The sequence below is a fragment of the Equus caballus genome, chromosome 17, assembly GCF_041296265.1.
Source record: "Equus caballus isolate H_3958 breed thoroughbred chromosome 17, TB-T2T, whole genome shotgun sequence".
Taxonomy (NCBI): domain Eukaryota; kingdom Metazoa; phylum Chordata; class Mammalia; order Perissodactyla; family Equidae; genus Equus; species Equus caballus.
Genome location: NC_091700.1, coordinates 15,435,534 through 15,723,891, shown reverse-complemented (window position 1 = coordinate 15,723,891; position 288,358 = coordinate 15,435,534). Strand labels below are relative to the sequence as shown.

Genomic DNA, 288,358 nt, shown 5'->3' with positions numbered 1-288,358 from the left:
TTTTTGGCAAAGCTGCTCGGTTAAAAAAAGCAGATTAGCTAGGAAATGGTTCAGACCCAGAGAAAAGTAGAGAGTCGTGTAAGCAGAGCACGCCTTTCCTTGACTCTCTGTCGAGAGCTTTTGTGATTCCAGCTGCTCTCTGCCTCAGACACGGTGCCCTCTGCGTGTGCAGTCATCTAAACAGTTCAGGTCTGGGACCGTGGAGAATCCAAGGCGGTATAGTCATGCTTTGCTTAACAGTGGGGATGAGTTCTGAGGAGTGTGTCATGGTCAGGCAATCTCGAGACTGTGCAAACACCACGGAGTTCCTAAACCTGGATGGCAGAGCCTCCTACACACCTAGGCCATATGGGACTAATCTGATGGGACCCCCGTTGTTGACTGAAACGTCCCGATGTAGGGCATGACTGTACTTCCCAACTCCAAGGGCACGGAAGTGTAGCCTGTGGGGCTTTGGAAAAGAACAGAGACGCTCAAGGCCTACTCTGGACCCACTGACTCAGAATCTACTGGGATAGGTCCCGGCTTTAAAGACCAGACGTAGTCCTCCTCTGCAGACATCTCATCAACGGTTTTTCACGCTGGGTTTTCCCTCATCTGAGAAAACAGGCCAAGAGATTGTGAGGATCCATAATTAGTGTTTTAAGACATTTGGCAGGACTCAGTGTTTTTCACGTTCTGTGATACTGGGATCTGCATCTGCACTGTAATGTGTTAAACCTTGAAATCTTGTCCAAAAGTCATGTCATTACCTAGAGAATCCTTCTGTGAATTCCAGGCAGATTGCCATCTTTCTGCTTCCGCCTCCTCACCTTGACAATGGGGAGAATAACGGTAACCTGCCTTTTGGATGTGAGGATTAAATGAGACAGTTGGTGCAAAGCAGTCGGCACAGGATCTGGCACAAAGTGAAGCCTTCAAGAAATTATGATTGCAGTAGTTTTGATTTCCCTCCAGTCGGAATACAGTTTAGTTGAAGTTAGTAGCTGTGCCACAGCTGTGTCTCAGGCTGGTGTCTGCCGCCCTGAGCTAAGCCATAAAAATCCCTGGAATAACTTTTCAAAAGCCTGTTAGCCTCTTGAGGCTCCTACACTTTTTTATTTTATTTTATTTTATTTTATTTTATTTTATTTTATTTTATTTTATTTTATTGCAGTAACAGTGGATCCTAAGATGATATAGCTTTCAGATGTACGTTGTAATATATTTTGAATTCTGTGTAGATTACATCGTGTTCACCACCCGAAAACTAATGATAGTCCGTCACCTCACATGTGAGCCTCATCACCCCTTTGGCTCTCTCCCCTCCCCCCTCCCCCTATGGTAACCACTAATGCAATCTCCTTTGCTCTGTGTGCGTTTGTCGTTGTTTTTATCTTCTCCTTATGAGTGAGATCACACGGTGTTTGACTTTGTCCCTCTGATTTATTTCACTTCACATAATACCCTCAAGGTCCATCGACGTTGTCACAAATGGGCGGATCTCATCATTTCTTAGGGCCGAGTGGCATTCCATTGTGTATACATACCACATCTTCTTTATCCATTCTTCCCTTGATGGGCACCTAGGTTGCTTCCAAGTTTTGGCTGTTGTGAATAATGCTGCAGTGAGCCTAGGGGTGCATGTGTCCCTCTGCATTGGTGTTTTCAAGTTCTTTGGATGAATAGCCAGCAGTGGGCTAGCTGGATCATACATATGGTAGATGTATTCTTAGTTTTCTGAGGATACTCCATCCTGCTTTCCGTAGTGGCTGCACCAGTCTGCCCTCCCACCAGCAGTGCAGGAGAGTTCCCTTCTCTGCACATCCTCTCCGACACTTGTCTCTTGTCTTGTTAATTAGAGCCATTCTGACCAGAGTAAGGGGACATCTCCTTGTAGTTGTGATTTGCATTTCTCTGATCGCTAAGGATGTTGAGTCCCTTTCCATATGCCTGTTGGCCATCCGTATACCTTCTTTGGAGAAATCACTGCTCAGATCTTTTGCCCGCCTTTTCAATTGGGTTGTTGATGTTTTTTGCTGTTGAGATGTATGAGTTCTTTCTGTGTTTTGGATATTAACCCCTTATCCGATATACGGTTTGCAAGAATCTTCTCCCAGTTGTTAGGTTGTGTTTTGGTTTTGTGGATGGTTTCCTTTGCGGTGCAGAGGATGTTTTTTGACTTTGATGTAGTCCCGTTTGTTCATTTTGTATTTTGTTTCCCTTGCCCAGTCAGACGTGGTACTTGAAAATAGGCTGCTAAGACTGATGTCAAAGAGCACACTGCCTATGTTTGCTTGTAGACGTTGCATGGTTTCGGGTGTGACATTCAAGTGAAAGCCGAGGGAGGAGGCTGCAGTTCCCCGAGAGCGAGCGTAGCGGGGACCCTGCGTCCCTGTCAGCGCACCTTCCCGCTCCGCGAAGGTCCCAAGCATGTGGGCGGGGCCGCAGGAGTTCTCCCAGGAGGGTGTCCCCGTCGCTGTCCGCAGTCCACCGCCGGAGGGGGGGGGGCGGGGCAACGGCCGGGCAGCGTCTGGGCGGCGGCGCGCGCGCGCGCGCGCGAGGAGAGGAGAGGAGCGCGCGGCTGCTGGGCCGCCGTCCTGGGAGGCGTGGGAGGCGTCGGCGAGCCGCGCCTGCCTGCCCAGAGCCGAGCCCGGCGGAGTCCGGCCGCGCTGTGCTGCTCTCTCCCGGGCCGGGCTCGTCCGTTCCCCCGGCGTCCGTGGACGGCGCTCCGCGTCCCCGCTGGGCACAGCAGCCCGGGCCGTGCACAGCCACGGCCGCTAGCCTGAGGAGGCCGTCCTTCAGCTCCCGCTCTTCCTGCTCGCCGGACACGGACGACCAGGGCGCCTGCGAAGAGGATTCCATCTGAGAGAGGTACCTGGGGGGCGTGGGCCTGGGGGCTGGTGGGAGGCGAGCGTGTCCCTGAGGAATAGGCTTGTGCGCCGAGAGGTGCCCGTCAGGTCGCGGGACAGCTGTGCGGTGCGGGGAGCGAGGGGGTCTCTTCGTGCGCTTGAGGCGTTCGTGGAACGGGCGGTGTGTGCCGGGCACCTGCCCAGGGGCCAGCCTGGGCATGCGGTGCCCGGGAGTCGGGCGCTGAAGCGCCAGCCGTGGTCTTGGCTTCTTGGAAGGACAGACGCGAAGTCGATAAGGACACTGGTCTCGAGGCGTTCTGAGGAGTGCGGGTCTCCCTCTTTTCGAGGCTACGTTCCGTTGGGGTTTTCACGAAGCCTGTTGTGGGCCTGAAGCTCAGGCCGGTTCAGGGGAAGTGGCCTGTCGAGGGCCACGTAAGATTTGTGTGCAGAGCCAGTGCTTTCCAAAGCCCGTGACTGTGCAGAAGTCTACCTGTTAGGGGTGCAGTGGGGGCTGTCCGGGGAGCGTTGTGAGCAGAGGTATGTGCCCCACACTTGAAAGCATGGAAGAGAAAGCGTGAGGCTGGAGGGTGCTCCGTTCGTTCCCTCCTTGCACAGAAAGTCTGGAGAGTTGACTTTGGGACAAGTCCTTCCTTTCCTCTGGTCGGTGCGTGTTCAGTGGTCTGGACACTTGGTGAGCAAGACTGACAGGCTGTTTGACGTACTGGCCCTCACAGCCTGGTTGGAAAGGACAGACAGGCAGCAACCAATTACCTAGGAGATACGTAAAAGCAATTTTGTGTTGAGTGTTGAGAAAGACGGCATTTCCTGTTAGACTTGGTGACTCAGGCAGTGATGTTGAAGCTGAGAGCAGATGCCTAAAAGAAAAGGAGGACCTGTGCGGGAGAGTGTTGGGACAGGGCAAGGGAGGAGTAGGGCCTGTCAGAGGAGCTGAAAGCATGCCCTGGAGACTGGGGCCGCCGCGTAGGGACTGTAGGGTGGGGAAAAGAAAACTTTTCGATTGAGGCTGGCGCTTTCTCTAGGTTTTTGGGGACTGAGCGTGGTGATTCAGAACGTGGACTCTGGAGCCAGACTCTGTCACATGGGTCCTGGCTCTGCCACCTACGGGCTGTGTGAACTCGGGCAAGTTACTGTACCATTCTGTGTGTCAGTTTCCTGATCTGTAAAACGGGGATGATTATCATACACACTCCATAGGTGAGTGTAAAGGTGAGAGGATATTTCATATCCGTAAAGTACTTAGAGCAGTGTCTGGCCTTTAGCAGGCGTTAGTAGTGGTTGATTAAAGAAATGGCTAAATGCATACCTAACTATTCAAGGCTTGGAGGCTGTCCCTGGTGAAACGTGTGAACTTGAATGGATTACACCCAACTTTGTTTTGTTTTGTTTCCTTTCCGGCTTGCAGTTGCTACTGACCGCATCTGCAGCACTGTGGAATTAGAAATAATCTGCCTCGACTTGGCTGCTCTTGGTAAAACAATCTAATGCTGTCCAAATTATCCCAGGGAAATAAAAGCCTTTTCAGTAGCATAGTAGGGTTAGGCTTATTTAATATGTATTGTTTATATTGGTTTGTTTAGTGTTTGTTGGTAACTTTGTGTTTTTTCTTTTTTTTTTTTTTTGGCAAAGCTGCTCGGTTAAAAAAAGCAGATTAGCTAGGAAATGGTTCAGACCCAGAGAAAAGTAGAGAGTCGTGTAAGCAGAGCACGCCTTTCCTTGACTCTCTGTCGAGAGCTTTTGTGATTCCAGCTGCTCTCTGCCTCAGACACGGTGCCCTCTGCGTGTGCAGTCATCTAAACAGTTCAGGTCTGGGACCGTGGAGAATCCAAGGCGGTATAGTCATGCTTTGCTTAACAGTGGGGATGAGTTCTGAGGAGTGTGTCATGGTCAGGCAATCTCGAGACTGTGCAAACACCACGGAGTTCCTAAACCTGGATGGCAGAGCCTCCTACACACCTAGGCCATATGGGACTAATCTGATGGGACCCCCGTTGTTGACTGAAACGTCCCGATGTAGGGCATGACTGTACTTCCCAACTCCAAGGGCACGGAAGTGTAGCCTGTGGGGCTTTGGAAAAGAACAGAGACGCTCAAGGCCTACTCTGGACCCACTGACTCAGAATCTACTGGGATAGGTCCCGGCTTTAAAGACCAGACGTAGTCCTCCTCTGCAGACATCTCATCAACGGTTTTTCACGCTGGGTTTTCCCTCATCTGAGAAAACAGGCCAAGAGATTGTGAGGATCCATAATTAGTGTTTTAAGACATTTGGCAGGACTCAGTGTTTTTCACGTTCTGTGATACTGGGATCTGCATCTGCACTGTAATGTGTTAAACCTTGAAATCTTGTCCAAAAGTCATGTCATTACCTAGAGAATCCTTCTGTGAATTCCAGGCAGATTGCCATCTTTCTGCTTCCGCCTCCTCACCTTGACAATGGGGAGAATAACGGTAACCTGCCTTTTGGATGTGAGGATTAAATGAGACAGTTGGTGCAAAGCAGTCGGCACAGGATCTGGCACAAAGTGAAGCCTTCAATAAATTATGATGACGGTAGTTTTGATTTCCCTCCAGTCGGAATATAGTTGAGTTGAAGTTAGTGGCTGTGTCACAGCTGTGTCTCAGGCTGGTGTCTGCCGCCCTGAGCTAAGCCATAAGAATCCCTAGAATAACTTTTCAAAAGCCTGTTAGCCTCTTGAGCCTCCTACACTTCTTTATTTTATTTTATTTTATTGCAGTAACAGTGGATTCTAAGATGCTATAGCTTTCAGATGTACGTTGTAATATATTTCGAATTCTGTGTAGATTACATGGTGTTCACCACCCGAAAACTAATTATAGTCCGTCACCTCACATGTGAGCCTCATCACCCCTTTGGCTCTCTCCCCTCCCCCCTCCCCCTATGGTAACCACCAATCCAATCTCCTTTGCTCTGTGTGTGTTTGTCGTTGTTTTTATCTTCTACTTATGAGTGAGATCACACGGTGTTTGGTGTTTGACTTTGTCCCTCTGATTTATTTCACTTCACGTAATACCCTCAAGGCCCATCCACGTTGTCACAAATGGTCGGATCTCATCATTTCTTAGGGCCGAGTGGCATTCCATTGTGTATGCATACCACATCTTCTTTATCCATTCTTCCCTTGATGGGCACCTAGGTTGCTTCCAAGTTCTGGCTGTTGTGAATAATGCTGCAGTGAACCTAGGGGTGCGTGTGTCTTTCTGCATTGGTGTTTTCAAGTTCTTTGGATGAATAGCCAGCAGTGGGCTAGCTGGATCCTACATATGGTAGGTAGATGTAGTCTTAGTTTTCTGAGGATACTCTATACTATACTGCTTTCCATAGTGGCTGCACCGGTCTGCCCTCCCACCAGCAGTGCAGGAGAGTTCCCTTCTCTCCACATCCTCTCTGACACTTGTCTCTTGTCTTGTTAATGAGAGCCATTCTGACCAGAGTAAGGTGACATCTCCTTGTAGTTGTGATTTGCATTTCTCTGATCGCTAATGATGTTGAGTCCCTTTCCATATGCCTGTTGGCCATCCCTATACCTTCTTTGGAGAAATCACTGCTCAGATCTTTTGCCCGCCTGTTTAATTGGGTCGCTGATTTTTTTTGCTGTTGAGATGTATGAGTTCTTTCTGTGTTTTGGATATTAACCCCTTATCCGATACACGGTTTGCAAGAATCTTCTCCCAGTTGTTAGGTTGTGTTTTGGTTTTGTGGATGGTTTCCTTTGCGGTGCAGAGGATTTCTTTTGACTTTGATGTAGTCCCATTTGATCATTTTGTCTTTTGTTTCCATTGCCCAGTCAGACGTGGTACTTGAAAATGGGCTGCTAAGACTGATGTCAAAGAGCATACTGCCTATGTTTTCTTGTAGAGGTTGCATGGTTTCGGGTGTGACATTCAAGTCAAAGCCGAGGGAGGAGGCTGCAGTTCCCCGAGAGCGAGCGTAGCGGGGACCCTGCGTCCCTGTCAGCGCACCTTCCCGCTCCGCGAAGGTCCGAAGCGTGTGGGCGGGGCCGCAGGAGTTCTGCCAGGAGGGTGTCCCCGTCGCTGTCCGCAGTCCACCGCCGGAGGGGGGGGGGGGCGGGGCAACGGCCGGGCAGCGTCTGGGCGGCGGCGCATGCGCGCGAGGAGAGGAGAGGAGAGCAGCGCGCGGCTGCTGGGCCGCCGTCCTGGGAGGCGTGGGAGGCGTCGGCGAGCCGCGCCCGCCTGCCCCGAGCCGAGCCCGGCGGAGTCCGGCCGCGCTGTGCTGCTCTCTCCCGGGCCGGGCTCGTCCGTTCCCCCGGCGTCCGTGGACGCCGCTCCGTGTCCCCGCTGGGCACAGCAGCGCGGGCCCTCCACGGCCACGGCCGCTAGCCTGAGGAGGCCGTCCTTCAGCTCCCGCTCTTCCTGCTCGCCGGACACGGACGACCAGGGCGCCCGCGAAGATGATGCCATCTGAGAGAGGTACCTGGGGGGCGTGGGCGTGGGGGCTGGTGGGAGGCGAGCGTGTCCCTGAGGAACAGGCTTGTGAGCCCAGAGGTGCCCGTCAGGTCGCGGGACAGCTGTGCGGCGCGGGGAGCGAGGGGGTCTCTTCGTCCGCTTGAGGCGTTCGTGGAACGGGCGGTGTGTGCCGGGCACGGGGCCAGCCTGGGCGTGCGGTGCCCGGGAGTCGGGCGCTGAAGCGCCACCCCTGGTCTCGGCTTCTTGGAAGGACAGACGCGAAGTCGATAAGGACACTGGTCTCGAGGCGTTCTGAGGAGTGCAGGTCTCCCTCTTTTCGAGGCTACGTTCCGTTGGGGTTTTCACGAAGCCTGTTGTGGCCCTGAAGCTCAGGCCGGTTCAGGGGAAGTGGCCTGTCGAGGGCCACATGATAGTTGTGTGCAGAGCCAGTGCTTTCCAAAGCCCGTGACTGTGCAGAAGTCTACCTGTTAGGGGTGCAGTGGGGGCTGTCCGGGGAGCGTTGTGAGCACAGGTATGTGCCCCACACCTGAAAGTCTGGCAAAGAAAGCGTGAGGCTGGAGGGTGCTCCGTTCGTTCCCTCCTTCCACAGAAAGTCTGGAGAGTTGACGTGGGGACAAGTCCTTCCTTTCCTCTGGTCGGTGCGGGTTCAGTGGCCTGGACACTTGGTGAGCAAGACTGACAGGCTGTTTGACGTACTGGCCCTCACAGCCTGGTTGGAAAGGACAGACAGGCAGCAACCAATTACCTAGGAGATACGTAAAAGCAATTTTGTGTTGAGTGTTGAGAAAGACGGCATTTCCTGTTAGACTTGGTGACTCAGGCAGTGATGTTGAAGCTGAGAGCAGATGCCTAAAAGAAAAGGAGGACTTGTGCGGGAGAGTGTTGGGACAGGGCAAGGGAGGAGTAGGGCCTGTCAGAGGAGCTGAAAGAATGCCCTGGAGACTGGGGCCGCGTAGGGACTGTAGGGTGGGGAAAACAAAACTTTTCGATTGAGGCTGGCGCTTTCTCTAGGTTTTTGGAGACTGAGCGTGGCGATTCAGAACGTGGCCTCCGGAGCCAGACCCTGTCAAAGGGGTCCTGGCTCTGCCACCTACGGACTGTGTGAACTTGGGCAAGTTACTGTACCATTCTGTGTGTCAGTTTCCTGATCTGTCAAACGGGGTTGATTATCATACACACTCCGTAGGTGAGTGTAAAGGTTAGAGGATATTTCATATCCGTAAAGTACTTAGAGCAGTGTCTGGCCTTTAGTAGGCGTTAGTAGTGGTTGATTAAAGAAATGGATAAATGCATACCTAAGGATTCAAGGCTTGGAGGCTGTCCCTGGTGAAACGTGTGAACTTGAATGGATTACACCCAACTTTGCTTTGTTTCCTTTCCGGCTTGCACTTGCTACTGACCGCATCTGCAGCACTGTGGAATGAGAAATAATCTCCCTCGACTTGGCTGCTCTTGGTAAAACAATCTAATGCTGTCCAAATTATCCCAGGGAACTAAGAGCCTTTTCAGTAGCATAGTAGGGTTAGGCTTATTTAATATGTATTGTTTATATTGGTTTGTTTAGTGTTTGTTGGTAACCTTTTTTTTTTTCTTTTTTCTTTTTTTTTCTTTTTTTGGCAAAGCTGCTCGGTTCAAAAAAGCAGACTAGCTATGAAATGGTTCAGACCCAGAGAAAAGTAGAGAGTCGTGTAAGCAGAGCACGCCTTTCCTTGACTCTCTGTCGAGAGCTTTTGTGATTCCAGCTGCTCTCTGCCTCAGACACGGTGCCCTCTGCGTGTGCAGTCATCTAAAGAGTGCAGGGTCTGGGACCGTGGAGAATCCAAGGCAGTATAGTCATGCTTTGCTTAACGGTGGGGATAAGTTCTGAGGAGTGTGTCATGGTCAGGCAATCTCGAGACTGTGCAAACCGCACGGAGTTCCTAAACCTGGATGGCAGAGCCTCCTACACACCTAGGCCATATGGGACTAATCTGATGGGACCCCCGTTGTTGACTGAAACGTCCCGCTGTAGGGCATGACTGTACTTCCCAACTCCAAGGGCGCGGAAGTGTAGCCTGTGGGGCTTTTGAAAAGAACAGAGACGCTCAAGGCCTACTCTGGACCCACTGACTCAGAATCTACTGGGATAGGTCCCGGCTTTAAAGACCAGACGTAGTCCTCCTCTGCAGACATCTCATCAACGGTTTTTCACGCTGGGTTTTCCCTCATCTGAGAAAACAGGCCAAGAGATTGTGAGGATCCATAATTAGTGTTTTAATACATTTGGCAGGACTCGGTGTTTTTCACGTTCTGTGATACTGGGATCTGCATCTCCACTGGAATGTGTTAAACCTTGAAATCTTGTCCAGAGGTCATGTCATTACCTAGAGAATCCTTCCGTGAATTCCAGGCAGACTGCCATCTTTCTGCTTCCGCCTCCTCACCTTTCCAATGGGGAGAATAACGGTAACCTACCTTTTGGATGTGAGGATTAAATGAGACAGTTGGTGCAAAGCAGTCGGCGCAGGATCTGGCACAAAGTGAAGCCTTCAATAAATTATGATGACGGTAGTTTTGATTTCCCTCCAGTCGGAATATAGTTGAGTTGAAGTTAGTGGCTGTGTCACAGCTGTGTCTCAGGCTGGTGTCTGCCGCCCTGAGCTAAGCCATAAGAATCCCTAGAATAACTTTTCAAAAGCCTGTTAGCCTCTTGAGCCTCCTACACTTCTTTATTTTATTTTATTTTATTGCAGTAACAGTGGATTCTAAGATGCTATAGCTTTCAGATGTACGTTGTAATATATTTCGAATTCTGTGTAGATTACATGGTGTTCACCACCCGAAAACTAATTATAGTCCGTCACCTCACATGTGAGCCTCATCACCCCTTTGGCTCTCTCCCCTCCCCCCTCCCCCTATGGTAACCACCAATCCAATCTCCTTTGCTCTGTGTGTGTTTGTCGTTGTTTTTATCTTCTACTTATGAGTGAGATCACACGGTGTTTGGTGTTTGACTTTGTCCCTCTGATTTATTTCACTTCACGTAATACCCTCAAGGCCCATCCACGTTGTCACAAATGGTCGGATCTCATCATTTCTTAGGGCCGAGTGGCATTCCATTGTGTATGCATACCACATCTTCTTTATCCATTCTTCCCTTGATGGGCACCTAGGTTGCTTCCAAGTTCTGGCTGTTGTGAATAATGCTGCAGTGAACCTAGGGGTGCGTGTGTCTTTCTGCATTGGTGTTTTCAAGTTCTTTGGATGAATAGCCAGCAGTGGGCTAGCTGGATCCTACATATGGTAGGTAGATGTAGTCTTAGTTTTCTGAGGATACTCTATACTATACTGCTTTCCATAGTGGCTGCACCGGTCTGCCCTCCCACCAGCAGTGCAGGAGAGTTCCCTTCTCTCCACATCCTCTCTGACACTTGTCTCTTGTCTTGTTAATGAGAGCCATTCTGACCAGAGTAAGGTGACATCTCCTTGTAGTTGTGATTTGCATTTCTCTGATCGCTAATGATGTTGAGTCCCTTTCCATATGCCTGTTGGCCATCCCTATACCTTCTTTGGAGAAATCACTGCTCAGATCTTTTGCCCGCCTGTTTAATTGGGTCGCTGATTTTTTTTGCTGTTGAGATGTATGAGTTCTTTCTGTGTTTTGGATATTAACCCCTTATCCGATACACGGTTTGCAAGAATCTTCTCCCAGTTGTTAGGTTGTGTTTTGGTTTTGTGGATGGTTTCCTTTGCGGTGCAGAGGATTTCTTTTGACTTTGATGTAGTCCCATTTGATCATTTTGTCTTTTGTTTCCATTGCCCAGTCAGACGTGGTACTTGAAAATGGGCTGCTAAGACTTATGTCAAAGAGGATATTGCCTATGTTTTCTTCTAGTCGTTGCATGGTTTCGGGTGTGACGTTCATGTTTTTTGGTGGGTTCGTTGGTTGGTGGTTTTGCTTTCGTGTGCACCTGATCTAAGTTTGTTCAAGTCTAAGTCTGTGCATTTGCTGTTAGCCAATAAGAAATGAAATACAGAAGTCTACTTCTTTTATTTATTAAAAAAATATTTTACCATAAGTCCAGTACCACATGTGTTGTGAACATCCTCAGTACGCACAATTGTGAAACAAATACAAGTGAGCAGAGCCCAACTCGAGAAATCACTGGGGTATCTCTGTACTGCTTCCCCCTTCCCGTTCTTCGGTCGGCCAGTGTCCTACCCTCCCAACTTCCTCAAGGTGACAGATCCTGATTGCTTTTTTTTCTCCCTCATTCCTTTCCTTTATGTGTAGTATTTTCCCTCCGTGGATGTATGTTTCTCTAAATGACATTATTATTGCTTGGTTTGAACTTTGCCAGAATGTTCTATTTATTTCTTTCACCGAATATTCTGTTCGTGAAATTAAGCCCCTGATGCTTGTAACTCGTAGCAGTAGTCCATTTTCACTGCTCCATAGTTTTCCGCACATTCCCTGCTTCACAACAAAGGCGAGCAGGTGTGGAAAGCCCACAGCACAGTTCCCGCCGTGAGTCAGTCTCAGTCAACATTTGTTGAATGTAACTGAGCCCAGACTGACTGTTAACAGCGACACTTGGTTCCCCAGGCTGCATTCTCTATTCTTCGCGCCAGAGCCAAGGATCCTGCCATGTCTACCGCCCCCAGTGAGCTGCAGTTCTTAAAGTTGTGGGTCAGCTGTAAGAATCTCTGCGGCCTCTCGAGGACCCGGAGTTCTCCAGCTTCAGGGGTGCTTCTGGGTTCACATTGCACTAGTGAATTATGACACTCACCAGGACTGTCCCTTTGGACTTAAGCAACAGTATTCTCTCCCCAAAGCCAAGTATGGCGTTGGCGGTAATCATGGATGAGGACAGCTGGGCCCTGGAAGACAAGAAGCTCAGAGCAAGCAGAAACTAAAAGCGTAATTCTGGACACACAGGAGGCCCAGAGAAACTCTCAGAAACAGCTGGGAGACAGTTGGAGGGCCTCAGGCCATAATAATTTGCGTATGAAAGAAGAGCATAATCTCACTTTGTAGTCACTGGCTGATGAGGTTGGGGACTTATGAGTTACTTATATTTCATTGTCTTTTTAGGAGATAAAAGAGAAGTGTGAATCTTCTGCCAGGGATTCATGCATTTGTGTGTGAAAACAGGCAGCAGCATACGCCACCTCTCTCTTGCTGAACAATACAGGGTATATTGGAATGATCGTCGTCATGATAGGGAGCTTGTACCTGTTCTTAAGAAAGAAACAGTAATAAAATTCTCCCAAGGTTTTATCTATAGCAGTATAAAGAAAAAGAAAAGAAAAAAGCCATCTTTCACTTTCCAAGACGTGCCAGCCTCCTTCGTGTCTCGAGGCCTGGGCACCTGGTATTTCCATGTCCTGGACCTGTCCTTCCTCCGTTTCTACATCTGTCTCCTTTCCTTTGTCCTGAGGGCTCAGCTGAAATGTCATCATGTCACAGAAGGCGACCCAGATCCCCTGGAGAAGGCCGATTTTTGTTTGTTTGTTTCGTTTAATGATGCTCTCTATTTCCTTTCTGGAAATGCTTCTTCCCTTTGCAATTAGTGAGTAAGGCAGATAACGGTTTGTTTGTGCCCTTTCTCCCCTGCTAAATGAGAAGTTCTGCCAAGGAATCTTCTGTCTTGTTGCTCATGACTATCCCTAGGGCCTCGTATTATATGTCACACCTAGTAAGTGATCAGTGATGATTTTTTGGCTCAATGCATGAAGTTGGCCCTTCTGACTCCAAAGCAGGTATGTTTGCCACTGTTAGTTGTTTGGCTTGTGAAGCCTGCGTGCAGAGATCAGAAAGACACAGGACTGGTTTGGCCAGGTGGGGACGTTGGCAAATGAGAGCTCGTGCCTTGACACAAAGGGAGCAGATGCAGCAGCGCATTGGCTGTTTGTGGCCTTACAAGTGACGTGGACCCGATGTGAGCAGGCCTTGCAAGTTTGCTAAGAAAATTTTGAAACTTTGATTTTCTATGGATCAGCACAGTCCCACTTGGGAGCTAGACCTGGCCTGTGGGCAATGGCTGGCCTTCTCTGGAGAGAAGATCATCGTACGTGCCTCTTTGCACTGCTCCGACTACATGAGGAGGAGAGAATTCCATCCTCAGTACCATTTAAAAATGCTTACTGAAAACTAGAGGCGACAATAGGCCAGCCAGGGTGATGAAGGGCCTGGAAACCATGCCATGAAAGGAGCTATTGCCCAAAATGCAAATATTTAACATGACGTTTCAGCTTTGCTGCCCAGGCTCTCCCACTTGGTGCCTAATGTACCAGATAAGAATCTGGATCCCAAAGTGCTGTAAGAGTTATGACCACTAACACATGGCTGGTAGGTGGGTAATGAGGCCGGATTGTTAACAAATGCGTTGGTTCCTGTGCAGCCACGTAGATGTGGTTCTTCTTCCAAGTAGACCCCTGAGGAGGTCATAGCTTTATGCCAATTACATGGCAATTTCCCAGCTATTCTTGGAACTACTCTTTGGAAATTGCCATCAGAGACTGAACATAGTTTTTACGTGTCCTCAATTGTAACAAATTTCCAGATTTGATTTTTTGAAACAGCCAAGATTTATCTGGAGCTAAGTCAGGTGAATTAGTCTGATGATTAAACTTAACGGTACTATTTTGGGGCCACTGTGATGTGCAGTTAGGCTTTAACAAGAGCTTGGTCCAGACAAGGCATGCTACGATCAGGCTCAGGGCAATGGAGAGGAGAAAGGACACCAGACCAATGGAACTCCACTTGGCAGGGGTTAGGATATAGGCTTAGGGTGTGCCTACTTGGTTCCAGATGCCCGAGGTGACAAGTCCAAAAGGCAAAGCAGAATTAGACATGGTTCAGAGCCCTAGTATGAACAGGAATTATAGAATGAACCAGAATGTTGGAGTCAGGTCCAGCAATGCCATGGACTGGGAAAGCTCTCCTTTTTAGGCAAGTCTGTAAGCCTTGGTCAGGGGCATGGAGAGCAGAGGCAAGCTCCTTGGGAAGAAGATTTGTAATAGCCAAATACAAATCATATGAACAGGGCTTTAGGAGAAAACTCCAGTTTGGTTGGGAGACTGGAGTATAAAGTAGGTTGACCAGATGCACTAAGGTGCTTATCAAGGCAGAAGCTTTGCACTTTAATGAACATTAAACTCCTTCCCAAGTCTTTCACGGCCCAAGTGATCTGCTTTCTGGTCTTCTTTCCATCTTCATCTCTTGGGGCTCTCCCCTCCGCTCCTTGACCTTCAACCAGAAAAGCCAACCAATGACTTTCTTTCTGTTCTTTGAACACGTCTGTTTCATTCTGCTCTGGAGCCTTTGCTTTTGCTGTCCTTCTGCCTGGGACACACTTTAGGTTTTCCCTTGGCTGGCTCTTTCTCACATGGGTCTTATCTCAGCTATTAACTTCTCGGAGAGGCCTTCCCTGATCATCCTGACCCAAGTGGTTTCCTCCACCTCCGGTTACTTTCAACCCAATACCGTTTTGTGTCCTTCACAGCATATCCAGTCGTGGTTTATCGGTGCATTTCTTTATTATCCATCTCCCATCACATGGAATTCTATGAGGGCAGGATCTTTGTTCTCTCATTAATCCTCAGAGCTAGAACTATCTATGACGTATGATAGGTGTGCAGTCAATGTTTACTGAATGAATCAACTGATGAATGACAGCTTGGTCCATAGGATGGAATTAGCCCATTTTGTGTGGGGGTGGAAATAATTCAGGGGACAAATAGAATCCCCCTGTGTCACCTAGTCCCAGAATTATTTGGCAGCAAGGTTTAGGTAGTGGGGGCTATTCTAATTGGTAGGCTTCAGAATTCACTAGTAGTGTAGATCCTGGGGCCGCAAGCCTGGGGTCTGGGGGAAGAGAAACAGGAGCTGATAGAGTATCCATCACAAAATGGACAATATAAAAAGTGGATCCTGAAAAATCTGGCCAATAGCAGAATTCCTGGAAGAAATGAGTCACCAACAAGTGACGCGTTCTGAATGTTTGTGGGGCAATCTGTCTCCCAGGATTATAGTCACATGTCTTGTGTCTCCCTCCTCTTGACAGCCTCGGGGGGAGGGTCATCTGCTGTTCCATATCTTTTCTCAATGAGTGAAAGAGCTTTCCATCACTCCAGGCTGGCTTGTTCTTTGAAACAGTCTGTCTCTCCATAGAATTCTTTCTGTGGAGCCTTTATTTTATATTAAAATTCACTGTAATGTGTGATCTCTGCCTCGTTTCATTTTAAAATAAATTCTGTTGTACCTAGAGAGTGTTTTCCTTCTTTATCTTAAAAATTAAGTAAACAAACCAAGCAGTTCAGAAAACAATCCATATCATTAATACAAAATGATCACAATAACCGTAACCATCACACTCATAATAAAGTCTGTGAAATGGGGCCCCTGCTAACCACCAGCCATCAACCGTATTCCCAGCCCTGGGACTTCCTTGAGCAGTAGTGGCTAAAGAATGGAAGACTTTGTACAAAGACATACCCTGGAAAGGGACGTGGAGGATGTGAGTGTGATTCCAACATGAAGGATGGATTAACTGTCTTAGAGAACATCAAATCTAGGAAAAACCGCACAGTTCTGAAAGCTAGGGAGCCATGCGAGGAACTGTTTATGACATGAGTGAAAAGTGCAGGTTATAAATAGTAAAGCTGCACTGTGCTCACCGTCCTGTAGAACAGGCCAGTGAGCAAAGACTGGAAGGGAAGGCAGCAACAGGGTGAAAGTGGATTCGTTCTTTCATTCATTCCATCATTCATCTAGCAAATACAGTGTGACATTTTGGAGTGATTGAAAATACAGGTAGTTTTATGTCTGTTCTCCTTCCCCAACTTTTAAAATTTGGATATAGTACTTCTATTTTAAAAAAAGAAAGTAGCGAAAAACAAAAAAAAAGCTGAGGCTGGTTCCTTGTAAAAGCCAAATCATTCTTGTAAGCTTCTCAGAGTCAGGACGGATGGCTGAATACAACACCAAACTCCATTATGGATTTCACTTTTAGCTCTGTTTTCAAACTCTGATGTAAAACCAACTACAACATAATCACAGTAATAAGCCACTTTTGTGCACCATTTTACAATTTTCCAAGGGCATTCATAGAGCAGTCTTATTTAATCCTCATAACAATTGGTGAGATGTAAGAATTATGAGACTGGGTCAGACTTATGGTCATTTCTGCTCTGGCATTTCTTTATCCTTATCTGCTTGGCATTTTCTTGCACCAGGGCTTAAATGTACTTTGTACATTTAGATATTCAACTGTAAATCCCTTTCAGATGATTCGTAAAAACTCTGAATGAGCCCAGTGTCAGCAGTGGTGCCTGGGAAGCCCGTCTAAGAGATGTGGTGATTTCCCTGTTCCTCGTTGCTTCCTTTCTCCACATCCCACGCTCGAGTTGCAGATCCATAACAAAACAGCCTCCTTTTCCCCATTTGTCAGAAGTTCCTTGATACTCGGAGGTAGCAAAGGGCTGAGAATGTCCGTAGGGAGACCAGCCATCAATAAAAGCCCTCAGAGCCACATCTAGGCATCCAGAAACCTCGATCTCATTCGGAGTGACTCTGCCTTTCTCCTAGCTGCAATTTGAAGTGCAATTTCACTCAACTCACTTCCTTGGAATCTTTGTTACTCGCTTTTGAACAACTTTGTTTAAGAAAATGTATAATTTCAGTAGTTAAATCTGACTATATTATTCCTTGTGAAATGAATAGAATATTATAGGCAGTGCTGAAGTCTCCGCCAGCCTTCCACGCCCACTTCCAGTTCCCACGCTATTTCCAAAGGTGGCTGCCGTTAACAATTTGAGGTGTAACTTATTGGGTCACCCACCTGATATTGGTAGCAGAAAATGCACAATACACAATATTGTTATTTGATATGTGTGAATTTGAGAAAATTATAACATGCTAGCTATGTCATTTGACAGCTTGCTTTTTTTTTCCTCTCCACAGTATCTCCTGGAAGTATTTACATGTTAAGGCATTTCTCATTCTTGCAGAGTATCTCATAGATGCCTACATCAGAGTTTGTTTCATCAGTCCTCTGCTACTGGAGAGCTGGGTTGTTCCCGGGTTTTGCTCTGATGAACATATTGTGATGAACTTCTCATCATATGCCTTCCTCTGCACTTGGATGAGTGTATCTCTAGAAATATACTGAGAAGAATTGTGTATCGCTATATATATACATATATGTCTCAGTTTCTAAAAGATAATGCCAAAATGCCTTCCAAGGCAATCGGGCCAATTTCTACTCCTACCCTGTCCTTACCAACTTGGTTTTTCTGCTCTCCAAAATTTATTCTCTCTTTGGTGCTTGCAATTGATTTTTGAACCTTAGTGAGCTTAGATCATAGTTCCTAATACTCAGCTTGCCTACTGCTGATTTTCCAGTACCCAGTTTCTCCATGTTGCCTTTGTGCCACATTTAACTCATTTCACCTTTATTCCAATACTGGCTTCCGTCTTATGACCGAAATGATCTTAGGCTATTGATTAATTATTTACTGAATACGTTTATTTATTTCACAAATACTATGTAAATGGCGAGATGTCCTTTTCCCCTAGCACAAACACATTCAAAATGATGTCACCATTTGGTGCTACCCGTGGCCTCTTTTCTTGCCAGATTCCCAGTTGCTCCCAAAGGAAATCCAGGCAGTCTTTGCTCAGTACCGTGGACAGTCTTAAATGGCACGTTCTGCTGCCAGCCACTGTTCTGCTGTTGGAGAAACTCTCATTTCTTGTGCATCGATTTTGAAGGGGATGGTATAGACAACCTGTCAAGAGAGTTTGCAACATCCAGATGTTTCGTCCTCCTCCGTTTACAGGAGTCTTTCAGATTGTGAAATCACAGTGCGGGTGTTATGGACACAGGGTGAACACCTGCCATATAGATTGACCGTGTTGCGCGGTGTTGAGTTCCTATTTCCCGGTTGGTAATAACAGATTGATAATGTGTTCCCACCACACTGTTGCTTCGTGAGAGATCTGTCTTGGCAAAGTCTCAGAGAAAGCAAGCAGGAGTTGAAAGGGCTGATGAAAGGAAGAAAGATGAGTTCTGTTCTTGGGTGCTTTAGAAAACCAAAATAATCTGTTGTCCTCACTGCTGTCTAAGGTATCATCCTACAGCATTCTTTCATTGAACAAGTTTTACTGAGTATCAGCCATGTACCAGTGAGTGTGCTAATGCTGGGAGTGCAAAGATAAGGGGGAAAGTGTCTTTGTAACTGCTTTCAGAAAGTATACAGTTTAGTGGCAGAGATGGACACTGATCAAATTTTATGAACAAACGTGAAATTCCAACTGTAATAAGTGAAAGGAAAGAGAAATGTATGATGCTGAGAGCACATCTAACAGGGGCAGTTGACTTCCCAGAGTGCTCAGGAAAGGCTTCAAGAAGGAAGTGACAATTAAACTAGAGTTAAGTAGGCCAAAAGTTAGTGAGAAAGCATTTCTGACTGCAAGAAAAGCATATGCAAAGGTCCTGTGCAAAAAGGAACAGTGCACATTCAGGCCAGTGTGGTTGGGAGCACTGTCAAGGGGGAAGCCTGGTACACAATGTGGTTGGGTCCCTGAGGAGGGTCCATATAGAGAACTTTGGATTATGTTACGGATTTAGGTCTTATCCTAAGAACAAAGGAAAGCCACTGATAGGTCTTAAGTGAGTGTATGTTTGGTGATAGGGGAAGAAAGTAGTGGCTCAATTTGTGTTTTGAAAAGATGACTGATTGCAGTGTAGGTAATAGAAGTCTTATCATTTCATGCCTCTGTGTAGAAGCTTTTGAAGATTCTTAATTGCTATCAGGATAAAATTCAAAATCCTTAACATTATTTTTAGTATACTCCCCAATATGGCTAATATCAACTTTAAATCCTTACCTCAGAAAATGTTCCCTTATCCACTCCATGCTCAGCAAATTCAAATGAGTCAGCTATTGTCATGATAATGCCATGTAACACACAATCCCCAAATCTCAGTGCTTACAACAATAAGCATTTTTTTTTCTCGTTTATGAGTCAGTGAGCTGGCTGAGGCAGCTCTGTTTCGGGCTCTGGATTGGGTTCAGGTCTGGTCTACTTGTCTCTCATTCTGACGTTCATGCAGCTGCCTGAATCGTGCTTTATCCATAATAAATCACAAGCATCTGAGAGGTCAAGCCAAACTGCAAAAGCACATTCAGTCTCTGCTCATGTCACTTGCACTAACATTGCGTTGGCTAAAGCGAGCCAACAGCAGTGCAGTGGGAGCTGCAGTCCTTCGTTGAAGGGGAAGGTGTGGAAAGAGAGGAGAAGGAAGGAAGAGAAGGCTTGAGAGTAAACAACCGCACTTGTTTCTACTTAATTACAGACTTAATTACAGCATATCCAGGTGGTCCAGTGTAGGATTGCAGAATGCAGGTTTTGTGGCTTTGAAACTTCCCAGCTGTGTGAATCTAGGCACGTTACTAACCTCCTTATACGGCAGTTTGCTCATCTGTGCAAAAAAGATAACAACAGTACCTACCTACATCAGAAGGATTAATTCAGTTAAGCACTTGGAGAAGTACCCAAATAGAATGAGTGCTTAATAATTGTTAGGTATTATTAATATAGATTCATATCCTCTTATTCAAAACCAGACATGTTTTGAAATTTAGAATTATTCCTATTTTAGAAAGGCAAGGTGGCAAATAGACCATATAATGCATAACATCCCCAGTGGGTTCTGAGATAGTAACTGTAACCAAACTCTTGAGTATTCTGCCATGAAACATGATCATTCACACAAAATGGGAAAATAAAAATTCTAAAGGTTTTTGTATCACATCAGCTCAGGTTTTGTCACAAAAATTATTCATAAAAACATTTTGGAGGGCCAGCCCCATTGCCTAGTGGTTAAGTTCCGTGCACTCCACTTCAACAGCCTGGGTTCCGTTCTCTGGTGTGGACCTACACCACTTGGTGGCAGCCATGCTGTTGTAGCATCCCATATACAAAATAGAAGAAGATTGGCACAAATGTTAGCTCAGGGCAAATCTTCCTCAAGCCAAAGAAACGAGGAAAATGAGGAAAATTAGCAACAAATGTTGGCTCAGGGCAAATCTTCCTCAGCTAAAAAAATGAAAAATGCACACATTTTGGTTTCCAGAGCATTTTGGATTTTAGGTTTGTAGATAAAGAATGGGGCCCAGTGTTAGCTTTGAAACCTGGTGTGCCAGTGAGTCTTTGTGCGTGCATGGTGCTCTTGAAATGCCCTCTAGACCCCTTTTCATGTGTAAATCCTAGTCATGGCATGATCTCAAACATCACCTCCTCCTTTGAAGACCCATTATCCCCAAGCTAGAAATAATTTCTCCTGCCGCTGTGCTTTCACAGCATTGATCACTCTGAACCTGCTTGTTCTAATTACTTGTATTGATTCTTCAGCTTAGGGATTGTGTAAAACTCCAGGTGCTCCATAAATGTTCTTTGACTTCGGTGCTATATGCTGCCATCACCTAGTCCCTTCTGTCACGCCTAATACTAATGACTATTACTGTAGTTACCATTGCTAATAGCTGTCGAGTACTGGCAGGGTCCCAAGCACTGTGCAGAGCACTTACACTCACTGTCCTGACTTGGTCCTCACATCTCTCTGCAGTGAGGCTGGTCTTAGGCCTATTTTACAGACGAGGAAACCGAAGCAAAGCGAGATTTAATAGCCTGCCAATTAGTAAATGTTGGAGTCTGAGGATGAGAGTGTTGAATTGAGAGTCAGCCCAAAGACTTTCCATGTCCAGATGGTATTTGTTATTCTTTCTGACTCAGAACCGCAGGGGTACACTGCTTTTCAGAGCAGGTATCATCTAGGGAATTCTTTTTGAATGAACAAATGAATCTTTTCCACATGGACCTTCCTTCTCCGGCATCCATATGTTGAAGAAAACCAGAGCTGAGCAGAAATTAAAGCAGGGAAAGCAAATTTTCTTCAGGAACTATTGCAATAGAGGAAGAGACCTCAGTATAGAACTGGGCTCCGTTCCAGATACAACAAGAAAACGGGATTTCTAGCCAAGGATCAGGATGGGGGTCAGCGGATGGAAAATTACTAAGAGGAAACACTGGGGGAAGGGGGGTTCTGGATAAACTGACGGTGCAGGAACTTTGGTGATGCCAGGCCAGGGTGAGAGGATATTGAGGGTGTGGGTTGAGGAATGTGATCAGATATCAAGGGTTGAGAATTTTAGCTAAACTGACCCAGCAGGATTCTTGCTAGAACTGGATTAAATGGGCCAAAGACAGAGCCTAACATTGGGCCTTGTCAAAAATGAAGCTCAGAGGAGCCTGACCAAAGTTTGGTCAAGGAGAGAATCCTGTCACATGGAGATGGTCATCAAGATCTCGTTGGAGTCCCCCTAAAGCCCAGTACCTCCTAGTGCATACCCCTTTCAGGACATTTCAAATTAAGAATTCTCTACAACTTCACAAATTTCCTTTGTTTTACCCACTTGCGATATCTCTTCACTGACCCAGCGTCTGATCTCTTAGGGAACCATATCTTTGGCATCAGTGAGGGCAGTGGGGTGGAGGGAAAAGCGGTGGAGGTGATCGCGGAACACAGATCCATATGTGTCCACGTAGGTGGCCCATCTGACTCCCTGGCCTTGAGTGGCCCTTTCCCAAAGGTCTTCACTTGTCTTTCTTTCCCACAACTTGCTCCCACCGACATACTCAGACACGTGACCTCCCTAAAACGTTAAACCCTGTAAACGGACAGAGGCCAGGTCTTACTCATCTTTGTACTTTCCCTCTCCAAGGCTAGTGCAGGGCCTCACTAATAGAGGACACGCAGACAATATTGATTATCTGTTTAAATGAATGAATGATTGACTGGATGGATGGATAGGTGTTTGGATGGATGGATGATCAGGTGAATAAATGAATGAATGATGATTGTCAAATTTCTTGTTTGATGCCATATAGATCTGACTGCTCTTCTCCTGAAATGTTGATTTTTAAACCAGTTCTTTTGAGTCATTTCAAACATATCTGGGTCAAAGGCTATTGAGCAATTGCAAGCCGAAGGAGGATAAAGGTCCAGGTTTGACACCTGCGAGCTGCATTCCTGAGCCTGGTAGGTAGGAGAGTGTGGACTTCGGAGTCTAACATACTTGCTCAGCATGATGCATTGATCAGCTGGCCTTCAGTTCCTTTGTCTGCAAATAAGTGCAGTAGTAAGCACCCCCTCCTGGAGCTGTCCTCAGGATTAAGTAAAATAATGTATGTGATGCCTCTTGACACAAGCCCCACTTGGGGAAAGGCCCTCCGTGATGCCAGCTTTGATCACTCTTCCCATTATTATTGAAAACGCAGCCCGGGGATCCACTCCTCTGCCCCCACCCTGCTGAGCACTCCTTGTCCTGAGCAGCACGTGGATTCCCCGCACAAGCTGTTTCTGTTGGAAGCAGGGATTCCATCCAGGGGCATCCCGCTGAATCTTCTAATTAATCCCTCCCCCTGTAAAGGTTGACCCCCACCTGCTGCTAGGGCCTAGGCCTCCCAGCATCCTTTGGTGCTGGGCAGAACTGGAAGCAGAGAGGGGATTTAGATTAAAGGCTGCAGTCAGCAGTGGGTGTTCCTAGATCAGGCCTGAAGCAATGAATATGCAGCAGACCAGCTTGGAGCCACTGCTGATCTTTCCAAGGGATGCTGACTGTGGTTCCTGTCTCTGCCCATCCAATTTAGTATCCGCGGTGCTGCCTAGAAACTGGATCCTGGATGTGAATTACTGTTACTAGCTGGGTGATATTGGGCTAGTCACTTAACCTCTCTGAGTTTTGGTTTCCTTACCTATGAAATGGGGATAATAATACATTCCTAACTGTGTCAGGATGTACATGCAAGGCAATAAGTCACTAGCACACTAATCATAGGAGCTGTCATGTGGTACCACACACCCATATGGCAGCTTAGAGAAAGTCCAACCTCCCTAGTGAGGCTCATGGGCCTTTACTGTGTGTGCCCTACTTCACATTCTAGTCTTCAGGGTGCAGGCATCGGTACTTCAGCCCTGGAGGTGGCGATGGGCAGCCCAAAACTAAACTCCAGTTGTCGAACCATTTGCCACTCAGTAGAAAAAGCAATGCACTGCCCTATTCTTTAGCACCTTGGTAAGTGGGAAGGAAAACCAGGCCTCCTGATGCCAGTTTTGTCCAGATACTCCTCTAGATCCCAGTCCAGGGGTCGGTGCTCTATGGACTGTGAGTCAAATCGCTTGCTGCCTGATTCTGTGTAGCCCACGAGCTAAGAATGGCTTTTACATTTCTAAGAGTTTGGAAAAAATCAAAAGAAGAATAATATTTTGTGATACATGAAATTCCTATGACATTCTCACTTCAGTGTCCATAAATAAAGTTTTCTTAGAGCACCTCCATGCCCATTTATTCACATGTTGTCTGCTAGGTGCTACATTTGGCTACAATGGCAGAGTTGAATGGTTGTGACAGAGATGACGTGGGCCATAAAGCTGAAAATATGTACTCTCTAATCCTGTAGAGAAGAAGTCTTCTGAGCTCTGTCCTGGGGAAGCTATTCGGTATAAGAAATGGTCCTTACCTTGGGGAGCTCATGGTCCAGGGTAGCAGAGGAAGAAATTTTCCTCTACCCCTTCTAGGTTCTTCTGGCCAGTCTAAGAATTAAATTGACATGAGACAGATTAATAAGAGAAAATCAGATAAAGTTTGATAACGTGTATACATGGGAGAAACCCAGGAAAAATGAGTAACTCTCCAAAATGGCAGAAGCCACCACCTTAAATACCATCTTCAGCTAAAGACAAAAGACGATCTTGAGAGTAGTGGTTTGGAACTTTAAAGGGGAGAGGAAGGCAATTCACATGGAGATGGAAAAGAGAATGTTTGGTAAAGAAATGTTTGTCATGCCATGCAGAGACAATGGGACATGGGGAGGGCTCTGATCAAATGGGCCTTGCTGGGTTCCTCCCTGTCTACCACACCTAGTTCGTATCATACTATAGTTCTCTATGGGAGAGCTCTTTCCTAGAACAGGCCTTCCATCGTAGATTCTTTTAGACAGTTAGGGGAAGAGTTTCTTCCTGAGTCTTTTGTTCTTAAAAATAATCAAGCCAAAGAGACACATTTTGAGATGGCAAATTCTGCACCCTGCAAGCTCAAAAACAGTGACTGTTCAGCTGACTTCTTCCAGGAGAGGAATGGATGAGTTAGGAGGCTGTGCCTTCTGTGATATTGGGCATTTTTAGATGATGGCCATCATTCCATAAAGGGGAGTCAAGCGTTTGTTTGGCAGTTGGACAAGATGGTCTCCTAAAGCTAGTGTCACTCTTTTCTAGCTTTTTAACCTCTCTCGGTCTCAGTTTCTTCAGTTTTAAAATGGAAATAATAATTGTGTTTCACTCAAGGGCTGTTATGAGGCTTACACTGCATAAACATGAAAGGCACTCAGCTTGGTGCCTGGAACATATTAAAAAAGAATTAAAATATACGTTATTATTATTCATATTTTTTTAATATTACTCTCAGTCTCTTACTGGCTGTATGACTGAGGGCAAGTTATTCCATCTATCAAAGCCTTGGTTTCTTCATCTTTAAAATGGAGCCAATAACGAAACGAACCTCATCGAGCCGTTGGGAAGCTTAAATGTCTTCATAGATAGCGCATTGCTGCATGCAGCCAGCATTCAGTGGATGCCTTCGTAAACCTCCCGCATTTCCCTGCAACACTGATATTCTGTGAGTTTGCGGTGTCCGTAGAACACTGAGGCTTTCACCTCTGGACCCCTCACTTGTTATTAGCCATGTGTCATCTTACATCCTTTTAATGCATCTGTCATGGCCCTTTATGAATTGCGTAAGCCCTTGGAGGGCTGGGGTCTGGTGTGGCACTTCTTATTTATCTAAAACTAAGGTGAAGGAAAAGCCAGCTTGAATGATTTTAATATACGAATTGTATTCTGGCATGGTTTGATGGAGCTAAGTCTCGGCTTTCCTCCCAGGATTGGAGAGACCAGGCAAGTTATGCTTAGACTGTTGGGGAGCAGGTGGGGAAGAAGGCACCAAGGTGTGATGGCTCAACAGGCTTTCAGGGAGGAGCTTTGGGATTATGGTTCATCAGGAACCCAAACCCCTGCTCGTGGGTCCTTGCCTACTCCACAAGGCTCTGCCTGTCCATCCCCTGGATGCTAACAAGCTGGTTTATTGGAGGTGGGTTCCCTTTCTTCCTTAGCAATAGAATGTTTGTTCTTGCAGGGCATATCACCACTCATAAGAAGAACTACATCTCCCAGCTTCCTTTGTTACCCAATGAAGCCATGTAAATTCTGGCTAATGGCGTGTATGCTGAGGTATTCAGTGGAACTCCCAAGAAATATTCTTTAAAGGGAAGAGCCTCACCCTTTTTCACCACTTGCACCTTCCTGGTGGCTGGAATGTGGGTGAGATGGGTGGAGCATGCGTGGCCAACTTAGACCATATGTTAGATTGGGTTCCCCCTGAAGAACAGACTCTGAAGCAGAGATTTGAGAGCAAGTTGTTTATTTGCCAAGTGATCCCAGGAAGCACTGGTAGGGAGAACAAGGGAGTGAGATAGGAAGGGAAGGAGGCTGGTATAGGGTGTGCTAATGAGCAAATTATGGTGGATTCACCCTGCTGGGGAACTCTGGGAAACTGTGTAGCACGTGCTCCAGAGATGTTCTCCTCGAAAAGCCAAAGAGCTGAGGTATTTATGCACCAATGCCTGTCTGCCGTTGGGTGAGGGCTGCTCCTGGGGGCATCACTTCCCTGGCACCACCAGGCTTCCATCTGTGGACCGAACACTGTGCCGGCGCTGAGAAAGGGGTGGAGAGTCTAAAGTGCTTATGGTCAGGAGCTGTTGGCATGTTTGGGACTGGCCAGTACGTACGGGATGTTGAGGCACCGGCAACTTCTGCAGACCTAGAGTTTCAGCAGGGCAGAGCAAAAGGAAAGAAGGTGCCTTGGTCCCTGCTGACCAAGGGGCCATCACACCAGGCCTGGTGGCTTCCCTTCAGACTCTTTATGTCAAAGAACAAAATCTCTTGTTTAAGCCATCGTTGGGCTTTCTGTCACTCACAACCAAATCTAATCCCAAATGATGCATCAAATAATAATAATAGTAATAATGATAATAAAGGTAATTAGCACACACTGAACATATGGGACATTTCAGTCAGCCCACTCCTTTGTTAATTACCCTCCCACACACACACATGTACACCAAGGTAAGCTTTGTGACCCTTCTGACTTGTTCACTGCCTGGTACCTAGTAAGGTGTCTGATACATGGCAAGCTGTCAGAAAACATTTATTGAATGAATGAGCAAAGAAATAAAGTAAAAGCCAAGATTTAAACCCTGATCCATCTGTTCCCAGTTCCCCAGCTCTTAATCACTATGCCTTGGTGAAAGGTTTAGCAATCTTATTTTATAGATGATTGAAGGAATCCAGTATAATGCCAGGGAGCCCAAGTCTTGGCAAAGACAGAAAGCTGGGATGGGATGAAGCAGTGAATGTGCTTGTGAAATAGTCTTCATAAAAAGGTCAACATGAGGGGCCAGCACAGTGTCGCAGCAGTTAAGTGCACACGTTCCACTTTGGCGACCTGCGGTTCGCCGGTTTGGATCTCGGGTGTGGACCTACATACCACTTGTTAAGTCGTGCTGTGGCAGGCACCTCACATATAAAGTAGAGGAAGATGGGCACGGATGTGAGCTCAGGGCCTGTCTTCATCAGCAAAAAGAGGAGGATTGGTGGCGGATGTTAGCTCGGGCCTAATCGTCCTAAAAAGACAAAATCAATGTGAGGGGCTGAGTCAGAGGCTTGTAGCAAGGGACAGTAGCAGCTCCTCACCTGGAAACTCTGTAAAACCAAGGCTGAGCCAGAGATAGGTAGTCCACGTGGTGGGACTCGGAACAAGGCATTTCTGAAAAAGCTACTACATTCCTCCCTTGGCGCTCAAAGCTCCTCTTGCAGATCTGCTGAGCCTGGGACCAGACAACCTTGAGGTACCCTTGGCCCCTAGCACAGCGGCGTTTACCCTAAAATTGTTCAGACAGAGGCTAGTTTGCAAACTGGTCAGGGATGCTACAGAAGATTATGGCTCTGGGCTAGAAGACTAGATAAGACAGGCTCTGTACAGTGTCCTAGAGGTGTGATAAACCCCATCTGTAGCTTTATAGCCTTCAGAATGAGTTTCCAGTCTGCAATTGGCAAGCATCTTTTTTCTCTTAGTGCAAGTTTTCATTCACTGGTAGTTTTTCTCCAGGAAACCCATACAAGTCTGGAGTTTCAAGCATTTGCCTACAATGCGTTAGCACTACAATGCGTTTCCCACTAGGCATCTTTACAATGGCTCTGTTAGTAGATGAGTATGCAAATTATATTTATCTCCTGTGTGGGCGTCACTGTGGTCTCTCTGCTCTATGAGTCTGACTAGGGGTTGCCTAGTGGTAGCTCTACCCACAGGGCACTTCTAATGAGATAATGTCATTCATGTATTTATTCAACAAGCATTTATTGGAGTGGTTAGTATGTTTAGGCCTTGGAGAGTGGAAGATGATATCAATCTGAATAGGACATGCTACTGTAGCTTGCAGTGTTTGGGGAAAAATAGACTCAAGTATATGACAATGTGCCATGTGCTTTTTTAAGGTGTTATACGGAGGAAGGAGTGACGAAGGTCACCTGGAGGAGTTAGAGAAGCAACAGCATGTCCTATGTTCTGACAACACTAAACTTCCCAGCACTCTGCAGTACCTCCATGCCTTTGTGCTTCTGGATCCCTCTGCGTAGCCATCTTCTCTTCTTCCCTGTTCTTGGCAGAATCCCGCCCGTATTTTAAGGCTGTGGCAGACCCGGGCTAAGGTGAGGCTTTGCTTCCCAAAAGTTGCTTGCCTTTCCTCCATGTTTATAGAATCCTGTTCAAGGAGAAATGGCAGCATTTCAGGGAGGTCAGGCCCTGGTAATAAAGTTTGGTTGATCTAAGACAAGCGTTGTATCCGCTTCCCTTTGGCTCATTAATTCATTCTATAATTCGTTCTGTAAGTGTTTTATTAGTAGTAGTAAAGTTTTCATTGCAAAAACATACTACCACTGGGTACCACCAGTGGTAACAGTACCACCAAAGGTATTTAACCCATGTCTCCCCCTGCCTTCCCCTGCAGTGTTGGTTTGTTGCCTCATGGCCCTTTGATGGCTGCTTCAAGTCTGAGCATCGCATTCACACACCCCCATGCTCATGGCATGAGAAAGAGGCAGGTCGTGCCCTGCTTCTCTTTCCTTTGTAGAGTAAAACCCTTCCTAGACCCCAACTGTGAAGTCTCTTTGGCCAAAACTAGGAGAGCTGCCCCTCCTCAGCTAGGGAAAGGGAGAGGCGAGGAGGGAATGGTAAGGCTAGAATATGGAATACTCTGATGACCCGTGGACGCCTTCCAGCAGCAAGAGGATGGGGGGATTAGGTTTGTGTCTTTACAAAATGAGGACATCTGGTTTAAGCGTGGGTTTGGTGTTGCACTGGGGTGAAACTGGAGGCAAGGAGGTTCTAGCAATATTTCAGTCGAGAGAAGATCAGAGTCCCTTTGGGGTTAGTAATGGTGAGGACGGGAGGAGGTTGGAGAATGTGGACTCTGGAATACTCTGTGGTCAGAGCTGGTCTCTGATTCCTCCTTTGGAGAGAAGCCCTCCTGAGTGTCAGTCACACAGCACATCACCAACTTGAGCGCCTTCCGCTGCATCCTCTCCAGTAAAGGCCAGGAAAGGAAAATGATTGCACTCGATTCGGAGCAGTGGGCACACCACTGCAGGGATCTGTTTAATTAAATTTTATCTTCAGCTCTGTAGCCTATGAAAAATCCCAGAACCTTGCCCTGCTCTCTTAACACAAGCACTTTAAATCAAAAACAACCACATGAAGAAAAGAAGCTTGTCATTTAGCTAAGTTTAGCGTTTTCCGCCAGCCTGGGTAGTCTAAGTGGTTAAGATCCAACACTGTCACTGCCACAGCCCGGTTCGTTTCCTGGTCAGAGAACCACACCACTCATCTGTTGGTGGTGGCGTGTGTTGCTGGAATGCTGAAAGTTTGGCCACTGGTGTATCAAACACCAGCAGGGGCACCCATGGTGGACAGATTTCAGTGGTGCTTCCAGACTAGACAGACTAGAAAGAATTTCCAAAAACATTGGCCAGGAAAACCCTATGAATAGCAGCAGAGCATAGTCTGATAGAGCGCCAGAAGGTGAGAGGATGCCGCAATAAGACCAGGGCAGGGTTCTGCTCTGCAGTCCACAGGGGCGGGAGGAGTCAGAAGCGACTCGACGGCACTGACAACAAAAGTCTTTTCTCGGAGCCTACTGTGAGATCTGCAATGTGGAGACAGACAGAGGGACTCCTTAGATTAGGAGGTCTCATTCCACGCACAGCCAGGTAGCATGACCGCAGGCATGTGGGCTGCAGGGCAGCCCAAGTGGAGCCCCCTCACAGTCACCATGCACCTCTTTCCACAAGGAGTCTTTGCAGGCCTCCTGTGTGCCAGGCGCCGTTCTTGACTCTGGGTACTCCACAGGAACCAAGCCCTGGGGAGTCAATTTAGGGAGAGAGACAGATAATATGATAGTAATAAATGTTCAGAATAATAACTACTCTGATGGGACAAATGCCGTGGGAACTCTGGGCCACCTCTGCTGCATAACAAACCTCGTTGAAATTTAGTGGCTTAAAGGATAACAATCATATTTTTGTTTATGATTCTGCAATTTGAGCAGAATGCAGTTAGGCAGACTTTCTTTTGATCTGTGCAGCGTCCACAGCGCTGGCTCATCAGGGCTGGAGCATCTTCTTCTAGGATGCTTTCACTCACCAGGCTGGCAAACCCTTCCTGGCTTTCTGCTGGAGCCCAGCGGTGGCAGGGCGGCTCCTGCACGGGGGCTTTGTCTCGTGGCTAGTGTTGGCTCCTCCCAGCCCTGCGGTGTCAGGGAAGTCAGACTTCTTGAAGGATGGCTGATTTCCTCCAAAGCACAAAAGCAGAAGCTACCGGGCCTTCTTAATGTCCTAGCTTAGCGGCGCCAGAATGTCACTCTACTATATTTTGTTGGTCGAAGCTGTCACAGGGCCAGCTCTGAGCCAAGGGACAGGTAAATCGACTCCATCTCTTGATGGGGGACTGACAAGATCACGTTGCTGAAGAGCCTCTGGAACAGGAGCTGTTGCTGCTGCCACCTTTGGCAATACAATCTACTCCAGGAACCCAGAGAAAGGGTACCTGTCTGGGGAGAGGGAGGCACGACCTAAAAGATAGGCATTATGAAGGACAGCAGAAAATGTACACCATCAGTATTCAACCCAACACCTGATGTGATCCTGTGGGATTCATGGTTACAGTTGTTTCTCAAGTACTACTTTGCTTCTAGATAAAATAAATGGGAGGGGGGTCATTCTCCGGTGGGTCCATGAGACCATTAGAATAAGCCCTCTGGTCTGCCTTGCCCTGGAGGAACTATGCCTGGAATTGTTTGGGTTTGGAGTCTGAAGGCCGGAGTTGCATGCCCACTTTGGCTACAAACTTGCCCTGTGACTGTGGCCCCATGATGTGAGATATCAGAGCCTGGGCCTCCAGGTCTTATAACAGGGAGCATTCTAATAATATTAGCAAAATGCTGAGTGGTCAGGAGTTGAAAATGAGATAATAAATGTTAAAAATCGGAGTGAGGTTTTATTAACTTGCCTTGCCCAGCCCAACACCCCTCCCCATGAGCTCCCGAAGAAAATATGAATGGAGAGAAGCCTGTCCAAGGAAACCTGGGAGACACCTGCCAACTGCGCTTAATCCCCAGACTCCTGCTGTGGATGTCGGAGAATCAAGCTGAAGCGCTTGGCCTGTTCTCTCCTCACCCCCCGATTCCCCTTCCTGCAGTCCAAAAGAGACAAATTTTAACCCATAGAAGGACAAGAGAAAGCACTGGCCTCAGAGCAGCCCCTGGGACAATTTACTGCATCTTCCATCTTCTGCATGGTTGGAAGAAAGAAGAGATCAAGATCCAGTCTCTTGAGCTCATCTGTTAGTATGTGCGCAGCCAGGACCCCCATTGCAAATGTGCCCCATAGGTGTCCCGGAGTCTGTCAAATGCACACTATTCCTTCTGTGTGGGAGCCGGGGGAGTGTTGAGTGGTGGTAAGAAGCAAGGGGAAGGATGAAGGCTTCTGCTCCCCAAGCTAGCCCTGATGTGGGCATGCTTACTATGTCTAGTGTGGTGTGACCTCCGCCTGCTCTGCTTTTCTGGTCATATTATTCCTTGTGTGGTTTCTCTCCGTGTGGTTTATTCTTTCATCACTTTCAAAAGCAGTCACTGAACACGTATTTTACCCCATACTCTTTGAGAGACAATGAGCCTACAGAGATGAACATGATGTGTTTCCTGCCCTCCAGGAACAATAAAAATCAGAATTAATAATAACTACACAGAATATGTTTCTAACCCAGGGGAAGGGGCAATATGTCTGTGCCCACTGCTTTTTTCACTCCAGCTTACTCCAGTTCAAACCTAGGAATCCGAAGTATTATTTTACTGAATTATCAGAGCAACCTAACAACATAAATTTCTGTTATAAAGAAGGAGTAAGGGCCAGCCTGGTGGTGTAGCGGTTAAATTTGTGCACTCCACTTCAGCGGCCCAGGGTTCTCAGGTTCAGATCCCGGGCATGGTCCTACGCACTGCTCATCAAGCCATGCTGTGGCAGGTGTCCCACATATAAAATAGAGGAAGATGGGCACAGATGTTAGCTCAGGTCCAATCTTCCTCAGCAAAAAGAGGAGGATTGGTGGCAGATGTTAGCTCAGGGCTAATCTTCCTCACCAACAACAAAAAAAAAAGAAGGAGTAAATTGATACACAGAGAGGTTATGTGACTTGTTTCTGGTCACACGGTAAGTAAATGAAAGAGTTGGACAGAAAGATAGTTTTCCCTGACTTAACAAGTGCATGCCCTTAACTTTTTTGCTGTACCACCTTCTAGCTCCTAATTGTATATGTATATTTTCTCTGTAAACTGTGAAGAACAGGTATGCAAGGTATGATGATGTTGTTGACATTTAGAAAATAAAACTCATTAGGCTTTTAGACATCTTGCAAGATTTTTGGTTACTAATTCTCTCTGTAGCCAGGTGTGATTGTAGTATGTGATTAGAAAAAGAAGGGAATTGCAGACAAATAGTTCTTGAACACACTCAGTAGCATCTTCAGTATAATTTCTGATGTGGGCAGCTCTCATATACATCCGGGGAGGACAAAAAGGAGTGAGTCCCCCAGTGGGGCTCACGTCAACTCTTGGAACTGGTTCGAGATGAAATCCATCTTGGAAAATGTGAACAGAGCCACCAAAACTATGAACAAGGTGAGGGAAAAAAAGGAAGAACAGATTCCCAAAGCCCGATGGACGTGGGCTCAGTCTCAGCCTTGCCACTCACTGGTTTTGTGACCTTGGACATGTTACTTATCCTCTTTTGCCTCAATGTTCTCATCTGTAAGGTGAGTATGACAACAGTCTCCACCTGTTTTTGTCAGGGTAATTAGTTCATGCTAGCTTCCATTAAAAAAACAAAAGCAAATATCAGTGCCTAACAGCAATAAATATTTCTTGCTCATACAAACTGATGGAGGTCTCACATCTTTCCTGGATGTCTCTCCTTGAAGCAATAACTCAGGGATCCAGCCATGTCCATCATTTGGCTCCACTACTCTGGAATCCTTAATCTTAAAGTCCAGCCTTGAAAACATGGGGGCATCAAGATGGATACTTATCCATCTCAGCCTGGAGCGGCATGCATTGTTCTGCTCCATTCAGAACAAGATACATGGCCAACCAAGCCGAGGCAGGCTGGGAGATGTGGAGGTGTCACTGGTGAACGCTCAGAATCTCTCACACTGTCTCATAGAGTTGTTGTGATTAAACGAGTTAATACATACAGCATCACTTATGTGCTTAGTCCAGCGTCTAGCACTACTAAGTACTCAAAACCTGCTAAGAGTACTGCTATTACTTCTCTCTTCCTCCTCCCATCTGGGATGCAGAGGAAAGCATAGTTATACCAAAACAGAGAGTAAGCCAGGGATAAGTTCCAGGGCAGCAGTAGCAAAAGGAATAAAAATCAAGTCCAGTCTAGAAAGCAACGGTGGGCTTCTGAACCGATGCAAAATCACTTTCTTGATGTATATCACTTTGGCATCACCCCTGGACCCCACATTGCAAGCAGGGAGATGCAGCAGCTTGAATCTTGAGTTTCCAGATTTCACTCATGAACCAGGACCGTTCCCCGTGCAAGGCTGAAGGTGTCTGCCGCTTCTCTGCCCAACTCCAGTTCTTCGTGCTCCTGATTGCTGAACATCCATGTCTGCCGCCATGATTTACCTTCTACTCTAGCTTCTAGCCTTTCCGCCCCCTCCTTAATTAGTGTCTCAGATCGACTATCTAAACTCCTGCCCCTGTGTACAGTCTTGGCACATATGGCCCCGCAATATTGGGAATATTCCCACTATAGTCTGAGAAAAAGAAACCTCAGCCAGTTATTGGTACAGCTGGACCTCAAACTTGCTCTCCAACTGCCCATCTCTAGCTGTTCTTGCTGCCTCTGCCCGACCTGTGAATTTCCCATTCCTAGATAGACCAGATACCATCAGTGAGTTTGACACAACAGCATGTATCCACAGGGATTCCGTCTGCGTTTTATTCTTGAAATCATCAAAGAACTTAGTGCTGTAATGCTGGAGGCAAATGTCCTCCCGTTGTAGCTCTACATCCTTGTCCTTTGCAGACCTGAAGGTATTTTGGTTGAGTGAGGACAGCCTTGCTGGAGGTCGGCTAATCTCGCGTTGGGGGAGGAGGAGCTGGTGAGGTGATTTGGTGTTCTTTGTGGGCAGGATTTCATGAGTGCCCTTGAAAATGGACCATCCGATATAACAAAATTAAAGAGCATTAAAAAGAAATGTCCCCAATCCTCTCATCTTAAAAATGTATGCAGCATTGTGACAGACACTGTTTTAAGTGCCGGACATGTTTCAACTTACAAAACGCTCATGCAGCCCTATGATCTCCCACTTTGCAGAAGAGGAAACTGAGGCATACTTATATACCTGCCCGAAGTCCCACAGCTAGAAATGGTGGAGTAGAGTTTTGATCCCAAGGAAGCTGGCTTGAGAGCTTGGACTTTTAATGCTCATGAGTCCTGCTGCTTAGTAAGGGATAATTGTTCAGTACAACGCTTCTTGTACATTCCTTTTCCAGCTTCAGCCCAGAAGGAAATATTTCCCCATCAATTCAATCAGAGCATACACATCACCTTGCTTCCTGAAGTTTTATGTAACATTAGCTTATAAACATTATTTCATCTTGCCAGTTTTCTTGATGATATGTTGTAACGATTACATGATGTTCGTATATATCACTTAACCATTTATTCCTTTTATTTCATCTATTCCACAAATAGCTAATAAGTAGCTGCTATGTGCAAGGCAAAAGGCTAAGCACTAGGTGCATTACAATGAATCAGGCAGAATCTCTGTGCTGAAGACACTCAGGTTCATGGGGGACATTGTAACAGATAAAAGAAGGTGGGAATTCAGCTCTAGAGATGCACATCGTTAAAAGAAGGTGGTAGTTCAGCTCTAGAGATGCACATTGCATTCGGTGTATAAAGGAGCTGGGGAGCTGGAGGTGGAAGATCCCCATCAGCGTGTCTGGGAGGCTGGCCCCTTTTGAAGGAGGTGCAGCAGAGGTAGTGGATGTTAACTTCAGCATCCCGGATCCTTTGCCAGGCAAGTCCGCTCACGAAGCCATGAGCAGAGGGGCTCTGCTATCTCCAGGGCCAGAACTCCTGCCACACAGGGACGTCCCTAATCAGAACGAGTGAGGCAGTGTGGATTCCCGAGTTGGGATATTTCATGCCCAAGAAGTAAGTCATTGAGTCCACGGGCACATGCATTTCCTTCTGTGAATAGCTCTGACCCTTCCATCCATGAGCTCCATTGCTGTCTTCCGCAAAACTCTTCCTTGCTGAGTCCTTTCCTTTTATATCATGCCTGTTTCTTCAAATATCTTGTTAACCAAAATTTCCTTCTCACTCTCCATGTCATGCTTACCTACCTGTACTGGCTTGAAGCATTTATTCTTTACTCAAAATCATAATGAGCAAGATATTTACTAGTATACTTGGTTGCAACATCATGTCTTTTTACATACAGAACTCTTTACAAGTACTTCCCTGTCTATATTATTAAATTTAACAGTGTGCCCCTGTTTCAGAAAATGGCAGCTAACATTTATGAGTGCCTCCCATGTGCCATGGCACTATTCTAAATGTAGTATGTGGGGCAACTCATTGAATCTTCGTAGTAATCCATTAAAATGGCAGGATTATACCTATTTTGCAGATGGAGAAACTGAGGCCCAAGGAGGTTCAGGGCCATCCTCCAGGTCACATGACTAGAACGTCATACAACTGGGTATGTTGAACTCATCCAGTTCTGATGTCACTGCCTGCATGTTTCACCACCATGCTTATCTGCCTCTCACTGTGCAATAATGTTGTAATTCTTCCCCATTAGAGGGCTGGTGAGACCAGCGTATTTCTCCAAAATAAGCCCGTGAAAGCATCCTCTGACTCCTGACAGGGCCCAGTGGAGCGGCTCTACCACTTGGAGCATCAAGCCTCTTCCTCCCTTAAAGACTGTGCCTCATGTTCCTACCCACAGGCTTGGACCTGGGGTGCTCCGTGGGTGGCCTGCCCCTGGATTCTTTATCTCCACAGGTAGCATGAGCTCCTGCAGGTAGGCCAGCAGCTGGACAGGTTGGTTTTTGACTGGGGGGTGACCGGATGATGAGCATCTGAAAGTTGCAGTGAAATTACCCGTTGGCTAGAGGTGAGAATTCCATCACTGCCCTCCATTTCTGTTCTGGGAAGGTGGGTAATCTGGTGGCAGGGAGACGGTCTTGTAACACATGCCCGCCCAGTTCTACCTGAATGTGAGATGTACTGGGTGGCAGTGGAGAGGTGGATATACCTGGAACGTGTTGCGTAGAGCCCCCTGGAACCAGCTCAGTAAAGGCTCCGGTTCTGAGGTGAAGTGTCTGGGCGGACACTGGAGGCTGAAGCTGCCCTTACCTAACTTTGGTGAGTATATTCAGAATGTTCCAGAGCAGTGGTCCCGGACCTGCAGCATCACGGTAGCCTGGGAGCTTTCTAGAACCACAACTTCTGGGCTCCTCCCCAGCCCTGCAGCTTCAGAAACTCTAGGGTTGGGCTCCAGAAATCTAAGCTCTAACAAGCTCTCCAGGTGATTCTGGTGCAGGCTCAAGTTTGAGAACCACTGGTCCAGAGCAAGAACTGGATTTTATAGTTCTTATTTTAAAATCGGAAATTCAAAATATTTTATTATTTCACTTATTACGGACTTATGATAGAAATCCTACAATGTGCTTTTAGGAAAATTAGGAATAGCAAAAGGAAAAGTTAACAAAATTGCCCACAAATCTTCTCTCTTAGCAGGAGATAAGCATGATTAGGGTTTTGGTGTGTTTCTCTTTAGCCCGTTTCCTGCAAAAATCCTAATAAAGTTATCACTAGTTTGCCTTCATTTGGGTGAGTTAATGTGAGAATCACCTCCTGGATTCAGGCGAGAAGAGGGGAAAGATAAGGTTGAGACAGCTGGCTCAGTGGTGGAGTCGGGATCCCCGATGGGGATGGGGAGTGTGTGGCTCAAGGCCTCTGTGCCCGCCTTCATGGAGCCCTGGGGCCGGTGGGGCTTGTCGAGCTGCCTCAGAGGCTGCGGCTCTCGGCTACTCTAATCCACCTGTGAATACGGTGCCCCCTTTATCATTCTTGTTAGACGGGATCAGATTTATGTCAGCTCAGAAATCATTCCAATGATCAAAATATGTGGAGGGCTGTCAGAGGGAAGAGGGATTAATCTCTCTGATTACAGGAGAAGTGGAGGCCCTTTCAGGGAGGGAAGGAAGCGGAGTGGGTGCGGGATGGGGTACATCTTAACTTGGGGTCAGGAAGAGTCTCGAGATCAGAATTAAGTGAGATGGCAGGACTGCCTAATGAAGGGGAGGGCTCATGGCCTGAGACCTGCTCGTTCTGAGGGTGAGTTGCACATAGGCAGCCTGCAAGGAAACGAGGCCTGCAGTGTGTCCTGCATGGCCAGCACAGTGCTGACGTTTAACATCCAGACATTCCACTGCAGATCAGGGCATCTGGTGTCTCTGCAAACCAGGCGCTCTGGAACACAGCAGCCATCTTCCCACAAGGCAGCAAGCAGGGGGAGATGAGCAGTGGCTGCCCCCTCAGATGAGGCATGAGCCCCCCAATTTGCCCCTTTCCCTCATCACCCCCTCTGCTCCATACACTCTTGTTTCCCTGAGTTTGAGTGACAGCTGTCAGTTAGTATTTCATTCGTGTTTTTGTTTTCTGACACACCGCCTCCTTCCTGTATTCATGTCAATGATAAGTAGTATAATGTAGTATTTAAGAGTGCAGATTCTAGATCTCAATTGCTTGGGTTTAGATCCTGCCCCTGTCTCTCACTGGCTGTGTGACTTTGGGCTAGTTATTTAACCCCTGTGTGTGTTGTATTTCCTCAACTTTAAAATTCATAAAACAAGGTTGCTATGAGGAATTAATAGGTTAATCCAGGTGAGATACATAGAATAGTGTCTGGTGGTTAGTCACTATCCAACTAAAGCTCTACTTATTAGTGCTAGTGATCATAGTTACTACTGCTAGTCATCACTTACGTTATATACCGGCCACATCCACATGTGAGTTACTACTGGTTTAGTGTTCCTTTAGAGCATCTCTCGTGCTTCCACACCATGGGCCCAAAGTCTTCGGAACACAGGGTTTGGGGCACTTTTCCGTCTGGAATAGATATTTGAGACAGGAAGGTTCTGAGATCCTGGCCATATGGAGGCTTCTAGCTGAATTCATTCAGAAATAGTGCTATCCTCCTGGGCTGGTGGGGACCCTGGTGGGAGCCCTGCAGTCTACCTGTGCAGAGCTGGTGGGAGTGGCAGCATGGTCATGTGTGCATGCGTGTGTGTGTGTGTATGTGCACAAAAGTGCTTTGCAGAGCAGTCAGTGGACAGTGCAGCAGTGGGGTGAAGAGTCTGTGCTCTAGAGCTGGGTGGCCTCATTTCATTCCAGCTCCTCTTTTCCTGGCTGTGACCTGGGGCAAGTACCTTCGCCTCTCTGAGGGTCAGCTTCGCCTCCATAAAATCAACGCGGTGGTAACTCAGCAGCACAGGCCATTATTGAAGGAGGCAGTGTGCATGTACCAGGCTGGCACACTGCAGACACTGCAGTTTCGTGCCCTTTCCCTTCTTTTTGCCTAAGGGAAATGAAGGGCTTGCCATAGCATGAGCTTGAACTTAAGCTTGCCATGTACTGAGAAGGAGCAGATGGCCCCATTTCAGATCATCTGGGAGCCTGGGAAAACCAGCTGATTACTCAGTGTGAGCGCCAGCACGGTCACACGGTGTGAGTCCAGGCACCTGTGTTGAGCTCCTAGGAGCAGAGCTCCATCCCAGCCCCAACCCCAAGCAAATGTGCTGCCCCCAGAGCGTGGAGCAGTGCTGCAGTGGCAGTCCTGTGGACTGAACGCATAAATGGACGGCACTCTCACTGTCGGTGACAGACCGGGGGCCAGAGGGGGGACGACGACGACAGACGGACGGGGGACTCTCATCCTAAACATGGGCACCCTCCCTTTCCTAACCCGTTCATCTAGCAGGCATGAATGGCGGGACCAGCATAGGAATGGCCTTTGGAGTCTGAAATGACGGATTCGGATATCTGGCACTCTGTGTAACTCTGGGCAGACCCATGAGCAGTCTGAGCCTCAGTTTCCCCTTTGCAAAATGGAAATTGGACAGTCAAACTGTTGTGGCGATTAAACACAATTTGAGGACAAGGCCTGGAACATCATAATTGCTCAATTAATATTAGTTTCCTTTTCCCCTTCCTCTAATTGTTTTAAAGTGAAGGAAGTGTTTTGGCCTTTGAAAAAAGTCACTTTATACATGAATTAGATATTAAAGAAGCTCATGGTTAAATATATCCATGTCATCATAAACTCACTTCATTCATCCATCCATTCGTTCATTTTTTTGTTTCATTTATTCACTCAATCATTCCTTTAATAGGGACGCCATTTATATGACACCCTTTCTACCAGCACCCTTTATACAACAAGCCCCTACGAGGCACTAGGGATGTGAAAATTAATAATACAAAATTCTTTGCTTGAGGACTTTACATTCTTTTGAGGGAGACGGAGAATAGTTACCTATACCCTAACTTCATATGGTGAGATACGCGGCTTGCCACTGTTGCATTATGGCATCTGTCCTTGCCTCATGCAATCTGTTCCCACTCCTTGTTCGCTCGCCTCCCACCCAGGCATTAGACGTGGACACTCTTGCAGAGGCTACTTGTTGGTAAAATGCTCTGTGTGGGCTGATGGTACAGTTTGATGAGGTTAATAGTGAGATTGCCACTTCCCTTGGCTCCTTCAGGGGTGAGCACCAGGCCCCTCCAGCGAGGGAAAGGAGAATACCATCCAACTGTTCATCCCTCCATTCTTATAGCATAGGGACCGAGAGTGAAGATTCTGGAGCCAGACTGCCTTGGGTCAAATCCTGGCTCTGCTGCTTATGAGCTGCATGATTTGCATGAAATTGCTGAACCATTCTGGGCCTTGCTTTACTAATCTAAAAAATGGGGTAGTAAGAGTACTTAAGTGGTTGTATTGGCTATCTATTGCTGTGTAACATATTACCCCAAAACTCAGTGGCTTGAAAAACATTTACCATCTCACAGTTTTCGTGGGTCAAGGGCTTAGGCACGGCCCATGTGGGTCCTCTGGCTCTGGGCCTCTCTCAAGGCTGCAGTCACGGGCTCAGCTGTGGCTGCATTGACTTGAAGGCTTGAGGTGGGTCAGTTTCCAAGCTCAGTCAAGACGGTGTTGTCAGGATACGGTTGCTTTCCGATGGTTGGGTCTGAGTTCCAGCTCTCAGTTAGTCCCAAGCTGTTGGCCAGGAGCTTCCCATGGTCCCTCGCCATGTGGTTCTCTACGTAAGGCAGCTCGCGGCGTGTCAGTTTGATGATCAGAGAGAGCAAGTGAGAGGAAAAGAGAGAGTGCCAGCCAGCCGGAAGTCCTAGTCTTTTGTCACCTAACCTCAGAGGTGGCATCCTATCACTTTTGTGTATTCTGTTCATTAGAAGTAAGTCACCAGGTCCAGCCCACACTCAGGGGAGGGGATTAGACATGGTGTGACTGCCAGAAGGTGCGAGGGATCCACGGGAGCCTGTCGGAAGCTGCCCCTCACAGAGGTTGTGAGGATTAAATGAGTTATGCATGTGAAGCATTTTGAGGAGTGTCAGGGACATAGTTCACAGTTAATAACTCTTAGCTTATTGTTATTACTAACATTATTATTTATGTCATTTTTTCCAAAAAGTATTCATTGTTGCCTACTATATCAAAGTCCCCATCTTCATTGCTAGTGGAATTACTAGAGGTGTAACTAGGAGCACATGAATTATAAGTGGATCCTTCCTCAAAGAACGCCCAGCGCCCTGGGGGATGGATGTTCATTTGAAAAACAAAGACCACAGAGTAGAAAATGATTGTCCTATAGTCAGGGGAGGGCAGGGAGGCAGAGCTGGAAGGCCCTGGATGTGCACAGGGATTAGCAATGGCTCAGTTTGCCTGGAAAGCAGGACACTTGAAGGTTGGAAAATTAGGTTAGTGCCAGATTGTGACAGCAGTGTGGAGTCCCTCTCCTGTGAAGTGAGAAGCCAGGAAGGACTTTTAAGCTGAGCAATGTCGTAGGATAGCTGTATGGCCTGGAGGGGAGGGCACAAGGTGGAAGGCTCTGGAGCTACCTATTAAAGTTCAGAAAAGAGGTTATCTTTCTTGGTCACAACAATCCAATGGAAAGGAAATCCAGCGCGAGAAGCCAGTCTATTTCTCCTTCAATTCCCTTCTCTAAGTTGTGCCCGTAAGAGACCCCATTCTCTCCCGCCCAGTCTGAGTACTGCTTGGCTCCTGGAAAACAGTCGTAAGAACTCAGGGCTAATGTTAATGAGTCTGATCCCAGTGCCTTGTTCTGACCTTGGGCACATCATTTAACCCTTTGCAACTCAATTTCCTCATATGAAGATGGGATGATGTTGCTGACCTTGAATACTTGACAGTTACACACACACACACACACACACAAACACACAAATGCTACTATTTACTGAGTACTTCTTAAGAACTCAACAGTTTTGTGGGCTTTTATCATCCCCATTCTACAGGTGAGGAAACTGACACTCAGAAAGGTTCATTGAGTGACTTGCTAATAATTGGCAGAGCACGACCCCAGGCTATTTGGCTTCATAGCCCATGGCCTCAACAATCTGCTGGAGCGCCAGTGTCTGAATGCTTAATAAGTGGCCCTTCCCTCTCAGCAAACGAGCTCTCAGAGGCATGGAAAAGTCTGTCTTCCTGAGGATTACACATACAAGATGGTTTGCTCGTAGGGCAGGGGCCAGCTCAGACCTGCCTCAGCTCCTTGCCCAGCTCTGACCAGAGACAAGGCTCTTATCCATACTTGTTCCACGACTGAAGGAATTTGAAATTTATATGTTCTCCATTTTTCTCCATAATCTGTCGGCCTCTCTTTTTGAGAAGTCACCTTTAAATCTCTCTGAGCTGTCTTTATCTAAATACCATTTTATCAGTCATCGAGCCATTAGTTGGTACTACTGTATCTGACACTAGATCTGGTGACACATCAGAGGGCCCTGTGTGGTCTCCAGGACCGTTTGTGCTCAAGCCGTTTCTAACTGCCCTCTGTGGTGTCCCAGGTAGCATCACAGGGCATGGAGGCACGAAGCTGCCTGGCCACTTTCCAGGACCACATCCTGGGAAGGCCTCGGTGACAACATGAAAATGATGTTGAAATCGAGGCTCAGAAACTACATGATGCAAGTTCCTCCAGAGAGGTCCTTCAGTCTGGATTTCAGGATGGAAAATGTGTCCTGACTGAGAAGCCAGCAAAGGAAGGTGCTGGATTCTGAAAGCTCAGGTGACAGAGAAACTCTCCCCTCTGAGGGTCCTTCAGTGACTGAGGACCATGTTCCAAGAACACAGCATGGGATTTGTTGGCTGCAGGTGAGATATAACAGTGGTTATCTGTGAGAGGGGGCGTTACAAACAATTTCTATTTCCTTTGTGTATTTTTTTTATTTTCCAAATTTTCTATAATGAATGTGTTATTTTATATGCCTTAACAAAAAATTGTGATTAGAAAAATTGCCATTTAAAAAAATTGTAGAGGCTGACCTGGTGGTGTAGTGGTTACATTTGCATGCTCTGTTTCGGTGGCCCAGGGTTCACCAGTTTGGATCCTGGACGCAGACCTACATACCACTCACCAAGCTACGCTGAGGCAGCATCCCACATAGAAGAACTAAAAGGACCTACAAGTAGGATACACAACTATGTATCGGGGAGCTTTGGGGAGAAAGAAAAGAAAGAGGAAGATTGGCAACAGATGTTAGCTCAGGGCCAATCTTCCTCACCAAAAAGCAGAAAAAAATTTTTTACATTTCTGGTCCTTAAATAACTTGTAATAGGAGATCACTGACATATTCAAAGTTATAGAATCACATGAAATTACCATAATGATAATTTTAGACTTAATGTACCCAAACCAAATGCTTATTTATTTGTTCCTTTCTCTTCCCAAACGTCCTCCAACACTGGCTTCCCCATTTCAGTAAGGAGCTGCACCCATTCACCCCGCTGCTCAGGTCAGAGGCCTGGAATCATCCATGACCTCTTCTCTCACCATGTGTATCCAGTAACACAGCAGTGAATCCTGTCTTCTCTGCTTTTGAAAAATATCCAGAAGACTTCTTTCCACTGTAACCACACTGGTCTGAGCCAGCATCATTTCTCCCCCAGAGTATTGTGTAGCCTTCTAACGGGTGATCTGCCCCGCCCCCAACTTATTCTTTGCATGGCGGGGAGAGAGACTTTCTAAATGTCCCTTCTCTGTCAGATCTCTCTATGGATTCTGATCTCACCCAGAATAAAACTCACACATTAAATAGCTTCAAAAACATGATTTTAAAAAATGGCTACGTGGGCTGAGTAGTACGATATAGGAAGATAATTTATTTACCTATGAGTGGACCACCTGTATTTATTAATAGCATTCCATGATTCGCATAAACAGTGTCTTTCTTTACATCTCAGATCATTTATCGAAGATGGATTCTTAGAGGTAGAACTATTAAATAAAGGGACCTAAATAAAAGAAACTTGTCTGGTTTCATTAGGGAAGAAGTTGAATAATGCTGCCAGTTTAATTTCTGGAAAGTTTGTTCCAGTTTATATTTCCACCAAATGTGTATAAGGGTATCTGGAAAACCATACCCTCAGCAGCAGTGAATTTTACAGGTTTGTCCTGTATTCCAACGTCATCATTTAAAATCTTAACTTCATAATTTAAAATATTATATTTATTTGTTTTAATTGCATTTATTTTATTACAAGTGGCTCATTTATCTTTTTTACAAACCATTATTGATCATTTGTGAATTATCTTTTGGAGTGTCCTGCCTGTATTTCCCCAGGAATGTCAGTTTATGTCTCGACTGTCCTCATCACCGAATCTTCAGAAGAGTTTTGGGGCGTCCTGCAAACATACATGGGCAGGGGCGGTCGGTGGGAGGCATTGTGGGGGCTTATTTAGAATGGGGTGTCTGGGATCCCAGTACTGGTTTCTAACCACCGTTCCGTTGCTTACCAGCTCTGAAACACAGCCAGAGAGGGTGCTCCCTAAAATTCTGTTTCCACCAGTAAACTGGGTCTAACAGGAGTGCATACCTGTCTCCTGGGCTAGAGTCAGCAAATTCTGAAGGGACAGGAGATAGTAAATATTTTTGGCTCTGCAGGACGTCTGTTCTCTGTTGCAGCCACCCACCTCTGCCGTTCTGGTTCTAAAGCAGCCACAGACACGTAAACAGATGAGCGTGGCTGTGTTCCAATGCGCTTTATTCCATGACACTGAAATTCGAATTTCATGTAATTTTCCCATCACAAAATCTCCTTCTTTTGCTTTTAGTTTTTTTTCCAACCACTTAATAATGTAAAAACCATTCTTAGCTCACAGGTGGGGTTCGGCCCATGGACTGCAGTGTGCATCTGACCCCTCATTCAGGGTCTTGGGCCGATTGAATGAGCGGATATTTGCAAGTAACTTGGCCTGTTGCTTGACACAGACTAAGTGCTTAGCATATATCATTATCATTATCATCATTATTATTATTATTATACGAACACGATTTTGTAATGTACTGTCCGAGTTGTCATTTTTTAAATGAGGGCTAATTCTCACCTCACATACTTGCTGGAGCATGACTAGGATGATCAATCTAATTTGTGTGGACATCCTCAGTACATCATAGGCATTTAATGCGTTTGTTTCTCTTGCCCTGTGTAAATACGAATAATTTGTCTCCCACCTCATTCGTTGCTGCTCCCTACCTGTATTCTGTGCTCCAATTGACTGAAACTTTTTAGTTCTCTGAACACACCATGCTCTCTTTCACCTTTAAATTCTCATCACATTCTGTATCTTAATTCTTTCAACATGGCCCAACCGGTTTCCTGTCAATACTGAGACGATAAATGATACTAACAGAGCCCCAGGACCTAAAAGGTCTTTACACCCAGTTATTTATTATCCAACCCAAAGTCTCTTTCTTTTTACATAGTTTCCCCCAGAGAATCACGTCCAAGTTTTCTGAACCTCCCCTTGAATGATTTTGAGAACCCCATGCCCAAACTGTTAACACTGCAGCCAGTTGCTGGCTTCTTCGGAATTTCAATCCCCAGTCCCATGATACTCAGCCTATAAAGGGAAAGTGGAAGGACATTGTGTATTCTTTAATGAAAGCAGGAGCAGTTACAGCTGTTGACAGTCTGATTCAACTCCTCTGTGGAGAGGAAGTGGAACTCCAAGCTCTTCTAGGCAACGCCCTGCTGTGTCCACTGGCGTCAGACACAGAGTGCTGCCCCCCGGCCTTGAGCCCTCTTTCTTGGAGGTCAGCAGATTGGAGTGGAAAAAGCAAGGCTTTTGAAGAGCGTCTGACCCAGGTGTGTAATTGGCCTCATCGCTTACTAGCTGTGTAACCTCGAGCAAGTACCTTCAAAGTTTTGAGCCTCTATTTCTTCATCTGCAAAATGGTGAGGAAAATGTCTACCATGCGAGAAGGTGGGAGGAGAGTGAGGCTGCCCTTACTGTGTCTGACGCGCAGTAGGTACTCAAGCCTGGTAACTGCCAACTAGTACTGTGTCAGCCAAAGCTAACTTTGAATTAAAGAGGGGAGAGTGGATTGCCATATAATGTGCAGTAAGCTGGGACAATGACAGTTGGTTTTCCCCGTCTCAGGAGTTCCAGTCATTGGAAGAAAGAACAGAGGTATTTTCTAGAGAAAGGGTCAGCAACCTTTTGTATAAAGGGCTCAATAGTAAATATTTTAGGCTTTTCAGGCAATATAGTCTCTGTTCTAACTATTCAACGCTGCCGCTGTAGTACAAAAACACTCATAGGTAATACCCTATGCATGGCTGTGTTACAATAAAACTTTATCACTAGATGGCCACTAGATTGGGCCTGGGGCCGTAGTTCCCCTCAGTGATGGTTAAGTTTACATGTCAACTTGACTGGATCATGGGGTGCCCAGATATTTGACTAAACATTATTGTGGGTGTGTCTGTGGGGGAGTTTCAGGATGAGATTAACATATTGATTGGTAGACTCAGGAAAGAAGATTGCCCTCCCTAAATGTGGGTGGGCCTCATCCAGTCCATTGAAGGCAGGAATAGAACAAAAGGCAGAGGGAGAGAGAATTTTCCCTCTCTGCCTGTCAGTCTTCCAGCTGGGATGCTGGTCCTGTCTTGCCTTCGGACTTGCGTTGAACTTACACTATCAGCTCTCCTGCGTCTCAGGTCTTCAGACTGCAGGTCTTAGGGCTTCTCAGCCTCCATAGTCATGTGAGCCAATTCCTTATGATAAATAAATATATATACAGATGGTCCCCTGACTTACAATGGTTCAACTTACAATTGATCAACTTTACAATGGTGCAAAAATGACACATATTCAGTTGAAACCATACTTAGAATTTTGAATTTTGATCTTTTCCCAAGCTAGCTCTAGACAGTATGATGCACGTGATCCCGGGGCGAAGACTGAGATACTCACAACAAATTGCACGAGATATTCAAGACTTTATTATAAAATAGGCTTTGTGTTAGATGATTTTGCCCAACCGTAGGCTAATGTAAGTGTTCTGAGCACATTTAAGGCAGGCTAGGCTAAGCTATGGTGTTCGATAGGTTAGATGTATTAAATGCATTTTCAACTTATGATATTTTCAACTTATGATGGGTTTGTCAAAATGTTAACTCCATTATAAGTCAAAGAAGATCTGTATATTATATACACACACATATATATAGCTCACATCTCATGTCTTTTCTTGGTCCAGTGGGTGGTTCTGACCTGGCCAAACCTCAGTTTCCTCATCTGAGAGCATAAAAGTCACTATTGTCTTTATGAATCTTGTGCCAAAATTCAAATCAACACAGGCAAGTCTCAGCATTCTCATTATGTCTTGCATGACTGACTTCCTCAGGATTAGAAACAGAAAATGTAGAAAAAAGGCAGAAAAAACCACAGCAAGGCTCAGGCAAAGCCGGGAAGAAGTTTTGAATGAGATACTTTAGGACCTGGAGACATATGTACCAAATGATAGTGATGGAGAGAGTGTACAACTGTGTCTAAATGAGGTCTCCGACTTGCCGTCTTTCTTAAGCTCTGGATCCTGCTTGCAGCTTTCCGTGGGGTATGTCTTTTTGGATGTCCTGTAAGACTCTGAAACTGAACTTGGCACTTCCCCTCTCCTCACCTGCGACTGGCTTCCTCTCTTCTGTGGCTCATTCCTCGGTGGACGGTGGTACCACCTTCCAGAGGTGCAGATCATAACCCCATGTCGTCCTTGACCCTCATCCTCTCTCCAGCCACTCTCTTGAATCTGCTTCCTCCATTCCGTTTCCATTGCTGCCACTTCAGGCCCCATTAACTCTCCCTTGGACCATCCCACCTGCCTCCTTCCTGGTCTTCCTCTCTGCTGTCTTGCCCTCCTCTGATCCGTTCTCCACACAGCAGGTGTTTCTAAAACAAAAATCAGACTTGTTGCTCCTTGCCTAAGACTTCAGTGGCTCTGGGTTGTCTCCAGGATGAAGTCTAAACCACAGGTGTGATGTTCCAGGCCCTGTGTCCTCTCCAGCTTCCTCCATGTCACTCTGCCTGTGCACTTTGCCCACTAATTCCCTAACACGTCATGCTGTCTGCTCTTGTCCTGGGACACACCCGTCCTCGCCTTTTCCTGCTTCTCCTGGGTAACTTTTCCGTACCTTTTGGAACTCCATGTGGGTGTCATTTTGTCTGGGAGACTTTCTCTGATACTCTTTTTCTCCTGTGAGGCAGGATCAAGTCCCCCTCTTTTTGCACTATGAACACCGCGTACTTCCTGACTACACCATTTATCACAGTGTATTAAACAGTGGTTCCACGAAGCCAGCCGCTGCTGGATGCTCTTTGTACCCAGCATGGTGACCATCTCCTGTGGATCCTGGCAACAGAAGTTCAGTGGAATGGTCAGAACCATCCACCAAGGTTTAGGCATCCCTGAACCATCTGCCATCCCACAATAGCTCCCCATTTTTGCGCATACCCACCTGACAGACTCCTGCTGCTTTAAAATGTACCCGGGATTTATTTTAATCAGGTTTGGTAAGACCCACAGACATAGAAATGACTGTCATGAAGGAAGAAGTTTTTATCCTCACAGATCCCTAGAAACAGGAGGCAGGGCACACCGCGGAGGGCCATACAGAGCAACATCAGTGTGGGTCAGGAAGCAGAAGGAGCGAGGGGAAAACGTGGGTGAGAGCCTTTCTTGTGGATTGCACGGGGAGGAAGGAATGAGGCAGGCGGGGTAGGCAAGCTTAGCAAGTTTGGGATTGGCTAGTTTGAATCCTTTCGGCAGGACTGTCCCTGGTTGTCTGGTACCTGGCCTTCGAGTCATTAGGGCAGAGGGATAGTGGCTGGGCATGTAAGAGGTAGTGGGGGGCTAGGGGGGCCCATGTTGGTTTGCATATGAAAGATGTGCTCCAGGGTGAGTCATTTGCTAACTCTAGGAATTAGCAGACCCCTGGAGGGGCAGTCCCTTCCAGCATCAGCAAGGCCCCAGGATGTCAGAGCAGTAAAATAAAAAAAAACACATACTCAATTCACCTCCCCATACTCCACACTTGAGCTTAGATCGCTTCCTCAGGCTAGATTATTAATCATACGTAGCACGCTATGCATCTTCGTCATGCAACTGATGTAATTATGGGATTATTAGGATAAATGTCTGTATCCCACATTGGACTATAAGACAAGTGGACAGAGGCTCAAGGTGTATTTCTCTCCATTGTGTTCCCAGCCTGGCATGTAGGAACCACTCAATAAATACTTGCTAAATGAATATATGAGATTAATGGCACTATCATTCTTCTGTGAAAAGAAAAGTTTATTGAATTTTGCTTCTATCTTGCTTCTTTCTTCTGCTTTTATTTAGCCTATTTATATCTATATTCATTCACATGGAAAGAGTTCTGTAAGATATTGTTCGATGCAAAAAGCAGGTTACAAAAGAGCATGTATAGCATGATCTTGTTTATGTAGAAAATATATATACACACACACACGTAAATTTATACACATATATTCATGTGTCTATGTGTGTCTGGAATGGTGTCCAACAAAATGTTAACAATGTTTATCTCCGGATGGTGAAAATTCAGATGATAAGTAATTTCATATAAACGCACACTCATATATATATATATATATATATATATATATATACACACAATATCAGTTTTTTTAATTTGAATTTTCAACATGGAATTTTATCAGAATAGGATTGTTACTTTTGCTTTGGGTAAAAGAAATAAAAACTCTCTTAGGAGTTTTTAAAGACATAGCAAAAAGTAGGTACTCAAAAATATTGGTTCCTTCTTCTCTTCAACCAGCCTGAGGACTATCCAGTAGATTACAGATTGGCAAATTCGTCTATAAAGGGCAAAATAGTAACTATCTTAGGCTTTGCTGGCCATACAGTCTCATAGCAATTACTCAGCTCTGCTATTGTAACCTGTAAGCAGCCATGGATGATACAGAAATGAATCGGTGTGTCTGTGTTCCAATAAAACTTTATTGACACAGACAGGAAGTGGCTGGATTTGGCCTGTGGACTGTAGTTTGCCAGCCCCTGTAGTGGAGAGTTAAGGGTGGCACTGTGGTGGCGATTGTTTGCAGATGACAGGGCAGAGAAGCTCTGTTCCATGAGCACACCCCAGGCCCACAGAGGGAGCCTGGTAAATGCCAGAGCAGGGGCCCATGCAGCAGAGGGCTTTCACCTGTGGTCTGTCCAGAGTTGCTGTATGGAGGGCACAGAGTCCACAGGCTTCCTCTGCCACCTCATCCTACAGGTGACAGTGGGGCTTTTCAATAAAGACTGAAATGAAGGGGCCAAGCCCCCAGGGGGAGGCAGTCTATGCAGGACAGCTCAGCTCCCAGTCTTGGTTCTCCATGTAGTAACTGCCCGGTCTTGGAGCCTCAATCCCTTATTAACAAAATGGGGATAATGATAATGACGCCTGTCTCATAAATGGAACATGCTCAGCCTGGCCATGGCACACAGTTAGTGCTCAACAAGTGACCCTTGGTATCATCACCTCATCAACAGCTGCAGTCATGTTCCCCTGGGAATTTAGAAGAATGTACATGAGTGCACACCAGCATGTGTTTGTATATTTCCACACACATGCCCACACATGCACGGGGTTTCCATCCGTCTCCCCAGTGGCCCTCGTTTGTGTCTACACACCCCACCTTCTGGAAAGCTTTGCTAGAAGAATAAGGACCATCCTGCTTGGCCCAGGACACAGCTGAGGCTGGAGGAGGATGTTAGGGGAGATGAACTGAGGGTATCCCACTTTCATTGTGTTCTGTGCTCTTCACTCACCCAGCTGGGTTCCCGATTTCCTGGTGTTCTTTGACAAATAGCCATCCCTCTGCCTTCCAAAACCCCCAGAAAAAAGTCAGATCATGTGTGCTGATAAGGCCTTGATTTGGAGGAACATCTGGCAGCCTGTGTAGGGTCACCTTGACTCTGTTGCCTCAGCCATCGTTCCCTTGTCACAAACAGGTGCCTGGCTTTACTTTCTGGAGGCAAATGCCTCCCCAGCCACAGCTCTCTTATTAAAATAAAATCGATCATGGCCCTTCTGTTTAAAACTTTCAGTCTCCATTTAGAAACCTGTGTCTACCTGAAAGTCCTAGTTGTTAGTCTGCAACCATCTCTTCTTTATTCCACAAATATTTATTGAGCACCAGCTGGGTAGCAGGCACTGTTCTAGGCACTGAGGATACAAGAGTGAAGGAAACAGGCAAAAACCCTGCCCTCACGGAGCTCCATTCAAGTGGAGGGAGGTCAGTGATACCAATAAATGATGAAATATGTACTGCGTTGTGTGATGGTAAGTGCTAGAAGAAAAATGCGCAGAGGAAGGGAGAGGGAAGGACAGGACGATGAGGCTGCTGTTGCAGTCCTTTCACCATCAGCCCAGCTTCCTTCTTTAGGCTCTCTTTCCACCATAGCCCCCTGTGCTCCAGCCTCACCAACCTTTCCACCCTTCCCTAAGCATGTCCAGGTTTCAGAAAGAGGTGGGACTGCTTTCCCTGCTTTACGTGACCGTTGGCTTCATCTCAGCTGTAGAAAGAGGATGATAACAGGACCTCCATCCCAGGATTTTGTGCAAAATGAATGGGATGAAGCATGTCAGACCTGCAGGGCGAGGCTCGACCGGCAGTTTGCACGCAGTGCACGTGTGTTCATAATGCACATCCTGTGCGTTGAATCCTCCTCTCTCCTTTTCTGCATCCTTCAGCAGCCTTCCTCTGCTCCCTCAGGTAATCACTCCCTTTTATGAGCTCTCTAAACAACCTTTTACTGTTTTTCTGGCCACAGTCACCTGTGTGTGTTATAATTCGTGGTGGATGCCACAGTCCCTGGAGAGCAGAGACTCTTAGTCAGCTCTGACTGCCCAGTCCGCAGCACAGTCTGGTATATATGTAGTCAGGGCTCCGTCAAAGCGTGTTGACTGAATGGATGAAAGTGGGATGTACATACTGTGTAACACACAGTATTCTCCAGTCTGTGAGTCAGGTTTCTGGAAATCCGGAGGAATAGACTCACACAGATGGTGCTTTCAGGGCTGAAGGTTCATTAAAGGATGACATGGGGGCCTGGGGGTGGCATGGCTTCTGTTATCTTCAGCCTACAGTGACTCAGGATCCTAGTGAGACACACAGCATGTTTCATAGAGAACTGGAACAGCAGTTCAGCTTTGGGCCAAGGTGGCAAGGTGTACCAGGTAAATTCTGCTAACTGAACTCCCAGCCTCATCAATTGAGGGGGAGACTCTTAATCTCGGGGTAGAGGGTCTTAGCGCAGTGTAGGCATCATACTGTGGAGGTGGAATGTAGCGGTGAGGAGTGTTGGCTCAAATTAGGCTACTGGGTTTACGTTCCTGGGCCACCAATGACCAGTTCTACAAAACTGGGGAGTCACTTGAATGTTCTCTGCTTCAGTCTGCTTGTTTACAAAATGAATATCTCGTGCTTACATGGCATGGTAGCTGTGGGAATTCGATGAGATGACACATGTGAAAATACCTACTTAAGTGCCCGGCACTTAAGAGTCGCTCAGTACAGGTGACCTGAGACAATGTGAAGGAAGAGTCTCAAAGAAGCTAGAGTAGCAGTGGTTGGGGGAGATAGGAAGTTCAAGGAGAATAGGAGATGTACCAAGACTGGAGGTCCAGTGTTGAGATGCATGCTTGTAGTTCTGCAGAGAGTGATGTCAGGGAAATGGCGGAGCGTCAAAAATGTTCCAGAGACACGAAGCTGTTGGCCTGAGATCGCCAAATTGGTCATGGTGGATGTGGAGGCTGGGGAGGAAGCGGGTCCTCCTACTTCAAGTTCATTTCTCCCAGAGCTTCCATAATAAGACACAACTCTTCTGTTTCTCCTCGTACTCTCTGGCTATTCTTTAGGTGTCCATTTGTTTTTTCCTTTCCTCTTAGAAGCTCCGTTTGCTAAGGCATAGTTCTCCATTTTCATTCCTTCATGTCGTTTTCCTAAATTTTACCCATCATCTTGGTTTTATTCTCTGCTCTGAGAGTGAGCCACAAATCCTAAGCCTAATGCCTCATTTCTTTCTCAAAGCTCCAACTTGACTCACTTTCTGTTGAAAAGCTTTTCTTGGGGAGGCAAAGTGTATAGGCTGAATCACACAGTCTGGCTGCCAGTCAGTGGTTCTCAAACTCCAGCATGTACCAGAATCACCTAGAGAGCTTGTTAAAACACAGATGGCTGGGCCCGTCCTGCTGAGTTTCCGATGCAGTGCATGGAATGGGGCCCAAGGACTTGCATTTCTAACACGTCCCAGGTAACACAGGTGTTGCTAGTCCGGTACCACATTTTGAGAACCACTGTGCTAGAGTGAGATTGACAGAAAACAGTGAGAGAAGAGAAACCTTTCTCTCCACTGTAGCAGGGGAGAAAGCCTGATTTCACATCACACTAGACTCCTGGCAGTTATCAGAGATGTTATGTGTTCATGAGGAGGGAGGGTGGGAAACAGGGACGGTAGTGCTACTAAGATTAGGTCATTGTTGTCAGTTTCCAGAAAAGATAGTCTAAAGTCTGGAGAAGTTAACCATTCTGAGTTCACAGAAAAGATGACCCAGGGGTAAGTAAGCCCAGGGCAAATAGATACTTACATTCTGCAGTTTGGGACATTTCAAGAAACAGGTGTTTAAGGTGAGTCCAGGAAGACTCCTTTCTGTGGCTTCCAGTTTATCAAGAAAAGGGACATTTTAGGCCTGAGGAATGCAGTGCTTTTATGTGCAAGGGTTACATAAAGATCCTAACTCTTCCACTGCCTGAGTCCAAATCTGGCTTTGCCATTTATCAGCATTGTGATCTGGAGTAAGTTACTTAAGCTCTCTGAGCTTCCTCATTTTTAAAATATGGTTGCCTCATTCATTCAGTACCTATTGAGTGCCTACTTTGTGCAGCCCTATTGAAAGGGCTGGAGAAAAATGGCACACCAACAAGGCATTTACAGTGTTCAAGGAAGAAGGCACCTATAGTTTCCACCCTCATGGGGTTCAGGGTACAGGGAGGGAGATAGAAATTCATCAAAGAATCAACAAATAAAGAAAATCAGCTCTGGGAAAGATCTGTAAAGAGATGTATAGGGCTTGTGAGAGTCTGTCACAGGCCTTTTAACCTGGGGTGGGCAGGCGTCAGCTGAAGCCACGCGGAGCTGAGAGCTGGAGCAGAGACCTCAGAGGTGGAATTCATGAGACAGGAGGCACAGGGAGGGAGGGGGCACTGCACACAGGGCAGCAGGTGTAGGGAGCCTGAGGCAGGAGGAAGCAAGGGGCTTTGGAGGAACTCAAAGCCAGCGGCCTGACACAGGGAGAGTGGAAGGATGCCTAGAACAAGTCAGGGATTTCGATGTACATCATAAGACAACTGGAAAATCAAAAAGATGTTTTAGCCAACATGGGGGCATCGGAGTTGGGGGTCAGATTTGCATCTTGAAAAGATCAGATGTGAGGTTTAAATATGATAATGTAGGTAAAGGGCTTGTTACCCGTAATACACAGAAGCCTTTTCACAGTAATGATTGTTAAGTAACAACGGTGATGATGATGATGTTGATGATAATGATGGTGTGGATGATGGTAGGGCCAAGGTCTGAATGTTTGTGTCTCCTGAAAATTCATATGTTGAAACCATAAGCCCTAAGGTGATGGTATTAAGAGGTGGGGCCTTTGGGATGTGATGAAGTCATGAGGGTGGAGCCCTCATGAATGGGATTAGTTCCCTTAGGAAGAATCCTGAGAGAACTTCTCACCCCTCTGCCCCGTGAGGACACAACAAGAAGTCTGCAGTCTGGAAGAGAGCCCTCACTTGAGCATGGTGACACCCTGATCTTGGACTTCCAGCCTCCAGGACTGTGTGAAATAAACTTGTGTTGGCTATGAGCCAGCCAGTCTGTGCTATGTTGTTAGAGCAGCCCAAACAGACTAAGACAGGTGGCATCCAGTACTTCTTGAGCACTTCCTTGGCACCAGGCATTGTAGTGTTAATGGAAGTGAAACTGGGAGAAGTAGAACTGGTAACAGCATTAGATGTGGCACTGTTCGCCTGGCCGTGTCAGGTGGGACGACACTGAAGATTATGAGAAGCCATCTATATTAGTTATCAGTTGCTGTGTAATAATTATCCTAAAATTTCTTAAAACAGCATGTATGAATTAGCTCACAGTTTCTCTGGGTCAGAAATCCAGGCACAACTTACCCGAGTCCTCCATCTCAGAGTCTGCAGGCTGCGTTCCGGGTCCAGCTGGAGCTGTGGTCATCTCAGGCTCGAGATGGGGAGGGGCCACTTTCAAGCTCACTGCCATGGTTGTTGGTGGGATTTCATTCCACGCAGGCTGTTGGGCCGAGAGCCTCAGTTCTTCGCTGGTTGTTGGCTGGAGGGTTGCCCTCAGTTCCTGGCCACAGGGACACCTCCCCAGGGCAGCTCTCAGTGTGGCTTTCCTTAGAGTGAATGAGTGAAAGAGCCACAGTGCCAGCAAGAGGGAAGTGAGAGTTTCACATCCTCATCTCAGAGGTGACATCTCATCACGTTTGCCGTGTTCTGCCAGAAATGAGTCAGAGAGTGGAGTCTACACCCAAGGCCAGGGGATTCCATGCGGCATGAGGACATGAGCACCAGGAGGCGTGGATGACTGGGGCTCTTAGAGGCTGCCTGCCATAGCAGCAAGCTAGTTCCAAAGGCTCACTGTGGGTGGAAATGAGCCCGCTCAAGAATGACCCAGAAGTTGGGTGCGGCTGGGACTGCAGAGGAAGGACAAGGCTGGTGATATGCCCTGGGAGAGCCTGGAAAGACACTGAAGACACTTGGGAAGACACTGGCTTTCTGCCTCTCTTTCTTTTTAAACCGTGTTCTTATAACCCCCTTGAGTTGCTTCCTCCGAGCTATGGGATCTGGGGATAATATCCGCCTTCATTTCTGAGGTAATGATCCGTGTCATTGTCCTGAGTTAATATTTATTGCACGGTGTGGTTCAGCACTTGGCACTCAATGGACCTCAATACATATTAATAAAGATGAGGCAAGTGTATTATTCACTCATTGCTGCTACTTGGTTTCATCTGTGGTAGCGACATGGGCAGTGTGCCAACACTGGAGTCGATGGTGGAGAATGCCAGGAAAGATCCTCCTGTCAGAGCTGCCCCCGGGGTTTGCCGAGTGTGCATGAAGCTCCATGTGAACCCCAACATCCAACTAGAGAGAGTGGGGGAAGCCAGGGAGGGCATCTAATAATGGGCAGGTTGCCACTGTGGGTTCATCATCCCACTGGGAGCTCTGGGAGCCAATGGAGAACTTGATCTTCAAGGTGATCCCACCCAAGAGGTGAGGGAGCTTGTCTATTTGTATACCACCTCCCTTCAGCCACTGGTACGGCTAGTGTGGACAGGGACTGACGGCATCTCCTACCTGGGGCGTCACTCAGGACCCCGGACAGCCTCTCTTGGTGCAGTTGGGTACAGCCTCCTCCTCTAGTCTGAGCTTCCTGGGGCCATTTCTTTAGCCTCCTCCCCCCGGTGAGACGCATCTAGCCAGGACTGAGTGCATGTCTTTTGAATAAATTGTGATGGTTAGAAACATGTATTAAATGTTTAGTGTTGTTTCCAACACTTAGAACGCACCCCATGAACTTTTTGGCATTTCATGGCATTTTATTGGGCCAGTGAAGAAGAGTGTGTACTTGGGTTCCTTTGACCTTTGAGAAGGATCCGTAGCCCCTCGCCGACCTACAGAAAGCTTATCCCCTTTAATTCCCTGATTCTCTGAGGCACATCCATATAGTGATTGGCAGTTTCCAGAGGGGTTCCCTAAGCATCATGCCCTTGAACTCTCGCTGGAGCCCTTGTGGGAGGGGGTGATGTTGCTTTTCCTGTGCGACGTGAGCCAGTCCAGCAGGCCTCCACTGTGTTTCCAAGCAGAGCTGACATGTCTGCTGACAGATTCATTCCAACTCGTTCACTTGCCTGGAACAGTAGGTACATTTTCCTGTGTGGATACAGACAGACTTGGGGACCAAGGAAAAGGGAAGGGAGAGGGAGAAACTGCTTGCCTTTCTCAAGAAATGAGTCTGATCACTTCACTTTTACACCCAAAGTCCTGGACATTATTATTTTCTCCAGTTTATATGAGGACACTGAGACTTAGGTGGATGAAAGGACTTTGCCAAGGTCACCCAGTTAGTAAAGTGTAGAATCAGTATTAGAACCTGACTTTATATCCCCATCTCTGTGCATAGTGCCATAGGTGCTAACCAGGTTGTTTTAATTAACGTGATCAGGCACAAAGTACCCTGAACTCTCTTATAAGTTCTTGGTCCCTTAGAAAAGGAATCTGCTGCTGTCCTTAAGGAGCCTATAAGATCTCTGGGGTAATAGAATACATTCTTTGTAATAGAAAATTACGAAAGGGTGAGTCTGCAGGGCTAAAATGTTGAAGAATGTGTGTGCATTAAGAGTCTTTTAGTTGCAAGTGGTAGAAACTCAACTCAAAATGGCTTCAGGAGAAAAGAATACATGTGTTGGAACACTTAACTGATTCAGATATGGCTGGATCAAGGAGTTCAAATAATGCCATTGGGTATATATCTCCTTTTGTTTTATTCTTGATTCTTAACCAGTCTCTCCTCAGTAAGGGAAAAGATGGGCACAGGCATCTCCAGGGTCTACACCCTACCAGCTTGTCCACCCCAGAATAAAAATTGTGTCTATTTCCCAACATAGGTTTAACAAACATCCTGAGGTACGGTAGTTGGCCCAGGTTGGGTGGTATCTCATTCTTGGAGCCTGGGGTTGGAGTTGAGCTTCAGATAAGTCACCTGGACTGATAATTTGGATGTGCTGGCTCCCTCAAAAGAAAATTGAGGGTTACTTCCAGAAGGAGTGATTAATGACATAGGCAGGCAATAAAACAAAAAACATACTTTCACTACAGATAGAATATTTGGAGTTTAAGGTTAACCCATTTGTCCCGTTGTGATCCCTGTAGGCTTCCTGGAGGAAGTAGATCTTCCCTTTGGCCTTGATAAACATGGAGGGTATTGTGGTGAGGAGAGAAACAGGAAAGGTATTTCAGGCAGGGAGCCCCTTCTTCGCAAAGACCTAGCTGTGGGAAGAGGATCAGTGTGCAGGGGCACTGAGGAGAGGGTTTGCCCTCAGAGAAAGGTTAGGGCTAGTGTCTCTTGATTAGGTCCCTGCTGTGTGCCCACAAGTGATCGAGCTCCTCGAAGGTCTATGGATAGTCGAGAGTCATCGCACAGTCTCTGGAGGCGGATGCTTGAGTTTCATCGTCATTTTCAGGCTGTGTGATGTTGGGCAAAATCTTCACGTTCCAGGGCTCAGTCTCCTGTTCTGAAAAATGGGAATAATAGTACCACCTCGCTGTAAGAATTAAAGCCAGTGGGGGCCAGCCCAGTGGCACAGCGGTTAAGTGCGCACCTTCTGCTTCTCGGTGGCCCGGGCTTCGCCAGTTCGGATGCCAGGTGCGGACATGGCACAGCTTGGCAAGCCATGCTGTGGTAGGCATCCCATGTATAAAGTTGAGGAAGCTGGGCAAGGATATTACCTCAGGGCCAGGCTTCCTCAGCAAAAAAGAGGAGGATTGGAAGCAGTTAGCTCAGGGCTAATCTTCCTCAAAAAAAAAAAAAACAAAAAAGAATTAAAGCCAGTGATGCCCAGAGAGTGCTTAGCATTGTGTCTGTCACATTAATATTCGATAAACATATTATTTTTATTTCCCTCAGTGACATGAGGTTAGTTTGACTCCCCCCTTTCAGATGAAGGTAAGTAACACGTGTAATGTGCTCTGAATCCAGAGACATGGCCCTCCTCTTATCAGAAAGCCCTTTGTTGGGGGGAAAGACAATTAGATAGCTAAGGCAGGGCTGAATCGTGTGGAGTCTTACCTTGTCCTAACAGAGCTGTGCTCCCACCATCCCAAATCCATGTCAGTGTGGGGTTTTTAGTGAGAAACACTTGCCTTTAGGTCCCACTTCTACCCTGTACTGGTTTTGTGACTCATGAGCTACTCTCACCATGCACATTTTAGGATAAGTGACATCTTTCAATATCACACAGTTAAGAAGATTCAAAGCCCAGATTTGAATGTTGGTCTTCTGATTCCAGACAGGGGAAATCACAATCCAGGATGTTTAACTCCAGGAATCTCTAGAAATTCAAGGGCTAAAATGACACGGTAGCAACCTCCTCCATCCATAAAAGCCCTTAGGACTTCAGGTAGCTCTTGGGGAAACCAAGGCCCCTCCTTGTCTCTCCACACCCCTTGGCCTCATTCAGTCTCTGGGCCAACAGCTGAGCGCCCACCACATGTGGACGCTGTAGGAGGTAGGAGGGCGCCTGTTGTTCAACACATGACCCAGGACCCTCTGGCCTTCCTGGGGTCAAACGCAGCTTTTCCTGCCCACGGCATCCATCTTAGGGTCGCTCTTGATTGCAGGATGGGGTGTCAGAAGTCTACTCAGTCATTCACACACATTAACCCACTGATCTGGATTATACAGCTCTGCCGTTTTGAAAGCTCTCTCATATATGTATTTTCATACCATTCTCCTGGGAACAGCAATACCTACCATCTATTGGATATTTACTGTGTGAGTCTGGCTCTCTGCTCAGGTCCTGATGTATGTAGACCCACCAGGTTGTTTAAATGTCACCTTCTCAGTATGACCTTCTTGACCACTCTATTTAAAATTGCCTGCATCCTCCACTGCCCATTAGCATCCCTAGTCTCCTTCTTTCAGTTAATTTTTCTCAGTAACAGTTACCTCTCCCTAACGTGGCATCCAACGTAATTATTCATTTCCTAGTGTCTGTCTTCTCCCACTGGGATGTAAGTTCCACACAAGCAGTTGTTTCTGTTTTGATTACTTCCGTGTGCCCAGAACCAAGCCTGGAAACTGGCATTATGGATGAATGAATAAATGAGCTTAATATTCACAATATCTCTGGGAGGTCAGTTGTATTATTACCCCACTTTACAGAGGATGAGGCTGAAGGTTAGGAGGAGTGCTTTGTTTTCATTTTCGTTTTTAGTTAATTTGCCCCCAATGTCACAAAACAGGAGAGATCAGAAGAGAGACCCACAGCCAGGGTCTCTGGTTCCCAGTCCCCTGCTGTCTGAGCAGCCACGTGGAGGGAAACAAGTCAATTCAGCGGCAGTCCTGTTTCAGTCAGCACTGCTGTTTATGCTTGCAGTGTCCATAAAAATGTTATTTTAGTCCTGACACTGATGCTTATGAATAAAATTTAGTCCTCATTCAAAAGCACATTAGCTGAAGCCATTTGGCGTCCTGTTACAGCGTTAATTTTTATGGAGAAGAATACACTGGCGAGGAGTACCTCTTCCACCTTCAAACAGAACAAGCGCCTCGAAGGCCAGGCCTGGTGACGCTCCCTCTGATCATAAGGCATTCCGGCATGTTGCTGCCGCTTTACTTATGGGACCCGGGATGTAATTTTCAGATGGTGGTTTGTTTTGCCGCCGCATTACATCTCGGGCTTGGCAATTACATTTCATTAACAGGGAAACATAAGCCATAAATCATTGATCAGAAACAGGCTGTTAATCGGTCTAGTTAAAGCGGCTGCCGGCTGGTAGGGCGTGGACTACAAATTGATGGATGCCTGGGCTCAGAACTTGCCCAGGTAGCCCATTAAAGCAATACTGCTAATAATTTTCACTAATATTTATTGAGCTAGATTCCTATGTGCCTGTAAGTGCTTTATCCTCACAGCAACCCTAAAAGGACTATTCCCATATTACAGATGAGGAAATTGAATTCCAAAATGGTTAAATGATTGGCAGCAGTTCACACACCTTGCACGAGGCAGGGTTTGGACTCTGAAGCTGGTGCTCTTAGTACATTCCTCCTTCCTGAAGTTCACCATTGGAGGGGGAAAGGGGACCGCATTTGAGGCCACTGGCCAAATGTCTGACTTGCACACTCCTCCCCGTGGCGGCCCCTTTCTGGGGAACAGACCTAAGGCAACCACGAGGAGGTTTTGGGAGAAACGTAGAATTTGCAAGACTGAATTTTAATCTGTGCCTCCAAACAGCTGAAGTTGACCAGCACGGCCAGGCTGCAGGCTAATTCATCTGACTTCGTCTCCGCGCCTGTCGTCCGCGAGCAGAGTGGTGGCAGCTAGGCCCGTTCACATCCTATTAACCTTGTCCGTTGGAATGACACCTGGCTGTGCTGAAGCCTTGGTTCCTGTAATTAGGAATGTAAACACCTCCAGCTTCCTCCCATCAGCCCTGGCTCTGTGCCTGCCTCCAGGTCTCCCAGCCCCAGGCTGTGCCTCCTGAAACAGGTGCCCTCCCCAAGCTGAGGCCCCATGGAACTGTGGGTGCCTTTTATTTTGGGTCTAACAGTGACCTGTTGGTCCCTTTACCCTTTCTAAGGCATGACCTCAGTTAAACTCATAGTGACCTCACCTGGGTTATTTATTCCCATTTTATGGATAAGAACATGACTTTGGGAGAGATTGAATGCATGAGCTAAGGTGACACAGCTACTTTATCTCTGGGACAGGTTTGTTTTTTAATCATCAAAAGTCCAGAGTATACATTAGTGTTCACTCTTGGTGTCGTACATTCTGTGTACAACATAAATTTGTTTGGACACATTTCTAAAGACATATACCCACCATCGTAGTATCATACAGAATAGTTTCACTGCTCTAAAAAATCTCTATACTCTGCCTGTTTCTCTCCCGGTCCCCCAACCCTGTGAAACACGCATCTTATTACTGTTTCAGTAGTGTTCCCTTTTCCAGAATGTCATATAGTTGGAATTATACAGTATGTAGCCTTTTCAGATTGGCTCCTTTCACTTAGTAATATGCATTTAAGCTTCCTCCATGTCTTTTCATGACTTAATACCTCATTTCTTTTCAGCACAGAATAATATTCCATTGTCTGGATGTCCCACAGCTTATTTATCCATTCACCTGTGGAACGACATCTTGATTGCCTGCAGGTTTCGGCAGTTATGAATAAAGCCACTGTAAACATCCACGTGCAGGTTTTTGTGTGGACATAAGTTTTCAGCTCCTTTGCGTAAATACCAAGGAGCACAATTGGTGGGTCCTTGGTAAGAGTATGCTTAGTTTTGTGAGCAGCCGCCAAACTGTCTTCCACAGTGGCTGGACCATTTTGCATTCCCACCAGCAATGAACAAGAGTTCCTGCTGCTCCTCATCCTCACTTGCATTTGGTGGTGTCAGTGGTCTGGATTTTGGCCAGTCTAAAAAACTTTTGAACCCAGATGTTTTGGCTCTTAATCCAGTGAACCTTCTAGTGGGATAATAATGCGTATCTAATAGGACCAGTGTGAAGATGAAATGACATCACACATGTATTAGGAAAAGGAGAATATCTAACCTTTGGCATGTGCCTGGCGCTGTGCTAAGTGACAGGTGGACTTCATCCTCACAATAACCTCAGGACTCAGGTGCTGTTACTATCTCCATTTTTCAGATAAAGACAGCAGCTCAGCGAGATTAAGTGCTGTGCCCAAGGATGTGTAGGGAGTGGCAGAGCCAGATTGAAACCCAAAGCTGCCTGACTCTGGAGTCAGTGCCTTTAACCACTGGGCTCTGCCTTGCCTCGTATATAAGATAGATGTTCAATAACAGTGTTGTTCTCCCTCAGGGACACAGCAGGATCAGTTTCTATTCATTGCAGCAAAGGATCCACTGTGATGCCAGGGTCTCCATCAGGTGGCCTGTGGTGGTGGTCCTTGTAGCTTTTGTTATAAGACCCTGCGGTCAGCTCACCAGCACACCCCAGCAGAGCCCCGAGTCCGTGCCTGCGGAGAATACGGAAGCCCAGAGCATCACCCTCCTCACAGCCTCAGCACGGGCTCTGAATCCTCGTATCATCAATAACATTGATACCAACTAATTTAAACCCACTGAACCAGTGAACTTGGGCTGCAGATGTGTTTATGAGCAGGATACTAAGTAGCTATTTTAACTAAGTGGAACATTTCTTGCTTCAATTAATGAAAAGGTAGCAACTCTGAGGAAATATTAGGGGCATTAAGTTTTATATTGGCGCCATTGATTATATATGATTTTTAACACTTTTAATCACTTTATTCCATGTTGACAGCTACTGAGAGAAAAAGAGCTTTCCACGGTGAGTGTGACCCAGGAATTACTGTCAAGCTGAGATTGACAACCCCTGAGTTGCCTTGGTCTTTTGAGGAAATAGTGAGGATTTTATTAGTTTTATTAATGGCACTCAGGGATATCAAGTTATTGATTAGCAAAGAATGAGTCCTTAACACGCACATTTCTTGGAAAGGGTAAACGAAGTAGAAGGGAATTAACATTTATTCAGCACCTACTGTGTGCCAGGTGTGTCCTGGGCTATCTACATACTGAATTAAATCTCCAAGCACTTCTGTGAGGCTGGCTACAGTGATGTCCATTACACAGAGGAGGAAATGGAAAGACTGAGATACTTGCTCATTCAGTAAAACTTTTGCACCCTGCTAGTTCACGACGGGGCTTAGATCGTGAATACTATAGTACACTCCCTGCCCTCAGGAAGCTTCTATTCTGGTGGGGGAACTAGATATTTATGATTATTTTTGATGATTATAATAGTGAAACAAGTGCTGGGACAAGAAGAGAATGGAGGTTCTCTGGGAACCTGGAAAAGGCAAACTTCATTTAGACCTTAGGGTGAGAAGTTAAGGAGGGCTTCCTGGAGGAAGTGATGTCTAAGCTGAGATCTGGATGATGACCAGGGCTGAGCCAGGCAAACAGGGGAGGTGGAAGAGGGGTGGAAGCGTGTGCCAGGTAGAGGGAATATTATGTACCAAGGCACAGCTGTAGGGCAGAACCACTAACTTCCCAAGGCTCGTGTCTGTAGTATGTGACAAAGCTAATGTCTGAATCCAGGTTTATCTGACGCTTTCTATTGAAACCCAACACAAAAGGGACCCCGTGTTCTTCTTAGCCACATAATTAAAATATCTAGTCCTCAAAGCAAGCATCCAAGTAGTCTGAGATATGCCAGCGGCTCCTAGTTCGTGCCTTGGTGGTCTGACAGTGACGTCCGTGGTCCCAGAGAGTCAGCATCTTAGGGCTTTGAAGCTAGGCGTGAGAATTGTTCTTGGCTTCCTTCATGGTTTCTCACACAGCGATTTAAGGCTTCAAGGGGATGTCTCTGTAAATGTTAGGTTGTGAGGAAGGAATCCGCGGGCTCGCCAGCTCAAGCGCTTGTGAGGTGCGGGGAGCATTTTGCCTTCGCGTTGGCGTGACTGAGGGTAAAGCAGTGCCAGCAGAATGGTGGTTCTTTCTCCACTGCCTGGCTCCATCTTGCACCCTATGTGGCCCATTCCCAGGCAGGTGGTCCCCCTTGTGGGGTGGATGGCTCTCGCCGTTGTGATTCTTCCTATTGTCGGTTGAAGTCCCGACCATATACGCAGGATGGGGTGGGATGCGAGTGACAACCTAAGCTCAAATGGAAGCCCTGCCATCTGAGACCCCTGGCTCTGATTGGCCGGCTTCAGCCGTCTGCTGTCCCTGGAACACTCGCTGTTGTGAAGGGAATGCGATAAGCTGATTGGCTGAGGCCGGGCTTGGGCACTCCACGCCAGCTGCACAGGGGCTGCGCGTGTCCAAGACACGGTTCCGGTGGGGGGAAATGGGGCTGTAACTGAAAGGATGGGTGGTGGATCCCTGGCTCTTGCGAGACTACCTCATGCCCTAAGGATATCAGTCCTCTCTTGAAATCCCAGTGACACCCACGACAAACACCAGCCCTGGGGAAACGCTGAGGGGGAGCCCCAGCTGTTTCAGGGGTCGCGTGGAAGGAAGCCAGTCTGCTCTAGAAACCCCAACACCGGCGTTCCCGTCGAAGCTGCACTTCCCACGCACTGTGACACCTCAGGCACATCTTTTAGTCACTCCGGGCCTCAGCTTCCCTCTTTGTGAAATAGGAATGTTGATCCTGGTTTGCAGTGCTATTGGTAGGATAGATGGGATATGGGACATAAAACCCCCGGTACCTGTCACACACCGTCCACGCGGTAACCGCCAGCAGATCCAGTGAGCTGCCTGGCTTTGAGTCCTTCTGCTCCTCTTAGTACGTTATTCAACTCCGTTAGCTGTATGATATCTTCCTTTTTCCTATTATTACCTTATCATATTTTTCTTTCTGTTCTATGTAGTCTTGTTTGGTATTTTTAATATTTTAGATTTATTTTTTCAATCTTATTATAACTTATTCTCTCTATTTACCCATTTTATCTTATGTTATCTACATAGGTTACCATTTCGTACGATATTGTAAAGAGAACATGATATACAGTGTTTATTTTCTAGTCACCATTTTTATCTTTCTAAGACTGCCTTTGAGCGAATTTCTTCTATTAGTAAATGCAATTAAGTTGATCCTACTTATTTATTTTTTAACCAATATTCGTTTCTTTAAATATGTTATTTGTTTTTAATGGTGGGTCTAAATACTTGGTGATTATCTGTTGTAATAATGGCACTGGAACTCTAAGCTGTACCCAGATACCCCAGCAACATTTAACAATATTACATTAGAGCCTTTTGCAATTAAAAAAATAAATAAAAGTACTTTAATAGCCAAGATCTTATTTTCGTCTCACAAAAGCTCTGCCAGGAGGAAGAGAAAAAATTAAAGTTCAGAAAAGTACACCCTCTTGACTCAAATTGCATAGCTGAATGGTGGAAGCAGAATTCTCTTTCTTTTGACTCAGAGCCCATTGTTCTTTCCATGTTAACATGTTCTTTTGCTTCAGGACCATGCACCTGTTGAATAAAGCCAAATCCTTGGGAACTGGACTTCACTTTCTTTTTTTTTTTTTTTTCCTTTTTCTCCCCAAAGTCCCGCGGTACATAGTTGTGTATTCTTCATTGTGGGTGCCTGTAGTTGTGGCATGTGGGACACCGCCTCAGCGTGGTCCGATGAGCAGCGCCATGTCCACGCCCAGGACCCGAACTAATGAAACACTGGGCCGCCTGCAGTGGAGCGCGCAAACCCAACTACTCGGCCACGGGGCCAGCCCCTGGACATCACTGTTTTTTTCAGGACAATTGAAATCTCATTTCCATTGAATTTCCCAGAATGTTCTTCACTAATCAAAGACAGTGTAGAGTTCACAGCAGGCTGAGGACGTGTCAGGTATCACAGCAGATTCTTGAGTGAATTATACTATTTTCCTCCAGCTAAGAGTGTTTTACCAGGAAACAGGGCCTTGTAGAAAGATCATGACCTTTGGAGTCAAGAAGAAAGACGTTTATATCTTGGCTTTATCATTTCTTAGCTCTATGGTGACTCAGTTAATCAAGACATTTTCCATACCAGGGACAGCAGCCCAATGTAAAGTGATTTAAGTAAATAGAGGAATTTATCAGTCTATGTATATGCAGAGTTCAAAGGTAGCATTTGCTAGGTCTCTTGCCTATCTCTGAACCAATCTCTGTGTCCAGGGAGGGAAACACAGTGATTGGCTCTGCCTCAGCCATGTGCGCATCCCTGGATGCACAAGGACTCAGAATGGGGGTGGATAGTTTCTCAAAGAGAAATCAAGAGTCCTGAAAGGAGAGAACAGTCAGGAAGCTTCATCAAGAAAGTTATCACAATGACCTTGAGCAAATTATTTCACCTTGCTGAGCCTTAGTCTCCTTATTTATGAGACAGGAAGAATGACATACTTACTCTGCTTGTGGTTTGGATGAGATGTCAAAAATATTTTGCATGTAGTAGGTGAACAATAAGTGTGAGTTTTCTTACTCTCTTCTGATGCTTCCACCTCCATTTTTCCCAGACTCTCCCAGGAGTATGTATTGGAACAGCAATGGTGTGTCACCTTAGTAAGAAGCGTAGTTGCTTTAGTTGATTTGTTCTTCCTCCTTATAAAAAATGGTATATTTGTAGATAAGATGGAGCAGGAGATAATCAGTAAAAATAATGATACAGGAAATTCTTTCCTTGCTGAGAACCAAAAAAGAAATGTGATCTGAGACCAGATAAGATTTGGGATGAAAATGCTTTCTAATTGTTGTTTATAGCAATTCTCTGCAGACATTGGTGGTGGTAACATTCTACCCTGATACCTTCCTAGGTTCTCAGGAGAATCCTTAATTGGTTGTGTGACTGATTGTTTTATACCCGTCCTCTTCTACCAGAGGGCTGGGATAAGACTGAGGACAAGAGAAAGTACTAGGAGAGAATTTTAGAGCTGTTTTGTGTGGTTTAAATATCTAGAGAGATGCATATCATTTAAAATTATAACATAGGATTTAACTATATTATTTTTTCTTTACATTTAGATTCTTAATCTATCTAAAATTTAATATACAGCATAAAGTAACAGATTTCATTTTTTTCCCAGATAAAAGGCAGTTGTGCCAACACTATTTGTTAAATAAAAGTATGCTTTGGTTACTGGCATTTTTCATTATTTACAATTGTCATCTATAATGCAATTTATCTCAAGGTTCACCCCCCCATCTATTTATTTATTTATGTTAATACTGCATTGTTTTTATTATGATAATTTCATTATATGTTGTAATACCTTCAAGGCATGTCATTCCTCACTATTCTTCTTTATTGTATTTTTGGTTATTTGGGGAAATTAGTTCTCCAAATGAAAATTACCATCATTTTATAAAATTGACAAAAGTTTGGTACCCAAATTGAAATTATATTGAATTAATGTGATAATTTTCAAATGGTTGATATTTTAATACGTTGTCATGCCATCCATGGACATTTGTCTTCCCACTTACTGTATCTACATTCATATTCTTAAATACAATTTTATAGATTTCTTCATTTAATTCCCATATCTTTGCATTCAATGCATTTCTAAATATTTCCTAGCTTTTATCATGTGTATGAATGTGTTTTTCCCATTTTTATTTCTGAGTGCTCAATTCAGAAATGTATTGATTTTTGTGTATTTATATTACATCCAGCCACTTTATCAAATTAAAATGTTTTTGTTTTTTTTGAGGAAGATTAGCCCTGAGCTAACTGCTGCTAAAATGGTTTTTGTCTGTAGACTTAGACTTTCTATATTTATAATCGTATCAGCAAAGATAAAAAAATTTTCTCTTCTTTTACAATAGTTCAGCAATCATTTATTTTTCTTGTCTTATTGTATTTTATAAAACCTCCCCCAAAATGAAAAATAATGCTCGTGTGCAGAGCATCTTTACCTTGTTCTTGATGTCAATGAAATGGTTTTTGAGAGTTTAAGGAGAGCAGTCATGATGTCCATGTGCCATTTCAATTTCAAAATTAACAGTTCCTTTACTCGTATCTCATAAGACATGTTTTAAGGTTGAATTAGGTAGAAATCTTATGGCGGCAAATGGCAGAAACTGAACTTAAACTAGGTAAAGAACATTTGTAAATTCAAATAACTGAAAAGTTCATGTTGGCTTCAGGAACGATTGGACCAAGGTTCTCATTAATGACATCAGGAACCTGTCTCTCTCCATCTGTGATATTTTCTCCACTGGCTTCATGGCCACACTGTCCTCTAGTAACCCCAGACTTCCGTCCCCTCAATGCAGCAAGCCAAACAGAAAGTGCACATTTTCCTAATAGTTCCAACTGAAGTCCTGACCTGATTTGGTGATCATGAGCCTCAAAACTAATCAGTCGCTTTTGCCCAGAGGATAAAACTGTGATGGGACATGCCTGGATTATATGCCTATTGCTCTGGCTGATTTTAAGGCCCAGCATGGGCTAAGAATGGGGATGGGAGAGATGATTCCCTAAGGAAAAATGAAGTGTTGTTCCCTAAAGAATGAGAATCGGCAAAACAACACGTTCCACCGAGTGACTCCTCATTATCCTAGTCTTCCTCTGGATATGTTCTCTCTCTTTTTAAGAAATTAATATTCCTTTAAAACTGAGTACTATATTAAAGTGTACTGACCAGAACACTGTGGAGGGAGACTATCATCATCTTCTTTCTAGACAGTATACTTTTGCAGTATAACCTAAGATTCTTCACGTTTTTGCTAACCACATCATATTTCTGAGTCCTTTTGGGTTAGTGTTGAATAACTGACATCACAGACGTGACTACTTTCTCGGTCTTATCTACCAAAGTTTAGTACCATATTTGGTATTTTTAGAATCAGCTCCATCACTCCAGATTATTGGACTATTTTCCATTCCTAGTCCTGACATTTAGTCCTTTTTTCATTCTTTTCAGGCTTGTGTCATTTGATGAATATTTATTTCCTCCATGTATTCATCCCTCCGAGCCTTTGCCCTCCAGATTCCCATTGCCTGGGATGAAAGTCCCTCTCCCATCCATTTGATGAATCCATAGTCTAATTTTGAGAAGTAGAAAAATGCTCCTGCTGAAGTGCCCTGATAAGTTTTTAATATTTCTCTGTGAGCATTTATCACATTATGCTTTAAAAGAATGTTCTATAACAGATTAAATGACATAAGACTTTTCTATTTCTTGAAGATTTGACAGAATTCACTTCTGAAGCTTTCTAGGCATGTATTTTTTCTTGCAAGGTTGGATTGCCTCTGTGTCTGAGACTCTTTCTCCATTCTTCAATATTGAGAATTTGAATTTTGTTCTTCTTCTCTGTATTAAGTGAACAGATTTTTTTCCCCCCAGAAAACCATGTTTGGAGTTGTATTCATCATTTCAACTTTTTTTTTTCTATTTCATAATCGGGTAATTTCTGCTTTGATCTTTGGAAAGTGCTGCCATCTGTTTTCCTTGAGTTAGGTATAATTTATTTTCATTTGTATAATTTAAAATTCATAACATTTAGAACTATGAATTTTCCTCTGAGACCTCCTTTGATACATCCTAGGGGTTCTCAGGAATTCATATTGAACTTTCTGTTTAAAGTATAATTTTAAATAATTATGTACTTACGTCTTCTACCTGACTAATCATGAGCAAAGCTGAACAGTGTTTACAGAAATATGTGAACGCAGAATCTAAGAAATGTTGATCTGTTCTGTAGATAAATGTGCACAACGTTGAAGAGTAAGTGTGTGTATTATCATCTGAGTCTGTTACCATGCTTGGACTTCAGCAACACAGGCCAGTATGAAAAAAGAGCATCAAGTCAGATTCTTGCAGTTGACAAGTTAGCTTAATCCACACAGGAATTTACCCACTCATGCAACTGAAAAGTCCTGGCTAATGAAGGATTCAGGCATGACGCAATCAGCTGCTTAAATGATGTCATCACATATCTCGTCCTCTCTTTTTCTCTTTCACACACACTTCAAGTTGTAGCTATGTTTTCCCTTATTATCCTCTCTCTCTGTATTGTAATAAGCTGCCCTTCCTCTACAGATCCACACATGCACTCCTTATAATTCACAAGGCTTGAGGAAAAGAGGTACATCCTGTGAAGTCCGGAGAAAGCCCAGGACAGCTCTCCTTGGGATATGTGCCCATCCTTGCATTTCTGTGGCTAAGGAGAGGAAGGACCTTGATTGGCCATTCCTGGTCCCTGATGATATCTCTAGAACCACAGAAGTGGGATCTACCCCATGGAAAAAATGAAGATTGAGCAGCAGTAGTAAGGAATTCAGGGTTGGGGGGGGCGTTCCCCAAAGGAATGGATGTTGGACAGGCAAACAGATTCCACAACGGCTGATCCCTAGGTGTTCAGTCAGACAGGGTTCATGGGTAATATCAAAAGGAGGAATGTGTGGACTCTAGGAAGAGTCAAAATTTAGAGACCTTGAATGCCACATTGAAAATATCTGGGCTTCCTAGACATGTCACCCTAAGGAGGACAGGGTTTTACTTATGTGGCATCCAGTCGGGGAATGGTTCATGTAAATCTCATCATGAGGAAACATCAGACAAACCCAAATGAGGAAAGTTCCATTTAAAAGAAAAAAATGGACTCTACAAAAAAAGGTCAATGTCATAAAAGATAAAGAAAGGTTGTAGGAATGTTCCAGATTAAAGGAAACCAAAGAGAGACAGCAACTAAATGCAATCTGTGATCTACTACGTCCTGTACTAGAAGGAAGAAAACTGCAATAAGGGACTTTATTGGGTCAATTGACGATATTGGAATTCAGACGGTAGATTAGGTAAAAGTATTGAATCAGTGTTAAATTTAGTGAAGAGGATAACTGGACAGTGGTGACATAAAAACACCTCTTATTCTCAGAAATACACGCTGAACTATTAAAGGTAAAAGGCCGTGATATATACGACATACTCTAAAGTGGTTCTGGAAAATAATTGTGTGGTGTGTCTGAATATTTACATAGAGCAAATGGTAACATAAAATGTTAGCAATAGGTAAATCTGAGTAAAGTGTATACAGGTATTCTTCGTAATATTTTTATTCTTTCAATTTTTCTGTAAGTTTTAAATTATTTCCAAATAGAACGTTTAAAAATATATTGGGATTTGTCTTTCTTTAGGCAATAGCAAAGTAATTGAAGTTTTTCAACAAGCTTGTGATATACAATACATTTTTAAATCTATTTCAAAAGACACTGCAATTAAGGTCAACTCAGCCCTGATTCAGAACGCGATTGATTTCATCTTGTTGGCAGAGATATCACACCATGCTCTTATTGGTTGTTTGAGGGCATTTTAAAGGGAATTCAGGAAAGGGTTTCCTCACTGCTTGTATCTGCTGTGCCCTTTTCTCTAAAAATCGAAAACACCTTTTAAAGAGAGATTGTGCTGTTTACGATGGTGAGGGCACATTAGAATGGAGATGACCTGGAGGTGGGAGGGTATTTAGTGGGCTCTTGGCAATAGTTCTGCCGAGAAACAATAAGGGGAAGAGAAGAGAGACTGTCTCTGGGAGATATTTAAGGGAGTGTTGTCAGGACTTAGTAACTAACTGAACATGGAAGCCGGTGCAAGGATGATGAAAAAGCCAAGTCGTCTGCTGTCGAATCCTGAGTGAATGATAATGCCGTTAGCGGAACTGAAATAGAGGTAGAGAAGTGGGTGGATGGAGCTTCTGGAGCAACGTGGAAGAGAATGAGGTTGTTTTGGCGTTGTTGCCTCTAAGGGATTTCCAGTTGCACGTATTGAGTAGGAGATTGGAATGAGAGGTATGGTGTTGAGAAGAAGAGTCAAGACTCCCTGTGAAGTTTGTGGGTCCTCAGGGTGTAGGTGGTCATAAAGCCTTGGGGACGGCTGGAATTCCTCAGGAAAAGTGGAGGCATGAAAAAGGAGAGGACTCTGGGATCATTGTTTTTTATGGATCACTCCAGAGCTCCTGGGACAATAAAAATTTACCACGCTTGAAATATATCTCATGAAGCCAAGTGGGACAAGTTGGGCAAAGTCCTAGTTTGTTTATTATCGAGGAAATAACTCAGAAATAGTGGAAGAGGTTAAGACTTAAATTCCTTGCTGACCAGAAATCTGAGTAGCTGGCAAATCCAGGCGAATGGTGGAAAGGTGGGCCTAGGTGTTGGGGGCTATCCAGAAATAAGAGCTGTTGAACATATGCCTTTAGAAAGAACACAAGAATTGGATTATTCCGTTTCCAGAGAAAGGACTTTAGCTGCCCAAATGCATCGCTAGAGTTCCTTACTTGAAAACGAGTCACAGAAGTGTTTATTAAGGCTTTTACACAAATAGTCTTTCTCTGCTTGTCAGGTTCCCATCACTAAAGATTTCTGGGTAGACGAGATAGTTGACTGGTTAAGTCTCTCTCCGACAGAAGGGACAGAAATCCACCTCCAACTGACTTAAACGAGTGTGTTGACTCACGGAACTCACCACCAGGGATTATACAGTGTAATGTTTAAACTTTTAGGCTGTGGAACCTGACACCCTGAGTTAGAATCTTTGCTCCACTACTTACTTATCGAAACAGTCTTCTCATCAGGAAAACAAAGACAATTATAGTACCTACGTCATAAGGCTGCATGAGGGTTAATTGATTTAATATCAGTAAATCTCTTAGAACAGGGTCTGACAGAGAGTAACTGCTAGTAAGCGTTGGCTAATTTTATCCCGGAGTAACTGGTGTTCCAACAATGCCCTGCAGGAATCTGCCTCTGCTAGTTTTTGGACTGGCTCTCCTGTTGACATTGATCTCAGGCAAGCTCTCCCCTGCGCAAAGACCACCACCAGAAGCTGCAGGCTCGATGCTACCGGGTTAGCAATCCCGGCAGAAGGAATGTGTCTTTTGCTTAATATTCCCAGCAAAAGTTCCGAGGGGCCGGCACTGTGGCTGAGTGGTTAAGTTCGCGCGCTCTGCTGCAGCGGCCCAGGGTTCGGATCCTGGGCGCGGACATGGCACCGCTCGTCAGGCTACGTTGAGGCAGCATCCCACATCCCACAACTAGAAGGACCTGCAACTAAGATATACAACTGTGTACAGGGGCGGTTTGGGGAGATAAAGCAGGAAAAAAAAAAGATTGGCATCAGTTGTTAGCCCAGGTGCTAATCCTTAAAAAAAATTAAAAAAAAAAAAAGATTGGCAACAGTTGTTAGCCCAGGTGCCAATCTTTAAAAGAAAAAAAAAGTTCCGAGGGTGACTTTCACTGGAACTAGTAAAATGGCCATCTCTGAACTGGTCACTATGGGCAGTGGAATGAACTAGACTAATGTTCCCTCTGGAGCCAAACACTGTGTTTGCTTCTCTTTCATATTGAAGGTATTTTCATCGTGACACTTGAGAGGGTAGATTGGAAGCGGGTGAAGGGATGGCCTGGCAGTGCAGGACAAAAAAAGTAGACTTTTAACCAATCCTGCTGTATTTAGCTTTATGCCATGCACTCACCTCTTGCAAGTGCCTGGTACCCCCAAGTCCCAGGCCTTCCACATTCCTTTGGAACAAATTTGCTTGCTCCTTTTTCATGTCTGCCAGTGTGGGTGCTTAGTTCCAGCTTTTTCCATCCTGCCAAGTCAGTTTTGTCACCCACTCTTGTCCCCTCTCAAGTTCAGTTTATCCGTGTATATTTACGCTACTTAACGTGTATTTACAGTCATGTTAGTGGACTTTCTGGAGAGAAAGGAGAAGAATGCACCTGTTTATTCCACCTTGTAATCTTGATGCCCTACAGAAAGTTTTCTTAAGGCGGTGATTCCTGCCGTGCTGACAAATACTGTTCTTGAGTTTAACGGTTTCCCTCAATAAGATGTGTTGGATAAATAGGAGAGACTATGGATTCTGCCTGCTTCCCTGAGCAGTGAGGACGCTTCTTTCTTTACCATTGATAGGAGGCACAGCAGAACTATGCTTTAAGAGCAGCTGGTGAAGAAACTGGTTAGTAAGTACCCTTAAAGATGCTGTGGTAACGACAGCATTTGGTAGAGAGATGTACAATGGTTAAGATCATGTGTCTAGTCTTATTAATCATAAATAAAGGTAAAAGAGCCCTTAAATGAGATCTGTGGGGAAACTCAACACAAGAAGCAGATGCTTAACTTCTGTGGGCACTTCTGGAAGCATCCATTTCATGGCCAATGTCTCTGCGTTACATATGCAACAGTGTTTCTAGGTGCCAACACCTTGGGCCAGCATGTGGGATATGAAGGTGAATAAAACAGAGCATCCACCGGGGCTTTGTTTCCCATTAGAAGGACTAAAATATTTTGGTAAAATGTGATGGCTGCCAAAATAGTAAAATGCCCACTGTGGGATATGGCATATAGCATGTTATACAGAATAAATTAAAATACCTGGTCAAAGTGATTTCCTGATTACGTTTTTTTCAGACTCTTCAGTCAGTGGTTTCCACCTGAACTGGGAAGATATTTCTGTTTTTTTGTCCATAAGCATCAGCTCAGTGCCTATGGTTAATGTTCAGAGTTAACCCATTTTTATTATAATGCCTGTGGTTTTTGTATTTGTTGTTGTTACTTAATATCCGAGCTCATCTTCCCATTTAATGTCTTTTCTTTCAAGCATAAAATTTCCCCGCCTATGCTGAAATAGCATTTTAAAGAAAAAGGGTTCCCATATGAGTGTGTATTTTTAGGGCTAAAAGCAAAGATCCTCTTAAGGTGAATACAAAAACTCCACTCTCTAAGTTAGCCTTGGGGCTGGTTAAGACCCAGAAGGTGGCAGGTAGAAGGAAGTGCTCAGGCCGGTTTGGGAAATCAATGGGAAAGTGTAAAAGTGGAATTTCTTAATAATACCCCATCCTGAAAACTAAGGTGACTTTGTTTTTACTCAATAATATAATGAGTTTTATTTTGAGTGATGCTGGATTTAATGGCTAAATCAATATGTGTATTTAGCCTTGGGCTTTATTTCCACAGTAAGTGACAGGAGATAAGCAGCCTTAGAGTGTGTTAATTGGTCTGTGTTTAGCATTTAGGCTAATCAGCAGTAGCAGAGGTGCCCCGGGCCACTTCGGTCCTGGTAATGGGCTTTATCTAAACCAGGCTTTGTTTATGTTATTGACTGGAGTTGAATTGCTCCTGTTTCTTATACACTTGAATGTTAAGCTGGATTTGCAAGTGTAACTCAAGAATTAGCCCAGGTCTGGAACAAGGCAAACCAAATGAAAAGCAAGTATCATGCCATCCCTGGCATAGGACAGCTGTGAGGGCTAATAAGAGCTGGAGAAGATTTAGCTGGGTGAAGAAAACTTTAAACCAGTCATCAGAGCTCGAGGGACCACATGCGAAACCAGGATTTCTCAAATTCAGCACTATTGCCGCTTGGGGCTGGATAATTCTTTGGTGGGGGTTATCCTGTGCATGGGGGGGATGTTTAGAAGCATCCCTGGCCTCCTTCCAGCAGAGGAGAGTAGCACTCCTGCCCCAAGTTTTGACAAACAAGTGTCTCCAGACATTGCCGACTATCTCCTGGGAGCCAGCATCACACTGGATTGAGAACCACTGGGTTAAGTGAGGCTCAGATATAGCTTTGGTCCCTGCAGAGGTAGGCATGTATGTATGTGTGTATTTCTATTAGATGCTAGAATTTTAATAGTTTGGAGATTTCACGTAATTATCTGCATTTTGGGGTTCTCCTGAAATATGAGGAGATCTTTCCTCAGTGCCACATGGTAATTACCAACAGGAGGTGGTTAGTAGCTGTCCCTTTTCAAAAAGACACATGCTGTCCAGGCCCCCCTCTGCTGTGTCTCTCCCAGGCTGCTTCTCTCATTTGCCTGCACTGGCTCCTTGAGGCATTTGCTTTTCTAACTCCTGCTTTAACTTTTGCACTGTCAGAAGCTTATCCCTTCACACCAGGAGGATTTGGGATCAGATGGAACTGAACTTGGGTCTTGGCTTGACCATTACCGCTTTTGAGACTTCTCTGTGTCTCAGTTTCCTTATCTGTTGTATGGTTTAGCCTCAGGAGCATCTGCAAAATGGGAATGTTAACATATTCAATTTAGAGAAGTTAGAGACTTAAAAGGGACCATATCTGAAAGCCCTAGAACTTAATAAATGTTGCTCCCCTGTCTCATTTTTTCAAATGCCCCTGGGCTTCTGTTCCAAAGGTGCGCAGACTCATCAGATTAGGCCATTTCCTCCCTTTCTCATTTGCATCTTTTCAGGCCCTGGCGACTGGAGCCTCTATCCATCAGCTGACAATGGCCGTCAGGGCCGCCACACTTTGTTTTTATGAACTATGAGGGGAAATGGGGGTTTATGAGCCAATATCAAGGGAAGCTGCTTCAATACTACTTTTCTCTCTTTCCCTTCAAGGACAAACGTCTGGGGACCAAGGCAGTTAGATACAGTGCCCCCGTTACACACACACACACACACACACACACACACACACACACACACACAAATCAAGCAGAAAGTCAGGCATTCAGGACATGCAGCACGGATTCGGACTCAGCTGGCGTCTGTGAATTAGCTTCTAGGACCTTGAGGTCCTGAGTAATTTCTCCTGTACTGTCTCACTTGGCAGCTTCCGTCCTGCTGGTGGTCAGAGAAAGTGGGACCTTCTGAGTTAGTTTCGCTGGTGCTTCAGTGGCCTTTACGCAGCTCCTTAAACCGTGGGGTCTTGTCCTGGAGTCTTTGCACATGCTGTTCCCTCTGTCTCACGTGTGCCTCTCCTCTCCCCCAAACCCTTTATCTAGTTACTTGTTCCCTTCCTTCAGCTCTCTGCTCAATTGTGAATTCCTCAGGGAAATGTCTTCTGATCACCTGATTCTGTTAGTTTGTTTCATGGCCTCATGCTCCTCCTCTCAAAGCATCTGTCATTGTTACGCTGTAGTCTCTTTAATAAGTATTTGTCTTCCCCAGTAGACTTGCACTTCTCTCAGGTCAAAGGCCATATCTGATTTTGCACACTTTTATATCCTTAGCTCCCAGCATAGTGCCTAGAACATATTAGGTGCTCAATAAATATTTGTCAAGTGAATGAGAATAGGTTTTCCTGGAGTAGCAATCTCCAGATTCCAGTGGCTTAACACAGCAAAGGGGTCTTTCCCCTTCAGGCACGCTTCTTGTCCACAGCAGTAGGCTCCAGCCTCTGCCACGTGTCATCCTTGTTCAGATCTGTAGGCAGAGGCAGCCTCTGCCATCTGGACTGTTGCATGGTCAGTGTGGCCAAATGTGCACCAGCTCTTAAATAGCCTTCCACCCGGAAGTGACATATTTCACTTCTACTCACATTGTATGGGCTAAAGCAGGTCACATGTTCTTGCCTAACCTCAGTGGTGTGGGAAGTGCAATGCTCCTGTGTAAAAACCAGTTTAACCATCTTGGCTATAAGACCTGTGTGAACTACAGCCACTGACCTTGGGGAATCAACTCTGCCAAGTCAGCCTTTCATTTTAGCTTAATTTATCCTGGCAGCGTGGGCCACATCTCCCTTGTTCTTAGGAAGCCCACATTAGCATCCATTCTTCCATTCCTTCAACTAACATTTTCAGAAACTGCATTCTGGGCCAGGCCCAAGGTGAGCAATGAGGCCAAAGATGAGTAAGGCGTGGTCCCTGCCTTCAAGAGGTCTATAGACTAGTATGGGTGGGAGTTTTTAATGTGTTTATAGTCTAAGTGGCTTTACAGTGTGGAAAGTGTAACTTTTAAATATAGTTTTGTTTGTTAAGGTAGGGCTTTTAAATTGAGGTTCAAGGAAACCTGGCAATCTCTGGATATATTCTTGGATGTCTGTCACTGTGAAGTCTGAGAAGTATTCGTCTAGGGGGATATTTACATGGAATCAAATAAATGCAACAAAGTCTGATGACTTCACAAAGACACATTATGTATAGTGCTGAGGGAATACTCAAGAGGGAATGACTGATTCCGCCTGTGGGAAGTGAAAGAAGCCTTCACAGAGGAGAGATTGTCTGAACTGGGTATTGAAGAAGAAGGCAGAATGACTAGATAACTTGTTAGAAGAGAGAGTATGTTTTGGAGCTGATAGCTGATTCCTAGTCTGGGATTTGCCATTGATCAGCTACATGATATTAAACAATTCTCTTAATCTCTCTAAACCCGGGTTTCTCTTCTGTAAGATTGGACGTGACAACACTCCCTGTTGTGAGAACGGTTAGCACGCATACCACATTCACAGCTATCATTACCAGCTTGAGAAGGAAAAAAGAGTCCAAGTATGGAGGTACGTGTGCAGTGGCAGAAAGCTAAGACACAGCTTGGCATGGTTAGGAAAGTGGAAGTAGTTCAATGTGACTAGAGCTATGGATTGCTAACTCAAATTCCTCCAGGGGCCAGGCAGGTAAGAGCAACAAGGGAAACCAGAGAATAAAGATGGGTGGAGACTATGGCAAACTGGAGAGCCCACCTGTTGCCTGAAAACATTGAAATTTAACTTTTTAAAACACACGAGCAGGTACAATAAATCATGACTTCAGGCTGGGTTTGGCTGGTGGACTGCCAATAACAGCCTGATAACAGGTATGTGTGTGGTCATGAGTGTGTGTGCTTGTGTGCGTGTGCATGCAGAAAACGGGCTTGGAATGGAGACAATGTGAGGGATTATAATAGAAAGGGAGGCAAAATTACAGGCACTATATGAGGTTGAGATCTGAGTTACAGAAGTGAGGATATGAAATCTATAGATTCCAGGCTTCCCTTCCCATGTGTTATTCAAACCAAAATTAATGAAAGCCGGGCCAGGGTCAAAGAGCCTTTGGAGTTTCTGGAAGAGATTGAGAGGGCTGTAAAGTTGGAGAACAGAGTAGATTCTAGACCTGAATAATCAGTTAATTCCTTTTTAATGATTGTGAAGGAGATATGTACAAGTTCCAAGTCAATCGCAAGGATTAATTAACCAAGGCAACAGGGCCTGTGTCTCAGCAGATAAACCAGCAGAGAGTGGCTTGCAGACAAGCCCATTTTACCGTCAAACAGGAAGACACAGATTCACATCTTAACTCCTCTCACGTGGCATCTGCGGAAAGGACTCAGCATTTTTCTGTCAAAGTGTATGAGTTTGAGGAGCAGGGAGAGGAGAAATGATATGCAAGAACACTAAAAAGAATGGAAGGTTTTTTCCTCATCCACTGAGCCAAATCTAATAAAGAAAGCTCCAGGGAGAAGAAAATCAAGATTCAGGCAGCTGAGAAAACCTGGTTAGCGGAATCTTTTCTAAGCGCTATTGAAGATTTCCTGAAATTTGTAATTACACTACCATAGCTTTTTGTTTCTCAGAAGCCACTAATATTTTTTCCATTGTTTATGAAAATGTCCAGGTACCCTAGCAATAAATTTTGTACATCACAGCCTCGGCTGACATGTCCCTGTTGGGAAGACAAGCTGAAAAGCATGAGACAGTTAAATGGCATTTCGAGGCTTGAAATAGTACATTATAATTTTGCCCTTGTCTCTACCCCTGCACTCCAGGAGGTATAGAGGCTGGGCCACATTCTTTATATTCCCTGTGCCTGTTCAAGGGCCGGGAACCTGGCAGGTGTTTGATCAATGCTTGTTGAATAAATAAATTTATTAAATAAGAAATTCACAGTAAAAGCCCAAGTGTGTTTGGAGAGGTCGCAACAAAGAGACCAGATCTTAGATTGGAGCTATTGTTAAAACGTGCAGTTCAGCAGAGTGGTCGGGGGCAAGGTCATCGAGAGCCAACTGCCCAGTTCCTATTCCTAGTTTTACCACTTAAAAGCTGTGTGAATTTGGGCAATTCACTTAAGACACTTGCCTCAGTTTCCTCATCTATCAAAATGGTGAAGAGAACGTTATCTCCCTCAGGAGGTTGTTGTGAGCATCACATACATTAGTTGATATTAAATCTATGGGAAGCACACAATAGAATTCAATCAGTATTATTCCTGGAGTGTTTTCTGGTCACATTCAACACACATTTATGCAGATACCTAAAAGATCCTTGAATTTTCATTTAAGTGCCAGGTACTGAGTTCATTAATTTTGTAGGCTTAATTTTCTTTAATCCTTGATGACTGTGTTTTTCTGTACTTCAAATATGCCAAACTTGTTCCTACCTAAGGACCTTTGCACAAATGATTCTCCTCAGGTGTTCTCGAAGGGCTCTGTTGAAAAGAACATCCACTCCTACTGTCCCTTTCTCTTCTCTTACCTGCTTCATTTCCTTGGTGGCACTTTTCATCATCTGAAGTTGTTCATTTGTGGTCCATCTCTCCTACTGGAATGTGAACTCCCTGAGGGCAGGGACCTCGTGTTGTTCACTGCTGTACCCTGGGGGCCAGTTCAGTGCCTGGCACATGGTGGGCACTCCCTGAATACTTAGTGAATGGATGAATGAAAGTTCTGTCATCACCATTTTACACATGAGGACAGCATGTCTCAAAAAGGTGAAGTCACTTGCCCACTATATATAAGCAAAGGGACAGAATTAGGATTTATAGTCATGATTCCGAGGTCCGGGCTATTTCCACCACACCTATGTGACTTAATGTGTTGGAAACTACTCCTGGCTGTTACAGTGAGCTAAAGCTCTTGAACACAGCCCTTCTCCCAAAGGAGCTATGCTGAGCCACCAGAGAAAAGATTTTTAAGACAAAATTAATAAAATTGATGGTTAAAAATAGATGACCCTATTACACCTGTACTTGGAGTTAGCCAAACGGGAGGTTAAGGATATAGTCTTCTAGATGCCCAGTCTGCCCAAGATTTCTGACTCCAGCCACAAGTTCAGGGATCCTCAGGGCCACTCTCACTTCAGACCAGCTGGTTACAAATTTGGGGGTTCCCACAACTACCCTCGGGTGCAATATTTCACCAGAATGACTCTCAGAGCTCAGGAAAGTGCTATACTTATGATTGTGCTTTATTAAAGCAAAAAGATACACATCAGAACCAGCCAAAGGAAGAGGCGTATAGGGCAGAATCAGGCAGGCAGTTCCAAATGCAGAGCTTCTGTCCTCCTCAGAGATGCCTCATCCTCCGGACATCAAGTGTGGCCATTCGCATGTGGTATTGCCAAGGCAGGACGTTCCTCCAAGCTTTGTTGTCCAGAGTTTTCATTGAGGCTCCATGACTTCGGCATGACTGATTGAATGATTGCCCATGTGGTTGAGCTCCATCTCCAGCCCTCCTCCCCTCCACCCACGTCAGGCTGCTGCTGCGAAGCTCAAAGCCTCTGAGCACAGGGTTGGTCTTTGTGGTCTGGGCAGGGCCAGCCCCCTCTCAGGCAGTTGGGTAACAGTTTATAAACTATCTCTGGGCCCCGCTTTGAGGAACTTCATTAGCATAAACTATTCGGGTGCGGCCCCTCATGAATAACAGAGACATTCCAGTCACTCAGGAAATTCTCCCAAGAGCGAGGACAAAGGTCAGACCTCTCTCTAGAGGCCAAATTCCTTACTCCTCAAGCTGCCTCTCCCATTTTTTGGATTTAAGTTAAACCAACATTTCTCAGCTAAGAGTTCTTGGAATCCCACCCAGGGACATTGTCAGGTAGGAGAGACGTTTTTGGTTGTCACAACTGTGGTGGGAGGTGGTGCGACTGTTACCAAAATATGAACAGACCGATTTTGCCCTCTCACACGCTGTCTTGCTCCTGCAAACACAGCAACTCTGATGAGGCTGTCCTTATAGGTAAGGATATAGGAATCTGCCTACAAATGTGGTAGTCAGACCAGGCCCCAAATATCTGATTCTGTTCACCTAGACATGCTCTAAGTCAGAGCAGCTCACAGGTGTGAGTACGGCTGGTATATACTACATCATTCTAGAAGCTACGTGGACAGGGCGTTAAATAACACCGAGTCACATAATTAGGACGTTACTCACATTTTACTTCTCTTTCTGTCTGATTTTGCCAAGGAGAGTGTCTGAGTTTGGGGCTAGTGTATCTTTAACACCTCTCTATTGTTAGCTTACCTCCTTGTTTTTTATAAAGAAAGAGTGGTTTTCGACTTGGACCCTTTATTGACAATATCTACGTAAAATTTTAAAGTGTACTTCGTTTCTGTTTCTGATATATTTGTGCTTACCAGATCATCTATTTTTGGCAAATGATACCAGTTATGTTAAGTTTCCTTATACATATAATTTCTCTCAAGAAGTACAAGTTCTAATTTAAATGAGAGCTTTTTATGTAAAAGTCATTCAATTGAAAGACGATATTAAGTAAATGTGGTAGAAACTTGTGGTGCTCACTTATATCTGGTCCTCCCTTTGGGCATCCAAGGGGACTCTGTCCCGTTTTCCTGCAGGTAAACAGGGCCGGGACATTAGTCCTGGCTCAGAGGCAGGCTGAGGCAGGGAGTAGCCCGCGTGATCTCCCCACTCTCACTCAGCCACCATCCACCCAGAAGCCATGTGCTGAGAGGACCGTAAGCACTTTCTGGTGGAGCCTCCCTGAGGTGGGGGCAGAGCACAGCTCCTGCCAGCCAACACTGGGCACGTGGCATGAGCAAGAAGTAGGCATTGTCTGCATTAGACAATTGACACCTGGGGATTCGTTTGTTATTACAACATAGCCTAGCTCTCTTTGCAACACAGAAATTAGTACCAGGAGTGGGGTGATTTTATAACAACAACTGAAAATATGCAGCGTTAGCTTAGCAGTTGGAAGATGAGGCGCCTGGAAACTGCTGTCAGAGGCCACTGGCATGGTTCTCCCTGGTGGGCAGCAGCAAACATTTGGTCACACTGTCCCTTGTGATAACTTGGGAGGCAGACCATGCACCTGATTGACTGATGGCTCTAAGAAAGAATTGGAAAATAAGATACTAGGAGTGTGTGTTGGCTGCATGTGGCAATATATTGTGTGAAAGCAATGAGCTAGGAAAAAATTGGTCAGTTTGTAGTCAGAAATAAAAAATAAATGAATAAAGAGATTCCAGCAATTGTTTGCATAATCATAGTCATAGAACAGGAGGTATGTAGTTCTGGCCAAAACAGAAACCCTTCATGGCAGCACTGTCCGGAGCTGACTCTTTCTGTTGAGGAGTTACTGTTTAAATGAAGTCCCCTGTGTGAGGAGGGCACATCTCCAGGATCAGTCATCAGCAGAATCATGGAGTTCATGTGAAATCAGAACTAGGCTTCTTCAAGTTGGAAAGAGTCTTCAAGGAACTCCCTTGATGAATAAGGCTAAGATATAGGTTTAGGATATTTAAGGCTGAAGGGCTGAGGGAGGCAAGAGCCTTGAGAAGAAAAGACAATTTGGAAGGAAAGGCAGGCTCCATGGATGGTACTCAAGGGAGATTGGGACAGCCAGGATTATGCTGAGAAGGACTGTCAGGAGGGAGCAGAGAGGGACTTCTGACATGAATTTTCAGAAGTCAGGGAGCAGCACCAGGATTCTAGAATGTGTTTTCTAAGGTAGGATTATGGGTGAGTTAGACAGCTGAGTCAAAAAGATACGCCAAAATGGCTCCTTGCACACATCTCCACTAGAGAGTTGATCACATGGCATTCCTCTTCCAGGCTCACTTGTTATTCGACCTCTCTAGTTTGGGTGCTGCTTGAGAGCAGAGCTAAGGTCGTTGTCTCTATGCCCAGTGCCCAGCACGGGACCTAACCTAGGAGAGTGGGACTACGTTAAGATTTCATAGATGAATGACTAAATGAGTGAAAGTGGATAAAGGGAAATATAAATTGAGCAAGCAGCAGAGTTGGGGACCAGGGTTTATGTCTTGGTCAACAGGACGAGGAGTTGCAGAGAGAAGACTGGTCAGAACTGACAGTAAGGAACCAGAAGACTGGATGTTAGGACCCTCACTCATTCTTTCATTTATTCAGTCATTCAATAAACATTTTCTGTGCACTAGCTATGCTCCCGGCACGTTGCTGTGCTCTGGGGGGATGCTGGTGAGCAAAAGAGACATAATAATTGCCCTCAAAGTGCTTACAGCCTAAAAGACTCTATTTTACAAATGAGGAAACTGAGTCCTAGAGAGGGAAGGGTAATACAGCCAGCTATTGACAAGGTCAGGAAAGGACACAATATCCTGACCTCTGCTTTTAAGTATTAGAAACTACACCAAAGACCGTAACTAGTGCCCCAGGAGCCATATCTGGTCCTCAAAAACATTGTATTTGGCTCACATAGTGTTTGGAAAATTGGGAAATTTAGACATACATCAAGTTTTCGACTTTCTCTTGAAAATCAGAAGATCTGGCAACGCTGGGCCCATGCTTCCTTGTGGCAAAAAACTGACAGGAGCTGAATAGCAAGCAGGTGTTTACTTTCAACACTGTCACCCCATCTCCATTCCCTTTGTGGCGCCACCTGTCTCCCGTAGTCATGTGACTTTGCAACCCCTGCTCCACACTATCTTTAATTTCCACATCTTGGTGCTAAGGATTCTTCCAGCTGTCTAACAAAGGGTGGCAAACATCACATTCTTATCCTGCAAGTGGAAGCTGCCAGCTACTCAACTTTTCTTTCTCATCCGATCTCCCCTCCATCTTGCCTCTCAAGCCTGACTTCTACTAGAGCCTAGGAGCAAAATGGCGGGGTGAGCTGACCCAGGATTCTCTCCCCTCCAAAATACAACAAAAGATTGGAAGAACTGAATTTCAGAGAATAAACATAATGCCAGCTCATTAGAGACCTACAATACCAAGAAGGTGGAGATCATAAACCTAGCTTTACCCCTTTGGAGGCGCTGGAACTGTAGGAGAGAACATTGCTCCCTCCCCTAGAGTCTGCGATCGCTGCGGCGTGGGTCGGGAGGGAGCGGGGGAGGGGCCGCACGACCGGGGGATCATCCAGGACTCCTGCCAGTGATTCAGTGGAGACCCGCTGACGGGGGGAAAGCTTCCGTCCACGGGGACCCCATAAATCAAGGGCCTTGGGAGACCAGAGAACAGAACAGATCTGAACCCAGACCGGCGCGTGTGAGTAACAGCCTCTCCCCTCTGGCAAAGCCAGTGGGCGCAGCCATCTTGCCCCAAGGCGGAGAGCTAACACACCTCTCTCAACCCCCATCTAGTGGCGACAGGCTGTAACTGCAACTGAATTCTACCACCATGCGAAAAAAACGCTCCTCTACCATCCAGCAATTTATAAAAGCCCCAGACCAGAAGGAAAACAATAAAAACACAGAATTAAGTCCTGAGGACTTGGAATTAGGTAAACTAAGTGATAATGAATTCAGAGCAGCTATAATCAAAAAACTCAATGAGGTAGAGAGAAAGATAGAGAAACAACAAGCCGAGTTCTGGAGTTACTTTACAAAAGAGATTGAAATCATAAAGAAGCATCAAACAGAATTACTTGAGATGAAAAACACAATGGACCAGATAAAACAGAATACGGATTCCCTGAATGCCCGTGTAGACAATATAGAGGAGAAAATTAACATAATCGAAGATAATCTGAATGGCGCCAGGCAGAGGAAGAAAGAGAACTAAAAATTTAAAAAAATGAGGAAAATCTCCGAGAGATAATGGATTCAATGAGGAGTAAGAACATAAGGATCATAGGAATTCCCGAGAATATGGAAAAGGAAAATGGAGCAGAAAGTGTGCTTAACGAAATTATTGAAGAGAACTTCCCAAATCTAGGGATCAACGGAGAAATGTGTGTAGAGGAGGGTTTTAGCTCTCCTAGATTTGTCAATGTAAAAAGACCTACTGCAAGGCACATAGTAGTAAAGTTGGCAAATAGGAAAGATAAGTAGAGAATACTCAGGGAAGTAAAGGAAAAAAAGAGAATAACCTATAAAGGAACCCCTATCAGACTGTCAGTGGATTTCTCTACAGAAAACCTACAAGCTAGGAGAGAATGGAGTGACATATTCAAAGCTTTAAAGGATAAAAATCTTCAGCCAAGAATACTCTATCCAGCAAGAATTTCCTTCAGATATGAGGGAGAAATTAAGTCTTTTCCAGACAAATAAAAGTTAAGGGAATTTGTAAGTAAAAGCCCTCCATTACAAGAAATCCTCAAGAAGGCTCTCATACCTGAAAAAAAGGAAAAAGGGAGAAAGGGGACACAATCCACAGACTAGGGAGACCGATGGATAGAACCAGAACAAGAAAGCAAATATTCAATTATAGCATTAGGGTAAAGGTAAGGAAACTACCAAAGCAAAGACGATCTTAGCATTTGAACTACAAATTAGTAAGACGAGTTGGAATAAAAAATGAAAATAATTATTTAGGAGGGGAAGAGCAAAGGGTCTAAATCAGTATTGGTCAAGTAGGTAAGAGACCACCAGAGAATAGACTATATTATACACGAGATTCTAAATGCAAATTTCAAGGTAGACACTAAAATAAAGTACAGAACAGAGTCACAAATCATACATAAGGAAAAATCTAAGAAACCCAGCATGAGAAATTGCAGTATTAAATGGGTAGTCTAAAGCAAACAGGAAAAGAAACACAGGAAAACAAGATAATGAGTGACAGATTAACAGCATTAAGTCCACATGCATCAGTAATCACTCTCAATGTGAACGGATTGAACTCTCCAATAAAAAGACACAGAGTGGCAAAATGGATTAAAGAACATGATCCAACAATTTGTTGCCTCCAGGAAACACACCTCAGCCCCAAGGACAAACACAGACTCAGGGTGAAGGGGTGGAGGACAATACTTCAAGCAAATAGCAAGGAAAAAAAGGCAGGTGTTGCAATTCTCGTATCAGACCAAGTGGATTTCAAAATAAGACAGGTAAAGAGAGACACAGAGGGACAATATATAATGATCAAAGGGACACTTCATCAAGAAGAAATAATGCTTATAAATATCTATGCACCCAACACAGGAGCACCAAGATTCATAAAGCAACTATTAACAGACCTAAAGGAAGATGTTAAAAACAACACAATAATAGTAGGAGACCTCAACACCCCAATCACATCAATGGACAGATCATCCAGACAGAAAATCAACAGGGAAATAGTGGAGCTGAATGAAAAACTAAAACAATTGGACTTAATAGACATATATAGATCACTCCACCCTGAAAGAGCTGAATACACTTTCTTCTCAAGTGCACATGGAACATTCTCTAGGATAGACCACACGTTGGGAAACAAGGCAAGCCTCTACAAATTAAAAAAAATTGAAATAATAACAAGCATCTTCTCAGATCATAGTGCTATAAGGCTAGAAATTAATTACAAGAAAAAAGCTGAGAAAGGCACAAAGATGAGGAGACTAAACAACACACTACTGAACAAGCAATGGATCATCGAACAAATTAAAGAAGAAATAAAAAAATACCTGGAAACAAATGAAAATGATAGCATGCCATACCAACTCATATGGGATACAGCAAAAGCTGTGTTAAGAGGAAAATTCATCGCAATACAGGCACATCTTAACAAACAAGAAAAATCCCAAATAAGCAAACTTAAAGCACACCTTACTGAACTAGAGAAAAAAGAACAAGTGAAGCTCAAAGTCAGCAAAAGGAGAGAAATAATAAAAATCAGAGCAGAAATAAATACTATTGAAACGAAAAAGGCAGTAGAAAGGATCAATGAGACAAAGAGCTGGTCTTTTGAGAAGATAAATAAAATTGACAAACCACTAGCCAGACTTACAAAGAAAAAAAGGGAGAAAGCTCAAATAGACAAAATCAGAAATGAGCGAGGAGAAATAACAACAGACTCTGCAGAAATACAACAGATTATAAGAGAATACTACAAAAAATTATATGCCAACAGAATGGATAACCTAGAGGAAATGAATAAATTCTTGGACTCCTACAATCTCCCAAAACTCACTCAAGAAGAGGCAGACAATTTGAACAGACCAATCACAAGGAAAAAGATTGAAACAGCAATCAAAAACATCCCAAAGAATAAAACTCCAGGACCAGATGGCTTTCCTGGGGAATTCTACCAAACTTTCAGAGAGGATTTAATACCTATCCTTTTCAAGCTATTTCAAAATATTAGGGAAGATGGAACACTTCCTAACACATTCTATGAGGCCAACATCACGCTGATACCAAAACCTGACAAGGACACCACGAAAAAAGAGAACTACAGGCCAAATATCACTGATGAACATAGATGCAAAAATTCTAAACAAAATTTTGGCAACCGGCATTCAGCAATTCATCAAAAGAATCATACGTCATGATCAGGTGGGATTCATACCAGGGACACAGGGATGGTTCAACATCCGCAAATCAATCAATGTGATACACCACGTCAACAAACTGAGGAATAAAAACCACATGATCATCTCAATAGATGTAGAGAAGGCATTTGGCAAGATCCAACAGCCATTTATGATAAAAACTCTGAACAAAATGGGCATAAGAAGGAAACTACCTCAACATAATAAAGGCCATATACGACAAACCCATAGCCAACATCATACTCAATGGGCAAAAACTGAACGCCATCTCCCTGAAAACAGGAACGAGACAAGGATGCCCTCTATCACCACTCTCATTCAATATAGTACTGGAGGTCCTGGCCAGAGCAATCAGGCAAGAAAAAGGAATAAAAGGAATCCAAATAGGGAGGGAAGAAGTGAAACTCTCAGTATTTGCAGACGACATGATTTTTTATATAGAAAACCCCAAAGAATCCATTGGAAAACTGTTAGAAGCAATCAACAACTACAGCAAAGTTGCAGGGTATAAAATCAATTTGAATAAATCAAGCCTGACTTCTAAACAGTGATAGGAATGTCCAGGGGTCCTGTGGTCTTCACACATCCTTCCATCCCCAGATCCCAAGGCATGGTGTTGGTGTGTGAGGAAGCACACCATCATCCATCCTATCATAGGGCACCATCATTTTTATATCCTAATCCTTCTGGTCTCTAAGTTCATTCATTATGTATGCAAAAATGGTAATATGCTGGTACTTTAATGCTCTTAAGCATCAATATTATTAAAACAAGTGCTGTTTTTTCATCCGTAATTGAATGGTTTGCTTTATTATTGCTTTATAGTAGTGACTTTCCATTTCCATTTTCTATAGAGTGCCTGATTTTACCAGGAGGGCACCCAGAATCAGGAGGGCTGGCTGTACTAATTGCCTTCATTATAAGAGCAGCTAGCATTCAGGCACCAGAGCGATAATGTTCCTGGGACCAGAGTGAAAACACACAAGGAGGGAGGTGGATCCCTCTGGCTCCTGGGAATCCAGTATGCCATTTCTTATCAAAAAAGATCCTGGATCTGCAAAATCTTTTCCTTAGTGGTGACAGTTTGAACATTAACATGGATCGAGGGTTACTTATTTCAGTTTGTACATTTAATCAGGTATTTTTTGCAGTTTTCAGCGAGATGTGAACTCTATCTCTGTCCAGGGCGTTTGGTTCAAATCAGCTGAGACAGAGAATAATCAAGATTTATGAATCTCATTCTGACTCCCATCACACAGTCACTGCAATTGCTGCTTGCCAGCTGCACCCTCCCCCCGCCATCCCCAGTCTGACTGACACCCACTTCACTTTCTCTCCATCAAGTGATTTAATGTCCATCTTGAAAACTGTCAAAACACTTCTGGTGCTCCAGATAACAGCTGTGTGGTTTCTGTGGTCCCCCGACACCCCACCTCCAATTACACCCAGCTCCCACCAATCTTCCCTTCCAAAGGCTATGGACATCTGAAGCCAGGGCATGGGGGCTTCTGAGAGGGGGTGTCAAGCCCAGAGCACACGGTGGCAGTCACCTTTGACAGGTGGTAGTGGAAACAAACAGGTGACTTGAGTCAAACCAGGATAACTTCCTCTTGCTTGATCTTGGCCTGAGTGGAGGGTAAATGTGCAAAACAGAGACGTTCTAAGGCCACAGCCCCTGCTTCTATTTAAAGAAGTGCTGCTCTTCATGAGGCGTCAGGAATTATAGATACACTAAGAGCCATTGGCACTCTCTGCTGTGTCTGCGCTACCCAGGCGAGAGTCAAGGTCCTAAGAGAGGGAGATCTGACACGGGTTACTTCCACAGGCAAGCTGGGCTCATCTGAAAGGGTGGGGCTGTGGGAGCCCTATGACTGAGGCTTTGCATTTCTAAGCACTCCAGCTTGCATCAGAACCATCTGGAGGGCGTGGCAAACAGATTGCTGGGCCCCACCCCAAAACTTCAGGTCTGGGGTGGGACCTGATGAATTGCATTTCTAAGGGGCTCCCAGGGAGCGGAATCTGCCCTTAACTAGATCTTCAAATGATCCATGTCCACATTAAAGGGGGAGAGTTTCCGCTAAGAACACAAAGTCTGGACCCACGTTGCCTGGGTTCACACCCTATCTCTACACTTATGGGTTTTGTTATCTTTGGTGAATTACTTAACCTGTCTATGCATCAGTTTCCATGTCTGTACAATGGTGTTGGTGAAGATGGCCCTTGCCTCGTAAAGGAATAGATGTGTTCACATATGTAAAGCTCTTACAACAGTGCCCAGCATGTGACAAGCACTCATTAAACGTAGTTGTTAATATTTATCTGAGTGTCTGGAGCTTTAATACTTTGAAGTAGACCTTGTGTAAGGACGTGAATATCCATCAGGTATTCAAATCTGTGTCTGTCAGGTATACGTCTAAGATCGTTGCGAACTCACACATTTGTGAATTTAAGTTTAGCAGACTTGGACAACTTTTCAGCCTATGGACCAAACTGGTCTGGCAAATTTCTGTTGTTCCATGTGGTGATTTAAAAAAATAGTTGCCAACTTTTGAATATGGGGAGATTTTATGTCGCCTAATATCTGGATTTTCAGCTTCCTTAGAAACATTGAAAGATCTGGCCACTCTGGCTCTTCATTCCCACCGAGCAGTGACCAGCCGGGGGTGGGCAGCAGCCTCCGTCATTAGACGGATGGGATGGGCATTTTTTCCCATTCACCTCTGTGTCTGTCACTGCCTGTTGTCTTACAAGCAGCCCACTTTCCTCATTTGCATGATGTGTCTAGCGCCTATAGACATTTGAGTTAGCAGTGCCTGCACTTTATTATATGAGTTTCACTGACAGTGATATAAAGTGGCCATTCCTGAGTCTGCAGCAGAAACCCACAGAGCTGCAAGGCAGTGCTCGAGGCCTCTGAACACAACCCATGGAGGTTCTCATCTCAGTAAAACTGGGAATACACACCTCACAGGTGAATCTCGGCTGGATTCAAGAAAGCCAAATCTAAATGTGTCAGTGGGAGGTGATTTCTAACGGTACTGATTTCTACTCTTTATCTACTGTTCCCACAGGACTAATACTGAGCAATGGGCAAGGGGACATGTTTATAATTGCAGCCCTCTAAGTCTGGGGTCAGCACACGTTTTCTGGAAAGCACAGATAGTAAAGATTTTTAGGCTTTAGGGGCTAAGAGGCCTCCTGCTCTAAACCTTTGTAGCATGAAGGCAGTGACAGAGTATACGTAAAGGAAGGCGCGTGGCTGCATTCACACACTCTACGAAACAGGCAGCACGTCAGACCTGGCCTGTGGATCTCAGTTTGTTCATCCGCTCTAAGTCGATAAGAAGGCCCTGTTTGCAGAGTCCTTTCTAGTCTATGAAAATGCTTTCTAAATCACTGTGGTCATTTCAGTGCACATACCTCTTGGTATTTTTTCTTTTTCGTTATCTCACTTTATTTCTCAAGCATTTTCCTATGTTTTTAAAACATCTTAATGATTTTCATGGTTTATGGCTACAGATTATATCATATTGATGTAAGATTTGTGCCACGTGCTTCCCTATAAAGACAATGTATATCCATGGGTCATATGTATGCGGACCAGATATATGTATGTGGGTTTTTCTCCTGCCTCAAACATTGGCACAGCTGTTTTGATAAGAGGAAAGGTATTTAAATGAACAGAAGGACAGAATTTTAAAAAACAATTTTTTTAAGATTTTATTTTTTTTTCCTTTTTCTCCCCAAAGCCCTACAGTACATAGTTGTATATTCTTCGTTGTGGGTCCTTCTAGTTGTGGCATGTGGGACACTGCCTCAGCATGGTTTGATGAGCAGTGCCATGTCCGTGCCCAGGATTCGAGCCAATGAAACACTGGGCTGCCTGCAGCGGAGCGCGTGAACTTAACCACTCGGCCACGGTTCCAGCCCCTAAAAAACAATTTTGATTGCATTGAAAGTCTAAGATGCGTAATAAAGGAGCCATCGGACTTCCTAGTTGATATGGCTCAATAGAGCAGAATGAACATGAGGTTTGCAGCTGGACATGTAAAAGTCTGCACCCTGGCTTTGTCACTTACAAGTCGTGTGATCTCAGCCAGTTGTTCAACCTGAGTCTCCATGTCTTCATCTGAAAATGCTTTTCCTGCAAGGTCATTCTTGGTATTAGAGGCAGTGTATAGAAAACACTTGGCTTAGTGCATGGTATCCAGAAGGTGTCTATAAATGAGATCTCTGAGTATTATCATAGGTCACTCAGTGTTATATCATGACCCAATTTAATTGTCCATCTTCCCTTTAGAACTATGACACAGTCACATGTAAGAAGAGCGCCCTAGAACTATTTTGTCTGTTTTTGTTTTTTTAAAACACGTCTTGTTTCACATAGTGCTTCATGGTTTATAAAACACTCTCAATACCTCTTTAATTGATCTTCGTATAATCCTAGCCTTAGCCAATTGACAGAATATAATCTAGCACAGGCCGCAAGTCAAGTGCAGCATTCCCATTTTTGTGGGTAAACCAAAGGCCAGATTATCTTAGTGACCTGCTTAGAGTTGTGTGGCCAGCTAGGAGCTTATCTGTAGGATATGACTTATCTTGATTTCGTGGACCCCCCCTTTCCCCTTCCATTAGTAGTAAAGTTGCTAATGGGTAAGATTCTAATTTTATTTTTTTACTTAATTCCATCCTATCCATTCCAGACCGTGGGGTTCATGTTGCTCTTTTATAGATTTGCGGAGAATAAAAATGACACTCCTAAGCCACCTCTGATATAAGAAACTACGTATAGTGTTGCTTTTTAACAAAAAGGTCAAATTTTTCCAACAGGAAAGTACTACCCTATCACCTGGTGTTCAGATCGACCCCACTTGTGGGTGTGGTTGGTCACCAGGTTTCTCTGATTGCCTCACTGCCTGTTACTATTTCATTCTTACCCCGAGTTCCACATCTAATATCCAAAATGCTCCCCAGGACTCAAAGTGGTCTTTGGTCACCTGGCGATGTGCCATTGGGTATTCAACTGTTAGCTAGCAAAGAGAGGGTGGTGAAGTCAACTATTTAGCAAGAGTTTAAGGCTAGGATTGACTACTACTGCCTCTGTAGCATGGATGGATGTCACATGCAGGATGGGCAATCACAGGGAATCAAGTTTCCTAAGTAATGAAAGGCTTAGAAACAACAGTTTTTGTTGACAAACTTCCTTATCTCTCCTTACGTTTACAGCCAGGACCAATTCTTTGATTTCAAAAACTGCTATATTAGAGCTTCGTCAGAAAGCGTGCTTTTAGCCGCACGTAACAAAGAGCTTTGATTCTTTCAGGTTACACAATAAGAACAGTTCGTTACTGCACATAAGGAGAAGTTGGAAGGTAGGGTGGCACCGAGGTTGGATAATTCAGCAGCTCAATGATGTCACGGGTGATCTAGTTATTCTTGGCTTTCTCCTCTCCTGTTGTGATAGGTCAGTTTTCTGTACAAGCTAGCTTTTCTTCATGGTCGTGAAGTAGATTCAGTAATATTAGGCATCACACCCAGAATCAACACCATCCAAAAGAACAAGAACGTGAAAAACAAGATATGACACCACATTTCTGGTGCCATTTTTTTTTTTTTTTTGGTCAGAGAGGAAACCTTTCTTGGAAGCCACCCAGCTGATTTCTGCTCAAGTCTGTTCTCCAGAATTGGGTCACCTAGCTCCCCTGCATGAATCACTGGCAAGAGAAATGGGATCGTCATAATTGTTTTGGATTAATCAGATGTGTCCTCTAAGGCAGATGGGGAAATGGACACTGGTGCTCAAGCCATCAAAGAAGGAGCCACAAGAACCTGCTGCCAAGGGCAAAGGGGGGAGTAGATGTCGTTATGGGTCACTTCAATGATAAATGACAAACCTTTTTATGTGCATACATCTGTGGGCTAAGCATTTAGAAAATATCCTGCGACACATGATAGAATCCTTACTCCTAAGTCATTGTCTTCCCTCCTCGTTCAAAGGGCCCCTGTTTATAAATTTCTACTGCCTGAGTCCCAACTATAGACCTTTGGAATATGAAAAAATACCCTTTTTAATTTCAGAAGTAAAATCTGTTTTACCTTTTCAAAAGTGAAAGTCAAACTCTGAGCTGGAGAATATTTGCATGCAGCCATGCCGTCGGGGAACTATAGAGAGGTCCATTCTTAAGAGGTAGTGTGGCTTTCATTGGCCGGTAATTGAAACACTACCTACTGAGTGCTTACTGTTCAGTCTAACAGCCCAGCTTAATATTTCCTCTTCCAAGAAGACTTCCTTAGTTCACCCAGTCTGAGGTCCTGTTTCCAGTTCTCTGTGAACATTGTCTTCTCTGTAGTCTAGTTATTTAGGTCCACGTTTACCTCCTCCTTGCTGACTAGTCTGTGAGCTCCTCTGGATCTGGGCCTCAATCTCATTCTGTTTCTGCAAACTGTGGTGCAGAGCTGGACATAGGAAGTATGCAGCAATATTTCTATATGTTGATAAATGAATGAATACGTGACTGAACCAGCAGAGGAGTTAGCTGAGAACAACTTAATAACACTACTGCCAATCACGCCACTACTAATTGTTAACACCCATGAAGCACGTTACCAATATGCTGGGCGCTTAAGAGTCGCATCCTTATGAACTGGGCATTCCTTTATTACACGATGAAGAAACTGAGGCTTAGGAGAGGTTTGATACTTGCTCGAGTTGACACATCTGGTAACACGAGGGGCTGGGCCTAAACTCAGTTATGCCTGACTCCACGGTCTTAAGCACTTTGCACATCTAAGGATGTGGTTGGATTATGTTCCATCACATGGGAAAGAAATGACCTGGATAACAGAGTCTTCTTAATTTTGGTCTAAATGGACTAAATAGGGTAAAAGAGTGAGTGGGTGTGAACTTGGGGTTCTGTTTTTAAACCCCCTTAAAAATTGTGATAATTGAATAGAAAACTCTGATGTCTTGAATGGATGTGTTTGGTTATCAAGGAGAGAAGCTTCTCGATCTGCTTGTTGAGTGCAGCGTGGAGGCCTGGTCCCTGGGATAGCCCAGGGATGAGGTGGCCTCGGCAGCAACAACAGTTTCTTAAGAAGTTCAGGCTACCTGGCATCTCCAGTTGGGTTTCCTCTCTAGGCTTTGGGAAGATGTTCATGGCACTGGATGGTTGTTGACATGTGTTGATTCCATCTCTCAGCAAAGCCTAACTGGTCCAGGCCCTTTTTACAATCCAGGCACAAAACCTTCTGAAGTCGGGATTAGACACAGAAGCCCTGAGCTGTGGGCAGGAGGCACAGTAGCAGACTGTGTAAGAACATGGGCTTTGGTGTCAGAGGATCTCAGCTTTGAGCCCCGGGACTCCACAAATGTTATGCATTAGTTGTCATTTCATTATTATTCTGATCTTGACGTGGTTACTAATTCTGAGAACTTGATCAAGTCATTCTTGGCCTTACAGATTTAGTTTCCTCAGCTGGAACTTGGGCATGACAATACTCAGTTCCCAGAATTGTCATGAAGAAAAAGTGAGATAAGGGAGGTGACGTTGTAGCTCAGGGAGACCAGGGGTAGGCCTGGCTTTGTGGGCATGTGGCCTGTGCAGTTGCACAGGGCCCTGTGCTTAGGAGAGCTCCACGCTTGGTTTAATGATCTACTGTCGCCATCTTGAAATTCTTAATAATTTCTGAACAGGGGTCCTCACGTTTTCATTTTGCACTGGGCCCCACGAAGTCTGTAGCTGCTCTGCCTGGAGATCCCCTGGACATGTTACAGCACCAGTCCCAGGAGGAGAAAGATGCTCCCCAGAAGGAGCTGGCCAGGGAGGGGCTCTTCCTGGTTGGGAGAGCACCGTTTCCACATCTGGTGTCAAAAGGATTGAGTGATCATCTGGCCCATTTTTTGGGGAACCAGGATGTGCTCTTCCTTACCCCTGGACCTTTGCACACCCTTTCCTCTTGCCAGTAACACTTTTCCCCTGCATGCCTGTCAAGACTGAACTCTTAGTCCTCCACATCTTTTGCTCTTTATGAGAAAAGACCTTTCAAACTTGCGAGCAAGTGGCAATGATAGTATAGCCCTGGGGACATTTGGGAATCTAGGCTTTCTTTAATGCAAGATCAATTTGTATCTCATCTTTGAGGAGTTAGTAGACATAGTGGGGAGGAATTGGACCCGGCACCAGCCAGCCTGGGTTCACATCCCAGCTCTGCCCCTTCCTAGCTCCATGACTTTGGGGGAGTTTCATAAACACTCAATCCTTCAGTCTCCTCATCTGTAAGAAGGAAATAATACTAAAATTACCTACATTCATAGTCAGCTAGGAGGAGCAGATGAACCCATGCAGACACAGCAGCTGGAGCCATGCCTTTGCAGAGTGGGTACTCTTGTCCATAAGCTAGAATTATGATGCTTTTCCACGCTCTGTGACCTGATTAACTGAAAGACCTTTAGAATTAGTAAGAACCAGTTTGCAACTGCCCCTGGGAACTTGCTAGCTGTGCGAACCCAGGCACAAGCTTTTATATCTTGATCTTACCCCTTCAATCATAGGAATTCTGGGAGTAAGACCTGCGATCAGCTGCAAGAGGTAGGATGTAAGGGAAGGAGCATAGGTTCGGGTCTTAGAAGCCAGCGCTTACATTTCATCTCTTCTCTTTATCAGCTGTGTGAAATTCCAAGTTATGAAAACTCCCAGAACCTTATTTTTCTCTTTTAAAATGGGGGTAGCAGTATCATTTAGAGAGGTGCTCCCCCACAAAAGAACATGAGTTCCACAAGGAGAGGGGTTTGCTTGCTTTGTTCTTTGCTGCATCCCTCGGACAGTGCCTAGCACTCAGGAAATGCAAAATAAATATTTGAAGGAAGGGATTGTTGAGAGAATTAAATAGCATGATTTATGTAAAGTACCTAGCATGGAGACAGGCCCCTACATAGCAGATGCTCAGGAAAGCAGTGGCTGTGGATATTTTCAAGTCAGGTGGGTGGGAACACTGTGGGTCTAGCCAAGGGCTCCATTTGGAGCAGGACTGCCTGTCCCTGCTCCTGCCCAGGCGTGCTACTCGGATTGAGAAGAGGGATCTGCCAAAGCAAGGATGAGCAGAGTTGCTGAAGTGAAAACCAGGTGCATGGACCTCTCCAGCAGAACGAGGGGAAGCAGATGGCTCTAGGTCACGTGGCAGTTTCCACTTATGCAGCAGCAGGAAGAATGCCCCCCGACTCCCTCAGGCAGAGATGAGGCTCTCATCTCACTCTTTTCTATCAGAGTAAGCTTAGAATCGTGGTAGAGCTTAGCTTACCTGAGGAAGGTGTTTGTATTCCAGCCAGGGAGGGGCTGGGGAAGGCTGGCACCCACTGCAACACGCTGCACAAAAGCAAGCTCTGATTATCACTCCATTTCTTTTGACTAGGCAAGTGTTAGATCCTAATCAAGCAGAGAGGAGCAAATTGGTTCCAAATTTAAAAAATGAAAGAGAAGAATGATCGTTTAGAAAGCGTGTCAACAAGGGGCGCTGGCCTGATTCACCGGCAGCATGGCCCAGCGGAGAGTAAGGTGTGGTTTGAGTTCTGATTTCGACTCTAAGCCAGAATATCCTCATAATACATTAGGAGAAAGTGGCTCTAGCTCAGGTGTTCTCTTTACACTCACTGGAGAGTGTGTATGAGGTGAGACCCCCTCATCAAGACCTTGAAGAGAGGCTGTGAAGTTGAGTGGAATGAACACAGGCTGTGGAATTGGGCTGGTCTCGATTTGACGCATGCTCCACTGCTTGCAGGCTGGACAACCTCAGCCTCTCTGAGCCTCAGTTCCCTAAGCAAAAGTAATAAGAACGCCAGTGTGCAGTGAGAATTAAGTGGACATTGCATATAGTCTTGCTTAATAAATGTTCCCTGGGTCCATACCCCCGCAATCCAGAATCCCAGGTTCCACAAACAGATTTCAGCTCTGGCTGATTCTAGGAAAGCCAATGAGAGCTGCAATAAATGATTGAGAGTGTCTCACCCCTGATCGCCTCTTCTCTAGGACCTTCCTGGAGTCTCTGGTGTCTGACTGAATTCCACAGGTTCTTGGGAGGAGGGTAGGGTGAGGGAGGGACGGCGGGAGGCAGGCCCATGGATATCTTGATATCAGGGGCAAGACTCTGCTGGGTTCTAAGTGCAGATGCCCAACCACCGAGGCAGCACTTAAGGGTAATATATGCCAGGATGTCTGAATGACATCTTCAGCATCCTCAGCCAGACCTCATCACTGCTCCGTATATTCATCATCTGCAGAGTCATTAACACACATTTATTGAAGCCCGCTTTGTAACAAGCCTGTCCTGGCCCAAGAACACAAGAGGTTTAAGTCGTGGATCCTGCCCTTATTCTTGGGACCACATGGAATAAGTCAGATAATATCCCCAAGTTACCTTGCTCCCCATCCTGCATGGCTTCCAGCCTGCTCTCTGTGCCGGACCCTTGTCCACAGGACATAAACTAGTTCATCCATTCCTGTCCTAATGTGTAATCTCCCAAACTGGAGATGCTTCATGAAGTATGGAATAGGAGGTCTGGACGCATAGAGTACAGGGTTTCAGATTCCAGATGCCTGGTGTCTCCATTTCAAGAACAAATAAAAGACAAAATAGAATTAGCCTCATCGTCTGCCCAGATCTCTTTTGCCATCTCTATGCAAGGCATTGCTAGGATTCTGCCATGAAAAATATTTAACAAAGTCAAAATACCATCTGCAGAAATTAGCAGGGGGGGAATATTGGGTTTAAGTAGGAACAAGTCATGGGTGCATGCATTTTGAGCGGTAGAAAAACCAAGAGCATAAATGTAAGATGGAAAGAGAGAGTTGTCGGAGGGAACACAGAGGGGACAGTTATGAGGTTGGTCTCTGGCTCGCTCTTCTCCCCTCACTGATATAATGCACGTCTTTGGCTTTCTACGTGGACTGGCAAGTTAATATCTCCAACTCGGATACATCCTCAGTGTTCCATATTTGTATATCCAATTGCCTCTTAACACTTTCTCTTAGGTGTTTCAAAATACTCCAAACTGAAGCCATGCTCTTCATGACTCCCTTCCTTGAGTCTGCTTCTCTTTCTAATTTCCCTCTATTGGTGAAGTCACCGTGATCCATTCACTTGCACAAAGCGCAAACTTAGGAATCATTTGTGACATCTCTTTCTCCCTCCATCCCCCATATCCAATTCATCACCAGCCTGTTGACTTTAATTCCTAAAAGTCACTTGAGTCGATCTACTTCTCTTCTACCTCCTGCCAATATGCTAGTCCAAACTGCCATTTCTTTCCTCAAAACTCCCCACAGTCCTCCAGCTGGTCTTCTTGCATGCAGTTTCTTCCTCACCCTGCACCCAGAGGGATTCTACCCAGATGCATCTCTGATCACATGATCCTGCCATTGACTCTGTCTTCATAGGGACATAATAAAACTCTTCAGTGGCGGCTCCTTGCTCATATGATAAAGATAGGCTCTAGAGCTGGAGACAAAGTGAGCTCCCCCGAGCTGAGCACGGAAGTGGGAGTGGAGGAAGGGTCCTTTATCAAGGCCAGATACGAAACTGTTACACAAGGGGAAGTGGATGCTGGTCATGGAGAGACAGCAGACATCCACCCCAAGGGCAGTCTCTCAAGCGAGAGTTTTCTCAAGGAAGAACTTTGCAAGGGATTAACAGGATTTCAAGACCCTGTACAGGTGGGCTGAGATAATGGTTTCAGCAAGAGACTAAGAGACCTTATAGGCTTAGGGAAAAGCTGACTGAGTGGAATCAGGGCACGTATATCAAGTTTAGGGCAGCGTTAGTAAGACCACACTAGTGGTGAGGCCAAGGCACCTAATATGCATCTGACTGCTGAAGACTTCCAGTTCATGGAGCTATACAGGAGCAGGCTGGGGCTGACAGGAGTCTGGCATGACTTGGTCATACTGAACCTCCGTTGGCTTCTCCCTGCTCAGAAACCATCTGTTCTATAATGTCTTCTAGAATTGAACTGGGATTTGATGTTGTACTGCCCGATCTCTAATTCCTGGGAGTCGGCCTTGAATCTTTGTTCTTGCCTGAAAATGAGCTCAATTGCTCATCGCCAGTCTCCTGGTGTCTCTCTCACCTACCTACCCTGAAGATTTCTTCTTTCCTTCTTGAAGTTGAACTTATATTTCATAATAGGTGCCTCTGTTTAATCCACCGTTTGAAGTGCTGGAAGAGCAAGGAAGGCCAGACAGAGTTTCTTCCCTTTCAGCCCATCTTCTGTGTCTCTCTAGAGACATTAAAAAAAAAAAAAGCCAGCTCTCTGTTTAAAAGCCTCCAATTTTCTGCAGACTAAAGTTCAACCACTCTAATGTGGCACATGGAATTCTTTGTAACACAGCCTGCATTTTGTGGGGTTTCTTGGTTACAGGCACAGTAACTATCTCTGAATGGTGCAAGCCTTAGAAAGCTCATGGAATGGAAGGCATAGCTGATCAAAGAAGCCTAAGAAAGGACTGGAACCAGGAGACCTCCAATAATCCAGAGAATAGGACTTAAGCGACAGTCTCTTCAAGACCCTGTGGCTGGTACAAACCAGCTCCAAGACATTTCCCTCAGCCCCTCCGTTCATGATTTAAATTCCTAAGAACCACCTCCCACCACCATTGTGTAGCTTCTTAGAGGAAATATCAACCAAGGTGTCCCACGTCCCTTGGGTAAGGAGCAGTGACCTAAGCTCAGCTGGCTTGATTGAGGAGGGCAGCGCCATTCTTAAGCCCATGCAGAAAACATCCCTGCACTGAGTCATCCACCCTAGAAGTCTCCGCTCTAGTCCTTCTCCCATCACGTCTTCCCAGGGGATAAGGAGGCCACAGGCCAAGGGCACTTGCCCACATCAACCTGCACCCTCCCTTCTGGACCATTCTCTTGGTCATGGAGACCCTGGACTTCCCTGCCCAAGTTGGCTCTTCCCTGGATCTGTCCTCCCGAGGGCACATGGCACATGAAAGCCAGAGGGGATGTAAAGACTGCTGTCCACCCATTTTCACTGTGCAGGTTATGATGTACTCACACACGTACAAAAAGCCCCTACAGTGATGGGCAGAGCTGGGAGTAGGAAGAGAAGTGGGGAACAGGCTGAGGGTAGGGATCCGGGAGCCATAAGCCAGGAGCCAGCTCTCCCTATGCTGCTATATTCTGGCAAGAAAACCTGAGAAGTCAGAGGATTCCAAATTTGAACTTGGCCTTCCGAGTCATTATGAAGATAGGAGGATAGTACATATTTTAAATGACACTTTAATAGATTGCTTTATAACTTTCAAATCCCTAGGCATGTGGTATATGGCCCTTCATTTGTACTCTTCCTCTGGGTCCTGCAAGGGTATAGGCAGGTCGGTCAAAGAGCATCAGGATGCTGCTACCCGAGGAAGAGGCCAGTGATGTCCATGTGCTGTTGAGATTCCGTGTTCCCACCCCTATATGTAGTGACCCAATGCCCCGTGACTCAGCTGCCCAGGCCCTGAGCAGACCCTGCAAATGCCGGAGGCTCCCGTCTCCCTGCCTCCACGTTAGCCCCCTGGAGTCTTCTCAGTCAAGCATCCAGAGGTATCTTTGAAACATATAATGAATCAAGCCACTTCCCATTTTAAAAGCCTACGGTGACCGCTCCCCACCCCCACCTACCCCGCCCAGAGGAAAAGTCAAAATCCTTTCCACATTTCACAAAGCTTTGCACGACACCTCCCAGCCTCCATCCACCGTCTCTCTGTCCTCTTGCTGACCCACTCCAGCCATGCTGTCCTTCTGGTGATCGCTGGGACACGTCAAGTTCAGCCCTGCATGGGGTCCTCTGCACCTGCTGTCTTTGTGGCTGGAACATTCTTCCCTTGGTTGTCCCCATGGCTAGCTCTTTCAGCTCCTTCAGCTCTCTGTTTATGCTACTTCCTAGCACAATCTTCTCTGGTGACCCCAACTAAAGTAGGGGACCCCGTTCCCACCGCAGCATCTCCCACCTCCTTTCCCTGCATTATTCTCCGCACAGCACTCCCCGTCACACTATGCGTCTTGATTGTTTCTTGCATATTATCTATCTAGAAAGACTAGAAGAGAAGCAAAGTGCGGGCAGGGACCTTTGTCTGTCTGTTCCCTGCTGTCTCTCCAGCACCTGAAACACTCCTGAGCTCAGAGGTGACACTCCACAAATGTTTGTTGAGTGAATAATGGGCTGAATGAATGAAAGCATACATGCCATGCCCCTGAGCCCCTGCATATGGTCCCCTCTCTTTCTGGGATGCCACCAACATCTTCTCCTTCAAGGCCTAGCTCAGCATTACCCTATCTCTGCGGCACCTCCTCCTCTCCATCCCACCCCAGCAGCATTGTTTTTGGTTCCCCCATCATACTTTACACATACTTCTCTAATAATACTCACTACATTCAATTATTGTCTGGTGGCTTTTTTTCTTTTAAAAGATGTACATAAGCAGTACATGAATACATTCACTTTATTAAATATTCAAACAATATAGTAAGTGAAAGATCTCCTCTAGGCTACTCTCAAAATCTACCTTTCCTTTCCAGAAGGAATCTTGTCTGGGAATTTACATACACATACATGGATAAAAAAGTAAAGTTTTGTTTTGAGTGTGCATGTGTGTGCTTTATTATACCTATGTTCTGGCATTTTCTATGATTTGCATCTTTGACACAGAGTACTTTGTGTGATTGTCCGTTTTGTACCGGTATGCATTTAAATCACTTTAAAAAATACTTTAGCATTGAATTAGATAGAATGGAGGCAAGAAGATTTAGTTGGCCACTCCCCATCTTATGGGTATTTAGATGGTTCACATTGCTGCAGCCATGCCACAGTGAAAGTTCCTACACAGGTCTGTTAGAGCATATGTGTTTCTCCAGACTACATACCTAGAAGGGAAATAGAGGATTTGAAAAGTGTGCAGATTTTAACCTGCCAATTCACCCTTTAAAAAGCCTGTAAAAATTATGCTTCTGTAAAGGTGGGATATTTTTAATATTTGCCTATTTGCTGGGAGAAAATGTCTCATTCGAGTTTTGTTTTTGATTTCCCTGATTATTGCTGAAGTTTACATGTTTGTCTATATTTATTAGAATTTAGTTTCTCTTTTGTGACTCGTTTTTCCATCTTCTTGGCCCGTTTTTCTTTTCTCTTGCTGTCACTATCTTATGTACCTGTTTGTTTTACTTGACTGTGAGCTCCTTCAGGTGGTCATCACATCTTATTTATCAAGGTTTCCCCTTCCAGAGCACACAGACAGTGCTTAATGAATGTATATCCAATTGCATTATTGAAGCCATAGGCATTACCCTCTATCATGGTTATCATCATTATCATCCTCCTCATCACTGCCAGTACCATTTATTTAGTCTCACAGGATGCTAAGCCCTGTCTTGGGAGGTGTGTGTATATTGTCTCTCATCTTCCTAATACCTCGCCCAACAAAGTGACTATTGGTAGCTCTGTTTTACAGATAAAGCAGTTGAGACTCATGCAAGTTACATGGGCTGCCCAAGGACACTCAGCCGGATTATGAAGGGAGGGATTATGGAGCAGAGTCTTTTCAGCCTGGTTCCAAAGTATGTGCAGTCTCCCTTAGAGCAATTGGCCTCTTCCTGGCCACACATTAAAATCACCTGAACAGGCTTTTAAATGATAGCTATATCCAGTCCTACCCCAGGCCAATTGATTCAGAAACTCTGGGACTAGGTCTGGGGAAGTGGTGTTATAAAAATCCCTACATGATTTTGATGTGCAGAAATGGTTGAAAACCTTTGGTCTACATTGGGAGTGAACCAGGTTTTTTTGTAAAGTGCCAGATAGTAAATATTTTAGACTTTGCCTGCCATACAGTCTCTGTGGCAACTATCCACCTTTGCTGTTGTAGGGTCAAAACAGCCAAAGACAAAAATGAACGAACATGACTGTGTTCCAATTAAAACCCATTTACAAAAACAAATGGCAGCCAAATTCGGTCCATGGGCTGTAGTTTGTGGACCCCTAGTCTATATCATAATACTTCGAAGATCTTGGAATTTCGGATTGTCCCAGTCAAACCACGACATCTGGTCACATTAATTACCTTGCTAAGTCTCAAGGACAGTGGCATGAGAATCCTTGCCCCACCTCAAGAGATTCTGCTTCAGTAGGTTGGGGCCTGGGCGTCTGCATTTCAACAAGGGATGCCGCTGATTCTGATGTAAGCAGACTTCGTGGGTCCTTACTGCAAGAATCACTGGGCTACCGAAGCATAATGTTCTTGGCAAGTAGCGAAAGCTTGGCTGGAGAAGCAGAACTGGTTCTTATCCAAAAATTCTTTAAGCTCACGGATAGACATTTTTTTTTTTTTTAAAGTAGAGATTTTTTATTTTTTAAAGATTTTATTTTTTCCTTTTTCTCCCCAAAGCCCCCCGGTACATAGTTGTGTATTCTTCGTGGTGGGTTCTTCTAGTTGTGGCATGTGGGACGCTGCCTCAGCATGGTCTGATGAGCAGTGCCATGTCTGCGCCCAGGATTCGAACTAACGAAACACTGGGCCGCCTGCAGCGGAGTGCGCGAACTTAACCACTCGGCCACGGGGCCAGCCCTCACGGATAGACATTTTGTGCGTCCCTGCCTGCCTTATGTTCCAGCATCCTGCCTCCAAGGTTCTGGGACCTTTGGTGCCCCAGCATCAAATCTTCCCAGTCTGCACGTTGGCAGAGAAGGAAGCCGTCCTGCCTCTTCAACTCTGAAATTAGTAGAAGACCAAAGTCCTTGTATATTTCAAAATATTGAAGAAGAAAGTGACTGTTTAACCACCTACGTGATAAAACTGATACTGGCATTTATCAGTCTGTGTGTGTGTGTGTGTTTTAATAGTTCAGTAGTTAGAAAATGGAGCCTCCATTTTCCCCTCATCCGCTTTGAAGCTATGTAGTAGGTGAATGCCATCATTTCTGTTTCCGACCTCTTTAGCATCCATTATTTCTCTGTTGGCCACATCTAATAGTCTGGATCCTTTTAGTTGTTGATGGCGCAGCGATTACTGGGGCTGCTGCTTTAGGATGACATCCAAATGCCTCTGAACAGTTGAATTTACTTACTGCTTCCCTCCTGAAAGCTTTTTAGCATGATCCAGCTGGGGTGGTTTCATTGGGAAAACCATTATTTGTGGCTCTCTTTTTTTGAGGAGTAGAAATAAATTTCCCAAAAGATGAAAGTGGACGCTGTTCATTGTGGATCTGCAATCTTACTTTTTCTTCTCTCTCCTTCTTACATTTCATTTGCACAGTTTTTCTCAGGAATGACTTCTTTCTGGGGAAATGTAATGTTCTAACTTGCACGATTGAGTCAAATCAATGTTTAGAGTGGTTTGGACTTTTAAGCCTTTTGCTGGATTTTGGCAGTATCATTTTATACTGTAAAACCCCTTTTTCCCAGGTAACCTATAATATTCATATTGAACATTATTCACAGCTTTCTAACACCCCCTCATTTCACTTACCTATCAGCTAAGCAAATAGTGCTCAAGAGTTAAAAATATGCTATTCTTCCTCTACAGCACGTGCACTTTTATGTGAAAGGGGAACTGCTCTGTGTTCCTAATCTCTATATACATATCTATCTGTGCATGTCATAGCTTTCAACACTGTAATTAGACCCAGAAACCACACCGTGCCAACACAGTGCACACATGCAGGTTTATAGAGCAGCTGTGACAAATATCTAATATGGTAAAACACCTTTTCACTAGCTGGGACAAATTCTAGAGTATACAAGGAGAGTTTCAAATGAAAATTAGGTAGAAGAATCTGAACTATTTCATGCAGGAGGACTGCACAGATGAAAATATCTAGGACGCCTCTCTGGAAGAGTGTATTTGAGAGGCAGTGTGCAATACTGGAAGGCTGATGGCTCAAGGAGTCCAATCCTCTTGGATTTAAATCCCAGCCAAGGTGCTGTGTGATCTTAGGCAAGTTACTTTACCTCTCTGAGACTCAAGTACCCTGTTACGTCACAGAGATAATAGCAGCACGTTTACCTCATGGGGCTCGTGTGAGGATTAAGTGAGGTAACAAATTTCAGGCTGCAGACACACTTTCGTCATCTGAGGATCGGAACCACACTGTGGTGATGAAAATGAAAGGAGATATGTCATCATTACAACAGAACTCTCTGGAATATGCCCCTCCCTGCCACACACACAGCAAATATGAGTCTCTCTTGTGAACTGTCAATGTTAATAGCATCCACATTTATTCAGCTACCCTCATAAAAAAATTAGGAGCTACACTTAAATGGTTTCTCTCTCCTCCTACCTGTCCCCTTCTTCTCGTGCCTGATCCCCCATGGTCACTTGGTACCAAATTGTGCCATTCAGCCTCCGATATAACTTTCTAATTCGGTCTCATCAGCTTCATCCTCCCTGTCACTGCCTCAGTTCAGACCCTTATTGTTTTTTGTCTGGATTAATGCAAGAACCTCTTAACCAATTTCAGTATCTTCGGCTTGGATCCTCCATGATCCATTAGTAGCCCCATTTTACAGATTAGAAAATTGAGACAGAGAGAGGTTCAATCAAGAGCCCCAAATCACACAGCTAGTAAGTGGTGTTATAGGGATTCCAACGTCAGCAGCCTGGCTCTAGGATCTCTGCCCTTTCCTACCTTGGAGCTTGGTGCAGTGCATTATTTGGTTGTGGAAATCGGCAGTACCTCCTACGTCTGGTAATTGCCTCGAGTGAGTCCTGTTTCCCCCTCACCAGATGTTTCCTTAGAGCTGCTCTAACTGATACATCGATCCTGCAGGAGCTCCAAGGAGCAGCCAAGCCACTCTGCAGGAAGAGAGCGGGTGAAGGAGGAACAGGCAGAAATGTACAAATGAGTTCTGGTGGGAGACCATCAGTGCATCGTGGATGCTGTCCAGAGGCTGACGTGGGCCACGTATAAAAAGGGGAGGCTGAACTAGGGATGGAGAAAGTAGGGATTCAGGTCCATTTCAGCATTTCAGGAGTCTGGTCCAGGGGGTGGGGCCTGGCATGAAGAACTGCCAGGGGGGATGATGCTCGGATTCTGGCAGTAACAGAGGCTGCTGGTTTAGAGCAGGATCGCAGGCAGACGTGATGCTGTGGTACCACAGGGACAGATCATCCATGTTCCCGTGAAGCCACAGCCACTCTGAAGCCGGGGCCAGGGCTTTCCCACACGCTGTGGTCATAGGCTCTAGAGTGGCAGGAAAAGTAAACTGAGAAACTACAAGTTTCTCCTTGTAGAAACCTTACTCATTCTTTAAAGCTCACTTAAAAATTAATATTTATCTAAGGAATCCATACTTGTGCCTTTAAAATCAAATAGTACTGAAGGCTTTATAAAGAACTGTGACAGGCCCTCCCCAACCTCACAACCGCAGTCCTTTCTATCCCCCCAGTTCCATTCCCCATGGAAACCACTTGAGCCATTTCTATCATAGCTGTTCTTGTGTTTACCTCCATTTATATAACTACTACGAATACTTGTATTTAAAAGTAATTTTAAAATATTAGATACTAACTTCTTGCCGTGGTAGATAAAATTTGAGTAGGTAAAATTGCAGGTGGATGAAATTTGGTCGACACCCCATTCCCCTCTTCACTCTTCTCAGTCTGTCCTCACTTAAATCTTTATTCATGCAAAGTTCATCTTGGCATGGAAGGTGACCCCTTTCCTGGAACGTGTTCAGAGACTGCTCCTCCCCTGCTCCCACAGAGCTGTGTATCTCTCTTAGTGCACTGTTCCCCTTGCCCTTCCACGTTGAGGTTATCTATAGAACAGGTCACACAGCTGTGGTCTTTACCGCTGTGTGCCCGATATTGGTAAACCCTGCTCTTCTTCCCTGTCCCTAGCCATCTCTATATCTCTCTGCTTTGCCAGTCTCTGGGTGGGGGGAAACCAAAGTGGGTACTTCATGTGTGCCCTGAAAGGCTGGGACACTGGTCGTTCACTCTGCTCTCTCTTTCCCTGAAAGGAGAGCTCTTTCTAGCTGAGGAGTTCCCTCTTAGCACTGAGTAATGCCACCTTAAAGGATGGGGTGATGCAGGCAAAATGAAGCTGTTCTTCTTTCTCTTTATGTGTGGTTATTCTCACATTTTTTGTTCTGCTATGTTGCTAAAGTTTCTTAAGGGGGCTTTAGAGCTCTCCCAGAACTCTTTTTGATCATGGGTAGGTAGCAGTCTAATTGTTGATCTTTCTGGGAGGACAGAGGCTAACATCTCCTACTCCCCCATCTTGGTGACATCACTCACTAACACATCGTTAAGGATTTTTCATTTATATTCATGAGGGATAGTGGTCTTGTCTTTGCATGTGATGTCTTCACTTGCCATTGAAATCAAGGTAACTCTGGCCAATAGAATGATGTGAGACCAGCTCTCTCCTTCGATATTTTCTGAAATAGATGGTGGGAGATTGGGATTGTTTGCTCCATTAATAGTCAATGGAATTCACCAGTTGAGTCATCCGAATCTGGGCTTTTCTTCCCTGAAAGGGTTTTAATTACTAATTTAATTTTCTTGTTTGTTACAGATCTATGGAGATTTTCTATTTCTCTTTCAGTCAGTTTTGGAAATTTGGATCTAAGAATTTGCCAATATCTTATAAGTTGTCTAATTTGTGGCATAAAGTTGTTCATAATATTCTCTTATAATCCTTTAATTTCTCTGTGGGTGGCCCTTTATAATTTCTGATATTGGTAAATTCTATCTTCTCTCTTCCTTGGGGATGCTAGCTAAGGGATAGTCAACTTTATCTGGTAAACAGCCAATTTCTGGTTTTATTGATTTTTGTGTTTTGTATTTCACAGACATGTGTTCTAATCTTTTGTATTTCCTTTCTTTTTCTTGTTTTCAGTTTGGTTTATTTTCCTTTCTTTCCTTTCTTAGGGTGGGAACTTAAATTATTGATTTGAGACTTTCCTCTCTTCCACTATAGGTGTTTAATACTATAAATTTCTCTCTAAGTACTGCTTTAGGCACATCCCATAGACTTTGATATTCTATTTTTTAAATTTTCATTCACTTCAGACTCATGTGTTATTCAGATGGATGTCATTTAAGTTCCAAATGTTTGTGGATATCCCAAATATATTCCATTCTTGATAGCTCACATTCCATTGTGGTTGGAGAACATATTTTATATTATTTCATTCTTGCTAAATCTGTTGAGTTTATTTTATGGCTGAGTACACGGTCTATCCTGGAGCATGTTCCATGTGCTATTGAAAAGAATGTGTGTTTTGTAGTCATTGAGTGCAGTGATCTATACACGTCACTTAATTTAATTTGGTTGATAGTGCTGTTCAAGTCTTTTATAACCTTGCTGATTGTCTTTCCTCTTTTTAATCCATTATGGACAGGAGGCAGTTGAAATTTCCAAGTATTGTTGTTGAATTGTCTCTTTCTCCTTTCATTTCTGTCAAATTTTACTTCACGTATCTTGAAGCTCTGTTGTTAGATTTGTAAGCATTGATAATTTTTATATCTTTCTGATGTATTGACATTTTGTCATTTGGATATGTCCCTCTTTGCTTCTAATAATATGTCTTGTTTTAAAGTCTGCATTGTCCAGTATTAATACAACCCTCTAGCAATCTTTTGGTAACTATTTGTATGATGTGTCTTTTCCATCCTTCTGGTTTCAACTTCTGTTTGTCTTTGAATCTAAGATGTGTCTTTTGTAGATCACATGTAGTTGGATCTTGCTTTATTATTCAATTTCCCAATCTCTGTCTTCTTATTGATTTTTAGACCATTCACATTTAGTGCAGTTATTGATAGGATCAGAGTTACATTTGCCATTTTGCTATTTGTTTTCTATGTCTTCAGGCTTTTTTGTTCTTTGTCCTTCCTTTATTAACTTCTTTTGTGCTAAATAAATCTTTCAGTATATCATTTTAATTCCTCTATTGAATATTTTTTACTGTTTTTGAGCTATTTTCCTAGTGTCTGTGCTAGGGATTCCAATATGCATTTTAACTGACTATGGTCTATTTCAAACGAATATTAACTTAATTCCTATGAAATATAGAATGTTTCCTCCAATATAACTCTATTACTTTCCCCTCTTGTGCTATTATTTTTATATATATTATATCTAGATATGTTACCAAACCAATACTACAATGTTACAATTATTTCTTTGTACAATCTCATGTCTTTTAAAGAATTTAACAGAAGAAATGAGAAAATATATTTATAGCTTCTTTTTTTTTAAACCCAGAAATTTATTACTTAAGGCTCTCTTAATTTCTTCCAGCTGATTCGAGGTACTGTCTGATGTCATTTTCTTCCAGCCCAAAGAATTTCCTTTAGTATTTCTCACAATTCAGTTCTGATATCAAGAAATTCTTCCAGTCTTTTTAAATTTAAGAATGTCCTTATTTCACCTTTATAATTAGTGGATAGTCTTGCTGGATAAAAAATTTCTTCGTTACCATTTTTTCTTTCAGTATTTTGAATATGCCATTTCTCTGCCTTCTAGGGTCTATCTTCTCTGATGAGCAATTAGATATTATTTATGTTGATGCTCTCCTGTACATGTTCAGTTGTTTTTCTCTTTCTTCTTTTAAGGTTTTCTCTTTGTGTGTGGCTTCCAACAGTTTGACTATGATGTGTCTAGGTAAAACTATATCTTTGTATTTATCCTACTTGGAGTTCAGTAAGCTTCTTGGATGTGTAAATTAACATTGTTTCATCAACTTTGGGAAGTTTTGGACATTATTTCTTCAAAAAATTACAATAGCTATTAGATCCACAATTTGAGGAGGTGTATTAGATGAGATTTGGGACATTTACTGGGAAAGTCTAGGAACCTGGAAATTGGAATGATTACATGTATTTGGATTCAGATATAGCTGAACTCATTGGGCACAATGAGTCTCCCTTGATTTCATAAGCAGTTGTCTCTCCCTGTGTGAGGCTGTTCCTTCATTGCTGGTATTTCAACTATAGGATGAATCTCAAAATCATTATCCTGAGTGAAAAAAAAGCCACACAAAAATACACTGTATGATTCCTTTTGCATGAAACCCTAAAAAGATAAAACTAATCTAATATTGACAGGCATAGAGAGAAACAGTTCCCAGATGGAGGTGTCTGAACACTTTGAAAAGTGATCCAATATACTGGGGCTCTCAATAGATTGCCTCAATTACTCACTCAGATAAGGCTTGAATACAAGAATATCTTCAAGAGGGACATTAAGTTCCTCAATATTTTATAAAATGATCACTACCCATATGAGGGTGAATGCCAGGTAAGTACACCTCCCCCAATTACTGCTAGAATGGACTCAGTGTGAGGTCAAGATTAAGGTGAATAAATTGTATTCCTTCACTTACATGGATTTACCGAGCATCTAGGAAGCCCAAAGTTATTATCAGAGGAGAAGGATATGGTCAAACATATACTACTACTTGGTCAGAACAGATATTCTATACTCTGTGCACTTTGCCTGGCAGGTGTACACTTGCCTCTGCACAGCTTTGAGGCTTATTAGACAGTTCAAGTTTGTTGTACCTGCCACACTCTCTGCAATTTTAAGGCCTTTAAGGTATACTAAAAGTCACTGCTTTGAGGAGCTTAGAAAAAGAAGTGAAGAGTAACTGAATTCTGACAGTGTCTGTCTCACTTCTCTCTCTCTCTCCAAATCCTAAGGGGTGATCCTAGTATAAGTTACCCCTGAAGGAGATACACACTATCCTCAGGCCCTGTCCAAACTTCCTTACTGGCTCCAGGCCCATAATGGGAATAAAAAACCAGCTATGTTCAGAGTAAAATTGCAAGAAATCCAGAAATTAAAAAACCAAAAACACAAAAGGAACTCAAGATCTTGCCCAATAAAGCAGAAACTAGGTAGCACATAAGGGGGTGGATCCTTACCATATTAGATTAGGAAGGATGAATTATGTTTGGATAGGCTCAAATTAATCAATATGAGTATACTCCCTGTGGACTCAGGAGCAGCCCATGTTGCATTTCAAAGCAATGAAATATGTATTTCCTCTAATGGGATACTGACAAATGTTTTTTAAAACTCTTAGAGTGTTTCTCATGTGCAGCCATCTTTTGTGGTGACATGGAGCACCTGTGCAGACCCTCAGTAGAATCTGCACACTGGGCCCCAGGCGCGCCAGGATGGGGCTCAGGGGTTGGTGGGTCCGGCGGCTGTAAAGGAACAGGGTGGAGGTCCCAGGTTGAAAAATTGTAAAATTATAATTTTGCAGCTATATAATTTAACTACTTCAGTCATCATGTCTTTTTCTTTTTACAAAGTCAATTTTCCTACCTAACTCCAAATTTTTTTCACACCATCTAAGTAATATTTTAATATTTTCCATATCCAATCCGTATTCAAATTTCCCCAATTACCTCCAAATGACTTATGAAAAAAAATGCTATTTTAATCGGGAGCCAATAGCGGAGTACCCTTTGCATTTGACAGCAGAGTTCAGGCTTAACCCTTAACCTCTTCAGGCTCGGAGGACCCTGGGCAGGAGAGATTTAAGAACACCATCCTCCCGCTTTCGCAGAAAGGCCAAGAGTGACTTGAAATGTACACGCGGAGGCCTATGGGAAATGTAGTTTTAAATAGGTGAGGTTCACCGCCTGGACTCTGGGAAGGGGACGCCACGCTCCTTCTGCGCAGGTGCAGCCGTAGCCGCCTCGTTTGTCTTCTCAGGACTCCAGAGAACCGTTGGGGAACTTTGGGGTGTGCTCGGAAAATGCAGGGTGCGCACCGAGGGCGAGGGACTAGCTGGGAAGGGTGTGCCTGTGCTTGGGGATGGGAGCAGAAAGTGTCTGGGACCTCGTCGCCCCCCGCGGCGGTGTATAAACCCGGGCGGGCCGTCAGAGCGGGTAAGGCCAATGGGGGAGACCCCGGCCCTCGGGCTCCCGGGGCGCAGATGTTCGGGGCGGTCTGGGGTGCCCGAGGATCGTGTGACCAGCCCGCCTGCAGCCCGACCGGAGAGAAGCCCGTGTCGGCGGCGGTGGGTGCGGGAGGGACGAGTGCGTTTATCAGGCGGATGGTGACCGTTGGTCTGCGGTGGAGCCCGAGCTCTGGAGCACTACAGGCCCGGTCAGTGCCAGCTCTGTCACCTGTAAGCAGGGGCGACAGAAGGAACCGGGGCGAGAGTCAGGGTTCTCATCTATAAATATTAATAATGATTGTTTCACGGCGGCGTTTGGAAACATAGATCACTATTTTAGACAAGTGCCAGGTAGGAAGCCTTAAGTAAGTGACAGCTGCTGTTATAGTTAGAGGATGCTTTGTTTTTTTTACTGGATAGTTTAATGTACCCTGACAACCACTTCACCAGAAACCGAGGCTCGGGTCGGTGGCCCGATGTGCTCGAGTGAGGAGCTCCCAGCCAGGGAATTTGGATTCGAGGGCAGGTGTGCTTCTCTTCAGTCTCAGGCTTTGTCTGATGTCACACCTGCCCAAGACTGGCATTACAGCCTTCACAGCATTTAGGAACATGGCCTGTCCCTGCGTCCCCAGGGATGTAAGGGAAAGGATGTGGATGGAATCCCACCGTGTGTCACATGTATCCTGGGATCTCTAGTGTCTCTTCAGGTCCCTTGGGTCAGACAGAGGTGCCTGGCCCCCTCTGCATTGTCAGGCTTTCTGTCCTTGAAGTCTAACGTTATAATGAATTCCAAGAGTCAGGCTTTTTGCCCCTAAAATGAATTTATTTCTCAGATCCATGTCCCAGTTGCCTTGAAACAAACCAGCCCTTGTGAGGCAGGAAGCAGGGGGCCTCTGTGAGGGAGTCTTACCTGGAAGAGAGCGCCCCTCTGACCTTAGACCTCTCTCCAGAGCTTCAGAGCAGAGACAAGAGCCCAGAAAGGAGCAGATGCTAGATTTGCAAGATCAGAAGCAGGTCTTGATCCCCCTGCCCAGAATGAGCCAGACTTGATGATGATGCCACCTTCAGGAGCCACCACACTGTGTGACAGTGGGGCATTTGGGCCGTCCCTGGGAAGTACAGATGAGCTGGGGTGGCCCAGGGGCAGGCTGCTCAGGAAAGGCTGCTTTGTTGGAGAGCCGTGAGGGCAAGGTCTGGGGGTAAGGGACAACCAGGCAGAGGAAGGAAGTTCTGTCTCCAGTCCCCTTAAATGGCCCCCGCTATTTACAGATGCGCTGCTGTCACACATGTCCACCACCACATGTGACATTAGTGACATTATCCTGATGTCACAGGATCCAAGAATGATGATCTGTGAAGAGTTTTCCGAGGTCACCTACTTCTAACTCTTTTGAAAGATTTAAAGACATTGGGCCTGAAAATTTCAGTGACTTGTCCAGGGAAACGCAGTTTGTGACAGTTCACTCTCTCACAGGTAAGTTACCAAAAGCATCTATCAAAAGGGCCTTTTGAGAAATACTTCCCAGCTGAAATGAACAATTAAAAATTCCTGTCTTGAATCCTCCCATCTCTTTTACTAGGCTTTCCGTGGATTGTGTATACCAGGGGTTAAATAATATTACTGAGAAAAATAGGTAAATGATGCATACTGAGTATTTTTCTGCTAAGTTAACTTTAATGAAGGAATAGTGTCTTGTCGTTTGGCGTACTTTAATTCAACTAATCGGTTGTTTTTATTTCTTTCTGTTATTCAGAAGGACGCATGCGTTATTGTTAAATCAATCGAGTAAAGTTTATGTTCACTCAGCAAAAAACTGCAGATTTCAGCTCCGTGGTCATTTCAGAATCACACAAAGACAGGTGTTGCTGCCTGTCCATGATCCTTCTTGTGCCTTTTCAAGGCCCAGAGGGCCCTGTGCCTATGGGGAGGATGATCCCCAACTGGGGTGCTGAGATTTGAGGAGGTGAATCTAAGAGCTGTAAGACAGCTAAATCTCAGGACCCCTGTCTTCTTTCTGTCCCCTCAGCTGAACCACAGTCCTCTGTACTCGCCCAGGAGCCACAGAAAGTGCACATCCCTCAGGTGAGCTCTTTATTCATTCCCCACTTTATATTGTAATGGATTTATAAGGTTTAGCAGGATCCATGCATTAAAGGAAAAGGAGAAGTAGAAATAGTAGAAATCAAGTCAGTCTTGAGGAAAAATATACCATGTTTTACTATTAATTGTGATGTTGGCTGTTAGCTTTGAGTGGGTAACTTTGTCAGGGTAAGTAGTTTCCCACTAAGCTACCTGTTTCAATCTCTTTACTTGTGATTGGGCTATTCAGATTCTCTGTTTCTTCTTGATTCAGTTTTGGGAAGTTGTATGAGTCTTAGAATTTATCTGTTTCTTCTAGATTGTCCAGTTGGTTGCTATATAGTTTTTCATTGTATTCTCTTATAATCCTTTATATTTCTGTGGTATGTGTTGTAATTTCTCCTCTTTCATTTCTAATTTTATTTATTTGAGCCTTCTCTCTTTTTTTCTTAGAGAGTCAGGCTAAGGGTTTGTCAATTTTGCATATGTTCTCAGAGAACCAGTTCTTTGTTTCACTGATCTTTTCTACTATTCTTTTTTCTTTTTTGGTTTCAATTTCATTTATTTCTGCTCTGATTTTTATTATTTCCCTCCTTCGGCTGACTTTGGGCTTTGTTGGTTCTTCATTTTCTAACTGTATTTTAAGATTGCTTATTTGAGATCTTTCTTGTTTTTTAAGCTGGGCCTGTATTGCTAGGAATTTCCCTCATAGGACCACTTTTTCTGCATCCCATATGAGTTGGTGTGGTGTATTTTCATTTTCATTTGTCTCCAGATATTTTTTGATTTCTCTTTTAATTTCTTCAGTGATCCATTGGTTGTTCAGTAGCATGTTGTGTAGTCTCCACATATTTGTCACTTTCCCAGCTTTTTTCCTGTAGCTGATTTCTAGTCTCATAGCATTTTGGTCAGAAAAGGTGCTTGATGTGATTTCAATCTTCTTAAATTTATTGAGGCCTGTCTTGTTTCAAAGCATATGGTCTGTCCTTTGAATGCTCCATGTGCACTTGGGAAGAATGTGTATTCTGCTATTTTTGGATAGAATGTTCCATATATATCTATTAAGTCCATCTCGTCTAGTTTTTCATTTAATTCCACTATTTCCTTGTTAACTTTCTGTCTGGATGATCTATCCATCGATGTAAGTAGAGTGTTGGGGCCCCCTAGTATTATTATGTTGTTGTTAATATCTCTTTTTAGGTCTGTTAATAGTTGCTTTATGTACTTTGGTACTCCTTTGTTGGGTACACGTATATTTATAAGTGTTATGTCTTCTTGTTGGAGTGTCCCTTTTATCATTATATACTGCCCCTCTTTGTCTCTCATTGCCTTTTTTATCTTGAGGTCTACTGTGTCTGATATAAGTATTGCAATAACTGCTTTCTTTTGTTTGCCATTAGCTTAGAGTATCATCTTCTGTCCCTTCACTCTGAGCCTGTGTTTTTCTTTAGAGCTAAGAGTGTTTCCTGGAGGCAGCATATTGATGAGTCTTGTTTTTCAATCCATCCCACCACTCTGTCTTTTGATTGGAGAATTCAATCCGTTTACATTTAGAGTGATTATTTATATATAAGGGCTTAATGCTGCCATTTTATCACTTGTTTTCCAGTTCTGTATTTCCCTTGTTTCTCATCTTGTGTATTTTGGACTGCCAGTTCAGTTTGGTAGTTCACTATGATGGTTTTCTCAGTTTTCTCTTTTTTGTGTGTGAGGAAGACTGGCCCTGAGCTAACATCTGTAAGCAATCTTCCTCTCTTTTAGCTTGAGGAAGATTGTTGCTGAGCTAACATCTGTGTCAATCTTCCTCTGTTTTTTGTATGTGGGATGCCAGCACAGCAGGGCTTGATGAGAGATGCATAGGTCTGTGCCTGGGACCTGAAGCTGCAAACCCTGGGTGGCTGAAGCAGAGCATGCAAACTTAACCATTATGCCACTGGGACAGCCCCTCAGTTTTCTTTTTTTTTGTATCATTTGTGTCTCTGTTCTGATTATTTGTTTAGTGGTTACCATCAGGTTTGTATAAAAAATCTCGTAGATGAGATATACCATTTTCTGATAGCCTCTTATTTCCTTGGCCTAAGCCAGTTCCATCCCTTTCCTCTTCCTCTGATTTGTTGGTCATAACATATTCTGTTTTGTGTTGTGATTTTGTGGTTAAAATCACAAGATTATAGTTATTTTTGATGTTTTCCTTCCCTTTATCTTTAATGTCATAATTAAGTTTTTGCTAACCTGTTCTGGTAGAGAGCTGCAATTTTCTGACTTTGGCTGCCTATTTATCTCCTTGCTCAAGGCTTTGTGAACTCTTTTTTTTCTTTTTCAGGTATGAAGGTCTTCTTGAGCATTTCCTGTTTGGGGTGTCTTGTGGCGATGAACTACCTCAGCTTTTGTTTATGTGGGAAAGTTTTTATTTCTCCACCATATCTGTAGGATATTTTTCCCTGGATAGAGTATTCTCGGCTGAAGGTTTTTGTCTTTCAGAATTTTGAATATCTCATTCTTCCTTCTCATATCCTGTAAAGATTCTGCTGAGAAATCTCCTGAAAGTTTGATATGGTCTTTGTAACTTATTTTCTTCTGCCTTGCTGCCTTTAAAAATATTTCTTCTTTGTCACTGACTTTTGCCAGTTTTACTACTCTATGCCTTGGAGTAGGTCTTTTTACATTGATGTAATCAGAAGTTCTGTTAGCGTCTTTTACTTGTAATTCCAGCTCCTTTCCCAGGTTTGAACAGACTTTCTGCTCCTTTCTCCCTCCCTTCTCCCTCTATAATACCCATAGTTTTTATGTTGCATTTCCTGATTGAATCAGATATTTCTCAGAGAATTTCTTCGTTTCTTTTTAGTCTTAATTCTCTCTCCTCCTCCATCTGAAGCCTTTCTATATTTCGGTCCTCCAGATTGCTAATTCCGTCTTCCATAATGTCAGCTCTGTAATTCAGGGTATCCAGATTTTTCTTTATCTCATTGTGTTTTTCATCTCCAACATTTCTGATTGGTTTCTCTTTATAGGGTCAATCTCTTTTGTGAAGTATTCCCTCTGTTTATTAATTTTATTCCTGATTTAATTGAACTATCTGAATTTTCTTGTAACTCGTTGAGTTTTTTAATGTTAGCTATTTTGAATTCTCTGTCGTTTACATTGTAAATTTGTGTGCCTTCAGGATTGATTTCTAGGTGCTTTTCATTTTCCTTCTGGTCTGGACTATTAATATATTTCTTCATAGTATTTGATGGGGTTGGTTTGTGCCTTCACATAGATAGTATCTGGTTTCAGATTCCACCTGCCACCACTGGAGGAGGTTCAGGAGCTGTGTATTCTGAGCCTGCTGTGATCCCTGGTGTCTGTGCTTGTCCTTTGGAATCTATGCTGACAGGACCCATCTGCGATTGCCTGCTTGTAGCTGCTGCTTTGCTAATGTACGCACGGGCACTCTAGACGGGGTCCCTTGCTCTGGCTGACTGGCTGAGCTTGTGAGCCCAGCAGGGGGAGGGGCACTTCTTTTGCATGTGCCATCCCATGGGTGTTCTCTCTTTGCCCTCGCTGTCTGTCCTGGCGTGCTGGCTTCATGAAGACAACCCCACAATAGCTTAGCCTCCTCTGTGGAGCTTTCCTATGGGATGTGAGGGAACTTGGAGAGCAAAGGCATTCCCACAGAGTCTCCCCCCAGGCCCCTCTTTTCTCAGAGCTGTGCATGGTCCTGTGCCCTAGGTCATTGCTGGGGAGGGAGAGGAGATCCCCTTACTTCCTCCTTCTTCCTCCTGGGGGGTCCAGCACCTCCACCTTCAGACATAGGGCTGCATGGGTCTCTCAGATGTTTTTTGTGTTGTTTGCCTGTCCTCTGTTGGTTTATGAATGTCCTTTTCATTGTTTCTTAGGGAGGAGAGTCTAAGGGAAGAGCTCACTCCGCCGTGATGCTGATGTCATGCCTAGTCATTCTATTTTTTAGTTTTTGAGGAATCTCTGTACTGTTTTTCACAGTGGCTGCACCAATTTACATTCCCACCAGCAGTGTATGAGGGCTCCCTTTACTCCACATCCTCTCCAACACTTCTGTTTTCTTTGTAAAGATTGGCACCTGAGCTAACATCTGTTGTCTATCTTTTTTTCCTTCTTGTTCTCCCAAAACCCTCCCAGTACATAGTTGTATATTCTAGTCGTATGTCCTTCTGGCTGTGCTGTGTGGGATGCCACCTCAGCATGGCTTGATGGGTGGTGCCGTGTCCAGGCCCAGGATCCAAACTGGCAAAATCCTGGGCTGCTGAAGTAGCGCACACGAACTTAACCACTCGGCCATGGCACTGGCCCCTCTCCAACGCTTCTTATTTCTTGTCTTTTTAATAATAACCATTCTGATGGGCATGAGGTGATATCTCATTGTGGTTTTGATTTGTATTTCTCTAATAATTAGTGATGTTGAACATCTTTTCATGTGCCTGTTGGCCATCTGTATATCTTTGGGAAAATGTCTGTTGAAATCCTCTGCCCATTTCTTGACTAAGTTTGTTCTTTTGTTGTTTAGTTCTTCATATATTTTGGATAGCAACCGCTTATTGGATAAATGATTTGCAGATATCTTCTTCCAATTGCTAGGTTGTCTTTTCATTTTATTGATGTTTCCTTTGCCATGCAGATGCTTTTTAGTTTGATGTAGTCCCATTAGCTTATTTTTTCTTTTGTTTCCCTTTCCTGAGGAGACATATTCAAAAAGATACTGCTAAGAATGATAGCAAAGAGCTTACTGCCTACGTTTTCTTCTTTGGAGTTTTATGGTTTCAGGTGTTACATTCAAGTCTTTAATCCATTTTGAGTTAATTTTTGTGCATGGTGTAAGATAATGGTCTACTTTCATTCTTTTGTGTGCGGCTGTCCGTTTTCCCAAAAGTGTTTATTGAAGAGACTTTCCCTTCTCCATTGTATGTTCTTAGCTCCTTTGTTGAAAATTGGCTGTTCCTAAATGTATGGGTTTATTTCTTGGCTATCAATTCTGTTCCATTGATCTGTGTCTGCTTTTCTGCCAGTATCGTGCTGTTTTGATTAATACAGCTTTGTAGTATACTTTGAAATTAGGGAATGTGATGCCTCCAGCTTTGCTGTTTTTTCTCTGGAGTGCTGTGGCTCTTTGGGGACTTTTGTTGTTTCCAATAAATTTTAGAATTCTTTCTATTTCTGTGAAAAATGTCATTGGGGTTTTGATAGGGATTGCATTGAATCTGTAGATGGCTTTAGGTAATATGGACTTTTTCAGTATGTTAATTCTTCTAATCCATGAGCACAGAATATCCTTCTATTTCTTTATGTCTTCTATAGTTTCTTTCAACAATGTCTTATAGTCTTCAGTGTATAGGTCTTTCACCTCATTGGTTAAATTTATTCCTACCCACTTAATTCTTTTTGTTGTGATTGTAAATAGGATTATATTCTTGATTTTTTATTTCTGCTAGTTTGTTTTTAGTTTTTTGATGGATTCTTTAGCGTTTTCTATATGTAAAATCTCATCATCCACAAGTAGTGAGTTTTACTTCTTCCTTTCCAGTTTGAATATGTTTTATTTATTTTTCTTACTTGATTGCTCTGGCTAGGACTAAGAAGGGTGAGCGTGGGCATCCTTGTCTTGTTCCTGCTCTTAGAGGGATAGCTATCAGTTTACACCATTGAGTATAATGTTAGCTGTTGGTTTGTCATATATGGCCTTTATTATGTTGAGGTACTCTCCTTCTATAATTATTTTATTGAGAGTTATTATCATAAATATGTGGTGAATCTTCTCAAATGCTTTCTCTGCATCTGTTGAGATGATCATGTGATTTTTATTCTTCATTTTGTTAATGTAGTTTATAACATTGATAAAGAATACTGTTGTAATCCTTTGTATTTCTGTTATATTGTTTGTGATTTCTTCTCTTTATGATTTTATTTATTTGAGGCTTCTCTCTTTTTGTCTTATTCTACCTAAAGGTTTGTCAATTTTGTTTATATTTTCAAAGAACTAGCTCTTAGTTTCGCTGATCTTTTCTATTTTCTTTTTACTCTCCATGTCATTTATTTCAGCTCTGATTTCTAGTAGTTCCTTTGTTCTCCTGACTTTGGGCACTTCATTTTTCTTCTTTTCTGATTCTTTTGGATGTATTGTTAGATTGTTTATTTGAGATTTTTCCTGTTTCTCAAGGTAGTCCTGTGTTGCTAGGAACTTCCCTCTTAGTACTGCTTTTGCTGTATCCAATAGATTTTGGTACACTGTATTTTCCTTTTCATTTGTCTCCAGATATTTTTCCATTTCTCCTTTAATTTTGTTGTTCCAATAGTTAATGAATAGCACGTTGTTTAGGCTCCACATATTTGTGACTTTTCCAGCTTTCTCCTTGTGGTTGATTTCTAGTTTCATACCATTGTGGTTGGAAAAGATGCTTGATATCTTTTCAGTCTCCTTAAGTTTATTGGGAGTTGTTTTGTTTCCCAACAAACAGTGTATCTTTGAGAATGTTTCATGTGTACTTGAGAGAAAATGTATATCCTGCTGCTTTTGGATTGAATATTATATATGTATCTATTCAATTCATCTGGTCTAGTGTTTCATTTAAGGTCAACGTTTCTCTGTTGATTTTTCTCTCTAGAAGACCTATCCATTGATGTAAGTGGGGTATTAAAGTTCCCTACTCTTATGGTGTTGCTGTCAGTTTCTCCCTTTAGATCTGTTAATAGTTGTTTTATAGACTTTGGTGCTTCTACGTTAGGTGCATATATATTAATAAATGTTATGTCTTCTTGATGGATCATCCCCTTTATCATTATATAATGCCCATCTCTGTCTCTTGTCTTTTTTGGCTTGAAGTCTATTTTGTCTGATAGAATTATGGCTACATTCACTTTCTTTTGGTTGTCGTTTGGTTGGAGTATCGTCTTCCACCCCTTCACTCTGAGCCTATGTTTTTCTTTAGAGCTGAGATGGGTCTCCTGGAGGCAGCACATTTGGGTCTTTTTCTTCTTTTGTTTTTTTTTGGTTATTTTTTGTGTTTGTCTTCATCTTTATTTTTTATTTTATTTTTTTTAAGGGGCCTTCCCCCCCTTTTTTTTTATTGAGTTATTGATTAGTTACAATCTGGTGAAATTTCAATTGTACATTAATGTTTGTCAGTCATGTTGTAGGTGCACCACTTCACCCTTTGTGCCCAGCCCCCACCCCACCTTTCCCCTGGCATCCGCTAAACTGTTCTTGGTCCATAGTTTTAAATTCCTCATATGAGTGGAGTCATACACAGATTATCTTTCTCTCGCTGGCTTATTTCACTTAACATAATTCTCTCAAGGTCCATCCATGTTATTGCAAATGGAATGATTTTGTTCTGTTTTGCAGCTGAGTAGTATTCCATTGTAAATATGTACCACATCTTCTTTATCCATTCGTCTGTTGATGGGCACTTAGGTTGCTTCCACGTCTTGACTACTGTAAACAGTGCTGCAATAAACATTGGGGTGCACAGGACTTTTGGGATTGCTGACTTCAGGCTCTTTGGATAAATACCCAGTAGTGGGATGGCTGGGTCATATGGTAGTTGTATTTTGAGTTTTTTGAGGAATCTCCATACTGTTTTCCATAGTGGCTGCACCAGTTTGCATTCTCACCAGCAGTGTATGAGGGTTCCTTTTTCTCTGCAACCTCTCCAACATTTGTTGCTATTAGTTTTAGATATTTTTGTTGTTCTAACGGGTGTAAGGTGATATCTTAGTGTAGTTTTGATTTGCATTTCCCTGATGATCAGCGATGATGAGCATCTTTTCATGTGCCTATTGGCCATCAGTATATCTTCTTTGGAGAAATGTCTGTTCATGTCTCCAGCCCATTTTTTGATTGGGTTGTTTGATGTTTTGTGGTTGAGTTGCGAGAGTTCTTTATATATTAAGGATATTAAGCCTTTGTCAGATATATGACTTGCAGATATTTTTTTCCCAGTTAGTGGGTTGTTTTTTTGTTTCAATCCTGTTTTCATTTGCCTTGAAGAAGCTCTTTAATCTGATGAAGTCCCATTTGTTTATGCTTTCTATTGTTTCCCTTCTTTGAGAAGGCATGGTGTCGGAAACTATCCTTTTAATACTGATGTCAAAGAGTGTACTGCCTACGTTTTCTTCCAGAAGCCTTATGGTTTCAGGTCTCACCTTTAGGTCTTTAATCCATTTTGAGTTTATTTTGGTGAATGGTGAAAAAGAATGGTCAATTTTCATTCTTTTACATATGGCTTTCCAGTTTTCACAGCACCATTTGTTGAAAAGACTTTCTTTTCTCCATTGTATGTCCTCAGCTCCTTTGTCAAAGATAAGCTGTCCATAGATGTGTGGCTTTATTTCTGGGCTTTCAATTCTGTTCCATTGATCTGTGCACCTGTTTTTGTACCAGTACCATGCTGCTTTGATTACTGTAGCTTTGTAGTATGTTTTGAAGTCAGGGATTGTGATGCCTCCCGTTTTGTTCTTTTTTCTCAGGATTGCTTTAGCAATTCGGGGTCTTTTGTTGCCCCCTATGAATTTTAGGATTCTTTGTTTTAATTCTGTAAAGAATGTCATTGGGATTCTGATTGGGATGGCGTTGAATCTGTAGATTGCTTTAGGTAGAATGGACATTTTAACTATGTTTATTCTTCCAAGCCATGTACATGGAATGTCTTTCCATCTCCTTTTGTCGTCATCCAATTCTCTCAGAAAGGCCTTGTAATTTTCATTATATAGGTCCTTCACTTCCTTAGTTAAATTTACCCCAAGGTATTTTATTCTTTTTGTTGCGGTTGTGAATGGTATTGTATTCTTGAGTTCTTTTTCTGTTGGTTCATTACTGGAGTATAGAAATGCTACTGATTTATGCAAATTGATTTTATACCCTGCAACTTTGCTGTAGTTGTTGGTTACTTCTAACAGATTTCCAATGGATTCTTTGGGTTTTTCTATATATAAGATCATGTCGTCTGCAAACACCGAGAGTTTCACTTCTTCCCTCCCTATTTGGATTCCTTTTATTCCTTTTATTCCTTTTTCTTGCCTGATTGCTCTGGCCAGGACCTCCAGTACTATGTTGAATAAGAGTGGTGATAGAGGGCATCCTTGTCTCGTTCCTGTTTTCAGGGGGATGGCGTTCAGTTTTTGCCCATTGAGTATGATGTTGGCTATGGGTTTGTCGTATATGGCCTTTATTATGTTGAGGTAGTTTCCTTCTATGCCCATTTTGTTCAGAGTTTTTTATCATAAATGGCTGTTGGATCTTGTCAAATGCCTTCTCTGCATCTATTGAGATGATCATGTGGTTTTTATTCCTCAGTTTGTTGATGTGGTATATCACGTTGATTGATTTGTGGATGTTGAACCATCCCTGTGTCCCTGGTATGAATCCCACCTGATCCTGATGTATGATTCTTTTGATGAATTGCTGAATTCTGGTTGCCAAAATTTTGTTTAGAATTTTTGCATCTATGTTCATCAGTGATATTGGCCTGTAGTTCTCTTTTTTCGTGGTGTCCTTGTCAGGTTTTGGTATCAGTGTGATGTTGGCCTCATAGAATGTGTTAGGAAGTGTTCCATCTTCCCTAATTTTTTGGAATAGCTTGAAAAGGACAGGTATTAAATCCTCTCTGAAAGTTTGGTAGAATTCCCCAGGAAAGCCATCTGGTCCTGGGGTTTTATTCTTTGGGATGTTTTTGATTGCTGTTTCAATCTTTTTCCTTGTGATTGGTCTGTTCAAATTGTCTGCCTCTTCTTGAGTGAGCTTTGGGAGATTGTAGGAGTCCAAGAATTTATCCATTTCCTCTAGGTTATCCATTCTGTTGGCATATAGTTTTTTGTAGTATTCTCTTATAACCTGTTGTATTTCTGCAGAGTCTGTTGTTATTTCTCCTCGCTCATTTCTGATTTTGTTTATTTGAGCTTTCTCCCTTTTTTCTTTGTAAGTCTGGCTGGTTTTGGGTCTTTTTCTTAACCTGTCCAACCTCTCTGTCTTTTCATTGGTGCATTCAATCCATTTACATTTAGGATGATTATGGATATATAGGGACTTACTATTGCCATTTTATCTTTTGTTTTATGGTTGCTCTATGTTTCCTTTGTTTCTTTTTCCTTGTGTTTCTCACTACAATTTCAGCTTGACGGTTTTTGGTGATGTGTTTTTCAGTTTCCTCTTTTTTTATGTTTCGTGACTCTGCCTTAATTTTTGTTTTGTGGTTACCATGAGGTTTGTATAAAAGGTCTCACAGATGAGATAGTTCTTTTTCTGCTGATAGCATTTTTCCTTCATTTGACTAGGCAAGTTCTGTCCTTTTCTTCTTCCCTTGCTATTTTTGTTGTCAAAATTATTTCTTTCTTTATTGTGAATTTGTTACCAAATTGGAATGGTTAATGTTATTTTTAATGCTTTCTTTCCCTTTAACATTTGCATCACAATTGTTTACTAACATGTTCTGATACAGAGTTGCAGTTTTCTGATTTTATCTATTTATCAACTTGTTTAAAGCTTTGTATCTTTTGCCTTTTCATTTCAGACAGGAGAGCTCTTTTTGACATTTCTTATAAGGCAGGTCTAGTGGCGATGGACTCCCTCAGTTTTTGTTTGTTCCTCACACTTTATTTCTCAGCTGCAGCAGTGGACCCCCAGCTGTCGCAGCACCCAAGGACACAGAGCTGATTATTACAGTGTTGATTAATACAGTCCCTAAGTAGCTCTCAAATACTTGTACTTTTTTGCATCCTTTCTGAAACCACCCTAGTCGAAGTAAGCAACTAAGTAACTGGATGACTTTAATGACCTCATGTCTCTGATCCTCAATTTCTTGGTTTGTGAAATGAGGCAGTTAGAAGGAACACCAAGTTTCTTCCTTCTCTTTCTTCTGTGATTATCAGAATCTACAACTATGGAGAGACTCAGGGAAAAATCAATTCCAGTGCTTTGGGAAACCATCTCACTTTCTCCATTTAAATTAACTCTTGGGGTGACTGAGATTGTGCCTCATATCCTCTCATAGCACTGCTCTTAAGGACAGTCTCAGAATCTTCAAGACAACTTAAAAGAAGGCCCTTTCTCTTAAATAGGAATCTGCCTTATGCCATGTTTTGAGCTGTAGAAAATATTTTAGAATGAGATTCTAGTGTTGGTAACAAATTTATCTACATTGTTAATTCATCTGAAAGCTCCTATTCTTGAAAATGGCCCATGTGGAGGTAGAGAAGTTCCATGCAAAGGTTTAGTCCATTTTTGTTGACAATCTCTTGAGTGTATGTTAAAAACCTGGATAACAGGATAATGTTAATGGAGATTGGGGGAGGGACAGTGATGAATGAGTTTGGTTGACTTTCAGCAGTAGTAAGGTCAAAATGAAAGCATTATAAAAGAAGAGTAGAGATTTAGGTCAGGGCTTTCTATGAAAAACAAGTAAAAACCATAAGCAGATGGAAAAAGTTTAAGTGACACAGTATGGCAGATTCCACTGATGAGTTTAATAGGCAGCCATTTTAGTGGCAGAGAGAGTAGACTGATTCAAGGGACAAGAACCAAAAAGCAAGGGGTCCCATCCTGCCCTGAGGATTCTTTTGCTCTGAAGTGTGTTAGCCCAGCTGAGGGAAGACCTGGGGAGGATGTTGTAGATCCTCTAAAAGAGGCATCCATCAGCTGCAGGAAGATGTGTCATCTCTCCCCAAAGCTCATTAGCAGATTGGAAGTGGCATGCTGCATTACTCTGATTAGCATTAATTTTATAATTCTAGGCAGAGAACTTTCCTCCACATGAGTCAGCCTTCACACAAAAACACAGACTCACATGGTGTGGATAAAACACAAGTAACCTTACTGCCGCTTCCCATCTTCCAAGGACCCAGTGGGAAGGAAAATGTGGTTCCCTAGCAAAGAGGGGAGTTAAGGGCTGGAGTTTTCCAGCTCTCCAAGCTGGGTGCAGGTCCCACAAATCGGGGAGAAGTGCAATGCCATCTTTCTGGCAGACCAAGACTTTGGGAAAACTGGGTCCTTCTGATCTGGTTAGGGAAGACGCAGTATTTCCAACAGCCACTGCAGCAGGGCAACAGCAGCATTACAAGTGAGATGAGGAACGTTGCCTCAGAGCCTCCCAGGGAGAGAGCATTTAGGCCGCTACCATTTATTGGGATAACTGGTTCCTGGCCCTTTGGAAAATACCCAGTCATCCCAGGGCTAGACTTCTCAGGAAAAGTAACTTGCCAGTCCCTTTTAAAATTGCAACTAAAACCTATCTACACTTTTATTTGTTACATATATTGTTGGGGCTTCATTTCAAAATGCTATATTACAAAACTGTTTCAGATAACTTTAAATCCATGGCAGTGACTTTCAAATTCTTTTGATGGCAACTCACAAAATAAATCTATAAATTACTTTTTATCATAAATCAGTATATACGCACACACACCAAAAGAATATAAAAATTTTATGAAACTGTTCTTACCTTTTTACGTGTAATACACTCTAATATTATCTATTCCATTTTGTTTCATTGTTTTTTAAGTGCTTGTCACACCCTCTAGAATTATTTCATAATCCACTAATGGGTCAGGACCTGCAGTTTGAAAAACACTATTTTAAAATTATTGCTTCCAAGTACCCTAGCCAGTAGTCTGGTATCCAGATTTTTAAAAGGCTTATTAAAATGCATCATCAAAAAGCAATATTTGCTAAAGGACCCTCAGTCTCTATAAAGAGCACTGTCTTGGGGATTCCATCCATAAGTTACCAGATAAATAACCAGCTTTCCTTTGCAGAACTGAGATGTGAGCTCAACACCAAGTAAAAATGACATAAAATCAGAACAAAGTTGGAAAAGGAGGACCACCTCCAAATGCAATATGTGGTCCTTCTGGGAAACATGAAGCAGCCTAGAGTGAGGTGAGGGGTACAAAACAGAAAAAAAAACTTTAATGGAGAAAAAATCAAGCTTGTAACTGCTGTCTCCAGGCTTCGCAAGGTGCACTTGTACTTCCAACCCTAAGAGACAGAGTGATGTTCAGCATGACTCCATAATCCTGTGGCCTTGAGAACCTCAGCTGACATCAGTTAAGTCATTTAAGGATAACTGCAAATTAAATTAGTTCATCCTAATTATGCAAAAATGATAAATTCAAATAAGCAAGGTAATTCAATTCTGAATTAAAAATTTTTTCAATCACTTGACATCTCAAATCAAAGCAAATGGGTAATGTTACCAATTATATCAATTCGACTCTATATTTCAATACATAGATATATGATGAACAATTAAAATTCTTATGTGATATGCATTTAACTTGTTAACATTTATGCTACAGTAGGGAACCACACTCGAGAAACAGGGTCATGTCCTTGAAAACCAAAGAAGGTTATCACAAAAGAGTCTTTGTAAGAATCCAGCAACAGAATGAGTGCCCAAAATCTATTAAGTAAACTATCCCACAGGAAAAGTGAGTCAGATCACACTAGTAAAGGCAACACTATGGAAGCTTATGAAATAGATATCAAGGGAAATACTTGATAATAATAAAAATATTTAGTTTTAGGAAGCAGTATGATAGGCTCTGATATGGTTGCACTTATGAGTACAGGACTTTCATAGGAAGGAAAGAAATGGAAATTCACTGAATGTCTGTGTTTTGTCATGCGTCACTAAATACCTTCGATTACATTATAGCATTGGAAACTAGGAAGCAGAAATGTTAAATAGCTTGTTGTAGGCCACACAGTAATAAATGACAGAACTAGGACTTAAACTCCATCTTCTAATTACACATCCATTATTCTTGTCACATCAATACCACTTTATCCTGAGCTAGTACTCAAAATATGATAGTGCTTAAACTATTTGCTTAAGCATTTCTTAGGATTTCTGATCAAGGCCAATTCAAATTCCAATTTCAAGGCTAATGAATAAGAAAGTGACCTTTAAAAGGAAAAAAATACGTAAAACATATACATGCATTCCGGGTGGCATTATGAATCTTCAGACTTTCGAGATTCTTTGTGTCTCATGTAAGGATGAAAAAAGTTATCTATTGCTGTATAACAAACCACAACAAAGTGGAGTAGCTTGAAACAGTAACTTATTCTTGTCTCTTATTGTTCTGTGGATTGGCTGGGATTCGCTGGGCAGTTCTTGCTTGGGGTTTCCTAGGAAGTACAGTCAGATGTCATCTTGGGCTGAAATCGTCTTTGCCTCTATTGTGCTGGATGTCAAGATGGTTCATTTCTGTGTTTGCTGAGGATGCTGGCTGTTATCTTATTCGGGGCTGCCAACTGGAGGGCCTGCATGTGGCCTCTTCATGTGACTTGGGCATCTCTCAGAGTGGTGGCTGGGTTCCAAAAGAAAGCATCCCAAGAGGAAATATTCCAAAAGACCAGGCTTCTTACAGCCTAGCCTCAGAAGTCCCAGAAAGTCACCTCCACAGCATCCTATTGGTTGAGCCAGTCACTGAGGCCTAGGGGGAGGGATGTAGACTCCATCTTTTGATATGAGAAGCAGCAGGCAATAAGGGAGGGAGGGAGACTGCCCATGTCACCTTAGTCTTTAGCCTCCCGTCTGGCATCTCTACTTTACCCAACTGAGTTAGAAGGGGAAATAGGTGATACAACTACAATAACACAAATTATTGTGTGGTGTTTCTCGATCTCTTTGGCACCCTCTCTTTCTCTGGAAACACAGCACTTCTTGAATGGATGGATAAATGAGTCTCTCCCTTTTCCTCTCTACTCCTTTTTTGCCTCCTCACCTTTCTTTTCTTCCTTTTAACTGCAGATGAAAGGTTAAAAAAATGTTTTAAGCAGCAACATACTCTAATTAGTAAATCTTATTGTTAGTTTCTACTCAGATCTCCCATTTGATGTCTACCTGCCTGATTCAGTCATCGTCCTATCAGGGAAGGTGATAAGAACACAAGCAAAGGAGAGAAGAGAGGGAAAAATGGGAAAGCAAAAGTAGATTATCAAGGGAAGAAGGAAAATATAAATGGGAAGGGAAATAAATCAGGAGCACTGAACACCGTTAAGCCCAAATGGCTGAAAAGACAAAGGGAAAGAAGCAAATTTTTCCCTTATGATGCTGCATCCATCCTTCCTTCCTTTCCAATCCATGGCCGCCATCGCCAGCGTAGTCTAACCTTATTTCTTAATGCCTGAATTTTTGCTATATCATCTTACCTAATCTCCCTGCCTAGTTTTTACCCCTTAGAAATCACCAAAAATGGGGCCAGCCCAGTGGTGTAGAGGTTAAGTTTGTGTGCTCCTCTTTGGCGGCCTGGGGTTTGTAGGTTCCCATTCTGGCACAGACCTATACACTGCTTATCAGGCCATGCTGTGGCAGGTGAGCCACGGATGAAATGGAGGAAGATGGGCACGGGTGTTAGCTCAGGGCCAATCTTCCTCCAAGAAAAGAGAAAGAAATAAAATAGATCATCAAAAACACTCCTTTCCTCCTGGTGCTCTCAATTACAAAAAAAGAAAAGAGAACACTAAATGACTTCTGAAGGATTAAGTCCAATATAAACATTTTAAGAATTTTCATAATCTGACCTAACTTTTCTTGCCACTCTTGTTTCTCAAGTCTCCCATATGTGAAACTCTTTACTCAGCCAGAGCACTCTACTCAATGTATCCAAATACACAGAAAAATGAGACTAGATCTCACTATTACATCATGAAAAATACAAAACTTGAATCAAGGAAAATAACAGACAACAAAAATATTACATTACAGAAAGCAGTGTGGTGACATTATAAGCTTATAATTATAGCGGCTATGGTCCAGCTCACTTCTCACGAATACAGCCTTCTCCTTTTGTCTTCTGTCCTTTGCTCTAAGGATCCTATCACCAGGAGCATTCCCCGCCGCTCTCTGCCTTCCTAAATCCTGTCTCATCAGGACCCACAATATTAACTGACTAATTTGGAAGAAGTGTGATTAACAGAATTATTCTGGACCTGAAGTCCCTTGTTAACACTACAGCATCAGATTTGATTCTCGATGGACACCAAGTCACTCAAATTCCATCTCAGTTTTACTCTGTAGATTTGTTCAGTATACGGTTGATTAAAGGACCATTCACCCCAGTTTGGTAGATAATTCAACCAGCCTCCAATCCAAAGTTTGTATAACTTTGATTTGTAGTAATTACAAACAGTAATTACAGAAACAGTTAAAACATTCATTGCTAATATTGTAACTCTTTGGGAACCTCATATAAATGCAGTTTTAAAAAAACAGGATATTTGAAGATAGTAACATACACCGTGATTAACAAGATTTTGTGGTGAGAGTAGTTTATTGTCAGGTATAATTAAAGCTGTAGATGCTATTCTGAAAGTACAGACTTTAGGGGGCAAGGGAAGAGAGTTTTTGAAGCAAAGTACAAATTAGGAATAATTACAATGATGGTTATGGAATGTCAACATCCATTTCATCATGATGAGCTCAATCTCCTTCAAAATTCACTTGAGTCCGGGAAAGCATTAGTGTAAGACAAAAGGCAGCTTTGGGAAAAATACCTTTGAAGTATTAAGGAGTAGAGTGATTGGCAGTCAGCAAACATAAAAATGGACGAAAGAGTAAATGTCTTGATCACCCACGGAAAGTGTACACTTCAAGTATCTTATTAAAAAACCAGTTTTCTTTTTCATGTCCAATGTTGAATGCACCTGCAATTGTTGGTTTTTAATCTATTTTGATCCCCAAACTGGATATAACTAAATGTTTTATGGGAGTCTATAAAGGTGATGAAATTATAAAGAAAAGTAAGTGAAAGATTATCAGACAGGAGAGTGGAGGCTTCTGGGGTGATATCAACATTGTATGATTTGACATGAGTGGTGGGTCTGTGGGTGCTCACTTCATTCTCCTTGTTTATGGTTTATGCGTGTTGCTGTTTACAAAGCAGTGTGTAGAAAATCCGCTGACACTAATACCTTCGACAGTTCATTAGCCCAAGGGTGTCTGTTATGCTTTAACCAGGGCTTTGCTCACGTTCCCTTTGGCCCACATGAAGCCAGTTGTGCATTAAGAGATGACACAAACATGTCTTGAAACAAGAGATTTCTTCTTGTTTTCTAGAAGAAATAGCGAAGCTGGTCTAGCGCTTGGTGATATTTCCAAACAGTCCTTTTGTGAATGGCCATGAGAAGATGTCCTTCTTCAGCCAAGGATGAAGTCTTATACTTTGTATTATTTAAAGTACCTGATGCCATGCTACACAACTAGTGTGTGTGCATCCATTCATCTGACAGATATTTATTGACTCACCTACCAGCTGACTCCCTGGGGAGCCAGAGCAGTTTGCCAACTAATATGGTTAATTGGGATTTGATAAGTGCTATAAAGACACCAGAGATTCAGCAGTTTCTCCCAGCTTTCGAACTTATTTTGGCTAATGGATATCACTCCCACTCCCATTTCAATCTTACACAGGGATGCTAGAAGAGGATTGAGCAGTCAGAAGGTGGAAACTTAATAAAAATTGAAAGTCAGAGACGGGAGGGAATGAAAGCAGCAGAGGAAGAAGGAGGCAGAGACTGGACGGCCAGCAAGGCCTCAGTGCCCTGCACAGTTTAAGCCGAGCCAGGTATTCTTCCTGTTTCCTTGCTTGATCTTTGCTTGATCCTCCCTCTTGCCGACGCCCTCACCTGGAGGAGTCAAGCCCAGCACAGATGCCACTGAGACAGGTCAAAGCCAGGGAAAGGTCCTGGGATCAAAACTTGGCTAAGTATGATCCAAACTTCCAAGCAGTCAGAAGTAAAAAGAGCCAGAAGATAAACCTAACCCATTTTTGAAGGGGTGCCAAAGGTGAAAAGCAGGAAAACCAAAATTACTCATCAAGTCTAAAGGGGGAGCACAGAGCCAGAAGCTGAGAGGAGAAGAGGAGTCAAGCAAGTCAGTGCCAGGTAAAAACAGAAATAGAGAGTTGAAAAAAAAAAAAACAAAGCAAAGCAAAATGAAGGGTCCAAGACAATAATTGGGAGCATTCCTTGGGGTTTGATAATGGATTTTATGGGTTAGCTTAAGTTAAAAGCAAAAGATGTGAGCGGGTACCTTACTTCCTTCTGACATTATCTCCCACCTTATCAACAGTCCATTGTTACCAAGGCATTAACAACACTTACCAAACAAAGTCTAGAAGCCCTTTGGGCAGTCTTGCTAAAAACCATCTTAGTCTAGACTGATTTGGCCTTGAGGATGACCACATCTCCTCAGGACAGTTCTCCCTGGATTCCTTCATTGGCTGTTTTGGGAAATGACGCACTTGGACAAATGGTCTACCTAAATGAATGATTCAGGTCTGAGCAGCATGAGACACTGGCAGATAGGAATGCCTCCCTTAGCAGCAGAAAATTCAGCACTTACCACGTCCCATGCGGCATGCTCTCCCAGAATACTTTTAATATGATATCCCAGTGTATTTAACATTTTAAAATTACTCCATTTGGTTAAAATCAATTAGATTTTTTTGAGGATCTTGGTCTTTCTCCAGCCCAGTTTAAACCATAATTTCCTGAAGACTAGGATTATCTCGCCATGTTCTTTTTCACGTCCCCGTCGTTTCTAGTCAAGCCTCAAAACATGAAGTCTGCACTGTGGGTTCATAGCACCTCAGAGATCATCTCGATTCTCCCCATCCCACAGTGGGAAAGTGACCTCAGTCAACGTGGAGTAGAGTGTTTAGTATCAGCCTTAAAATAAGTGTTTTCTTTTTTATTGTCTTTTCTTCCTGTCTGCTTTTCAGAGTAGAAGCAACAGTAATTTAAACTTTTCTGCTATGTGACCTACACTCCACAGGTACCTTATAATAGCTGAGCCAGGGCTTAACAAAGGAATTGGGTGTGTGTGGTATTTGTGTGAGCATGTGCTTGGGTGTGTGTGGTATTTGTGTGAGCATGTGCTTGTGTGTGTGTGTGTGTCACAATCTGATTGCCAATGTGGGATGGGAGATGGGAAAGAATGTTTAGGCACTTGTGTATTTATATCAAAGAGATGGTAGGACCCACAAAAAAGAATTCATTTTTTGTGATGTTAATGTTATATTTTGGGGGGAGGTTTTGGGGGAGGAAGATTTGCTTCTAAGGGGTGGACTCATATCTCTGTGTGGGGAGGCTCAGTTATAACGACAACTGAAGTCTCTCCTGGCGTCGGGATATTTCATTCTCATAGGGAGAAATGCAATGCTCATCCCTCCTCCCTCACACCCCCCCCACCACTTCCTTGGTGCCCTTCCAAGGTAGGGCCCTTGGTGCTGGCTGCTCAGTCCTCCCCCAGGGGTGGCTTTCCAAGGCCAAGAGGGCCAGAGAGGGCTGCTGCCAGAGATGCTTCTGTTCTGGCTCCTCACTCCCCTTCCTGTCTGCTGGGGCTTTTGGTGGCAGCACCTAGTCCTGACGGGGTTAGAGTACCACCCTGGAGCGGATGGTGTGTGCACCAGCAAGCATCCAGTCAATTCATGAGTTATCCTCTGCATGAGCTGGGCTGTGATGTGCCGTTATCTTCCTGCTCCCATTGTACACTTCACACACCAGCTTTCTCTCCAGACAGTTGTTTGATCACTAACTACTTCGAATATCATGACCATAGGCTCATTTATTTTTTTCGTTTTAAAGGATGGTGCTGGTGTGCACAGGGAGCAGCCACGTCAATTCACACATTTGCCAAGGTATCCGATTGTGAGCTGCCTGTCAAGGTGCTGACTTTAATAAAAGCTTATTACCGTGAGCATTATTTAGCATTTATGTGGCTCCTCACAATTGTTTACCCATTATTTCTCAGCGCTCCCCTGTCCAGGTGATCAGTGTTAGCAACTCACATTGTAGAGGCAATAAATCCGGGGTCCTGGAGAGGTTTTAGTAATATCCCCAAAAGGACACAAAGTGAATAACCACAGAACAGTGACTTTCCTGGAACCTCTTCAAAATGGCCTGGACCCCTCTCCCTCTAGCATATTTGGCGAGTTCACTCATTCCATCATCTGGTTTGCAGACCTGCACAGGGTGGGCTCTTCTCGCAGATTGCAGCTCAGATACCCTGGGGCCTTCCCTGGTGACCTTATCTACAACAGCATCCCCTCCCCAAGGCTCTATCACATTCCTGTGTTTATGGACTCCACAGAGCTTAGTGCCACCTGAAGTTATCTGTTTATGTGAAGTTGTGTGTCTTTGTGTTTGTTGTCTGTCTGCACCATTCAGGAAGGTCATCACTATGAAAATAGCAGTCTTGCCTGGGTTGTTCATTGCTGTGTCCATCCTCTTTGTTGAAAGCACCTGTCATTACAGTAGGCACTCAATAATGCTTGTTGAGAGAATGACAAAGACAGACCCTGTAAATACTGTTACTCACACGTCATTTTCTTTGCCTTTTCACCTCTTTCTGGATTTTCTGGCCATAGTCACACATACAGTCAGTTATTCTCAATTACGCTGGAGCTAATGATCCAGGCTGTGGATGGCCCAGGTCCTTGGCTTCCTTCCCTCTCTGGCTTCCTCTCCTCTGGAGATTCCTCCAGATCTTTCGGTCTTTTCTGGCCTTAGTTGAGAGGGGTCGAGAGGAGAGTAGGGCAATGAAAGTCCTATTAGACAATTTTGCAAGTTCTAATAGCTTTTGACAGGTACAAAGTTGAAAAGATTGATCTTAAGATTTATTTTTTACCTTATTTGTGGATTTAAAAAAAATGCCTCTGTTTTATATATGCAGTACAGTGAAAAGTGCTTTGAAGAAGTTAAAAGCACTGTATAAATGTAAGAGAGAATTATGTATGCATGTAGTCCCATTAACCTTGGTAATTGAGACTTGGTTGTAGATTTAAAATATAATTAGTTTTGATAGAACAGTAGCTCACACTTTTCTAATGGGTAGAGCCAGACAAGGCTTAGAAAACGTGCCTTTGGTAGATTTTATTTTTGAGCCATCAAATCAAGACAAAGCTTACAATCCCTTCAGAGGCTAAAAGGGTGGCGGTAGTGGTGATTTCTCATCAACAAGTCAGAATAGGCAAATGGTCTTAAATGATTGAATTTTCTTGCTTCAAATTTCAGGACAATGAGAATACAGTTTCCTCCAAAAAAATCTTAGGCTGATCTTGGAAGAAAGACCCCCTGGATCATCTAAAAATAAAGTTTTCTATTTAAAGGTTGGTTTTAATGCTCGTTATAGCCCTATGTGCTACCAGAAAATGGTTTGCCTTTTTGTTTTAAACATAAGGAATCAATGTAATGCCTTATGCCTGATAACCTGTGCTGTTGTATTTGGTCCTCCCTACAACTCTGTCCATAGATATTATTGTTGCCACTTTATAGATGAAAAAACGGAAGCAAAACCATTAAGTGCCTTCCCCAAGGTCTTAAAAGAAGTCACCAAGAAGGTGGTGTGGCTCAAGTCTCCTGACTCCAGTTTACTATTCCCCACAATAATGTTGGAAAACCACATTGGAAGGGGAAGACTCATTCCAAGTACTGCTGTCACACCAGCAAGCTTCAAAGGTCAGGCAGATATTTTACTTTACGGTTAAATTGGCCACGTTTGCTCAGTGTGTACTATATCCCAGGCCCTGTGCTTTGCCGTGGGAGGATTCAGAGAGAGTAAAGGATTTCAGTGGAATTCAGTAGAGTAGAGGATTTCAGAGAAAGTAAAAGACGGATTAGACTTTCCTGGCTCTTACAAGCTGGTGGGAATGGGAGACACATACATACAAACGTGGAAGGGCAAGGGGGACAGTGCACTAAGAGAGATACACAGCTCTGTGGGAGCAGGGGAGGAGCAGTCTCTGAACACGTTCCAGGAAAGAGGTCACCTTCCATGCCAAGATGAACTTTGCATGAATAAAGATTTAAGTGAGGACAGATTGAGAAGAGTGAAGAGGAGAATGGGGTGTCGACCAAATTTCATCCACCTGCAATTTTACCTACTCAAATTTTATCTACCACGGCAAGAAGTTAGTGTCTAATATTTTAAAATTACTTTTAAATACAAGTATTTGCGTATTAGTTATATAAATAGGGGTAAACACCAGAACAACTATGATAGAAACGGCTCAAGTGGTTTCCATGGGGAATGGAACTGGAGGGATCGGAAGGATTGGGGTTGTGAGGTGGGGGAGGGCCTGCCATGGTTCTTTATAAAGCCTTCAGTACTATTTGGTTTTAAAGGCACAGGTATGGATTCCTTAGATAAATATTAATTTTTAAGTGAGCCTTAAAGAATGAGTAAGGTTACTCCAAGGAGAGGGAGGAGGTGGGTATTTATAGCAGAGGACCCAACATTAACAGAGATAGGCGGCAGGAGAGCAGAGGGAAGAGCAGGTAACCCATTAGGATGACTGTGGAACACACCTCCCTGCGTGGGGACACATGAGCTGGTGCTTGATTGCAGAAGGCCTTGGATAGAAGGGCGCGCACAGACACACACACACACTCATGTGGTTGTCGGCAGGAAAGCAATACAGGGTATTGGGCAAAGGGGTGATATGCTCAGAACTGAGCTTTACGTACAGCAGTGGTTCTCACCTTGGAGATTACCTTGCTTGTTAAAATTGCTGGGCCCCACATCAAAGTTTCTTCTTGAGTAGGTCCAGAGTGAGGCCCGAGAATCTGCATTTCTAATAAGTTCCCAGGCAATGCTAATGCTGCTGGTCTGGGAACCACAATTTGAGAAGCAATAATAGAGTAATCTAGCAACAAGGAGAAGTCGAGACTAGAGTAGTGGGAGAATGAAGGTCAAGGGACAGTTCCACTAGGACAGAGCAGAAGGAATGGGGCCCTGATGGGGAGTGACGGTGAGAAAGTCCAGAACAGCAATCAAGAGAACAGACTGACTGCTTCAAAGGATAGAGGACCATTGGGCCATGTTCTGGGTCACACCAAATCACAAATCACTGTTAAATCTCCAGTGCTTGGGCCAAGTATGCCAAGAAGCACCTGAAATTCATTTTTAAAGCAGCAATCCTGTCTAGAAATTAAGCTGTGAGTTTTACCTTACTTTCCTTCTTCCCCATCTCTAACCTCATTCTAGTGCAATTTAGGTTACAAAAGCATCTTCCAGGGAGAGCATTCATATCTGCACGTGGTCAGAAAGTGTATCTGTCTGTATATATAAAATCGTATTAAAGCTGGTTTCCTTATTATTTCATTTTAGAACATCCCTGTAGCTAAATGGTGTTCAAAGTAAACATGGAGAACAGAAAGCATCCATCTCTACCTAGTGGGGCAAAAAATGACTGAATTCCCATACCATATAAATACCCCATGAAAACACAGAGGAATCCTTGTTCCACCCAGCATTCACTGAGTATCTGCCTCGTGGCAAGCACTGCGGATGTGCTTGGAAACAAAGATAAATAAAACGTGGGCCCACTCCCAGCAGTTCAACATCTAGCAGTCTTTGTCCCATGCTCTTAAATCTTGCTAAGGATTGGGTTTTGTTTGTAATAGAAATTCTAAAGCAGGGACAGAAGAAGTTATCTTTCCTAAATTGCCCACCTCTGTTGTCTAATTATTCCACTGAGGAAAACACTTGGTCCTGGTCTTGGTCCTTCGCTGAGCTCAGATATGTTTTGCTGACACACAGAGTCTGGGCAGCGTCCAGCCCCCCGTTTACTCCCTGGTCTTTAAGTCTAGTAAGTATTTTATCATTTACACCTTTCGATGTCCAAAGAGAGTGTTGCTCGGGGTTTAAAACATGTAATTTCCTTTACTACTTCCCCAAATAACGGGGTCATTTCAGGACCAGGACAGTTTGGCACTGGGACGTGTTTCCCAGCAGTACTAATAGTTCGAGAGAGGAGCAAGTGTCTTCACATCTGCAGGTCTGGGTGCCGAACTTTCTATTGTCAGTGAGAATCATGTCCCAGTGAAAATGTAGAAGTGAACCAACCCTCACAGGGATAAGGTGACAGGGAGTGGTGTTTACTTGAGTCAGAGAGTAACTGAAAATGACTTCTGCAGCTGGAATGAAACAAAGGGTTGAAGGTCAACTTCCTCTTTGATTTTGGCTAGTCAGCAGTTCAAGCAGCCTTTTCAAATGTTTCATGTCTGCTGACTTGTCCAACTCTATAAAAGACCCCACATCTTGCACCAACCTGTACCTCTTGGGCACTGGAGCGAAACAAAAGGAAAAATGTTCCATCTTATTAGAATTAATGAAGTCATGCCACTCACATCCGTCCACGTTACTCCACTTTGGTCACCACCATTGTGGTCCATCCTGCCATCATTTCTTTCGTAGATTACTGCAGTGGCCTTCTCACTGGTCTCTCACATCCTGTTTACCCCATCCAAAGCATTCTTCACATTAAATCACTGTAATTCATTAATTCACAGTATTAATTCACAGTAATCTTTTGGAAACTCAAATAATACAACTAAAATCTGAATACCCTACACATATAAATAAATCCTAACTTAAAAATTTCCCCTGGCTCCCCATTGCTCCAAAGACTTAACTAGTTGATTTGGCCCAGAGAACTCTGCTTAATCTGTGCCTCCCACGCTTTTCCCTCTTCTTGTTGCATCACATTCCTCCCTCCTCACTCTCTCTGCTCTCATCACCCAGATTCCTCTGCCTGGAACACTTCTCCCTCCCTGCTTTGCCAAGTTGTCTCCTACTCACCTTTTACCTCTTAAGCCTTATCAGCTCCTGAGGGGTGGGTGAGGAAGACCCTCTTCTCCTTGGTTAGGCCCAATCCCCATGTTTTAAACTCCCTTGGCACCGACAACCAGCTCATGAACCCTTCATAGAATGTAACATGGGACATTTACACAATCTTGTATAATTAATTTCTGCCTGATCTCCCCTCTAGACTGTAAGATCCATGAAGGCAGGGACTCTACCTTTTTGCTTACCATTGTATTCCAGAGCCTGGCATAGTGTCTGGCACATGTTAGGTACTAAATAAATTCATTCTGAAGGAAGGAAGAATGAATGAGTGGTAAATTGATACTTCTAAAATAATAAAGAGGAGGCCTAGCATTTTAAATGAGTGATAATAATGGGTAGCACATATTAAACTTCTAGTGTCAGGTAAACACTGTTTGAAACTCTTTACTCATTCATTCCAGTTCCGAGGACCAACCCTATCAGTACACATCAGTATCTGCGCATAATAGATGAGATCTGAGACTCAGGCTACTTGTGCAAGGCCAGGCAGCCAGTGTAAGGTGAAGCCTTAACAGTTGTCAATATTGTTACTCTATTTATTACTATTCTCACCTTGGTGGAGTTCCTAAGAGTGCCATCGTCAAAGGGGGTGGTGTTGGGCAGGCACAGCCCTGCCCCCAGGCCTCTGAGCGCCTTCTAAGGCTGGGCCTGGAGTGAGAGTTTGGGGGCCCCGGGGCTGTGAGGGCCTGCCCACCGTAATGGAAATGGCAGATGGAGGAAAGGATCCTTCAGGCTGGGCAGTGGGGAAGGTCACTCAGGCATCCAGAAACCTTCCTCAGAACCTGTCTTTGAATTAAATCTCAACTCATATCTTCCAGAAGCCTGAGGTGAGATGTCTGGCCATGTTGCTGGTGCCGTCGCCCTCAAGAAGCCAAACAGGCTCTCAGAGTCTCTCAGGCCCTGCCCCCAGACGTGGCCCCGCCCCAGAGCATGCTGGGCAGGACCTCCCCATAGATCCCTCCTATTGCCAATGTATTCCTCCAGAGGATTCTGAGCTCTGCTTGGTGTTTCCAGCTGTGATGAGGTAAATGTAGTCTTGGTCCTCTGGAAAAGTAGATAATTAAGGCAGATAGTCCACACATGTGAAAGTGTTGTGACTTGGAAAGGGCGGGCAGATCCCAGGTTGGGAGGATTAAGGAAAGCATTGAGTGAAACCTTTCAGTATGGTGGGAAGGAAGGAGGAAAGAAGAGATGGAGGATCTCATTTTGGTTTTGGTTTTGTTTTGTTTTGAAGTTTTTATGAAGAAAAGTTCCCATCTGATGACTTCTCTGTTTCCCTCTGGTGGTCCAGCACATATGATCAATGAGCGGGGAGTGTGGACAAGGTGTAGGAAAGTGGAATTGTTTTGAGAACTTAGGCAAGCGAGTTGACTGAGAAAACAATCACAGAAGCTCCCCCGAGACAGGGCCTCTGTTTGTTGCCTCCACTGGGTGTCCCAAGTGCTTGGAAGAGCATCTGGCACATGGTAACACATGAGGAATGACTGGATTCTGAGGCAGTGGTGGAGCTGAGCAACAAATGTAGAACAGAAGTTTATGGGGCACAAACACACTTGTGTGATTTTATCCAAGAGGAAGCAGGCCCTTATTTGAAGGCAGTTCTAAAAAAGGCAGAGTTGGATTTTGCTAGACAGGACGAATGAAAGAAGGGGGTAGGCTGTTTAGAGCAGAGCAGTATATTTAGGTTTAGGATTAAGTGATGCCCCATGAAGTTTTCCTTGGAGAGGGAGGAAATGAAGACAAAGGTTGTCAGGTGAGCAGGGGAAAGTATAGAGTGGCTTGTAGTTCCTGAATAGGTTGAGGAATTAGCATGCTGAGGGCATAAGCTGAGTGGATAAAGGGAGGAATGTCAGACTGTATTTTTTCAGAACACACAAGTGTTGCTGGTGATAAGTTCTAGGATATGGCCGTAACTGAACTGGAATGAAGGTAAAGGACTCTAAGATGAGAAGGAGCAGACAGTGAGAGATCAGATCATTGGATGGTCTATCCGCATGGATGTTGGGGCCTCTGATTGATTCCTTCCACTTTGAGTTCCTTTCCTGTCCTCCACAGAATTGGCATTTCCTCTAACTCTAACCTTCAGTCCATGGCATGACTCTGGACAAGAAGGCAGAAATGGGGTGGTGAGAGAGAGGGCTGAAGTAGACATCCGTTTTGTTTTTGTTTTTATTTTGACACTCAGCATTCACTCACCTTCTAAAAATAGTCCTTCTTTTGCCCTCTGGGGATCTAACCCCGTTGTCAGTTTCAGTCCATGTCAAGTGGAGTTGTTTATCACTAACGCTCTTACTTTAAAGGAGGGCATTGAAGTCAGGCTTGGCCAAAAAGATTGGTCCATGCTTTTGGCAACAGCGTTTGGTCAGGGATGGGCATGTGACCCAACTGGAGACAATAAGGCACAGTGGGACTTTTGAAGGGACTAGTGGGAGAAACAACCCATTTTTGGCTGTGCTTTTAGTTTGGAAGATGTAGCTGTGAACTTGCCAGACAGACTTACAAGGTAGCCAGTCCAGAATCTAGAGCAGAGAAATGGATAGAAACTGAAACTTGATGACGTCAGCTGAGCCCCAATATGAATCCTCCTGCCTGAGGGCAGCCTTACTCCCAGACCTTTTTCAGGTGCCTGAGTCAACAGATCCTGTTTTTAAAGTCAGTTGAATTGTACTTGCCATCATTTACATCCAAAGAATCCCTCACAGCGTAAGGGGGCTCTCCATCCCTGGCTCCCTCTTCTGTGCTAGCACTCTGAATATATATTACCTTCTCTGCCCTTCAGGTCGTGCCCTTCTATAAAAGAGGGTAAAGAAACCTACTTCAAAGCATTGTAAAGTTTAAATGGGATAATATACATAAAAAGCATAAATTTGTTTCACAAGATTGAAGTACAATAAGCAGTACTTAATTTTTCTAAATTAAATTAAATCTGGCTCAAAGACCCCATTTTAAAGGATAGGAAGATATACAATAGTAGTCATTAATGGGAGCTTTTTGCCTATTTAGTTAAGTATTCACCATCAAATATGTAGGTAAGAGCCTGTGATCTTGAGTCCATCTCGGTTGCCCCTGGGATTTTCATTGCCCAAGCCCTTCAGGCCCATTGAAAGGCCAGTGGCTGCACAGCCTCTGTGCTAAGTGTGAGCAATGCCGTGTCTTGCGACAGCTCTCAAGATGATGGGGCTTGATGATTAGTCATCTCAGCATCATCACTTCATCCCTTAAAACATTGTGCTGTCTCCTAGAGGACTTCCACACAGAACCCGTCCACCTAAGGGACTCGTGTCTACATCCTGATTCTCAGGGTCTTGGAGCCACTGCTACCTTTAGGCAACTCTCCTTCTCTCACCCCAGCACTTGTGTCAACCCCTATCTCCTCTCTTCTTGGAGCAGCCAGCTAAAGTCTCCTCCCACATGAGGGTCTGGACAGGACTGTACAACAGGTGTCTCACAACTTCTCCTTGGGTTCAGGAAACATGAAAGCCATTAATAACTCCTGAACCCAGAAGCCCAGAACTTCCTGTAAGACAAATGAGGAAAGGTAACTTTTATTCCTTCTGGAGTCCCCTCAGGTGGAGGGTAGAAACAGCATTATCCTGCTTCAAATGAAGGTTGCCTCAAGCTGGGCAAGAATCCCTGCAAAGGAAAATTACCTACTCTTGTCAGCCCAACCCCCTCCCACAGTGAAGCATTGCTAAACTTGCATAATACTCAGTTCCTTCTCTACCTCCTGGCCCCCATAGAAGGAAGGAACAGACCCCGACTCTCCTGGGAGAGATAGGGAGGCAGCCTCCACAAATCTCTGAGCTTCCACTTGGCCTCCCTAAGGAAGACCAAACGTGTCCTTGTGACCCCAGGAAAATAGCCTAATTTAGGCTCTGATCCAGGGCCAGTGGAAGTTCCAGAGGAAAGGCCTCAAGAGGAGCCCCGGGGCCAGCCCCGTGGCCAAGTGGTTAAGTTCGCATGCTCCGCATTGGCGGCCCAGGGTTTCACTGGTTCGGATTCTGGGTGTGGACATGGCACTGCTCATCAGGCCACGTTGAGGCGGCGTCCCACATGCCACAACTAGAGGGACCCACAACTGAAATATACAACTATGTACTGAGGGGATTTGGGGAGAAAAAAGAGAAAAAAAGAAGAAGAAGATTGGCAACAGTTGTTAGCTCAGGTGCCAATCTTTAAAAAAAAAAGAGAGAGAGAGAGAGAAGAGCCCCTTCTCGTAGCCTTGGCCCCTTCATTGTGGCTGCAGATTAGGGCACAGTTCTGAGTGTTAATCCATGTGAAGGCTGCCTCAAGAAAGCTGATTCCCTTAGGCAGCACCTGGTACCAGAGAAATTCACAGTACCTGAAGCTGGGATCTGGGGTTCCCATACCCAAGCCACATCAAGGTACCAGTCAATTCATGCATTTTATTGGCCCTGACATTAGGTTTGGAGTGTGGGCTTGAGGGTATAAAAATTCAGGTAACCCATTCCCATCACATTCTATGTCACTGAAAATTCTTCAGGTGCCACAGAATATCGTGTAAATGAGACCCCCCACCCCCACCCCCACCCCCCACGACCCCCCAAGCTGCACAGCACTGATCTCTGGGTATAAGCAGCAAGCCCATGAAATCTGTTTGTAGAGAAATTCATCCTCATCTCTCCAGTCACTGTTCAGCTAATACGTTTTCCTTCTTTTGGTAAGAGTCCTGCTTTCCCATAGGAACTGGAATCTGGGAAAAAGGAAAACAGTACTAGAAGCAGAACAAGAGTGTGGGATCACTCCTGGGTGGTACTGTCACCTCATTTGGACAGTTCACTACCTAGATGTGCTGAGTGTGCAAATTCTGTCTCATTGCCTCATCCAGTGTTTCTCTGAATAGAAGCAAATATCTGGGCACCAGGTATGACTTGTTTTGTGACCCCAGCCAGTAAGTCAGCCCTTATGAGCCACCACCTCTCCCTTGGTTAGAAGCTGTTTGGCAATGGGTTCATGGAAGACATCCCAGAATGGGAGCTACATGCTGAATTCCCTAGTACTGGCTTTGCCATCGATTGTGTGATTCATCCTCTCTGATGTTCAAGCTGTGAGAAGCAAATTTGAAATGATGGATGTGCTATATTAAATATATCAATAAGAGCAGAAGTTAAACCTTGCAAGCTGTAGGGTTTGCTTCCTCTATAAGCCTGGCTATCTCTATGGGAACTGAAGGTTGCTTCTTTAGGCCTGTAGTCGGGGAGCTAGAGCAGAGTGGAGATATGGTGGCGGAGTGAGGATGAGCCGTCTTGCACCTAATTTTTCCTCCCCTCTAAGTCTGAATACTGGCAGTGGTGAGGCAGGTGGTTCTAAGGGCTCCTTTCACTTTACTGTTCATGATGACCCCACACCGCGTTTACCTCCATGCCACCTTTCCCTCCTTCTTTGGATGCTTCAATCTCTTTGATGTTTTTCTTACCAGACGTTACTCCGCTTAGCCATTAAACAGCTTTAACTTTGATGACATGGATATGGATGAGCACAAGGATCCACTTGGTCCCTTTGGTCACTTTTGCTTCAGTGAACTCAGTGGGATGTCCAAGAAGAAACCCTTGTGTTAGGAAGAGTTCTAAGAAGGTTCCAAAGATCCCTTCTTTTGCTAGTCACACCCTTGTATAAACTGCTCCCCTTGAGTGTAAGCTGGACCTCATGATTTGCTTCTGACTCATAGGATAAGGGAAAGGTGATGGGATATCATTTCCCTCATTAGTTTACAAGATTGTGACTTGTGTCTTGCTAGCAGACTCTCTCCTGGCTTTGATGAAGCAAGCTGCCATGTTGGAGAGGCCTACATGACAAGGAACTGAAGGTTGCCTCCGGCCAACTCCAGCCAACAGCCATCCAGGAATTGAGGCTCTCAGTCCAACAGGCCTTGAGGAACTGCATCCAGCCAGCAGCTATAGAAGTGAGCGAAGAAGTGTGTATTTCCCCAGGCAAGCCTTCAGCTGAGACCCCAGCCCCAGCTGACACCTTAATTGCAGCCTTGTGAGAGACCTTGGAGCAGAGAACCCAGGTAGGCCTTGCCCACATTCCTCACCAACAGAAACTATGAATTAATAAATATTTGGTTTTTTAAGTCACTAACTTTTGGGGTATTTGTTATATAGTAACTAACACACCCCTAAATTACTGTAACCTTGGTGTAAGATGTAGCATGGCTGGGAAGGCAGGCACCAAATGAGAGGACAACCTCCTTGACAACATTCCTGGAGATACTGTCTTCAATCTCGAAGACTATCCCCAATTCTCTTAGCTGCAGTGGTATCATTGTGCTCCCCCCAGCCCTGATTAGTCTCCAGGAGGTGAGGCCTAGGTAAGGTAGTGCTGGGTGGAATGGATGGCCAGGATGTGGGGTGTTAATCTGTCTGGAAGGGATATTGTGAGCTCGAAGTGACCCTCAGGGATCATGAGGAGTGATGATAAGGTCATTCTTCCCCTCCTCATTTTTTCCTTCCTTTTCCACTCACTCCACCATTCCTTTTTCCCTACTTGTTTTCTCCTTTTGCCCCAAATTCTGGGTGGCTGCCCGACGACCATTCCTACAAATGATAGCCAGGTGATCTCTTGGTCTTGCAATAATCCTACCAAGCTGGGCCTCCTGAGGAAGTTTCCCTCGGGAGCGGCTCCTCCCATTCCTTGAGGTGTCCTCACATGCAGGGAGACCTCATTGTTGAGCTCAGAATGTGCCTTCCAGACAGATTAACACCCCACATATAACAGATTCTTCAGCGGGACCCACCCAGTTCCTGGATCCTGCCCTGGCCACTCCAGTGTCCACAATCGCAAAACCCATCCATACACACACCTGCACTGACTGCTCACCTGTGAGATACTCAGGAATCAGCAACTTTTTCTAAATGAAGGTAAGTTACCGTTTTCAGGAAAATATTCATATCTCTGGTCCTTTTCAGAGCTGCGAGTTCTCTCCTCCCTTCTGCTCCAGGAAGGGTAGAGGAAGGGGAAGGGTGAACTACTCCCCATTTTCGTTAGGGTCAGCTGAGGAGTGGGGACGTGGCCCACCACCCAGACTTCCTGAGGGAGAGAAAGGCTCTTAGGAGCAGGTGACATTCATTCCTCACCAAGAGATCCAAGAGCAACATTTCCCCCTGCCACTCACCTCAGGGCCTAAACACCCCCACATTTCCAATTCCAAAACTTTCTGAGGCAACAAGGGGAAATTCTGGCTGTATCCTTCCAGAGGAACGCATCACACCCTGCAGCTGTGTATAGTTCAGGATAGTGAGGGAGCAGATGGAAAGACAAGTTGAGCCAAGTTCTGGACTTGAAGGGTTTTTCTCATTTTGAAAAGGCCCAGAAGTTTTTAGAGTAAACTTTTTGTACTTTTTATGAAAAAGTAAAGTGTTTTAAGTACAGGACATCTGAATAAGGTCAAATACAGGACCCAAGATAAAACTGAGAAAGCCACTGTCAGGCCCCCTACAAGGGACTGGTCATCTTGCAGAAACCGAAAGAGGAAATCAGTCAGAGCTGACTTCCCTCCTTCCTTTCTCTGAGCATAAGCGCTGGGAACCCCAAACCCACTCCCCCAAAGCACCACACAGAGAACACTACTCTCTCCTAGCAGAAACATTTATTGAGGACGATCAGTATCCTTGGTTGTGCTAACCATGGTTCTCATCAGAGGATGTGTTTTCATGAAAACTGCAATGCTTTCTCAACAAGGACTGAATGATTTCTTTGGGGACATTTTTCCTCCCTGGAAGTGTTGGAGAAGCATTTCCTGTTTGAATAGAAGAGTCAGATCTCTGAACACAGTGCTTTCATTAGAGGTGAGGGTGGCCGGAGGGATGTGGCATACATCATGCATGCAGGTGGGTCTTGGATAGGGCACAGACTCCCTGTAAGGTGAGGAAGGGGGTTGACTCTGGCATAAATGCTGGTCCTTGAAGGCCACAACTTTCCAGGGCTGTCTGATCCTGTCTCTTTTCTGTCTAACCCTTGTACGAAAACTCTTGTCAGGAGGGACAGCATCTTGGCTGCAGGATGTGGTCCTTGCCCATTCCCCTGGCTGTGGGTCAGAGAGAGCCCCGTAGTTGGAGGGATGCCCCTCGTCAGGCTCTACCTGGGCCTGCAGTTCCCCCTTCTGCTGACTTAACTCTGCAGCCTCAGGTTCGTATCTCCATGCCAGTTTCTCCTCTAGGATCTTCCCGATGGCTGCCATGAGCTCATGAGCTTCGGGAGGCCCACAGCTCACGAGAGCTTCACTTTGAGCTGGGTCTCAGAGCGCTGCAAAGGTTGACGTGAACTTGGCTTTTTGCTGGGGACTTTCCTGCCCTGTGATTTTTTTCTTGGAATTAATCCACTGAAAAAACTGCCTCATTATTTTTCTGAAGTAACTTTCAGGAGGAAACTGTTCATTCTGTGACAGATACGGGGAAGTGCCCTCTAATTCTCTGTCCTCAATAGAGTGGCTCTTCTTTCTGGCTTTAGACGTCCCAACTCCTGAATCCTCGCTTCCACATTCTCCTGCTCTGGAGTCCAGAGGTCTCACTCTCTTTGCAGCTGGTGGGAAATTCCTATCCTGGCATTTCCATGAGACATGCTTAGAGGCCCAGGGTTCCCGCTAATCTCCATTGTCCTCCAAGTGGACTCGCAGCACTTGGGAAGCTCCCATGTCCCCACTGGAGACGCTCTGGGACTGAGTCAGTGAGGAGTCGAAGGCAAGCTATCTGAAGTAAGGGATATGTCAGCAGGAGAGCCTTTAGGCTGGCTATGTTCCTTGCTCTTCAATTGAAACTTCAACTCGGTAGGGAGCTGTTTTTTAATGTCTGATGGTTTGGAATGTTGGGGAACTGGTATTTTTGATGAGGGACGTTCACTGGTCAGGGTAGTTTCTACTTTGCTCACATTGATATTTACCATTTGGGAGCTTCCCAACTTGTTGGTTGTCAAGATGTCACAAGATTGTGATGTAAGAACTCACAGCTCCTCAGCCTTGAATATCTCCCTGAAGTTCATGGTGGACGTGGAAAAATGTTTTCAATTCTTCTCCACTATCTTTTGGCCCTGAATCATGTCCTCTCTATCACTGGAACTCACATTCTCATCCCTTGGCACATGTCCAGCCCCAGCTTGCCTTGTGGGCACCTCTCAGCTGCATCTGTTATTGTCTAGTGCAGTCTTACTGTGACTCACTTTGTCTATAAAGCTGTGTGTGAGGATCTCTGAAGTCTGTCTGCCATGCTCGATTGCCTGGATGTCCTTGGCAAGCTCCCGGTCGATATCAGAGTGGGATGGTTTTAGGGACCCCTGTCCTTCGTTGCCCACAGATGAGGTAGCAGGGAGTGGAAGATCCAGGATGGGGACTGAATTCGTTGTTTGCAACTTATTTCCCTGAAAACTTTTAGAGCTTCCCTCAGGGGGCTTGGAAACCTCAGCTTTGGAATCCACCCCAGAAATATAGGTGGCTGAGGAGAGAAAGTCAAATCGGGGAAGAGGCCATGTTTTGGCTTCTCTCAACTTATAGGATTTTATGGATTCAAGAACTTTGAGGGGTAGGCCCCACCTCTGACTCACACGAAACCTTATAATATGGGCTTCTAGCACTTGTCGGGTGTTGGGATCCAGAAAAGAAAGCTCTGGAGTGGTCATCTGGGGGTGGACCCCACCTACTGTTATGTTTTTCAAATTTCTGTTTTCCATATTGTTCTGGGAACTCCCAGAAGGAGGGGATGGGTTGTCCTCAGCCAGCCATGAATGACACACCCCAAGGGGGCTCCTCCCCGCAGTGATCTGCCAAAACTTCTGGCTTAGATGTAATCTAAGAATGGTTTTCATTTCATTCTGGTCTGTGTCCTTCCTTGAGACATTTAAGAGTTCATTCCCTGAGTAATTCCTTGAGTGACACACACAGCTACTTTTTGTCTCTGAGGCAGCCCTCAGACTCTTCAGTAGGTAGCATTCTGAGACCCTTGGAGGACTATCTTCTGGGCTCTTCTCTAGGATATATCCAAGATTCCTCTTCATGTCCTGCCTTAGTTGAAACTTTGTTGAGATCGTCTCATGGAAGCTTCCTGGGAAACTCAATTCAGTCTCTGCTCGATCCTTGCTACTCTGGCCCTGAAGCTGACGGAGCTGTGAGTGAGCATGTCTGCCTTTTTGCTGAGATGTTTCTGTGCATTTACACAGAGACTCTAGATTCCTACTGGCATGGAGGCAGCAGTGTGAGAATAGCCTCCTTGGAATGTGGAGCTCCATTTTATCCTGGGGTTCACTGGTGATATGAAAATGGCCAGAAAGGACAGAGACTGGCACATAGGCATGGGAGGACTGGCTGACCAAAGGAGGGGTGAGAGCTTGAGGACAAGTGGCTTCTTGAGATTTTTGGAATGCAGGGACTAAACCCCACAGACTTTCTTGTTGCTTCTGCAACATGTGCCATTTCAGGTGTTGATTTTCAGTTGAGATATGAGAGTCTGACTCAATCTGGGATCTATGGAAAGACACTCCATGGTCCCTAATCTGGGATGGAGAAGAAGATGGTAGGATTGAGAGTGGGGATTGAAGGTGGGCATGGGGCTGGACCTGAGTGAAAGGTGGGGGCTGGGATTGGGGGTTGGTCTGAGAGAAGGGTTGCGGATGTACATCGGGGAGGGGAGGAGGGTGAGAATGGGGAAGTGGTGGAGATTCTTGATCCCACATCTTGACTGCAGAAGCATTACAGATTCCATTGAATAAGACAAAATGAGACCCTAGTGGGGCACTACTTCTAGAAACCAGGAGAGTGGCCAGCAGGGACTCACTGTGCAGAGAGGGAAGACCCCAAAAGAGCTGGGTATATTTCTGCTGCAAGTTTTCTCCCAAAGTCTTGACATACAGTAGCTGTTGACAAATGCTCAGCTGCTCTGGTTTGCCTGTGATGTCCCAGCCAGTTTAGGGGGCTGTGGTGTCTTGTACGTCAAGTGGCTGCAATGAATTCCCTGAAGACATCCGTTGGTTTTCTGAGCACATTTGTTTTGAAAATAGTCCTTCCTCCTTTTCTTTCTTCTCTAATATCTGGAAATCCATTCTCTTTTTTATTTGTCTTGCCAAGAATGCCTGGCCGTTAAGGCCAAGGAAAGAATGGCTGCTGGGCTCCATGTGATTGGTAGCAGAGTCTCCCCAGAGACAGGTCTCTGGTAGACGGAGGGAAACTTGCTCTCGTTGAAAATCAGAGTGTGATAATGTGGGGAGGAACATGTTCTTGGCAGGAGCCTGACAACAAGAGAATTCTGAAATTGACAGACTTGAATGGTCACTGCCTCTGACTGTTAGGACATAAGTGGACAACCCACCAGGGCTATCTGGAGATGAGTTCTCTGGAACAGACTTCAATAAGATGGAAACCGATTTAGATTGAGTCACAGTTAAAGGGTGGTCTGTCGGTGGTGAGACAGACAGGCTTGGTGGTGTGTGATGACAAGCCAGTGAATCATTGGGATTCATTATCTGGGACAAATTTGGTAAGGCGTTAATATCTTGGGAAAAGGTGCGGTCAAGAGAGAAGATCGTATTCAGAGACAGAGTGGCCTCTGGTTGGAGAATAGGACCCGTTGCCTGGGTGTCATGTGGTGGCAGAGGGGGAAGGGCAAGGGGTTGGGGTGGGGAACGGTCTGCTGGGAATTTGGACTCCAAGGGAGGAAAAGGCTCTGGTGGCATAGAGTGACCCGGTGGTGAGGGTGAAAGAAAGTCAGCTAAGGGTGTCGTTGGGTTAGGTGAGAGGACGGAGGGGGGCGGTGGGGAAGGGTCAGGTGGAGGGGATGGTGTTAGGTCTCCAGGAGGGACTTCTGAGAAGGCGGAGGACAGAGTGAATGATGACTCAATCCCAGAAGCTGTGGAAGCCAGAGAGGACACAGAGGCAGTATCATCTTCCAGGTCCTCCAGGAACAGCAGCCGATTGACCTCCATGGTTGTGTTATTACACACCTCACAGGAGGGGTCTGGACATAGCAGTTGACGAAAGCAGGTGGTATGGTGATACTGGCCCCAGGGACTGAAGGAGACAGGATATACATAGCTGCAGCCAGGACCAGAACAAATATATGGGGCCCTGGTCTGACAGAGTTAGGGGCACCCATTGCATAGTGTCCTTTCACATCCCCCCACTTCCTTGAGCTCACAATCTATGTTGTTTACTTCTCCCTAAGACTTTCACAATCTGGATTTCAAAATCTGAGGATTTTCCCTCCCTTATCAATCTCACGTTTCACTGAGGCCCTAGAAATTCTTAGACCCTGCTAAGAAGCGGGATACAGGAAAGAAGGATTGTGTTTAGTCACCTTTGCAGCAGAGAAAGCACCTTCCTTGCCTCCTCTGCTTCACTCTGGCAAGCTCTCCAACCTGGGAAACCAGGAAAGTGATGAAGACAGAAGCAAAGAGATCTTTTAGGAGGCAGAGTAGAATGTCCTATATGGTACCCTTGGTAGATTGGACTTGGAGAGCTCTAAGAATTAGGATTCAAGATCGCACGGTTAATGATAATAATAAAGCTCACATATGTATGTTGCTTTATCATTCACAAAGGGCTTTCATTCATATATGTATGTCATCCCATGTGAGGCTCAAAAACACCATGTGAGGAACATAGGTCACTGGTTACTTCAAGGAAGAATCTGATCATCCAGGAAGTCAAAGTACTTTCACAAGGTCAGGAGACAGAAGTTCTGACTCTTGACATCTCATATGGCCACGTATTGGGCAACGCACATTGCCCAGGACCATCACTGCTTCATGCCCAGATGTGGGCAGAGCAGGAATCTGAGAAATGTTTCAGGTTCTGACTGCTTTCCCATGAGCCTCTCCTCTGAGGGCTCTGTTTTCTGAGAGGGACTGTATCTAGTGATTGACATCCTCAGAGACCATGGACCTGGGACCTCATGGAAAGGACAGGAAGGGTTACCCTTGGAGAGCTCAGGTGGGATAGATAGAACTTTACCACTCGGTGTTCCACCTTTTCTTCTCCTCTTGGCTCTGCCCTGACACTGAGAACAAAAAGAAAAGAATGAGGGGCTGGGACTCATTGGTCTCACTTCTCTGTTTAGGAAAGTCAGATATTTGTTATCCAAGAATAATATGACTCTCTATTTTAATTCCTATAATTTTGCATTCCTTCCTTTTATTAATTTTTAAAGGTGATAAAATACTTTCAGTCTTTCCTTCTTTGAAAACCTCGAAGGAGGATTTTTGGCTAGAGTCCACACTTGATCTTCTCAGTCAGAAGTCCTCTGCTCAAGGAGGGCATAGACTCTGAGGCCCACAGTCACATCTGTGCTTCCTCAGATAGGCCCCTGTATCCTGGGACAGAGCTCTTGCTCCAGCATCTGCTCAGAGACTCAGCTCTGTTCTCCTGATCTGCCCAACACGAAGGAAGGCTTGGCAAGTGGCGCCTGACATGGCAAGATGACTCATGATCAAGTGCTGGGAACGGTGTTCTCCTACACAGATCTGAAATGCTAAATAACTGAATCAAGGACTACAGAATCACTGTTTGGGATTTTATTTGGGAACCTACCAGCACACCCAGATAGTCTGTGAGCTTTAAATGGAATCCTTAGTCCTCCCTGAAGCCCTAGTTCTGCCTGTTCTCTTCCCCTAAGAGAGCAATGGTCTGTCCTCTCCTCAGACTTCCCATTTTAGGTGTCTCTCTGGCCCAGCCAAAGTCATTTAAAAATGTGAGAAAGGGAACAGGAAAATAAAGAATTATCCTTTGAGGAGTGCCTTTTGGTTCCAGCTCCAACACTTAAAGATCTTGGGAGTCTTTACTACGGTCCTTAGGAGAAGCAAAAGCTGAGCAAACTGAAAATCAATGGCTTTTCTTGAAGTCACCAGAGAATTGAGGTTGCAGGGCAAACTACTACCCAAAATCTTCAGAGAGGGTGAATGCAGAGAATCACAGTTAAGATCAGCTTACCTGGAGCAGAAGCCACTAGAGCCATAAACTGGTAGAAACACGTAAAAGACACTGACAAACTGCTGAGGATGCATGTGGGCTAGCATGAAAGTGAGAAACTCCTGGAGGACCATTTAAGGGGAGGGCCCACCTACTCATGAGTTTTACTTCCAGGAACCCTACTAAGTTTTCACAGTGAAGAACCATGAAGAAACTCTGATGTTTCTGGCACGGGAGGGTGGGGAAGAAAGGTTGCCATTTTGAAAGGATTTTGAAATATCCCCTGAGTGTGCTCCATAATAAAAGCCTCCTCAGCAGGGGAAAAGAGTACCAAGCCTTATCCCACGTGGGTGAAGGGCAATTACCCAACTGCAGCCCCCTGTAGCCTTCCGGTCTCATCTAAAGAGTTCAAAGAAAAGAAAAAAAAAGCTCAGAAACACTTGTGAACGTCACAACCCAGGGACACAGGCCCACTAAAAGATTTAATTATATCCCCTCCGTTAACACCTCCCCACCGCATCCCCAGGGCTGCAGTATAGTGATGGGATCATAGCTGAAAGAGTTGCAAGGCATAGGCTCTGTTTAAGGAGGAGATTTAGGGGAACCTAAAGACACAAGAAACACAAAAACAAGGACACTAGAGGAAATTGAGGCCTCTGACATGCACAGCTACGGTAAATATTAAACACAGCCCAACACCTAGCCAGATGAGCATAAAACTTCACACTAAAGGTTTATTTATTTCAGTTCCTATTTCCTAATACAGCATGTCTGGCTTTCAACCAAAAATTGCAAGGCATGCTAAAAGGCAAGAAAAAACAGTCTAAACAGACAAAGCAAGCATCAGATCCACATTCACATTGACACAGGTTTTGGAATTATCACACATAGAATCCAAAATAACCATGATTAGTATGTTAAGGGCTCTGATGGAAAAAGTAGATGGCACACAAGAACAGATGAGGAATGTCAACAGACAGAGGGAAATTCTAAGAAAGAATCAAAAGGAATGTTAGAAACCAAATACACTACAAGAAATGGAGAGGGCCTGTGATTGGCTCATCTGTAGACTGCATACGGCCAAGGAAGGAATATGTGAATTTGAATATATGTCAATAGAAACTTTGCAAACTGAAATGCACAGAGAAAAAGAAAAAAAAAATTAAAGCCCAGACTATCCAAGAACTGTGAGACAGTTTCAAAATATGTAGCATGTGTAATTGGCATACCAGAAGGAGAAAAGAGAAAGAACAGAGTAGAAAAATATTTGAAGTAATAATGGCCAAGGATTTTCCAAATTAATGACAGGTTAACCATAGATTGTAGAAGCTCAGAAAAGACCCTAACAAGATAAATACTAAAAAAGTCTATACTTGGACATATCATTTTCAAACTGTAGGAAACCAAAAGATAAATCTTGAAAGAATCCAGAGGAAAATAAACACCCTACATCTAGAGGAACAAGGATGAGAGTTGTGGGATTCTCATCATAAACCATGCAAGCAAGAAGAGAGTGGAGTGAAATATTTAAAGTGTTGAAAGAAGAAAAAACACCACCCACCTAGAATTTTATATCTAGTGAGATTATCATTCAAAAGTGAAGGAGAAATAAAACCTTTTTCAGACAAACAAAAACTGAGGGAATTCATCAGCAGCAGACCTGCTCTGCAATAAATATTTTTTAAAAGTTCCTCAGGGAGAAGGAAAATGATAACTTGGATCTTCATTAAAAAGAGGAAGAGAAGGAATAAATTAAGGTAAATGAAACTTTTATTTTTCTTATTCTCAATTGAGCTAATAATAATAGTGACAATGTATTGGGTGATTATAGTATATGGATAAGTGAAAGGAATGAAAACAATGTTACAGAGGACTTACATTACTTACAAACGTATATTACAAACTCTACAGCAACCACTGAAATTTTTTTTAAAGAACAATTGATATAGTAAGAGATGAGAGAAAATGGAATCATGGAAAATGCTTGTCTAAAACCAGAAAACGCAGAAAAAGAGAAGAAAAAAGAATAGATGTAATGAATAGTAAACAGTTATACACATTGTAGATATGAGTCCTACCGTATTTTTAAAAAATCGCTAAATATAAATTGTGTAAATTCACCAATTAAAAGACAGAGACTGTCAGTGGATAAAAAAACAAGACCCAATTAAATGTTGTATACAAAATGCCCACTTTAAAAATAAAGGTACGGACAGATTACAAATAAAGACAGAGAAAAATGTACCCTGCTAACACTAACCAAAAGAAAACAGGAGTAACTATATTAATTTCAGACAAAGCAGACTTCAGAACAAGGAAAACTATCAGGGATAAAGAGGGGTATTACATAACCATAAAGGGTCCATGCTCCAACAAGACACACAGTCCTCAACATGTATACATCGAACAACATAGTCTCAAAATATGAGGCAAAAACTGGTAGAACTGCAAAGAGAAATAGTTGAATCCATTGTTATGTTTGGAGATTTCACCCTCTCTCTCAGAAATGGACAGATTCAGCAGGCAGAAAATCAGTATAGATGCAGTTGACCTGAACAGCACCATCAGTCAAGGTGATCTAATTGACATTTTGTAGAGTACTTCATCCGATAATATACATTCTTCTCAAACTCTCATGGAACATTCACCAAGATAGACCACGTTCTTGGCCACAAAACACACTTTAACAAAAATAAATAGAGATTGTAGAAAGTATGTTTTCAGACCACAATGGAATTAAACTAGGAATCAATTACAGAAGGATAGCTGGAAATCCTAAAATGTTTGGAGATTAAACAACACGCTACTAAACACATTGGTCAAGGAAGAAGTCTCAAAGTATTTTAAACTATATGAAAATTAAAATAGAACGTATTAAAATTTATAAGGTATAGCAAAAGCAGTACATAGGGGGAAACTGATAGCATTGAATGCATCTATTTGAAAAGAAAGATTTGATATTTCTGAGGGACCTGATTTACTTACCTGATTGATGTCTCTCTCTTTCCGAAATATTGGGAAACATGGACTCCTCTTTAGGTAGCAGAGTGACAGAAGAAGGAGCCCCACCCCACACAGGAAGGCAGGGATGGGAATACCTAGGAACTCAAGCTGGAGCTCAGCCGTGGTGCATTAACATTCCTCAGACAAAGAGGGTGATCTGCATCACCAGAAGTGCACTGCCACCTCAGGCAGCTGGGCGTTAAGAGTGCACATTCTAGACTAGAGTTCCAGGCCCACGTCACAGAGCTTTAGCATAGACACCAAAGGTTCTTGATGGTCGGGGAGGGGAAAACACAGAAGTGATGAACCCACAACCCTTCCCCCACCATCCAGGCCAGCAAATCAGTCCACCCCTCTGAGGCCCTTTAGATCCTTCCAACTTACCTTCCAACTCCACATATTCACCATAGCGTATATTTCACCTTGGTGAAATTTTCTATTTATTCTGTTACCCAGCTATTACCTAAGAGCCTTTTATTGCTTGGTGATCTCCTTTTGGACCCCCACGTCATCTTTGAAAGTCGGTCCTGTGCCCAGGGATTTACATCCCCAAGATCTACTCGGCCTTCAACTAAAACTTCCCCTCATACATAATGTGTTTTTACCTGTATGAAACCAGAAATACACTCAGCAGCAGCCCCACCTCCCGTTATCTCCTCAAAAGAATCCCCTATCACCAAAAAGCATGAGAGAACAGAGTAGCCTGTATCAACCAACAGAAAGCATGAGAAAGAGGGCCACAAGGGCGTGGCACATCCGTGGACCCAGGGCAAACAACTTGAAAATGTTTGGTAGTTGTTCTTTTCCCCGAATCCCTCTTAGGCTAGTCAGCCTCTAAAGGTTCTCAAATCTGGCCCCCTCCACCCATACGGTGTCTCACCCTGCTGCTCCCTCTTTTTCTCTGCCAAATCCCCTCCTCCCAGCAAAATTTTAAACTTTTCCATTATTTTACAGAGCAATTGTGCTGGACCATGACCTGCAGGGTCAAACTCATCTTGATTTAGGGACTAGGCTTCTCTTTAGCATAACTTCTAGTGAGCACAGTTGTAATCATATTTGACAGTACCTTTAGATTTTTTTGGAATCACACGTATGGTTACTTCTTCCATGAAAGGTTTTATGATTTTTTTCCCCATCTACTTTCTATCTTTTCCCCAAAATTCCCATTGACATCTCTGTACCTTTTTAAACAATAATGTCATTTTTGTTGATGGTGTATATATGATTATTTCATCTCCCCCCACGCTAGCTAGTCATTTAATAGTTATAACTTTTACAGCTTCATTGTTCAGTGCTAAACTGCTGGAATGAAGCCCTGTGTCATGTCCTCCCTTTGCCTGCCCGCATTCCCTCGCTGAGTCTGATGAATCTATCTTAGCCGCAGACACCCAATCCTTTCCCTCCCATGTGAGAGGGTTTACCAGTAATGACAGCTCCTTTCTTTCCCTGTCTTCTCCCTCATCCACAGCTTCACCATCGTCTCTACCCAAAAGGAAGGTACACTTCAAGCCCACCCCTCTCATGTACCCTCCCTCGACTGCAGGAGGTCTCTGTTCAGACAAATCCCTCTATGTATCTTTGCTTCTCTGGCATTGTTTTTTTTATAGTAAGTCTGGTCCTGACTGCCCCTAAGGTCCCCAGGACTCATGATTGTAAAATCATCCTTTAAAGTCTGAGCAAGATAAGCTCCACCAACAATAGTTTCAGGTGGGGCCGGCCCCATGGTCGAGTGGTTAAGTTTGCACACTCCGCTTTGGTGGCCCAGCATTTCGCCGGTTTGGATCCCGGGCGCGGACATGGCACATTCATGGACATCCATGTGTGTGTGTGTGTGTGTGTGTGTGTGTGTGTGTGCGCTGATATAGAGAGAAAGGGGAGGGAGGGAGCGGAGACAGAGACAAAGTGGAGAGATATCGAAAATGGGTCAAAATACTAATGGGTACACCTGGATAAAGGGTATATGGTTGTTTACCATCCATGCAACTTTTCCACAAGTTTATCTTTAAATAAATACATTTTAAAAATGGACCGTTGGCTGTTGTCCCAAATTTTGCCTAACCTTTGAAATTTCTGGCTTTGATTCCCGTACCTGCCAGCGCTAGCCTACCCAGACCCCAGAAGTGTGCAATGGTGACTTTAAAACAGTTGTTGCAGGTTCTGTCCCAGGCAAGAAACCCTGGATCCTCTTTGCACATTTAAAGTGTGCTAACATTTCAACAGGGTTTCACAAAATACTGGAAAAGAGCATCCCCCCCAAAATTTTTTTTAAAAAAATTACACATAATATAAAACAAGAACCAAAGGAAAGAACAAAATATTCAACATGTGTACAGCATGAAACCCTTAATTTCTTCCTTATCTGGTGCCACTGGGTCGTCCGTCTTCTGGGGTTTTGTGGTGTGAGTTGGTTTGCCGGCACTTCCTCTGCTCTGCTACTCAGTTACCACTCCTGCACCGGATTTCCGTCTTCAAAAATTGTGTTGACATCTTTTGTCATATCTTCTCCCCTTCTTGTCATCCTCAAGGGCCTTATTCTTTTTAAATCCTTTACTTGTTTTGGCAGCTTTATTGAAATATAGTTCACATACTATACAACTTACCCATTTAAAGTGTATAATTCCATGATTTTTAGTATATTCACAGATGGGTAACCATCACCACAGTCAATTTTAAAGCATTTTCATGACTTCAAAAAGAAACTTCACAACCTTTAGCTGTCATGCCCCTGTCCTCTCATCCTCCCAGCCCTAAGCGACCACTAGTCTACTTCCTCTCTCTCTAGATTTCTCTGTTCTGTACATTTCATATGAATGGAATCATATGAGGTTATTTGTGACTGGCCTCTTTCACTTCTGCATAATGTTGTCAGGGTTTGTGCATATTGTAGCATGTATCAGTACTTTTTATTGCCAAAAAATATCACATTGTGTGGATATACTGTAATTTATTTACCCATTCGTCAGTTGATGGACGTTTAGGTTGTTTCCGTCTTTTGACCGTTATGAATAATACTGCTATGGACATTTGTGTACAAGTTCTTGTGAGGACATATGTTTTCATTTCTCTTGAGTGTATAGCTAGAAGTGGAGTTTCTAGGTAATATGGTAATTCTGTGTTTAACTTTTGAGGAACTGCCAGACGGTTTTCCAAAACAGCTGCCCCATTTTTCATACCCACCAGCAGCATAGAAGGGTTTCAGTTTCTCGGCCTTCTAACACTTGCTATTATCTAACTTGTTGATTCTAGCCATCCTGTGTGTGAAGTGCTATCTCACAGTGGTTTTGATTTGCATTTCCCTGGTGACTAATGATGTGGAGCATCTTTTCATGTAATATTTTACTTTTGGGGAAGGAGAGGAGATAAAAAAGTGTTTGATCTCCTGTGTTTAACTCATCATACAGTAGCTCGTTTTAAATGTATTACAGGAAAGAAACTTTCTTCTAAATCTTTGAAAACACTTGCATGGTGATGTGAAGTCCTTATCACATGTACAGTTTTCTCCTTCTGTGCTGTCTACGTGCTGCAGTCACTGTGTGACTGAGGGACTGCAACACCGTGCACTGCATTTGCTTAGGAAGATTCCTTTCTGCATGGGGTGGAGGGAGGAGTTAACTCAGTGACTTCTCAGGCTTGACTACAGGGCTGAGCAGAACTGATGGCCAGAGCATCTGAAGCTCAGTGCGTTTCCTCCCCATGGCTCTGTCCATCTGTTTTGGGTCAGTGAGCTCCACAGGTAGTAAATGTCAAAGAAACGTGAGAGCTGTGACATGGGCACAAAGCATACACCTGAGAGACGGATGGCAGGATGTTCCCATGGGCTTTTGCCCCTTAACCGTAGTGTAGGAGACGGTCCGTATCACACGTGCCAGATGATAACTGTGAAAGTGGGGTAAGGGCTACATGGGAAGTTCCACTGCTCTTGTGCATGTTCAAACATTTCTGTAATAGAAAGCTTAAAATAATGAAAGAAGCTGGGTGCCTCCTAAAGAGAGGGAGGGGACGAGAGGAGACCTGGCAAGGGGGCTCAGTCTGTCAAGACAAGGGTTTAGCTCTCTCAATAAGGACATTTCAGGAAGTGTAATCATTGAGGTTAGGAAGGAAACCTCTTTTCATATAACAGGAAAGAAGGAAAGGAGAAACGGGAAAAGGTTTTTGTGAAGGTTTATTGACGGAAAGTTCCTGTCTCCTGACTTCTAGTTCCTCTGTGATCAGTGGTCCAGCACATCTACTGAGCAAATGGAGACAGCCTAAATTTGAGGAAAGTGAAGGAGATTTGAAATAAATTTGAGTGTCCCTGGAGAGAGAATGGAATAAGGAAACAGAGACCTAAGCTCCATTTGTCTTGTTCTCATGTTAGTAAGCATGGGATAATTCTTTGTGGAATGAGTGAGTGATTTCCAGCTAGTGCTGGGGCTGAATTTACTGTGGCATCGGTAGACTCCATTGTGAGATTTAATCCAATAGTGCTCAATTAGTTATAGGAAGGCATTTCTGGGAAAGGCAGAGAGATGGGATTTTGCCAGACAGGAAGGATTAAAAGGGATTGGATGGGGCCCATTAGTAGCGGAGCTTTTTAAATGTTGGTTAGCTGACAGACCGTCAAGTCTACCCCGGAGAGGGAGGAAATGTAAACAAGAGCTTGACCGACAGACAAGGAGTAAGTGGAAAAATGAAGGGCCTGGAGTTGAAAAGTTAACAAGGGGCATATGAATCAGAAGAATGAGAGATGAGGCCAAGGGGTGGAATGTCCGACTGTAATAATCTGGATGGCTGAAGTGTTCCTGGTGATAAGCTCTGGAGTGTGGCAGTAACTACACTGGAATGGAAGTAAAGGACCCTAAGATGAGATGATGTAGAAACTGAGAGGCTGGTCTTTGGCTGGTCTATCCACATCGATGGTAGAGCCCTCCATGGCCTCCTCACCTCTTCAAGTCTCCTGCCCTGGGCCCCATCCCCCTCCCAGGACCTCCACAGAATCTGCATTCTTTCTTTGACCTCAAGTTTCAGACATTGTGGGTTCAATGGCATAACTCTGGACAAGTAGATACAAGTGTGGAGTGAGAGAGGCTGTAGTGGACACCGGTTTTGTTTTTGGTTTTCGTTTTAACACCTAGCATTCACAAGCCTTTCTGGGAAAACTACCTCCAGTGCCCTCTGGGATACTCACCCCATTTGTGTAGTGTGTGTGTGTGTGCGCGCGCGTGCGTGTTCGGTTTTGTTACAATAGTTACCATTATACTTGTATCTTTTCTAATGTCCTCAGATTCCTTTCCCTTACTCGGAGTCTTATTTCGTTTGTCACCTATATCTTGACCCCCTCTTATTACTCATAGAACAATCATTTTATTCTATTTTTCCCTTTTTCTCCTCCCTTCCATTTTTAAAATCATGTTGTTTTTAGAAAACAAAATTGGTATTTTATTTTTCCACCCTTGTAGCCATCTTTATTTTACTTAGACGTCTACAACTTAATGTATTTAACGCTCACCATCATAATGCTTTTTGAATTTTGCCCCAGTTGACACTCAGCCAATTTTTGAGTCCCAGTCTGTCTAAGTGCAGTTGCCTTTCCTCCAAACCCCTATTGTAAGGTGGGGTATGTGTGCAGTCCATGGTGAGACCCCCATATATCTGTAACCTGGTGCATAGTCTGGGACTCACCTCTGGTTCCTGAGCTGCAGGTGTTCTGGGGGAGACCAGCCATGGCTCCACCAAGGCCGTGAATATCAGAGGCGGCACTTCCATCCTGATAGGTGAACTGTACACACTAAGGGCAAGATCTTGTATATTCCTATTAAGCATAGATGGAAGGAAGGCAGCAAGATCACCTTCCCCAAAGAGGGGGATGCCATGCCTGATGACCTCCCTGCAGATGTTGTTTAGTATTCAAAGAACAGCCCAGTGCCTTTTTGGAATAAGGCATCAGTGTGCTGTGCAGTGCCTGGATCAGCCTCAAGGTGGTGATGCCTGGATCAGATTGAGGAGGGGGCGGGGGGAACAGGACAGGGTCACCATATGGATGATGAGGCATAAAGCTTTGTTCTACCAGCAAGGTCCTTCTTTCCCCTCTTCATTTTTTCTTCCCTCCTCGCTTACTCCAAGTCATCTTTTCCTTACTCTCAGCTTTATTTTATCCTGGGAGGTAGGTGGCTACCTGGTCAACATTGTTACTACTGGCAGCTGAGTGATGCTTTTGCTCTGCAACAAAATATCATTTGGCAGTCTGAAGAAATACCTACAGAGGGGAACCACTTCCCCCAGGTGCCTTTCCAGTAGGGAAACCTCAATGTAAAGTTTAAAGTATTCTTCCCTAACACATTAATATGACTCGCATGACAGATTCTTAAGGCGCGTCTGTGCTGTTCCTAGCCCCTCCCCCACCAGCCCAGGATCCACTGCAGCAATACCCTCCCCCACCCCCCAAATCCCATTCAGGGTTCACCCACCTGTGGGGTCCTCTGGTCACTGACCTCTAAATCATGATGAAGCCACTGTTTTTTCTTCATTGTTGTTTTATGAATTGCATACCTATTCTTGACCCTCTTCGGATAGAGAACACCTGTCTTCCCTACTCTCTGAAGGATGTAAAACATTCAGTGAGCGGAAGGTGTGAGCTGCTCTACACTTTCGTTAAGGCTAAGCAAAGAGGCAGGAGGCAGAGCCCACCTCCTCAAACTTCATCAGGGAGGAAATGGGCTTTTGGGGGCACGTGACATCTCTTTGTCAACAAGAGCTCCAGAGCACTGGTGACCTTTTAGAAGCCAGAGGAAGCAATCAGTAAGAGCTGAACTCACTCCTCCTTTTCCCTAAGCACAAGCCCTGAGTTACCTGAAACCCATGCCCCCAACACAGGACACAGAAAAGACATCACTATTATTAGAGAATCATTTATTGGGGAGAATTAATATTCTCCACAAGCAGGAATTATTTTGCGGTGGGAAATTTTCCGCTCTCGAAACGCTGGAAAAGCGTTTTCTGTTGACATAGAGACGGATCCCTAAACATAGTGCCTTTAGCAGTGGTGAGAACAGCTGGAGGCCCCTGGGCCGGCTTGACGCCTGCAGGTGGAGCTTGGATGGGGCACATGCTCCCTGCGGGGCACAGATAAGGGACGCTTCTGATCCAATAGCTGATCTTTAAACGCCATGACTTTCTGAGGGTGTCTGTTCTGGTCTCTGATCCGTCTAGAACATGTAGGATAATTCTGGCCAGCAAAGACAACTTCTTGGTGGCAGGACTTGGTGCTTGGCACTTTACAGGAGGGAGCCCTGTAGTTGGAAGGATGCCCCTGGACGGGCTCTGCCTGGGCCTGCTCTTCTGCCTTCTGGTCAGTTTTCACAAACTTCCTCAGGGAAGGAAGGGGCTCTTGAGGGCGGGTGACCTCTGCTGCACACCGCTGCCCCAGTTTCTCCACTGGGAACTTCCCAGGGACCGTCCTGGTCTTCTGAGCCGTGGTGGTCCCAGTAACGGCAGCTCTCCCTTTAACCAGGCCTCTGCTCTGTGCAGATGATATGGGGCTGCCCTTTTCCTGGGGATGTTCTTGGTTTTTGCCTTTTGTCCCAGGACGAAGCCATTGAAAAATGTGGTTCATCTTTTTTCTGAACAGACTTTCAGGAGGAGGCTGTGCCTTCTGTGATGAGGTCTGGGAAGACTTGCTTCCACGCGTCTCCTCTGATGCTGTGATCTGAGTAGGGAAACTCTTTCTTGTAGGTTGGGATGTCCCCAACCCTGCATCCCCTCCACCAAGCTCTTCTTTGTTGGTGCCCGGAGGGCTCACTCTCATTGTAGCTGGTGGGAATTTCTTATCCTCGTACCTCTTTCGGTCTTTCTTGGGGACCCAAGGCTCCTGCCGCTGCTTCCTGCTGATCCCAGTGTCCTCCAGATGGACATGCAGCACCTGGGAAGCTCCCATGTCCCCACTGGAGACACCGTGGGCATGAGTCAGTGAGGCCTTGCAAGTCAAGCTCTCTGAGGCAGGGGACCTGTCAGTGTGTTGGCCTTGGACCTGGCTCTGATTCCTCTTCTCTAGTTTCGACTTTAATTCCCTAAACAGATGTTCCTTAAGATCCGATGACTTCGGGTCTTGGGGAACTTGTCTTTTTGGTGCAGGGCTTTCAATGGTCCCAGTAATTTCTATTTTACTGTGATTCTCACGTATCCTTTGGGAGCTTCCTGGCTTGCTGGTTGTCAACACATTAGCAGTTTTTGACTGCAGAGCGTTGAGCTCCTTGGCCCTGAATATGTCCCTGGCCGTGCTGTGCACGGAAAAGGGTTCCGACTTCATCTTTTTGTCCTGTCGCCCTTCTCTTCTATCACTGGGACTCACTCTCTCATCCTTTGTCTCATGTTTGGCACCAGCTTGCCTTGCAGGCAGCTCTGGGGGGCAACTGTTGCCTAGCTGAGTAAATTTCTGACTCGCTTTGCCTGTGATGCCACATGTGACAGGCAGATGAGTCTGCCTGGCACCCTGACTCCTCTGAACAACCTCTGCAATCTCTTGGTTGATACCAGAGGGTGATTGTCTCAGCAACCCCTTGTCCTTGCCTGCCCATAGGTGAAGTAGCAGGGCAAAGACGATCCAGGACCAGGGCTGAATTTGTTGTTTCCGCTTTTTCTTGAAGAACAGATTTAGAGGTTCCTCTATGGGGCTCGAAGCCCTCGGATTTGGAGTCCACTTCCAAAGTTGGGTCATTTGAGGGGGGACAGTAGAAATAGGTCAAGGACTGGGATGCAGCATCTTCCAATTTAAACGTCTGTATGGATTCAAGGACCCTGCAGGGAAGGCCCCACTCCATTCTCATACGAAAGCTTTTAATATGGGTTTCCATCATCTGTTGTGCACTGGAATCAATGAAGCAAAGCTCCTGGAAGGTATTCAGGGAGGAGTCCCCACCCACTGAAGGTGGCAAACTCCTCTGTGCTATTTGGGTGCGGGATTTGTCAGAAAGCAGCAGTGTCTGCTTGCTGGCATGCCATGAACTGCGCACCGTCCCAGGGAGCCGAGCCTCACTGATTTCCTCAAACTTCTTGCTCAAATGTGCTTTCAGGACATTTTCAAGTTGTTTCTGATCTAGACTTTCCTCCAAGGCCCTTGAATTTTTCCCTGACAGACTTGCCACGTGACTATTTAGGTCTTTCTCAGAGTCATATGCCGGATCCTTATCTGAAGAGCTCTCTGGGTCACTCAACAGATGAGCTTTTGGGCCATTCTCTGGGCTGTGCCCCCGATCCTTCCCCATCTCCTTCTCTACCTGAAGCAGTTCTGAACCCCTCTCATGGAAGCTTTTGGATTGGCTCAGTCCAACATTTAGATCTTTGTTCACCGAGATCCGTGAGAGTCCACGATTGCTCTCTGACTTAGCTATCTCTGAGAAATCTCTTGGAGGCATCATCAGTGACAGACACTCACAGATCCTGCGGGGCAGGCCCCACCAGTGTTGGATGAGCCTCTTTCGAAGGTGATGTTCCAGTTTCTTCCTCAGCTCATCACTGAGAGGAAACTCTACGGGAAGGATGGAGATGGAGGCATGGGCCTGGGAGGCCTGATGGTAAGGAAAGTTGGGAGCTGAAGAACAAAATTCTTCCTGAGATCTTTGGACTACAGAGGGGGAACCCCACAAACTTTCCTGTTGCTTCTGCAACACTTTCCATTCCAGCTGTTGAATTTCAGATGAGGTGAGAGACTCTGATTCATCCTGGGGTCTATGGTGACACACTCCACAGATCCTTATCTGGGGTAGAGGACCAGATGGTAGGATTGGGAGTGGGGATTTAAGGTGGGCCTGGGACTTGACCTGAGTGAGAGGTAGGGGCTGGGATTGGGGCAGGGTTTGAGGCAAGGGTTGGGGCTGGATCTCAGGCAAGGATGGAGGTGGGCGATGGAGAGGTACTGGGGATTCTTGGCCCATGGAGGCATTTGAGATGGTATTGAAAAGGAAGATTGTGGTGCAGTCACTTGAGTCACAGATAGCAGAGGGCAAGGACTCGCTGTGCAGAGATGGGAGACCCCAGAAGAGCTGCATACATTTTTCCTGTAAATGGTCCTCCAAGATTTTAGGATATGGGGGCTGCTCATGCATGTGCAGCTCCTTTGGTTTGCCTGCACTGCTCCAGGAAGGAAGGGAGAATGCTGAGTCACACTCATCAGCATTTGACTCTAACGTTTTCCCCGAAGGATTTAGTTGGTGGCCTGGCCTAAGTTTTTTTGGAAAAGAACCCTTCTCCTTCTCCTTTTCCTTCCACATCAGGAAATCACTCCTCTTTCGGACTTGTCTCTCCAGGAGTGCCAGGACATGAGGGCTGAGAAATGAGAGGTTACCAGGCTCTATAAGGTTAGCTGTAGGGTGTCTCTCCAGAGAGGACTCTGAAGAATGGAGGGCAAGAAACTCTCGATTAAAATCACATGGTGCCAAGGTGGAAGGTGCTAAGAACAAGTCTTTGGCACAAGCTTGCCACCAGGATAATTCTGAAATTGACAGGCTTGAATGGTCAGTGCCTCTGACTGTTGGGACATAAGTGGACAACCCACCAGGGCTATCTGGAGATGAGTTCTCTGGAACAGACTTCAGTAAGATGGAAACCAATTTAGACTGAGTCACAGTTAAAGGGTGGTCTGTCGGTGGTGAGACAGACAGGCTTGGTGGTGTGTGATGACAAGCCAGTGAATCAGTGGGATTGATTATCTGGGACAAATTTGGTAAGGGGTTAATATCTTGGGAAAGGGTGCGGTCAAGAGAGAAGATCGTATTCAGAGACAGAGTGGCCTCTGGTTGGAGAATAGGACCCGTTGCCTGGGTGTCATGTGGTGGCAGAGGGGGAAGGGCAAGGGGTTGGGGTGGGGAACGGTCTGCTGGGAATTTGGACTCCAAGGGAGGAAAAGGCTCTGGTGGCATAGAGTGACCCGGTGGTGAGGGTGAAAGAAAGTCAGCTAAGGGTGTCGTTGGGTTAGGTGAGAGGACGGAGGGGTGCGGTGGGGAAGGGTCAGGTGGAGGGGATGGTGTTAGGTCTCCTGGAGGGACTTCTGAGAAGGCAGAGGACAGAGTGAATGATGACTCAGTCCCAGAAGCTCTGGAAGCCATAGAGGACACAGAGGCGGTATCATCTTCCAGGTCCTCCAGGAGCCGATTGATCTCAGCAGTTGTGCTATTACACACCTCACAGGAGGGGTCTGGGCATAATAGTTGACGAAAGCGGGTGGTATCGAGAGGCCGGCCTAGGGGCCTGCGGGAGACAGGAAGTAGAAAACTGTAGCCAGGACCAGAACAAGGAAAGGAGGACCTGCCGGCCTGTCAGGGGAGGGGCCACCTGAAGCCTGCTGCCCCTTCACAATGCCCCACGTCTATGACTTCACCATACACTCAGCAGCCCTCACCCCAAGGCCTTCATTCACATACCCGTTCCTATGGCAAACCCCTCCCATGACTACTGCAGGCTGTACTGCATCCCCGGAATTGCAGAGAACATGTTAAAGAGGGATCAGGAAAGAAAAGACTAGTCACCTTTTCAGAATAGAAATTAGCCTCCTTTTCTCCTCTGTTTCCCTCTGGTAATTTCTCCAACCTGGGAAACCAGAAGAGTGAATTACATGTAATAAAGGTAGAAGCATAGGTGTTACACAGGAGTCCCTTTATGGGAGACCCTTGGGATATTAACTCTGAAAGCCCCAAGAATCAGTGGATGTGGTCAAACGGTCAATGATAATATTAATAATTTTCACATGTGTTTGTTGCTTCATTTATAAAGTACTGTCACATACGTTATCCCATGGGATGTTCAAAACCCCCATGTGAGGAACATAGGTCAATGGTTACCTCGAGGAGTCTGATCATCCAGGAAGTCAACGTAGTTTCTACAAGGTCAGGAGACAGAAGTTCTGACTCTTGACGTCTCCCACGGCCACCCACTGGGCAACACCCATTGTCCAGGCCCATCACTGCTTCATGCCCAGAGCTGGGCAGAGCAGGAATCTGAGAAATGTCTCGGGTTCTGACTACCTTCCCATGAGCCTTTCCTCTGAGGCCTCTATCTTCTGAGAGGGACTCTATCTAGCGACTGACATCCTCAGAGACCATGGACCTGGGACCTCATGGAGAGGACAGGAAGGGTCACCCTTGGAGAGCTCAGGTGGGATAGGTGGAACCTTACCACTTGATGTTCCACCTTTTCTTCTCCTCTTGGCTCTGCCCTGACGCTGAGAACAAAAAGAAAAGAATGAGGAGCGAGGACTTAGTTGGCTTGCTCCTCTCTATAGGAGACTCAGATATTCATCCAAGATTAATGTCACTCTCCATTTTTATTACTAGCACTTTGTGTTCTTTCCCTTTCTGAATTTCTAAAGGTGATAAGATACTTTCAATTTTTCCTTCTTTGAAAAACTCGAAGGAGGATTTTTGGCTAGAGTCCACACTTGATGTTCTCAGTCAGAAGTCCTCTGCTCAAGGCGGGCATAGACTCTGAGGCCCACAGTCACATCTGTGCTTCCTCAGATAGGCCCCTGTATCCTGGGACAGAGCTCACACTCCAGTGTCTGCTCAGAGGCTCAGCCCTGCTCTCCTGATCTGCCCAATACAAAGGACGGTTTGGTCGAATGACGCCCGACATGGGAATGTGACTCATGATCCAGTGTTGGGAACAGTGTTCTCCTACACAGATCCCAAACTCTCTAAATAACCTAATGCAGGGCTGTGAAATCAGTGATGGGATTTTATCCAGGAATCCTCCACCACACCCAGATGGTCTGTGAGTTTTAAATGGGAAACAGTCCCAGCTGAACCCCTAGTCCTGCCTCTCCTATTCCCCTAGAAGGATGATGTTCTATCCTCTATTCAGACTTGCCATCTTAGGAGTCTCTCTGGACCAACTCATTTAAAAATGTGGGACTAGAAATGGAAACAACAATAAAAAATCCCTGTTGGTGGCTTGCCCAGGGATCCTTACCTTTTGGTAGATTTTGGTTTTCCAGAAGGTTGGTAAAGATGGAATCCCCACCAGGAAGCACAGGAACAGAAGAAGCAACCACAACCCACACACGATGGTGAGGTTGTGGTCACTATCTAAGAATGTTGAGCAGATGCTCAAAAACAACTCAATATGGCTATTCAGAAATGAGAGAACATTCCATTGACTGAACTCCATTTTCTGAATCGCAAGGCTGCCTGAGGCAGCTGAGCTCTGAGAGTGTCCACACTTGCCTATAATCCCAGGCCTGCATCACAGAGCACTGAAGAGTCACAAAGGGTTTCAGAGGGTGGGGGAGGGGACATGAAGAGGGTGTGCCCATGGCCCCTTCCCCCCACCAGCCCAGCTGATCTCTCCATCCATCCTGGGCCCTCCAGGTCCCTCTGCCCTACCCTGCCATCCTATTTTCCAACTCTGTCCGTTCATCATATCATACAATTACATTAATGGAATTTTCTGCCTGTTCCACCTGTACTCCAGATATTACCTGGGCCCCCTTTACTGTTTGGAGAGCTTGACTTTGGTTTCACCAATTCCACTGCCTCGAAAGTCTGAAATGCTCCCTGGAATTTTTGCTTGTACCCAGACATTTACACTCAGAATCATATATGTCCTCAAATCCATCTTTCCTTTAGAATGTTTTTGCCTTACATGAACCCTGATATAGAACTTAAAGTTCTTTACTCATTTGGTTTTGTGAATGTTGAATAACAAATTTTAGTTTTTTGCTTCAGTCAGCCTTTACCGTCTTCAGCCAGTGGGGCTGACTCAAATAATTGAAATGAATGATTCATTATTCAACATTCACAAGACTAAAATCAGTACGGGCATACCTCACTTAATGAAAGGGACATGTTTTGAGAAATGCATCATTAGGCACTTTCACTGTTGTGTGAACATCACACAGTGTACTTACACAAACCTAAGTGGTAGAGCCTACTACACACCCAGGCTATGTGGTGCTACCCGTATGGGACCACTGTCATATATGTGGTCCATTAGTGACCGAAACATCGTTAATATTGTTACATGGTGCGTGACTGTGGTGGATGACAATGACAAAATGGAGTACCATTTTCAAGGCTTCTAAAATGGAGCTGGGAGGCCATTAAGGAAGTGGGGCTTATGCTTGTACACCACATCCACCACCAGATGTTAACTGAACTTTTGAGCTTTACCTGACAGCAGAGGTCACATCTTGAAGTGTTTCCTCATTCCAAGAAGGGGCAGTCTGCCTAGGACCAACTATGTTCTGGCAAGTCAGCTCACCCCATGCCAGAACCAGTCATTAACTGTTCACTGTAGACCTTTGTAAGCCTGTGTCCTTTCCTTTTATCTACCCCTGCCTCCTTTGTCTTCCTAGGAGCACATTTGAGCTTCTACTCGAATCTACATCTCCTGAATTGCAATTCTTGAGACCCCAAATAAACTTTTTGGTTCTTTTGCAGTTTATGCCTCTTATTTGCTGACTTTACATGGTGACAGAAGTGGGATCCCTAGCTACTGACCTTCAATTCTGGTGCCACTTCACAGACACAAGCAAGGTGCCTGCAAAGAATCTTTTGTGCTCTGTCGTCTCCTCCTGGTGGCTCTGGTTCCTGGTGGTAAGTCCTCCTGGGCCTGGACCTCCCATTTTTGGTAGAGGTCCAGACTCTTTATGTAGGCGTCCTTTGATAGTGGTTCTGGCCATCCTTCCATTGTCAGCTTTGTTAGAAACTTCTGTTTCTTTCACTCCTTTTTTGGGCCTTTGATCCTTTGGTAAGTTCATACAAATGAGAAATCCATTTTCTAAGAGGACCACCAAAGAACAGCCCCACTCTGGGACTCCTGCTGGTTTTGTCTTTAAAGAATACAGACCTTCTACATGTAGATTTTTGTCCCACTGGGCTCAGATTACTCAGGGTGATTTAAAGCTTCACTGGCCTAAATGGAGCTCCTTTGAAATTCCTAAATTGGTTTATCTGTGCACTCAATTGGAAAAAGCCTATCAAACCAAACAAATAAAATGGGAAACTTTTTAAAATTGGTATCTTGAGGCCTCTAAATGAAACACTGAAAAGGACACTTCCTTGCAAGCCATAACAATGTCATAACTAAGAATTTCAAATGATTAAATGTAAATGCCATCGATAAAAGAATATTAACTCCTCCTGTATTTGTCAGGGTTCTCTGGAGAACCAAGGAGATTATCTATATATATATAATATATATTAATATTGATATATAATAGAATATATAATCCATTGTATCTATATTTAAATTCATTTATTTAGTTCTATAAATTACATATATACACATAAAATTTATATATAAAAGAAACTTTGGCCTCGCCCCTAACTGCTTAAAAGAATTTAAGACAGAAGGCCTGTTCCAGGAAGGAGCTGTCAACGTAGGGAACTCTAGATGTGGTAGGGAAGAAGGTACCTAGCCGGGCCCATTTTACACAAGTTCTCTCTCCTTTGTTTAGAGATGGCCCAGCAAACATTTGGTTTTCTGTCTCCTTGTGAATTGGCTTCCTCCTCTTTGAAGTCCCAAACCATGACCCCCAACCCCGCGCCTTTGTAAAATATCTAAACCCTAACCATAGACCTGGCAGACACGCTGTAGACTGAGCAGCAGCATGAAGACCAGGGTCAACCTGATGACATTGTGGGTGGGACTACTGGCTGTTTGTCCACACCCTTGTCCTGGGTGCCCAGGAAGGCAGTCACCCAGCAACTTGCAGTGAGGTGTGGCGTGTGACTATGTTTCAGCCAATGCAATTGGAGTGGAAGTGGTGTGTGCCATTTCCAGGTTGGAACTTTTGAAAGCAGGTGTGTCTTCTCCGTGTTCCTTCTTTCTCCTTGTGCAGATTGGTTGCAGACAATGATACAGGCGTCAGGAATGGCGGAGCCAAGAGACGGGAATTCATGGGTGACTGACACACCCTGTGGAAGAGAACCACCTGCCCAACACGAAACCCACCTTGGCCTGCAAGGTAATCACACATAAATTTCTACTCTCTGGTTATTCTTTTTCGGGATCTGCTTGTTATTTTCTTAACTATTATGGAAATATTTCAAATATGCAGAAGAGTACATAGTATGGCCTCTATCTCTGGCCCCAATACCCAGAAAGAATAGACGTTCAATTCTGCCCTATTTGCTTCCGATGTTGCATTCATTTGCTGGGGCTGCCATGACAAAATACCACACGTAGGATGGCTTAAACAATAGAAATTTATTTTCTCTCGGTTCTGGAGGCTGAAGTTCAAGATCAAGGCGTTGGCCGGTATAGTCTCTTCTGAGGCCTCTCTCCCCGGCCGCTTCTCCCTGTGTCCTCACACGGTCTTCCCTCTGTGTGTGTCTGAGTTCTAATCTTCTCTTCTTACGTGACTATCAGTCACATTGGATTGGAGCCTACCCATGTGACCTCACTTTACCTTAATTACCTCTTTAGAGGCCCTCTCTCCAAATACAGCCCTATTTTGAGGTCCTGGAGTTAGGACTTCAACATATGAATTTTCAGGGACATGATTCACCCCACAACGATATCTCTGTTTTTAAGAAGCAAAATGTTGCCGTCACACCTAAAATTCACATTTCCATCCCGTTCTCCTCCCTCCCTCATCATAGGTATCAATATCCTAAAATTAATTACATTCTTTATGATTCCAAGAATATCCATGTGCATGGCTCCATTAACAAAAGATTACATTTTTATGCATAGTCAAGACATACATGTGTATGTCTCCGTTAACAAATTCTTACATTGTTATGCACTTAAAAAATGTACAGGAACAGCATCACACTGCACATGTCCTTCTTTGATTGGCTTTGGGCTATAAATGGGGAAGGAAAAACAGCAGCTGAGGGTAAGAGAATAAATAAACGGCTTATGCATAAAAACCCAAAAGGACAGATTTCCAAGAGCATCCAGGTTGGTGACCATGTGCAGGTTCTGGGAGAGTGGTTACCTGGAGAGGGCGTGGAAGCTCAGTGCCCTTTCCCCATGTCTTGCCCTGTGCGTCTGTTCCATCGAGGTATTCCCAAGTCATATCCTTTCCTAATAAACAGGTAATCTAGTAAGTAAGAGGTTTCTCTGAGTTCTGTGAGCCGCCCTAGCAAATTCATCGAACCGGAGTAGAGAGTCTTGGGAACCTCCTACTGACAGCCAGTTGCTCAGAAGCATAGGCGACAACCTAGACTTGCTCTTGGCACCTGCAGTGGGGGCAGTCTTGTGGGGCTGAACCCTTAACCTGTGGGATGTGATGCTGTCTCTGGGTACATAGTGTCAGAATCGAGTTGAATTGTAGGACACCCAGCTGGTGTCCCAAGAATTGCTTGTTGGTGGGGGGGGGACTCCCCTGACCCACAACCCCACACACATTGGAATTGGTACCAGAACCTAGGAACAAACTGTGAAAGATAAGCATCTTAGCTTGGGTTCCTATAACAAAATGCCATAGCGTGGGTGACTTAAACAACAGAAATTTATTTTCTCACCATTCTGGGGGCTGGAAGCCTGAGATCAGGATGCCAGCATGGTCAGGTTCTGGCGAGGGCTCTCTCCTCAGCTTGCATAAGGTCCCCTTCTCACTGAGTCCTCAGATGGCGGGGTGTGTGTATGCGTGTGAAGAAACAGAAAGAGAGATCTCTTCCACTTCTGATGAGGCCACAGTCCTATCTGATTTAGGTTCCACCATTATGACTTCATTTTCACCATAATTACTTCCTAAAGACCTTGTGTCTGCACATTGTCACAAGGGGGGGTCAGGGCTTCCATATATGAATGGTGGGGAGAGAGAATTCAGTCCATAGCAATAAATAAAGAGCAAATAAATAGAAACAAAGGTTTGGCATTTCTCTTTCTCATTTCCTTTCTTCCTGACTTTACTGTCTTGCTCTTTGTCTAGCTTCTTGAACAAGCAGCTCATTGGTTTCTAATTTTTCTTTTTAGATACGTATGTTGAAGGTATCTTTCTTCTAAGTGTTGTTTAATTCCATCCACCAGATTTTGTCATGTAGTGCTTTCAGCTATAAATATTTCCTGAGTTCCATATGAGATCCCTTTCAATGCAAGGTTCTATAAGTTCCCAGCCATTATTATTATTTTCTCATCTGTCGCTCCTTTTACAAGTATGTAATGTTCCTCCTTGTCACCATGTTGGTTTTGTCTGGAGCTTTACCTCCAGATTTCTATAGATATACTTTTTTATTGACAGGTAAAGGACAAAATGAGGAAATATTTTTGCTATATATAAGCATGGTATCTGTCTACACTCCTGGGACAGTGTAGACTTCTAATCTGTCACTTATCCACCTTTGTGAAAAGGAATTCTAATATTGGCTCACTGAAGTCATTTTGGTCAACAGCACAGGAAATTGGTAATATGTATGAGTGGGGACCTGGAAATGGCCTCCCCAAGATATGTCTCTTTGGCATCAGGATTATTTGAGGCTGATTGCTTTTGATAAACTGGGACAGGGAAGGAGGAATGGAACTTGCCCTTTGTTAGGGCACATTTACATTTGTAAGGTAAATCTCTATCTGTAAAAGTTGCCTCCCTCTCTGTACCAGGAAGAAGAAAGGAGATGACCTTCTCTCTAAAAACTCTTAATACCAAAGGCGCAAGGACTTAAATCTGTATTTTATTGTGCTAGTCTGGTAACCTCCTGTAACTGACTTTCCTCCCCCTCCCAACGTTGGCATTTCTTAAGGATTAAGCATCTTTCCTTAGGCTAGGAACTGATTGCTGAGCTCACCTGTGACAGCCCAGCTCCAGACAATCGACTTGAGTCCTGCTATGCCCACTGAGATAGCAGACCCACTACCTGCTGTGTCCATCAAGTGCCGACAGGGCAATCTTGTGACTATTGTGGGAGGGACATTTGAATCACATGTGAAACACCCCATTTGGCGGTATATAACCACTATGTGCACCCCACTTCTTTGGTGCCCTTTCTTCCTTCAGGAAGAAAGGCACCGGGCCACGGTTCCTCATAAAGCTTTGTTTAATTTTCTCTTGCTTTTCTGTCTCATGTGAATTTAATTCGTTCTCCAGCCAGACGAACCCACACTTGGGAAGAGGAAATGTCTTCCTCCCCTACATATGTTTTCATCAGTCAGATAGTCCATGTTGTGCTGTATTCACAACAAACTCCTAAGTCTCAGCTAAAAATAACCAAGGTTTATTTCTCAAACATGCTCCATGTCATCAGGGGCTGGCTCTGTATTATCCTTGCTCAGTCTGGAGGATTGAGTAGATGGCAGCTAAAAGATGCTCGATCCAACCTCTTGCACAACTGCCAGGCAGGAAAAACACACTCCTACTGTTTGCCAAAGGTTTGTCTGGAAGAGACAGCCTCATTTTTGCTCAAGTTTCATTTGCCAAAGGCTCACAAAGTCACATTTGACTTTAAGGGGCCAAGAAGATACATCCCTTCTGTGTGCCAGAGAAGAGCCGACAATATTTGGTGAACGGCAGTAATAATAACTATACACTGTGCTCTATTGTGTCTTCCAAAGCTTATTTTTGCTTTTTGTTTGTTGATTTTTTCAAAAATTCCCTTCAGTTATGTGAGTTACCGTAAATCCTTCTAGTCAATTTCTTTAATAAGAAAACTGAAGTTAGCCAGAGTTAGCTTCTTTTGCTTAAAAAAAAAAAAAGGTCTAACGTATTAGACTTTGCGTTATAAATGTTACTGAGCAGCTTAGGAAAATGAACTTCAGTTTACACCTTGGGCTGGTTTTCAAGAAAGGGTACACACCGATTTTTGAAGGATAAGGTTTTAATAGGAAAAGAAGCAGGGCATGGCATGAGCCAATATTTAGATCCGAATAATTATTGGTGACTGCAGCATGTCAGGCAGGGAGCCAGCTGTTTTTGCATATGCTCTCTAAGTCAATTTTAATTCTTTATAAGAACAATATGAGGTGAATCTTACTATTCATCACTTATATATGCAGAAACTGAGGGTCAGGGAGGTGAAATGACCTGTGCAAAAGTCACTTAACTAGCAAATGATGGCTTTGCTTCAAGTCCATCATCTGATCAGGCAGAGGTGAAAGAGAAGAATGCAATGTGTGTTTTTGGGTAGTGGGTACTGTTCGGTTTGGCAGGACTGTGGGATACATGAAAGGCGGAGGGGCCCTTGAGTGCTAAGGCAGAGAGTTGGAGTCTATCAGGTAGGCAGTGAGAGGAAGGTTTCTGCATCCGAGAGGGCACTGGTGGAGCCATGCCTCAGAAACATTGATCTGCTATTGTCCTCTACGATGAAGAGAAATGAGGCACGCTGGAGGCTTGGAGACCAGTTGGAGGAGCATTGTAAAAACTCACATAGGCCTGAATGGGCATGGGTGTTGGCAATGGAAAAAGAAAAAAGTATTCTATCGAGTCTCCAGACGCCCAGGGAATTGCTGAACGAAGTCTGAGTTCTCCCTATGTAGATAGCTCATACTTTTCATTATAGGTTTCTCAAGAACTTGCTCCCAGAAAAAACCTGGATGGAGAACAAAACAGGTAAGTGCCCAAGTGAGAAATCTACAAAGCTCCTCTCCCCCAAAATCACCTCTTCCCCATCTGGCATGTCTGCTTCTGGCATGTCTTGCAGGTGGTCAGTCATGTCCATCACCTGGTTTGGGTGTGTGCGACACCTGTATCTGGTGTATCCGGCAGGTGGTTCTCACAAGACTTGTAGGTGGTTCAGACGTGTCCAGAAGGTGGTTCTGGTGTGTCGGGCACCTGGTTACAGTGTGCCTGGCATGTGGTTCAGGATTCTCCATCTAGTGGTTCAGGCTGGTCTAACAGGTGGTTCAGGTGTATCCAGCCGCTGTTTCAGCTGTTTCTGGAACCTGGTTCTGGCCTGTGCTGGACCTGTTTCTGGTGTATCCATCATATGGATCTGGCATGTCCAGCACAGTGTTTGGGTGTGTTCAGCAGGTGGCTTCAGCGTACTGGGCACCTGGTTCCGTGCTGTCTGGCAGGTAGTTCCCGTGTGTCTCGCATATGGTTCCAGTATGTTCTGAAGGTGGTTCCGGCGTGTCCGACTGGTGGCTACCATGTGTCTGGAACCTGATTCCTTCGTGTGTGGTTGGTGCATTCAGTGTGTCCAGGTGTTGGTTCCGGCGTGTTTGACAGTTGGTTCCCGCATGCCTGGCGGGGGATTCCAGGCTGTCTGGCAGGTTGCTCTGGCCTTTTCTGGAAATTGGTTCTGGCGTATCCAGGACCTGGTTCCGGTTTATCCAGCAGGTGATTTTGGCATGTCCGGCAGGTTGTGCTGGCGTGTTAGGCTGGTGGTTCCGGCTTGTCTGGCAGGTGTTTGTGGCATGGCCAGCACCTGGTTCTGGCGTATTCGGGAGGTGGTTTCAGCGTATCTGGCACATGGTCTCGGCATATCCAACAGGTGGTTGCGAAGTGTGTGACAGGTGGTTCCTGTGTGTCTGGCATGTGGTTCTGGTACGTTCGGAAGATGGTTCCAGCATGTCCTTTGGGTGCTTCTGGCATGTCTGCAAGGTGGTTCTGGCGTGTCAGTGTCATGGTTCCAGTGTGTCCGGCGGGTGGTTCCAGGTGGTTCTGGCGTGTCTGGTGGGTGCTTCTGGTGTGTATGGCGGGTCATTCAGGCATGTCTGTATGGTGGTTCCAGAGTGTGCGGCAGGTGCTTCTGGCATGTCTGTTGGCTTTTTCCGGCTTCTAAGGGGCCTGGTTCCAGGTTATCCGGCAGGTGATTTTGGCTTGTCCAGAAGGTGGTTCCGGCGAGTGAAGCAGGTGGTTCAGGCGTGTCCAGCAGGTGGTTCATGTCTGTCAGTGATGTGGTTCCGGCATTTCCAGCACATGGTTCTGGCACTCTGAGAGATGGTTCTTTCATGCCCGTTCATGTGATTCTGGAGCGTCCATCAAGTGGTTCTTGTGTATCCGGCAGGTGATTTTAGCGTTAGAGTCAGATGGTTCTGGTGTGTCCTGCAGGTGCTTCTGGCACGTTTTGGACCTGATTCTCACATCTGCGGTGGGTGGTTCCACCGTTTCCAGATGATGCTTCTGAAGTGTCCAACAGTTGGTTCCAGCATTTAAGGCAGGTGGGTCACACAAGTCCTGCCTGAATCATTCGGCCGAGGCACGAATGATTGTCCTTCCACATGCTTAGGAGGAGAGAGACAATAGGATTTTAACCAACCACTCTTTGGAAGTTAAGAAAAACTTGCTTCCCACAGTGCTCTTACAGCATACTGGCAACCTCTCATGCCACCCTTGTGCATGGGTGGAGAGAGTGTTCACAAAGCAGCTATGGAAGAAAGGCCAAGTTTGCTCAGCAGAGTCCTACATTGCCCTAAAATTGCAAGGCACAAAACACTGCCTCCAACCCTCAAGGGGAGATGAGCAATAATCCATCTTGCTTCCAGCTCTTTGGGAAGCTGAGAAAGAACTCACTTGCCACACTGTTCTTATAGTGTACCTTGAACATCTCATACAAAGGCACCTGAAATGCTGTTTATTTGGAGCCCTTAACTCATTGCTTCAGAACTTCTGCTTTTGGGGCATTTCCATCTTGCCAGCCCGGCTCAGACAAAATGCCTACATCTTCTCCTTAAGCAAGGAGGCTGAGGCCCGAATGATTGTGCATCCACATGCTTAGGAGGAGAGAGACAATAGGCTTTTAACCAACCGCTTTTGTGCACTGGAGGAGAGAGTGTCAGAAAGCACCTATGGAAGAAAGGCCCCTTTGCTCTCAGCCGTGCCCTACATTGCTCTAGAGGTGGAAGGCACAAAGCACTGCCTCCATCCCTCCAGGGGAGACAAGACACAAACCATCTTGCTTCCAGCTCTTTAGGAAGCTGAGAAAGAAGTCGCTTTCCACAGTGCTCTTACAGCATATTGGGAACCTCTCATACACAGGCAGCTGAACGCCATTTCCTCCCAGCCCTTAACTCGCTGCTTTACAACTTCTGCTTCTGCCACATTTCCCTCTTGCCAAGCCGGCCCAGGGGTAATGGCTACATCTTCCCCTTAAGCAATGGGGCCAAGGCCCAAATGATTGTGATTCCACAAGCTTAGGAGGATAGAGACAAGAGGCTTTTAACCAACTGTCCTTGTGCATTCGTGGAGAGAGTGTCAGAAAACTCCTATGTCAGAAAGGCCCATTTGCTCTCAACCATGCCGTATATTGCTCGAGAGGTGGATGGCACAAAGCACTGCCTCCGTCCCTCAAGCGGAGACAAGCCACAAACTGTCTTGCTTCCAGCTCTTTAGGAAGCTGAGAAAGAACTCACCTGCTGGATATGCTTGAACCAGGCACCTTAGATGCTGGAAAAACCCGACAGGCATGCCGAAAGCACCCGCCGAACACTCTGGAACCACCACACAGACATCCCATAACGACCCAGCAGACTCACCGGAAGCACCCACCGGACACACCAGATCCACCTGGAACTACCCACTGGACACACTGGAAACATGAGTCTGACACACCAGAACCAACTTCCAGACATGCTGGAAGCACCTAACGGACAGGCTGGAACCGTCTTCTGAACCTACCAGAACCACATGCCACACACTTCGGAACCACCTGTTGGATATCCCAGAACCAAGTATCAGATACACTGAAACCACCTCCCAAATATGCCAGAACCAGGTGCCAGACACGCTGGAACCATGTGACGGATACACCAGAAACAGGTCCAGCACAGGCCAGAACCAGGTGCCGGACACGCCTGAAACAGCTGCTGGACACACCTGAAACACCTGCTAGACCAGCTTGAACCACTTGACAGACAGTCTGGAACCACATGCTGGGCACACCAGAATCAGGTGCCCGACATGCCAGAACCACCTGCTGGACACGCCTGAAGCACCTGCCAGTCTTGTGAGAACCACCTGCCAAGAACTCCAGAAACAGGTGTTGCACACGCCAAAACCAGGTGCTGGACATGAATGAACCACCTTAAAGAAATGCCAGAACCAAGTCCCAGACACGAGTGAGTCACCTGCAAGACATGCCAGAACCAGGTGCCTGACATGCTGGAACCACCTGCCGCTCACGTCGAAATCACCTGCCGGATACGCCGGAACCATGTGCTGCACAGGCGGGAATCACGTACCAGACATGCCGGGACCACCTGTTGGATATGCCAGAACCAGGTGCCTGATTCACTGAAACTACCTGCCAGGCACACAAGAACCAGGTGTCAGACAGGCCTCGACAACCGACTGGGCACGTTGAAATCACCTGCATGATACCCCGTAACCGTGTGCCAGACAGAATGGGACCACTTGCCGGACACACCGGAGCCACCTCTCAGATATGCCAGAACCACATGTTGGACACGCCGGAACCATCTCCCGGACAGACCTGAACCATCTGCTGGACATGCCAAAATCACCTGCCTGATACGCTGGAACCAGGCACCTTGGATGCTGGAAAAACCTGGTAGACATGCCATAACCACCCGCCACACACTCTGGAACCACCACACAGACATGCCAGAACGACCCGCCAGACACACTGGAAGCACCCACCAGACAAGCCAGAACCACCTGGAACCAAATGACGGACATGCTGGGACCATGACTCTGGCACGCCAGAACCAACTCCCGCACATGCCTGAAGCACCCAACGGTCACGCCTGAGCCATCTTCCGAACGTACTAGAACCACATGCTAGACACTTCGGAACCACCTGCCAGACACTTCGGAACCATCTGTTGGATGTGCCGCACCCAGGTACCAGATACCCTGAAACCACCTGCCGTATACGCCAGAATCAGGTGCCAGACATGCCACAAACACCTGCCACGGAGGCCGGAACCACCAGCGTAACACATTGGAACAACCTGCTGGACACGCCAAAATCACCTGCCGGATACACCAGAACCAGGTCCTGGGTACACCAGAAGCAATTTCTGGAAAAGGCCGGAACAACCTGCCGGACACACCGGAATCACCCCTGGACATGCGGGAACCAACGGCCAGACATGCTGGAACCAACACCTGGACACTCTGAAAGTACCAACCGCGCACGATGGAATCAGGTCCTGGTCACATGGTAGCCACCTGACGGACACGCTGGAAACACATTCAGAGCGTACCGGAACCACATGCCAGACACGCAGGAACCACCTGCCAGAAACCATGGAACCCACTGTCAGATACGCCGGAACCAGGCACCCAGTACGCTGAAGCAACCTGCCGAATATGCCAGAACCATGTGCCAGCCACGCTGGAACCATGTGATGGATACACCAGAAACAGGTACAGCAGAGGCCAGAACCAGGTGCCTGAAATGCCAGAACCACCTGCTTGACACAGCTGAACCACCTGTCAGTCTTGTGAGAACCACTTGCCGGATACACCAGACGCAGGTGTCGCACATGCCAAAACCAGGTGCCAGACACATCTGAACCACCTGCCAGTCTTGTGAGTACCACCTGCCAGATACACCAGACACAGGTGTTGCACATGCCAAAACCAGGTGCCGACATGACGGAACCACCTGCAAAACATGCCAGAACCAGGTGCTGGACATGCTGGAACCACCTGCCGGACACGTCGAAATCCCCTGCCGCATACGCCGGAACCACATGTCACATGTGCTGGAATCGCCTACCAGACATGCCGGGACCACCTGTTGGATACGCCGGAACAGGTGCCTGATTCACTGAAACTACCTGCCGGACACGCCAGAATCAGGTGTCGGACACGCATGGAAAACACACAGGATATGTCGAAATCACCTGCATGATATCCCATAACAATGTGCCAGAAAATAAAGTACCTAGGATGTGTGAAATCCTATTGAGGCATATTCATATAATGCATTTATTATCATCTTTCTCGCTTTTTCTGTTTTATTGTTATAATTTTTTTTTTTTGAGGAAGATTAGCCCTGACTAACATCTACCACCAATCCTCCTCTTTTTGCTGAGGAAGACTGGCCCTGTGCTAACATCCATGCCCACCTTCCTCTACATTATATGTGGGACTCCTGCCACAAAATGGCTTGATGAGTGGTGCATAGGTCTGCACCCAGGATCTGAACCGGCAAACTCCAGGCCACTGAGGGAGAACATGTAAACCTAACCACTGTGCCACCAGGCCAGCCCCAAGTTTTCTGTTTTTTTTTAAAGCAATTTCAATTCTTGCATTTGTTTCACCAGCAGTGGTATCCTCATCTTGGACAGTTCCTCCAGAGTCACAGTATCTAAAATTTGGAGCATTTCTGTTGCTTGTTTGGATAAGTGATGTCAGAATGTCTAGTAAATCTTCCCTAGGAGAACTGTCTAAAAGACGTCTCAATTTAGCAACTGCAGGGACATGTATATTCAACATTTCAATCGATAGTACTTCATTTTTGTAGAACTCTTCTGATAATTCTCCCAGCTTCTCTTTAGTTTTACAGGTGTTGAAAAATCCCTCAAGTCAGTCCAACAGTTCCACTTTAATAGCAGGATATGACTTCTCTTTTAAATCTGTACCATCTGCAAACAGCACAGGCATGTGGTCAACAAAAGTGAGTGGGAATTGGGCTGGGTACTGCCCACAAACTGAACCATCAGTGCAGCTGCCCCAATCCTGTGCAGTGGTGGCAGATCCTGAGTATTGCTGGCCAGGTAGGTCATGCTGGGGATGAGACTTAGGATGGTGCTCTGCAGCCCTCGAGCAGGCAGCTCCACACCAGCTGCCAGTTGCAAGTCCAGTCCACACTGAGTGCACATGGGGGAGCTTGGAAGCAGGAAGCCATCTGGGTGAGCAGCAGCAGGAAGTGGCTGAAGGAAAATTATGGGAAGATGAGGGGAGAAAATGTATAATAAATAAAGCTTGCCTTGTTATGCAGATAAATCTCTCAGTTAAAAAAATTCTCTAGGGGTTGGCCTGATGGTTCACTGGTTAAGTGCGCACGTTCCACTTTGGTGGCCTGGGGTTTGCCGGTTCTGATCCCAGGTGCAGACATGGCACTACTTGGCACGCCAGGCTGTGGCAGGTGTCCCACACATAAAGCAGAGGAAGATGGGCGTGGATGCTAGCTCAGGGCCAGTCTTCCTCAGCAAAAAGAGGAGGATTGGCAGCAGTTAGCTCAGGGCTAATCTTCCTCAAAAAAAAAAAAATTCTCTAGGGGCTGGCCTGCTGGTACACGGGTTAAATTCACACATTCTGCTTTGATGGCCTGGGGTTCACCAGTTCAGATCCCAGGTGCGGACCTACACACCACTTATCAAGCCATGCTGTGGCAGGCATCCCACGTATAAAGTAGAGGAGGATGAGCATGGATGTTAGCTCAGGGCCTATCTTTTTAAGCAAAAAGAGGAGGGTTGGTGGGGAATGTTAGCTCAGGGCTAATCTTCCTCAAAAAAAAATTCTCTAAGAGTCATTCTCTTTCTGGTGCAGATGCTTTTACTAATGGAAATTTCCTTTAGAAACATAAATTTCCTTTCCAAAGAGGAAGTCTATCCTTCATTTAAAGCAGTCAAGGTGGAGATCAAGAGTTTTTCCTGCATCTGCTGGCTCTCGATTGCTTTTGGCTCGAAATAATTTGTATGTCAAAGTACCATACTTTGGGCATCTTCAGCATTCCTTCAAGAAGAAACAACTTGTTCTTGGAAGTCTCTGTCTCCTCCCCAACCCAGATGCACTCAAGCTGTTAGGGGCCAACAGCAAACAGCGTTCTGCCTCAAGAAGCTTTGGGGAAGCCTCTTCACCCTCAAAGGCCTGAGACACACTAGAGGGATAGATCACTGCAGGTTCTTCAGCCATTGAAAATAATATGAACAGTTCCATTCTCATAAATTTAACAACTTGAAAACAAGGAACAACTTACCAAAAATTTCAAACTAACAAACCTCAACCAAGATGATAGTATTTTCCTCAATCGGGCGCTGCTAGCCAAGCTTTTTGCCACAAAACTCAAGACTTGGATTCATGCGACACACCTGAAGAAAGCACAAACTCTGGGGGGGACTGCACATCATTTGGTGACTTAAAAATAAAGATTTCTCCAAATGGAAGCAGACAGTATCTGATGCGAAGGTTTCCAAGGTGTCTGGACCAGGTCTGTTGGAAGTTTGTCTGCCAAACCTTTGAGGATGACATGACACTTCAGATCGTCTCCAATGCCTATGATCTTGATAACATGCAAACTTCAGGTAAAAAGTGCCAGAGAGTTCTCCCTCCTCTCACTCTGTGTTCCTCAAATGTGGCCACAATAGGTTTCCAATCTGTGTGTTTTTCCTCCAACCTGGGACATGACTCCCAGAGAAGCTCCTTCCTGGCATCGAGGGACAAGAGGCTACTGAAAGTGGAAAAATCTGACTGCAGATCAACAGTGCTTTCAGAGAAAGATCGCAATCAAAATGGGGACATGTGAAAGTTAATAAACGGAAACGTAGTTGAAATAGTGTTGGAAGGCTAATAGAGGGAGTTCTCATGCCCTATGTCAAAGGCGCAGTGCAACAGGAAGAATAAAGACGTTCTCTTCCTGACCAGACACTAACCCAAGGAGAGACTGTCACAACTCTGCCGATGAAAAGCCACTGCCCTCAAGACTGTGTCCAATAGCCCCCACAGTTTTCCCCACTCTGAGATAAAAGAGCTTCTCCTCTCTTCCTTGCTGGGTGCTCCTGCATGGCTTGCCATGGTTGCTCACTCCAAATGGCTATTCTTTGCTAATCCCAGATAAACCAATTTTTGCCAGAGAAATAACTGGCTGTCTATTTGTTTAAGGGCAAGACTTGTTAATAAGCAAGAGATGTAGAGAAAACATTTGATACAATCCAACTCCTGTTTGTCATAAAATTTTCTAGCAAGTTTGAAATAGATGGAAACTACTTTCACTTGTTGAAGGTCATCTACAGAAAATGCACAGTTGACTTCATGCTTAACAGGGAAAGACTAAATCATTCTCCCCACAATAAGGAACAAGAAAAGGAATACCACTTTCAGTACTCTTATTCAACAAAATACTGAAGCTTCTGGCAATAACAGAAGTAAAGGAAATAAAAGCCATAGAGTTTAGAAAGGAAAAAATGTAACCATTCCTAGTTTCATTGTTGTCTGTGTAAAAAAACTCTGGGAATCTCCAAAAAAAAAAAAAAAAATCAGAACTAATACATGAGTACAAAAAGTTCACCAAGTACAAAGTACAAGATCAACACACAAAAGACAATTTTATTTCTACAACTAATGATGAACCTGCAGATGATAAACTTGAAAATGCTGTATTATTTAAAAGCACTCTGAAGAACATGAAATATTCAGGCATAAATTCAAGAACATGTGTACAGGATCTGATGCTGAAAATTATAAAATACCGATTACAGTGATTAAAGAAGATGCAAATAAATTGAGAGCCTTACTATTGTCAGAGACAAATGCAGCAGAAATTAGTTAAAGTGGTGAAAGCAGATTTTATTCAGTAACAGCTGACAGAAGCTGAGCTGCGCTCAGATTTGTACGGAGGTGAATCTAGAATTTTAAAGAGGGAATGAAGGAGCAGGGTTCAGGGGCTCAGTAGAGTCAAAGAAGTGAAAAAGTACAAAGGTTGGTCACCGTAACTGTGATTAGACCCACTGTGTTCGTTACTTTGCAGTTATCAAAGTTAGGATTCTATCCTCACTCAGAAGTTGAGAAAAAGAGGCTCTATCTGTCTTAATGATCGTATTTCAAAGGAGTGGCTCTTAGGTCCTTTAGAGAATTGTGAGAGATACATATCTACAGTTGTAAGCCCTCTTTAGTAAATACTCTAAGAAGGGGGATCAGAGGCCTATAATTGGGTGTTGACTAAAATAAATAGCAAATTTTTCTGTCAGCTTTGAGCTCTCAGGAAGGCATTTTAATGGTGGGCTGGAGTCATTCCGGTTACACAGACTCATGCAGCTAGAAGCCATGCCAGAGTCTGGTTGAGTCTCCTCCTGGTGTGGGGGTTTGGAAGGAGTTGTTATGTGCTGAGAATTCTGCAGTCCTCACCATGGTACTGGATAGAATAATGAGTACAGGTCTCAATTATCCCCAAATTGATCTATAGGTCTAATATTATTCTAATAAAAATTCCACCACAGTTTGTAGACAGAGACACCTTTTTCTAAAATTTATATAGAAAGGCACATAGCTGAGAGTAGCTAAAACAATCATGACAGGAAGAATAATGCGGCAGTAAATACTTTAACAATATTTAGTATTGCCTTGTACATACTGTAATCACAGCATCATCATTTTCATTGTAGGACAGCTACATAAATCAATGGAACAGAGTAGAGAATCCAGAAATGGACCACAGAGTTATACCCTAGTGATCTCTGACACCAAGAGTGAACCTTAATGTAAATTATGGACTTTGAGTGATAATGATGTGCCTATGTATGTTCATCAATTGTGAAAAGTATACTACTCTGATGAGGGATATTGACAACAGAAAGGTTATGCACATGTGGCGGCAAGGACTATATGAGAACACTGTGTATTTCATTAAATTTTGCTGTAAACGTAAAACTGCTCTAAAATATAACATCCATTGATTTTTTAATAGGCAATACAAGAATACCTTGTAGTGATAAAACTGATCATTATTTTAGCTGTGATGGATACAGAAACTTGCACATCTGATAAAATTGTACAGAACTAAATACACAGGAACAAATTAGTACAAGTAAAACTGTAGAAATCTGAATAAGATAGTGGATTGCATCAATGCCAACAAGCTGGCTGTGGTATCGTCCTATAGTTTTGCAGAATGTTGTCATTGTAAGGAACTGGGTAAAGTGTACACCGGAACTTTTGGAGTTATTCCTTACAGCAGTGTAGAATCTACAACGATCACACTATAAATTTCAATTAAGAATAGTTGGCAAATGGAAAGTCAGTCTATGTTTTAAGTTAGGAAGTTTCATTAAATGGTCAGTCCCATTACTTTATAAATTGAATACAATGCCAATAAAATTTTAACGAGCTTTTCTGTTGAGTTAGATAAATGATCCTACATGGAAAAAATAAACGCATAAGCTAAGCTAGGAAAATATGGACCAGGAAGAACTCTGAGGGAGGAGCTGCTCTATCACACGTTAAAAATATTGCAGAGACTGTAATGTGACAGGAGAGGATTGTTGCATGCACAAGAAGAGGAGAGAAGGGAAAGGGAGGGGAGAGGGTGGCAGAGGTCAGGGGAGTGGGGGAGGGGTGGCCTGATTGGAAGTTGTTGACACGGTTAAGCTGGAGCTCACTAAGTAGAAGGCAGGCATCCTATGTGATGGTTTAGGGAGCATATGTGACTTTCTCTGGCGGTCCTGTGTTGAAAGCAGAACGAGAGTTTTGGAAACTGGCAGTTACTGACCAAGTGCTGACTGTTCTGTGCTGAATGCTGCAGGGGCTGTGATTTGGCTTCTTGGGATGTTTGCTTCCCACGTTGGGGGTCAGAGTTATACTGTCATATATGATCTGGCCTTTGTCCATTTGTATATTCAGTCTCAAAAAAACAGTTGGTGCACAAATTCATCAGTTAGCTCGTCATTAAAAAATAGTCTCTTGGAAAGTTAAACCTTCGAAAGTTAAAAAGATGAAAATGGTAAAAAGATGAAAGATGCCAAATAAGTTTTATAGATAAATATGAAGAAATTGAATAAGAATCTCAAAATAAAATGTCCAGCAGTTAAGTATATTTACTTGAGAATATATCATGCAAACTATGTTTAAGTAGAGTGTCATTTTTATTATCAGCATAGGAGAAAAGATGAGTTATGGAAGGGATTCTGCTCATGCTCAGCTATTTCCTTTACTTAACATTAAATCTTGAATAAAGTATAATGTCAAGCTGACTCATTTACTCCTTCATTTTAAAAGCTGAAGACTATTTCCTTGGTTTTTAAATAATGAGGTGTAAAGGAGGGGGTGAGGTGTTGAAAATAACTTCCACTGAGATTGACAGTAGCAATTGCTCTTAATTTTTTTGAGAGTCGTGGGGTCACCCATCAAAGCAGGAATGCTATTTATGTTCAGAAATTAAGAAACTGAATTTTATTAGAAATTTTGACTTTTATATACCCTCAAAAAGTAAACTTAGGAATTTATTTGAATTTTTAGCTCTGTTGAGGTATGAGTAATAGACAAAAAATGCACACGTTTTCTATATGTGTATTGATTAGTTTGGACATATGCATACACCCATCATATCATCCCCACAACCAAGTGCTGAACACATCCATGACCTCCAAAACTTTCCTTCTGATTTTTGTGTGTTTTTTTAAGCTTAGGAATTTCATGGATTTTAACCTAATGCTCAGATAAAAGAGGGAGAAGATGAGGTGTACGTTGTTTCATTATGGTACCTTAAGACATAGACTGTCAACATACACATGACTTCTGAAAAGGAACATTTATTACTTTCACAATGAAATATTTTCTCCTATTTCCTTCAAATATATGGCCTTCTTATTCTACCCCCCACCCACTTCCTTTTTGAGTAGGGACTCAGGAGAAATTTCCAATGGTACTAACAAACAGGGTCCAAGGGGTGGCTGCCCCTCAAGGTCCATCCACGTTGTCACAAATGGCCGGATCTCATCAGTTCTTAGGGCCGAGTAGCATTCCATCGTGTATACATACCACGTCTTCTTTATCCGTTCTTCCCTTGATGGGCACCTAGGTTGCTTCCAAGTTTTGGCTGTTGTGAATAATGCTGCAGTGAACCTAGGGGTACATGTGTCTTTCTGCATTGGTGTTTTCAAGTTCTTTGGATGAATACCCAGCAGTGGGCTCGTTGGATCATATATATGGTAGATGTATTCTTAGTTTTCCGAGGCTACTCCATACTGCTTTCCATAGTGGCTGCACCAGTCTGCACTCCCACCAGCAGTGTAGGAGAGTTCCCTTCTCTCCACATCCTCTCCCACACTTGTGTCTTGTCTCGTTAATTAGAGCCATTCTGAGCAGAGTAAGGTGACCTCTCCTTGTAGTTTTGATTTGCCTTTCTCTGATGCTAAAGACGTGGAGCCCCTTTCCATAGGCCGGTTGGCCATCCGTATGTCTTCTTTGGAGAGATCACTGCTCAGATCTTTAGCCCGTCTTCTTATGTGGGTTGTTGATTTTTGTTGTTGTTGAGCTGTGTGAGTTCTGTCTGTATTTTGGATATAAACCCCTTATCCGATTTATGGTTTGCAAGTATGTTCTCCCGGTTGTTAGGTTGTGTTTTGGTTTTGTGGATGGTTTCCTTTGCCGTGCAGAAGATTTCTTTTACTTTGATGCCGTCCCATTTGTTCCTTTTGTGTTTTGTTTGCATTGCCCAGTCAGACGTGGTACTTGAAAATAGGCTGCTAAGACTGATGTCAAAGAGCATACTGCCTATGTTTTCTTGTAGGCGTTGCATGGTTTCGGGTGTGACATTCAAGTCAAACCCGAGGAGGCTGCAGTTCCCCGAGAGCGAGCGTAGCGGGGACCCTGCGTCCCTGTCAGCGCACCTTGCCGCTCCGCGGAGGTCCTAAGCAGCGTGTGGGCGGGGCCCCAGGAGTTCTCCCAGGAGGGTGTCCCTGTCCCTGTCGCTGTCCGCAGTCCATCGCCTGAGGGGGGGCGGGGCAACGGCCGGGCAGCGTCTGGGCGGCGGCGCGGGCGCGCGCGCGCAAGGAGAGGAGCGCGCGGCTGCTGGGCCGCCGTCCTGGGAGGCGTGGGAGGCGTCGGCCAGCCGCGCCTGCCTGCCCCGAGCCGAGCCCGTCGGAGTCCGGCCGCGCTGTGCTGCTCTCTCCCGGGCCGGGCTCGTCCGTTCCCCCGGCGTCCGTGGACGCCGCTCCGTGTCCCCGCTGGGCACAGCAGCCCGGGCCGTGCACTGCCACGGCCGCTAGCCTGAGGAGGCCGTCCTTCAGCTCCCGTTCTTCCTGCTCGCCGGACACGGACGACCGGGGCGCCTGCGAAGATGATTCCATCTGGGAGAGGTACCTGGGGGCGTGGGCCTCGGGGCTGGTGAGAGGCGAGTGTCACTGTTCTCTGTGCAGAGCAGCAGCTCTCACCTCAGCTTGGCCACTGCGGTTGGGTGCCTCAATCTGTGATAGAAAGAATGCAAAAAAGACAGGATATGTTCACCATGAAAAAGTCCTACAACAGATTTTCTATTTGTAGGTAAAATAGCATTCACTGTATTTTTGTTTGTTGGTTGATTGATAGGTTTTATACGATTACCTCGAATGGAATTCTCAGGGCAAAATCTACCATTACTTGGATTCACATCTGAGATATACTATTTATAGATATTTCAGGGGCCAGTACTGAGGCAGTTCATAGCCATATATCCTGATCTCTAACTGTACCTATTTCCCGAAGGGACACGGGATGGAATGGTAATACCATTGATGATGGACTTCATATGATGATTTTGATGAACTCTGAATTGTCTCAACTAAGGAAAACCGTTTGTATAATCAACCATAATTTACTGGAAACAAAACTTTGAGTCAATCAGCATGCCTTTCTATATGTTGGTAAATTTCAATAAAAAATATTTTTAAAAAATCATTTAGTTCTCCAAAGAAGATCTATCTGCAAATGGCCAGTAAACACATGAAAAACTGCTCTATGTTACTAATCACTAGGGAAATGCAAATCAAAACTACAATGAGATGCCACTTCATATCCATTAGGATGGCTACTATCAAAAAAACAATTGTTGTGGAGGAGGTGGAGAAAGTGGAAACAATGTGCACTGTTGATAGGAATGTAAAGTGATGCAGCCACTATGGAAAACAGTACAGTGGTTTCACAGAATTTTAAAAAAGAATACATATCATCTAACAATTACATTTTTGGTATATCCAAAAGAATTGAAAACAACATCTTGAAGAGGCATTTGAAACCCATGTTTGTAGCAACATTATTCACAATAGCCAAAAGATGGAAGCGTTCCAAGTATCAATTGACAAATGGGTGGATAAACAAAATATGGTATATATATACAATGATGGATTATTCAGACTTAAAGGAAAGAAATTCTGGTACATACTACAGCATGGATAAACCTTGAAGACGTAATGTTAAGTGAAATGAGCCAGTCACAAAAAGACAAATGTCGTATGAGTCCACTAATATGAGATACCTAGAGCAGTCATATTATAGAGACAGAAAGAAGAGTGTTGGTTGCCACGGGTCGGGGGAAAGGGGGAAAAGGGAGTTGTTGTTTAACAGATATGGAGTTTCAGTTTTGCAAAATGAAACTAGTTTTGAAAATTGTTTGCACAACAGTGTGAATATATTTAACACTCCTGAACTGTACAATTAAAAATGGTTAACATTTAAAGTGGTTAAGATGGTAAATTTTATGTTATGTGTAGTTTACCACAATTAAAAATAAAAAAGGAAAGCCCATTTAAAAATCATTTAGCATACTTCTGGAAAATACAGTGCACCAAGCTGAGGGAAAACCTCCTCTTGCCCATCACCCCCTGCCCCTCCCACACGCATCCCACACACGTGCGAACACTGGTTTAATGCACAGCTGAACTGGAGAGAAATCCCCAGCTGCCACAAATGAGAGGGAGAGCAGCAAGCCCATATAGACACCCAACAGCCCATGGGAATATCGGAAGCGAAGCAGGGCTTCAGGGTGAGAAGTTAGTGTTTTAGTTGCTGAGAGATAAAGCTCCCAGCCTTGCCTCTAGAACTGTGAAGTGCTATTTAGGCTCTGAAATAGGGGCAAGAAAAACTGGGCTGGGCTGGACTGGGCAAGCTGCTAAGTTCTGCTGCCCACTTGGGGCCCTGAATAGAAGCAGTGTCACACATGAGAAAGCAGAACCAGGAGCCTTCACTATGGGGAAGCACGGGTTCTAATTTCACACTGCCTTTGTGAAGCATGAACGTGTTGAAAAACATGAACACTGAGAAAAAGTGGGTCCCAAACTAGAGATATCCACAGAGCCACTTCAAACATAAACATGCCGTTGTCAGAACCCAGGACACATGAGACTTGCTTGGAAAGCAACTCAGTAAATATGAGATGACAGTCAAAAATTACAGACTACATCAATTAATGAAGGAAAGAAAGCCACCAAGTGTGACAAATGGAAAAATGAATACCTAAAGAACCTTGTATTACAAATAAAATTTTGAAAGAGATTTTTAAATAATATGTGTAAAAGAAATAAAGAAGGTAGTATAATTGTTTCAATTATATTGAAAGCTGTACACTTATGAGTTGTGCATTGTATGTGTATATGTGTATGTAAGTATCCGTACATGTATATACCTAAGTATATACTTAAGTAAATTAAAAAAAAACCTTGGAAAACTAAAATAACATAAAATAAAAGATAAATAACATAGAAGGTGGTATGGGAACTTCTAGAAAAAAGCCCTCTATATTCCTTTGTTTTTTTTCAGAAACAAATGGAGACTATAATTAGTTTTGAAACTTGCTAAATATACATGTTAAAAATATGAGTGTCATTTCTTAAAAATATGTACTAATAGAGGGGGAAAAAACCAAGAGAATCAATCAAACCAATAAAACAGGAAAAGAGGGAATTTACAGGGGAAAAGAAACATGGTTAGGAGGAATCACCAAAAAACCCAGCAAAATTAAGTATAAATATATGCTTGTTATTATAGTAAAGATAAACCAATTAAACATACCTATTAAAGATCCTCAAACTGGATTTTTTTTAATGCAGTTGTATGCTATTTACGAGAGACAATCATAGAAACGTTGGAAATAAAGGAGTGAAAAAAATTAGATAAGTGCTAAATCAAGAAGACAAAAAAAATAACAGATTAGAGAATTGGGAAAACTTAATAACAAGCTTGGTGTAAGAGTTAAATAATCAACCTAACACATAGAGAATTTCATTCTTTTCAGGCAGACATAGAGCACTTATGACAATTTACCATATTCAAGAACAATAAATTCAAGAAATTTTTTTTTTAAGATTTTATTTTTTTCCTTTTTTCTCCCCAAAGCCCCCTGGTACATAGTTGTATATTGTTTGTTCTGGGTCCTTCTAGTTGTGGCATGTGGGACGCTGCCTCAGCGTGGTTTGATGAGCAGTGCCATGTCCGCGCCCAGGATTCAAACCAACGAAACACTGGGCCGCCTGCAGCAGAGCGCACGAACTTAACCATTCGGCCACGGGGCCAGCCCCAAATTCAATAAATTTTTATAAATGTATATATATTTCAGTAAATTTTAAGTAAATCTAGATAACCAATATTACGCAAAACATATTTTCTAACCAAAATGCAATAACACTGCAAGCAATAGAAAGATATTTATCACCACTTCTACTTTAGTTTGGGAGGTTAAAAAAATACTTCAAATTAATTAAAGGGGGAAGAAGAAATCTTACTGAAAAATAGGACATTAAAATTAGCAACTGAAAAGATCCACAGGAAGTTAGAACTAGAACACAGAGTTAGCCTGTAGAGTGAGCAGATGATGGAAATTAAAAGATAAGAGAAAAAAATAAGGCAAAGCAAAGAAATACTAAAGGATCAAAAAACAAAAGTAAGTTGTTTCTTAGAGATCAATGTAATGAAGAAACCTCTGGTAATACTGGTTAAGAAGAGAAAGAAGGCACAGATAAACAGTATTTAGAATGACAAAAGGGCACATAATAGATAGTAAAGATTTTAAACCTCATAAGAGAACACTACGAATAAAATTGTCCAATGCATTTGAAAACAGGTAAAACAGTTTTCTAGAAAAAATATAATTTTCCAAAACCAATTGGACACCTCTGTGAAGTGAGATTTTTATTCCCATTAGACAGAAGAACAGTGATGCTTAGAGGGTTTGAATGACTTTCTCGAAGTTAAAAAGCCAGTAAGTCCACCATTTTTAGGGGAACAACATTTGGGTAGTGGAAAGATGCACATTTTAGAGTCAGACAGTTTCAAATTTGAGCTTTTATCATTTACCTCATAAGTGGCCCTTGGACAGGCTGGGCCTCTCTGAGTAAAATGGGAGTCATATAATTGCTGTTTAACAGTCTGGTTTTTATGAAGATTAAATAAGGGTCTATCTGAAGACACTTGTCAAATTAGAATGCCCTGTGCAAATGTAAGTAGTAATATCGTTTACTAATTTTTATTTTTTTCTTAGATTTGTCAGTAACACATTTTCTAGATTAGAATAAGCACTTCCTAACAGATAAGTGCATTAGGATACTTTCTATTTATTTATCTGTGTCTGTGCATCCACCTCCATATCTCCTGACTCTCTCTACATACAAAACCATGAATAATCTATTCTGGAAATTTAAACACCCTGACTCTTGAAAAGTATTGCTAATGATGGATACTTTCTTAATGTGCTGATTCAGTATTTGCTTCCTATAACACATCATTTTCGCCCTGTAATTATACACACTAAAATAGCTAGATAAATTCCCTATTTGGCAATTCATTGTTCTAACTCGCACTGAATGCCTGGTTTATTGTGTTCATTCAGCAGAGAAGTTTTTCTGAAAGCTGCACTCTGATACAACAACCAGCCTTTTTTCCCCGCATCCCACCCCTCTCCCACACGGAATTCTAGTCAATCTAAAACCCCTTATGAGAAATATCCCGTATCCATTGTGATTTCCTGCCTGGATGCCTCTCCACGGGCTGTCCTTTCTGCCTGGAATCTACCCTCCTTCTCCCTCTTTGTGATCTCTGCCTGACTTTTAACCATTATTTTTTGCCCAGATCAGGTGTCACTTTTTCCTTACAGTCTCTGGTTGGCCGCAGAACACAATGCTGATTATATCCCCTACTGTCCTCTAGCACTTCCTTATATAATTTATATGATAATTATACTGTCTTACATGCTAGTAATTTGGGTTTGGATGTATCTTCTCTTCTGGATTATAGATACCGGTGTCTGTATCCTGCACTATTTTTAATCCCTTGATGCCTTGTACATATCAAGCATTCAATCAATAATTGTTTAATGAGAAATGGAAAAGGCTGCCATCAGTGGAAAATTTATATATAGGAGTTTGAAAGTACCACAGTTCCAAATGAGAGGATGTGGTGTTCCTATCATTTCATTTTAGTTTTATCTCCTGCATTCATACTTATTTCCAGGAAAGGAAACCTCTAAAAGAAAAATGAGAGCGATAACGATTTTAATTAACAATGTTAAATGTTTACTTGGTACTGATTAAAACACTGAAAAAGTTTAAAAAATAAAACTTAACCATCTACTTAAGAATGCATACTACATATTGCTTGTAGTCATAGTACATGACAAATACTTTTTAAAAATTATTGAAAGGAATATTCAGCACATTTCCTCAAAACATTCACTGGTATATCAGGGAAGCAATATATCTGTAGTGACAGTGTGAGGTGTATTATGAAATTAGGCCAAATAGCAAAAACAGGAATTTTCCTTCATCACCTCTCTTTTTTTAATTTAATTTTTAAAGATATGCATCAGTTGGCGTTTAGAAAAAGAAATTTATCATTAACAAACTATATCAGTGTCTTAATGTATTCATATACAGGATTGCTGTTGTTATCAGTTATTTATATTGGGGACTTAAAATAAAGTATAGTTTAAAATTAATTTTGCCAGCATACATTTTATAGAGAGAGAGAAGTAGAGAGAGAATCTAATATAAAATATTTTAATCCATTTTGCTTTTTGAACTAAACTTTCCTTTGTGTTTTTGCCGGAATAGAAGTCATTATGCTAGATTACCCCCTTTAAGATCTGTAGCTGTGTGCTTTGCATTTGTAAGTTTCATCTATACATAAATAATTTCAGAGACCACATCCCGCTGGGGTCTTCTTTTTTCACGTGCAGAAACTTAGACTTTCTTGGATTTAGAGATTGTCTCTTGTGAAATCTGATGCTATTTATGATGCAAAGTATACAAATAAGAAAAGCAAAATATTTATGAATAATTTATCTGCCTCCTCCATGTTCATTGTCCAGTTTCTTAGCTGACATTTAATTATAATAATAAACACATTTTAACAGTTTTATCCAAGAAGTAACACTCATAATATATTTGACTACCCTTCATTTTAGGCCAAAACCTTACATTTTTAGTTAGTCCCTTTTACATTTTTTAAACTATTCTTCAGTTCATACTTCATCTGAAAAGTAGTCTGTGAGTTATTTCTCACTAAAGAACACTGTAAGACTTTTAGTATAATGATAAAGGCTGAGACTAGAATTGCATGTGTTTGATGAATATCAAATAACAATGGCGAGTCTTGGTTCATCAAATATTGCTGCAACTTAGCAACGAGGATCTGGTACTGCAGAGCTGAAGTCTGGGGAGCTTGGGATTTGTCAAAGAGGGGACATAGGGAGCAATAGGGACAAGAGGAAGGAAAATGCAAGACTGGAGTTGATCCTGGAAATGTGAGTTTGGATCAGTGTCAGAGAGCCTTATTTAGGAATTTAATTTGATTTTTTTTTTAAAGATTTTATTTCTTTCCTTTTTCTCCCCAAAGCCCCCCAGTACATAGTTGTATATTCTTCGTTGTGGGTCCTTCTAGTTGTGGCATGTGGGACGCTGCCTCAGTGTGGTTTGATGAGCAGTGCCATGTCCGCGCCCAGGATTCGAACCAACGAAACACTGGGCCGCCTGCAGCAGAGCGCGCGAACTTAACCACTCAGCCACGGGGCCAGCCCCCGAATTTAATTTGATTTTTATAGGTACATTTTCATAGGTGTGGAAATCATACTGGCAAAGATTTTAGGTGAATGACTTTATGTGATACCCAGATGTGGATATGACATAGTGAGATATAGTTCTCTTCCAGATATACTAAATATATTAAGGAGAAAATTGGTTGGCACTGTCAGGATTTTAACAGTTGGCAGGAAACATTATCTAACTAGAAATTGATAATGTGTTTTCATTCCATTTTTATTATAACTATCTTCTATTCTTGGCAACTGTGTTTGGTTGTATTATTGTTCAAATTATCTGCTGCACTCGCTGGGGAAAGATTAGATTTCCCTCGCCCATTCAGTCCTGTTCACATGACTTGCTCTGGCCAAGGAAATGAGTGTGGAACCAAGCTGTGTCACTTCCGAGCTGAAACTTTAAGAGCAAGGATTTGCCGTGTCCTCTTTTCCCTTTGGAGTAAAGTTGGCAATGTCCCAGAATAGATGTTCCTTTAGCTATGGTCACAGAGTACAGAAATGTGGAGCAGACCCACCAGTGACCTCAGATGGACCTGTAATGTGAGCAAGAAACTAACTCAGTTTGTGGACTGGGATTTGGGGCTCTGTTGTTACCTCTGCATAACCTATTCTCTTCTGACTGGTAAAGCAAGATGAACTGTATTCCACTGTGGAAATGGCAGAAAATTTTTTAATTTAAGTTATAAAAGGAAGCTCATTTTTTTCAAACTATTAAACAAATAATAGTACAAGGAGAAGAAAAATATGGTAAATAATCACAAAAGGAGTTACCAAGTGCCTTAAGTTTGGGGAACACTGCTCTAGGTGGTAGGGAGCTGTTAAGGCTTTTAAGTCGGGGCTAACGTGAATGGCTTTGGGTTTAGAAGTTAAAATTCTGATAGAAAAAGGAAGAATTTTTAAAAGAACAGGTAGATGGTAAGGCAGGGCATTTGAAATTTATTAATATAAGGGATGTGGAGGGGTACCATCTGCATTTTAAAATATATTTGTATGTATTTAAATTTATTTTTAAAAATTAATATTTTAAAAATGATAAACTATTATGTTATATAAATACATTATTATATTATAATTAAAATTATAAAATATATATTTTTTAATACAGACACATAAAAGGAAGATTATCATGTTGCTATGATACAGAAAGAAGAACAGCATTGGAAATCCAAATACTCTCAGAAAGTTTCTTGCTAGGGGCCAGCCCGGTGGCACAGGGGTTAAGTTTGCACGTGCTGCTTCTGCTGCCCAGGGTTCGCCGGTTTGGATCCTGGGTGCGGACATGGCACCGCTTGGCAAAAGCCATGCTGTGGCATGCGTCCCACATATTAAGTAGAGGAAGATGGGCATGGATGTTAGCTCAGGGCTAGTCTTCCTCAGCAAAAAGAGGAGGATTGGCAGCAGATGTTAGCTCAGGGCTAATCTTCCTCCAAAAAAAAAAAAAGTTTCTCGCTAGACTGCATGTGTGAACTAAACCCAGTTTTTCAGATTAAAGAGCTGCTGCCTCAATACACATCATTTAGTATTCAAGTCCTTCCTACTCTCATGGTTTCAGTGCCAGCTTTAAAAAAATAAACAAAATAGTTTTTCCATTATGTATGATCTTGGTTTACAGGTTCTTACTGTTTGTACAGCAATGACTGCGTGTTTTATCACTTGGAATTTGCATAGACATTCATGAACTGGTATCAGTCAGAACCCCTATGGCTTCAAAATGATGCACGAATGGCAAGTGGAAACTATCAGAACACATTACTTTGTCCCCATGATTTCTAGGAAGAGCTCATTATAACGCCCTTCACTGTATCATGACTGGTCTTTTATTGTGACAAGTGCTGTTTTTTCCGTCTAAGAATTTTATTTTTAAAATAAATATTCCCAAGTATTTGCCAACTTCATTTTGATTCCAGAGACACGTGTGCCCTGGAACCCTCTAAAAAATAAAATAGATAAAAATTTATTTTTCCTTATTGTTGTTGTTTATTTGATATATGAGTTATAGGGAAAAGATTGGATATAGACCTATTCTGTATGGACAAACCCATAAATGTTAATATTCTTATGTTTAATTATTGACAGTTGGATTTTATAACAGAATTTAAATCTTATTCACATTGGTAAGGTATTTGTAGCTGGAAGTATGAAGAGTTTTTTCTAAAGTCATTTTGTAACATTGGAATTTGATATTGTGCTACATGCTATTAAAAATGTATTAAAAAGACACAGACATTACCTCAAGATTGATAATCTAGGACAGATAGATAGCAACCTTTATACAAGCCTACTTAAAAATTATTGTAAAGAAATGAATGTTCCTTTTACAAATACATAAAGAAAGAAAAGTATTTACCATGTACACTGCTTAGGGTCAAGGACATTGCAAGAGAACGTGTGAAAATATGTCGTAGAATGTGCAAATATGGAATGAGTTTTATAAGTCAACTCTGGCTTTTAGGAATTTCAAATAATGGAAGGCTTGAGGAATAAAAGTTTATGGCAAACTATGGGACAGAGTATTTCAGATACAAAACATGGATTGTAAATGTTTACAAAATTGGGTGTTCCAACCCTAAAAAATATTTTTAAATAAGGGAATTCCCCCATCACAATGCCTTACGTGAACTTTTTATGACATAACTGAGGTAAAAAATTTCCAAACTATAAAACCATTTATAAATCATTAATTTCTTCTCAGCTTTTAAGGTTCATGAAAATATATCGTATATTATTCTTTATTCTCTTTTCCAGCTTCATTGAGGTATGATTGACAAAAATTGTATATATTTAGGTTGTACCACATGATTTTTTAAGGTGTACAACATGGTAATTTAGTACAGTGTGTATACATTGTGAAATGCTTACCACAATCAAGTTAACACGTCCAGCACCTCACACAGTTACCTTTTGTGTGTGTGTTTGTGTTGAGAGCTTTTAAGATGTACTCTTGGCAGATTTCAAGTACGTAATACAATCCTATTAACTCTACTCACCATGCTGGACATTAAATCCCTAGATCTTATCCATCTTCTAAGTGAAAGTCTGGCCCTTTGACCAATATTGCCACTGGCAACTGCCGTCCCACTTTCTCATTCTATGAGCTTGCCTTTTTTAGGTTCCACATATAAGTGAGATCATACAGCATTTGTGTTTCTGCATCTGACTTATTTCACTTAGCATTATGCTCTCCTGGTTCATCCATGTCCTCTCGAATGGGAAGATTTCCTTTTTATGGTTGAATAATATTCCATTGCATATGTATACCACGTTTTCTTTATCCATTCGTCTGTGGATGGGCACAGGTTGTTTCCATATCTTGGCTCTTGTGAATAATGCTGCAGTAACGTTTTTTATTCTTAATGAAAATTTCATTGAAAGCTTAAAAATGAGATTGATGTGTAATACGTGGAAACGCATTTATTAAGGCATTCGAGCCATCAAACTTCTGAAGCTTCGGGGATGGGAAACTATTGTTCATATAACTATACTGTTTTGTTTTCTGTGAGTGCAGGCTAGTTGACTGAAAACCGATTGACAATGGGAAATCATCTCATTTGTTTTAACATTGAGCTTTTAGGAAGTACTTGATTGTATAGACCTATTGTTACTTTTTAATTATTTGGCTTAGGAAACAGGCATTCAGAATTCTGCTCAGGAGAATCAAGGGACGAAGGAAAGGGGCAGAGCAGTGTTGAGTCAACGTTTTCTATTTCAGTAATGTCTGAAGCTTTTCTACATCTGTGCATTCAAACTCTAGTTTTCATCTGGAGGAAAGTGTGTATGAAACGTCTTATCTGCATTTATTATGCCTATTTAATTATTCAACAAACTGTGACTAATAACTTTGCTTATAACCCAAAATAGAATTGCAGAGCTTGGTATTGGTAAAAATTTGGGGGAGATCAACTAGGACAGTGAGACACACTTGAAAGAGAATTTCCAAGGTATCATAAAGCGGAGAAATGTCCTTGCCCTGGGCGCTGCCACAGAAGCTACTTTTAGGAACATCAGAGGTAAACAAAGGATGTTTGGCCAGAACATCCTCTTCCCTGTTAACGGAGCTATCATTGTAAGTTCTTCATGGATTCATAAGATACCTGATGTCTTGGGAGCAGTGAACATTTTAGCAAATAATTTTTGATCTATTATAACAACTTTTCTCCTTTAAATAGAAATTAAGAAGGTACACAGAAATATTTCATGTCTTTTACAATTAAACCAGGAAACGTGTTTAGTACTGCTGCCCAGCTAAGTCTGAGGATTTTTATGGCATTATTTCTGTCTGCCCTAAGCCAGGAGGGAGGCAAGTTCTGGGAAACCACGTTAGTGTAGGGGAGGAAATTTTTCCCCTACCCATCTTAGGTTCTGGACTGTGCTCTGTAACAAAAGAAAAATTAACAAGAAAAAACAAACAGAAGTTTATTAGCATGTATATCTCATATATACGGGAGAGAAACTCAGAGAGGAGTAACCCAAAGAGGTGGCTTAGAATTCAGGCTTATATAGCATCTTAAACAAAGAACAATACATTTTTAGAGAAATGACAAGACAAAGGAAAAGGACCTTGAGTCTCTAGAGGTGGCATATTGTAGGAAGGCAAATATATGGGAAAGGAGTGGGAGATAAAGGCTGTTTAGTAAAGTTCGTTATGTAGATTCCTCTGTGCCATCTACAGGCTGGTAGGGTCTAAAGTTGCTCTGTGATTAACTTTTGTCCTTCCTGTTAGAGAGGGAAGAAGGGACACCTTTGTAAATTTATATCCTGCTTTTAGGCAAATAGGGAGAGGGCAGAGAGCTTTTCCTGCATTTGCTACTGCTTAATTGCCTTCAGCTCAAAATGTCAAAAAGGCTTATTTTGGCATAATGTCTTCTGGTTCCCTTCATTTGGCAAAACTAGGAAGGGGGATCACACACCTAGGGACGTCACTTGGGTCAGAGGAGTGACCCAAGGAAGCTCAAAAGAGGAATTTGGCGTAGGAATGCACGAAATAGATTAGGAAGCATGGGTAGAGGACAAAGAGCTGGAAAATGCTATCATAAAGCTATCCAAATTGGAAGGACAAGGAAGAGAAGAAACTGGAGAAATAGAATGAAGATAAAGCAAGGCAAGCCTATACAAGTTCAAGGAATGTATATCTTGGAGCTGGCTCAGGAAGCACTCTGAGAACATAGTCAGCCTTGTCTGGAGGAGCTTTCTCATTTGTAGATCTTTCTTGGCTGGGCAAGGAGCTGCCTTTGAAGTAAGCAGAACTCCCCCAGATATATTATTGACAGAGTGCTGAGAAGACTCACTGCTTTGAGTTTGTCTTAGAGATTTAGTATTGAAATACAGTGGATATATTTTTAAATATCTGTATACAGTGGATTTTGATATTTTTAAAACATGTATTTCAAATATATTAAATGATGAGGACAGAATAGTATGTGTAGCCTTAAATTTTATGATCTACGGTGTACAAATAACTATTTTATGAATGCGGATGAAGGGCACTCTATCTTTGTTTCATTAAACCCCTCAGCAGCCATCAGTTGCTTTTCTCGACTGGCTTCTATAAATGTTTCGTGTCCTGTAGTGCAGCAGTTTCGTTTCAGACAAGGCGCTGTTTTCTGCGTCATGTGAGTGGCTGAGAGAATATAAATGATCCGAAGCCTGAATCTGTGGCAGATCATCCCCAAGTAGAAGCTGACAGAGCCTATCCTAATTGACACGGGAGTGGAGTTGATCATCCTGTGGATTCACCTGGGACTTGTAGCAGCAGTGTAACTTTGACTGGTGACCTCCTGCACCCCACCCCAGCACACACATACACCACCCCCAAAATGAGCAACACACAACCGTCTGGTTGTGATTTAGTCTGATTCTTTAAAAAGAGACTTTGTAGCCCTTGTGAGTTTGTGCTGAGCACTCCTTAGTGAGATGTTCAGAGAACTTAATGTTCTCCCAATACCCTTCATTCCTCTTTCATCTTCCAGGTCAAAGATGGAATGAGATGTTTCTGTGTGTGCTGCCGTTTTCAGAAGAGAAGGATAAAGTCACTCACTACCTACATTTGTGGCTCAAGGCATTCTGAAATTGGAAATGGGCCAAACCACAATGGAATAATAATATACTAGCCCAAGATAAACAATCAAGCATGCCTAGTGTATTAGATATAAAACAAATTTAAAGCATCTGATCTTCTAAGCATTTTTTATTAAACTCTTTCAAACTCTTAAAAATAGTAATGTTCAGAATTCTTGTGAATTCAGTAGAGCATTACTTTTCGCCAACTTCTCTAAGTAAAATAAAGGCAAATGGATAGAGATTCTGGCAGCAGAGCCCAAAGAGACCCATGAAAGGGCAGGTTTGTCTTTTAATCCAGTATTTTATTTTTTTAATGCATATGAATTTTCTTTTATATTCTAAAATATAGCCATATTCAGTTTAAGATTACAATTTTTATTACTTATCCATCGATTTTTCTTCAGTGAGAAAAGGAAAACTTTTATTCCTAGAAAATGTGCTATTTTATCCTGTGGCACATCAGAACATATGTAATTTGAGAAGCATGACAATAAAGCATGGACCCAACCAAGAAACAAACCCATAGTTCACACAAATTAAAAAGAACTAGGCAAATTCTTGTGAAACTGTTTCACACCAGTTCAGTATCAGTCTAAGACGCATTGTAGGCCTCATGTTACAGTTAGGATTTTTCGAATACTGTAGAGTCTACAGTATAGATAATTAAATAAGACTTGAATATCTAATTGAATTTCTGGAATTAAAAAAATGCTCAGAACAGAAGGGAAAGTATTTCAGAAATCTATGGCTCCATAATATCACTAATGGACTCTGAAACATGAACATGAACAGGTTATTCTACTTCTGCAGCTTTTTTGGCTATATTTATTTGACATTTGGCTCTCTTTTATAGAATGGTGGACGTGATATAATTTAACTAAAATAACAGTTAACTATTTTTCCCAGACTGGAAATGTAAGAAGTGACTTTCATTGTGGCTAGCATATACTGAGATACTTTTCAAAGCTAATAATCCTCATGCACTTAAGTACAAATGCATTCATTCTTAAGTTTGTAAAAATGTTCATCAACTCATTTTCATTAAATCTTATACAATTATGACAATGCTTAGTATTATCAGAATCTTAATTAAATTTCTTTAGAGAGTCAGTATGTTATTTGACATAATAAAATCAGCTCTCAAGCCCTCTTGTGTTTTTCCTAAAGTAATAGAGTTTTCCAATTTACCTTTGATTTGGAAAAAGTTTAGGCTCATAAAAAAAAGGTCCAATGAGGAAATTATGAATAATTTATTAAATGTCTTTGATTAGCTTAGTCCTCATAACCTATCAATTGCTGTCTCTACATCTCTAGCTCATTTCCTTGGGAGGCAAAGCAATGTCATTAAAACTCCAGAAATAGAATCTACGTCAGAATGGTTGATTAATTTTTTGAAGTCCCTAGTCTTCACATTTTTAATTCACTTTAACTCTTAATTGTCATAAATAAAACAGTGCAGGCAAAATTTAAGAGAGTATTCCTGATCGGTTTTCCTCCTCTTGGAAGATGTTATTATGGCCTTACAGAATTTGGCAATATAATATTGATGAAGTAATAGGAAATCACTCATATTGGAAATGGTCCAAAATTGAAGCTTTCAAAAGATGGAGTGTTACCTAAGATGTGGCATTGTAGGCTTCAGAGAATTCCCAAGAATGATATTCTTCAATGTAAAATGGAAACTCCAATTTAAAATGTGTGTAGTATAGGAGCTCTGTTTAATTAATATTGCAAATTAAATCTTTTTAATTATTATTTAAAATTTTAACTCAAACAGCAGGCCTACTTGGATTCAGGGATGGTAGTGGCGGCAGCAGTGTTTTTAAATCTTACTGAATCTTTTTCACCCCCCCCCCGTTAAAAAAAAAATTTGCAAGGAATGACCTTATTTAAATCTTGATTCAAACAAATTGTGAAAAAAATCTTTTTAAAAGACAATCAGGGAAATCTGAACAGTGACAGGCTCCTTAATGCTATCAAGAAATTATTGTTAATTTTTCAATGGAAAAATTATATTGTTTTCATATTTTTAAAAAGTCCTTGCAGAGATACATACAGAAATAGTTACAGATGAAATAATATGTTATCTGTCATTTGCCTCAGAATAATCTAGAAGAGGTGAGAGTTAGTGCGGGTTTAGATGAAAAGAACTGGCAATGTATTTATAGTTGTTGAAAGTTCATTATGGATATACCAGTATAAAATGTGTATATGAATTATACTGGTAGTCTTTTGAATATATTTGAATGTATAATAAAGGAACAGGTTATATCAAAATAAATGCTGGCCTAGATCAATGACTAAAAATTAAAACAAAAAATGGTAGTTAAGAAGCAAACAGGAGAAATAACATAAAATGGATTGTGAAAATATATGCAATTAAGGCAACAGAAATCTTAAAGAAGAGAAAGAGTAACAAAGGACAGATGGGATAAATATAAAAGAAACAGATAGTAGATTTAAACCAACTATATTGATAAATTACGTTCAATGTAAATGGTCTAGAAACTCCAAATAAAAAGCAGAAATTGCCCAAGTGGATTAAAAAAAGCAAGACTTAACTATTTGCTGTCTGGGGGAGGGGACAGTAATTTAAATATAAAGACATATATGGGTTAGAAGTAAAGGGATAGAAAGAGACATACCATGCAAACACTACTCATATGAAAACTGGAGTGGTTTTGTTAATATTAGACAAAGAAAGCTGCAAAGGGGCCAGTTCATCAAGAAGACATAAGAATCTTAAATGTATATTTCTGTAATAGTAGGGCTTCAAAAAATGCATAAAGCAAAAACTGAATCCACAATTAATTGGAGAGTTTTTCACTACTCTCTCTCAGTAATTGATAGAACAAATAGATAAAAACAGTAAAGACACAGAAGACTTGAACAATACTGTCAACCAACTGGACATTTACAGGACATTCCACCCAACAACAGCAGAATCCATAGTTTTTTCAAATGAATATGGAACATTACTAAGATCTACAGTATTCGGGGCTATAAGACAAGTCTGAAAAATATCCTGTAATTGAATTCATGCAAAGTACATTCTCTGACCACAATAAAATTAACTTAGAAATCAGTTAAAAAAAAAAAAGGCTTTTGCAAAAATTCCCAAATATTTGGAAATTAAACAAGCACACTTCCAAGTAATCCATGGTATAAAGAAGAAATCAAAAGATAAATTAGGAAATATTTTGAACCCAGTGAAAATATATAAAATATATTGTGTTGCAGCATAAAGCAATGCTCAGGACAAATGTATAGTTTAAAATAATTATATTAGAAAATAAGAAAAGTCTAAAATCATCAATGATCTAAACTTCCAATTATGAAGCTAGAAAATGAATAACTAATAAAACCCAAAGTAGAAGAAAAGAAATAATACAGAGCAGAAATCAATAAAATAGAAAATGGGAACTCAGTAAATAAAGTAAGTGAAATCGAAAGCTATTTTTTAAGAGGTCAGTAAAGTTGACTAAGTTATGCCTAGACTCATCAAGGGGGAAAAAAGAGAGAGAAGACGTCATAACTCACCACTATTAGAATTAAGAGAGAGGACTTAGATGAAATGAGCAAAATTTTTTTTTGAGGAAGATTAGCCCTGAGCTAACATCTGCTGCCAATCCTCTTTTTGCTGAGGAAGACTAACCCTGTGCTAACATCCGGGCCCATCTTCCTCTACTTTATATGTGGGGACGCCTGCCACAGCATGGCCTGACAAGCGGTGTATAGGTCCACACCTGGGATCCAAACCAGAGAACCCTGGGCCACTGAAGCAGACGTGTGAACCTAATGACTGCGCCACCAGGCTAGCCCCCAGCAAAATTTTTGAAGACACAAATTTCCAAAACTGACACATAAAAAATAGAAAACCTAAGTCTTCTTATATCTATTTTTAAAATCAAGTTTATAATTAATAACCTCCCCAAAAAGAGAACCCCAGACCCAGATGGCTTTATTGGTGAATAACAGATATTTAAGGAAGAAATAATACTAATCCTACATAAAGTCTTTTAGAAAATAGCTGGGGGAGGTGGGAGGAACAACTTCCCAACTCATAAGGCTGATATCATCTTGGTACCAAAACCATACAAAAACTACAAGAAGGGAAAAATTACAGACCAACATCCCAATATTCCTTATATGTATAAACATAGAAATTCTCAAATTGAATCTAGCAATATAAAGGAATGCAAGGGTGATCTAACATTTGAAACCAATTGATATAATTCATCATATGTAAAGAATAAAGGATACCATCTCAATAAATGCAGAAAAAAGAATTTGACGAAGTTCGACATCCATTTATGATAAAAACTCTCAGAAGACTAGGATTGGAGGGAAATGTCCTCAACCTTTTAAAGGACATTTGTGAAAAACCTACTACCAGCTTCATACTTAGTGGTGAAAAACTGACTATTTCCCTCTAAGATTAGTAACAATGTAAACATGTCCAGTTTACCACTTCTGTGCAACATTTTACTGGAGGTCCTAGCCAGTGTAATAAGGCGAGACAAGGCATACAGGTTGGAAAGGAAGATGTACTCTATTTTCAGTTGATGTTATTTTTACATAAAAGCTACCAGAACAGGGGCCAGCCCCAGGGCCTAGTGGTTAAGTTTGGCACACCCTGCTTCAGTGGCCCAGGTCCAGTTCCTGGGTGCAGACCTACACTGCTCGTTGGCAGCCATGCTGTGGCAGTGACCCACACACAGAATAGAGGAAGATTGGCATGGATGTTAGCTCAGGGCAAATCTTCCTCAAGCAAAAAGAGGAAGATTGGCAACAAATGTTAGCTCATGGGGAATCCTCCTCAGCAAAAAAAAAAAAAAAAAAAAAAAAAACTACTAGAACAAATAAGTGAAGTTATCAAGATCTCAGAAAAATGTCAATGTACAAAAATAGATTTTATTTATTAACAACTGGCAAATGAAATGGTTTTAAAGCAAGGCTAATTATACTAGCATCAAAACATATAAATTCTTAAAGATAAATTTAACAAGAAATATCAAGATCACTACACTGAACATTACAAAATATTGCTGAATGAAATTGAAGAACTAACTAGAGAAATATACCAGGCTCTTGAATTAGAAGACTCAATGTTGTTGAGATATCACTCTTCTCCAAATTGATTTATACATTCAAATAATCCCAATTAAAATCCTAACAGGCTATTCTGTAAAAAATGGCAAGTTCATTCTAAGATTTTATTTGGAAATGCAAAAGAACTGGAGTGGCCAAAGCATTTTTGAAAAAGGACCACAAGAGGATTTGGCTTAAACCATTTCAAAACTTACTATAAAGTTACAGTAATCAAGACAACATAGAATTGGTAGAACAGATGTATACATGAATGAAACAGAATAGAGTCCAGAAATAGATCCATACATGTATGGCCAATCGATTTTCCACAAAGATAGAAAGTTAGTTCAGTGAGGAAAGGATAGTCTTTTCAACAAATAGTGCTAGAACAGTTGTCTGTCAGTATCAGGGGGAAATGGACCTCAATCCTTACCTCACACCATAAACAAAAAATAATTTAAAATGGATCATAGACCTAAATTTAAAAGCTAAAATCATAAAACTTGTATAAGAAGACATAGGAGGAAATCTTTGTGACTTCAGAGGAGGCAGATAATTTTTAGTTAGGATTCAAAAAGCACAAACAAGAAAAGAAAAGATAAAGATGATATATTGGAGTTCATCAAAATTAAAACAGTGTGATAACACAGCACACCCACCAGAATAGCTAAAAGGAAAAGATGGACAATACTAAGTGTTGGTGAGGTTGTGAAGCATGCTGCTGGTGGGAGTGTAAATTGGTACAAACACTTTGGAAATCATTTTGGAAGTTTCTTATAAAGTTTATCGTAATTTTCTGTGCAATCCAGTAATTTAACTACTACATATTCACTCAAGTGAAATAAAACATGCCCAACAAAGGTTTATATGCTCTTGTTCATATCAGCCTTATTCGTAATTGACAAAACTGAAAACTACCCCAAGTGTTACTTCAATAAGTGAATGGATAAACAGATTATGGTACATCTGTACAGTTAAATACCACCCAGATATAATCAAAATGAATGACTGCTATGTCCAGTAACCTGGTAGAATTTCAAAACATTATGCTAGACAGAAGAATCTAGACACAAAACAATATGTACTATATAGTTGTCTTTATATGAAATTCTCGAAAAGCAAAACTAGTCTCTAGTGACCAAAGGCAGATAAGTTATTCACTAGGACTGGACATGAGGGAACTTTGTGGAGCTATGGAAATGCTCAGTATCCTCTTTGTGGTGATGGTGGTTACACCGGTCTATACATTCTCAAAACTCATTGATTTACACACTTAAAATGAGTTTATGTTATGTATGTTATACATCAATAGGCGATGGAATTCCTGGATTACTTGGCTTCTAAGAGTGGCCCTAACATACAAAACTGTATTTCTCTAGCTATTTTCAAAGGGCAGAATAATTCTACATTTAGTAAGCAGCATTTGGTGACACCATTAGCCACTGCAAGATTCTCCTGATACTGTTATTAAAAGCCAAATTCTGAAAAACTTTATCAGTTTACCTTTGACAGTGAATCAGTAGTCAAACTGATATGTTTATCAAGTCTTCCAGCCACTCTTTACTTTTTTCAAATTAAACTTTTTACTTTTAAATAATTCTAGATTTACATATAGTTTTAAGAAATAATAGAAAGAGATCCCATGTACTCTTTGCCCAGTTTCCCTCAATGATAACATCTTGCATGTGACTATACCACAGTAGCACAACCTGGATACTGACATTGTTGCAGTCCACCGATCTTATTTAGCGACTTCCCCAGTTTGTGTTCTATCACACGTGTGTGTGCTGTCACATGTGTAGGTTCGTATCCACCAGCACAGTCAAGATACAATGCCATCACCACAAGGATCCCTGGTATTGCTCTGTTATAACCACACCCACTTTCCTCCTGCTCCCCTCCCCCCAAACCTCTCCACCCCTGTCCTCAACCGCTGACAGCCACTAATATCTTTTCCATTTCAATAATTTCATCATTTCAAGAATGTTTAATAAATGGATTGTACAGTGTGTAACCTTTGGGGATTGGCTTTTTTCTCAGCATAATTCCCTGGAGATTCATGGTGACGTAACAATAGTTTGTTCCTTTTTACTGCTGACTAGTATTGCGTGGTACTGGATGTACCATTGTTTGTTTAACTGTTCACCCATTGAAGGCCATCTGGGTTGTTTGCAGTTTTAACTTCTAGAAAGTTATTTTCAAATAGCTTGATTTCATCATTACATGACAAAACTTCTAACAACTAAATTATGTTTCCCCCCAAAATTTAAGCACTTTAGAGAATTCGCAAATTTTGCAATATTACCTCTTTGTATACTGTCTGAAGTACTTTCAGATCTTTTTCCTGAGTCTGTTTAACCATAAGGACGTTTGCTTGAGGAAGTTCTATCTTTTCAAGTACAGTGGAGTTTCACTTATGTAGCACCGAGGTCTATCTTGGGTTAGATTTGCTCACAACTGAGAACCTGACTTTTGATGGACATTTTATAGTTTGCAGGTAATGATAAATGCAGTCAGCATCCTGCGTAGCTTCTAATTAGAGTCCAGGGGAAAATGCATCCAGTAGCATTTAGGAGAAAGGGACAGAACACCATTTTGTCGTGGAAAAGGGCGATTCCTCGGGCACCGCCCATCAGTTAGATATTCACCTTAAGAGTGCCTTACAATTTGTTGGGCAAAGGTTTGGTTCTTCATTCCCTTTGCAAGCAGACTGAGAGCTTTTGGTCTAATTTTTCAGCTTCAGAGGTTCCAGGCAAGATCAGACGAGTCAATTCTGAAATGTAAATTTGTCAGCAGTCTTTTTCTTAATTTCTAGTTCGTGAAATCTCATTCTCAGGAGCCCTTGTGAAACTGTATTATACATTCTTCTACTGATTGGTTTTGTGATTTTTAAATCCTCTCTTCTGCCGTAGCTAAGATTTTGTCACTGTAAGCTTTCTCATACAGCAGTCAGCATCAGAAAGAAGGCTGTAAAAATTGCAGGAAAGCTGCTATTACTGAGGCAAGTGTTTAATGAACACACTAGACTTTAATTGTCTCTTGCTGGTTTGTCCAGTTACCTGTGGAACTAGGCAGATTCTGTGCACAGCTTTCTGCTGTCTGCCTGTGTCTCCAAAACAACCATTCAGCTATCTTTCCTTTTTCCGTTCAGCAAACAGTGGAGAAAGGGCCAGGAAACTCCTCTTTCTCTGCCATTTGTCTAAGACCTTGCCTCTGACTTGCCCGCTCAGATCCAGTTTCCTCGGTGCCTGAGTTACTGAGGAGGTGCCACCCCCCAACGCCCTTCACTCCCTTTGCCTTTTAATGAGCAGGTTATTTATGTGGAATGGATTTTCAAAGAGAGCTCTCAGCGGTATTTACAACTTCTTCAAAGCTTTTATTTTAAAAGCATGTTGCAGTTGATCAGTTTTTAAATACAGTTGTTTCAGACCCAATAGCCTATGGGAGTGGAGACGCTGAAAAGAAAATCCGAGGCATTAAGAATCTGAGAGAGTATAACATGGGTGGCTGCTGCTGCCTGGAAAGACTCATCCTTTATCCATCTTCACGATAGACCCAGAATCCCTCTCCTCCTGTCCCTTCTCCTGCTTATGCCCTGGTCTTGGCCACTGTTGTCTTGCCCCTGGATTACTACGGAAGCCTCCTGCCCGGCTCCCTGCTTCAGCCCTGGCCCCCGCACCCTCCCCACCACCGTGTTCTTCACAGAACAGCCACAGTGACCCTTTAAAACTGGAAGCCAGATCACACTGCTCTTCCATTCACTCTGCAATGGCTTCCCACGTCACTTAGAATAAAAACCGCACCCTAGAAAGTGCTGCACCCTCTGAGCACCCCGACACACACCTCTCTGAGCTGCCCTCCCAACGCTGTCTCCCTCGCTCCCTCCACTGCAGCCTCAGTTCTGGCTGTTCTTGCAGAGGTGGAGCAGGCTTCCCTCTTTGGCTTTCCTACCTGCCTGGACAGCTGTCCCTTCAGAGTCCTGCAGGGAGCACCCTCTTGCTTCTCTGCTCCCTCATCTCCTGAGCATTGGGTGCTTAGTTGAGAGCCCTGTAAGGTAACAAACTATGCACCCAACTCCTGCACTACTCACTCTGCTTTAATTTTCTTTTTAGTATTTATATTACTATGTTGACATTTAATGTCTAAATATACACATTTAACGTTTTATATGGTTATCTGTTAGTTTTCTGTGTGCCCATCTAGAATGTAAGCTCCAGGAGAGCAGTGACCTTTTCTGTTAGTGCTGTGACACCATAGACTAGAACAGTGCCTGGAGCCTCGAGGTCCTGTAGTAAATATTTCTTGGGTAAATTAGTTAATTACCCAATCTGTATCACCTTTATTTTATCTTGCATTACCACAAGTGGCAGAATAAGCTAAGAGCAGAGGAATCGGGGAATACTAAAGCTATTTAATAAGCGTTACATTAGTTTGGTAAATAAATTGATTTTGACAGATTATTATTATTATTAATCTAACAGTTTCTGAGAATGAATGTTAAACTCTATCATTATGATTATGAAGTTGTCAGTTTTTCTTTGACATCCTGCAGTGTTGCCTTCTATAGCTTGAAGTATATTCAATCAGGCATTTACAAGATTAGAACTATTATATTTTTGTGATGAAATGAACCCTTTATTATTAAGTACCCTTAATCCTTAATAACTATCTTTGCCTTAAAATCCATTATGCCTATTATTGTGTAGTTTCACCAGTTTTCTTTTTGTTAATATTTGTTATATCTTTTTTCTTCATAAATATTGCAACTGTCTGCATCCATATGTTTATGTGTCTTCTCAAGAGCATATATGGTGTTTTTTCCCACCATTCTAACCAGCTGTCTCTTCAAGTCACAGCTTGTTTACATTTATGCACATTCACACTAGTTTTTTGTTCATGATTTCTTGTTTCATCTTTTTCTATTTTCTGAGCTCATGTTCATAGATATACGAATATGTAAGAAGAAATATACATATTCTGTATCCTTAGAAGCTTTTCTGCAAGAGTATTCGTAGTAGAGTCTCCCAAGCTTTATCTGAAAAATTACTTTATTTTTCTGTCACTCTTAAATCATGGTAACCTAGACATAGAAATCTAGACTGACGCTTGTTTTGTCCCCGTACTTTCAAAGTATTATTCCAGGGTCTTCTGAACGGTCTGCCACCAGGGGGGTTCTTTCCTTTTGAAGTGGTCTCTGCTGTCTTTGGATGCTTTAAGCTCTGGTCCTTTTCTTTAGGATTCCGTAGTTTCACAGTGACATCCCTTGATGCAAATTTAATTTTATTTATCCTGCTAAGGAATAAATGTTCTTTCTAAATATGGAGAGTGTTGTTTTTCATCAGTTATGAAAAACTCCCAGACACTGTGTCTTCTAATATTGTCCCTCCTCAAGCTCTCCGGCTTCTGTCTTTCTGGCATTCCAGTGACGGGCCTGTTGACCTCTGCCCTCTCTGTCTCTTACGTCATCTTTCTTAGTGTCATGTTCGGGGAATTTTCTCGGATCCTTCCTCCAGTTCTCTAAGTTTCTTCACGAGGTCTAATCTGCTGATTAGTACATCTATGAAGGGTTTTTTTCTATGACTATATATATTTTTTTGATGTTATATTTGATTCTTTTTCAAATCTGAATATTTTTATAGTGTTTTATTTTTGCGTATTTTAGATATCTCATTTAAATCATTGAATCATGCTTAATTTTTTGCTTCTAGGTGATAGTTTGACAGTCTAAAGTTTTTGCAACTCTGATTCTATTTGTTGTTGTCTGCTGTTATCATCTACTGGCAATTGATCACAGTAGACTGTTTCCTTATGTGTTCTGTGTAATTGTAACGTAAGTTCATTTTCAGCACAGTTTTATCTGTGGCAGCCCTGTATAGCCTGAGTTAAGAGCTTGTCGTTCCAGAGATTTTTTTGCATTTGCTTCTGTTAGATACTGCAGGACTGTCACCAGCCTGCAGGCTGGTCCCGTAAAAGGGCACCTAGAGTGGTTGCCCTGTGCCCTGTACTTTAGGTGGGGGCCCGTGGGGTGGCTGTACATTCCTCCTCTTTTCCAAACGTTATTACAAATAAATTTAGAAATTTCTGTCTTCCTAGTATCCCAGGGGGCCCATGGAAGATAACGACAGTGAGGCCTCTTTTCATATGTAATGATCTTGGTTAACTCCACTCTGGTTGAGTTGCCCTTCTACTAGGTTAACTGTCCTAGGACATATTTTTGTGTTAGTGCCTCTAATTGGACATTCCTAGATTATTCATCGTATGCTAAGAAACCTCAATCGGATATGATATTTGGCCTATGGATATAAATGCTCAAGATAGTTAAATATATATAGTATATAGATATGTGTGTATATATATTCACAAGACATACACACACACAAGCACATACTATATAGTGTTTCAACCTCAGTTTACGCCAAAACAGACACGTTTTCTCGTGTCTCTCTGCCAGTGGGTGGATTTTTCTTTTCATACACCTTATCATCAGGTACACTATCCTTGTGCGTACATAAAAATCCAGTCTCCTACAAGACTATATGAACTGGTCCTTAAGTACTTCTCTGGCCTCATCTGCTACCACTGCATTTCTCTTACTTCCATGCATCAATCCACTTAGTCTTCTTTCTGTTTCTCAAATATGTCAAGATTGAGAAACCCTGCTGTTTTGCAGCAACAGAATATCGCTGTTCCCTCTCAAAGAATGTCCTTCCACTGTTGTCCCATAGATCTAGCCCCTTTTTGTCATTCAGACCTTACTTCTCGGCTGCCGGAGCCAAGATGGAGGAGTATGCATGGGAGCCATGCCCCTGGCAAATTGTGGATGACTGTGGGGGGAGGGGGGGGGGCTTTACGATAGGTACTATAGGTGGCGGTATCTTTCAAGCAATCAAAGGCTTTCGCAATTCTCCAGTGGGAGTAAACCACAGACTGCACACGAGTTTGACAGCTGCTAAAACCAGGGCTCCGCAGCTGGGAGGGAGCTTTGCAGTTTGGGGAGCTTTCCATGATTGACTCCAGTATGGTTCAGGTCAGAGGGAAGGAAGACCCCCTGGAACTCCATCACAAGTGGTGCCTTAACAGGAGCCATCCTGGCCAGGAGAAATGGACCAGTGGCCATGGTCGGGTCAGCCACGATGGGTGGCATTCTCCTAGCTTTAACTGAAGGAGCTGGTATCTTGTTGACAAGATTTGCCTCTGCACAATTTCCCAGTGGTCCTCAGTTTGCTGAAAACCCCTCCCAGTTGCCTTCAGCCCAATTACCGTCCTCACCTTTTGGAGACTACCAACAATATCAATAGGACTTCTTTCCCAGGACTTCTTCAACAGAATGAGCTGCAGTTCAAGAAAGGATTTCAGAAGATCGAGTTACAGTCTGTTTTTAAAACCATAGGTGAGACAGCTGTCGCCCAACAGGATATGAAGGGACATTTAGCACATTTTTCTATTTAAAGGAACATGGAAGGGGGGTGTTAAGAGATAATACATTTATTTATTCACACTTGGATTGCATTTGTAAGCAAAGTAAGTGTCTTATATCTTTAAAGGAAATATAATAAGTGCTTAGGAGATACAGGACCACAGGGCAGACAACAGGGAAAGATGCATGTCATTCCTTGAGGACCTCACTGCCTGAATTTGCGTGTTCTGTTAGTCAGACAACAAAAACTCCTGGAACTTGCGCTTTCTTTTAAGATAAGTTGCAGGGTTCTGCTTTTCATCCTCACACACTTTAAATAATGCTTTGAAATAATAATAATAATGCTTTAAATGAGTGCTTTGAAAATGGCACTTTTTGTAGTTAGACTCCCCCCTCAGTCAAGGGAGCTCGTGTATGAGAAGAACTGTGCCGAGTCCACATGGATCCTTCTGTAGTGCATACTTTCTGGATTGACAGCTAGGGCGGAACATGCACTCTTCACTTTGGAAGTAAAATACCCTGTGTCTTGGTTTTAAGGATGTCAGATACAAGACTCTCTGTACCTTTGAGGCCACTGTGTCTTCATTCTTCACCATTGGAGCCGTCAGCAGACACAAGTTCCTTCCGGTAGACCCATGTCTACATGAGAAGAATTCACAGAGGGTGGGGGAGCACTGGAGGTTTGATGTTTACTGGGTGCTTGAATAAAATGTTTAAAAAAAAAAAACAATGGTACTCTGCAAGACCTGGCTACATAGGGCTCAGTGTAAAAGGAACGTGCAAGGCCTCTTATTAAAAGTTTCAGGAAGTGACAGCAGAGCATTAAACCATGTGTCAGCTCTTCTAAGTGTGGGGTTCTGTGCAGTCATACGTGTCACATCCTCATGAAGCCGGCTCTCCTTTCCCTGACTAGCTAGTCAAATGCCTGATTCCACTTAATTTTTCTCTGTCTTATCACTCTGGGATTTTTTTCTTCATGTCAACTACCACTACCTGAAATTATTTATTTGCTTCCTTATTTACTAGCTATCTTCAACTGCTAGAATATAAACTGTGCGGACAGAAACTTCTGTATTGTTCACTGCTCTAGCACCTAGAATGGTACCTGGCTCAAAAAATATTTTGTTTCAATGGGTAAATAATTTAGTCCATTATTTCCAGTGTTACAAATAGCAACCTATTTTAAGGCCAAAGATATGTCAGAATAACTTAACACTATCCCTAGAGCCAGAAAATCTCAAACAACATATGTATTTAATAGATTTAAAAGTAAACCCAAAATCAGAGTTTTAAAAGATTAGCTTGGAAGTAAGAAAAATATTCTTCCCATTCAGATGCTTAAAGATGGATTCTGGGACCAAAAGAAAAAAAAGACCTTAAATGTTTATAGTTTGTTCATTCTATTACAAAATGATATTTGGTGATGTTTATTAGAAAAAATATATTAGCGTAATCTAGGTTTCCAAGAATTTATGAAGACAGATTTTGCTTATTTTTTTGAATACCAATTTTATTTTATTCTCAGTGTTCAAGTAAAGCTCAAACTATCATATGGACTTAAGCAGGTTTTATTACCTTGAAAAAGTCAGTGATATTGATATTTATCATTAACATATTCTCTTGCCACTAGGTTTCACATACCCTTGATCCAAGGACAGGCCATCCACTGTGGTCAGATAACTTAGTGCTAAGTCTCATAAAGAAATGCATTTGAATTCATTTCCGTGTGGTTTCCCTATACTTCTATTTTTTACAACTTCATCAAAAAGTACTTTAAAGTATTTTTTATGAATGTGTAAATTCTCTGGCCTAAAATTACTTTAAATCATTTCTGATTTGTTGTTTGATTAATCTACATTTTTAACTAAGCTTTTGTTAAGTGGTAGCACTTGAGAAATAGATTAATAACAGCGGCAATGCTACTGATTAAAAATGTGGCAGTCCATTGCCCGCTCTATTTCTTATTGCATTTTCTTTTCAAATTTACAGTGTAAAGCTTACATCAGTTTTAAAATGCTGCTCTAGCTGTTTAGAATTTTACAATGATGTAACTGGCCAAGTATAGCGGCTTTAATGAAGTACTTGCTATTATACCTATGACAGCTCTTATACCTGTGACAGTTAATATTGCCTCAGGCCTGTGAAATGCAAAGCCATCTTCTGATCATGATCTTGGAGTTTTATCTGTGTAACCTAGTACTTACCATTTTTTTAAATTGTTTTTCTTTTTTTAATTGAACATCCATTACTTTGATACAGTCATTGTTACCTCTTTGAATTAACAGGCTTTAACAATAAAGAATTTTCTTTCTGTTTGTTACTCAGCTCTTTATATTTCCTAAAGGTGTAGTTTTGTTGAAATAACCTATCAATGGGTCTTCTGGCTAGTTGTGTTCAATGAATAAATGATAGAATGTTCTAGTTGTAAGTGCCCTTAAAGATGATTGAGTCTAATGGCTGTGCACATCTCCAGCCATTCTTCCACCACACCTTGTCCTGGCAGACATTACTAATTGATTACCATCTCCTTTCCTAATGGGTTTCCAAGCAGCCTGAGAATCTTCCTCAACACAATATTGATTTTGTACAAACTAGTAAGTCCTAGATTCTTGTCCTGTCCTCTCATTATATAGATGAGGAAACCAAATCCCAGACATTTTAAATGATTTGCTAAAGCTTACAAGACCAATTAATTAATGGCTGAGCTGGGACAAGAAAATAAGTCAGCTGACTCCCAATTAAATCCTCTTGCTCCCAGCACTGGTAACTTTGGTGAATTTTTCTGCTCTAGTAATCTTTTTATTCAGCTGCCTTTTAAATAATCTTAAAATGGACTATTACCAATTTTGAATCTTATCTTTGTGCCAGGGGAAATTAGGCTAGGCCACCAAGTTGGCCCTCTCAAGTAGATTGTCATCATCTCTGGGGGAGCTTCTCTGTTTGTTTCTGACTCTGCTACCCACGGCAGCCCCAGTTCTTCCAAGCCTGCCCCCCTTGGAAATAGCCCTGCGAAATCTTACTCAGCATACTTTGCATTCCAATTTATACCATTCCCAGAAGAGATTTTAGCCACGAATATTTCTTCTGTTTACAAATTTCATTCAAAGCATGTCAGTACCAACTACCTTTCTGCAAAAATGCCAAGGATTTGAAGATGGATGCCTGGGTAGGGAAGCTCAATGGCAGTTTTAGAGTTGCCCTGATTTTTGTCATGTCCTAAGAAGATTGGAATAGGTCCAACTAAATATTACAATAAATACTGTATATAAGTTTTCTCAGCAAGGATCTGTTTTTCATGGAACCACAGAAAAAGCTGGGCATCAATCTTCATTATGTATTTTGTATGTATCAGCTGCTCCACTGCAGATTGGGAACAAATTCATACTCTAAGGATTCTGACAGTTTACAAATTATGCTGTTATAAATTTGATTCTCTCTGGACCAATGAGCTGAAAGTTCTACCAAGTTTCTTTCTGAGTCATGTGAACTCATGATTCAACCAACCCGCCTCAGTTGTCAGACTTGAGTGCTGTGAAGATATTATCTGTCTTGGTCTCTGAGCATGTTTTTGTATAATAGGCCTTACTTTAAAATCACTCAGTTGCTGCATTTCACTGAGATGCATTTTCCACCTTTTGAATTGCTATTAGTTGTACAGACCAATTTGTAGCCTTGATTTTTCCAATCTTTTTGACCCAGCTGCTAGCTAAACTTCAGATTTTTTTTGAGCTGTCATACTTGTTTCCTTTGTTTGGTTTACTCTGCCAGCGGCAGTGGAAGTGAAGCTTATTTTTACTGTAATTTTAGAGATGACTCTGGATCAGTCCCTATAAAAGTATACCGTGGGGGTGCTAATGTTCAAAATTAAAGAACGTTAATTTTCTTGAATTTTGAAATTAAAGTTAATTTTGAAATTTAAAAACATCATTGCAATTCTCCAGGTGGTTGTGCCTTTCCTGAGGTGGGAATAGGGAGTAGGGATGGTGCGATTGCATATAATTTGAAGACAGGCAGTACCTTTGTTTCATTACCCTGATTTATTTTGGGGACCATTTATAAAGTATTTTAAGCTTCATTTAGCGCTATAGGAGTATGAGAGGTTTTTATGGTTATACAGAGGTGTTATGGGAAATGTACTGAGAGCTCAGGAAAGCCCAGAATGGAGCTGATGTATCTCGTGAGTCTCTCCTCTGCCTTCGCGCTAGCCTGGGGTGGGGGGTCCTGGGAGGTGTATGTATGTGCCTTGCTAGGAGGCTGAACACAGAAGGCTGGAGGGTCTACGCAGGAGAGAAGCACCAGCTTTACAGTTAGAAGTTAAAGGACTCTTCTTATATATGATAGGGATGTTATAAATTTTTGATGAATCAAAAGTTGCTTGGGAATATAGATTTTAATTTACTATCAAGGTGTCACCTTTTGTTTTCAGTTTCTTCTTCAGGTTATGTAACAAATAACCCTAAACCTTTGCAGCTTCAAACAATAAACACTTATTGTGCCATACAGTTTCTATGGATCAGGAATCCAGAAACAACTTAGCTGAGGTGTTCTGGTTCAGTGTCACTCAGAGATTGCTGTCATTTGAAGGCTTGACTGCAGCTGGCCAGTCAATGCTGGTTGTCAGTCAGGCTGTATTTTCTCTTCCTGTGGAGCTCCCTATTAAGCTGCTTGAGTGTCCTCATGACATGGCAGCTGGTTTCCAGAGCGAGTGATGTGGGAGAGGCAGGCAGAAGTCCTAATATCTTTTATTAACTAGCTTCAGAAGTCATGCTCCATCATTCCACAATAATAGTTACATAGGTTATTCAGTGGGAGCTACACAAGGGCATGAGTACCATGAGGTGGGATCACTGAGGGACATCCTGCAGGCTGCCTCCCACAGCTCTGAATAAAAATCATGTTTGAGGTAGATTTTAATGAAAACGATAGCTTTTATATTCATACGGATGGGATGTGTAGGTTGACTCATGACTGGTTTTCAGTGTTTGTGTATATCTGTGTTTACTGTAACTGGCCTATAACATGTATTCATTAACTTCTATTTTAAAGCACACTTGTATCTTGGACTATGATTAGATTATCTGATGGTATTTATCATTCTTACAGAATAAAAGCTACCAACATGAGACAACAAAAATTAGGGTTGCGGTTGTCTTCATCATCTTTGTGAAACCCACTGAAATATTTAGCTACTTTAGAAGAGATGGGTTATTGGATTAGCTCCTCGTTTTGTGTCGAATCACCACATACAATATTTTTCACAATTGCTGTTGCTTATGAAAAGAGAAAAACATTTTCTGCTACAGAACCACAATATAAATGAGAAAATATTGAGCTGAAATGGGAAAATAACATTATAAATATAGCTCAGGAAATGCAAGTCAGAAATCCAAAATAAGTTCAGTGTATGCTGAAAATGTTAGCATTTTCAATGTATTTAAAGATAATTATATTGCAAACATAATACAATTTTAACCATTGTTTCCCAGTTGAAAGGCTTAGGGATGCTTATTTAAGTCACTAGAAGAGATGTGTGTTGTTGTTTTGTTAGCATCAGAACTTATACAAATAATAAAATGAATAGTTTTCACTATTCATTACTTACTATTATTTACCCTAGGCAGGTTACCAAATAGCACTTTTTAGGTTATTATCTTTTAAGTTTTTTTAAGTGAGCAAACAAAGCACTCTTCTGCACTGATGTTGAGAGTAAAACAAGACATCTTTCTAAATGGAAATTTGTAGACATGTGTCAAGAGGCTTAATAATGTCCACACATTATAGGTAATGAGCAACCCTACTTCTAGAATTGTGTTATAAGGAGATAATTGGAGAGGAAGTCGAAGATATATATGTTCATGGCAGCAATAGTATTATTAAAAATATTGGAATAATAATCAGTAGGCAAATGACAAAATAAATGACACTGTGTTCTCATTACATTAGCACACAGGCTAAACTGTTATAACTGAAAGACCAACCTCAACAGAGAAGTTAATTTCAATAAATTTCAGTATTTCAGAGGTACTAACCCTGTGGCTGTGCACCAGAAGATGATCAGGGAGCTAGGTCTCCACTCTCTTTCTCTGTTAATTTGAAGACTATACTCTTTACGTAGTTTCAGCCGACTCACCATCACCAAGACCTTGGGCCAGACTATGGAAATGGGGAAAAAGGAAAAAGAAGGCAAGCAGCTTTCCTTTAAGAAAATGACCTAGAAGTGAAATACCTTATTTCTGCTCACATTCTAATGGCCAAAACTTAATCACAAGGTCACACTCAGGTAAAGTTAGGACGTCAAGGGCTATACCCTGAATTGTGAGAGTGAATGAAATATGAAAGTGGCCATATATAACCTTTAAATATTATCTTAAGTGAAAGAAGCCACTTTTAAAAGGCCACATACAATATGATTCCATTTCTATAAAGTGTCCGTAATAAGCAAATCCATAGATGCAGAAAGTGGATTAGTGGTTGTCAGGGGCTAGGGGAAGGAAGGACTGGGAAGTGACTGCTAACGGGGATGGAGTTTCTTTTTGGAGTGATGAAAATGTTCTAAAATTAGATAGTGGTAGTGGTTGCACAACTCTGTGAATGTACTAAAAATCACTGAATTATATACTTTAAAATGATGAATTTTATGGCATGAGAATTATATTTCAGTAAAGCTGTTATTAAAGAAAAAAATGTTCCAGTGCAAAAAAGGACAACAAGGAAACTTTCCTTTCATAACCCTTGCATGGACAGAGGGGAAATGCCCTACCCCAGGAATTTAAAACCAGAAGTCAGCCCTTACATGGGCTTCAGCCTGAATTCATGCCACCTGTGTCTGTAGAAATCTCCAGCTGAAGACTTTTTCTAAAGTGGTTCCAGTTCTACAGCAGCCCCCAGGTGTCTAAAATTCCAGGAAAACGAGCAGTTCACAGTCCAAATCACAAAAAATACAAAGGTACTAGGGCACCATGAACAAAAATCAAGTCAATAAAACACAAGATAGCAGTAATGGCCCTGCAGAGATTTCAGGTGTGGGGTTTGTTAGACAAATATAGAATAACCGTGGTTGATATATTTTAAAAATAAAAGAGGATTTTGAAAATACAAGCAAGGAGTAGCAGATTTTTTAAATAATTATCAAATTCTAGAAAAGAAATATATGATAAATTAAGTTTACAATTTAGTTCTATAGATTTATCAGCAGATTTGACTTACAGTTAATGTACTGGAGGACAGATATGAGCATGTTATCCTGAACAAAGTCTAAAGAAACACAAAGACAAAGAATATGAGAGATCAGGATATAAGAGAGGTTAGGATAAGAAGTTTGATATACTTCAAATCAGAGCTCTATAAGGAGAAAATAGAGGGAATGGGGAAGAGGCAGTATTTGAAGATCTGATAACTGAAAATATTCTAGAATATTTGAATCCACAGCTTTAAGAAGCCCTAAGCGTCCCAAGCAGTATAAGTAAGACGATATCCACCCTAAACACATTGGTGTGAAATTGCGTAACAACAAAGAGAAGGAGAAAATCATAGAAGCAGTTTAAAAGGGTGGAAGAAGAAATCATCTTCAAGGCAAGAGCAATTAGACCTACAGCTTATTTCTCAACAGAATCCAGAAGAGAATTGAATTATATCCTCAATATGCTGAGAGAAAATACACATCAATTTATAATTCTATACCCAGTGAAAATATCTTTCAAGAATGAGAGTAAAATTCTGTCAGTTGCTCAAAAGTTCTCTGAATCTCACAATGCAACAGAAAAGGTACTTTGTTCAAGTAGTTGCAACAGAGAGCATACTCAAAGGAAGTCTCTCTCTGAAAATGAAGAGAGGATTTTACAGAGGGAAAGAGACAAAAGTGGCCAAGCGCCAGCTGCAAGGTTGGTGGGTGTTGGTCAGACAGGTGTTGCAATCTTGCAGAAATGAGTTTTTTCCTTGCAGTTTGGCTGTTGCAGGCCATTACCTCCTTTTCTAGGAGTTGTTGGCTCAAAGGAGGAATTTAGAGGGAGTGGGTTAGTTTCTCAGTACCAGAGAACAAGGGAGTAGGTGTAAGTTCAGAGCAGAAAGTGTTTACGGTTCTCCACAGTCCCTCCTCTTGAACAAAGCACACAAGAGTCCTATACCTGCCAACCCGAATGGGCCCATTGAGACAAAAGGAAAGTTATTAGAATGGGGGTCGATTTTAGGGTTAAAGTTTCTTTTTGCTTCTGTTCTGAGATAATGTTCTGAGATCATTTGTTTTGAAAGTATGTTGCTGCTTAGCTGAATGACCCTAAGAAATTACAGTAGTCCCCCCCTCATCCATGGTTTCAGTTACCTGTGATCAACTGTGGTCCAAAATGGTTTCAGTTTCCGTGGTTTCAGTTACCTGCAATCAACTGTGATCCAAAAATGTTAAATGGAAAATTCTAGAAATAAACAATTCATAAGTTTTAAAGCGTGTGCTGTTCTGAGTAACGTGATAAAATCTCACACCACCCTGCTCCATCCTGTCCAGGACATGAATCATCCCTTTGTCTAGCCTATCCATTCTGTGTACACTACCTGCCTGATAGTCACTTAGTAGTTGTCTTGGTTATCAGAACAACTGTCGTGGTATCACAGTGCTTGTGTTCAAGTAACCCTTATTTTACTTCATAATGGTCCCAAAACGCAAGAGTGGCGATGCCGGCAATTCGGATATGCCAAAGAGAAGCCATAAAGTGCTTCCTCTAAGTGAAAAGGTGAAAGTTCTCAACTTAATAAGGAAAGAAAAAAAATCATATGCTGAGGTTGCTAAGATCTACAGTAACTTCTATTACCAGTATATTGTTATAATTGTTCTATTTTATTATTAGTTATTGTTGTTAACCTCTTTCTGTGCCTAATTTATAAATTAAACTTTATCATAGGTATGCATGTACAGGAAGAAACAGTATATATAGGGTTCGGTACTATCCACGGTTTCAGGCATCCACTGGGGGTCTTGGAAGGGATCACCTGTGGCTAAGGGGGATACATTTAATGAGAGGGATTCCTACCAAGAGGCAGAGCAGGTGAATGAACAACCTTTGGAGGATTGTTCAGAGCCAAGACTGGGTTTCTGTCAGGAATATCCAGAAGCAGCAGCCCCAGCCCCCTCCACCCACGGCAGAGTCCATCCCAGAAGTCAGGACCAGCTAGTCCACGCAGAAGATAGTTTGGTTGGCTTCACATCAGAAAGGTTCTGAGGGGATGTACATGCAGCAGTCATCTCTAAGGACTGTACACGAACCCCCAATGGGATGCTAAGACGGAGGCAAAGTTGTCTTGGCTATTTAGGTCCTTACAATTCCCTATGAATTTTAGAATTAGCTTGTCAATTACAAAAAGCCTACTGGGATTTTGATTGGGTTTGTGTTGACTCTATAGATCAATTTGGGAAAAATTGATATCTTTAGCAATAAACCCATAAACACGGTATATCTCTGCATTATTTAGTCTAATATTTCTCTGCACTGTTTTGTAGTTTTTAGTGTACAGATCTTGCACATCTTCTGTCAAATTTATTCCTAAATATTTTATATTTTTGTTGCTATTTGTTAATGGAATTTTTCTTAATTTCCGGTGGTTTGTTTTAGTATGTAGAAATGCAATATATTTTCATATACTGATCTCAAAAAAGGCAACCTTGCTAAATTCATTTATTTTAGTAACTTTTTTTGTTGTTGATTCCTTTGGATTTTTTACATACATAACCATGTTATTTGCCAACTGCAAAGCTTTTAATAGACAATATAGTTGTATATCTTTATGACCCAAGGAAAGTGAAGGGTTTTTTTAAACCAGTTAAAGAAAATGCAGACCATAAAGGAAATTATAAATATATTTGACAAGTTAAATTTCATAATTTTGATTCATGAAAAGATAAAGAAGTTAAAAAAGAAGCCCCACACTGATAGAAGATATTTAGAGTAAATCTACCTGGCAAAGGCTTAGTATCTAAATTGCGCTGCCCAGTAGGATAGCCACAAGCCACTGTGGCTTTGAGCACTTGAAATGTGGCTTGTCTCAATTGAGATGTACTGTAAATGTAAAATACACACCATATTTCAAAGACTTAGTACCAAAAAAAAAAGAACGTACAATATCTTCTTAAGAATTTTTATATTGAAAACATGTTGAAATCAAAATATTTTCAGTTAAATTGAAATACATAACTAAAATTGATTTCATTTGTTTCCTTTCACTTTTTTAATGTGGCTGCTAGAAAACTTTTAATTATATACGTCTCACATAAAAGCAGATACTCAAATGGCCGATAAATATATGAAAAAGGGGCTCACACTCTTAATCAAGAAAGTGCCAATTTAAACTATAATAGAGTACCATCTTTATCTACCAGATTAGCAGATATTTAAAAAAGAAAAACTGGCTAGGCTGCAGTGCACACTCCTCTCCCGCCCCCTGGTGCTGAGAATCTAAATTGGTACCGCTACTTAGGACACAGTTTGTGTTGTCTGTAAAGCTGACTGCACATACCTACCATCCAACACTTCCACTTCCCTATATTTAATAGAGGATCTCTTCTATACATGCACCAGGAGACATGTTAAAAATTTGTTCATAGCAGCATTATACGTAATTTTTAGAAACTGGAAACGAATGGCTAAACTGGTATATTCATACAAGTATATACAAAGTATATACCTTTTTCAGCTGAAAATGAACTTCAGCTAAGGCATCACTGTGAATGAATCCCAAAAGCACATTAAAGAATGAAGCAAGTCAGAAAAGAAAGCGTACAATATTCCATTATATTAAATTCAAAATCAGGCACAATCAAGCTACTGATTTTTTAGGAGTACGTGTATAAATAGTATCATAATAGAGAAAGACAAGGGCATAATTAACACAAAATTAACGATGGTGATTATCTGTGGGGCCAAGGGAGGGGATACAATCAGGAAGTGGCCCAGAGACAGCTTCTAAAGTCTGATAATGACGTCATTCTTAACCTGGTTGGTGAGTAAATCGGTGATTATCTTATTGTTCTTTAAAGTGTACATAAATATTTTCTAAAACTCTTTGTATGATAAATTTTAACAAATTAACACAGGCTGTACGACAACTATAATATGAACCTAATTTTATTTGCACACACACACAAAAACTAGATTGTTAAATATGTATGGGAAAATAACTCTAAGTACACCAAAATCTTTATTTCATGATGATGGGATCCATGTGGATAAGTGGTTGGAGTTTGGAAATTGAGGGTGCAGGGCAGCTTTGAGCGTTGAGCTACTTTCTAATAGAGTCAGCATTCTATTAATTGTGCTTATCAAAGATATAAGCAGGATTATATCACTAGAGACCTAAACAGGCAAGTTCGAGTATTTTTAGGGAAGTTTTAGATGGTTCCTAATTCTTTTGCACATGTAGAGAGTCATGATTAGTCATTTCAATGTGCATAAATCTCCTAGAAGTGGAATACTTTTTGTATATATACAGCAGCAAGTATGTTTAATAGAGTATTATTTGGGGTCAGCCCCGTGGCCAAGTGGTTAAGTTCGCGCGCTGCACTTCCCGCGGCCCAGGGTTTCACTGGTTCAGATTCTGGGCGCGGACATGGCACCACTCGTCAGGCCACGTTGAAGCGGCGTCCCACATGCCACACCTAGAAGGACCTACAACTAGAAATACACAACTATGTGCTGGGGGGATTTGGGGAGAAAAAAGCAGGAAAAAAAAATGAAGATCGGCAACACTTGTTAGCTCAGGTGCCAATCTTTACCAAAAAAAAAACCAGAGTATTATTTTTATTACTATGTAATTGTTCTTAGGATACATTCTCATACTTGGGTCACATTTCTATGATGGAATTAACGGCATCACATGTATTATCTTAGTACCAGTAAAACTTGAACTGTGCATTTAGTAAATGATAATACCCCTCCTCCCTGGAAGGGTTCATGTCTAACAAATAGCAGTTTATCATCAATAAACGTGTGTATTTGCCCTTTGGATTTTTAGATTATGAGGAATCATAAGCTGAGGCTCCTGAGTGTTTCCATTAACTTTGCATCATCATTTATTTATTTATTCACAGGCCACCTTCTCTTGTCTCTTGCTATTTATTCATTTTCATCCTAAAATGTATCATGTTTTGGGTTTTTTTTTAAAGATTTTATTTTTCCTTTTTCTCCCCAAAGCCTCCCAGTACATAGTTGTATATTTTTAGTTGTGGGTCCTTCTAGTTGTGGCATGTGGGATGCCCCCTCAGCATGGCTTGATGAGTGGTGCCATGTCCGCGCCCAGGATCCAAACCAGCGAAACCCTGGGCTGCTGAAGCAGAGTACATGACCTTAACCACTCGGCCATGGGGCCAGCCCCTATCATAATGTTTTAAAAGACAGTGTTTACATTACTGAATAGAAATAAGAATAAGTTTATTCATGATTGCATGAAGAGAAAACTTGTTTCAATAAGGACTAAAGAGAAAGCCAAGGAAGTATACCAAAATGTTACAAAATAATTAACAAAAAGATTGTGACTGGGATAAATAAATAAAATGAGCTGAAGGAAAAAATAATGTCCTAGGAACCCAGATGATGTTATTTCCTTCTCCTTTAGGAAACAGATCATATCTACAAGGGAATGTTGTAATGTATAGAACTTTATAGAAGAAAAAATATTCCTTTTTGTCTTTGGGGCCCAGGCCTTCAGAATACATGCATTTTTATTAATAGCAACAATAACTGCTGTTGTTTTTGTAATTATAATTTCATGCTAAGCATTTTTTTTAATTTTTCAGCAAGACTAGCCCTGAGCTAACATCTGCCAATCCTCCTCTTTTTGCTGAGGAAGACTGGCCCTGAGCTAACATCCACGCCCATCTTCCTCTATTTTATATGTCGGACGCCTGCCACAGCATGGCTTGCCAACTGGTGCCATGTCCACACCCAGAATTCAAACCGGTGAACCCCAGGCCGCCAAAGTGGAACGTGCACACTTAACTGCTGCACCACTGGGCCGGCCCCCATGCTAAGCATTTTTAAATGAAGATAGTGAACCTCAGGTAGGTTAAATAACTAGCTTAAGGTCATTAGTGGAAGCTAGTAAGCAGTTAAGCCAGAATTCAAACCAAAGTCTGTTCCACTACAAAGCTTGTGCCGTTAACCTCTGTACAAACTGGCCATATACCCAACTCCATCTCCACTTCCTCTGTCGCTTTCAACCAGTTGAGTCACTTCTGATACGTGGATCAGAGGCTTACCTTAACATCTAGGTTGCGTACATTGTTTTACTACATTACAGGGCTCCAATTTTAATTTTTTTAAGGAAAAAAACATTTACAGAAAACTTAATTGTGACTATGATTTGATTCATATAAAAATGTTGAAGCTCTTATGGGCACTACACCAAGAACAAAGGCAAATGGGACAAAAAAAGAGCTCAAAGTAGGCCATTTGCTGAAATCTTAAATTTGATCAGCACTTTCTTCCAGGGAAAATAGTCTTTGTACCTGTTACAGGAGAGAGGATTTAGATAAAGTATTTAACCCCTTGAGCTATCTCCCACGCTCCACACAGGGTACAGAAACACAAAGAATGATTTACTCACCAAGGTTGAGCCCAGATTTAATATTCTGTGTCTGAAGTTTCCCCAACTCCTAAAATTTTCTGACTCTGAGTTTTCTCTCTTGTGGTTAGGGCAGCCAGACTGATCTAACAGTCCCTGAAGACCCATCTCTGAATTTTGTGTTCTGTATATGCTAGTGTCTGCTTAGAATGTGCATTTCAGACGCTTGGGGACCCCCCCTTTTCCTTATGGGATAGAACTTTGAGACATACTATCAGCCCCAGGGACCCTTTTGGGAAAACTTCTACCCAAGATAAACACAAAATATTCTCAATAGGAGACTGCCCTTTACTTCATAATAAAAGTATAGCAAGCCTTTCTTAAGTTGTAGAATATGTGCTTTTCCTCTAAGACTCTCTATCTCCTAATACGTTGGCCTTATTTCTAGGCATAGTTTCATGACGGTGGTTACCGTAAACCCACAGTGTACAAGTCCATTTAGGATCCAAGAGAGAGCCCAGACCTTGAGTAGTTCCCAGTTCATATATTCACGAGACATCCATAATCTAAGATTGCCCATTGCTTATTCACTTGCTCAGAATATTCCTCATTACCAGGCTTTAGAGCTGCTCTTCTAGACAGCTCTACCAATACAGGCAAATGTGTCAAGTCCCCTCCTTCAGGCTATGTCAGGGTCCTACACAAGCCACCCATCCACTTTTCTCCATTGCTACAAGACCGTTTTCTCTCTTTCTAAAGAAAAAAACCACAGATTTCCACTAATATCTCTTCTATAGTGCTTGTGTGTGTGTGTGTGTGTGTGTGTTGGGAAATATAAAAACTCCCATCTCACCTGCCAATAGATTTTGGCTGTGTATCTAACAATTTTAAGTGACACTTAGCTTGTAGTAAATGATTGTTGAATGATAGGATAAATGAATATTTAAATTCATCTTCTCTAATGCTTATTCTTGTGCCTAGAATACAAGACGTTTATTTGTTGAAATAATTAACAAAAGCAGTAATTACTTGGAGTTAAAATATATGTAAGTTTACCTACTGTAAACTTTCAAAATATATAAAAATTCATACAAAGAATAAAGGACTCATTACATTACTAATTCATTGTCTCCTTACATAAAATTGTTTTGGAAATAAACAAATTTCAAAATTGTGAGGCAATGTTTTATTGTTACATTGTCAAATGGTAAAAATGATTCATTTAACAAATCTTTATTGGGCCCCAGCTGTGTGCCTGCCACTGCGCTGGCCTCTGAGACACAGGGTGATGGTAGTGAGTGAGGTGGAGGAGGTACTAGGTAAGGCTGGAGGAGGAGGCAGACCATGCAGGGGCCTCTCCTCCCCAGCCCCCCACCCATGTGAAGCCAGGGCTGTTTCTAGGAAGAGGAGTGCCATGGTAGGTGTGACATAATTTGCTTTGCTCAGTACCAGGAATAGAGTAGACGGAAGGTTGGAGTAGATTTTAATGGACCTGTAAAGCTATACGTTCACCCAAAGAGAAACCATCTTTGATTTGGAAGGACTGAGACACATCTTGTCTGTTTCATAGTTTTGTTTCATTGCTGATAACCAGTAAGGTGTTTCAGAAGTTTCTGTATAAATCAGGAGGTGAGAAAAAAGGCAGTTTGTAGTGAAAATGCTTAATTTGTGAAGCTATTACATTTTCACTTTAGCAGAAATTTGAGATAATGTGAAACTGCCTTACAGTTTATACTTTTATGATAATGACTTTCTATCTCCTCATCATTTATAAAATTCTAACATCAATAACTAATGGCACAATTTCTTTTTTAAGTAATCAGTAAGACATTCCATATGTATTTTCATCTTCTAAGCAACTTCAGAGGAAACATTTTTTCATGTTTAATTCCTTACTGAGGTGACTGTATCAAACTCATGATGTAACTCTGTGTTTTAGAACATGTATTATTTAAAGACTGCTTAACACTGCCATCTTATTGCATCAGAATGACTGTTCTCTTTGTCATCCATTCATACTTTTGGCACCACTGCGCTCAAATGAATTATCTAGTTATCGAGATTGTTACATGATATTTTAACTTCCAGCTCATATAAGTATCCTTTCTTTTCTAATTATTGTTTTGTGCTTTGGGGCAAAATGGATACTGAGTCAAAAGAGAATATAAAGACACAGAGGCCAAGATGCTGCTTGTTTTAATTCCTAATGCTCTTTGGGAAGCGTTTTATTCTACTCATTTTGGTTAGAATTTTACTGACTGACTTTACTACTGACTTTAAAGAACAACACTGACTTAGGGGAGATTTCAAGCAGAGTTTTCATCTCAGTGCTTTTTCCATTTAAATTCCATAAAAAGTAAGAAGCCTCAAGAAAAGGAAGTTTTCATATACATATGAACTGCTAGGATGATTATGTTGAAGGAGAAGGAAACAGAGAAGTCTGGGTTTCAATGTTACCGCTGCTACATAATCTTAGGAAAGTCGCTGTAATTTACAAAGACTTGTCTCGTATGCAGAATGGGAATAACGATGCTATTGCTTTGGATTATTATGAGAATTAAATGTGTCAATGTATATTAAGGTGTTTTGTGTATGGTAAAACTTTATACAAATATTAGTCAATTTCATCACGTGAAGATTTACAGCTACTCAAGGACATTTCTGTTGGGAGCACAGCTTTCATAAAGAAGCTATAGAACTCACACTTGATGGAAGGCAGCTGTAGAATGGATTGAAAAGAATCCAAGAAACAAATTATACCATTGTTTGCATCAAGATAGCCTACAGCAATAAATCAGCCACATTCATTCCCATGCACCTGCAAATAAACATGAGTGACGGATACTGTGCAGGCACTCTTGCGGTGGAAAGAAAATTAAATCAGAGTTCTGGTGTGGCTTGAAATTCTTAAAGCTTGAGATGATACAGATGGATTTCACAATGCGTATGGTAAGGAAATGTGTCTTTCCCATACTGCCACAGGCAGTAAGTTTTTAAATTAAGTAGAGATAAATTTCTTAGAATTTAAAAACTTTTGACAACAAATACACGTCTTCTCTAATGCTTACAATATATAGTGGAGAAATTTGTGTCAGATCCTAATGGGAATTGTACAAGTATTTTTATTGTTTTATTTTAAAAACATTTATTGAGCATTGGTTATCTGTAAGATGTGTTAAGAACTGGCCTCTGAAGCCTGGGGAGGGAAGAGGGAAGATAGAGGTGTTGTGTCCTCACTGGAGAAAGGTCCCCAAGTATTGCAGGGGAATAAAAGAAGTCAGGCAGCAGAGTGAACCCGTAAGTGTGGAAAAAGCTCAGGTATCTGATTTGGAACTTGAGAGGGATGGTATAACTTACCATCACGAGATCCTTGTCACAGCACAGTCACATGAGGGCCAATCATAACCCTGTTCCAAAGAAATAACTTTGGTCCCATTATAAATTATATTATTAATTTCATTTACTATAGTGTAATTTTTATGAAAAAATTGTTTTTAATTATTAAAGTTATTAAATTAGTAAATTAGTAGTAACCAGCAAAATAGACTCTATTGAAGCCATTAAGCCTTTCCTTCATTCATTTATTTACTCAGTGACTTCACAAATGTATACATTGTGCCAGATATGGGGCATCATTTAGGATATCACAGCAAGTGGCTATCAACTGAAATACCAATGATGGAGCAGTGTGGCTGCAATACAACCCCCTTCAGCAACATCCATCTTATTTCTTATGGCACTAGAGCCATAACACACAAATGAACTTATTATCCTGTGTTTGCTGCTATTATTTCAATTATACTGTTTCCCCACCTCTACTCCATTTGGTTCAGTCGCTCATTTCACCCAGTACTTAACACAGCTCCTCATATGATTGGCTCATGATGGCAAGAAACAAAAGGAAAAGGGAAGGAGAGGAAGAGAGCCCAAAGTAGAAAGTGAAAAAATAAGGTTGGTTTTCTTGAGTGACAAAGCAGCAGATTCTGAATATGATTCAAAAAGGAATTCCAGAAGATATGACCACTGTAGTACAGCATAGTTGGAATCAGGGTAGCCCCTCCCACAGTGACTACACGGGGAAAGTTACTTTAATTTTTTATACTGTATTTTCAGTGTTTGAAAAAATCTTGGTGCAGGAATGGAGCTGTATGGTGATTGTGATACACTTTTTTGAGAACCTGTGGGATTTTATAGTTTCAGAATCAGGATCGGTGCTCTAAGAACTTAGCTATTATTTTGTTAGAACTTTTCACATTGAGAGGAACAGAGACACCCTTGATTTTCTCTGTTAACAGAAGTTTCATGGTAAAGTTACATAGAAAAGTAAGGGGAAAAAAATAGGAAAGAAAGCAAAGTCTCAGCTTCCGCTCAGCGCTGCCTCATGGAGGTCGGGAATACTGTCCATCAGACTGGCAGCAGGCTGCTCTTGGCCTCCCTCTTCCGCACTTCCTCTGTCACTGTCAAGTACCTGACCCTTCTTACGACCTCTGCTTACTCTCTTCTCTCTCTCAGTCTTTCCACTTCTGTATGGCTCTATCCTCTTCAGATATTTCCTATTCTGACTTCTGAGAGAGAGAATATAAACTGTCAAGTCATTCTCTGGTATAAAGCATCCACTCTCTCTATACCACGGGTGTTGACGGCCTTGGTGTGAAACATAGTTGCAGCCGGGCAGGCAGTTTGTGGGGCAAAGCATTGCCACTTGCTCGTGGGGAACCCTGGAGCTGTGGGCAAAGGCAGGCCCTGTAGGACGGGAAGCAGTATAGTGACTATGGAGTATAAATATGGAAACCAGTGCTTTGAGGACTTTGGGGCAATATTAAGAAACAGCATGATGGAGAAGGTAATGTACTTCAAAGGCAAGATTTCCCTTCCTTTCAGTGCCAGTGGAAGCATGTGAATGGCTAATAAATTTAATGCCTACCTTTACAAGGGGAAAAATTTTAGGGCGAAACAAAAAGAAATGGAAGAAGAGGCCCAAGATTAGTTGTTTGTGAGTCACTAAAGTTTCTCCCATCTTGTCAAAGTGATGTTATCACAACTATAAATTCAAAAGTAAAAATAATCATCTCAATAGATTTCCTTTTCCCTCCTATTTTCCATGTTTCCATTTTTCTCTTATCCGTACAACCTTATATCCTAGAGAATGTTTTACAGTTTGGTATCTCCTGCACTGCCAACTTCCAGGCCTTTTCCATGTTTCCAGGTAATCTTCACGAAGTAGACCATGACCAAGCTTGCTGTAGGTGTGATGACATAGTAGGAGAAAGAATGATGAGTTGTTTTCTTATAAAGTAATACAGTGGAAAATTTTTCTCATTCGGAAATGGGGTGGAAGCTCCACTGCTAATGTGGACTCTCGCCAAGGCAGAGTTCAGGGCTCCTCTGACCTGGCAGATTCTTCACTCTACATTGACCACAGAACTTCAGGCACAAGTGTGGGAGGAACCGGAGAGGGAACCGAGGACCAAGTCCACTTACGTGTTGTTGATTGTGCATACATCTGTTGTACTATTTGCCAGTTTGGTACCAAAATGAAAGTAACCTAAGTTGAGTCTAAGACATTTTGACCAGTCTTCAAACCCCGACCAACCTTTGTGGTTTGGCCCAGCTTACTTTATAATTATTATTTTAGTGCCTGCTTTATTCATTTGTTGTACCTTAATTGACTTAACTACCCTGCATTGTAGTATATCTTTATTGTTTCTAATTATTTATCTATGTTAAGCTTGTGATAAATAAAACTAGAGTGGAAGTATTTCCCATTTAAATTATTTCTTAAGGATAAATTTTAGAAACAAGACTTTGGGTCATGAATGTTTGGGTATGAATATTCTTATGTAAAAATTGCCAGATTTCATTCCAAGAGGAAATTATACCAATTTAAATTCTTACCAGAATTAAAGACTATGCCAATATTACTGTATCTCCTATGGCTTTAAGTATTATTATTTTCATTTGCTTGCCCACTCATATTCTGTCCATCTATTTCCCACACTTAGGGTATATAACAAGCTAGTCAACATATTGGTAAGTGGTTTAGGTACAGTGATTTATATATAAATAAAACTTTATTAATTCATTTAAAAAAATAGCCTTTAGCTCCAAATTTCTAATGCTTTTGAAATTTACCCATATCTATGATTTAATTGTCTCAATAATTCTAAAGGTTTTCTTTTTACCAGAAAATAATGGTAATTAACAAAAGATAATAGATGACTTTTTTCCACCTTGTCTTCATGTGACAGTCCTCTGCAGGAAAACTGTAAAACATAAAAACAGGGGAAAAAAGGCTAGACAATAGAAAATCATCCAAGGCCAAGATCTTCAGCATGGTCTGCACACTGCAAGCTAGGGAGCCATACTTTGCCAAAATTATTTAACAACAGACATGTTAGAGTTTAAATGCTATGTTGCCACCCTTGACATAAATTTAGTTCATGTTAGTTCATATAGGAATTATGCTAGTGAACAGAACTTAACGTGTGTGAGTAGTAAGGGGTCAAGTTTGTAGCAGTCACTTTTCCTGGTTGCTTTGGATGGGATGCCCAAAAGTTGGAATTTCTCATGGCTTGAGTTGCTTGTACATTTACATCATCCTAGTTCTGACTGATTGGCAGTGTGTTCATTTCTCCTCAGAGAAGAATGAAGGTGTCCTTGCCTGGAGGGACACTCTATCCTTTTCTAGGTACCTCTCCACCACCACCCTCAGACTATAACTGTGTAATCAGATCGTAAATTTCTATAGATAGAGAATGATTCAAGTTAACCCTGAGGGGTATCCATTTTGTTTAGAGGTGATAGCTTAATGATCTTGTTCAAAGAAATGACAGTCCCACATCAGGAACTGAGATGAAGTGCTGCTTCGCTCACACTTCTCAGTCCTGAACTGGCAAGGAAAGCACAGGCAGTAAACCCGGTAGAAGATCAGCAGATGTGCCACACAAACCGTAGTAAACCTCCCTTCCCTTGTCCAGAATCCTAGATCTTTTATCAACTCTTTTGGGAAGAGGGCAAATTCTATAGGTTTGTCATTGATTAGGATTGAATAGATAAAATTTGAAGTTTTGTGTATTTTCTTGGTTGTATTTTCTCCCATCTCCCATCTATGAACATGAAGCAGTTAAATAATTTCCTCAAGGTGAATAAAGGAGCAATACAAAAAGCATGTGCTGTGTAGGAAGCGAGGAATAAATTCCTTGTGGTTAATTGTGGCAAGAGCAGTTGCATCACTTAGTTCCTGTGGTTATTTCTTGGCTTAAAACTCTTTAGCTATGTGATGGAGAAGTAACACAAAAAACAGGCAGAAATAGCTCTGCATATGAACTGGTTTTAGGTGGGTGTTGAGTAGGCAAGGGAGAATTGTTTCACCTTCAAAGAGAGCTGTACATTTCTAGATATGTTATTAAAGGAAGCACTGTGGGTTCCGTGGCTGGAACAGGGAACTGATCATTTATTTGCTTTACCATCAGGTTGTCAGTCTAGTCATGCTGCTGGTAAAGATTAGATCTCTCACTCTGCCAAAATGAAACATATTTTGCCTGCTTGCGTACGATTCTGTTGCTTTGTCCACTGCAGCATCCTCCGTGCAGCTCCCATTATTGTAATCATTTTCTGTTTTTGCTCTACGATGTGGGGAGAAGGTGCCCCATCAGAGAGCATGACTTTTTCTAATCCCAACCCACACACTGCTGTCAAAGTATTTTCGTTCTTTCTCCCGAGCATTGTGTTCTTCTACCAGCAGTCACTAAGCCAGGAAAACAGGAGGGTATTTTGCAATAACATTTGGAATATACGTTTTTATTTTTTTAGTTGGGATTTCTGGTGTTTATATTTTGAAGGTCAGGTGTGATGTCACTTTCTTAGTCCTTAAGCTGTCTACGTATTGCTGAGTGAGTAACTCTGCCAAGTCAGTGCCTGCAGGGCTGTCCTTAAAATCAGCACGAGGATGACAAGATGTTACTTGGGCTTTTACATATATAAATGTGCCTGGCCAGATGCTGAAAAGGTACATCAGAGCAAGCACAGAGCCTACCGGAAAATATGCTACTTTCCATGGTTTCAGCAAGAGATCATGCAAGGAACTTTGATAATAATGAATGAAAATAGTAAATAGAATTTTTCAGTGAATTTTAGTGATTTATTTGTAAACATTGCCCTCTCCAGGTTTTTTTCCTTTCCTCCCCCTCCCTCTCCCTACCCCCTTTCTTATTTTCCCATTTTAAGATCTTCATGACTCAAAAGGCTATTTGATTGGTGGGAAATGAAGGTGGAAAGTTATTGATCAGGAGATTTCTAATGCTGTTTCCTACTCACAGTTAAACAAATGCAAATGTCAAGCCTTCATTCATCATTTAATGACTATTTGTCTCTATAGAGAGTACTATTATGGACTAGAGGTTGAGATTTTAAAAAGGGGGAGGATACAAAAATGACTGTTTCTTTTGGCAAACACAATAAATTGCTTTCTTTCTGCCAAGCAATTATCACTGTATTTAATCTTTGTAGGAAGTCTATTAGGGACTCTTATTTTACAGATTAGAAAACCAAGGTACAGGGGCCGGCCTGGTGGCACAGCACTTAAGTGCGCACGTTCTGCTTCGGCGGCCCAGGGTTCACCGGTTCAGATCCCAGGTGCGGACATGGCACCGCTTGGCAAGCCACGCTGTGGTAGGCGTCCCACATATAAAGCGGAGGAAGATGGGCACGGATGTTAGCTCAGGGCCAGTCTTCCTCAGCAAAAAGAGGAGGATTGGCAACAGATGTTAGCTCAGGGCTAATCTTCCTCCAAAAAAAAAAAAAAACACCAAGGTACAAAGAGGTTAAGTAACTTGCCCAAAGTTATGCAGCTGGTTAGTAGCAGAACCAACATACAAAATCCTGCAGTCTACTCTAGACTCTGTGCCCTTAACCCTTGTGCTCTGCTGCCTGGGATGAGTGCCCAGAGCAGTAGAAGAGGGAGTATATTCAAATAGGATAACACAGAGCACTATGTGATGATGATATAAATGAGGACAATGAAAAGCACTGAGAGGAGAGTGAGGATACTGCAGAAAGGCGAGTGGGTGGCATCTGTACTAGCCTTAAGGGCTGAGGTAGATTTTGATGGTGGAGATGAGGACTGAGAGTTTGCCTTCACTTGTAGGAAATGGCATGAATAGAAGATGCTGGGTCTGGAAAGCAGGTTCAGAAAAGAAGTAGTCTAGTCTATTTGGAGAAAAGGATTTTGTATAGGAGTATAGGATAAGGTAGGCTGCACCCAAAGTTTGCAAGCCCCATTTCATAGTTGGGACAAGTGGGATGAAGGTTTTTCAGCCGTGAGGTGGCAAGAGCAATGCTCTAGAGCTCAACTTGGTGGGGTAGTAGTTTGAAGAAAGGAATGCTAAAAGAAGGAAAAATAATTACTACTCATTTTCTATTGCTGCGTAACTTTTGCACCAAGGACTTCAGTTTCTTGCTAGCTGTCAACCAAAGGCTACCCTCAGCTCCTAAAGACTTCTCTCACTTCCTTCAATGAGCATCCCTACATTGGCATCACACAACAGGGCAGTTTGCTTTTTCAAAGCCAGCAAGGGAGTGAGAGACTTCAGCTGGAGAGCACTGTAATCTTACTTAATCACATGTCCTGTCACTTTTGCCACATTTTTTTGGTTAGAAGCAAGTCACAGGTCACTTCCACACTCAAAGGGAGAGGGTTAAACAGGAGCAGGAACATCAGGAAACACAGATTATAGAGGGGTGACACTATCGAGTCTGCCACAGAGACAGATGCAGTTGATGACACAAACACTCAAGAGTCTGAATTAGGATGCTATTAATGCAACTAAGAAGAGTCAGGTTCAAGAAAATATCTCCAGGAAATATGATTTCTTACCCATACCTTGTGAAGTTCTTTGCATACATTATCTCATGTAAACCTCAAAATAGCTCTTTGAGATAGATGGCACAAAAATCCTTTTTGCATAAACAAGTGGGACTTCATCAGACTAAAGAGCTTCTGCAAGGCAAAGGAAACAAGGTACAAAGTGAAAAGACCATCCACCAACTGGGAGAAAATATTTACAAATCATATATCCGACAAGGGCTTAATCTCCAAAATATATAAAGAACTCACACAACTCAACAACAAAAAATCAATCAACCTGATCAATAAATGAGCAGAGGAGCTAAACGGACATTTTTCCAAAGAAAATATACAGATGGCCAGTAGACACATGAAAAGATGTTCAGCATCACTAATCATCAGGGAAATGTCAATTAAAACTACACTGAGATATCACCTTACACCCATTAGAATAGCTATAAACACCAAGACAAAAAAATAACAAATGTTGGAGAGGATGTGGAGAAAAGGGAACCATCATCCACTGCTGGTGGGAATGCAAACTGGTGCAGCCACTATGGAAAACAGTATGGAGATTTCTCTAAATATTAAAAATAGAACTACCATATGACCCAGCTATCCCACTACTGGTTATTTATCCAAAGAATTTGAGATCAACAATTCAAAGGGAGTTACATTGCAGCATTATTCACAATAGCCAAGAAGTGGAAGCAACCCACGTGCCCATCGACCGATGACTGGATAAAGAAGGTGTGGTATATATATACAATGGAATACTACTCAGCCAGAAAAAAGACAAAATCGTCCCATTCACAACAACATGGATAGACCTGGAGGGTATTATGTTAAGCAAAATAAGCTAGACAGAGAAAGACAAATACCGTATGATTTCACTCATATGTTGGAGAAACTCACAGACAAAGACAACAGTTTAGTGGTTATCACAGGGGAAGGGGGTTGGGAAATGGGTACAAGGGGTGAAGGGGCACATTTATATGGTGACTGACAAATAATAATGTACAACTAAAATTTCACAGTGTTATAAACTATTATGACCTCAATAAAAAAAAATCCTTATTTCACACAGGTTTTGAAAAGTTAAGTGACTAGCTTCAAACCTGGGTGTCCCAACCTAGATTTGAACATGGGATGTCAGTTCCAGAGCTTATAGTCTTAGTCACTCTTCTTTACTTAGACTTAAAAGTATGGAGCATTGAAAGAGAGGTAGAGAGTTTGGAAGATGGCAGTGTAGGAGGACTCTGAACTCATTTCTTCCCATGGACACAACAAATCTACAACTACTTGTGGAACAGTTTCCTCTGAGGGAGATCTGGAAACTGGATAAAAATAACCCCCACAAGGGACAACACTGACAGGTGGAAGAGGCAGAAATACAACTCTGCTGAGGAAAAAACCACATCCTAGCCATGGCGCTTCATGGCCAGGAGCAATCTCAAAGGTACAGAGCTTTTCCCAGAGGAGCCAGGGATTTTATGCCACAATAGGCATCCCAGCCCTTGGATTCAGCACAACCAAGATGAGATCCCATAATACCTGGCTTTGCTGGCTTTGAAAACCAATAGGGAATATGCCTGGAAAAACCACAGAATTTCAGAGAAAGGAAAACCTGATCTTAAAGGGCCCACACACAGATTCACCCGATCTGGAAACCAACACAAAAACACCAGAAAGAAAAGTGCATAGTTCATTAGTAAAACTGACTCACTTACTAAGGTTGGAGCACATCTCAGAGAGGCAGGAGGCAGCTGAGCCCACCCCCCACCGCACCCCCGGGACTGAGACACTGGTAGCAACCATTACTGTGACCTAGTTCAGTTGTGTTGACACAGACATTGGCAGCTGCCGTTGGATTTCCTCCTTTAGCCTGTTAGTGCAGGAATCTGTCCTACCCAATAGAGCACCCGTGGCAATCAAGCACAGCCAGGCAGCAGGCAGCCTGCCCCAGGGACTGGCCCTGCCCACAGCAAGCCCGCAGCAAACTTGTGGGTCCACATTGACAAGGTGTGTGTGCAGGCCTGTGTTGGTGGGGCACATGGGCCCACAGCAGACTTGTGCTGCTGGCCATTGCAAACAGCCACATAGAGGATCTGCCCCACATTCCAACACCTGAAATGATTGTACACTGCCACACCTGGAGCCAGCTCTACCCATCTACACTCCTGAGAGAGCTGACAATGGCCGCGCACTACAGGAAGCCACACTGAAAGCCTATAGCAATTGTGAACCCCTGAGCCTCGCAACCAGCCACAGTGGGGGCCTGACTCACTTAACAGCAAAATAGCAGTCGTTGTATGCTATTAGACTTTACAGCCAGCCATGCCAGGGCTTGCCCCATGCAATAAAGTCACTGCAGCAGCCACACCCAGCTGAGCCTTACAACCAGCCAGCTTAGGGGCCAGCCTAACCTACCCATGCGCCTGTAGCAGTAGCAACTCCACCACAACAAAAGGGCACACATAGCCCACACAAGGAAACATCTGGCACAGGTGATGAGAGAGGAGCACATTGCCAGGCCCCATAAAGCATCTCTTACATAAGGCCACATTTCCAAGATCAGGAGATGCAGCTGAGCTACTTAATACATAGATATAACTACAGAGAAGTAGGCAAAATGAGGAGACAAAGAAATATGTTCCAAATAAGGGAATAGGACAAACCCTCAGAAAAAGAATTAAAGAAAACAGAAATAAATAATCTACCTCACAAACAGTACAAACTAGTAGTCATAAGGATACTCCCTGATCTTGGGAGAAGAAGAGATGAACACAGAACTTTGACAAAGAATTGGAAAATATAAAAAAGAACCATTGAGAACAGAAGAATACAATAATGGAAATGAGAAATTCAGTAGAGAGAATCAATAGCAGAGTAGATGACACAGAAGAAGGATCCGCGATCTGGATGAAAGAGTAGAGAAAATCACCCAAGCTGAACAGAGAAAAGAATTTAAAAGAATGAGGACAGCCTAAGGGACCTCTGGGACAACATCAAGCATACTAACATCCATATTATAGGTTTCACAGAAGGAGAAGAGAGACACAAGGGGCAGAGAACCCAGTTGAAGAAATAATAGTTGAAAACTTCCCTAACATAAGGAAGGAAATAGACATCCAGGTACAGGAAGTGCAAAGAGCACCACACAAGGTGAAGCCAAAGAGGTCCACGCCAAGACGCATTATAATTAAAATGTCAGGAATTAAAGAGAGAATCCTAAAAGCTGCAAGAGAAAAGCAACAAGTTACATACAAAGGAAACCCCATAAGGCTATCAGCTGACTTCTCAGCAGAAACCTTACAGGCTAGAAGGGAGTGGCATGATATAGTCAAAGTGCTGAAAGGAAAAACCTACAGCCAAGAATACTTTACCTGTCAAGGTTATCATTCATATCATGGAAGGAGAAAGAAAGAGTTTTCCAGACAAGAAAAAACTACAGGAGTTTATCAGCACTAAACTGGCCTGATAAGAAATGTCAAAGGGACTTATTTAAATGGAATAGAAAAGACCACAAATAGGAATAAGAAAGTTATCAAAGAAAAAAAATCACTGGTAAAGGCAAATATACAGTAAAGGTAGTGGATCAAGCACCTATAAAGCTAGTATGAAGGTCAAAAGACAGAAGTACTAAAATTATCTAATTCCATGATAAGAAGATAGGGGATACACAAAAATAAAATAAGTAAAATAGGATATAAAAAACATGAAATGTCAGGGGAGGATAAAAGTGTAGGGCTTTTAGTAAGAAGTCAAACTAAGAGACCATAAACAATATAGATTATTATTTACATAGATTATTATATACGAACCTTGTGATAATCACAAACCAAAAACCTATAATAATACATACAAAATAAAGAGAAAGGAACCCAAACGTAACACTAAAGAAGGCCATCAAATCATGAGAGAACAAGAGAAGAAGAAAGGAACAGAGAAGAACTACAAAAACATCCAGAAAAAAGTAACAAAATGGCAATAAGTACATACTTATCAATAGCTACTTTAAATGTCAGTGGACTAAGTGCTCCAATAACAAGACTAAGGGTGGCTAAATCGATAAAAAAAAGAAGGCCCCTATACATGCTGCATGCAAGACACACACTTTGGATCTAAAGACACTCACAAACTGAAAGTAAAGGGAGGGAAAATGATACTCCAAGCAAATGGAAACAAAAAGAAAGCTGGAGTGGCAATACTTATATCAGACATAATAGATTTTAAAACGAGAACAAGAGACAAAGGGCATAACATAATGATAAAGGAAGCAATTCCAACAAGAGGACATAAAACTTGTAAATATCTATTTACCCAACATAGGAGCACCTATATACATAAAGCAATCTTTAACAGACATAAAAGGAGAAAATGACAGTAACAAAATAATAGTAGGGAACTTTAACATTCCACTTACATCAATGAATAGATCATCCAAACAGAAGATCAATAAGGAAACATTGGCCTTAAGTGACACATTAGACCAGATGGACTTAGTAGATATAGACAGAACATTCCATCCAAGAACTGCAGAATACACATTCTTTTTTTTGGTGAGGAAGATTGGCACTGAGCTAACATCTGTTGCCAATCTTCCTCTTCTTTTTTTTCTCCCCAAAGTCCCAGTACGTAGTTGTATATCCTAGTTGTAAGTCCTTCTAGTGCTTCTATGTGGGATACCGCCACAGCATGACTTGATGGGCAGTGTGTAGGTCTGCACTGAGCATCTGAACTGGCAAACCCCGGGCCACTGAAGCAGAGCACACGAACTTAACCACTATGCCACTGGGCCAGCCTCCAGAATACACATTCTTTTCAGATGCACATGGGACATTCTCCAGAGTAGATCACATCTTAGGCCACAAAACAAGTCTCAAAAAATTTAAGAAGATTCAAATAATACCAAACAACTTTTCTGACCATAATGGCATGAAACTAGAAAACAACTACAAGAAGAAAACTGGAAAAGCCAGAGATATGTGGAGATTAAACACAATGTTAATGAACAACTATTAATCAATGAAGAAATTAAAGGAGAAATCAAAAAATACCTGGAGACAAATGAAAATGAAAATATGACATACCAAAATTTATGGGATATGGTAAAAGCAGTACTAAGAAGGAAGTTTACAGCAATACAGGCCTACCTCAAAAAACAAGATTTTTCTCAAACAATCTATCAGTGCGCTTCAAGGAACTAGAAAAAGGAGAACAAATGAAGCCCAAAATCAGCAGGAGGAAGGAAATAATAAAAATTAAAGCAGAAATAAATACAATAGAGACTAAAAAAATAGTGGAAAAAATCAATTAAACTAAGAGCTGGTTCTCTGAAAAGATAAACAAAAATGACAAACCTTTAGCTAGACTCACCAAGAAAAAAAGAGAGAAGGCTCAAATAAATAAAATCAGAAATGAAAGAGGACAGATTACAATGGACACCACAGAATTACAAAGGACTATAAGAGAATACTAAGAAAAGCTATACACCAACAAATTGGATAATCTAGAAGAAATAGATAAATTCCTAGAATCATACAACCTTCCAAAACTGAATCAAGAAGAAATAGATAATCTGAATAGACCAATCACTAGTAAGGAGATCCAAACAGTAATGAAAAATCGCCTAAAAAACAAAAGCCCAGGACCAGATGGCTTCCCCAGTGAATTCTACCAAACATTCAAAGAAGACTCAATACCTATCCTTCTCAAACTCATCCAGAAAATTGAAGAGGAGGGGACGCTTCCTAACTCATTCTATGAGGCCAACATTACACTGACACCAAAACCAGACAGGGACAACACACAAAAAAAGAAAATTATAAGCCAATATCACTGATGAACATAGATGCAAAAATCCTCAACAAAATACTAGCAAATCAAATACAACAATACATTAAAAGGATCATACACCATGATCAATTGGGATTTATTCCAGGGGTGCATGGATGGTGCAACATCTGCAAATCAATCAGTGTGATACACCACATTAACAAAATGAAGAATAAAAATCACATGATCATCTCAGATTCAGAGAAAGCATTCAACAAGACAGAGCATCCATTTATAATTTTTAAAAACTGAATAAAATGGGCATAGAAGGAAAGTATCTCAATATAATAAATGCCATATATAGCAAACCCACAGGTAACATCATACTCAATGGTGAAAAACTGAAATCTTTCCCTCTAAGAACAGGAACAAGACAAGGATGCCCATTTTCACCACTCTTATTTAACACAGTATTGAAAGTCCTTGCCAGAGGAGTCAGGAAAGAAAAAGAAATAAAGAGATTCAAATTGAAAAGGAAGAAGTAAAACTGTCACTATTTGCAGATGGATTTTATGTATAGAAAACTCTAAAGAATCCAACAAAAAAACTATTATAAATAATAAACGAATACAGTAAAGATGCAGGATACAAAATCTACATACAAGAATCACTTGCCTTTCTGTAACACAATGAAATAGGAGAAGGAGAAATTAAGAATACAATCCCATTTACAATGGCAAAAATATAAAATACCTAGGAATAAACTTAACCAAAAAGGTGAAAGACCTATACACTGAAAACTATAAAACATTGTTCAAAGAAGACACACAAATAAATGGAAAGATATTCCATGTTCATGGATGGGAAGAATTAACATAGTTAAAATGTACCTAAAGCAATCTACAGATTCAGTTCAATCCCTATCAAAATTTCCCAATGACATTTTTCACAGAAATAGAACAAGGAATCCCCAAATTATATGATATAGAACAACACAAGACCCTGAATAGCCAAAGCAATCCTGAGAAAAAAGAACAAAGCTGGAAGTATTACTCTCCCTGATTTCAAAATATACTACAAAGCTATTGTAATCAAAACAGCATGGCACTGGCACAAAAACAGACACACAGCTCAATGGAATAGAATCAAGAGCCCAGAAATAAACCCACACATCTATGGACAGCTAATTTTCAACAAAGGAGCCAAGAACTTACAATGGAGAAGGTAAAGTCTGTTCAATAAATGGTGTTGGGAAAACTAGACAGTCACATGCAAAAGAAAAAAATCATTATCTTACACTGTACACAAAAATTAACTCAAAATAGATTAAAGACTTGAATGTAAATTCTGAAACCATACAACTCCTAGAAGAAAACATAGGCAATAAACTCTTCAACATTGGTCTTAGCAGTATCTTTTTGAATACAATGACTCCCCCGAGGCAAGGGAAATGAATGTAAAAATAAACAAGTAGGACTACACCAAACTAAAAAGCTTCATCACAGCAAAGGAAACCACCAACAAAATGAAAAACCAGGGGCTGGCCCATTGGTGCAGTGGTTAAGTTCACACGTTCCGCTTCAGCAGCCGGGGGTTCGCTGGTTTGGATCCTGCGTGCAGACAAGGCACCACTTAGCAAGCCATGCTAGGTAGAGGAAGATGGGCACAGATGTTAGCCTAGGGCCAGTCTTCCTCAGCAAAAAGAGGAGGATTAGCAGCAGAAGTTAGCTCAGGGCTAATCTTCCTCAAAAAAAAAAAAAAGAAAGAAAAAGAAAAAACAGCCTAACAATTGGGAGAAGATACTTGGAAATCATATATCTGTTAAGGGGTTAATATCCAAAATACATAAAGAACTCATACAACTCAACAACAACAACAAAAATAACCCAATTAGAAAATGGACAAAGGATCTGAACATTTTTCCAAAGATATACACATGGCCAACAGGCACATGAAAATGCAAATCAAAACTGCAATGAGCTATTGTCACCTGACGCCGTTCAGAATGGCTATAATCATTAAGACAGGAAATAAGTGTTGGAGAGGATGTGGAGAAAAGAGAACCCTCAGACACTGCTGGTGGGAGTGTAAACTTGTGCAGCCACTGTGGAAAACAGTATAGAGATTCCTCAAAAAATTAATAATATAACTACCATATGATCCAACTATCCCACTTCTGGGTATTTATCCAAAGAACATGAAAACACTAAGTCAAAAAGATTGCAGCATTATTCACAATAGCCAAGACATGGAAACAACCCAAGTTTCCATCAATGGATAAATGGATAAAGAAGATGAGGGGGATATATACACACAATGGAATACTACTCAGCCATAAAAAATGATGAAACCTTGGCATTTGTGACAACATGGATGGACCTTGAGGGTATTATGCTAAGCGAAATAAGTCAGAGGGAGAAATACAAATACCATATGATTTCACTCATAAGTGGAAGGTAAAAACAACAAGAAGAAACATAGACATAGATACAGAGATTAGATTGGTAGTTACTAGAGGGCAAAGAGGGGAGGGGGAAGGGCAAAGGAGTAAAAGGGCACATGTGTACAGTGATGGATGGTAATTAGACTTTGGGTGGTGAACATGATGTAGTCTAAACAGAATTTAAAATATAATGATGTACACCTGAAATGTACATAATGTTATAAACCAATCTTAGCTCAATAAAGAAAATACACTTTAAAAAAAGAGATGGATAAGAAAAGATTGAAGATGACTCCAAGATTTTAATCAATTTCCAGTCAAGGAATGGAGGTGTTAACTCAAACAGAAATGTCATGAGAGGCACTAGTAAAGTAATACTTACTGTGCATATACTCACTACATGCCAGGCAGTGTGCTAAGCACTCAGTATGCATTTTCACATTTAATTTCCCAACAGCCTGTGATAATGGTCTTTTGCCCTATTTTACAGATCAGGAAACAGGACTGCACCTGTGCCCCTAAACTCTAGTTTGCACAAATGCAGACGGTGGTTATTTTGTTCAGAGCTATATCACTAATGTCTGACACATAAAAAGCACTCATTATCTAAATTTTTGAATGAATGAGCACAGCTAATAAGGGATAGAGTCATGATTTGAACCCAGAACAGCCCAACTCCCACCTCCTGGAGAAGACATGGCATTCCCTTGCAGCCATACTGTGCTCAGGCCACAGCAGGATATCTAGCTGCAGATGCACAGCAGATACCTAAGTTCCAGCAATGGAGCTTGAGAAAAAGGTCGAGGCTACAATAACCTTTCAGCATCCACGTGGAGATTGAAAAGCCCTAAAATTAGATGAGATGATTAAGAGAGAGGGTATAAACCCCGGAATAGAGCCTTAGAGAACAGCTATATTTAGAGTTGAGGGGAGGAAGAGGCATTTTAAAAAGGCAATGAAGACATATATGTCAGTGAGATAAGGTGAAGATATAGATCTAAAAGTAAAGGGGAAGGAGAAGGAGGGTTGTCAGCAATATCAACCACCACAGAGTCATCAGAGCCTCAAAATTAAGGCAAGATAAATGAATTTGGGGATCAGGAGGTCATTGAGGACTTTTGGGTGAGCAGATTCGGAAAACAGCCTGAGTAAGAGTCAGCTGGCATCTGGGTGGATAGGGGAGCAGGGCTGTGAAGGAAAGAGTGGGTAGTGAGGATGTAGAGCTCACTAGGATAAATTTGTCTGTAATTTCAAACAAGCTAGTAGTAGTAATATGAGAGGGGTTGAACACTGGAGTAGAAGTGATCTTTTGTGTTGTAAAAAGAAGGATCTAGTAGGAAGGAACTAAAGATGGCAGAAAGAGAACAGACTACTGATAGAACATGACCCCAGAGGAGACAGCAGGAGAATGAGATGCAGGAGAATGAGATGCAGGAATGGCAGTCCTTAGAAAGGGCAAGAGACATGTTACCATTGGAGGTAGGAGAAAAGCTGAAAGAAAATATAGAAAAGTAAAGGTTCAGTAGAGAAAAAGTGAGGGCATTCAAATTGAAAGGAGCCAAGGTCTTAGTACCTAGAAAGCAGAGGGAAAGATTCAAGGCTAGAGGACAGTAAGAAATATTTTAATTAATTGAGGCAATAGTTGACAAAATTTATTGAATGCCTACTCTGCTATAAGCCAAGAATTCAGTAGAGAAGACCATAAGGGATAAAAATAAAGAAGCATAATTAGGGACCCAACTGAGGAGAAATAGCATGAACTTTTCATAGAACCCAGCAGCATGGTTTCACAGTTTTGCCCAGCTTCTGAAAAGTGGTTATTGAAGGAAGTTAATGGTGCTGCACAGGGTTAGGAACTGAAATGGTGAGAATGGCAGACAAGGATGGAGGAAAGAAAGATGGATTCTAGAGGCGAGAGAAGACAGTATTGGCATGGACTAAGCTGAGCGATGAGGTGAATGAATACTGAGAGGAGTTTAGAATCTAAACACTGTGATTTGGGTGTGGAGCAAGTTATCAGAAATGAGGAAATAAAGTGCTTGTAATCAGAAAAGGAATACTCTGTGTTTGAGAACTTAAAGTAAAATAGTTTCAGGTCAAGCAAATTATGAAGTGCCCTGTCTGCATTTTCAGAGGTTAAATGAGGAAGTATCAAGCCACGGTATTAGATGGGCTAGAAGTAAAAATCGATGAACGTGGCAAAGGATGAGAGCGGGTGGAGAAGATGACTGACCAGGCACCGAAATCATCAAGACAGGTAGGGTGTTGTGATGGAGGTCATAGACACAGCAATAAGGATAGGGCTTGGATGTCAAGGTTCAAAAACAGAGGTTGATGGAGGCAGAACAACAGTCTAAAATAACAAGAAGGGATAAGAATGTTTTTGAGGCTGAGTGTATCTTGAGGTGCAATTCAGATTTCAATTAAGGCAAAGAATTGGAAGTTCAACCTGACAATCCATCTAAGACCATAGAAGACTTTGCTCCACCGTTGAACTAGGAGGCAAACAGCAAGGAGTGACTGATAGAGAAGTAAGCAAGGATGCACAGCAGAAAAGGAAAGGGTTGGCTGGAATAAGATATAAGAATTGTTCTCTGCCCTCATCTACCCTATCACCTCTTTACAGGACCCTTCTAATCCTTAACATTACTTGTAAGGCATTATCCCTATTTTACAGATAAGAAAAAGCTGGTTCTGAAATTTGAGTCTTGTCCTGACTGCAAAATCTAGTCTTTCTACAACATACTGACTCTCAGTGGTCTAAAAGTGTTACTGCAGCTTTCAAGGACTAACTGGAAATCGTGTCGGACTTGTATGAAAAATGCTATGAAACACAATATATTTTTTTTGAGGTAGAATTGGCATATAACATGATATTAGTTTCAGGTGTACAACATGATTTAATATTTGGATATATTGTGAAATGATCACCACAATAAGTCTAGCTAACATCTGTCACCATATATACAGATTTTTTTTTCTTACGATGGGAACTTTTAAGATTTACTCTCTTAGCAACTTTCAAATATGCAATACAATATTATTAACTATAGTCACCATGCTGTATATTAAATCCTCAGGACTTATTTCTTCTATAACTGGAAGTTTGGGCCTTTTGACCCATTTCACCCCACCACCCCCCCCTCCCAACCCCCTTCCCATAATGAACAACCTGTTCTCTGTATCTGTAAGCTTGTTTTGTTATTTTAAACAAAATCACACATTCAAGTGAGATCATACCTTATTTATCTTTCTTGGCCAGACTTATTTCGCTTAGCATAACGCACTCAAGGTCTGTCTCTGTTGTCTCAAATGGCAAGATTTCCTTTTTTAAGGCTGAATAATATTCCATTGTGTATATATACATTTTTCTTTATCCATTCATCCACTGATGGACAGTTAGGTTGATTCCGTGTCTTCACTATTGTAAATAATGCCACAATGAACATGAGAGTAGACATCTTTTTAAGTTAGTGTTCTTGTTTTCTTTGGGTAAATATAAGTAAAATTGCTGGATCAGATGGTAGTTCTATTTTAAATTTTTTGAGGAACCTCCATTCTGTTTTCCACAGAGGCTGAACCAATTTACATTTCCACCAACAGTGCACAAGGGTTCCCTTTTCTCCACATCCTTCTCAACACTTATCTCTTCTCTTTTTGATGCTAGCCAGTCTAACATATGTGAAGTGATTTCTCATTGTGGTTTTGATTTGCATTTCCCTGATGATTAGTGATGTGGAGCACTTCTTCATGTGCCTATTGGCAATCTGTGTGTCTTCTTTTGAAAAATGTCTATTCAACAACTAGAATATAGAGCTATGTACTGGGAGGGCTTCGGGGAGAAGAAGAAGAAGAAAAAAAAGAAGATTGGCAACAAATGTTAACTCAGGTGCCAATCTTTAAAAAAAAAAAATCTATTCAGAGCCTCTGCCCATTTTTTAATCAGGTTTTTTTCTATTGAGTTGTATGTACAATGTATTTCTTTGTGTTGCTCTTGAATTATATTCAGCTCTAAAAAGTTCTATGTGAGCTTGCATATTTAATACTGTATATTTAAATCTTAACTTTCTTTTTCAAGAAAAACATCTTGGACCCTTTTCCTTAATGATATTAAGGAACTTCCAAATACATCCTAAATGATCACATTGAATTTCTGCAACTATACCCTAAAACACTAAGTTAATATTTATATTGCATTATTTTTCAGGTGTGAAAATGAAACCAAATTCAAAACAGAAGTAGTATTCTGGGCTTACAATTTCTGCCCTACTCCGTACTCCTGGACTGCACTTCTGGGCCTTATTTTATATCTTGTTTTCTTCGCACCTGGTAAACCAAAGGCTATTGTTGTGTTAATTAAATTGTCTCTTTTTAGAGGAGACAAGCTACTCTTTTTAAAATTCCTTACATACTACTTTACTGAAATTTTTACTTTTGTATTTCTCAGGAATGGGACCAATGCCTTGGACTGTGAATTCTGAAATATATCCCCTTTGGGCAAGAAGTACCGGAAACGCATGTTCATCTGGAATAAACTGGATTTTCAACGTTCTGGTTTCATTGACATTTTTACACACAGCAGAGTATCTCACATACTATGGTAAGAGAGTATTTTTTCCAGCTATAGTTTCATTTTTATTTTTCCTACTGTTTTTAGATATGCTATCATTTGTGATTGAAAAGACTAGATGGTTATATTTTTGCTGTTATAAATATCTCTGTGTGGCTTTCTTGTTCCCCAAAGTCCTTGGAAATGGACCTGGAAAAAAAGAAGAGGAATTCTCCCTTCCTGAGGAGCACTGCTTCTTGTCCCTCAGCGCTTCATAGCCTTCACCCACCCACCCACTCTCCCAACCCAAACATTTCCCAGCTATCTCGCCAGTTGGAAATCTTCACAGCAGAGCTGTTAGTTTAATGAAGAAGCACAAACAACAGAGAATGGTAGAAAGAGGTAGGCAGGAAGTCTAGGGCTAATGCTTGAAGATGTCCCACGACAGGGATGGAGTCCTGTCCAAGAGCAGAATCAGGGTAGGGCTGAAAGTAGCTCCCCCAAATGTCGTGCTGGGAGTTATGCCTTCCACTGTATCATCTACGCCATTCAGGCCACGGCATGTGCATTTCAGTGTCCACTGAGAATGGCACTTACCACTGCCAAAACTGTAAACATAACAGAAGAGTTCAAGTGAAAAGGTGTGGAGGCCATAACTCAAAGAAAACAATATTGGGAAGTGGCTGAATTAGGAAAAAACTTTGGGAAGGTACTTCAAGTCCATTTTTACCAAAATGAAATGTCTTTCTTTTTTTAGCAAGATGATTTCTTCATTGTCTGTATAAGTTTATAGATTGTGATTGGATTCTAAATTGATGAAATATGAGGTTTTCACTCTAACCCCCTAAGCCTCTATGCTGTATATGGAATGCCTGCTGCTTAGGCCATCCTCTGATCCCCTCCCCTATCACTCACCTCCCTTCATCTCACCCCACCCCATGATCTAAGCACTCATGATTCCTTTTTGCAATAACAGGTTCGTTTGTCAGCCCCTCTCCCCTTACTGCTGGACCATAAGTCCCATGAGCTCAGGCAAGTACTACACCTTGTTCACCATTAAATTCCCAGTGCCTTCCAGGGTGTGCCATTCACTTGATAAGCACTCAGAAGTGTCTGTCAAATGAATACACATGCAGATGAATTTTGTAGATGAGTGATGAATAAAGGAAACATTATAAAAATTTATTCCTCCTCCCTTCTGAACATGCTGAATTGGTATTTACTTTTATTTAATACTATTTATCTACTGAGTATTATCTATATAAACTCTTCTCTCTCCCAACCACCATTTAGAACATTTAGAAATACTTATTTTCTTGGAAAGGAAATGCACTGGCATTTTAAACTGGATATATATTCAGTATGTTCAGCTTTATCCCACTTGGCAATTAAAACTTTTACATAAATTCATAAAGTTATCTTCCTGACACCATGAGTATGAGCACAATAAATATTTACCCATATTTGCTGATTCCTGAGAACACATTTAAGACCTAAATATAGACTAACATCCTGAGGAAGCATTTTTTATAGAAATTCATAGACCAAATAATAGTCTACTTGGTAAGACTTCTAATAGCAAAGCTCCTCTTTCTTGAATTTATACTGCCAGAAAAACATGAGGCAACAGAAGTAAAATTTAAATAGGGCCTAGCCAGACTTCTTTCAAAAATATCCCATTAGAAGAAGCTTTTTGCTTTGTTACTAAGCCAAGCTTCTATCATGTCAGTGCACCGGTCAGTCCATTAGGTCTACTGCTTTCTAGTACTGGAACAATATTTCAGTTCAGGTTCATTTTTTCCCTGTTTTTTTTTGATGTACATTTTAATCTACATGTTACTGATTTATGTAAGGTATATGTTTCTATTCCTAATTTATGAATATACACCATAATGATGTATTTCTCTGGAAATATCCATGTCTTTCTATTTCCTTCTTTTTTTGTTTTGTAAGACCTCAGATTTTGATTCCTTCATAAACTATACTGCTTAGACAGGTCTGCCTTGGACCCCATCCAGTAATGTTTTGTAATATTACTAAAAATTATCATTAAACTGTCACCAGTATACCATTTTATGTATAGCATGTGTGACTAAAGTGATCCTTTGGAGAGCATTAGATCAAAGTTCCTGGGTTGAGGTATTGAAATTTAATCAAACATGGTCTTTGATTCCTCATTTTGCATAATTCAATTAAATACCTGTCTTAATCTGAAACTTAATGTAGGACTCTAATAAGATTTATTTCCTTCCGAATAAAGCTGAGGAGTATCTGCACTGTTTAACAATCCTGACAGACATTTTTTCCATTTTCATTCTGAGGGGGGAATAATTAAGAAAGTGAGTTACATAATTGACCTGCCCGTTACATGCAGTAGGTCACAGCCTCCGGGCCTGCCCACACCTCTGTGGCTTAACCACAGGTCTCACCAGAGAAGCCCACTTAGCTTTGGCGTTTGCTTGCTTTAGATTCCTCAGATTTAATAAAAGGGTCTTGTATTTTAATAGAATTTCCCTGATGTTATTTGGCTTGGGAATCTGGGTCACAAGCAAGAAGCTGCACGGCATTCAAGAATCTTCCTAACCCATCTAGTTGGTTTTAACTGTACGAGTTTAGCACTAACAGATTTGATTTGTTACTTCTGATCATGCCTCTCTTCCTAAATTGTGAATTGTGATGAATATTTCCTCAATACTACATTTTATAAAGCCAAACTAGGTTTGCTCTGTTAGAGTTTTTGGAGTTTAGCAGCCTGGTTTAGTCTAAAATGTTATACCAGTTGCACTTTTTTTTTTCTGTTTCTCATCATCATGATTATGATCCTTTCTTTGTTCCTCTCTGCTAAAGATTCCAATTCTGTTCTTGCCTCCACAACTTTGCTTATCTGTAAACAGACCACAGGACTTCATCTCCTTTCATTTTTTTCTTGAAACTCCCACATTCTCCAAAAGCTAGCTTGTCAGTATCACCTTTTTGATGAAAACATTCCCAATTTATTGGTCATACCAACCTTGTTCCACTCTATCTCTGAAAGCATCTGTTGTGTTCCCTACTCATTTAGTAGAATTTGATTATTCTGTCTATCACTTTTTTGAGCAGCTAACATCCAAATTCTAACAGGCATGTAACATACATTATTTTATTCTTGCAGTTTGGCAAGGCAGGAATTATTTTCTCCATTAAATCAGGAAACTAAGGTCAAGAGAATTTAAGAAACTGCCCAAGGATTCAGCCTGGGTTGCTTTGTGATTGTCAGACTCTACAGAGCCATGGTGCCTTCCTTTCACTGTAACACTCAGCCACGCATCCCAGATTACCTAGTATTATTTTTTGGTTATTTACCAAGTATAAGACATAAAAAAATGTATGTTTGTAGTAAGTATTCAATGTGAACCAAACAAATGAAATAAATGAGCCCTATATTTGTAAATAGAGTTGTGTTTTTATTAAAGAGAATTTGATTTATACAAGTCCAGCTCCTTAAGATTGTATGGCTTCTGATGACTTAATCTAACAAACTATGTCTTGATTTAGTCAACTCTTTAATATTTTTTCTAATTTCTCATAATTTATCTCTATTTCCCTTCTGTTTTCTCGCGGCTCCTCATTCCAGAGAGCAGATTCTTTTGGGTGGCAAATTGAGCAGCATTTTTCCTCTGTAGTTTTCCTTGAGCCTTCCCAAGAAATGCTTCTGTGTATATTCCTGAAATGGTTATTTATACGTATGTCTTTAAGAATGTAGTCTTAATAATGTCTTTCCTATTCTGTAATGATTCAGCAGAACTGAGAAATGTTAATTCAGTTCTTTAATTGCTATGCTATTCATCTTAAAGACATATTTGAAAGTCAAGCTTTATGTTGTCTAGTTTAGCCCTTTATTTCAGATCTGTTACTCAATATATTCCATCTGGCAGTCAACAAGAGCACATTCATTCTCTAGACGCTCCAGTGTGTCAGGCTCTGTACTAGGGAACCCACAGACAAACAAGCCATAGACTCTGCCCTTAAGACCACTTTTGCTACTGAAACAGAAGAGGATGTCTCTCTCTCAAGCATCTCATAACCATCTCTCCAAAACCTGGTCCTGATTTGGGTTGTAAAATTTATAGAATTATAAACTTAAATCATAGCTGAGAAACCATCTTATTTTGCTGAATCAGGAAACTGAGGGCCAGAGAAGAGGTTACGTGACTATTTAGAAGTCACATAGCAAGATTGAAATCCAGATTTTCCAACTCCCAATCTGATATCCTTTCTCCAGCCTTTGTCCCATTAGTTTGTCATCTTCCTTCCCCCATCTCATATACACGATGGTCTGGACCAAAGGCCTAAAATTAGGCAAGGACTCCATTATAGTTAGTTGTTTCCATCCATCGAAAGTGAAAGCATAGGTTCTTATATTTAAATTGGGAATTGGACTATATAAGGAAAGGCCATCTTGGAAATATGTAAGAACATGCTCAAGTCACATACTCATATATCTCATCCATCTTGGCTTGCTGAATTGACACTTGGAAAACACAACCAGGTAGTAATTATGTCTTTGTGGTTGTGCTGCATTGACATGCATAGTCTTACAGCAGAACAAAATTCTCTGACCTCATGGAGCTTACATTCTAGAGGAGGAAAATAAAACAAATTAGTAAGCTTTATAGTATGTCAGATGGTGATAAGTGCTCTGCACCAAAAGAAAAAGAGGACGACTATAAGGATCTAAGAGAAGGAACAAGGAGACTAGTTAGGAGACCACTGCAGCAGTGCAGATGCGGGAGGATGGCTGTCAGATCACAGACATCAGCGGAATGAGGACAAGTGGTCATCTTCAGATTATATTTGAAGGCAGATCCAACAGGACTAACCAGCAGATTGGATACTGGGCAGGAGAGTGAGAGAAAAGTCAAGGTTGACTATCAGACTTTTGGAATGAGAGACCAGAAGGATAGAGTTGCCATGTACTCCAGTGAGTCATGAGTTCAGCAGTGTCATCATTGTATGTGGGTTCTGGAAATACTAGATAAATGAGAAAGGAATTTCTCCCTCAAAGTGCCTCCAGTCTAGTAGACAAGACAAATAATACATGCACATAATTATAATATTTCTTGGTTATTATGATAGGAGGCCTCAGCAAAGTGCTGTGAAAGCACATAGAGAAAAGTTATCTCTATCCAGCCACATGAGAAAAGACTGCAAAGCAGAAGTTACATCTGAACCTGGTCTATCATTCTTCTTGAGTTTGGCCTTACAAGTTTAGAAAGGCAAATTACATTATATTCACAGGATTAGAACAATTAGAGTAAACCAGGCTGGCAGTAATTTTTGGTTCCATTTCATACCACAGTTATGCATGACTGACCAGAAAGGAAAGTCAAAATCAAGGACTGTTTCTAACCTAGGCCCCTCTCTCTCTATATATAGACCATATGTATATAGACTAAGTATATCTATGTGTATTTATACATACATATTATTTTCCATTGCAGGAGCCTTCTTCCTTTATGCTGGATTCCCTGCCGTGGGACTCCTTTTCATCTATGGCTGTCTTCCTGAGACCAAAGGGAAAAAATTAGAGGAAATTGAATCACTCTTTGACAACAGGCTATGTACATGTGGCGCTTCAGATTCTGATGAAGGGAGATACAGTGAATATATTCGGGTGAAGGGAAGTAACTATCATCTTTCTGACAACGATGCTTCTGATGTGGAATAAATTTCAGCTGCTGACATATTTAGTCATTTAAACAAACTTGGGGGAGAAGAGCAGCAATGGATGACCTCACTGCCCTGCTTCTAATCTGGTTCTTTCCACAGTCTAGTTTGGAATGACTTCATATTCTAGAATATTTGATTAGGAGGAAGAGACAACCATGATGACATTGTTTTTTTCACAAGCAGAAATGTAAAAAAATATTTACGGAGATTTTAAACTAATAATTATTGAGCAAATATGTGCAATTCCTTCCTGAGGTAGTCTAAAATGAATACTGTATCCAGTGACTTCAGTGGTATCCTTTTTTCCTAAGACCATATATATTATTAGTGGCAGTTGAGTCAGTGCTGATCTAGCCAAATCATAATATGTATGATATACTTATAAAGAAGGATTCTGGGATATGATCCAAGGGTGTTTTCTGTCAAAACATGGCCTATTGGCCCTAAATTTTCCTAAGGACAAGTAGCTTATCTGTGATCAGCTATTAGAAAGTAAATTCCCTTTAAGCTTTCATCAACAGATTCGAAAGTGCCTGCTACAAGGGCACAGCTGTCCTTATCTCCTTTGGATTCCATATTTGGTTTCTCTCTCCAATTCAGCTCTTGAGAGTTCTTCAGAAACTGACTATGTACAGGCTATTTTGAACATTATGAAAAGCAGGTCTTTTAGGGTTTATTTTCATACATATTTTTTTGCAGCAGTGATAAGTATACATTTGCACAGATAAGCTAACAAGTTTTGATAAGTATATTTTATTACTAGAAAGTAAGAAAGAAAAGATTTTTCTGGACCCCTGATCGAGTTAGTCACTTAGGTATGCAACTTCCACACACAATAGAGCTACATCTTCAACTGTACTTCAGGGTCAGTTTTTGTTCATGCCAGAAGCACCTGATATTCACCACACCTGCAATAGTCAACTCTGGAGTCCTATTTGTGCCTTCATTTGTGTTAAATAGCTGCTAGCAGACTATTTTCCCCCCCTCTTTTAATCAAATTTCTCAAACAAAAAAGGAAGAAAATCAGTGACAGAAATAATCCTGCTGTTATTGATGTTTGTTCAGTTAAAGAGTGGGACTTATTTTTTTCTTAACTTATTAACTCTTCCTAATGGAATTGTCACATTTTATTACCTAATAGTACTTTGTCTTTTTTTACTCTAAGAACATAAACCAGTTTTTATTTTTGCACACCCTGTCTTGTTTTCCCTGACAATTTACCAAAAAAAAAAAAAAAAAAAAAGATACATAGATTTGTCTGAGAGTGTTTCCTTTTTTCTCATGGTTGGCTTGGGTTTTTTCCTTCTTGTCTAAAAATTGGGATTATGTATTGGAACAGATTGCTGGTTCTCATACAGCACATAACTTTAAGAAATGTTGACTTACCACATGCCTACAATGTCTTTTCAAAGTGTTCATTGGTTTTTATGCTCATTCATCAAGGAACTCTAATTTTTGCTCTTATATTAAGAATTATATAGTATGTACAAAATTATTCATAAATTACTTATTAGTTCCAGTGAAAATATGAATGACTCACCTGTGGCCAGTTAGGAACACATAAGTTTGGTGCATGTTAACATGGCTCTAAACATTAAATAAGGTACTTTTTGGAATGAAAAGGTGGCTGTCTCTAAATTCAATGTGTTTCTGCCAGTCTCCAAGATGTTTTGTTCTTCTCTTAAAGTCTGGCTTGTTCCCATCACAGTTATCAAAGCTGAGAATGTAGCCAAGAAGGTTCATTCTCTCAGCATCCAGGGGTATGATACGTGTTTAAACGGTCACTTTACTGGCCTAAAAATCCTTCAGCCAAAAAAGTTTTCTCCCTTGGTCATGTCATGTAATAAAAAATATTATTTTTTCCTTCAATTAGGTGCTTTGACAATTGATTTATAAGGGGATAGTAATATTAATTTTTCCCAGAAAAGCAGATGAGATTTAATGGAGAAAATTATTATTCTATTGATATTTCTTACCCCGTAAGAAATTTCTTATCTGTGTAATATTTCTCACAGATCAAGTGAAGTGGAAAACAAGCTACTGTGTGGTAAAATCAGAATATGATGGGGAGAAAAAATATTTAGACCAATAAAGTGCCCTCTTTAAAAATTTATGTTTCTGATTTATCCAAGTAATTGCCTCAATTCTTCTCTTTATTGTATATATAGCCTTAACTATATGCTTACATACTCAGCTGGGCTGAATGCACAGTAACTTTATTAAAGGAGCAACTCGACTCTTATTATTTCCTAAAGCAGAACATGGCCTGTTCTCCCCGACGTAAGCAAATGGTGTTTGCAACTCTCCATCCATAAATGCACATAACAGGGAAAATCAGCCACAGCTCTCCTCCCCTATTCTCCTCGACTTCTTTAAAGGACTATTTGTTATTTATATAATGATAAAGATAGATAATATTCCATATCTTTGAAGTACAAGACAGAGAGGCATAGTTATAAGAATTATTTATAATTTTTTAAAAACAAATAACTACTTGAAAAGGAACCTTATAAAATTAGGGTATTATTTTTAGATTCAGTGAACATTTATAGTATATTAAAAATTGAATGTTTGAATTTTGCAGGCTTTTTTATATTACGCACCTTTTGAGTTCTCAGAGTCTTTGGCTACCACTATCAACTTGAAAACATTCCGTTTTCATTCCGAAACATCATGAAATACATATTTTATAGGACGATTTGTTTATATGTGTTATATTTGACTTACCATATTAAAGCACATTAAGCATCATGCTTTTAACTGAAATTATAGGTTTCCTTCTAAACATGCTGCAGATTCAACAGAGGTATATTATGTTTCAGGAAAATTTAGTGAAGGAGGTCATCACCCCTATTGAGGCTTAGCCTGGATGGCTGATGAGATCTGCACTAGACTTAAGAGAATATAACATTTCATCTGCCTCTGAACACATAAGGCTGAATGTGATGTCACATAGGTTTTACACATTTGGTATTAATATTTTTCTTCAATATAAACATTCCTAATAATTTTGATGGTTGCACCTTAGTCAATAATTATCCAAGACATGATTTTTAATATGTATCTAAAGATCTAAATTAAAATTAGACTTAAAATGTAGTATTTCCATTTGAATTTTGTTCCCAGTCATATGCGGTAGTTAGTTCCCTGATAGAAAATGCTGTGAAAGTAATGCTATCAAGTGCTTTTTCATAATTTTATTTTACCACTGAACCAGATTTTAGTATATGTCTAAACATTATTCTCTAAGTTATTCACTCTAAAATGGTAAATCCATTAAAGCAAAGAATTTATAAATTGTTTACTATAATTTCAAAATCAGTTATCCAGAGGAAGAATGAAGAGGAAAAATGTAAGTTGACAACTTACCCTTTTGCTTTTACACAGAAAGTAAAATTGAAATGTATTGTAATAATCCACAGATCCTGGGGGAGGACAGTCTAGAAAATACTATCCATATGTTTTCTAAGAGAGTCTCACTTTATAAACTTTATCAGTGTCATTAAATACTGTAATGCAGTGAGGGGAGTGGGAGGATTCTTTTGATTTTATTTCATTGGCATAGTAATTAAGAACAATAAAATTAATGAGATGTTTTGTTATAATCAGATTTTTTTTTTTTTTTACCATTCTCCTAGTTATAAAATCTTAAATTATACTAAGCACATAACAACTCAGATTTATACAGTTATTGGGACAAGTTTTAAATTACCAATTTCAGACCTTTGCACTAACTATGAATAAAAGAATGACATAACAGGTCAGAAGCAGAGAATTCATAATTTGTGCTTTATAGCAAAACATATTAAATTGTGGATAAAATTTACAGCTCATGTGTAGCTGCTGCCTATAAAAGACTCAGAGGTGTTCTCTGGATTAACATTAATATCCTATTTTCTGTCCTTTTCTATCAGTTGTCTTAGCCTCATGTACAGTAATGATAAGCTAATTTGATGAAGTGATTTAGGTTGTAGCAGCGTATCAATTATCAGTACATTCAGTTCTTCTGGGTGAGCAGTATTGCTACTATTTTCTAGAAAGGGTAATCATTTTAAAATGCCAAACAGCTAACTGCTACCAACTCTCTTATATATTGTCTCCTAGAGAAGGAAATTTTTGTCTGCCTATATACATCAGAAAGATAGTTCCTAAGAGTATTAATGACGTTCAGAAGTACATGAATTTTATCCTCATAATTTGCTTGTGAGTGTAAAACAATGTAATTCCTATAAAACTTTACTTTGTATGTATAAAACAGTCTGTTGCACTTGAGTGATTTGGTCTCTGGAATGTTAAATACTTACTTTCATTTAGCAGTAATGTTCAGATTTTTATTTTAGACAGTTAAGTTCATGTGTTTGATTTTGTCACATCAGTATAAATGAGAAAAAGAAATACAGCTTACAAGTACTCAAAAATAAAAACCAGTATTTTGTAAAGTTTTAAAATGTTAGCAAATTTAACATCATTCCATCTTATTTGAAGGTTAAAAAAGATGAGATTTAACTCTAGCCAAAGTAGAAATTTACATTCTACATGTCCAAACTGGTTCCTAGCGGCTTTTGGACTATATCTCACTTGATGTTATAGTATCTCTTATTTGTAATAAATGTTCAAATTTCTATTTAGAAGCGCTAATGTACATCTAGATTAAATCAAAACACAGTTTTATGCTTTTAAAATGTTTTCAAAATATATATTTTAATTTCTAGGTGCATGTTACATAGTGTTTAACACTTCACATGTCTTGGCAAATTCAATATAAATATTTATTCCCACACGTGACATATGGGATCTCTCTTAAAAATTATGAATATTATTTCCTTCAAAGTCATTCTAGCCTATAGCTGTATCAAAAGTATTGTATATTTTATGGAGATTTAGTGATGTATATGTAAATGTTTTTTAAGTTATTTTATTGAAGTTCAATCTTTACATAAAATGAAAATCTTTTTTTAAAAAAAGTGTCAGTGCCAGAACTGTAAATGAAAATAATCAAATAAAAGTTAAGACAATTCATTACTCATATATCTGCCTTGCACTTTTTATTTTCTCTACATCTCTTCCTTAGATTTTAGGATCTAGGTTACACAGTAAAAGCATCTACAAAGATTACCTACCTCTATATATTTATGCAGGCCTACTCATTTTAATGATATTTTCCCTCTTTTGAGCAAAGGTAAACACAACTATCTTTGAAAAATATTTTATAGGGACCAGCCTGGTCACATAATGGTTAAGTTCGCACACTGCATTTCAGCGGCCCAGGGTTCATGGGTTCAGATCCCAGGCATGACCTACACACTGCTCATCAAGCCATGCTGTGGAAGCATCCCACATACCAAAAAAAGAAGAAAACTGGCATAGAGGTTGGTTCAAAGACATATTCCTCAAGCAGAAAGAGGAAGATTGACAACAGATTTATCTCAGGGCCAATCTTCCTCATCAAAAAAAAAATTATAATACCTAAAAATTGTTCCAAGGAATTACTCCAAACATAAAACTTTGAAATGAAATGCTTAGGAATTCTTGAAATATTATTTCTGGTGGTTCTCAGAAGCAGACATTGACATGAACCATTATATTAGGTTGACAAAAATTATTTTTGGTTATTGCTTTGTAAATGAAAATGAAACACCTGCTGGATGAACAGTTGACATTCATCCTGGAACTCTGTTGCTCTCCACTGTCACTCTGCTCCAACAGCAGCTTTCACTACAAGCATTACATTACTGATTGATCTGGGCAGCCACTAGACTTTCTCCATAGTTAGGGTGTGCCATCCCAAGCCCAACCATACAAAGAGCCCAAGGAGATCCTCTGAAGACACTAGATCCACGGTCATTCAAAGTCTTTCAGTGAAGTTGCATCTTAACCAAAGATTCTCATCAGCAGGTAAGGCAAAAATCCTATAAATTATCATAAAGTGTCCACCCACCTGGACACCTGACTAGTATATACGTCTGTATCAGTGGCCAGAAAAGTCCTCATTCAGTTGCCTAATCCTGTGGGGTAAACGTTGTCATCCTTTTATGGATACTAAAACTTAAGTTCAGAACATTTTGGTGATGGGCCCAGGATCACACACTAGGAAATGGTAAAAAACTTTTCTCTGCAGTGAATACTCCAACAGTCTTCCTCTCTTGGTCCTCATTTGGAATGTTGTCCTGTCAGACCCAGGCAGAAAGATTAAAAAATAGACATTGTGGGCCCAGCCAGTGGCGCAGTGGTTAAGTTCACACACTCCGCTTTGGCGGCCCAGGGTTCACAGGTTCAGATCCTGGGCACAGACCTACGCACCGTCATGAAGCCATGCTATGGAGGCATCCCACATACAAAATAGAGGAAGACTGGCATGCCTGTTAGCTCAGCGACAGTCTTCCTCAAGCAAAAAGAGGAAGCTTGGCAACAGATGTTAGCTCATGATCAATCTTCCTCACCAAAAAAACAAAAAAGAAGACATTGTGGAATTCCTGTGTAATAACTTAAATGGTGTGCAGAAAAAGAATCAGATACCTCATTTTAACCTGAGGTATAGACACAAATCCTGAAAACCTTTGATTTCAGGATTCTTCTCCAAATATGAAGCAGTATACAGTAAAATGTTTTAACAGATCAGACTGAACACAAATTGTCTAGGTTTTAATCTCAGCTTTTCTGCTTAGTGCCTGGTAACCTAAATTACTCATTTTCTTGTCTATAAAATGGAGATGTTGTCACTATCTACCCCATAGATGTGTTCTGGGGGTTACATCAGTTAATCACATAAAACATTTAGAGCAATGGAATGTGGAAAGTGCTGGGTAACTGTTGGCTGTTCTTAGTATCACCATCCATATACCATCCCTGGTGCCGCTAAGGTCATGATGCCCAAGGAACAAACAATCTTCTTATAAATTCCCTTCCTGGGAACAACTGCTAGGGACAGGAGCACATGGGCTTCTTTGACATACGTCATACAGTCTGTGTGACTGCAGCAGCCAGGCTCCCTGCTGACCAGAATGCTTTGAGCTCTACCTTTCTCCATCTCTTTTCCATGCGTATCCTCCTAAATCGCACAGTTGATGGGAAGCACGACCTTCTCATATTCTCCGGATTATCAGGATTTAATGTACAAATTTCTATTTATGTGATCTCTCAGTCAAGAAACAAAAATAATTTTATAAAATCTTTAAGTACTCTATCATTTAAATTCCTTTCAGCATTTAAAAAATAATCCTTGAAATCCTCTCCAAATGAAACTGTTAACTCTTCACTAATGGTTATATTGAAATTAAACTCATACAATTATAGATGCTAAGAAATCAACATGAAATATTTATGGTCTTTTTTTATCTTTCACATTTCATGAACTTTTCCACTACAGTTACAAAAATTAATTTCAGATGATGAGCATGCCAAATAAGTTCATTTTTTACATGAAAGAAAAGATTGGCAAGCTTTACTTTTAGCAAATGGATACTAAACTCACAAAATAGATTTGTTAAAGCAGTAGTTCTCAAAGTATGGTCCTCAGATTAGCAGCACTGGCATCACCCGTGAGTTTGTTACAAATGCAAATCTGTGGGCCTCACCCGACCTACTGAATCAGAATCTCTAGGGATGTAACCCAGGAAACTGGGTTTTTTTTCTTTGAAATATAATTGATATATAACATATAAGTTTAAGGTATACAACATGTTGATAAATTGCAATATGACTACCACCATAGTGTTAGCTATCACCTCTATCAGTTCACATAATTATCATTTCTTCTTTGTGGTGGGAACAATTAAGATCTGGTCTCTTAGCAACTTGGAAGTTTATAATACAGTATTGTCTGTAATCACTATGCTGTTCATTGGCTCTCCAGGACTTACTTGTCTACTAGCTCCAAGTTTGTACCCTTAAACAACATATCTCCAATTCTCCCAACCCCCAGCCTCTGGTAACCACCATTCTACTCTCTGTTTTTACAAGTTCAGCTTTTTTACATCATGATCTATATTTTAGCAAACTCTTCAGGTTATTCTTACACACATGATAGTGTTAGAACTACTGCATTAGAATTTTGAAATCACTTTAAAAAGGAATCAGCAGGGGCTGGCCCCATGGCCGAGTGGTTAAGTTCACACGCTCCGCTTTGGCAGCCCAGGGTTTCACCGGTTTGGATCCTGGGCGTGGACATGGCACCACTCGTCAGGCTGTGCTGAGGCAGCATCCCACATGCTACAACTAGAAGGACTCACAACTAAAATATGCAGCTATGAACTGGGGGGATTTGGGGAGAAAAAGCAGAAAAAAATATATATTGGCAACAGCTGTTAGCTCAGGCACCAATCTTTAAAAAAAAAAGGAATCAGCAGCATTTTCTTTCAAATGGTGAGCTCATCTAGCAAATAATAAACTGAGTGGATTTATATGCAAGTTACTTAGGAATTCATAAAGCTAAGTCATTTCCACCTCAGGGGCTTTGCACGTGGTGTTACCTCTGCCTGGTATGCTTGTCACTCTATGCTTTATGTATCTAGCTCCCTCTTGTCATTCAGATATCAGCTCAAAATCATCTCCTCTGAGCCTGCCTTGCCTATACAATTTAATCACCTCCTTCCTCCCCAATATATTATCATGTCACCTTGTTTTATTTTCCTCCTAGTATTTATCACTATTTGAAAATTTTCTTTCTCATTTCTTGTCTGTTTCTTCAACTAGAATATACACTGCATGACAGCAGGGAACTTGTATTATAGACTACTGACTCTCCAGCACCTCATACAGTGCCTAGCACATAGTATGTTCTCAATAAATATTTAAAGACTGAATGGACGCATGCATTGCAGGTGCTCCTGTGGCCCACAAAGGAGCAGTGGAAGTTTTTCACAGAGTGGAAAAAAATGATTAAAATTCCACATGGCACCAGGCCATTATCAAAGAGCATGCTTTGTAAATGAACCTCTGTATAGCAAAGATGTTTTAATCCAGTAGCAAATTCCATTTGGTATATGAATATGTGTATATTCGTATAAACTCATTTGGATGATAAATTTCTTTTCTTATGATTCTTGTTAAAAGAGGGGAAATCTAATGACAAAAATTATTAAATATTAGGATAGCAACGTTAGGATGGAATTTACATTATTTTTTGTTTTTTTAAGATTTTATTTTTTCCTTTTTCTCCCCAAAGCCCCCCAGTACATAGTTGTATATTCTTGGTTGTGGGTCCTTCCAGTTGTGGCATATGGGACGCTGCCTCACTGCTTGAGGAGCAGTGCCATATCCACGCCCAGGATTCGAACCAACGAAACACTGGGCCACCTGCAGCAGAGCGCGCGAACTTAACCACTTGGCCACGGGGCCAGCCCCAAATTCACATGTTTTTTAATAAATCCTTCTATTTCTACATTTTCTTTATAAACCAACAACTCACGCTTATTATATGGCAGATACTTTATACATATCATTTCATTCTATCCTCACAAAAACTATTGAGGAATGACATCAGCATGATGGCAGAGTAAGCTCTTCCCTTAGTCTCTCCCCCTAAGATGTAATGAAAAGGACATTCATAAACCAATAGGGGACACTCACACAACACAACAGACATCTGAGAGATCCACACAGCCATATGTCTAAAGGTGGGGGTGCTGGAACCCCAGGAGGCAATGGAAGAAGGTAAGTGGATCTCCTCTCCCTCCCCAGTGGCAGTGATCTAGGACATGGGCCCTCGTGTGACAGCTGGTGCTGACTCTGAGAGGAGAAGAGGGAAAAGGCAGCCCTCTGCAGGAATGCTCCACACCAAGGTGGGTAAGCAACCACAGGGCTGCCCTCACCAAGCTGAGCAGCCAAGGCAGGCAGCCAGTGAGTGCAGAGCAAGGAGCACAGGTGGGAAAGAAGGTGCCCCTTGGCCCCCATATCACCTGGTTCATCAGCTTAGCCAGTTGGCCAGAGCGGAGGATCCCAATCAGAGTGCCTGTACCTACCTGTGTAAAGCAGTGGCAGCAAAATGAAGAAAGCCCTTTTGGCACAGCTTCCAATGGATGGGCACAACAGACGGGTTGTGGCAGGCTCAGAAAACACAGCTCCTGACCCCCGCCCCAGTGGTGGCAGGTGGAATCTACAACCAGATACTACCACTATGCGACACCAAAAGTCCACCCCATCAAACAACATGAAAAAACTTAATATGCCAGACCAGAAGGAAAATGACAAGTACCCAGAAACCAATCCTGAGCCACAGAAATTTACACTCTAAATGACAGATAATTCACTCAAAATAGTTATCATAAAGAAACTCAACAAGTTACAAGAAAATTCAGACAGACAGTTCAATGAACTTAGGAATAAAATTAATGAGCAGAGGGAATTCCTTACGAAAGAGATTGAAACTAAAAAAAAAACATCAGAAATGCTGGAGAATACAATGAATGAGATGAAAAAAATATGGAGTCCTTAAAACACAGAGCTGATATTATGGAGGAAATAATTAGTAATTTAGAGGGCAGAAATACAGAAATCCTTCAGGCAGAGGTGGAGAGAGACTAAAAGAAATGAAGAAATTCTCTGAGAAATTTCTGACTCAATTAGGAAATGCAACGTAAGGATTATAGGTATTCCAGAGGAAGAAGAGAGGTAGAATGGAGCAGAGAGCTTGTTCAAAGAAATAATAGCCAAGAACTTCCCAAACCTGGGGAAGCAGCTGGAATTACAAGTAAAAGAAGCTAATAGAACTCCTAATTACATTAATATAAAAAGAACTTCTCCAAGGTATATATTAGTAAAACTGGCAAAAGTCAAAGACAAAGAAAAAATATTAAGGGCAGCAAGGCAGAAGAAAATAACCTACAAAGGAACCCCTATCAGGGTTTCAGCGGATTTTTAGTGGAAACCTACGAGCCAGGAGAGAGTAGAATGATAAATTCGAAATACTGAAGACAAAAACTTTCAGCCAAGATTATTCTGTCCAGTGAAAATGTCCTTTGGATATGATCGAGAAATGAAAACTTCCCCAGATAAACAAAAGCTGAGAGAGTGTATCATGGCAAGACCCCCCACCCCCATTACAAGAAATGAACAAGAAGGTCCTCATACCTGGGGAAAAAAAGAAAGGGTGTACAAAGCCTTGAGAACGAAGACAAAGAGACAGATAAAATCAGAAAATTACAGCTATCAGAACAGGTTAGCAAACACTTAATCATAACATTAAAGATAAAGGGAAGGAAAGCATCAAAAATAATTATAAGCACTTCGTTTAAATCACAAACACAACACAAAATGGAGTAATTTGTGACAACAATAACTTAGACAGGGAAGAGGAAAGAGATGGAACCAGATTAGGCTAATGGTGATAAGAGGCTACCAGAAAATGGAGTATCTCATCTACGAGATCATTAATACAAACCTCATGGTAACCACTAAATAAAAAGTCAGGACAGGACCCACGACTAAAATATACAACTATGTACTTGGGGGGTTGAGGGAGAAAAAGCAGGAAGAAAAAAGTCAGGACAGAGACACAAATAATAAATACTGAGAAATACACAGGACAAGAAACAAGAGAAATACAGAACAACCAGAAAACAAGTGATAAAAAGGCAGTATTAAGCCCTCATATATCAATAATCACTCTAAATATAAATGGACTGAATTCTCCAACAAAAGACACAGAGTGGCTGGATGGATTGAAAAACAAGGCCTAACAATATGCTGCCTGCAGGAAACACATCTCAGCTCCAAAGACCAAAACGGGCTCAGAGGGAAGGGAGAGAAGACGATACTCCAAGCTAATGGCAAACAAAAGAAAGCAGGGATTGCCATACTTATATCAGACAAAGTAGATTTCAAGATAAAAAAGGCAATGAGAGACAAGGAGGAGCAGTATAATGATAAAAAGGACACTTCACAAAGAGGACATAACAGTTATAAATATATATGCACCTGCCACAGGAGCACCAAAGTATATAAAGCAACTATCAACGGACCTAAAGAAAGAAATTGACAGCAACACAATAATAGTAGGGAACCTCAACCCCCCACTTAGATCAATGCATAGACCATCCAGACAAAAAGTCAAGAAGGAAATAGTGGAATTAAATGAAAAACTAGACCAAGTGGACTTAACAGATATATACAGAACACACCATCCAAAAACAACAGAATACACATTCTTCTCAAGTGCACATGGTACATTCTCAAATATAGACCATATATTTGGAAATAAGGCAAGTCTCAATAAATTTAAGAAGACTGAAATCATATCAAACATCTTTTCCAAACATACTGCTATGAAACTAGAAATCTACTACAAGAAAAAAGCTGGGAAAGTGATAAATATGTGGAGACTAAACAAGATGCTATTGAACCACCAATGGATCAATGAAGAAAATAAAGGAGAAATGAAAAAATATCTGAAGACAAATGAAAATGAAAATACACCATAAAAGTTCAAATGGGATGCAGCAAAAGTGGTCTTAAAAGGGGGGCTGGCCCCATGGCCAAGTGGTTAAGTTCCCGTGCACCGCTGCAGGCGGCCCACTGTTTCGTCAGTTCGAATCCTGGGCGCGGACATGGCACTGCTCATCAAACCACACTGAGGCGGCGTCCCACATACCACAACTGGAAGGACCCACAACAAAGAATATACAACTATGTACTGGGGGGCTTTAGGGAGAAAAATTTAAAAATCAAAAAAAGAAAAAAAGTGGTCCTAAAAGGGAAATTCATAGCAACATAAACCTACCTTAACAAAAAAGAAAAATCTCAAAAAGTAATCTTAACCTACACCTAACAGAACTAGAAAAAGAAGAACAAACGAAGCCAAAAGGCAGCAGGAGGGAAATAAAAATTAGAGCAGAAATGAAAGAAACAGAAACCAGAAAGACAGTAGAAAGGATCAATGAAACTAAGAGCTGGTTCTTTGAGCAGATAAAAAAACTGACAAACTCTTAGCCAGACTTACTAAGAAAAAAAGAGAGAACACTCAAGTAAGTAAAATTAGAACTGAAAGAGGAGAAATTAAAATGGACACCACAGAAATACAAAGTATTACAAGACAATAAAAACTATATACCAACAAATCGGACAATCTAGAAGAAATGGATAAATTCTTAGTCTCATACAACCTGCCAAGACCGAATCAAGAAAAAATAGAGATCTGAATAGACCAATCATAAGTAAAGAGATGGAAATAGTAATCCAAATCTCCCAAAAATAAAAGTCCAAGACCAGATGGCTTCTCTTGAGAATTCTATCAAACATTCAAAGAAGATTTAACACCTATCTTTCTCAAACTATTCGAAAAAATTGAAGACACAACATTTCCTAACCCATTCTCCCAGGCCAACATCACCCTGATACCAAAGCCAGACAAGGACAACACAAAGAAAGAAAGTTACAAGCCATATCACTGATGAACAGAGATGCAAAAATCCTCAACAAAATATTGGCAAACCGAATACAGCAATACATTAAAAGGATCGTACAAGATGATCTACTGGGATTTAACCAGGGACACAGGGATGGTTCAACAGTCACAAATCAATCAATGTAATACACCACATTAACAAAAGAAGGAATAAAAACCACACCATCATCTCAATAGATGCAGAGACAGCATTTGACAAGATCCAACATCCATTTATGATAAAAACTCTCAATAAAATGGGTATAGAGGGAAAGTACCTCAACACAATAAAGGCCCTATATGACAAACCCACAGCCAATATCATACTCAATGGGGAAAAGCTAAAGCCATCCCTCTGAGAATAGGAACAAGCCAGGAGTGCCCACTCTTGGCACTCTTATTCAGCTTGGTACTGGAGGTTTTGGCAAGAGCAATTAGGCAAGAAAAGGAAATAAATGTATCCAAATTGGCACAGAGGAACTGAAACTCTCACTGTTGGCAGACAACATGATCTATATATAGAAAACCCTAAAGAATCCATCAGAACCATTGGGAGCAATCCAGAACCAGGGCTAAGTTGCAGGGCACAAAATCAACTTACAAAAATCAGTTCCATTTCTATCCTCTAATAATGAACTAACAGAAAGAGAACTCAAGAATACAATCCCATTTACAATCACAACAAAAAGAATAAAATACCTAGGAATAAATTTAACCAAGGAGGTGAAAGCCCTATAGAATGAAAACTAAATGATATTATAGAAAGAAATCGATGATGACATAAAGAAATGCAAAGATATTTCATGCACATGGATTGAAAGAATAAAAATAGTTAAAATGTGCATATTACTTACAGCAATCTACAGATTCATGGCAATCCCAATCAGAATCCCAATGACATTCTTCACGGAAATAGAATAAAGATATGGGGCAACAAAAGACCCCAAATAGGGGTCAGCCCCATGGTTGAGCAGTTAAGTTTGCGTGTTCCGCTTCAGCGGCCCAGGGTTTCACTGGTTCAGATCCTGGGCGCAGACATGGCACCGCTCATCAAGCTATGCTGAGGCGGCATCCCACATACCACAACTAGAAGGACCCACAACTAAAAATATACAACTATGTACCAGGGACTTTGGGGAGAAAAAGGAAAAATAAAGTCTTTAAAAAAAAAAAAAGACCCCAAATAGCTAAAGCAATCCTGAGAAAAAAGAACAAAGCTGAAGGCATCACAATCCCCAACTTCAAAATATCCTACAAAGCTACAGTAATCAAATCAGCATGGTACTGGTACAAAAAGAGACACACAGATCAATGGAATAGAACTGAAAGCCCAGAAATAAAGCCACACATCTACGGACAGCTAATCTTTGACAAAGGAGCCAAGAACATACAATAGAGAAAGGAAAGTCTTTTCAACAAATGGTGTTGGGAAAACTGGACAGCCACATGCAAAAGAATGAAAGTTACACTATTATCTTATGCCATATTCAAAAATTAACTCAAAATGGGCTAAAGACTTCAAAGTAAGACATGAAACCATAAAACTCCTAGAAGAAAATATAGGCAGTACACTCTTTGACATGAGTTTAGAAGCATCTTTTCAAATACCATGTCTACTCAGGCAAGGAAAACAAAATAAAAAATAAACAGATGAGACTACATCAGACTAAAGAGCTTCTGCAAGGCAAAGGAAACCAGGAACGAAACAAAAAGACAACCCACCAACTGGGAGAAAGTATTTGCAAATCATGTATCTGACAAGGGGTTAATCTCCAAAATACATAAAGAACTCACACAACTCAACAACAGAAAAACAAACAACCTGATCAAAAAATGGGCAGAGACATTTTTCCAAAGAAGAGCTACAGATAGCCAAGAGGCACATGAAAAGATGTTCAACATCACTAATCATCAGGGGAAACGCAAATCAAAACTACAATGAGATGTCACTTTAGACCTGTTAGAATGGCTGTGATTACCAAGACAAAACATAAGAAATGTTAGGATGTGGAGAAAAGGGAACCCTCACGCACTGCTAGTGGGAATGCAAACTGGTCCAGCCAGTATAGAAAACAGTACGGAGATAGCTCAAAAATTAAAAATAGAAATATTATATGACCCGGCTATCCCACTACTTGGTATTTATCCAAAGAACTTTAAATCAACAATTCAAAGAAACTTATGCACCCCTGTGTTCACTGCAGCATTATTCCCAATAGCCAAAACATGGGAGCAACGCAAGTGCCCATCACCTGATGAATGGATAAAGAAGATGTGGTGTATACATACAATGGAATACTACTCAGCCATAAAAAAACACAAAATCATCCCATTTGCAACAACATGGATGGTCCTTGATAGGATAATGTTACGCGACATAAGCCAGACAGAAAGATGAACACCAAATGATTTCACTCATGTGTGGAAGATAAACAAACACATGGACAAAGAGAACAGTTTAGAGGTTACCAGGGGGAAGGGGGTTGAAGGGTGGGCCTAAGGGGTAAAGGGGCACATATATACGGTGACTTACACATAGTAATGAACACGTGCAATTTCACAATGTTATCAACTATAATGACCTCAGTGAAAATTTTTTTAAACTATCATCACCCCTATTTTATGGATGAGGAAATAACTGAGTCACAGGAAGTAAAGTTACTTATATCAAGTACCACAGCCTATAAGTCTGAACTTAGACCCAGGTCAGTGTATGCCAAAGCATTTTTAACCACTATTCTTCATTATTTCTTCTTTACAATGAGCTTTATATCATGGAAAGTTTTATAACTGCCTCTACCTGAAAGTTTTGTAGTATTTTCCTCCCGCAGAGTCAGTGTTTATGGATTTAGGAACTAAAACATAACTACTGGATAGAACTGAAATGTGAAAGGATTGGTATTTAGTTAAAGTCTAAAATGATCAGTAATTTCCAAAAACATGCCAAAATTTACATTTACGAATTATCCAATAGAATCCTAACAAGCTTCCTTGCTCTGAAGTCTGCTCTGTCTGAAATTAATATAGCTACTCCAGCTTTCTTTTGATTAGTGTTAGCATGGTAAAATCTTTCTCCATCCCTTTACTTTGAAATCAATATGTGTCTTCATATTTAAAGTGGATTTCTTAAAGACAACATATAGTTGGGTCTTGTTTTTTGTCCACTGCCACAATCTGTTTTTCAATTTATGCTTAGAATATAGAAAATATATTTAGACCACTGACATTTAAAGTGATGTAATAGCTACCATATTTGTTACTATTTTCCACTTGTTGCCTTTGTTCTTTGTTCCTATTTTTGATTTCTTTTTCTGCCTTTTGTGATTTTAATTGAGCATATTGTATGATTCCATTCCTCTCTTTTCTTAGCATATCAATTATACTTCTTTTTACATTTTTTTAGGGGTTGCCCTAGAGTTTGCAACATACAAGCATAACTAATACAAGTCCACTTTCAAATAACACTGTATCCCTTTCACAGGTAGTGTAAGTACCTTCTAACAACATATCCCTAATTCTTCCTTCCTGTCCCCTGTATCATGGCTATTCATTTCACTTGTACATAAGCTATAAAATGAATACATTGTTGCTATTATTATTTTGAACTGTTTCCTATTCAATCAATTAAGAATAAGAAAAATAAAAGTTTTTAACTTACCTTCACTCGTTCCTTCTCTAATGCTCTTTTCTTGATGCAGATCCAAGTTTCTGACCTATATCATTTTGTCTCTGAAGAATTTTTTCTTTTTTAAGATTGGCACCTGAGCTAACATGGGTTGCCAATCTTTTTTCTTCTTCTTCTTCTTCTTCTCCCCAAAGCCCCCCAGTACATAGTTGTATATTCTAGTTATGAATGCTTCTGGCTGTACTATGTGGGATGCCACCTCAGCATGGCTTGATGAGTGGTGTTACATCCACGCCCAGGATCCAAACTGGTGAAACCCTGGACCACCGAAGCAGAGCATGCAAACCCAACTACTCAGCCAAAGGGCCTACCCCTGAAGAATTTCTTTTAACATTTCTTGCAAGGCAGGTCTACTAAGCAACAAATTCCCTCAATTTTCATCTGAGAAAGTCTTTATTTCTCTTTCACTTTTGAAGGAAAATTTCACAGGATCCAGAATTCAAGGTTGGTGAGGTTTTTTTCTCTCAATACTAAATATTTCACTCTACTCTCTTCTTGCTCACCTGATCTCTGAAAAGAAGTCAGACGTATTTCTTATCTTTGTGCCTCTATAAGGTGTTTTTTACCTCTGGCTTCCTTCAATATTTTTTCCATCTTTCATCCTACAGTTTGAATGACATGCCTAAGTGTAGGTTTTTTGGCACTTATTTGAGCTTCCTAGATCTTTGGTTGTTATCTGGCTTTAATTTGGGGAAATTCTTAGTCATTATTGCTTCAAATATTTCATCTGTTCCCTTCTCTCTTTCTTCTCCTTCTGTTATTCCCATCCCATTACATGTATGCTACATCATTTGTAATTGTCCCACAGTTCTTTGATATTCTGTTCAATTTTTTTAAGTCTTTTTTCTCCTTGCTTTTCAGTTTTGAAAGCTTCTATTGACATATCCCCAAGGACATGGATTCTTTCCTGAGCCATGTCCAGTCTACTAATGAACCCAAAGGCATTCTTCATTTCTGTTACAATGTTTTTGATGTAGCATTTCATCTTGATTCTTTCTTCAAATTTTCATCTCTCTGCTTACATTACCCATCTGTTCTTGCATGGTGTCTCCTTTTTCCATGAGAGCCCTTAGCATATTAATCATAGCTGTTTTAAGTGCATAGTCTGATAATTTCAACATCCTTGCCACACCTGAATGTGGTTCTGATGCTTACTGTGTCTCTTCAAACTGTGCTTTTTGCATTTTAGTATGCCTAGTAATTTTTTGTTGAAATCTAGACATGATATACTGGGTAAAAGGAATTCCAGTAAATAGACCTTTAGTGATATAGTTGTAAGGTGTGGGAGGAAGGGAAGAGCTCTATATTCCTAGGATTAGGTCTCAGGTTTTTAGTGAGCCTGGGCCCCTTCACACGTGCTTCTCAGTTTTTTCTTCCCCTTGGGCAGGACAGGATGGCTAGAGAGAGCTGGAATTGGACATCTCCCTTCTCCAAGTTTCATCAGGCTTGGATAAAGCCCTAGCAGGTCAGGCTCTAGTAACAGTTTCTCTTGAGGCCTTGTTAAGAAGAACAGAATGGTCTGGACTATTTCAAAATGATTCCTTTACTTCCTCCTGCCAGAAGCCTGAGAGGATTTTTCTCCAGTATTGGCTGTTAGAACCTGGCAGAGCTCTTGGAAATAAAACTCAAAAAAATGTATTGGAGCCTCACTACGAATGCACCCTCCTGGAATTTTTAACTCTCAAACTTGTCCACACTGAGCCCCCAGCAATCCACCAATTACAGTTTAGGTTTCTCACCTTGGCACTGGTTCCCGTGGAGGTTTCTGCTCTAGACTTTCTGCTTAGGTAAGTTGTGATTTTCTGTGTCCTCTTGTCTTTAATTTCAGGGGCAGCAATTTGCCCTGGGACCTCACTTCTCATATGGAAGTTGCTGATTTTCAGTTTGTTCAGCTTTTTACTTGTTGTTAGGATGAACTCCAACTTCCAACATCCTTACATGCTGGACTGGAAACCTAATAAGCTTCCTCAACTCTGTAAAATACAATTTGAAAAACTCCAGCTGAGGTAGGCAACTTTTTATATGCTTGAAGAGCCACTTTTTCTACTAAGAGGAACTACTGGACAAGTGATCAGAAGACACTGAAGCCTTTTTAGAGGTGTTTACAATCAGGGAAATCCCTGAGCTCCAAGATAGCTGTACCTTTAGGAACCAAAGTAAATAAATTACCTTTATATTTGAGGTTTAATCAGAAATCTCAGGTAACCTGAAAGTGCCAATAGAGAAGCCCTCTATTGCTAGATGTTAGAGGTCATTTATCAACACACTTGATAAACATATCATAGGTATAACTGGCAATTACATGACCTCTTCCTCCCTCAAACAACAAAAGGATGTTTATGGGGGATGAAGATGGCAGCATAAGAAGAGCCTGATCTTACCTCCTCCCACTTTCACAACAAATGTACAGCTACATATGGATCAATTCCCCCTGAAAAGAAACTAGAAGCTAGTGGAACACCTGCTCCACAACAAAGGAGAAAAAGGACCACATCAAGATGGGTAGGAGAGGCAGAGAAATAGCCCCAAATACCCCCATCCCCAGCATGGTGGCACACAATAGAGAGGAATGTCACCAGATGGGCACTTCTCCCAGAGAGTGAGGGGTGGGCTCCCCACATCAGGCAGTCCAGCCCCTGGGGTCTGCACCAGAGAGACAAGTTCCCAAAATATGCGGCTTAGAAAACCAACGGGGCTGACAACCAAGGGTTCCAAAGTGCTAAAGGAAACAGATCCCCTCTTAAAGAGCAAACATGCAGTCTCACTCACCTAGAGACCCAGCAAAATAACAGCAGTCTGAAAAATGCTAAAACTATATGTGAAAGAGAGTCATTTGTGAATCTAAAAACAGCAGCTAGAGGGGTGGGGGATGGTGAAAACACTCACTGGGGACTGAGGCACTGGCAGAGGCCACTGCTGCGCTCCCCACCTAACCTGCCCACACAGGTGGCTACAGCATTCCCTGCTCTCTGGCAGGTCATGCAGGTGTGAGCAGACACAGCATTCTCATGCAGCCTAGCTAAAGTCTGAGAGCCCATGCCACTGTGACTGAAGAATGAGTGACAGAGGCATTATCCCACTCCCAGCCTAAAGCCGAAATGAATTCCCCTGCCCCTGGGCTGGGGCTCACAAGAGAGAGCAGTCACGACAACCTCTCACTCCCAGCAACAACCCCCGAGCCTACCATCACACAAGAGCAAAGACAGGGCACATTCCAGCTGCAATGTGAAAGCCCATGAGCATGCTCATTCAAGTCAACCCGCCCCCTGCTTGTGAAGCCAGAAAGCAAGCCCTGCACCCTACACTCTCAAACTTCCTGGCTAAAGCCAGGAGGCTAATGGAATCAACACAGGGGACACTCCCTGACTGCCTGGCCCTGGTAGCTGTTGTTCCTGAAGTCCATGGAACTGTAACAATCAGAAAGACAGTTCTTAACAGGCTACCATCCCCCCAGGGCACTGCACCAACAGCAGGCTGAAACACAAACCTAGTCTTCCTATAAAAAAAGGCATATTTACCTAGCCTGGAGCTTCACCCTGAGGGAGAGGCTTCAGGTTTCCCACACATCTAGAGGCTAATGAGGCACTCTCAGGGAATGCAAGAAAGGAGATACTATCCTTGCACACCCCCTTGGCCTCACTACAGCTCAACAAGACTCCCCAGAAGGGAGCTTACACACTCATCAGGAACCCCAATATCTGCAACTATTGCCCTGGGGACACCACCACATCTCCTAGTCTGGAGGCCAGTAGGGATTACAACTGTAGCCCCAGAGGGCTTCCAATCAACCTGAAACTAGGTGCTAAATGAGATCTGTCCTCTTGGAACAATGACAAGTCTTGGCACACCCTCAACAACAGAGGCACATCAAGAATAAATCAGACAGTCTAGACAAACACAAAAGTTGAGAGAGACAACTGAGTAGGGTTGAACGAGAAGGACCATCACCTACACAAGACCACACTTTCAAGATTGAGAGAGGTGGGAGTTTTCCCTAATACATAGAAACAAACACAGAGAGTCAAGCAAATGAAAAAACAAAGAAATATGCTCTAAACAAAGGAACAAGATAAAACGTCAAAAAAAGACCTTAATGATACAAAGATAAATAATCTACCTGATAAAGAATTCAAAGTAATGGTCATAAGGATGCTCACAGAACTTGGGAGAAGAATGGATAAACAGAGTGAGAAATTCAACAAAGAGTCAGAAAATATAAGAAGAACCAGTGAGAGCTGAAGAGCGCAATAACTGAAATGAAAAATACACTAGATGGAATCAATAGCGGATTAGATGACAGAGAAGTATGGATCAGTGAGCTGGAAGACAGGGTAGTGGAAATCACCCAATTAGAACAGAAAAAGAAAAAAGAATTTAAAAAATGAGGAAAATTTAAGGGACCTCTGGTGCAAGGTCAAGGATACTAACATTTGCATTATAGGGGTCCCAGAGGAGAAAAAAGAGAGAAAGGGGCAGAAAACCTATTTGAAGAAATAATGGTTGAAAACTTCCCTAACTTGGCTAAGGAAACAGAGATTCGGGTCCAGGAAGAACAGAGAGTCCCAAACAAGATGAACCCAAAGAGATCTACACCAAGACATATCATAAGTGAAATGGCAAAAGTTAAAGATAAAGAGAGAAAAACCACTAGTCACACACAAGGGACTATCAAATGATTTTTCAGGAGAAGCCTTACAGGCCAGAAGGGAATGACAGGATATATTCAAAGTGCTGAAAGGAAAAAACTTACAACCAAGAATACTCTACCTGGCAAGGTTATCCTTCAGAATTGAAGAAGAGTTTCCCAGACAGGGACACTACCACTAAACAGTTCAGCACCACTAAACTAGCCTTATAAGAAATGTTAAAGGGACTTCTTTAAGCAGAAAAAAAAGGGCCATAACTAGAAATCAGAAAATATACGTAAGAAAAAACCTCACTGGTAAAGGCAACTATATAGTAAAGGTAGTGGATCAACAACTTATAAAACTAGTATGAAAATTAAAGGAAAAAAGCAGTAAAATCAACTGTAGTTACAGTAAGTAGTTAAGGGATACATGATAAAAACTTGTAAAATATAACATCAAAAACATAAACTGGGGGATTTAAAAATATAGAGCTTTTAGAAGGCATTCGAACTTAATGAACTTTCAACTTAAATAGACCTCTCTACATAGAGATTGTTATATATGAACCTCACGGTATCCACAAACCAAAAACCTATAATAGATATACAAAAAATAAACAGAAAGGAACTCACATGTAACAATAAAGAAAGTCAACAAACCACAAGGGAAGAAAGGAACAGAGACGAACTACAGAAACAACCAGAAAACAATTAGTAAAACTGCAATAAGTACATATCCATCAATAATTACTTTAAATGTAAATGTACTAAATTTTCAAATCAAAAGACAAAGGGTGGCTGAATGGATCAAAAAACAAGACACATCTATATGCTATGTCTAAGAGACTCACTTCAGATCTAAAGACACACAGAATGAAAATGAAGGGATGGAAGAAGATATGCCATACAAATGGAAAAAAAAGAAAGCTGGGGTAGCAATATTACTATCAGGCAAAATAGACTTTAAAACAAAGACTGTAACAAAAGACAAAGAATGGCAATATCTAATGACAAAGGGATCAATCCAACAAGAGGATGTAACATTTGTAAATATTTAGGCACCCAACATAGGAGCACCTAAATATATAAAGCAAATATGTAAAGAGAGAAACTGAAGTAATACAATAATAGTAGAGACTTTAATACCTCACTTACATCAAACGATAGATCATCCAGACAGAAAATCAACACGAAAACATTGGCCTTAAATAACACACTAGAACAGAAAGACTTAATAGATACATAAAGAACATTCCATCAAAAAACTGCAGAACATACATTCATTTCAAGTGCGCATGGAACATTCTCCAGGGTAGATCACATGTTAGGCCACAAAAAAGTCTCCAGAAATTTAAGAAGACTGAAATCATATCAGGCATCTTTGCTGACTACAATAACGTAAAACTAGAAGTCAACTATAAGAAGAAAACTGGAAAGAACACAAATACATGTAGACTAAACAATATGATACTCTACAACCAACGGGTCAACAAAGAAATAAAGAGGAAATCAAAAAATACCTTGAGACAAATGAAAATGGAAAAACAACATTCTAAAATCTATGGGATGCAGCAAAAACAGTTATAAGATGGAAGTTTATAGCAATACAGGCCTATTAAGAAAGAAGAAAAATCTTGAATAAACAATCTAACTTTACAGCTAAAGGAACTAGAAGAGGAAGAACAAACAATGATCAAAGTTAGTAGAAGGGAAAAAAAATAAAGTTCAGAGCAGAAATAACTGAAAGAGACAAAGAAAACAATAAAGATGATCAGTGAAACTCAGAGTTGGTTCTTTGAAAAGATAAACAAGACTGATAAACCTCTAGCCAGACTCATCAAGAGAGGACCCAAATCAATAAAATTAGAAAGGAAAGAGGAGAAGTTACAACCAACAGAAATACAAAAGACCATAAGAGATTACTATGAACAATTATACACCAACAAATTGGATAACCTAGAAGAAATGGACAAATTCCTACAAACACACATCTTTCAAGATTGAATCATGAATGAATAGACCAATTACTAGTAACAAAACTCAATCAGTAATTTAAAAACTTTCAGAAAAACAAGTCCAGTACCAGACAGTTTCACAGGCGAATTCTACCAAAGACTTAAAGAACAGTTAATACCTAGCCTTCTCAATTTATTCCAAAAAATAGAGGAAGAGGAAGAAATGCTTCCAAACTCATTTTTTTTAAAGATTTTATTTTTCCTTTTTATCCCCAAAGCCCCCCAGTACATAGTTGTGTATTTTTAATTGTGGGTCCTTCTAGTTGTGGCATGTGGGATGCCACCTCAGCATAGCTTATTGAGCAGTGCCATGTCCGTGCCCAGGATTCGAACCAGTGAAACCCCAGGCCACTGAAGCAGAGCGCACGAACTTAACCACTCAGCCAAAGGGCTGGCCCATCCAAACTCATTTTATGAGGCCAACATTACCCTGATACAAAAACTAAACAAAGACATCACAAAAAAAGAAAATTACAGACCAATATCTGTGATGAACACAGATGCAAAACATTATGTTAGCAAGACCAAACTCAACAATACATTAAATGGATTATACACCAAGATCAAGAGGGATTTATGCCAAGAATGAAAGGCTGGTTCAATATCCAGACATCAAAGTGATAGGATAAAACTCATACGATCATATCAACAGATGCAGAAAAGCATTTAACAAAATTTAACATCTACTTATGATAAAAACTCTCAATCAAGTGGGTATAGAGAGAATGTACCTCAACATAATAAAGGCCATATATGACAAATCCACAGCTAACATCATATTCAACAGTGAAAAACTGAAAGATTTTCCTCTAAGATCAGGAAGAAGACAAGGATGTCCACTTTTGCCACTTTTATTCAACATAGTAAGACAGTCCTAGCGAGAGCAATTAGGTAAGGAAAAGAAATAGAAAGCATCCAAACAGAAAAGAAGTAAAACTGCCTCTGTTTGCAGATAACATGATATTACATATAGAAAACCCTAAAGACACCATCAAAAACTGTTAGAGCTAATAAATACATTCAGTAAAGTTGCACAATACAAAATCAACATGCAAAAATTGGTTGTACTTTTATACACTAGCAATGAATTATCAGAAAGAAAAATTAAGAAAATAATCCCATTTATATTTGCATCAAAAAGAATATAGTAACTAAGGATAATTTAACCAAGGAGGTGAAAGACCTGTATACTCTGAAAACTATAAAACACTGATGAAAGAAATTGAAGATGACACAAATAAATGGAAAGACATATCATGCTCATGGTTTGGAAGGATTAATATTGTTAAAATGTCCATACTATGCAATGCAATCTACAGATTTAATGCAATCCTATCAAAATTCCAATGGCATTTTTCACAGAACTAGAACAAACAATCCTAAAATTTGTATGGAACCACAAAAGAGCCCGAATAGCCAAAGCAACCTTGAGAAAGAAGAACACAGCTGGAAGTATCAAGCTCCTTGATTTCAAAGTATACTACAAAGCTATAGTAGTCAAAATAGTATGATACTGGCACAAAAACAGGTACCTAGGTCAACAGAACAGAGAACCCAGAAATAAACCCATGAGTTTATTTCATTGTCATTTAATCTATGACAAAGAAGGCAAGAATATATAATGAAGAAAAGACAGCCTTTTCAATAAATGGTGCTGGGAAAACTGGACAGCTACATGCAAAACAAAAAGAAACTGGACCACTATCTTACACCATATACAAAAATATATTTGAAATGGATTAAAAGTTTGAACGTAAGACCTGAAACCATTAAACTCCTAGAAGAAAACATAGGCAGTATGCTCTTTGACATCGGTCTTAGTAATATTAGTAATATTTTTTTAGACCTGTCTCCTCAGGCAAGGGCAACCAAAGAAAATATAAACAAATAGGACTAAATCCAACTAAAAAGCTTTCAAACAGTGAAGGAAACCATCAACAAAATGAAAAGGCAAGCTACTGAATGGGAGAAGATATTTGCAAATCATATATCCGATGGGTTAATATCCAAAATACATAAAGAAGTTATACAACTTAATATCAAAAATCAAACAACTTAACAAAAAATGGGCAGAGGGCCTGAAAAAACATTTTTCCAAAGAAGACACACAGACAGCTAACAGGCACATGAAAAGATGCTTAACATCACTAATCCTCAGTGAAATGCAAATCAAAACCACAATGAGATATCACCTCACATCTTTTACAATGGCTATCATCAAAAAGACAAAAAATAACAAGTGTTGGCAAGGATGTGGAGAAAGAAAACCCTCATGCACTGTTAATGGAAATGTAAATTGGTGCAGCCACTGTGGAAAACAATATGGAGGTTCCTCAAAAAATTAAAAATAGAACTACTATATGATTCAGCAGTTCCACTGCTGGGTATCTATTAGAAAACAAAAACATTAATTTGATAAGATATATGCACCCCTATGTTCGCTGCAGCATTATTTACAATAGCCAAGATACGAAAGCAACCTAAATGTCCATTGATAGATGAATGGATAAAGATGATGTGGTATATATACAAAGAAATATTATGCAGCCATAAAAATGAATGAAATCTTACCATTTGTGACACCACGGATGGACTCAGAAGGTATTATGCTAAGTGAAATAAGTCAGACAAAGATAATTCCTTTACAACTTCACTTATAGCGGAATCTAAAAAAACAAAACAAACCAACCAGCAAAACAAAAGAGGAACAGACTTATAAACAAACTGGTGGTTGCCAGAAGGGAGGAGGGTTGGGGGTAGGTGAAATAAGTGAATGAGATTAAGAGGTGCAAACTTTCACTTATAAAATAAAGTCATGGGCATATAATGTATAGGGAATATAGTCAATTATATTGTAATAACTTTGTACGGTCACAGATATTTCAGTTAAACATATGTTGGAGCTCCTTACTCTATTCTCCTTATTAACTCTCTCTCATATTTTCTACTACTTTTTCTCTCCTGCGTTCTGGATAATTTATTCTGATGTATATTTCATTTCACTAATTCTTTCTTCATTTATGTCTAATATGCTGCTAGACCCACTTATTGAGTCTTCAGCAGGTGGCAGAAATGGAAAACTGGGACTAGAGACTTGTAAAACTGAAAAAATTAGCAATGTTAACATCTGAGTTATACCTATAAAAACAATTCATTCATCCATTTGTCATGGTTCCTAACCTGTCAACATGGATTACACCAGGAGCAAACCCTAAGTCAAGTATTCAAGTGCAGGTAGTTTATTTGGGGTGAAACACTGGCCTGGAATTAGAGAAGTTAAACAGGAAAGGAAGGAAGTTAATAAAGGGTTTATTATCAAGAAAGTTAACACTGTAAGCAAGTGAAGCTTAATCCTTGTGGAGAACTCTGGAAGAATGGTGTTTCTCCAACTTCAAAGTGCACAACATCACCTATTTAAGCAGAGATTCCTGGACCTCACTCCCAGGGATCCTGATTCAGTAGTTTTGGGGTGGGTTTTGTGAAAATAAATACAGGAAACCTCATTTAAAATAGAGCTGGGGAGCCCTGAAGGGGAGCTTTCATGCAATATCACTTGCCATACCTTACAGACCTCAAACAGGAAAAAGCATACCTCACAATCCCCAACAGGAAGAGGCTTACTTGACACACCCCAGCAGGAGGAAGGAAGAATTTCTCTTTGCCCAGCAACAGCGTGGCCAATGAGAAACCATCACACTCAGTCAATGAGAAGTCATTACCACCATGAACTCAGTCTCCTCCAAAAGACTTTTGTTCAAAACAGCCCCTCCCAGCTTTCATCTTTCCTCTGTAAAAGCAAGCCCCTCTCCTCTCTTCTCTGGACTTGCCTATGGTTAGCCATAGTTTGCATGTCCCAAATTACAAGTCCTCCGCTCTTCCCAAATACATTCATTTTGCTGGTAAAATAACAGGCTCTTTTGTTTTTTAAGGTCAACAGGTCTAAGAATTTGTATTTGTAACCAACTCCCAGGCAGTAGTGATGTTAATGCTACAGGTCAGTGGATCACACTTTGAGTAAGCAGTAGTATAGAACACACTTCTGAGGGAGTTATCTTGCCCAAGAGGCAAGGAAACTGGGGTATTTATCCAACAACTCCCAACAGTCATTGTTTTACAAGGCTGCTCTCAAACAGCATTAATTCCCTGGTACTTCCTGCCTGACTGCACCTTGGCAGAGCAGGTGTCTGCAGCCAAGAGAAACCCCTCAGGAAATGAGTCACATGTGCTGGCAGCTGAAATCAGTTTGGCATGTATTGACATGGAAAATGCCAAGGAAATGTGAGCAGATCATTGACACCATTTGCTACACTGCTATGTATAGTGTCATGGGGAAAATACACATTAAGCAAGAAATTACACAAATAAATTACAATGATAAGTGGTATAAAAGTAAATTACATGAGGCTCCCACTAAAGATAGCCTCATATTATTTCAGATGGCAACCTCCTAGAGTAGTTGATGCTGACCAAAACAATGCACTTTTACAACTCTGTTAAACACCAACTCCAGATCGGTATCGTATACATCTGCCATTACTGAATGCACAGTATCTTATTTGAAGTCACTGTGATTGGCAGTTTACATTACAAATGTGTGCGTAATTATTATTAAGTTTTCCATTTGTTTCATTTGGATAAACCTTAGCTAAGATTTACTTTGTTTTATAAACCTTAAATTGCAAATATGAAAAGCAAGCTGTTTATTTACTTCAGTTATTTTTTTTTATTAAATGGTTTCACCAAGAGAAAACCTAAACCAGTATTGTATTTTGAGAAGTATGTTATAACTTATTCTATGTCTTTTTTATTTTGTAAATCTATACTCACTTTCCTTCCTAAATATATTTATCTCCTTAAAGCATCTAAAGAGTTAGCAACTGCAAAGTTAGGGAACAGTCCACAAAACTATCCTTACTTCAGTGGTTTCAAGCGCACACTCAGATTTGATAATTTGCTGGAAGCACTCACTGAAAGCTGTTGTACTCACAGTTACAGTTTATGACGGGGAACGGACATAGATTAAAATCACCCTAGGTTAGAAACACATAGGACAGAGCCTAGGAAAGGAATAAGTGTGGAGCTTCCAGTTGGCCTCTTCTATGGACAGTGTTATTTTCATGGTATCAGTGTGTGACAACACCCACAGAGTACTGCCAAACAAGGAAGCTCATCTGAGCCTTGGTGTCCAAAGCGTTTATTGAGGCTCCGTAACAGTCCCATGGCTGATTGCCCACATGGCTGATCTCATTTTCTAGCTCCTTAAGAAGTCAAGCTGATACCGCTTGACTCTAAGTACCATCCTAAATCACACTGTTACTATCTGGCTTGGCCCAAGGTCCCCCCGCAAACAAAAACATTTCTGTCAGGCATGATATCCCAGGGCTTAGCAATTACCTCCCAAAAGCCAAGAGCTCAGGCCAGATTTCTTTTTGGGCAAGTTTAAATTCTCTACTACACTGTGCCTTACTCTGTTCTCATTGTGTGTGGTCACTGCACTAAAAAGCCCTGACATTCTTCTTCACCTTTTTGAGCTTAACTGCCACATTATGATACTGATAAAAATATAACTAGTTGTGGACTTTTGTAATATACATGCTTCAACACTGCTAGACTCTCATTAGTATTTGGGAAAAAGTCAGTTTATTTGCTATTTGAAACCCACCCAAGACTCACGGCTCAATCTTATTCTAGTATCATCAGTGAGAGTTTTCTTTTTCCATATATAGGCATACCTTGTTTTACTGTGCTTCACTTTCTTGTACTTTGTAGATACCGCGTTTTTGCGAGACCCTCCACCAGCAAAAAGATTACGACTTGCTAAAGGCTCAAACGATGGTTAGCATTTTTTAGCGATGAAGTATTTTTTAATTAAGGCACGTACATTTTTTGTTGCTGTTTTTAAAGATTTTATTTGGGGCAGGCCCGGTGGCGCAGCAAATAGTGCACACGTTCTGCATCTCGGCGGCCCGGGGTTCGCCGGTTTGTATCCCGGGTGGGGACATGGCACCACTTGGCAAACCCCATGCTGTGGTAGGCGTCCCACATATAAAGGAGAGGAAGATGGACATGGATGTTAGCTCAGGGCCAGTCTTCCTCAGCAAAAAGAGGAGGATTGGCAGTAGTTAGCTCAGGGCTAATCTTCCTCGAAAGAAAAAAAAAGATTTTATTTTTCCTTTTCCTTCCCAAAGCCCCCCAGTACATAGTTGTGTATATATATATTTTTTAGTTGTGGGTCCTTCTAGTTGTGGTATGTGGGATGCCGCCTCAGCATGGCCTGATGAGTGGTGCTATTTCCGCGCCCAGGATCCAAAACAACAAAACACTGGGCCGCCCCAGCGAAGCGTGTGAACTTAACCACTCGGCCACAGGGCCAGCCCTCTGTCTTTTTAGACATAATGCTATTACACACTTAATAGGCTACAATACAGTGTAAACATAACTTTTATATGCACTGGGAAACCAAAAAATTCCTTTGAATCGCTTTACTGCAGTATTTACTTTACTGCAGTACTCGCTTTACTGCAGTGGTCTGGAATTGAACGCACAATCTCTCTGAGGTATGCCTGTATTGGTCTTCATTGCTATATATGTCATATTTTGCAAAATAATAATGAGGATAATCAATCTATGATGTAATACCTTTTCTTTAATATCAGGATGAAAATCTGGCTTTTTGAAAAGCTATCAATTGTACATCAGATAGTTAGATTTTCCTTTCATGAGATGATTACTATACTTGAAAACAATTACTTAGGAGCGCATTGTTCTCTCTCTGAGGCAGCAAAGATAACTTCCTAAAACTAGCTAAAAACCTGAAGATTGCTACTGTTTAAACACTAACTTTTAGTATTTATAAATTGTTACGCTTCAAATCCCCTCTGCAATACAAACTATTGAGTGATATCCATGCATGTAAAAATGCAGTATCTAATCATTCTTTTCCTTAAAGGCACAGAAACTCCGTAGCAATTTTATTTTTGGTTCCGTTAGATAGGAGAATGCCCCCTGTTGCGCACTTT

General features: G+C 42.2%; 3 long non-coding RNA genes and 1 pseudogene across 25 annotated transcripts; 3 read left to right on the top strand and 1 right to left on the bottom strand.

Annotated features, from left to right (window-relative positions):
* Positions 1-112,749: 112,749 nt before the first annotated feature.
* On the top strand, positions 112,750-177,230 carry LOC138918318 (uncharacterized). Of its 23 annotated transcripts, XR_011427534.1 has the most exons (13): positions 112,750-112,899; positions 114,306-114,510; positions 115,064-115,119; positions 132,540-133,012; positions 133,852-133,904; positions 134,717-134,769; positions 136,145-136,239; positions 138,240-138,720; positions 140,579-140,784; positions 145,519-145,791; positions 171,075-171,230; positions 172,478-172,603; positions 177,078-177,185. It is a non-coding gene; the product is annotated as an uncharacterized lncRNA (long non-coding RNA). The 23 variants fall into 23 exon arrangements; XR_011427536.1 differs by lacking the exons at positions 138,240-138,720; positions 140,579-140,784 and having other exon boundaries at positions 112,751-112,899; positions 177,078-177,174; XR_011427544.1 differs by lacking the exons at positions 132,540-133,012; positions 133,852-133,904; positions 134,717-134,769 and having other exon boundaries at positions 112,751-112,899; positions 114,371-114,510; positions 177,078-177,176.
* A 4,869-nt stretch (positions 177,231-182,099) lies between these two features.
* LOC102149483 (proton myo-inositol cotransporter) lies at positions 182,100-262,660 on the top strand. The gene is made up of 5 exons (XR_011428122.1): positions 182,100-182,287; positions 190,165-190,503; positions 251,584-251,705; positions 251,824-251,976; positions 257,406-262,660. It is a non-coding gene; the product is annotated as a proton myo-inositol cotransporter (long non-coding RNA).
* LOC138918316 (mitochondrial import inner membrane translocase subunit Tim17-A pseudogene) lies at positions 215,130-217,684 on the top strand (annotated as a pseudogene).
* LOC138918319 (uncharacterized) lies at positions 234,977-250,828 on the bottom strand. Its single transcript, XR_011427549.1, has 3 exons — positions 250,617-250,828; positions 239,192-239,308; positions 234,977-235,574 (listed from the first exon to the last, which is right to left on the bottom strand). It is a non-coding gene; the product is annotated as an uncharacterized lncRNA (long non-coding RNA).
* Positions 262,661-288,358: the final 25,698 nt, after the last annotated feature.